Here is a 242,500-nt window from a genome sequence, read left to right on the forward strand (position 1 = left end):
TCTCTCTCTCTCTCTCTCTCTCTCTCTGTCCCATCTCTTTCTTTCTCTACCTTCTCTTATCCTTTCTCTCTTTCTCTCTCTCTCTGTCCCTTCTCTTATCTTCTCTCACTCTCACTCTCTCTGTGTGTGTGTGTGTGTGTGTGTGTGTGTGTGTGTGTGTGTGTGTGTGTGTGTGTGTGTGTGTGTGTGTGTGTGTGTGTGTGTGTGTGTGTGTGTGTGTGTGTGTGTTTGCTTCTGTGCGTGTCTGTAAGTTTGTATGCATCTGTGTGTGTGTTCTCTCTGCTGGTGGTGGAGGGGGGGGGCATGCTGAGGGTTGTGACAGGCTGTTCAGGGAAGGTCAGGAGCAATGTGTGTGTGTGTGTGTGTGTGTGTGTGTGTGTGTGTGTGTGTGTGTGTGTGTGTGTGTGTGTGTGTGTGTGTGTGTATGTATGCAATATCACGGATGGGAAAATAAATTGAGTAATACTGTAACCACAGAGCACAGCTCAGCAGAGAGAACACAGTGCCCCTCTCATAAACCAGAAGTGTCAGAGAGAGAGAGAGAGGGAGAGAGAGAGAGACTTTGACTTTTAAGGTTCCTTTACTGTACCAGTCAAAATTAAACCAAGTAACAATAAAATCAGCCCATATTAAAATCTCACCACCTCGACTCCTTCACAGGCCTGAATGTTCGTGACTTTCAAACACTTTCAAAAATGTCCTAGCTGCGGTGTCATAAAACTGAGTAGCACACCTTGCCCCTCCTGTCCAACTGCAGGTCTCACCTGTAGCTCTGGGAACCGGTCCAGTTCATCCAACTCCATCGGGGACAGGAGGCATTGTTTTGCTTCTTCTAAGATAACCTTTCTGATGTCCGTAATCATATTCTGAATAATCCGGACAGAAAAGTTCTTTGTAAGTACTGCTACATCTTTCACAGAGCGCCAAAAGCCTGCAACTAATAAATGCTGCAATTTTGTGATGCTGGACAGAGAGAGACGCACTATCTCTCTCTCACACACACACACACACACACACTCTCACCCCTACCTATCATTCTAGTATTATTTCTACTACTGTTTATTTTGTGCTCACATGTTTATACATATGCTGTATCTCTGTCTTCTTTTCCTTGTGATACTACTGTGTTATTTGTAACACTAGCTTTGGCAACACTGTACCAAACAGTCATGCTAATAAAGCCCCTTTGAATTTGAATTTGAATTTGAGAGAGAGAGGGAGAGAGAGAAAGAAAAAACGATACCACTATGGTATACAGAACTACCTTAAAGTCGTTTTTATCTGAAATTAATAAATACATATGCCTAAATAAATAATTCCCAGACTACATTTTTAAAGAATTTACTTCACCTAATGCCTGCACTGCAATTCTGTTAAATGACCCCACACTGAGCTTGAAGAACAACAGGTTAACATGCTGTTTTGAAGTATTGTAAATTGAGCCGCAGGATACACATGTGGCCACCAGGCGGCAGTAGGCCTAAATCTGAGGATTCAGACTGCAATTTGAATAAAGTTTGCCAAAATGCATCACGCACTTCCGTTCCAATTTTTTTAAAAATCAAGAGGTCTGGGTGATCTTTGAAATAGGCGTAGTATAGACTATAAAAAAATCTACCACTATCGTGACACATTATACAATGTCCATACAAACATGCTCTTGTAATTAATGGGGAATTAACATGTGTGTAGAAATAGGTGCTAGTCATTCATATCCATCTAACTGGAGCAATACAATAGTTCCATATGTAGAGATATGTCTCAATATTATTTATGTATACAATTTCCGAGCGCACGTCAAAATTCGTGACTTGTAAGTTTAATTTGCAAGCGCAAAGTCATGCATTGTGGTTCTTCAGTGTGTGTGAGACAGTGTGTAGGCTATATGGTGTGTGTGTGTGTGTGTGCGTGTGTGTGTGTGAGAGAGAGAGAGAGAGAGAGAGGGAGATTTATAAACGGTTGCGTTTACGTAAGCATCTTCACAAGTTTTTTGTTTTTTCCCCACACCATGCACACTCGCCTTTGGGAATGAGCAGAATGTATTATGGTTTGAAACAGACTGTGTCTTTGTTATTGTTGGTTGGGTAAAGTAACACCCATGTATCCCATGATCAGCCATGGGCGCATCTGATTGGTTCGTTTGAGCATCGGGCGGAACTAATGCTTCAGCGCCAATTCAAATTTCCATTTGAAAGCGTTTGTAACTGGATTTGAATTGCGGTTACTCGTCTGCTGCGTTGAGCAAGTCACTGTCGGAATCATTCGCTGCCGAAAAGTAAGTATATTTTCCAAACGAAATAGCACGTTAGTATGCATCATGAGATATTGGAAGCATGATACACTTCGGCACATCATTTTATCTAAGATATTTGCTGTCTAGAAGCTAGATTCTAGCATACTTTTCGCAGATAAACATTGTTCTTCGTGCAAGAGCCGATAGAAGCTACTCAAAGAGTAACGTCAATGCTTACAATTTTGGTGCTATGCTGACTATCATGGTAGTTTCAAATCGGTGAAATTAGTAATTCATCCAAAATATGGCATTCATTCATTGTGATGTGTTGTTTTTGTCTTCTGGTAAGTCTTGCTGGCAAGCTAAGTGATATGTTAACGTTGTAACCTAACAACGGACGGCAGTGTGCTAACGCTATTTCCATGCTAACAAGGTGGGGTTTTATGCTGTCCAAGTAGCTCAAGTTATGGCAAATCTAACGTTCAATGCTAACAAGAGCGATTGTTATATTATCGAACTAGGGTCGCAAATTGTCTATGTTGGCATATTTTGATTTAATAGATCGTTTTTATGCAAGGTATAACATGTGCTTGATCTCGGTATATTTCCATATGCGACCGTTGTTTTGCATTTAAGTAAGTTATAACGTGGACGTCTTTGTTTCTGCAGCAATCTATCGTCACTATCAAATATTGCACTAATAGACTTCATCTGAAAGACTGCACCATTGGATTTGGAAACTACAATCATGGATATTCACAAAAAGGTAGCTGTCCATAGTATCTTCTGACTTACTATTTTGTAGTAAGAAAGATTTCCCGGTTCTAACAATTCTCTCTCAACAGAGCAACAAGGAAAACGCTCGTCCCAAACTTGGACAACAGAAGGTCGTCACATCATTTATCAAAAGAACAGCTCCCGGGAAAACTGCGCCTTTGCAGTCCAAGAATGACGGGACGGTTGAGAAGAGGGCGGAACCCACAAAAAAGGCCGAACAGAGAGCCACAAGGGAAGCCGCTGCTAAACCAGCAGCAGAGGCCAAAAAGCCCCAAACACTGACCCAGACCTTCCTCTCTCAACAGTCAGCCAGTTATAAAAAGCTGCTAACGCAAGGTCCAACGCCTGCACCCTCCGCTCCTCCAAAGTCCCTACGTGGCACCTACAAGGGCAAGGTCGTCCAGTCCAAGGTGGACTGTTTCAGGAAACCCGGTGAAGCCACAACTGCAGCCACCACTGATAAAAAGGTGTTCGCAAAGCCAGCCGTACCCAAGACTGTCGGCCCGACGCCAGCGACGTTGTCAAGGGTCAAGTCGAAGTCTGTTACCACGTTGCCTGTGAAGGCCGCACCTGCTCTCTCCCAGATTCAACCACGCAGGCCCAAGTCAGTCACCGACATGCCTCTGAGTCGCCCGGCGAGTAAAACCAACCACGGCCAAACGCAAACGGTTGCCACCGTGCGACAGTTCCAGGTCACTAAGCGGCCGGCCACTGCCCGTTCGGTCCCACCAGCGTCGGCGTCGACCAGGCCGGTGACTGGACCGAAGGCGAGGCCTGTCCCTTCCACGGCCAAGAAGGCGAATGTGCAATCGAGTCAGAACGTCAGAAAGCCACCAGTCACCTCCACGAGTCAGCGCCCCTCCCGCAAGCCTGTTACAAGCACGCTCAGTCACACCAGGGTTGGCATGGAAACAGTGGAGGAGAGAAGGTGAACTACTTCTTCAACTACTACTAACAACTATTGTACCTGTGACGACAAATGCATTTTTGTTCTGTTGTATATGTGTTCAAGTTGCAGTTAATGCAAAGTGTGTTTTATTTACTAATTTAGTATACTGAACTGATATATATTTAGTATTGTTAGTAATCGGTCATTACACACACACAAGGGTAGGTCTCTACTGCCACTACATGTGCACTACTAGCGTCATTTTCCAAATATTAGCTGCAGTTTATACATTGATTTTGCAAAATTTCTTCAGCTATGAGGTTAATACACAGGGGCATTTAATATGGTTTCGTTTTTCTAACTCGCATAAAACACTGTCTTGTGGCCTATACACAAAATGCCGTTTATACAAAGGAAATTACTGTATGTCTTGGTAATAGCAATGTAATAATTACAGAAGTATTGCTTTTGTGAAACTGTTCTTACACTATCTACACATGTTTCTTTTAGCAGATCTAAAGTGGCCGTAATGATACTAATGCATTCCTTTTTTTTTTTCTAACGGCTGTGTCTCTTTCCAGAGCAAAGTTGGCCGAGTGGTTGGCTGCCAAGGGCAAGACCCTGAAGAGGCCTCCCATCCACAACAGCACACAGCCGACCCAAAGGTCCAGACCCTTCGTTGTGCCCAAAGCGGACCTTCAGCAGAACCAGGAGCCCATCGAGCCTCACGCCGCTGCTGCAGAGCCTAGTCCGGTTCCGGAGGCCGCCGAGGCAGAACCAAGGCCGGCACTGGAAGCAGAAGCTGTGGCCGAGCTGGAGACGGTGTCAGTGGAGGAGGAAGAGGAGGGGCCGGTCATGAACACGACGCTGGACATGGTGGACAATTGTGAGATGGACCTGCCAGAAGTGGACGTGTGCATGGAAAACGTAAGCAGAGAGAGATGTGGGACTGCCATTATGTTGGGCGAATGAATTTCAGGATCCAGAACGCGTAGAGATTTGTGTGTGTGTGAGTGAGAGATTTGAATGAACTCAAAACTTCAAGTTCAACTGTACACTGAGGTGGAGAGATGTGATGTGAATTAACTGCATCCCCTCCTGTATGAGGAGCATTTGCAATACCGCCAGGAAGCATTAACATTTAGGACTCTAGCGGATGTGTGTGTATGTGTCAGAAACAAAGAGACGTGTCGTGGATTCAGACAGAGTTGTAGAGAAATGTGACTCAGTGTCTGGTGGTAATGATATGGTGTAATACTACTTTTTTCCCTCTTATCTATCACAACTAAAAGTACACTTACATTATATCAGGAAATGCACTTACTTATTTACTTATGTATGTATGTATAATGTGAAGCTTGCTGCATTGTTGATGCCCTCTGTCCCTGCTCCTCTCTACAGCTGGTGGTGAACCTTTGCGAGGCCCTGGAAGCCATGGAGACACCCTCTACGTGTGAATGTGCTGGTACAGTCGTCATGGAGATGCCGTCTACATGTCGAAGTGCTGGTACAGTCATCACTTCCTTACCGGGAACGATTAAGCCCGCTGACCAGTCAGAAATGGACAATGAGCTGTCTGTTCTTATGACTACGATATGTTATATTAATCAAGGGAAAGCGCTTGTGTACACCAGTGTACCGTATTTTCCGGACTATAAGTCACACTTATTTTTTATAGTTTGGCTGGTTCTGCGACTCCGGTGCAACATCTATATATTTATATATATGGTTTTTTCCTCTTCGTGACACATTTTTTGTCTGATGCGACTTATACGCCGGTGCGACTTATAGTCCGGAAAATACGGTAATCTTTTGATGTTGTTTATTTGGGAAAGCGGTTGTGTACACTAGTGTAGTCTTTTGTTGTTGTTTATTTGGGAAAGCGGTTGTGTACACTAGTGAAGTCTTTTGTTGTTTATTTGGGAAAGCGGTTGTGTACACTAGTGTAGTCTTTTGTTGTTTATTTGGGAAAGCGGTTGTGTACACTAGTGTAGTCTTTTGTTGTTGTTTATTTGGGAAAGCGGTTGTGTACACTAGTGTAATCTTTTGATTTTTATTTCAGAACAACATGCTGGTGAGAAGGACACAGTAGCAGAGCAGGAAGCTGCGGGGATGAAGGTGCAAGTAGGGGAGGAAGATGAGGAAGAAAAGATTGAAGATGAGCAGGACGAGATTAAAGAAGCGTTTGCAAACAAGGAGACAGACGACGAGACGTCGACAGAAGAGAAAGAGAGTTCGGGCGAAGATTCCGAGTCGGAGATGGAGGCCGACTCGATCGAGGGGTCAGAATCAGGCAGCGACACGGAGCCTGCCGTTGCAGAGCGAAAAGTAAAGGCTGAGGTGAAGGCAGAAGATGAAGACGAGGAGGCGGAGAACTGTGCCACAAAAACCCCAGAGTGCAATGGGGCATCAGTGGTGAAGTTCAGCGTGAGGACGACCCCTTACCTACAGAGGTGAGTGTGTCTGCATAGTTAGCATTTTAAACCATGTGTATGTTTAATATGGTGGGTGTGTCTGCATAGTTAGCATTTAAACCCTGTGTATGTTTAATATGGTGAGTGTGTCTGCATAGTTAGCATTTTAAACCCTATATATATATATATATATATATATATATATATATATATATATATATATATATATATTATTCATAATAGTATATAAGTTATTACTATTTTCAACATGTCAACTGTATCTCCCTCTCTTCTCTTCCTCCATAAGAGTGAAGAAGAGGAGTTTTCATTACCTGTTTTTCTCCTTTCCCCTCTTTCCGCTCTTTCCCTGAATTGGAAACCAACAACCCCCTTCCAACGGAAAACGAAACCCACAGCGTTAAGAAGCGCATCGACGGCGAAACATCATCATCGGTTGCTGCCCCCTCCAGCTGCGGTTCGTCCCGGCGCCAACGGCAGAGCGGCGCGGCCACCATCGGCGACCTGAAGTTCCTGACGCCTGTGCGTCGCTCGTGCCGCATCGAGCGCCAGTCTGCGCGTCTGCCCGTCGCCCTGACGGACCACGACCCCTGTGTGACCTCGCTTGCTGAGCTGGCCAGGCTCGAGGGCGGTGACGGCGAGGCCCATGTCGGCATGGCGACGACAGCCAACGCCTACATCTACAGGCGGAACCCAGCGCTGCTCGACGAGTTGCCTGACGTCCACAGAGACCTGACCCGTCTGTAAGGACACGCCTGATTGACTGTAAGACTGGCTAAATACACCTGATTCAACCAATCACAAGCCGTTTTAAGGGTCTCAAAATTGTATCTTGCTTTCGATTGGCTGTAAAGCACAACCTGATGCAACCAATCAAAATTATATTTCCTTGCTGGCGGAACTCATGTATGGCGTGTACAAATAGGATCAGGTAAACAGGAAGTCGAGCAGGTATACAACTGACCAGTCGACATGTAATGCATTTTCCTATGGGCACTTTGTATCAGAAGGTAAAGGATAAGCTTTGCTCTTTTATATATACATATATATATATATATATATATATATATATATATACCAAACATGTTCAACTGTGTCTAACTCACCAATGCAAACTAACAGAATGTAATACATTGCAGTTCTAATGTAAGCTTCTGCGGGTAATCTAGTGTCAATGGTGTCTGTCCATTAGACAGTGGGTCCTATTGCAATTCTGCTGCTTGAGGTCAAAATGGACAGTATTTACGTAGATAAGCAGATATGTTTTGGGATGGTTCTTTATCTCTGTGCGTGTGTGTGTGCGGTTTGTCCTCTTGAGTCGTGGGGACGCACGGTTAATGGCAGTAAATTGTCGATGTGTTTTGAGGTGACGGTGAATGTCGGAGGTAACGTTGTCATGTCGACTGGTGTGTCGTCGTCTCAACGCATTCCTTCTCTGGTACTTAAATGACTGTCACTGAACCGTACTTGCAAGGTTTTATTTGTAGTGACAAGGATGCAAGGTGAGGATCTGCTGAAGCCATTTTAACTAAAGTCTTTGATGTGTTCAAGAACAAAAAGAGAATTTTCTTGGAAGAGATTAGGAAACTTGTTTTTACTGTCATTTTACTAATATGTTTTTTTTGAGTGAAGTCTGAAAGCAAGAAACGAGTATCAAATGTTAACAAAAGTATAACAGGCTACGTTGAATGTTTGCATGGGTCAGCTTCCCATTTTTTTATTGTTTAAAAAGAAACTTTTTTCACAGTTAACTGGGGAAACAAATGATGAAAAAAAAACTTTAAATTAACTTATGGCTAATTAAACTTGGGGCAACGCTTAATACACCAGCACTCATTGTATTTAACATATGGACACTAATAACCGATTTTGATCACACTTTTAAACTTTTCAAGTTCTTGTCACTGTTTGTGCTGTTGTTCATGTAATTTCCAGCTGTTTATGAGTGTACTCTTCATTTCCCATCTGCAAATGTCCTCTTTTCACCTCTATATTTGTGGTGTTTGTTTACTCCTTGGTCACAACACTATCGGAGGCTGTTTGTTTGAATACTTTGTTGCCTTCTGTTCAAATAAAATTTTAACCTCTGGAAAGGTTTCTTTAATTACAGTTCAAAACTATAATGCTTTTTAAGGCATCCTGGACAGTCCAGGACTAGAAAAAAAAACTACTGCTAATACCAGGTAGGTCCTCTCTTTGCTCTCAAAGCAGCCTCGATACCTGATGGCTAGGACTCTACAAGATGGAGGAAACATTCCTTTGCTATTCTGGTGCATGTTGACATGATTACATCAAACAAATTCTGCAGATTTGTAGGCTGTGCATCTGGGTCAAACACATCCCAAAGGTGTTCTATTCTATTGGACTTGGATCTGATTACTAAGCCATTGACAGCGTTGGGAAGGTTACTTTGCTTAAAATATATTCCACTACAGATTACTGAATGCATGACCTAACATATATTTAGTACCGTAATTCTGATAGATTACATTACTAGTGAGTAATGTATTTTGAATACTTTGGATTACATCAGCATTGTGTTATATTACATAGCAGTGGTTGTGTTAACTTGTAAGACCCATAGTGTCAAAAAACCTATGTGCTATGAAACACGATGACAAAAACAGAACAGAGATGCTTTGTATAGGCTAAAAGGCTACAAATCCCAAACAAAGTATACAGAGTCTTTGTAATGAATTCCAACAGCACATGGGGAGTTACATGCTGTCAACAAATGAGAACCTAACAAGGAACCCTTGTCAGTCATACCTGTCGAGTAGCCTACTTAGGTTACATCAAGAGTTGAGTACTTCACAAATGTAGGCTAATGCCAAACATCCACGTTTCAAACGAGTAGGCCTACAGGCACTTTGCTTGTCTTACCATAGCTCACCATATCCATTGGCTTGAACGCTAAATATATATATATGGGTCGGGACTTTATGAACATGGGAAATTGTGGGTCCCAAAGCCAGGATGCAGGGGAGTATTGTTGTGCTCAGATGATCTAGAAGTTTAGCCAGGTGCGTTTGAACCAAGAGTTGAAGAGAGAGAGGAGTAGTTCGCACACTGAAAGAAATGACTTAAACAAAGTGTTCAGAAAGGAGTTTTTCCATTTAATTTTGGGAGCAAGAGCAGACGTTTCAGCCGTCCGGCTATTCTCAATGCTCACAGTGAATCAACTGCAGACATGCAATTAACAAGTACCCAGTTGGGTTAAGGGCAATTAACAAGTACCCAGTTGGGTTAAAGGCAATCAAGAGACAGGTGTGGTGGGAGGGGGTTTAGGCCAGACCCAGACAACAAGTATAGATGCATTTGTTTTTGTTACAACACTTGTAGACATTCATTTAAAAGAGTTAATGAGATACAAGTTTTACAAAAAGCATGATAGATTTAAGTCCTCGTTCGTCCCTTTTGGACAAAGGCTACCAAGTTCAAAAATCCAGAAACATTCTCTCTGAAGCAGTGCTTTATCCAAGTCCCCGCCTCTCCTTTTAGGCAAGATCCTTTCCATACCCAGAAACATGTTTGATATTATCGCAAGTCTTTTGAGTCGTGGCTCATGCAAATAGTGACGTGAACAATATGAAAACCAATAGTGACCTCTCTCCAACACCAAACAGGAAGGGGCAAAGTAGGCGACAGCTGTAGCCTATATTTGTTATTCTTATAATATTTGTCATTTCTTATACCTATTTAGTCGGCTCTTCTATGTGACAGAACTCTATATCGGTTAGGGATGTCACGCATGAAACAATGCTGCAGAAACACAAAAATATGACTGAGTTTAGTATGCTATCATTTCAGTTCCTGTTTATCTATTTTATTGCACGATGGGTAATAATTTAAAAGGAATCTAGTTGCAGTCTTGTAAATAGTGACCCTGCAAGATCCCTAGTCATTGCAAAATCATAGTATGTGACTTAAAACTCTACTACTTGTCTTTAGATGTGAGAGGGTCTGAGACTGTAGTCTTTCAAAAATCTTTTCCAAATCTTTGCAAATCTTTCCAAAGTCTGTCAGTGTAAGGAGGGCTTTATGTGTGTGTGGATGTGTGAAAGACATGAAGTACAACATTTGCAGGGGAAATTACCCTTGGCATTAGAGAGTGATAGGAGGAGGCGGCGTGGCAGTGTCAGCATGGACCAGCCTATCTCTGAGATTAGGGTTTCTAGAAAAGACACAGAGAGGTAAATTCTGAAAGAGACCACTCAGTTGGTCATTGCTTTTATTTATATGCCAATGAGAATTAACAATGTTTCTGATGTCACTGCTCAAAGGACAATTTTAGAATAGAGCGGTTCTCCTTTTGTTTAGAGGTCAAATTGGGTGGTTGTGTATCAGATGCACGTACTTTGTCTAGTGCTCTATCAAGCCAGCTGTTGGGATATCCTCTAGAGCTAAAATTTCTGTATAGGATTCTGGCTTGGGCCTCAAAGTCATTTTTGTCGGAGCAAATCCGGTGCAGTCTGGTGAACTGACTGAAGGGCAGACCTCGTTTCAGAGATGTAGGGTGGGTACTTGTGGCATGAAGTAAACTATTTTTCTCTGTGTCTTTCCTGTACAAAGAGGAGACAATGTTTCCATCAGTAAGTGAAATACAAGTGTCTAAAAAGTTCACACAGGTGGTACTAGCTGAATAAGTAAACTTGATGGATGGTCTTAGGCAGTTCATATACAAGACAAACAATTCAAATTCAGGTAATGAGCCACAAAACAATCATCAATGTATCTTTTGAACAATATGATCTTCTCTAAAAAAAAAGGATTGCTATTGAACACATACTTCCAAGAAACCAAGATATAAATGGGCATAGTCAGGGGCCATAGTGGCACCCATAGCTGTGCCACTGATCTGGAGGGTCCCAAAGCCAGACCAGTTGAGAACCACTGACATAGCATACTACCCACCATCATTTCCGTAACCAATGAATGAAGGGGGATGCATTTAACAGGTCGGCCTCTTTTTAAACTGACATGCTGCTATAAATGCATGCCTATTGCCTACATAAATGACTGGCAACATCCTGTAAGGTGTCCTGATATACAGAATTAATTAACTTGGTGGAGAAAACTCTTTCTGCATCGGGAAGGTCTTTGCATCCGTCTCCTCCATTATTTCTGCATACCTCGGAGGATGTTATCCCTGACATAAATCCTCATGTCAAATCCATTAAGTGGTTTTAATGCTGTCCTGTTGTGAGAATGAACATCAGCTATTAGGTACTCAAGGTCATGGGGTAATGTTCTCCCTCAGTATCTTATCTGTGTCGTTTTCCCATTTTAGTCTTGACTTGACCAGAGCCCGTCTATGTCAGACATTCTCTGACTTGACACACCTGACAATTCAAGCTCCTGAAGTTATTTCTTTAAAAACAAAAAAAATCAACTTTCAATGTTCTAAGGGGATGATGAAACAGAAAAGACAGATATAATGCTTTTAATTTGTCTATAGGGTGACATTAAATTGGCAGCGATAAAAAAAAAAAAAAAATGGGTTTTATGGGTTTATTCCCATGTTGACAATTTTGGCTCCCTCAGTGTGTGTTTTGCAAACTGTTTTCAGAGCTGTATAGAGATATACAGATATAGAATGCAATACCGCCACCTAAAGGGTAAATATTACCACACATGAACGGGCACGCACGTGCCCGATCACTTTACTGGACATAATGCGTTATCATAAATAGTAAGTGTGGCCATTCGGGCTCATTTGTATCTTGATTTATCCATGACTTGTCTGAAGTCTTTGGCGGTAACATTGGCTGATACAGACAAGGGCTTAACACGCCCTTTTTTTTCTAAACGAAAAGTAACTACACGGAGGACGCGTCTCCGCTCGTTGTCAATTAACCTCGAAGTTAATAAACCAGTTTTACTCCATAATCTGTTTTTAAACTTGAATTTCCTCCCAGCATAAAGCGCGCCAGCGCGCCTCTATCTTTGACAGAGTATCCAGATCACATGACTACCCAAAACAGTTCCTCGAGCAATGCATTGTGGGACGAGGACGGACTCCACGCGTTGAATCCTCCAGGCCACACAAAGCAGTGTAGTGCACATTTGAATGTCTATTTAAAATACTTATTTAATACTTATTGGAATATTTTGCTCTCCGGATAGACTTTCCGAAAGTGTAATTATCGGCAACACACAGATAACAATGCCAAATTTCTGCGTGGCGCCGAACTGCACCAAGAAAAGTACGCAAACAGACTTAGCTTTCTTCCGATTTCCAAGGGATGTGAAGAGGTGAGTTTGCGTTAACAGTGTTTAACTGCATAGTTTAACAAAAGTGTTGCAAATTAATAGTCTAGGGTTTCGACACTACTTACATTGCATAAACACGCTAACGCATTAGCTATCCCGCTATCTTTGGACGTCTCGCATCTGTTAGCTTTTCCGTAAAACGCGCAAAGTTAGCAGACATTAGCAAGCTGTCATTAACAGCTAACGTTACAACAGTTAGCACCACTAGAAACATTGAACAAAATGTGCAGCCATAATTACTTCCCCAGCTATTTGTATGCTTTCTTTTGGCAACACAATGGTGTTTTTTTAGTGCTAACGATGTAGTGTGAATGTTTTGGCCTGTGAACACGTTACCCTTCTGGCGAGGTTGGACTTCGACGTTAACATTAACAAGCCTGTGCAATTTGTCCACCACGCGAACCTCAAACTCGCGAACAGGTTGCATCTTTTTCCGCGCTGCTGTCCTATAAGACCAAAGCGAAGTTATGTAGTTGGGGTATAGACCATAGATATAGACGTGTGTATCATTGAGTTTTAGCGGTCGACAAAATATTAAGCAAATGTTTTAGTAATGGCGCGAATAATTAAAAGTACGGTTAGCCTACTGAAGATGACGTGACCCATTACGTGTTTGATGCAGTGAGAATTATGGGAAGTGAAGTTCATCGTGCCCATTTTTGGATGTGTTTATTATTATTATATTATGTTAGGACTGTGAACAGACCCCAGTGTATTTTTTTATGCACACAGTGAAGGATGGTCTCTATGTCAAACAATTAAGAAATGGCTCTCTATGAGCTCAAATGTTCACAACCGTTCATTACGATTTGGTGTTAGAATAGAGGACCCCCCCCCCCCCACACACACACACACACACACACATTTATTGACATTTAAAAATTTAACAAAATGTGTCAACTTGTTTTTTTTTTTCTTCCCCTCTACACGGATAGATGTCACGAGTGGGTGGAAAACTGTCGGCGTGCCGACCTGCTGGCCAAAACGCCGGACCAGCTGAATAAGCACTACAGGCTGTGTGCAGCTCACTTTGACCCCAGCATGATCTGTAAGACGGTAAGTGGACACTGGTGCCAGCCAGTGGATAGCCTGGCAGATGCAAGGCATTCTGTGAAGATGAATTAGGGACGTGAACGCCCACTGAGATAACATGTACAATGCTGGTTATGCTAACTTTAGCAGTCGCTATATTAGGCCATCAATACCATATTATTTTAATTCTTAGATTTTAAGATAAGGAGCCGGTATTGCAAAGCATTGCAGTTTATTTCGCCAATGTATATACACTGTGTCTCAAAGGTTTTTTTTCTCCCCATATAAAGTCACTTGGATGTAGGAATACTCAGCAAAATCAGTCTGTTCAGAAACCAGCGTGCCAAAAGTCGCAAGTCTAATTAAAGCTATTTTAATAGCAATCGAAATTTAACACCATGGCAACACTTGAGCACAACCATTGATGCTCCCACATGTAAAATGATAGCTATAGTTCATGCATGAGAACTTTGCTTGTTGACAGACTGTGCACTTTGCTTTTTAAATCCGGGCCCCTATCCCTTTTGGGTCCTTGAGTTGAGCTGTGTCATGGTAGTGGGGTGAGAACCCTGGTGGGCAGCCATTTTGCACTGCATAGGAGGGCAGGAAGGCGGTCAGCACACAACTGAAGAGTCCTCTGAACAGTGTGAACAGGGGCACCATCTTCAACAAACACCAGTTCTGAATGCTTATGGGCTCTGACTTTTCTTTCTTAACCAAAGTGGAAGCAGTGCCTGCTGCACAGAATGTAATGGTAGTTCACACAGTGCAGCTGAGTATTCATTTTGGATTGCTGTGTGCAGTTCAGAGAGGCCTGAAGCCGACATTTTGGGGAGAAGATTTTGCACGGCGTGCAAGAACTAAGAAGAGAGTCATAGAGCTAGGTGACCTTGGAATGCGTAAGGGATAACGGCCACCGAGGTGTCCCGATCTACGGATTAATTAGTAGACGATGTGGAGGCAAAATACTCCCCAGCGTGCAGCCTCCGCCAAGATCATTAATTCCGTATAAGGACACCGCTAAGGCCATTATTATCCCGCTTATCCACCAGTTGCCATTATAGTCATGCCTTTATAACCTGACTCTCGCCAGATGAATTTCGTTCCGCCTAGCTCTACTCACATCCATCTGGGATCGGTTCCGTTGAGAGTGATTTCGGCACGAGATTGTATGGTAGAGCCAATCAGGACGCAGGGCCGGAGTTTCATAGATGTGACGTAGCGTAGAAGTGACTGTGAGACTGTTCTCAGCGTCACGGGTTGGCTTCGATGTAAGTGGTTGAAATAGCACGTCAATAGATGACGGACAAGTGACTTATCCAATCTTATGTAAGGATTTTTGATAAGGCCCAGCCTTCTGAAGCACCACTCCAATGGATCGATCCCATATGGATGAGTTGAACTAGGCGGAACGAAATTCATCTGGCGAGAGTCAGGCTAATGCCTTTATACCACACAAAAGAAACAAGCAGTACAATTTAAAAAGAAGCCAACTTGTTCAGTTTGTATTGTACTTTCTTTGGTCCTGACAATGATAACGGAGGGCAGTTAGCTTGTTTACAGTTGATTTCATTGTTGCGAAACCTGCTTCCAGGCTCAACCATCGTTCACTATGGTTGTGATAGTTACCATTCAATGAGCATTGGAACAGTCTACTTCATAGGTGTCCTGTTATTCAGAATTAATAGCACCCTTCCGTCCCAACTTTTTTTGAAAAGGGTTGCTGGTATCAAATTCAAAATGTCTGATGAATAGCGTAAGCTCGAAACGTTACACTGGTGAATAGTCATCAAAAAATCCTGATGGGAGCAAGTGTGCGGACATTCCACCCCCTTTTCCATCAAATTCAAAATGAACATATATTTTCCACAAAGTAGTCATATATGTCATTTTCAACGTTTGATATGTTGATATGTTGATATTTCGCAGTTAAATATGAGTTTACGAGATTTGCAGATTTCACATTCTGTTTTTATTTGCATTTTACACAATGTCCCAACCTTTTTTGATTTGGGGTTGTACAATGACTCGCTACGTGTATGTTAATTACTCTATTACTTGTGTCACTCTAGTTACTCAGTTCTTCCTCTATTTAGAGCAATAGGAGTTTAAAGAAATCAATTAACTGCTTTATTGGTCATTTCATAGAAAGTGGGTTTGCTTTGTTCCATTTAGATTTAAAATATGGAAAAGGTGCCAAAAGGCTGTTTGAGTGAGATGTGTGTTCTTTAATGCTTGTAGGGTCCATTTCGGACAGTTCTTAAGGACAATGCGGTTCCCACCATATTTGATTTCAGCGGCCAGAACAAGAAACTGCACAAAAACCGCAAACGTGTCAAAGTTCTGGTGAGTTTTTTTATTATTATTATTATTATTATTATTAGTTACACAGAGATGATTATGTTTTGCCGTTGGTTGACGGCTTCTCATAGTGACTCAATCTCAATCACAGTTTCTCATGCAGAGTCTCAGCTTGAGTGTTATTTCTCATTCTGTAATTCGCTTTGGATAAAAGTGAAGTACAAAATGAATAAATGTAAATGTAAATCTACCTTGTCTGAGTTTTTTTTATAAAACAATACGGTGCACTGCAGCCGTATGATATTTAACAACAACAACAAAACAGAAGCCTGCATGAGTATCCAGCATGTTTATTAAAGTAGCCCCACAGTATACCTCTATAGGGTTCAGCAGTGGCCCCCGATGTCCTAGTTTTAGTTTAAGGTGGTTTTGCAAGGATGGATGCTTATTTATTTGTTAACTTCTTATTTATTTCTTTACTTCCTCTCATCTATTTGTTTACTTTTCTTCCCCACAGACAGAAGAAGAAGTCAGAGACATTAAAGAACGTAGATGTAAGTGACCAAGTTTGCATTATGTGTCAGCTTATGAAGCAAATGCCTATCTTTTATCAGCTGATAGATCTGTGAGTGTGTGTGAAAGGGAGATACAGAGATTGTCACCATATGGAATTGTTATTTCTTCGAAAGTAATGCATGAAAACAACTTTATAAATAAGTCAAAGACTTACACTGTGTGTGTGTGTGTGTGTGTGTGTGTGTGTGTGTGTGTGTGTGTGTGTGTGTGTGTGTGTGTGTGTGTGTGTGTGTGTGTGTGTGTGTGTGTGTGTGAATTTTCAGTGGAAGAGGAGGCGGAGGCCAATAAAGAGGACGAGGATGTGGAAGACATGGAACAGGACGCCGTTCCTCAGCTATCCCAAGAGGAGCAGGAACTCCGGGAATACCTGCGTTCTCTGTTCGAGATCCTGCTTCTGCTCGGCAGGCAAGGAATTCCGCTGATCGGACACACAGTGACCGCCCCCTTCTCGTCCGCCGTGGAGAAACTCAAAGATGCAGGCAGTGATGCCACTGCCGTCGTCGAGGGCAACCAAGAGAAAACAGACGCGAACGGCAACGGCAACAGAACCGGGCAACCGTGGACCTTCACGCCTCTGAGCAACTTCCAGGCACTGGTGGAATTCCGGATCAGCGCCGGCGATGAGGCGCTCCGTCGGCGGTTCGAAGGCGCGGCGACAAACTCCGAGACGTGCCCGCCGGAGACGCTGCTCAACATGCTGAACGTGGCCGGCGCTTGCATCCGCGAGGACGTCCTCCGCGACGTGCAGCTCTTCTCGCTGATCGCCGGCGAGCCCGCGGAAATGTCGTCAGACTTCGCCGGCAGAGAGAGCAGCCGCGACGTCCTCCTCCCGATCTTCGCCCGGTTCGTGGACGTTTCGACGGCGGTGGCCGCAGAGCAGGCGAGTCCCAGGGAGGAGCTCCTGGGCTTCGTGTCGCTGGAGTGCGACGGCGACACGCTGGCCGAGAGGCTGCTGACGTACGTGACGGACGCGTGCGGGCTGGACATGGACAAGTGCCGCGGCTTCGCGTACGACTGTGGTGGGGGCGGCGCACGGCACGCGCTGCGCATGCGCACGGCGGCCGAGCGCATCTCGGAGCGGCACCCGGCGGTCGTGCGCACGCTCTGGTCGGGCTGCGGCCTCAACACGCTGCTGGCCGAGAGCGCCGGCACTCCGGGCACGCAGGTCGTCGTGGCGACGCTGAGCCGCGTGGACGCGCTCCTCCGCAGCTCGCCAGCGCTACGCCTGGAGCTGGAGCGCACCGTGGCGACGAGTTTCCGCGACGACGAGGACATGGCCCGCGAGCTCCTCACCGCTTGCCGTCGCGGCCGGTGGGGCCGGCGCCACAATGCCTTCCAGCTGACCTCTGACCTCCTGGAGCCGCTCAAGCTCTGCCTGGAGTCGGTTTGCGACAGCAGCCACGACCAGCGCTGGAGCGAGCGCGTGGTGCGCGACTGCCTGGCCCTCGCCGAGACGCTCAACGACTTCGAGTTCCTGGCCGCGCTGGTGGTGCTCAAGAACGTGCTGTCGTTCACGCGTGCCTTTGGCCGCAACCTGCAGGGCGGCGCCATGGACGTGCACCTGGCCACCAGCAGCGTGACGGCCGTGCTCCACTCGCTGGTGGAGGTGGCCGACAACATCGACGTCTACCACGAGTTCTGGTTCGAGGAGGCCGTGCTGGTGGCCCAGTCGCTGGGCATCCCCGTGCGCGTGCCGCTGCGTCACCTCCGCAAGTGTGCGGGCGGCGCCGAGCCGCAGCCCGAGGGCTACTACAAGGAGCACCTGACGGTGCCGGTGGTCAGCTACGTCATCTCGGAGCTCAACGACCTGTTCTCAGAGACGCACCTGAAGGTGCTGCGCTGCCTCTCGCTCATCCCCGCCGTCATGGGCCAGCTCAAGTTCGCCGCCGACGTCGCCGAGGAGACGGCCGTGGCCGAGGTGTACCGCCGCGACCTGCCCAGCCCGGACACGCTGGCCACCGAGCTGCAGTGCTGGCGCGTCAAGTGGAAGCACCGGAGCAAAGGCGTGCCGCTGCCCGCCAGCATCGGGGAGACTCTGCGCCTCGCCGACGTCAAGTTCTTCCCCAACCTCGACGCCCTCCTCGGCGCGCTCTGGAACCTTCCCATCCTCAACCCCGAGGAGGGACCGCAGAAGAAGCCGCAAACTCCGCCGCCGCAGAAGCCGCAGGAGGAGACGACGACGACGCCGGCGGCAGAGCCAGAGCCGGAGGTTGCTGTTGACGACGACGATAACGATGATGACGACGACGACGACGGCGGTGCTGGTGACCACGCCGGCAGTGGCGGCTGCGGCGGAACTGCTCGGAGCCGGCTTCAGGCGTACCTCCGCGACACTCCCGTGCGCCACCGGTGCTCTTGGCTGGCGCTCATCTACGCCAGCATGGACGCGCGGCACGACCCCGACCGCATGGTGGAGGCCTATTTGAAACTGCACCCAGACAGCAACTAAACGCTGACCGCATGGTGGAGGCCTATTTGAAACTGCACCCAGACAGCAAGTAAACGCTGGACTTCCCATTCCAAAATGACGAGTTGACCTGTACGTGTTCATATGTAAATACAGTGTTCTATTCTGTTCCTTTCTTCTTTTGCCTTTAAAAGAATTTGGCTAGACGTGGGAGAGTGGCTGAAATGAAATTATTTTCTTTCAGCAGTGAATAGATTGTCTTTATAATGTACCTATGAGGATTAATAAAATGTTTATCGATCCATTTAATTGTCCTTAGTCATTAGTGCTTTCTGAATTTGCATGCAAAATTGTTTTTGAAACTTTTTATGGACACAGACCTCTAAGTAAGTTTCCTCAATCCTCATCTTAAAGCCTTAAAGCGCTTAAAAATAAACAAACAATCCTCCCGTTCACTCATCATCTCTGTGTCAGCGGATAGGTTGTGGCGGCCTGCCTGTAAACATTGGACCAGATTTCCATACATAATCAAGGAGAAATTCAACGTGGTTTTCTATTCAAATACAGTACCCCCAGTATAATTTATGTTCTCCAGATTTTTGTTTTTCAATAAGAAGCTCATTGTTTAATTGCAATTGCACAGTGTGTGGGGGTATTGTGGATAATTGGATATCTGCATGTACGCACTGTCAACCCCAGTGTGAAAAGGATAGGGACATCTGGAGGGGGTAGAGGGGACTTGGAGCAGGACTGCGGACCGCTCACTCCACAGGCTCATATCCATTACTCTGCTTACTACCCAGAGTCCGTTTCCCAAAAGCATAGTAGCTATGTATGATACGGAGATGGAGATCTATGATCGCAACTACCTTGCCAAATGTGAGTCTGTATTGTTGAGTTGCGCATGCTCTTAAGCTTCATATTGTCACACATCACATTTTAAATTTTAGAAAATGGAAAAATAAAAAACGGATGTATTAGCTCTTGCTAAAATGTGACCAAAATGCCACTGAATATCATAAGTCGTATTTCTGTATCTTTTACACGTGAGTTAGCAACCACTAGCTTTTGGGAAACGCACCCTTGGTCAGGAACGCCCCGGTATTCAGCTGTTTGGTCTCCAGTACTCTCCACTGCTTACTGACCTATAGCAGAGACTTTCTAATGTGGAGACACAGCACTCAAAAAATACTCCATAGAAATGCATGGGGCTAGTTTGTCAGCCGATATGGCTGTTGTCTAAACATATCCCACCCCTTCCTCGGCAAAACGTCGACATGTGAATACATTGAGCCAATCATATGGTGTGTTGTGAAGACATCGTGCCAATCATGTGATCTCGCCGCTGGAGCAAGATTGGTGTCGTGAAGGCTTGCGCACGCGCATTTCTACCGAAATGGATGCCCGACGAGTGCCCAAAAAGCGTAGTCAAATGGCCGCCGAGTGGAGGGACTTGCCTAAAAGGACTTTGCCTATAGGCAGGGATGGATTACTGAACGGCCTCCGGGGCCCTGAAGCTCAAGCCTCTGTGTGAAGTCACTACTCTGTTCTCCACCCCTGATATCTGAATAGGGCCCCACAGGTTTAGATTAGATTCAACTTTATTGTCATTGTGCAGAGTACAAGTACAGAGACAACGAGATGCAGTTTGTGTCTAACCAGAAGTGCAAAAAAGCAGGAAAAAGTGGCCTAGAAATCTAGACACACCCTAGCGGCAGCAAATGTTGGCTTGCGAGCTGGAAAAATTAAACCTTGATAGGGCCAATCACATCGTGTATAGAGACGAAGAAGGCGGGCTTAACATAATGATTGATGGCAGAGTTCATTAAAATGTAGGGTCTGGGCACTCGCCGTTGGCAGTGCTCAGTCCGAGGGGCGGGATAATCGGTTGGTTGTCTTTCAATTTCCTCTGCACGCAATAGGACTAGTTGGCTCAAACTTTTGCCAACTTAAAAAAAGCTAAACTCGTGTCACGCTGTTCGCCAACAGCAACATCCATCTTCTTCATGGAATTCAAGCCAAACCGTTGCAACTCTGCCATCAATCATGTTAAGCCCGCCTAACGTCTCTATACACGATTTGATTGCCCTGATAGAAGTTTAATTTTTCCAGCTCACAAGCCAACGGAGAGTTGCTAGACTAGCCCTGGCAGCAAATGTTGCCGCTAGGGTGCGTCTAGATTTCTAGGCTAGAATAAATATGGATATTTAGTATGAACCACATAAACAGATACAGTATGTACAGCTATGTGTGGTGTGGTAACAGTACCATTGTAGTGCAGAGACAGTAACATTATAATAGTATTAAGAATAAGTGTGTGCAAGATGAAGAGCAGTAGAATATGGCTATGTATAAGTGTAATTACAGTATGTACATTTGTAAATAAATAGACACTATGGATGGGATAGGGTAGTGCAGTTGTGGGGGGGCTGGGGGATGTTCGCCTCCTTGTTGTCCCTGTCAAGGCTGCCATGGTCGTGGACACCTCAACAGGAACAGGCAAGGAGGCATCAGGCAGGGGCGGGGCGGGGGGTGATGGGGGCTAGTTCGTTGGATGTCACCGGGATGCAGAGAGTTTAGTAGGGTGACAGCCGCAGGAAAGAAGCTTCCTCTGAACCTGCTGATACAGGTGAGGAGAGACCTGTAATGCCTCCCGGAGGGGAGTGGGGTGAGGATGCTCTCGATGGTGCAGCGGTAGAAGTTCATCAGGATCTGGGGAGACAGGTGGACTTTATTTAGTCTCCTCAGAAGGAAAAGATGCTGGTGAGCCTTCTTGATCAAGGTAGAGATGTTGAGGGTCCAAGAGAGGTCCTCAGAGATGTGGACACCCAGGAACTTGAAGCTGGTGACATGCTCCACCTCAGTCCCGTTGATGAGTGTGGGGGTGTGTGTGCCAGCTTTAGACTTACTGAAGTCCACAATGAGCTCTTTCGTCTTTTTGGTGTTGAGAGTCAGGTTGTTGTCAGTGCACCACGATGTTAGGTGCTGGACCTCCTCCCTGTAGTCCATCTCATCATTGTTGCTGATGAGCCCAATCACCATAGTGTCGTCTGCAAACTTGACAATGGTGTTAGAGCCATGTACAGGTGTGCAGTCGTAGGTGAAGAGGGAGTAGAGGAGAGGGCTCACCACACATCCCTGTGGTATGCCGGCCGGTGTTCAGGGTGATGGTTGAGGAGGTGTGATTATCTAACCTAACAGACTGAGGTCTGTTGGTTAGGAAGTCCAGAATCCAGTTACAGAGGGAGGTATTGATGCCCAGTTCACTGAGGTTGCCATCTCTACGGCACTTCACTCTGCCCTGTCCCCCCATGCCCCCGGACTCCCCAAGCATTACTGAGTTGGTAGTGGTTAAGGTGATGGGCTAGTATGCAGTAGCCTGAAAAGTTGTGGGTTTAATTCCCAGTGTCCACTGTTGTGCCCTTGAGCAAGGCACTTAACCCCACATTTCTCTGGGGATCATGTAGTCCATTGTAATAGAATTGACGTATGTAAGCCACTTTGGATGAAAAGTGTCTGCTAAATTAATAAATGTTAATGTACTAATTTGCTGAGGTGGGCAGAGGGGCCTTTTTCATGTCTGCGCCCAGGGGCCCAGTGGCTCATAATACATCCATGCCTACAGTGCTCCCTCCCTCAATGCTCTTGCTCCTCCGATCTCATCCAGCATCACTCCCAGCCAAGGTCCCTGAGGTCCTCTGGCAAGGACCCGCTTGTCATCCCCCGTTCCAGGCTACGGACTTTTGGTGACGGAGCCTTCTGTGTTGCTGCCCCCACCCTTTGGAACAGTCTACCTCTCCATATCCGCCAAGCCCCCACACTGGCTACGTTCAAAAAGCACCTAAAATCACATTTATTCACTGAGGCCTATGGTCCTTAACCACCCTGCCCCTCAACCCCACTTCTACCCCCTCCTCTCTTCTCCTCTCTATTCCCCTGCCCTATCTCCTTTGTAAAGCGACCTTGGGTTACATGTATAAAATAAAACCAAGTTATTATATAACTTATATATATATAAAACCAAGTTATTATTATTATTATTATTACAGGACCTACCTATGACCTAGTGACCCGCAGATGATGTGGGGAGTTGTGGACAGGAATAGCCAATAATGTGGTTGTGCTGCCACCTACTGGTAGGTGTGCAGAACAGCAGGTCATTATTGTGTTCCAACTCGTGTTGTGTTTTAGACCTGACCTGTCTGTCCTTTTGCACTTAACCCAAAGTTGCTCTGGGGACCATGTAGTCCCTTGTCTGCTAAATAAATGTATGTAAATGTTCTAATTTGCTGATGTGGGCAGAGGGGCTCTTTTCATGTCTGCGCCCAGGGGCCCAGTGGCTCATAATCCGTCCGTGCCTACAGGACCTACCCATGTAGCAGCAGTAGTGAACCGCAGATGATGTGGGGAGTTGTGGACAGGAATTTCGTTTTGGTTTACAATAGTCACCACGTGAATAAGGCGAATTGATTCCAACTTTGACTCAAACTGGATAGTCTGTAACAGTAATTAACAACCAAGACATAATTTTGACAAGATATTTCTTTATTTCACAGCAGTTCCTGTTTCTTTTAACAGTAGTTCATGTTTAGGCTACGTAAACTAGTAAGTAAAGTAAATATTAAATGCAAACAATATCTTCTGGTGTATAAGCCACATTGTGTATGCATCGCATGGTGGTTTATGCTAATGCTTTTTTTGCTAACAATCAACTGACTAATATAACATATTTCCCAGGCACATTGAGAAGAGAAGGACCAGAGTATGAAAAAAAAAATTTACAGTTTGGGGGTGAGTGGGGGGTGTAGGGTACGTGGGACATGCATTCATTTGTCAACTCTTCATGCACAAATGAACACAACTTCAAGTTGAGTTCTCCTGTGGCCTAACCTGGATTTTGTTATCCAATATATGTATATACGCCATAATAACTCTTAAACTGGCACACAACAGAGATGTAAAACATGACAAAATAAAAGCTAAACATCCTTTCCTAAGATTACAATAGCCTACCATATGGGCAACTTTCTCAGAGATTCTGCATGCTTTTCACAATAATACACAATTCAGCAAAAGATCAAAACAAATGAAAGACCAGAAATGCTCATTTAGTTGTGCTAATGTAAGTGCATTGTCAACAGGCAAACAACTGGCAGACCATTTCCATCAGTTGGTAAGAATAGATCCAGCTTTTTGTGGTAACCAAACAGCTGACAGAACAGTTGAATTGTTTTTGAGTCAGTTACTATTTTAACTAAGCAGCTGGGTAACCAGGTAACTGACCCCCAGCTGAGTTCTACAACAAGAAAGCCCCGAAGAAGTTCTCCTTCTGGCCAGTTCTTATCGGCCCACTCTCCAGCTTCACGAACACCGAGTCGTTTTTAAAGAGGTGGAAGACCCCTCCCAGGTAGCTGCTGGTCACATCTAGGTTCAGTTTGTCCCCCAACATAGGCTTTGGATAGTAAAACCTGTTTAAAGGAGGTGGGGGGTGGGGGGGTGTAGAATGCATCCTATGAAGTAGTCCGCATTATATTGTCCTGCACACTGAATATATTGTGTAATCACACAGACAAAACAAAGTTACATACATAAACATACATTATATTTTAATCCAACTTAAGTTATTCAACGTTAAGTTTATTAAACTTTTATCCAAAAGAAATTTACAAAAGATGTTTTGTATCATGTACCTCACTGACTGCATCAGTTCCATGGGTGTCTTTCCATCCCCATATCTGTGTGAGTCCCTCATGATTGTGTGCTTGACTAGCGTACAGTGGATGTCAGAGACGGCGACCTTGGAGTACAGGAAGTAGAAGCCCTCTTGCCTCACGGTCAGGAGCCCGTCCTTGTAGTCCATCTGGTGGAGGAATCCGTCTCCCTCCTGGGTCCAAAGGAGAACAATGCCTTTCCTCTTTGGAGGCTGGGAGCCTGGAAAAGTCATGCAGCAAAATAATTTTCCTACAGACAGCCCAGCAGCTATATATTGTTGTTTTAATTCTGCAGCAGTCTACAGAGACACTCTGGCTTATGTTATCAACACCAGGAGCCTTGGACACAATCACACACACACACACACATATACAAAAGAAAAAGACAAGCAACTATAACAGACAAGGGTGAAAACATAACCTCCTAGACTGAGGAATTGTTACATATCAGAGGTCTCTGTCTGTTTCTCTGTCTTTCTGTCTGTCTCTGTGTGTGTGTGTCAATCTCACCTTTTAGTAGAGCAGCTGGCTTTCTCTCTGGATTGTTGATCTCTGAAGTCTCATTGGAGGTTTTATTTTCTGCTGAGCTGGTGTGTCCATGGCCTTGGACAGAGAGAGAGAGAGAGATAGAATGAGATACACCAATGTAGTCACATATCTGATGTGTATTAAACAATATGTTTAATGAACAGCATATAATACATTATATCCATGTTTCACATGCACATTTGTGTTCTCAGCAACCAGTCTTGGCTATACAAAAAAAAGAAAGACAGCCGGACAGACAGACAGACTTTCATGTTTGAAACCCACTAGAACATTGTCTTTCCTCTCTGAATGCTGGGAGCCTGGAAATGTCATGCAGCAAATTAAATTAAAAGTTGAGATTTACTTTTTTACTGCGATATATTATTGTTGTTTTAAATCAGCAACAATCTACAGTCTCACTTCTGTTATCAACAGCAGTTCAGGAGCTTGGACACAAACATGTGCGAGTGTGAATGTGTGTGAGCTTGTTTGTTTGAGAGAATGTGTGTGTGTATGCGTGTGCGTGTGTCGGGAATGGAAATTAGCACCCGCCACCCGACTAATGCAGGTGAATTTATGTAGCCTACTGGCGGGTGAATTTGGTCAACTTACCAGCCACTGCGGCGGGTAAATAAATAGGGCTTGCATACCGCTTGCATACCAATAGTCAGATCCGGTTTAATTTTCATAGGTATTGGCGGTTAAAAATAAGAAAGTGTCTGTATGGATCATGTAACGTTACCAGCCTATAAGGGTAAATCGCGCTGATTTGAAGTTCAACAACAACTACCAGTGAGCCGCAGCATAGCCTATGCTCCACTGCTTACTGACCTATAGGCAGGGATGGATTACTGAACGGGCCTACCGGGCCCCACAGGTCACGATATGTGTGATTTTGTAATCGCCATCTTTTTTCACAGCAAGATCAAGATGCCTTAAATCTGTTGATGGTTATATTATATTTGTATGTCTCAATCTGCAGCCAGATGATAGGCTACAATCAAGGATTACGTGCAGGCTTCCGCGAAAAACAGGATATTATTAGGTTGACGCAACAAGTGAGTAGAAGGATGACAATTTACTTAAAGGCTACTCTGAATAGCGGGAAAAATATTTATTTTACTGACATTGACTCGCTAAGAAGAATGGACAAGAAAACAGATGATCTTAGAATGTGTGTGTGTGTGTGTGTGCATGTGTGCGTGCGTGCATGCGTGTGTGCCCATATCCCTAAATGCAAATGACTAACATGATGGTGTGCCTGGTAAGACGCTGGATGGGCCTATTTATTTACGCATTCAACCAGACACATTGTGTTCCACAGACTGGAGAATGGGGGGTTGGGAGTCCCTTACATAGAGTGGGTATATGTTGCCAATGCCATAAGAGAATGCTTAGTTTTTTTTCAACTGCTTACATACTAAATGTTCTGCCTAACACTATCTGGAAATCTGGAAGAAACAGGAAGTAACCTGGTTTCATTTTTTTTTTTCAAAAACAACCTATCAAAGCAGCACACTTATTCACCACTTATTCACACTCAATCCTCAAACACTCATCATTACTTTACTGAACACCATCTGATCATTGCCTTAGTATACTGTAGGCCTATGAATATACTCTATATAGGTATAGACAATTTGTTCTTAGAGGATTTCCAGTTGAAATTTTCAGAACCAATTCAGTTACTTTGAAATGAAAATGAATTGAACTTTAGCGTAATGCTCTACAAGGAGTCGACTTCACGTAAAACTTGCTCTTGGGTCACAATTCAAATCTCACTGTGCTGTGCTGTGCTGTGCTGTGCTGTGCTGTGTTGTGTTGTGTTGTGTTGTGTGTGCATCTGTGATGTCTGGGTATGTGTGTTCACCACACGTTTTAGAAGAGCAGCTAGCGTCCTCTCTGACATGTTGAATTCCAGTTCAGTCATATTTGGTAAATCTGTGTACAAAAGGGCAGCATGGGTTATATCGTAGATAAAGACATATTATACACGTGAACTGACTGAAATGAGGATGTGGTTTACCACAAGAGCTCCTGAAGACAAACAGGAAACACACATAGCAGTAACAAGAATAACACACTCACTCAATAATGATGTGTAACCCGAAAAATATACAGTTACAAGCAGCAAAGAAGTAAATGCCAACTTAGTGTTCAAGTCCCATGTTAGGGCACTTTCCTTTTTACACAAATTATGCTACAAATTGTAGCCTACACTATTCTCAGTCATAAAAGCATTTTAAAGGCTGAATATATAATGATAGGACATTACAAATACGTAAGTTCAGATACTCACTGAGGCTGGAGCCTGTCAGGCTCGTGAGGCGACAGACCCAGCAGGCCTGCAGCAGTAGTCCACACAGGGCCCCAAGCAGCAGCCTCCACAGCAGCGTCTGCCTCTCCTCCAGCCTTCGCCACCGAGCGTCGTCGATGTTCAGAGAGCCACTGTGGTTATTAATGTCTGCCTCAGGCAATAGTATAGGTGTGGGGTCAGTATTCTCAGCCGCCATAATGTGCAGAGCTCTCTGTTCCTAACCTGGAAGGGTACCTTCTGGAGAATGTGTGGCGTTGTGAGGGTATTTTTGACAGATGAAATCAACCCCCTTTATCAGACTCCTCCTTATTCAGTCATGTTTGAAGTGCCATGTCAAATCAAGATGCAAAATACTATCAATTGCAAACCCATAAATTGGTTACAGTACTGAGACAGAGAGAATACTAAAAGTGGGGCTTTATTCAGGCTTTGGTTCTTGAGGATGACTGTCTCAAAACACCTCAAAACAGGCTGGTGTGCACTCACTCATATTCCTGCTATCATAGTTCCCTAAGCCAATCAAACAACTCTCAACTGTACTAACCAATCAGTTAATTTCAATGTTACAAGCCAATCAAAAGTGATGATCGTTCATCTGATCATCATTCTCCCAACCATTCTCCAATCAATGTTCAATGTCAGCTTGCTCTGCCCCAAGCCAGGCAGCCATCTCGACCATTCTGTGTGAGTAATTGAGAAAGGACAGTGAAAGGACAGACAGAGATGTGTCTTTCAGAATCACTAACATAAACTTTTAGAACAAGAGCATTCAAATTCATTCAAGATAATTCATTGTCTGTGTTCTCTTGTGCCATATCAGCCAAAAGGAGTATCACTAAAAAGTCAGCAAGTCTATCTGACAGCTTGTGAAAATACAGTACCTATGGGTGCAGATGGTTTACAGTTGCCCACTTTTTTTGTTTTTCATTTTCATTTTTTCCCTATAAAATGGCAATTTTTCAAATGTTCAAGAAACAACTGATCGTAGGCCTAGTCACTAAGCATTTGTCCAAATGAACAATAGCAGTACAAAAGAATAAACAACATCTATGCTAAAAGAGTAAAACGACTGCTTTAGAAGTTTGTAAAAAAGCTAATTCATAAGATCATAATAAATAAGTTAACATTAATGTTAGCCAGCTAAGCTCACTCATGAACTCAGGTACACGCTGTCCATCCACCAGAAGCAGATATATGATGCAGCTTCTCTTTCACCCACCAACATAGTGTAGGGCCTTTAAACACCAGGTATGGTTTGCCACTGCAAATTGTTTCTGTGCCATCATCTGCAAATCCCCCCTGCATACAAACAACAATCAGAATGAAGATGTTATTACAAATCAGATCTTTATGGTAGACCATGATTTATAATTTTGTAACAAGAGTGTGTGCTTGGAAATGAATGGTGATTACCATTACCATTATCTCCATTTTTTCTCCATTGCACCAGACTCTGTTTAAAAGAGAGTAAAAGTAACAACAACAACAAAAAAACAGGTGAAACAGGCGAAAAATACCATGAACCCACTGATACAAATATATACTGTAGCGATCTCACCCTCAGACAAGATTCACCTTTGGCCAGGACGGCCATTTATTAGAACAGGAAGACTCATACGGACACAGACAACTACATAGGGCAACACAGGGGTAGTCTCAGCCGCACATGCTACACACAATAAGGGTTTACCACACACATCAACACGAGGATAAGCACATGAGGTACAACTAAAGAGACAAATACACAACATGCTAAACGTAACTACAACTATTATAACCGACATTACACATTCTACCATTCACTCGCACTGCATTCTGGGAGACACTCATTCAACGTTAAACATGTACATCCACCGACGCTACAATACTATAGGCATCATTGCATTATAGGCCCACAGGTATCAGACATTAAATCTGATGGGTTGAGTTTCGTCTGAAGAAAAATAAATCCATGACCCGGAGGTGTCGCAAGAGAGATATTTCAATAGGCTACAAATAAAATATCTCTCTTGCGACACCTTCCGTTTTGTGTCATGTTCATGCGTCTAGTCTTTCCTGCACCATTAGTGATCTCCCAGTTATTTTAACGTAAAGAGTACCAATCAGTAGGTCCATAAGCCTATTGCCCAATAACCTACTGACTAAGGTTGAAATTCAAAGGTTAAAACCAAAAGTTAGGCTTTTGATCGTTTTCAGTGCCTGACAGTGCTTTTTTAACCACATTTGATATGCGGTGCGGTGCGGTGCCTCCTAGGAATCGGTCCTTCCATACACAACCACCACCATCATATGCAATCTGAATGGAAATGGCATAGCCTACTCTACATTGTTTTGAGCCTTATAAAGAACACTGAAGACTCTTTCTATTTCTCTCTTTCTCTTTTACTATCTATGCATGGTATTAGGCCTACTTCAGTGTTTATAAAGCAACAGAAGCCGCTTCATTGCGGCTTTCAACCATTGGAGGAAGAGCGGACACTCGGTATAATGTGATTGGTTTATTTCCCCGTTAGAGTCGAGAGCTCATCTAACCAATCGGGTGTTGATACAAAAAGTTACTGTAGCCCAGGCTAATGCATTGCGATGCTGTGGAGCTAATGTTAGGTATCTGGCTAGCACAATGTCACCTAACCTTTGACAACAGCCAACTAAAACGGAGCGGAAACTGTTCGTTATGAATTCCTATCGAGTAGATTACGTTAGGTTATCACCTAAATGGGTCGGTATCTCTGTACTTATTGCGTTTTTCACGCAGACGGTCGGCGGTTTCAGCCCGAACCTTGATAGTGAGTTTACATTTCTACTGCCAGCAGGAAGAACAGAATGCTTCTTCCAAACGGCGTCGAAAAATGGCTCTATGGAAGTTGAATACCAGGTAACATTAGCATTAAACTCCAATGTCTTATAACCTAGCTTGCAAGTTTGATTTAATGTTAGCCTCTCTGACACTGCAGTTGTGAGCGTTGTGAGCTAACAAATGTTATTTAGCTAACTGTTAGTTAGCTGGCAATTAGTCGATAATTGAAAATGACAGTCATGGCTAAGCTGCTAACTAGCCATTTATTGTGTAAGTTAGTTAACGTGGCACTTTTGTGCAAGTGTATGAGCTTTACACAAGTGAGTAATGTCAGCTTTGTTTGATGTAAGGTTAATAGACCTCGCACCCACGTTATTGCGAGCCCGGGCCCTTGCATCAACCTGGGCTTGAATGGATGTTAAATTACAAAAAAACAGTCTATTGGGGTAGCTCTAGTCTTTTATGCCAAGGAAAAGTTGACGTTTGAAAGCTGTTGAAGACATGCTAGTTCCGCGAAAGGGTGAACCGCAAGACCTGTCAATTCATGCGCATTGTCCGCGCGCCTACTCTGTATTGATGCGCATTTGACCTGTGGAACTTGGTGTTTCTAGCTAATGTAACGTGAGATGCTGAGCTTTGTCTTGTGTTTGATGTGTGGGTGTTCCTGTTTGCCCACTGCACGCACAGTGTGCTAGCCCATTGATTATGATCAGCTATGTCCTGCTGTACATCCGTTACCTTTTAGGCAGTGGTATCTCTGTCTCGTTCTGTCTGTCTGTCTCTCTCTCTCTCAAGCCCAAGTTTTGTGAGGTTGGGATGCGATCTGCTGTTCTGTTCTTGGCTTTACACTGTGATGGATGTGTCTAACCACAGATTTGCAGCATATCTGCTTGTTAGTGTTAAGGAACGTGTTAATGAACAAATGCCCCTCCTATATGAGTCAGTATGAGTTCTGTTTTTATTGTAGATCTGCTTGTATAGTGCTATTACACTGAGAGAGAGCGAGAGAGTCAGAGAGAGAGAGCGCATTTAGTAACATATTCTGTGTAATAGTCTTTGAACATAAAGTATAGGCTACTTATACTATGTAGGCCTACAGTCTAAGGATGTGTGGGTGATTTATGTCTTATAAGGATGTCATGTTTCCGTTTGACATTGTCCTGCATGTGTAATTGACATCACATTATCTGTATGGTGTCGTGTTTGTGTTTAATGCAAAGAGGAAAGTCCAAGTAAGTGTGTGTGTGTGTGTGTGTGTGTGTGTGTGTGTTAGATCATTGCAGGTGCAGGCATGGATGTGGACTTCACCATCCTCTCTCCTCATGGCTATCAGCTGATCTCAGAGTTCCGTCGCTCCGACGGCGTCCACACGTGAGTCCCTCTGACTGCCTCCATCCCGAGCACCCATTGACTAGATAGTCCCTAGGATGGGAGGTCTCTCACAACGAGTTTGGCCACACTTCTGTCTGCTTTTGTTTTGCATGGCGGTCAGGAAAGGAAAGTCAGATTTCTAGCACACAGTTGTTATAAAAAAGTAATTGTCTTTCTTTTTTGTGTTTCCTCCTCTTCTCCTTTCTTCTTCATCTTCTTTTTCTTCTTCCTCCTCTTTTTCATCCTTTGTTTCTCCTTCTCCTTTTCTTTTTTCCTGTTCTTCTCTCCTTCCTGTTCCTGCTTTTCTTCCTCTTTTTCTTATTCCTCTTCCTCTTTTTCATCCTTTGCTTCTTCTTCCCCTTCCATTTTTCTTTTCTTTTCCTCCTCCGCCTCGTCCTCCTCCTCCTCCTCGCTGTAGTGTTGAGCCCACTGAGGAAGGCGACTACCAGATCTGCTTTGACAACAGCTTCAGCCGCTTCTCGGAGAAGATGGTCTTCTTCGAGGTCATCCTGGAGGGGCCGGCGTCCGAGGAGGGCGGGGACGACGAGTGGGCGGGCCTGGGAGAGCCCGAGAGCCTATTAGAGTACAAGCTGGAGGATATCAGGGTCAGTGCTCCGCCCCCTTCCACAACACTCACCAATTAGAGGGCATCGTTGCCTAAAGCATGGTTAAGCGTCATTCACATTTACAGCGACTAGCGACGAGAGACCTTATAATGTTAATGTTATTACTGACAAAATAACCACTTACACACAAGACCGTAATGGTAATGTGATTACTACGGATGGGCAAAGTGAGGCTTTGTGAAACACTGAAACGTTCGAAGCAGTTGTGCCAGATTGTTTCGAAGCAGTGGTCACATGACATGGCTGTTTTGAAGCAGTGTTTTGAAACACTTGTGCTCCGAAGCCTTGACACTGATTCGAGATGTCAGTTTCGAACGTCATACCCCTAGTGATTACAGACAAAATAACCACTTACAATACAAGAGCGTGTAATGGTAATGTAATTACAGACAAAATAACCACTGATGACGGGAGACCATGTTACATGTTACATGTAAATGAAATTATAGACAATATAACCATTGGTGATGCAAAAATGTCACATATAAGCACATATCAATCATGTGGTGCCAAGGCATTAAACATGATTAGAAATTAATAAGCAATATGCTGTTTTGAGAAGTTATAGGTATGAACAGTGAAACATTTGAAAGTAAAGGAAATGGGAATTTGTATTGATTGTAATTATGAGGACAGATCTGAAGTGTACACTAGTGTCTTAAAAATATTTACTGATTTTTCTCTTTATTTTCTTCTTGTTCTCCCCTTCTCTCTACCTGCCTCTCCTCCTCTCTCCCTCTTTTTGACTGTCCTCTTCTCTACCCAACTCTCCTTTTTTTGATGGTTCTTCTCTCCACATCTCTCCCTCTCTTTCATTCTCTCTCTCTTTATCTCTCCTGCTAATGCCCCACTCCCACCACCCCACTGTTTTCTCCCTGTACCCACCTCTTCTTCTCTCCCCCTCTTTTTTTCTCTCTCTCTTTTTATCTCCCCCCCCCCCCTCCTCTCAGGAGTCCATGGACTCGGTGCACCGGCGCCTGGAGCGCAGTCGTCAGATGCAGACGGCGCTGCGTGCGCACGAGGCCCGTGACCGCTACCTGCTGGAGGACAACCTGTGGCGCGTGTCCTTCTGGTCCTGCGTCAGCCTGCTGGTCCTGCTCACCGTCGCCTTCACGCAGGTCTACACCGTCCGCCGCCTCTTCGACGACAAGAGGAGGGTGTGCACGTAGAGGCAGCGGAGCGTGGTGTGTGTGTGTGTTGTGGGGGGGGGGGGGGGGGGGGGTGCGCGGTCTGTGAGCAGGGTGATTTGAAGACTCTCCCAGTTTGATTACTTTGTTGTCAGTTAGATCATCCTAATTGGATGCAAGCGAAGCAGTTTGTTTCTATTTCTGTTTCTATTTTTTTTTTCAATGTCTTTGTCTCAGTGTATACAGAGAGCATTCAGTACTATGTAATAGTCTGACACTCACATGCAGTTAGGACAAGCCAGCAGTCTTTTTTTTCTCTCTCTCACTCGTTCCCCCGCCATAGATTATTTTCTCGCTTTCTCTCTCTCTCTCTCTCCTCTCTAACTCTCACTTTCTTTGTGTGCCCCCCAATATAATAAACCTAGCCAGTTTTGTTACCTGCTTATTTGAGCTCTGGTGAGAGAAGAACCAATCAGCTGCCCTCTCTCAACCACCTCAACCAATCACAGAGGATGGACAGAGAGACATAGAGAGAGAAAGAGTGGAGAGAATGAGGATCAGTGTGAGCGATGAAGACAAAAAGAGGTGAGGAGTTTCTAACAGACAGAAAGAAAGAGAGAGAGAGAGAGAGAGAGAGAGAGAGAGAGAGAGAGAGAGGAAAGGAAGAAGAAAGAGACAGTTACTGAAGTGTGAATAGATCTCTGAAGTTTGCCTACAAAAATCCGGATCTCTCTATATGGGCAAAGATGGTACCAGGATCTCCTTATATGGGCAAAGATGGCAGCTTTGGGTCTTTTTTTTTGTAGGTGAACTTCAGAGGTGTATATGGAGTGCTAAAATGATTCATTGCAGTGCCTTTTAGTGTCTACTTGATTTGCTTCATTAAGTAGCAAGGCCATGATTGCGTCATGATCATTGGCCTGAGTGACTCAGCTTAATAACAGTGGTCCTCCCATTGGCCTCAGTAACTCAGCTTAATGTCAGTGGTACTTTGCATTCGGCATTTTCCTCTTCACCACAGGTACTTTACAATTCAACAAGAAGTGTGTGTGTGTGTATTGGGGAAGGGTCAGAGGTTGAGTGGGGATTCTCTTGACTACATCATGTGCCACGTACTCAAACTTTGACTTGATTGATCACATGGAGAAGTAGTGCAGTGGTGGCGTTTACATAAATTCAAGTTTAAGGCAAAGTGTGTGTGAGTGTGTATGTGTGTGTGTTCGCGTGCGTGTTATGCATGCATGTGTGTTTTTATAATTTTGTTAATATTAACAAAAGGGAGATGCGTTGTGAGATGTGAAATATATGTATGCTGTGATGAATCAGATGGATTTTTTTAAGAGTTTACTTTTTACAAAAAAAAAATAAAATAAAATTCAAAGTACAATATACCCATGTCATTCTTTTTTGCCGTTCATCTAGTGCGAGGGTCGCTAGTAGTCAATTTAAACTCAATATGAATGCAGTGTTTCCCCTAGAATTTTTTCCAGCAGCGGTGCTGTTGATTGTAGGAAGCACCCCCCCCCCCCAAGAAAAGAGAACATTTTGAAAAAATGACTCCTTAAATGGTGACTTCTGGTGGATTTTGTGAAAGAAATAGACAGATTGAGTTACAAATTATGACATAACCATCAACACAAGCATTTACAAAGCATGATTATTGCAGTACTACAGGATTATTCATGTTTTTCTTTCACCTTTTTCATTTACATTATTAGTATTAGCCATTGTACAACTGTACAATGTAGGCCACTGTAGGCTACAAACTATTGCTATTTAGAATATGCAATGCTGTGCATAAGTTAAGACATTTATATATAATAACATTTATTTATTTACATAATACATTAAAACATAATTAATGTCCTATTTTCTTTTAATTAAGGCAAAATATGTTTTTTATTCCTCCCTTTAGTCAATTTCAGCATGGGTGTCTTAACTTTTACACAGCACTGTGTAAACTACATTAACTTCTCTTTCATGTCATTACACTGTATTGGTGCTGTGCAAGTCGAATTGAGTGCCTGTCACTTTAATGTCGTGATGGCCCATGACGCTTGCTTGATTCTCACGGTTTCTAAGTAGCGTTGTTGTGCTTGGTGCATAAGAATATGTGGATGAAATTAATTATGTTTCCCGTGTCATTTGGTAAAATAAATGGTCAAAAACTCGGAAGAAAATCTATCTTGGATTATAGCAGATAAGTGTCTTGTATCACATCTATCATTTTGGTGAGCTCTACAGGAATTAGGCTACAAACTTTCTCAGATGTAGGCTAAATGGTTGCGTATCCTGTTAGCCGCTACTCAAATTCAATTAAACCCACCAATAGGCTAGCTAGACCTTAGTTTCACAGCCTAGGTATGTTAGCAACACAGGGCTTGAAAGCATTGCCAGTATCACAAACAAAAACGAAACAATGCGTGGAATTTATCTAGGAATAGCAGTGGCGTAACAAACCAATGGTGGACCCAGGTGCGAGAGCACTATGCGGGCCCATATCGACATATTTTGGCCCAGGATGGATTAGCTCTGATACATGCAATACACATTAAGGGTGACTTCAATTGTTTATACAAAGGGCCTGAGGCACCGAAGTAGTTTAGTAGTTACATATTACAATTTCAAATAAAAACACACGACTACATAGGATGCATTACATGTGAAAACATTGAAAATAATTTTATTAACAGCCTGCAGGCCATGGTAATCTAATATTACTGCATTAACATCAACTCGCATGGAATTATGGGAACACTCAATGCGCTTCTTCAACCCTCTGCTGAAACTGCAAGCGTTGCTTGCTTAAAAACTCGCACTGCGCAGAAACAAAACTTAATGTAGCCTAACTTATTTAACCGTGCAGAAACCAAATAAAATCATTCATATGCATACAATCCCCAATATGCGTGAATTAGGCCATTAGAAGAAGGCCATCTTACGAGCCTTTCGTTGAATCGTTAACGATGTTCCCAATATTTAATGGAATATTTGGGAATGTCGGTGCAATGTCCCTGCTATAATGGTCTGACAAACGTCTTGCAAGCAGTTCATTATCACCTGCGAGTTGAAGGGTCATAGGACGTAAAGACTCAAACACATGACAAGTTTCCCGCATACTTGCAAATCTTTGGGAGAGCTGACTGATTATGATGTCCAGAGTTGCATTAAATACCTGCACTTTGAAGAATTTCTCTGCATCGGTTAAGCGCTCATCTTCCGATAGTTCGCTTCACTCTCCGTGCTCTAACATTTTCAAATGTACTCTGAACCCCCAATTAATTTGCGAGCGTCTGCGCTGTAGCCTTGGCCTGGTCAAAGGCACGCCGGTAGTCAGAAAGGACCTTTATAGAATTTTCCAGCAATTGCATTTCGGGGGTAGCGATGGGCCCCGGGAGGTCACGGGCCCTGATGCGACTGCACTTGCTGCACCTACTATAGTTACGCCACTGGGGAATAGGCTACTGAAGGTAGGGGCGAGCTATCTCGCTGGCGTGTTTAATTTGGTTCCTTGGTTAACACAGGCTACTGTAGCCTACGTTTTTTGCACAAAATTGTGTCTGCTAATAAACTTATATATAAACACAAACAAGCGTGATCTCCTGTGGAATCCCTGACTGCGTCTTCAACGTTAGCCTACTATTATTTGTTGACATGAAACCTGAACGAACGGCAGCTGTTCCTGAAGTTCACTTGCGTCTATTTTTTTTCTTTTTTTTTTTAATTAGTTTTTTAATTACATTTTTTTGCAGTGGCGCTTGAATTCCAGCAGCGGCGCTGCGCCGCTGATGAATACATAGTAGGGGAAACACTGGAATGTTCGAAAAATTCACTGATGCGGCTCCATATTGACCCTTTCAATCTGTTCCTGGGGGTTTCCGGTTGAAACGCTCAAAACCAACGCAGATACTTTGAAATTAAAATGAACCGGACTTTAGCATAATGCTCTACAAAATGACGACTTTAAAACTTTTTTTTGTTTTTGTTGGTCCCCAATTTACCATTAACTTAATCAGGGGCGTGCAGAGACCTTTGAAGGGGCAGGGGCTCAAATTTAAAAAAAGGGCACATGGAACAAAATTTTCAGAAAACGTGTTTACTTTATTTAAACACAATTTGAATGGTGTAAACTGGAACTTAAGTTTTACATTCCCTAGCCTATAAAGCTTTAATCATCTGAACCTGAGCTTGAACCTGAATTTTTTGCATTTAAATTCTAGCATTATGCTATTTCAATGATGATGGTGGGACAGGCTATTATATGGTTTAGCAATTTGCAAAGTAGTCTAATGTACTGATAAACATTTTATACATTTTCATATTTATTCATTATGTATCAAGAAGAATATGGGTAAATAGCAGACAGAGCTGTAACACATTTTTCTAATTTCTCTCCTTGGTTCTGAAAATTCAATAGGAGTGCATGTACTGTAGGCCTACTGTAGCCAGGGCACAGACAGATAGGTCTTTTCAGTTTTCATTAGGCTATTGTCTATACAGAGATCATAGGCTATGGCCTGCTACATCTTATTGATTACATTCAAATCTAATTTTAATAGCCTAGAAATCTAGATGCACCCTAGCGGCAGCAAATTATGTTATTGCCTAGTATGGCTGTTTATAAAAATGGATTGTTGTATGAAAATATTTTACTGCACAACTAGTTTTTTGGATGGTATTTGAATCCTCCCCAAAACCGGAAATTGTGAAAATTCCGGATTCTGCAAAAAGGTCATTATTTGCTTTGTCACATATATCTTTGGAATTAATGATCAGAAACTCACCAAATTTGGACGGTATGTTCCCAAAAGCAAGCAATGGAGGGAGACTGGACTATACAGCACATCATCTCAACGTACCACAACCATCTGATTGCCATGCCCAGTGTGCTGACTGCTTTCAAACATGCATTAACATTTGGCGCATCCACGGCAATGTGTGAGAATTCATTCTCCACTCTCAGAAATGTTTTTTCGGAACACAGACGCTCAATGCTACGCGAGAGAAAGGCCCGGTTGCTGCAGCTTGCATTCGAGAAAGACTTGACACGCAAATGCACAAGCGAATGGAAGGACAAAGTACTGCAGCAACACTCGTCGCCTGCAACTCTTCTGACCAGTGCCGCTGCTAGCCATTTTGGTGTCCTAGGGAATTGCTTTGTGGTGCCACCAAGCCTGCACGATGCAAAAAAAAAAGTTTGTAGTTGATTGTGATTAATTTACAGACCATTACTGTCTGTGTTGCTGTGTTTGTTTTGTTGTTTTGTTTTGTTCATTCATTTGAAATGTTGTTTTAATCAATTCATTTGAAATAAATGCTGTTTGGTGCATTGCCACTTTAAGAGAGTCTTTCTTATAATGCCCTTTCGCTAGCTCTTCCTTGTTTAATTGAGCCACATTCATAGCACAATATTAACAATTTGCATACTATTACGCTATTAGCAACATTCATTGCTTTGGAAATTTAATAGCATTTATTTGCTTCACATTTATGTTTGTAATTAAAAGTGAATTATGAGCCTGCTATCTGAATGGAATGCATTTCAATCAGCTCTGCATGTCATGTGTTTCAATGTAAACGTGTCTTATATAAAAAAAATAGATAGGCTACACAATGACAAGCCAGCTGAAATCTGCCACTCTATTTACAATGACAAACCTCTCTCCTGCGCGCGCAACGTGCGTTTAAGTGGAGTCAGATCTGTTACGTGGTGGAGAGCGGAATCAAAAGTAGCATCCTTGCATGTACCATGGTGTTGTTACACTTTGACATCGTAAAGTTCTTAAACTGTTTAGAGGTGGATAAACTATTTCTGACATGTCAGAGGTGAGTAAACTGCATTTATTTGTGTTTAGTGTGTCATCTGAGTGATCCTCCGTCCTCGCTGGAGTAGAGAGAAACTTTATGCTACCCCACCTCTTTCTACTTTTTTATTATCGACAGTATGTGTAATTAACATGATATGGAAATTAACAATAAAAAAATGAATTCGCTAAAGAAATAATAGGCCTAATTAAGAAAAACATAAAATATTTCTCAAACGGCAGTGCCCCCCACCGATGACCCAATGCCCCTCCAGTAGATCTGCTCTGGCGCCGACTCTGCATACATCCAAGTAACGTGAAGTAGTAGCCTAATCGAACTGTTCTGAATTTGCCGCCGCACACTGGGCTACGGCAAGCCGCACACTGAGCTGTTGTTGTTTTGGACTGTGTAAATAGTCTACTACCGGGGAAATAGCCTATCTACCGGTATATATATATATATATATATATATATATATATATATATATTAGGGCTGTCAAAATAACTGATTAATTTCGATTAATTAATTTGAGAAAAAATAACTGATTAAAAAAAATAACGCAGATTAATCGATTCCGTATGACCTTTGACCCCGAGCCATTCTAGTCAGTAACCATTAGACTGTAAAATGAAGGAGAGAGAATAAAATGTGCTGCCTAGATCAGGGGTCTCAAACTCAAATGAGCTGGGGGCCAATTCTGCCAACGTCATCTGATTGGAGGGCCGGCTATTTCTGAAAATGCGATGTTCTTTTTTTCAAATACCACAATGCAAACAGAAAGTGCAAGTGTTTTTATCTAGTTTTAGACACCTGTGCTAGCAACCTTAGCTTATAAATAAAATAATGATAAAATAAATATTAATACAAATTATAAAACAAATGAAAAGGATAAAAACAGGTATGTGTGTGTTTCACACCAAATAAAAATATTTGGTGTGAAGCAACACCATTGGATTTTTATATCAAAATTTCAAAAGGCCATGGCTTGAAAATGGTCAGAGATAAAGTCCTACTGTAAATGTAAAAATCTTTGAGTAAAACAAAAGTTTATGAAGGGGGTAAATTTACCCATCTAATTTGGCACTGGATGGCAAGCACCTCAAATTATGCACCTTTCAATAAATACTGGATGAACATATTTGAGCAGGTTTACTTTCCTTTTTTCATATTGCCCACATAACAAATTAACAGGAAAACACCCTAAGATGTATACCAACACCTAAGATGTATATGGTTTCTAAACCACAAGGCCTACAATAAAGTATTCTGGTCAAATCAGTTCCTATCGCGGGTAAGAAGTTCGCATCATATTGCGGGTGACTTTGTAGTTTTGAGCCCTATTTCTACTAGCCCTGCTGTCTGTACCACGTCCATTACGGACACTATCAGCAGCAACACTATGACCTGCATCGCTTCCGCGTCATTACAAATGCACGTCTTTGTTTCTCGCGTGTAATACAAGTATTTCCTGAAAACTTTGCGTAGCGATTTTGGGTTTGAATGAAGCTCTGGATGTCTAGCACATAGTGGAGCAGAGTACAAAGAGATTTGTCACCGTACTTGGAACTGTCGTCTATTTTAATCAGTATCGTTGTTTGCCGCAATTAAAAAGTCTCAAGGGCCGGATTACATTATTATTTTGACATACGTCGCGGGCCGGAATTAGGCCGGACGCGGGCCGGATTTGGCCCGCGGGCCGGGTGTTTGAGACCCCTGGCCTAGAGCATTGATTGGAACATTTACTTTTAAAAAACGGCCTGATGTTGATAAAAATAAAGTGTTGATTAAAATAAAGCCCTCTGCAATGTCTGCAGCAAGGAATTTGCATATCACCGGAGTTTGTCAACTCTAAAGTCGCACATCAATGCAAAGAAATAGTGTTGACATTCAAGGGAGTGTTAATTTATTTTCATTGTGCCCCCTGGGTTATATCTGTGGCCTGAAATGCCTGTAGGGAAAAAAAACTTCTTCCCAAAGCACTTTTGAATTGATTTCCTCAGCATATTACGTCATATCATAGATTATTATGGTCATTATTTGAACAGTGAAAATAATAATGAAAGAGTTTTTGAACTTTAATGTCACTAATGCTGATTATTCAATGATTCATTTAAATTTAAATATTTAAAATATATTCACAGCAAAAATTATATATGCGATTAATTTAGATTAATTAATCACAGAGTATGTAATTAATTTGATTATTTTTTTTAATCGATTGACAGCCCTAATATATATATATATACACATATAGATATTTTCATTCAACAAAAAATATATGCAGTTCTGCAGTTCTGCATATATTTTTGTTGAATGAAGATAGTGATAAAGACAATCATTTATATTTGCCTCTGAAATTCTCATTGTGTTGATGTGAAGGGAAAATCTGAATCTAAATTTGAGTCTATCGACTGTTTTAATTCAGGTTACATTATTGGAGCTTGCAGGGAACAGACATGTCATACTGGGAGTTGTGTGTTTAACACATCCACTAGGCCTTTTCACACAGAGATCAGGCTAAATTTGCGGGAAGAGGAGACGTCTTTTTGCCGCAACGTGTGTCTGAAAACGAGGTGAAAATTTGCCGGCCTGCTGATCTGTTCACATAATGCAGCATTTTGGGGAGCCAGGAGGCCGGATCAGCTAGCAAATTAAAATATGACGTGCAACAGGGGGTGTGTAGAGTGATAGTCGTAGGCCTTATTATGCGTGGGCCTTCAGATGCAGCAGGTGTGTGATTTCAAAAACCATGGTGGGAGAACCAACTGCACTTTGGTTAGCTTGTATTTGAGTGAAGTTTCTTTGCTGTTGCTTAGATTGTTAGATTCTTGCAATCGATGTCTTCAGACATTAAAAGTAATTTGGAAGGGAAATTGAAGAGAAGAGTTGTCCCCTGCGTTGGCCGTGATTTGAAAATCAGAGGTTCACAGGCTACTGTGGCCTTGGTCAGTGGCGGCGCCAGCTGTAATCCTGTACGCACTGTGCGTACAATTTTTCAACGCTTTAGTCATGAAATTATTCAATATTACAACAATAAAAATAGCTTTTGTACTGTCTTAATTGAAACATGATTCGCACACAAATGATAGCCTAGGGCAAAGAGAATGGACATCTCAACATAAGGATACATTAGAAGATGATGATTGGTGTAAACTTTGTCACACGACGTGATAAGCAGTTCTGGCACTTAAAAACGCAACGCTCCATTCAGTCATAAATTATTCAAGCGTAGGGCTCGTCATGAAAAGAAAACAGCAGCTTAATATTTTTCAGGTGTTTAACAGTAGGCCTAATAGGCGCACTGTTAAACACCTGAAAGAGAAGAGCAAGCTCCTTCGCACCTTGTTAACTGCATGACGTTAATTCAGACACGTTTGTGGATCGGCTGCTCTGATGATCTATTCTAAGCTATTCTTTTTTAATTTTCATATTTCATATTGCATTCATTTTTTTGGAGTTGTGCATTGATATATCCATGTTCTTGGTTCAGTCTTTATGCACATTAAAGTTAGAGTTAATCACCAATGGGGCTACAAACGTGCGTGTTATTTCCGTGCATGTGAAGTTATATCTGTGTGTTGCGGGCACGTGCATATGTTCGTCTGCCCGTCCAGATCTGAGAGAAAATGAACTACCCTATTATTAGGGGAGTCTTGTCAAAATTAAATTAAAGCTCTTTTTAATGACAGTTCTTGTAACATATAAGAACTTCAATTTACCACAACGGATCTATAACAATTTAGGTTCTATCCCTAAATACACTTGTATTTATCAGACAGATTTCCATATCCTCGCTTGGTGTGATGTGCATTTAGACCCCAACAGGTCCTAGACCTTAGTTTCACAAACAATACATTTGCTAACAAAGCCTATTCATTTTTTTAGTCTGCCCTGGAGCACTGCTGTGTATGTCGGTGCGTGCGCAGTATATTTTTTGCCCATATACAGTGTCTTAGAAAGTAGCCCTCAAACGGACCCCTACTCACCTGGAGCAAAGTCAATTCTTTAGGGCGTAGCCCCTGTTGCAAGGCGTCCGGGGTTCTTAGCAACACAGGAGAGGCAGAAAAATAGGAGAAAACGCTAGAAGGTCTTTTTACAAACCCCTAACCAAAAGTTAGGGGTTTGACTTTTATTGAGTATAGATAAACAATACAAAGAAAGAAAACTGTGTCTAAGTCTATGCGGCTCGATCCGAAAAAAAATTAAAAGGAAAAAGAAGAACCCTGATGAAGGGGCCATTCTCTTTTTATACCCCTCTTGATCAGGCTGAACATGTCCAAGTTTGGTTGTATTCTGTCTTGCAAAGTAATGAAGTAATGGTTCTGCTTTTTTGTTTTTCTAGTTGCCAGTCAACTTTTGTTTTGCTGACAAACAGTTTCTTTTTACAGCTGGTACATTATGTTCTTACATTCTGTCCTTACATTTCGTTCAAAGCACATTTCATTTAGCATAACACACTTTAAATCTAACACAACCTTTTTATATATTTTTATAAGCAAACACATATTATGTAAATATTCCTTAAGTCTGAGCAAAACACTTTAACCCTTAGAACCCTAAGCTGTTTTTAGGGCATTTTCACTACCTTTATTCATAAGGATTTATTCTGGTCATTGTAAGTGCCACACACATATATTATATATTGTTTTTTTCAGGAGAGTTTAGGCTATTCAGATCTATTCATTTCATGTATTAATACTAGCATTGATTTTATTTTGATTTTTAAAGAATTAAAATATAAAAAGTGTATTATAAAAATTCTTATATTTCGACATGTATCTCACCACAGCAAGCTCACAGCTCTACATGCATTTCATGTGTGTGTAGGGCAGACTGTCCTGAATCGGGCGATATAATTGCCATGTTGGAGGGATACTCTGGGGCTGAGCAATTTACAGAAATATTTGCTGTGTGATTTACGGAAATAAATGCTATTTTTTATTTAGTGATGAAAAATGACCTTTCTGCGCTCCATATCTGTGACACGAACTGATCTGACCTGACTTGACCCGAGGTTGCGTGTTAGCCTGCGTGCCTGTGTGTATGCAGTCATAATAATTCTCAACTCTTTACTGCATTGCCATGAACAAAGTAAAGGCAAAAAAGGTGTTTATTTGTTGAACAAATTGGGATGCAATGTGAGCCTTGAATTGGATGCCATGCAGGAATTTGCTAGGATCACAAAACCGGAATATGAACATGCTTTGCCATAGAGAAACACATGATAGCATTGGATTATAAACATGCTTTGCCACAAGAACAGACAAAAACGTGGGGTAAGTCCAGCTATATGAAGTTATTATTTTGCTGTCACTTCGTCTGTTTTATAACCCAGAAGGATGTACTTGGTATCAAATGATAGCTCTGAGTCTCCTCTTTCATCTGACATGCGTGGCATATCTATGCGATCACGGGTCCGCGAGTAATTCAAACGAGAGTAATGAGTATGCAGTGTTGGTTTGTGTACATGACGTTATTATTTTGCAGTCACTTCGTCTGGTTTTATAAGCCAGAAGAATCGATAAACATGGTACCAATGGATAGCCCTGTGCCCCCTCTTTCATCTGATATGCTTGCCATATCGATGCGATCACGGGTTCGCGAGTAATTCAAACTAGAGTAATGTGTGTGCAGGTGAACGCAGAGAAGTATAGACTGTAAATATGATGCAATTTGATTTAATTTCATGATTTTTTTTAATTTTCATACTTGATCGTACAGACAAGTGTGTAGTCTCGTTGGAAAGCCCCACTTCTGCTCTGTCGTGCAATAAAGGTTTCATCTTGCTGCGATGAACCATTCCGGAGCAATGTAACAGAGAAGAAAGGGTGTGTTTTTTGACGCACTTTGCGTCAATCGGGTTCTAAGGGTTAAAGGAACCGTATGTAAGAAATGTATTTCAATTAATCATAAAATGGCCCTGATATGTCACTAGATATTAAGAAATTATGTTCATTTCAAATACTTATTAGCCTGGCTAGCGCCACCACTTCTCAATGAGACGTGGTCTGGGAACCAAACGTTAATTTTCTCGTATTTGAAAAAAAATGCCCAAATCTGTTTATTGGGTGCCACGGATGTCTATCACATGCGTCTGTGCATAACTCATTCCCTATCTCAGGCGAAAATTTGCTCCATGGTCTCCAGGCTGCCTTAGCAGCGTGAATCAAATCGCACGCAAGGCAGCATGGGAACACCCAGGCTAAATACTTATATCACTGACAACAGTAGTCCGGCCAGGATATTGTAGGGTGACCAGACGTCCCGAAAAATTCGGGACAGTCCCGATATCCAAGCAGTTGTCCCGAATCCCGAATCCTGCCCTAATTGTCCCGAAAATTATACTCAATCAGAATACTGAGTAGTTATTTTCTGATAAACATTAAAAACTGTCCGTAGAGAGTCTGAGTCGACTGCATGCAGCCCCCGATGGCAGCTAAGTGTCTGAATGCAGCCCGGCTACTTTGTTTCTTTTTGAAGTTCTATAATTAGGCGCGAATATGCACTGATTTCACGAAGCCGAGGACATTGTGCAGGCAGCGCAGCAGGCAGAGCCAGCGTGTGTGCAAAAAAATACGTCGGAAGTTCGGCCTAATGTCCATGTCGTTTTAACATAATCTACTTAATCTAACAATTATTTTGTATTCTTACTCAATGACCCATCATTTTGGCAAGGCTTGTTATTAGCGTTAGGCTATTATCCTTATTCTGAAAGGTCTGATTTGCACTGTTACGCAGTCATTGTTTTATTTTTTCCCACAATGACATTTTGAGTTCATGATTTCTCTGTTGTATTTTGAGGCAGACTTGATGTTTGAAAAAAATGTGTTTTGGTACAGATTTGAAAATTCGCTGTAAGCCTACCCAACCCCCCCCCCCCCCCCCCCCCGCCCATAAAAAAAAGCGTCCCGAATTTCAGCCAATCTCATCTGGTCACCCTAGGATATTGTCATTTAAAAAGTGAAGTTGCAGCCCTCTACTGATGTTGATGTTGTGTTTTGTCATGTCATGTTGTGTTTTGGCCTGATGCGCCACCCTCAACCTATCTACTAATCACAAAGTCAGTAGTGTTTCGGCATCCAGGTTGGCAACCTCAAGTCAGGGAGGAGGGGGAGGGGATACACCGCTCTACAGTAATTCGAAAGTGGTTACAGTACCAGTTTTGGCCACAATCTTACATATGGTTCCTTAAAGTTTTATAAGCAAACTTTCTTTTATGTTTAAAAAAACACTCTAAATTTAAGCAAAATCATAGGTTATTCTAGCAAAAAACATTTATGCTTTTAATTAAGAAAACACACTTCACACAAAGCTTCTAAGTTTTTAAACATTATAAGTCTAACTTGTTTCACACTGGTTGTCTATCATTACCTTGCAGCATTTGCACATTTTTATTTGTTTTAGAGCAAGCTGGATTTAAGCAGTTATATGACTAAAAATCTTTTAATAGTAAATTATCATTCTGATTTTAAATTATGATCACATCTTCACATTGTAAACGCTACAGTGTCCTTTTTGCAACTAAATATGAGTTTAAGAGATTTGTATATTATTACATTCTGTTTATATTCACATTTTACACAACGTCGCAACTTTTGGGGTTGTATTTCCTTTTCATCTTTTTCTTACCGTTTCTATTTTTAAACAAGTTACTGTGTACAAATCAGCAGATTCTTAAAATAAAGTAAATTGTGAATTCAATCTAAATCCATCCTTTTCAATAAGCTATGCATATGTTTTATTTATTAGTTTAAAACAATCAAAAATGAACTAGAAATAGCATCAATATATGAAAAAATAACCGTTTTGACCATATTTCACCAAGTTAAAAATTGCCTATGTTCTGGGTTGCCAGATATTTTGGGGCGGCCCCGGTCTGAGTCCTCTCACTGCAGGGGGTCAACTGGCAACTGACACTGAGAGGGGGGTCTGAGGAGAGGGATCAAAAGTGAGTGTGTGTGTGTGTGTGTGTGTGTGTGGGTGGGTGTGAGTGAGTGAGTGAGTGTGTGTTTGCATGAGCATGGTGATGATATGGTACCGTTATACAATAATGTTATTGCCACATTTCTCTGTGAATTAACTTTTTGTTTTGTTTAGAAACAATGCATTCTTTTAGTCAAAAAACAAATGTAATGCTTTACTTGAGTATTATTATTTTTGTAAACTTGCTACTTTTACTCCACTACATTTGAAATATGAGCATGAAGTTTTCATTACTTTTGAGCACATTTGATGTGATTCTTTAAATGCAATTGGAGTTAATTGAAGTTAATTTTTGCAATAGTTAAATTTTAACTGGTGATGGTAATGGTGGTGATGGCAGATGCTTCATCAAAACATCCTCCATGATCATGGTCAGATTGGAATGGAAGTAGACATTCACAACATAGCTAGATATTTACATTATTTAACGGTAAAATAAACTACTGATGATAGTTCCTGATAATTCCTGATTTGTATTTGGCGGTGAAAATGTTTTAGATTTGTAAACCGAGAAGGAATACGGATTTTAAGGGGATTATCACTTCCATTTTAACAGTTGCAAAGACTTTAGCTAACATTCAAGCTACATTACTACATGAGATTTTGGAGTAACAGTATTAAAGGCAGTATTTCTTTGATACTTCAGTTCACTGTAGTTTGTTTGTCAGTCCTCATTTTGTAGGATATCTGTGGATGAAAGTGGGCTAAATGGAGAAATGTAATCTAAACCTATACGGAGATGGTGGTGGTGCTGATGTCGCCGATGATCTTGAGCGCCTCCTTGAGGGCGTGGTACATGCGCAGCATCTCGTCGCGACGCTGGGCCTGATCGGCCGACTCCTCCATCAGACTGCTCTGGTCGCCCAAGCTGCACAGGTAGGAGAGCAGCTCCTGTTGGATGTACTTCTTCATCTGAGAAGGCAGGGAACGGAAAAAATACTTCATCATTATTAAAATATGGATTATGCCGTGTGGTGTGGGATATGCACAGTGTTACCATTCAAAGTCAAAAATATATTTCCCTGAATTCGTCAAGGACTACAAAGCTGAATTTTCATAACAATTATAAGGTATTCACCCCTTGCAGACACGCGACTTTAGTCACGTGACGGCTCCATGCTGGATGGCAAAAAGATAGGAGACGGACGGCAAATTACATTATGTCATAACGATTATGATGAACTGAACACCATTACTATAACATCTTTGTAGTTCAATGTATTGCTGTTTGGGGTCTGATAGTCAAAGAAAGATGCCAGTGGTGTTGTTAGATGAAATGGGTCAGGATCACAAAACTGGTGGTAACAGCAAGGGGAGATAACGTTAGGTCGTAACCTTAGGCTACTGTAATTAACATAGTACATGAACACCCATAAGTATTTCTGGACTAAAATATTGCAAAGCAATTTGATTACTTTATTTGTCTTGCTTTTATCAATTGTAACATAGAAAATAACAAATGGTCGCACTCCAAAATTATTTTCTTGCTTTTAATCCATTTTAGCACAGGGGTTAATTGACAAACGTTTCGGCCTGATGGCAGGCCGAAACGTTTGTCAATTAACCCCTGTGCTAAAATGGATTAAAAGCAAGAAAAGACTTTTGGAGTGCGACCATTTGTTATTTTCTATGAGTTCCCTGGATTACGCACCCACAAAGAAACAAGAATAATTGGGAGAGCGCGGTGTTGGCTAAGAAAAGGACTATCAATTGTAACATAGTCAAAACGTTAAGAATGTCATATCAGAACATGAAATAATAACTTAGCTGCCACACTTAGAAGCTAGCTATTCTAGCTAACGTTTATCGTAGCTCATAGTGCTAGGGCTAATGTAACTCGTCAGTTTGTACGTTGCCCAGCGAATAAACTTACTTCTTAAGTTAAAGAATTGAAAGAAATAGGAAATAAAAAAAACCTTGAACGGTATTATCTGTTTACATTCAGATCTTGCCATAGACTTTGCCTAAGTGCTTGTAGTCTGCCGTCCTGTTCAGAGTCTATGGTTGCTATAGCAACCGCTGCTGTGCTTCATATACTGACGAGATAACCATGCAGTTGTGGTTGAAATACTCCCGAAACACAAAGAAAACAAACCAAAATATATCTATGCAAGAACATGGGATGTTGTTGTATTCCAAACAATAAGCCAACAGTCGTGGAAGGGCATTACTACGATTAAATCTCACTATAATCTCCTAGCTGTGCGATATGTCCCATTACAACCCATTGATTTGATTCGTGTTCTTGCCGTCCACTAGGCTATTTTGCTGTGTCGCGAACAAAACGTGACGTCACATGCAACGGGTGAATAGGATATAGCCGAATTTTCATAACCATTATAGGGTATAAGTTATAGGGCAGTGTTTCTCAAAGTGTGGTCTGGGGACCACTGGTGGTCCGCAAGCTATCCCAAGTGGTCCGCGAGCAGACGTGGTAAAATATAATATAGATGAGTTGTTTGCAATATTGAACCAACTTGTATGTAAATCCAAACAGTTCTGCAACACTGTCTATGTAAGATATGCCAGTTTAAGTCATATGAATCCTCAGACATTTTAGGTGGTCGGTGCGTTTCTTTTTTATTGGTTAAGTGGTCCTTCGTCTGAAAAAGTTTGAGAAACACTGTCATAGGTATAGCTGAAATTTCATAACCGTATAGGGTATAGCTGAATTTTCATAACCGTTATAGGGTATAGGTGAATTTTCATAACCGTTATAGGTATAGCTGAATTTTCATAACCGTTATAGGGTATAGGGTATAGCTGCACTGACGCTGTTGATCATGAGGTGCATGATGGTTTTGGGCATGAGGTCGCAGATGGAATTCTTGATGATTCCGGTGTAGGATTCCACCAGGTTCTTAATGGTCTCCACCTGCCGCTCCAGCTGCATGTCCATGGAGATGCTGTTGTCGCTGCCCTCTCTGGAATCCTTAGTGTCCGCCTGAAACAGCACGACAGCGGAGAAGACAGACTCAGACACGAACTCAGGAGAAAATATACACGGAAATATACAGTACAGTGTTTCCTCTATGTTTATTTCAGCATGGCGGCCCCCCACGGTTTAATTAATACCGCCACAGTATCAAAATCAGGGCAGACGCACATTTGCTTTTTAAATAAACATGCAACGTATCCTCCCCTGCTGGCTGCCGCTCACATTGCAATTTAACAATAAGTAGCCTAAACTAGTCAGTGGTTATTATGGCCCGTCTAGTTTCAGTTCACATATTATATATTGTATTGATGTAGCCTATTTAAAGCATTAAAGCGGTGCCACTGCTTCAGAATTAGGGGAGACGCAAAATAGGCTTGTCCGGAAGCATAGTAGCCTAGGCTAAATGCCCTCCGCTGGCTGCTGAAAATTGCAGTTTAAGAATAAACAGCAATGCTAATCCGAGGTACCTGTCTAGTTTTATTCCATAAATGTATTGTTTTTATAGACGTTAGTGGCATGCACTATCAAGAGCTTCCATGTGCTACGCATGTTTGTCAACATCGCAAAAACTACCATTTTCGCACAACTTGGTGGAAAGGCGTAGCACACAGGAAAATCCATTCATTTCTGAAGCTGATCGTATAAAGTATTTCCCATATCGTAGTCTATAGGCCTAAGCTTGCTTGCAACAACAGCAAAAATGAAATTGAAGAGAGGATGTCTGCCGCCACTGTTAAAAAAAAAAAACCGGAAAAGCGGAAACACTGCAGTATGTACATTGGAGAGATTTGCACAGCAGAATGTGTATGCAAAACATAAGATGTGCAGCTGTTATTGGTATGTAGTAATGTGTCCAAGCGGATGGTGAGACTCAAGCAATGAAATTCAAGTTGATGTAATTTCCTTTTTTTTTATTATTATTATTAATATTAAGCTACCGGCAGGTTTAGGCAACAGACAAAACAACACTGATACAAAAAGGGAAACAAACACCGGGACAATGCCCACTAGGTTCTATGCCTACCTCAGAAGCCTTTCAGCAGGACCTCTCACTACTGAGGAGGAATCGTAACCCCTGCCTGCGCTATGCAGACACCATTTAAAACACTGGACTAAACCATGCATAGCAACAAATCAATTAATTCAAATTCACCACATTTTGGTTAACACATGACATAGGCAATACACATTACTAACAATCGTTGTTATGTTATTTCCATACAATGCCATAATAAACCTCACTAAGCACCAAATAATATTACCACTCTAAACACACCTGCGCCAATAAGCGCTCCCACGTCTGGGCGCGAAAGATGCGCAGAAAAGTGTCCCTTGCCCAATACTCCAGTTTGCTCCCCTGCACCCGGAAAGCAACTGAAGCACCGAGAACAGGCAAGTACATACACACAATCATACATACACTCGGACAAAGCACTTCCATCTCCCAGCTAGTAAGCATTGATGTTATAATGCACGCTTTTAGAGAACGCTTACATTACTGATAAATAGATACGCTTCAACCTCTATACCGCATATCGCGGCTTTGACTCCCTGTATGTTTAACTTAAACCAATTTCTAGTGTTAACTTAACCCCCGTCTTGACACGCCTTAGGTCTGTACCATTCACAACATGTCATCAAACAAATCAACATCGCAACATGCTTTAATAGCGCAGTCTTTGTGCAAATGTTTGTAAAGCCATTGTTCACGTTGCGGCGGGAAAGACGCCTTTGCCAGTGACAGACGCACTGCGCTCTGTCACATGGTACTTTCGGAATAGAGTGAGTGCTTTCATACCTATTTTGTTCCGAATTAAGGCTGAATCGATACAGTTTTTCTCCATTGTCCCTGGGTTCGTTTGTGTTCACATGGCAGCATTTATATTGGACCAAATGATATAACAAACCCATGCACGATTAAATTGTTCTCTGCATGATTAAATTGGTCATGCCCCCATCCCCTCTCCGAGTGGGTAGGCTGAAAGCATTTTTTAGGATAACTAGTCAACTGTTCAATCTGCATTGCACTGTATATCACAAAAAGTATATCATAAACTAATAACTTGGAAGCGTTTCATTGTACCCTACATATTAGTGCCATCTAATGACTACCATCGGTGTAAAACGTCACACCAAACAGGAAGTGAGCAAGTGCTTCCAATGTAGAAAACATGCAAAAACAAATAGCGCACACATCAGATATGTACATTTGACAAATGCACCACATGTCAGTGCTTTGTTGGATTCCGAAATGTCATGGGTCGAGGACCGCAGGTGCTCAGGCCCACTATGGCTATGTTTATGTTTATTATTGGACAATTGAGAATCTCTGGAATAAACTCAATAGGGGGATAAAAAAGATAGAAAGGCACCCTTAGAGTTGACAGTAGATGGATGGATAGATGGATGGATGGATGTATAGCTATCAGGGTGGTACCTGGTCATTCTCTGGGAAAACCCCAGCCCTGAGAAAAGAGGCCTTCCAGCTGTCTATGTCGTCCTGAGAGTCACAGGACAGCTCGATCTGACGCAGGCCCTTATACACATTCCTGCACAAACACAAGGAGGAGCACAGTCACCATACTTACACAGGAATAGGAGCAGGCTTCATTTGGTCTCTTTTTGCACCAAACCTATAGCTAATTAAAGGAAACGAAGGAAGGCTGCACTCTGGATAACGTTCTCCTTTCCTGTACAGGAGCCCTACACTATTAGACACCCTTTCTAAGATTGTATCTCAGAACACATTGTTAGGGTGTTTGACACACACACTCACCTTTGTTCAGTGTTAAAGACTGCAAAGGTGTGTTGGGTGTGCATGAAGCCCTTCTCCACATCCTTAATCCTCAGGTTATTCAGAGGAAGCATGTCTGACTTGTCTTTCTCCTGATAAAAACAAACAAGCAAAAAATATAAACAATAAAACATAAAAACCAAAATATCAAAACACAACTATATATCAACCATATCAGTTTTACCCAGTTTACTCACAGAAGTCACTTGTACATACACACACTCAGCTTACCCTGGTAACAGATGTTACCCACACATTAGCCAGGTGTTCCAGAAGCATTGAAAGAATCTACTACTAACCTCATTATCCTTGTACCAAGACAGAGACTTTGGTGTCAACACAAACCAGTACTCCTTAGATCCGCCCTTCATAATACTGATGTTGATGGTCAACCAACCACGTCTGATCACCTGCAAGCACAGTGGCAGGATGACAGCAGTGAGATCTGGCAGTAACCAATAGGACACCTTCTCAACCTTCTCCTCTGGGGCATCTGATTGGTTGATGCTGAAGCTTATGTGTTTACACTGACAAGAGAGGGCGGGTGGTATACTTTGAAACAAGGTCACTGGCTTACCCTCAGTAACTTCGGGAGTAATCGAAGGTCACCAAAAGTACAATTTACTGCGTACTGCTGAAGTAACCTCCTGAGTAACCCCGTAACATCACATAGTAGTAGTATACCTCTCAGGTTCACGAGGTCTGTCATGCAGCCAAAGTCCAAGATGGCTGCCAGCTCTGGTCCCGATCTGGTGCAGAGATCTAGTGGCTCTCACAGGAGTCAGGACCAGAGCTGATTCAGAGTTGGAAAATATCTGGACATAGCAACTCTACACAAATATTTTTCACTTCGGATAAAAGCGTCAGCCAAATGACTAAGTATAAATACATATCTTTCATCTTAATTCATTTTAATACTTATCAGTTGGCACTAATTCTACTATGCAGCAATGATAATGTCAGCATGACATACCTTTATGAGAAGCTAGTCAAGTTAATGTATCTTTATAGCACATTTAAATAATAAATAATGCTTTACATAAACAATATGAACATAATTAATAGGCTATGTATCTTTATAGCACATTTAAATAATAAATAATGCTTTACATAAACAATAAGAAAATAATTAATAGGCTAAATAAAGAAAATAACATACGTAACATCTCAAAGATAACAACAGATGGACCTTGTATTAATATTAATGAACATAAAAATAAAAATGAAACACAATAACAAGGAGTTAATATAACAAAGAGAAAAAAATAACATTTAGGGGATAGGTGAATATTGAGGAGCTGAGCCATTTAAAGCTTTGTTCACGTTTTTTAGATCCAGTTAACAATCTGACTGCAGCATTTTGGACCAGTTGGAGTCTATTCAGGGCTTAGTTAACCCTACATATAGTGAGTTGCAGTAGTCAAGTCTTCAGGAAGTAAAGGCATGGATAAGAATTTCTAAATCACTGAAAGAGAAACAAGACTAAGGGCCCTATCATGACATTCTAAAGTGCATCGTCACTCGTCAAAAGTCTATTCAAATTTAGTAGGATGTCCTGTTCACATTGGGAGGGGTTTCATTATCAAAAGTGGAGCGTATGGCGCAACAAGGTGTTCCTAGGTTTTTTAATCAGTCATATGGGTGTGTTTGGGGCGTAACATCATTTTAAACCAATGAGAATGACATCTGTCATTCCCTTTAACGGCGCAAAGCGCGATATGTCAAATAAATGCTTCGGTATTTTGGCATTCAACGGCGCATTTGAAGGAGGCTGCTTGCGAGACCGTATGAAATAGTCATTCTTAAACCATGCTTTACTAAAACCTAGCATAGCCTTCACGCATTTGCACTCGTCTATTATTTGAACTCATTGGCAAAGTGAAACTAACTTCACCAAGGAGTCAGTCAACGACAAGACAGTTATATGCAGTTACTTTCACTATTGACTGACAATGGGTTACCACCGAAAACATAGGCTGGAAAAAGCAACACTTACCCTAATATTGCTCAAATGACTGAATAAAACAACATTTATCCTGCAGAGGAGTTGCTTAAATCTCGTGACAGTGCGTCTTCAGCTCAGCTGTGCTCCATACGTGTCTCTTGCCTCTCCCCTAATCACTTTTAACCGTCATTACCAATTTGCAAATGATGGTGAATAGCTACTTATTATGAGATGTACAGTATTTCGTAATATCTTTGTTCTAATTATGTTTCCCATTGTAATCGTGCAATTTGTAATGCTTTGCATGGACGTGCGCTGGTGTGCGTTCATGAATGATAGAAGGATGGTGCGTGCACCTGCCAATATGACTGTTGACATGCGCTCTTAAAATAGCATATGAACAACTCGCCATTGACTTCTGACCAGGTTTAGGTGGTGTATGATAGCGACTTTTAGACAACGCGCTAGGCCCCTCCCTAGGTTGTTAATTGCCACACCCCTGGGCGCAATGCTTAAAAAATAAACGTGCAAAATACCGAATTCAACTTCGCGCGGGTGAAAAACGATCTTTACGCCATGCGCTGGTGACCCAAAACACAGCCCCCTGCCTCTCTGGGATGCTCTTTTTCATACCCAATCGTGTTGGCAGTTACCCTAATTAGTTGTGAAACATTCTTCCTTTTGATTTCTTTATAATTACACAACTTTTCCAGCATTTTGTTACCCCCGTCCCAACTTTTTTTGAAACATGTTGCTGGTATCAAATTCAAAATTAACATATATTTTCCATGAAATAGTCAAATTTGTAATTTTCAACATTTGATATGTTGTCTGTGTCCTTTTGCAACTAAATATGAGTTTAAGAGATTTGCAGATTATTACATTCTGTTTTTATTCACATTTTACACAACATCCCAACTTTTTCTGTTTTGGGGTTGTAATTAAATGCAGTATTACCATCACATACCAACAATTCAGGATATAATCTAATGATATAATCTAATTACATTTTCAAACCCTCACCCCCATCGGGCTGTACCATTTCTCTGGTACGTTTAGACTGTGTTATTTGCTATGATATAATACTGACGAATTAAAACAAATGTACAGTGTAGGCTGCAAACGCCTGATATGGGTTAACAAGCGGTGGCCAACTGACCATACATTTGTCTAATATTTCACTGCCTTTGTAACATAGTGATAGCCAACCTTAGAAAAACATTGAGTAGCAAGATCGCTATGGTTTAACCGGAGGTCTCCCTTCCACTCAGCGGCCACGACCATCGCTGCTGCTTAGCTTAAAAATCAGGCCTACAATCACACGCCATAGGAGGAGTTCCATAGGTATACTGACACGGGGAGATGTTTAATGAGACGATTTATCATTTTGTGCAATTTCATTCTTAACGTCTTAACAACAGGGAATCTGCACTAATATTCAGGGATTTCGCATGTAGATGGTTCTCAACCTTTTTTAAGCAAATGGCATAATTGCAACTGCAGTTTGCAGTTTTTCAAACAACCTTTGGTTGAAACGCTACGTGAACATATAATAATCAGTCGGCCTGAAATGTCTTTCCTCGTTGTCATTAGCGTATTACTGCACAAACGTTTTGTGATATAACACCAGGCACACAATGCACTAGGCTACATTATATGAAATGCCTAGTGTAAATAAACATGTCTTGTTTATTTGTTTTTGTTTAAATATACCTGTATACCTGTTGTTTTTGTTTATTTTCAATTCATATGCATCATTTATATTTGACTTAATTCCATTGGTACAGTAGCCTACATAAGACATTCCACAAGGTGCATTCTAAGGCTTTGGCTGCACGCTTGTTATTGTCACTACGGAATGCATTTACTTTTAAAGGAACTAGGCTACAGTAAAGTCTTGGATACGGTGCTACTTTGTAGCTTAGGAATAGTAACTCTTACGGAGAACAAGGCTACTTGTATAGCTCTCACGGTGCTACATTGTAGCTTAAGGACACGACTCTTACGGAGAACAAGGTTTCTAAATACTTTTCTTTCTTTTTATCCTTGTTTTAATATATCGTGTTAAATTATATTGTTTGTTCTAAATTAATATCATTGTATTATAGGCTTAAACTATAATAGGCTTACTTTGTAGCTTAAATAAGTGGATTCTTAAGGATAAATCTTAGCACTCAGCTGGAACGGGAACAAGGTGGCTAGATACTATTGTTTCTTTTTATTCATTTTACTGTAACCTAACATATTGCTGTTATGTGTGTCATGTTAAGTTCTTATTGTATGTTATTGTATTATATTGTACATAGCTCTTACGGTGGTTTCAGGACTTTCACAAAGAAATAAAGAAACCATCAGTACGCTACAACTGTCCGACTGGAGTTTGCTACACCTAGGCTAAACAACGTGAAAATATTTTTTTCCAACCAAGTCATTTTTTATTTGCTTGATGTTTGGTAGGCTTAGGCTATCCAAGAAAAACAAATCAAATGAACCAAAGGCAGGCCTTGTATTAAGCTAGGTAAACTTGGCTATTAAAGGGACATCAGGCAACGTTTTCGTGTTAATTACTCATCTTCGTAAGTCGGTATATGGTTAAATGACTCATTACAGGGAGAATGAGGACTCTCGCCCGCCCCTACTGCATGTAGGAAGAATATCCCGCTTGCAAGTTCAGTGTATCGTACCAGCCGACCGAAGCAGGATCAGTTTACATCCTGTATCCACAGCATAGAGGCAGGCTAACGAATTGCTAGCGATTGTTGCAAACATGTGTATAATGGCAGAGCTGGCGAAGAAGCAGTGAAAACCCTTGACGGAAGATGCAAAGAAAAGGAAAATAGCTTCAGCGAGCGAGGGGGAGTTTCGTAGAGAAAAAGCATCAGGCTTGCCTGGTGTCCCTTTAAACGGGAGACTTTCTGTGGCCCATCTGTAAACAATTCTGGGTCTTAAATTTAAGTAGCGTGTTTGCCATGTCCGTGCTATTGGTCTATGCATTTCCAGGTTTGCATTGTACTGCTATACCAAAACATATTTTTTGACTGTGGCGCGCAATTTTACGCATGGGGCGCACCTTGAAACAGTGTTTACCCAAATTCAACCCTTCCCATAACGTGTATGGTATATTGTGCTTGCTAGTATGATTACAGTAGTTTCTTTTAACTTGTCGGCCAGCCAGCCACGGTCATATGGCCTATATTTCGAAGGAAAATTGACTGTGAACCACAAGTGTGAAATCATGTGTGTAAGCCTATATAAAATGGAGAGTGACGTCACCAGTCGAAATAGCTGTACCCCCCGAAGCTCACGGCAGCCAGACCAATGGATACCTTGTCTTAGCTGAATTACTGAAGCTAAGCAGGTGTGGGCCTGGTTAGTACTTGGATGGGAGACCTCCTTGGAAAACTAGGTTGCTGCTGGAAGTGGTGTTGGTGGGTGGCCAGTAGGTGGCACTCTTCCCTCTGGCCAAAAAAGATCGATCCCAATGCCCCAGTGCTGTGACGGGGACACTGCACTGTAGGAGATGCCGTCCTTCGGATGAGACGTTAAACCGAGGTCCTGACTCACTGTGGTCATTAAAGACCCCATGGCACTTATCGCAAAGAGTAGGGGGTTCCCCGGTGTCCTGGCTAAATTCCCAACCTGGCTCATTCATCCCCCACTGTAATTGGCTCATTCACTCCCTCACAATCCACCTAAAGCTGGTGTGTGGTGAGCGTTCTGGCGCATAATGGCTGCCGTGCATCACCCAGGTGGGTGCTACACATTGGTGGTGGTTACTAGTGAGGTCCCCCCATCCATGTGACACGCTTTGAGTCTCGAGGAAAAAAGCGCTATATAAATGTAATGTGTTTGTTTGTTTGTTTGTTTGTTTGTATAATTCGAACACTGAGATTATATTACACAGATGTGTAGGTGATTGTAGCATAATCATGAGCAGAGGAAACTTGTATTTGTGAACTTGTAAACTCTATGTTGTATGTACAGGGCAGAAAAGAATTCTGCAACTTCAGATTTCATGATACACATTTGTGACTTTCGTGTACAAGTGCACAAATTATAAGTACAAGTGCACAAGACTTTTGAGACAGATTTACCTCAATAATCCCTAAAATGAACACAACGGGATGGGGTTCATGCCCCCATCCCCCCCTAGAGTGGGTAGGCTGAAAGCATAAACTAATAACTTGGAAGCGTATCATTGTACCCTACATATTTGTGGTGTAGTGCCATCTAATGACTACCATCGATGTAAAATGTCACACCCAACAGGAAGTGAGCAAGTGCTTCCGATGTAGAAAACATGCAAAAACAAATAGCAGACACATCAGATATGTACATTTGACAAATGCACCACGTCAGTGCTTTGTTGGATTCTGAAATGTCATGGGTCGAGGACCGCAGGTGCTCAGGCCCGCTATAGTTGCTTGTGGCTATGTTTATGTTTATTATTGGACAATTGAGAATCTCTGGAATAAACTCAATAGGGGGAGAAAGAAGATAGAAAGGCACCCTTAGAGTTGACAGTAGATGGATGGATAGATGGATGGATAGATGAATGGATGGATGGATGGATGTCAGCTTGGTACCTGGTCATTCTCTGGGAAAACCCCAGCCTTGAGAAAAGAGGCCTTCCAGCTGTCTATGTCATCCAGAAAGTCACAGGACAGCTCGATCTGAGACTGGCCTTTATACACATTCCTGCACAAACACAAGGAGGAGCATAGTCACCATACTGTCCTGTATGGTGTTTTAAGCCCCCAACATTATCTTCCAGGCAGCACTGCATGGAAGGCACAAGGGTTAGGGTTAGGTGACTTGAAGTCGACGGTCGCAGCGCTGCCTTAAAGTCGACGGTGGGGCTTAAAACACCATCAAGCCCGTACTGTATAACACAGGAATAGGATCAATCTTCATTTGGTCTCTTTTGCACCAAACCTATACTAATTAAAGGAAAGGAAGGAAGGCTGTACTTTGCATAACTTTCTCCTTTCCTTTACAGGAGTAATATGCAGTCACAACATACATCATTTGACACCTGTACAATCAATCCTTTCTAAGATTTTATCTCACTATAACACAAATCTGACACACACACGCACTCACCTTTGTTCATTGTTAAAGATGGCAAAGGTGTGTTTGGTTGACACACACACTCACCTTTGTTCAGTGCTAAAGATGGCAAAGGTGTGTTGGGTGTCCATGAAGCCCTTCTCCACATCCTTAATCCTCAGGTTATTTAGAGGAAGCATGTATTTCATGTCTTTCTTCTGATAAAAACAAACACGCAAAAAATGCACACAAAAAAAACATAAAAAATAAAAACATGTTTACTGTATTTTTAAAAAACTAGATATAGCACTCATATCATGTTTACCCAGATTACTCACACAAGTCAACAACACTCAGGTTACCCACACACACACACAGTTTAGCCAGGTGACCCAATTGCACTGAAAGAATCTACTACTAACCTCATTATCCTTGTACCAAGACAGAAACTCTGCTGTCAACACAAACCAGTACTTCTTAGACCCGCCCTTCATAATACTGATGTTGATGGTCAACCAACCACATCTGATCACCTGCAAGCACAGTGGCAGGATGACAGCAGTGAGATCTGGCAGTAACCAATTACACACCTTCTCAACCTTCTCCGTCTCATTGGCTGATGCTGAAGCTGATGTGTTCACACTGACCAGAGAGGGTGGGGGTGGGTGTTACTAATGGATTTTACCCTTTGGAAATAGAAGCCTTTAGTGCATGTAGTGTAATGGCATGATGTTAGCTAGATATTTTCTGTATGAATCTGGTAGCCACCAAGCTATCTGAGCGGAATGTGTTTCAATTGGCGTATCATGTGCTTCACGTAAATTATTTTACCCTCAGTAACATCGAGAGTAACCGATGATCACCAAAAGAACGCTTTACTGCCTGTACTGCTTCTGAAGTGACCTATTGTTTTCAGAGCAGCGGTAACTCCTGAAGTAACCTCCTGAGTAACCCCGTAACATCACATAGTAGTAGTATACCCCTCAGGTTCACCGAGGTCTGTCATGCAGCTAAAGCCCAAGATGGCTGCTAGCATGAGAGACACTTTCAGCCCCCCCCCCCCCCAAAAAACGCTGTTTTATTTAGATGATAATATTGACAAAGTCATTTTGTTTTTAATTATACATTTCTTAAGAAATACTACCATAGATTTGATTCTGTTTATCATATTTATAAATGCTCCACTATCACTTTAAGAACATTGACATTCATAAGATTAAATTTTGCCAGCAAATAAACCAAATACCCTATGGCTAGGCCACAAACACTAACATTGTTTGTGCCACATTTATAGCACAATATTAACAATGATAAGCATAAGTTGGTATTAACTTCATTCCTTTGGAAATAGAAGCATGTAGTGTAATGACATGATGCTAGCTAGATATTTTCTGTATGAACCTGGTAGCCACCAAGCTATCTGAGCGGAATGCGTTTCAATTGGTGTATCATGTGCTTCACGTAAATGCTTAGTTTAAGGGAAACAAATTACTGAAGACTTCAAGATTCACCAATTCCATTACACAAATGCAAAGACCACTCTTCATATTCTATCACAGTCCAAAACACAGTATGTGCAGCCTGTGTAAGTGACCTCTCACATTTTATAAAAGGTCAGTAGTGGGAACTGGATAACTCTGCAATCTCCTCTAGCATTGTTTTTGTTGTCTTCATGATTTAAAAAAAAAAGTTTTTCATATTAAAAAGGATAAATCAACAATGACAAGCCAGCTAAAGCCTGCTTCGCGCTCAGACGAGTTCCCAATTAAAACGAGTAGGATGGAAGGATTGATGGATGGATGGATAGGTACTTTATTGATCCTGAAGGTGAAATTCAAGGATAACGTTCAAGTTAGATCTGCTGCATAATGGAGACTGAGAGAGGACCTCCTCCTCATCCTTATTCATAGGGAAGCACTCGTGTCAAGGCAGCTTAGTTAGTCCCGACCTGAATGAGATTTTGAACGAGGTTGTGAGAGTGGTGAATTTCATCAAGACCCGGCCCTTAAAAGCGTGTCTATTCTCGCACTTTGAGAGGAGATGGGAGCTGACCAAAAGGCTGTACTGTTTCGCAGCGAGGCAAGGTGGCTTTCCCGAGGTAAAGTGCTGTCGCGTGTTTGAGCTCCGAGTCGCCTCTTCTTGGAGGAAGAGCGCATGTTTGAATCTGCAAGCACGTTAACTAATGAACATTTCTTCATGAAGCTGGCCTATCTGGAAAGCTCAATGAGTTAAATCTCCAGTTACAAGGCAAAGACAAGCACCTAGCAGATAAGATCACTGCATTCAACAAGACGATTGTGTGTGAGATTAGGTGCAGATCTATTTAAAATCATTATATTCAGGCCTGTCATATGTTGACTATTGATGAGATTTGTATCATATGTTTATGATCCTATTCACTATTCTCGACAAAATTTATAAAAATAAATATTAATAAAACAATTTAAAAAAAACAATTGGTGGTGTTGGGGGTACTCCGGAAGATCATAATGTCTCAGGGGGTACATGCCTGTTAAAAGTTTGGGAACCACTGCTTTAAACTATCAAACTTTTTAACTGTTCAACTATTGTCAACTGTTCAACTGTTGTAACTGTCAGTCAACTATGCATCCCATCAACTGTATCCTCTGCCTTCAACTGTTTCAAAATAAAAGTCCTCACTAGCTAGTTAACATTGTTAACATAGTTACCATGGTTAACATTTAGCATAACTGCTAAAAATGATTAACTAAATTAGCTAAGTCACATGGTTAGCATAGTTAACATTGTTCACATAGTTAGCATTGCTAGCATAACTACTAAAAATGATTAGCTAAGTTAGCTTAGTCACATGGTTAGCATAGTTAGCATTTTAACATAACTACTAAAAATGATTAGCTAAGTCAGCTAAGTAGCTTTTATAAAGCGTATTTGAAGCATTTGCCACTGCAGCCAGTGGAAAATCTGGAAATATGGGGTTTGAGCTCTCACAAATACCCATATGACGGATACTTGTCGCTCAGGCTTGAGTTTACTGGATCTGTCACTGGAGTGCCTCAGGTGGTAGACACTTTGGCTCTTGTGTGTCCTGACCCTCAGGTGAAAGAGGAGATTGCCATTTTAGTGGGCATGAACACTCAGTTGGTCAAGAAGTTGTTTGAGTCTTGCAGAGAACAGGCTGGAGACTGTTTTCTTAACACTCTGACCAAACACCCTGTGGTAAGCAAGGTTCTTAAGTCTATTAACTGGTGTCTCACAGGATGGGCCTGTTATCTTGAAGCCTGTGGCTGGTGCAGAGCCGGTCAAGGTGATGCAGCGCCACTGTATCTTGCCTGTGGGACAGAATGTTCGCTTGGGTCCGGTGGTCAACACCACTCCGGCTCCGTGCCCTAGAGCTGTGCGACGGAGTAGGGCCAAGGAAAAGCGTAGAACTGTTAAGTTGCCTCCTGTTGTCCCCAGAGAATGTAGCTCTTCAGAACCTGATTCTGAGTTTGTCTGCTATGTTGAGGATGCAGTGCAGAACGGTCCTGTGTGTGAAACCGCACAGAATTCCCCGCCTGTACTGGAGCAAAACTCCACTGCCCCGTGTGTCTCCACTCCACCTACTGTCCCTAGGTTAGTGCACACACCTAGTGATGTAGTCGCATCTCCCCTCAACACTGCACTCCCCATCTCTCCATACAGGTCCCTTGACGTAATAGAAGACGTAGCAGCTGCAGGCCAGGATGGTAGCCGTCCTGATGTTTCTGTAACTACCCCTGCAGCTCCTTCAGATTCAGTGCCCCTTGTAGTGTGTAGGTCCCGTAGGGAAAGGAACTGTTTTACTAATGGCAAGCTAGAAGTGCAGAGCAGGAACTATGTAGTAGCATCACACATAGCATCAGTGCTGCCTTTCCTTGACACTTACAATAGTTCTCATGCCTGGTGGTGTAGCTCACAAGCACTATGCAACACATGTGCACACATGCCTTTACTTTTGCCATGCACACCTGCCATCGAACCCATAGCTAGTGTTTGAGTACTAGACTATGTTTGTTATTTTGATGGTTTGATTTTGTTGTATTTGGGTGTCTTACTAATCGTCTTACCTATGTGACTCAGCATGGGGGCATGCTGTTTAATTGGTGGGGGGAGAGTAGGGCTGTAACGATTTACGATTCGAAACGGAAATCGCGACATTCATATCCACGATACTGTGTCGCGGTGTGAAAAGGCAGAATCGCGACACACCCTTTCTAGTGTTTCACGCAGTGCTTTGCAGCTTATGCGGCCGCAAAAGCAACCCACAACTCCCGCTTTACTTATCGGTAGCCTACGTTGTCCAAAAACAAATTTCATACCTCTCCTTGCTTTCATTGTAGACTATGTGTGCAACTTTACCAAACAGTATAGAAGTAAACCCCCTCTCCTTGCCCCGCTCTCTCTCGCGCTCCCTCCCTCTCACTCTCCCTCCCTCTCCTGCTCAATGAACAAGCGCGACTTAAATAAAACATTCACAATCGTGAAAGCAAGGACGCATAGACGACTAGCTAAATTACTATTAAATCCGCTTAGCATCATTAGCATGCTGCACATATTTGTTTAAAACTCTTGCATTGAAGTTGTCTGATCATCTCAATACCAACGTTTCCCAAAAGGGCCTGTCCCAAGGAGAGGATTACCTTGAAACTTAAACACACATGGGGAAACTGAACAGTCCAATCAGTACACTATGATAGGCTAAGCTATATGCTACTTTGTTTACAATATTTCCAGGCTTCAACCAGACAGCTGAAAGAGGTAGAGTTGTAATAAAAAATAGTAGGCCTAGGCCAGGGGTGTCCAAAGTACGGCCCGCGGGCCAACTGCGGCCCGCCACGCACTTTAATCCGGCCCGCCGAGCATTTATTAGTTTATCATAGATCCGGCCCGCCACGCACTTTAATCAGGCCTGCCGTGCATTTAATTAATTAGGTTATCATAGGCCGCTCGCTATTCCAGCATAGACAACGTTGTTTTTAACTTTAGGCTACTGCAAACTGCTTTACGCTCTTCTTAGAGAGCGTTTACCATGTCAATGTCAAAACAGCTTGTTACATCGAGATACATAGTATCGTCATTGTAGCAGATCTAACTACGTTATGCTACTCCATTTAATTGGGAACGCATTTGAGCGTGCACAAGAGGGAGATACTGCGACAGGTTCCAGCTGGCTTGTTATTGTTGATAATTGATATCTCCTTTTTATAAGAAACTTTTAAAAGAAAATCGCGATGGCAACAGTAGTTTCCACTACTGACCATTTATAAACTGTGAGCCATAGGCACAGCACTAGCCACAGGCTAGTGGAGCTGGCTTAAAGTGACAGTGCACCATTTATAAATTAATTAAACAACATCAAATGAACAGTATTTCTTAAGAAATAAATTTTCTACAACAGAATTACTTTGTCATTTAAATTATACAAAACATATTATATATATATATATATATATATATATATATATATATATATATATATATATATTATTTTTTTGTTGTGTGGCCCGCCGGCCAATTTTCAAAACCCAATGTGGCCCTTGAGTCAAAAAGTTTGGACACCCCTGGCCTAGGCTATAGGCTAATCTGCATAAAGTGTGCTGTCATAAATATCAGTCATTCAGAAAAATATTTTTATACCAGGATATAAAATAATAGATATATTATATTGTAATCCTCTGGTGTTCTAAGGGAGGCTATTATGTTATTTAATAAAATGTCTAGCCCCCCCCCCCCCCCCAAAAAAAAAGTTGAGGTTGGTGTATCGTTACAGCCCTAGGGGAGAGTGTAAGCACCTGTAAAATTGACGTTTTTCAGTATGCTTAATATGCCTTTTGTTTCTGTATGAATTTACTCCATGTACCAGAATGCTTTGTAATTTACTTGCTTCTGTGATTTCCAACATTCTATACATGTGCACCAATCAAATGTCTTTGTTTGTTTTGCTTTTATTTGAATTGTTTAAGCAGCCAATGATTATTTGTTATTTGCTTATGCCCGCGAAATCGCAGGGAATGTGAACATAGCTCGACAGTTCCAGTCTGCCCGGAGTGAAGAGAGGTCACTGTTTCTCCTGCTGCGCCTGTCAGTGCTGTTCGGTGGAGACTTAGCGGTGCTTTTATGTACCCCGGCCCACGAACGGTGAACTGTGCGAGTGGGTCACGTTCAATGTGATCGGTTTGGAGTGAACTGACTTCGTGTCTCGTACACAAGCAACCAGCATAGCAACCAAAATCACTTAATTTGGCATAACAACCAACATATGTACCCTAGCAACACTATTGCAACTATATCTGCATTATTCGTTATTACTCTGTATGGTATTTTACATCATATTTTTTGCATTTCCATGCACTGTATTTCCTTCAGGAAATGCTTTTCTAGTCCGCAGTTCAAGCAGCTTCAACTGTTTAACGTATAAACTTCATTAAAACTATGTTACGTAGGTCTTATTTAGGACATGTGGGCTTTGTATTTTTCATCTTTGTAACTTTTATACTATTTAAACCAGTGGTCCCCAAACTTTTTCTTCTGAGGGCCAGCTCGCTATGCCTGGCTCTAAGAGAGGGCCAGAGACTCGGAGTATATCAGTAACCATAAATATCTTAGAACTGTGAACAACAGCAGTCTACCTAGTTGAATATTCCATTACATTTAATCATAGGCTACTGCAATTTAATACCATTGTTAGCTGTGTTTATATTGCCATCATGCCATATCAGTGTAAAATGTAGCTCAAATGAAACTACAAATGAAAATACTAATAAAAAGACGTAAGCATTCCCAAAAGTATTAGCAGGGAGTCCCAAAAGTATATTTTATTCAAAATGTGTGAACTCTGAACACTGTGTCTTTGCCTACACAGCTCAAGTTGTGAACGAGCAATATCCTACAAATAATTTAAAGTTCTCAAACTATGAGAGGTTTATGAAGTGCTGACAAAAACATCTGAAATGACCACTTTCACTCACCTTATGAGAACTTTGTGAATTGTGAATTTGAATGAACATTTGAACGAGTGGATAAAAATAGGATAAGAAAGACCCAGAAATTAGACTTGAATAGAAGTTAATTAGTTATTAACAATTAATTGATAAACTTTTAGAATACTTTGAGCACTGATGCAGTCAGCATAGGCCTCTTACATTGTTTGCAGGTAGCCCTACATTTCATTCCGTTTTCGATGGCAAACGCGAAACAGCGCAAAAAAAGTATATTACATGTGTACAGTTAAGACTCGCCATAGAGAATGAATGGGGGAAATTACGGAGGTTATAGTTTGACGATGTCGTACTCCCGTGCGGGCCAGATGCTATATACCACGGACATGTTTTGGGGGGCCACCCAAAATGAGGTGGCGGGCCGTAGTTTGGATACATCGGATAAATCATCAACAATGGTCTAGATTGCTGGCACTCTAGGACAAAGCTCCCGAAAACAGCTTGGCATTCAATGAGTTGAACCTCATCTACCTTGCAAATAATTTAACCATTTAAACTATCCACCTATTTAACTGTTCAGTCATTCCAACTATATTAAACCACCACCTACCTAGCAACCAACATAGCAACCACCTCAAGTACCCTAGCAACAGCCTAGCAACCATGACAAATACCCGAGCAACAGCCAAGCAACCACTTCCACAGTTACAACCTAGCAACCAATGTAGCAACCAACAAGTTTAACCTAGCAACCAACATAGCAACCACCAAAACTAACCTATCAACAGCCTAGCAACCACCTCAAGTATCCTAGCAATAGCCTAGCAACCATGTCAAATACCCTAGCAACAGCCTAGCAACCACTTCCACGGTTACAACCTAGCAACCAATACAGCAAACAATGAGTTTAACCTAGCAACCAGCATAGCAACCACCACAACTAACCTAGCAACAGCCTAGAAACCACCTCAAGTACCATAGCAACAGCCTAGTAACCATGTCAAAAACTGTTGCAACCATATCTGCATTATTTGTTTTTACTCTATGATATTTTATATAATATTTTTTAATTTTCATGCACTGTATTTCCTTCAGGAAATGCTTTTCTAGTTATTATTATAACCTTTTCTTTTAACCTTTTCAAGAATGAATGCGACTCTAACCGCTTAACGTACAGACACCGTTCTGAAGGTCTGGAGTGGGGCAAGAGAGTTATTATTTCAGACTTTTTAAAAAGTTTATACTTTTTGAGAAATAGGGGATTAAAAATGTTAAAAAGCTCATTTTCCCCCTAGACTTGAAAGGCTGTGATGGCATAATGGCCTAAAGCCAGCTGCGCTCGTTAAGCTCCCAGAGTAGTTCCAGGGCTAATCAAAACAGAACACTGTCACAGATGTCACCTGTGAATCCAACTGTCTCAGCTTGTAATGCATACAATCTGGCGCTCCCTAAAACTACACATCCTGTAATTAACTTGTGCGCAGTAGCTTTCTCCTAGTGTCATTGACAGTACATACCACTTTACGTCATCCTCTTGAAGAAAGTTTATGGTCTTGGTGTCTGCTGCTGGACGAAACGGACATTTTCCTACCACACCCGTTCAAGTTTGTCACCCAACAAAGCTAGATATGAGTTTTTATACATGTGTCTCCATGTCATACTGCAGTCTTTCAACGGATTGTAAATGATTGTAAATGAATTTAGGTCCGTGGCTCTCTAAAAGAGCCTCTTGTGCTGTAACTTTAACAGAGTCTTAACAGCTGCTGTACCATTGAATTTCTAGACAACTCCGCTCTGACTTTGACGGGCGTAGTAACAATAACTAGGGAGCGTGGCTTTTGCGAACGGTCAATTGACCGATCCCAAGCCCCGCCCCCTTTTACTATGTCACAATGAGGACTTCGGAGGACCTCGGTCAATTTTTAATTTTCTAGTGTCTATTCTGTATGACAATACGCCGGTTATGCGAATGCTATAATGCTTCTTTTGCGAGTAGCCTAAGTAACTAAATAACTAAAGAGCTCAAAAAGGTTCAAATATATGCCTGGGGTACTTGTAGAGTGACATCCAATATCCTGACCGTGTGAAACGTTAACACACATAGGCCTAACTTTGCATAACTTTGGATAGGCTGCTACTTTTCAGTAAAGAAATCTGAGTGTGTACGAAAATGTTCCCTTTATTTGTGTTCATAACTACACACAAAAACATAATTAAACCTGGTTTCCACTGTTGAAACGACAACATAAGCCTACGCAAAGAATTATACCTTGCAGGAACTGAACTTGCACAGAATACGATTGGAAGACGCGCAAATAGGCTACACCTTCAATCACGTATCGCCTTACACACAACAAGAATACTTTCAGCTTTTAGGCACAGGCTGCCTTGCCATGTTTAACTTGGGATAGAAGACTGTTCACAGAAATAATTAACGATCATTTTTTCAACAAACGCAATAATAGCCTAGGCCTACTGCATTATTGATGGCTGAACGAGAGATAGCCAATGTCTTCTAAAGATCAAATCATGTGCCGATTCAAAACTATGCCTTGCTGTATAGGCTATGCGGTCTCGAAATCGCCAATATTAGGCCTACTACATTGCCCATATTTTAAATTAAGTATAGCCTATTAAGCGGGCACTGATGAAGTCTAGTGCAAGACAAATCACGTCTGCAATTGCTCTTGATAGCGTCTGCCTGCCATGCAGATATGTCGTGCGTGGTATGGATTTAAACTCGGATAGATCTAGTGGTTTCTTTTCAATACACTTGTATCATGTTTATTTGAACTCTTCCTTCTAAAGCAGCCATTCAAAATAATAAGTAGGCCATCGGCCTACCGTAGCGAAGCTACCTCAACATGAGCTGCTTAACAGGCTAGCCACTCTCCCAAGTTGCGTGGGAACTTGGATCTGCAGCACTTGGTCCCGTCTTCAATTAATCCTCGAAAAATGGTTAGATTTTGTTATGGACACGTCAACACCATATATTTGCACAGACCTGTTTATTGAATCAGATCGCATCTGCAGCAAATAAGGTAAACTACCTGCTCGTGATAACGTGCTAATTGTTAACATGCATCCCATTAAGATCCGTAACACCGGATTGGTTTGTCCTCAATTTGTGGTGTTCCACCTCATTGATAACAGCGGATGTTGTGAATGTGTCCTTCCGCATACTGAAGGCCTTTCTGGCCTCTGTTTTTTGAATATATTAATACTTGACGCTCAGAAAGCCAGCAAACACTGTTGCACTCTGCTAAATGGGGTGCTGTGTCCCCATGTTGAACGCGCGTTCTCGCACACTTTCCTGCAAACTTGTCCGACTTAGCAACAGTAACTATGGGACTGACAATGGGAGGTGGGGCTTGGGATCGGTCAATTAATTTGTCGTTTATGTTCAAATGGAGTGTGTGAAGTCTGTTTAAAACGACTCAGCTAGTTATCTTCTAATCAAGCAAGTAAGCAAGCTGGCATTAACGTTAATATTATCTGTTAAGCAACAAACTCGTTGTCTAGCTGCATTTCGAGAGGACGTTAAGTTTAACTCTAGCTAGTTTGATAATATTCGTATTACGTCAAGTAAGTTCATAACTTGATTAAGCGATAACTGAGGATTCAGTAGGTAAGTTATATTACGTTGTTTCTAGGGTTGTGTGCAGTGGCGGCGGTAGTGCTAAGCCTTCACACTCAAATTGTCAGCCACCTTTCATAGCTGGACTGACGAGGGAAATGGCCTTCTATGGCAAACAGTCACTGGTTGAAACTTGGCCTTCGTTTTGAACTACGTTTGTATGAGTGGTAGGTTGTGGTGTAAAATTACTTGATTGTAGGCTTAGCTGTTAGTTTGTTGTTCAGTTGAACATATTTATCTAACAACTGCCCCCCCCCTTCTATTTCTGTTAGGTGCCGCTTCACTCTGCTACTGGAGGATCAGGGGCCGTATTCACAAAGAATTTTAAGGCTAAAAGTAGCTCCTAAGTGGCGAATTTAGGAGCAACTCCTAAAAATAATGGGCGTGTCACTCCTAACTTTAGGACTCCTAATTTTTTTTACTAAAAGTAATTCACAAAGCATTTTAGACCTAAAAGTAGCACCTAAGTCTGGGACAGCTTAAAAGAAGTCGAGAGGACTCCTAACTCACTAAGACCTATTCACAAACAGCTTTTTGTGGCATTTCATGTCACAATGTTTTAAAATGCGTATGCGGCAACAGGAGCTTCCAATCGCGAGGGAACAATTTTGCATTGTAGGCATAAAAGGGATGCAATAACGCCACCAACAACAACTAAAACTACTCATTGTCAACATGTAAATTAAATGTAACATTTCATTGTGAATCAAATTCAAATGTTCTCCTCTTTGCAAACGTAGGCATATGGTGACAGATTAATTTAATAATGTTGCAAAGATACTGCATCAATCCGTAGGCCTATGTTTCATTAAGCTACTAGGCTATTTGGTTTGCCTTTCTCTTTATTCATTTAGGCTAGGCCTTTTTAGTCAGTTATTCATCATCTTCCGTCCTTCGCACGACTTGTGTAGCGCACGCATTCTCAGACCTGTCACCTGTCACTCATCATCGTAAGGGAGGTGTTTGGAATCATTCTCGCGTTACAGTCATCAGCCAATCAAGGTGGTCACTTCAGTCAAGCTCGTGCATGAGTAATGATGTCATCCATAGCAACGAAGACTCACTCTTAGTTTAGGAGTTGTCATTTTTCCTTACTAAGAGTAGGTCTGAAAGGCTTTGTGAATAACTTTTAAGAGAAAACTTCTAGCTAAAATCTTTTGTGCGATTTAGGAGTACTCCCAGTGGTAAGATAAAAGGCTTTGTGAATACGGCCCCAGGCTAACTGCAACTGCTATGGATGGCAGGAAAGCACAGCACACATGAATTTCTAGATGAAGAGTGAATAAATAATCAGAACACTGGCACAGGTGTCACCTGTGAATCCAACTGTCTCAGCTGCTTAGCATACAATCTGGCTCTCCTTGAACTACATATCCTGTTTAAGTGTTTCCCGTGTGTCAAAATAAAAGTCACAGCCATATCTCATGCTTTGCACATTAAATCTCCAGAACGGCTTGACGCATATGCTTCAAATTTGGTACAAGTGTTTGTATGGACCCAAATATGAAGTGAGTTAATGTTGGAGGTCAAAGGTCAAGTCCATGAATACTCTGAGCGCGATATCTCAAGAATGCCTTGACATACATGCCTGAAATTTGGTATGAGTGTTTGTATGGACTCAAAGATGAAGTGAATTGATGTCGGAGGTCAAAGGTCAAATGTCAAGGTCAAAAACACCTTCAGTGTTATATCTCAAGAACGCCTTGACACACAAGGTTTTTTGGTACGAGGGTTTGTATGAACCCAAAGATTAAGTGATTCAATGTTTTTTTTTTCAGGAATCTCCCACCAACATTAAGCCAGCAGCTTTCCATCCACTACTGTAATTCCTCTGGCATTACATTTCTAGTTTTAGCTAACATAGCGGTTTCTCGAACACAATTGAGCAGTTAGTCAACACACATGAAATCTACTTCTGTCTAAACTTAGTAGTAAGTACATGCATAATTTAGTGGCTTTACGCATAGAGCGAGCGCACAGCACAACCATTAGGTTACAGCAGCTTTGAGAACCACTGATGGGCTGCTTAGAAAAACTTTGTTGTAGTTTCTAGATGATAGCCTACACAAACATAATTGATTTCTGTCAAATAAACGTCTTATAAGTGCAGATTTATTTATGGGTATCCTCATTTGTTGTGATGTCCAAGTTGTTAGTGTTTGTTTCATGCATGCAGTGTGTGTGGTTTGGATGAGCCAGAGGGCCAGCTTGCCTTCAGCTTAAAGTTTCTGTCCAAAATTGCATGAAAAACGTCCAATTAGCTGCCAGAATTCAAAAGATTTCCTTGGGGAGAAACCCCTGATTTTGTGTAGTCTACAATTCCATCCATTATGCTACCAAATGTCAGCTTGTAGGCTAGTTGATCAACGTTTTTAACCTATATTTCAAACTTTTTCAAAATGGTAGGCTTATCCATGAGAGAAAAAAACAACACCAAAACATACGTATCTGTAGCCTGTTAGATTAAGGGGTTTATGCGCTGTAAACACTGTGTGTCCTTCGCGAGAGTGAGCTTGTTGGTTACTATTTGCGTGCACGTGGAGTGGGGGGGGCATTCCGATTTTGTGCCCAAGGCCCGTGGTCATGATAATCCGGCCATGTGTGTATGTGTGTTTTTGTGTGTGTGTGATTGTGTGTTTGTGTGAGATAGTATGTGTATGTGTGTGTGTGACACAGACAGCGGTACAGTGAGTGGAAAGAAACAGGAAAGAAGAATGTCTGAGGTTGTCAGTTACCTGGTTGGGCATGGCTCTTTTCTTGCTCACATTGGCGGTCCTTTGCTGAGCACTATAAAACACAGACACAAAAACTATTTCTAACCCATTTTCATTGGAATATTGTATGACATTTTAATCCAAATCCTTTTTCTTTTGCAAAGGCATGGCTACATGCCTTCTTAAATCACTACAATCCCATAATTCAGCTAGTGGTCCTGAAGTTAGTGAGGGAGCAGGTGTAGCACCACAACAGCTTGTGTAAGAAAGAAGAATAAACTGCATTATGTAGATATGTTTGCTGTATATGACAAAAAAAATGTTTAGCCCAAAAAACCAGTGACATTGCTTAGAGCAACTTTAATATGAATGTTTTTAAAGAAGCCCTATGCAACAATTTTAGCAAAAATGACCTTAATTATGCAGGTTGAGAGTCGTTCTGATGGTTTTACAACACTTTTTGGGTCGTTTGGTGGGTGCTTCGTCTCCCCCTAGTGCTTCTTCGCAAAAAAAACGAATATGCAACTTCCTAGTCACGGTCCGAAAACATCCGGATGTAACTCAGCGGAAGTATTCAATTGTGCCTCGAAAATGTAGTCAGATTGTAGTTTCTTAGATGACTGCAAAACGGACTCCGACTTGGCTTTGTTGCTGTTGAAATTGTAAGTAGCCTACCCTTGGTTTTTGTAATGTGATTTAATAGTCTCTTGAACAATGTGTTTGCTCGACCGTTTTATTGTGAGCCCTGAATGTGTTTAGCTTGGTTTCTTGATGGCTAGCTCACTAGCTAGTAGGGTTTAGCGTAGCAGTCACTTGCTACCGAAGCTGCAGGGGGAGCTATATCGTGAAAAATGCGAGCCCAAATCAGGCGAAAACCCAGAAACAGCGAAAGAATAACCAGACCTGCATAGGGCTCAAGGGGGCAGGCGAATTCCCGGAAGTAGAAGCATCGATGTAGCGGTGGTTATCAAATCTTTGCTCACCCCATAGAATGCCCATTCATTTAGGAATTTTTTGAACTCCCATAACTTCATATAACATATATCCTGTGCCGATATATTAGCTTCAGTGTTATCTACATAAGCAATAAAAGGCAAAACAAGACTCGACTACCTCGTACGTAACTTTAGGTTCCCGTAAGAAGAATGTTTAGCATGTCCGGTTGAAGGGAAGCTAACGCACCGAAGGGAGATAACCGTATTGTTTGGATAAGAAGCGTAGTCCAGCCAGCACGGAAACTCGTGAAAAAGCTATGTAGCCTACAATAGCATTGTATGTTAAAGGTCTCATCTCATCGTTTTTTCATTAATTTTGCAGTGGTCTGTAGTAGTGTTGATGAATGCCCTGTGAGCCGGTTTTGGTGAAAAAAAATGCTGTCCTGCGTCTGTTTCATGCTGTTCTAGTTTGGTGGGGAAGGTGGGCGGCGAGGAACGACTGGATATCGCCTCTAGTCATGAATATTAATGATATGCTAATGAATTCACCTCTGATTGGCTAACAGTACTGTGACGCTCCCTCCAGTGCGTCCTCATCCGATTCCGCCTGTGCTATGCTCCATATTCAACTTTACAGTGCTAAAACCTGGCTAAAACTCGAGTCAAAACTGTTGCACAAAATGTCTTCGGAGATACAACTTCATGTGTTTGATCCTAGTATCCGAGTAAGAAGAAGAACCGCTTCCTGATCGTTTGTCGGTGAACGTTGGTTTAATAGAATGGTAACAATTGCCTGTCAGCTTAAAATTTCTCCCAAAAGAGATAAACATTTCTGACAATCGTCATCTTGCTTTCAAGTAATAAACAGTTGGAAACGTTTTAAAAGAAAGACCTTTTTCTTTACACAGTCAAAAGTCTTTGCAATCTTCTTAGTAGATATTTTACTTCACAACACAGGTAAGCACCCTAAATGCAGTTCAGCCACTGACCTAGCCTGCTAATGCTATCGGAATAGATAGTTATGGTTTGAATTCCATGATACGATCATTGAAATACCACTTGGTCATAGCCCAATATAGATCTAAATGCAAACACACCTACCTAGCTATATTTTGCTGGAATTGTACCAGAATGCTAGCCTGGTCCTTACCGCCTGTGACTACGTTTCTCTTCGTCATACAGTCTGGAACAAAGTAATAATAATCTGTCTCCGTAATGGGCGGATGCTTATTTCGTGGTTTAAAATCATTGGAGTTCCCTTAACCAATCAGCAACGTTTGGTAATGACGTATGCTGTGCGCCGGAGTTCAGGCTCTTACGCTTACCACTTCCGCTTCAGGCTCTGCTTCCCACTTCTGCTCTCAGTAGTAAACAGACCGCTGGCTAGTATGTAGGCTACCTGACCGCCAGGGCAGTCTCTTTGTAGTGGATATATCCCTAACTTGCGCCAGCCACAGACCGAGAGTTGTATACCAAAAGCGTCTTGTCACACGCCAGTTTTCCTCTTCTCTCTTCTCGCCGCTTATCAGACGATTGTTGTTCTACGCAGCCCGGTGACTTCGTCGGAGCTACGGAGCTTACTTCGTCCTACACGGGCTGTTCAGACTTCACTCTCGGATAAGTTGGATTGTACTGACGACCTACGTGTTATTTAACCTGGAGCTTGCTCAGTTAAACTAACAGTTGTTCGGCATAAAACAACGCAGCCTCACCTTGAGCCATGCTCGGTGACTGGCTAACGTTACTGTCCACAAGCACGGTAGCCTCGCCTGGAGCCCAGTTCAGCCACAGGCTAGCCTCTGTCAAACACAAACACGGAGCGGTTTACCTTGAGCCCATCTCGGTAACCGCTAGTCCCAGTCAAGCATAATCACAGCAGCCTCGCCTTGAGCCCCGCTCGGTAGGCTAGCTAGTAGCTAACATTCCATTCCTTAAGTAGGCCTATGCCGCATTGATTTTGTAAAGGTAATTTGAGCGTAGGGGGGAGAATAACGAGCAGCAAAAGTTTATTTGAAAACATGAAAAGTAGTGATGCATGTAGTACACTTGTGCGTTTAGGTTTATTTATCACCATCTGATAAATCAAACTTTTCCCAAAGCCAGTTGGAAGGAGAGCTACAACGTCCTTGCCATTTATAAAATTGACAAGACAAGCCTCTTGCTCCTGCGACAACTTCGCGGATAGCTTCTAGCGACTCTTCCTCCGTTGCCATTGTTGCTGTGCTGTTGAACTACAAGCTTCGCTGGACTACAAGCAACTCGGCAGGCAAGTTCCGCGTCATCACTCAACTGTTCCCTGATTGGCGCGGTCATACGCGAGCCGCATACTGTGGGTTGGGCCAGACTACGTGCGAGGCTGAAATCAAATTTTGGCCGGAAGTACGTAGGATGGTAACACCAAGCTACCAGAATGCCTACAGAAGCAGAGAATGTGCAAGACTTCTCCGGTAATGAGAACTATTGATAGCCTGACATTGGCAGAGGTTAGCCTACTCAAGTTGTTTTCTGTCACGTATGACAGAAAAAGTAGCCTACTATAGGAATCTTATAGTATTTTGGGACTAAATATTACAGTAATCTTATAGGAATACTATAGTATTCGGGACATACTATAGGTACTATAAGACTACTATAGAAAAACTATAGCGGTTACAGGATATTATAGAGTTATTAGTAGTACTTCTACAGTATGTCCCAATTATTCCTATAATAATTATTCCTATAAGATTACTATAATATTTTGTCCCAAATACTATAAGATTCCTATACTACTTTTTCGTAAGGGGATTGCTCATGTGGTTAGAAAAATGGGCAACACCAGTACCCCTGTTGTCTGTATGACCCTGTACCCAGGATTAGAACCAGTCTGCCTTAGCATAATGTACTTCCTTCAAAATGCACTAAACATTCGACTATGGCCCTCTGTGAGACAGAAGATATGAAAGGTAAGATAAACCTTTAGCTTAAAAGGGACAAAAACTGATGAAACTCCTAAAACAAATATACAAAACAGGTCAATTTTCAATAAATAACTTTATTATATTTACATACAGCAGTGGTACTCAAAGTGTGGTCCGCAAGCTATCTCAAGTGTTCCACAAGTAGATGTGGTACAATATAATAGATAAGTTGTTTGCAATATTGAACCAACTTGTATGTAAATCCAAACAGTTCTGCAACACTGATGTAACCTATGTCAGTTTAAATCATATGAATCCTCTGACACCATAAGCAAGGTGCAAAGACAATAAGCAAGGTGGTTCAGTGAGAAGGCCTATTGTGTAATATACTGTTGAAGTAGGCTTGTATTGTCCTGGGGATCCGAAGGGACAACACACAAAACACATTCGTTGGCTGTGATGATTTTATTACATTGGTCTTTGATTTGTTTTGTTTTACTGTGACTGTTTTTGAAGATGATCATGTGTGGTAGTTTCAACGTTAACACGACTTGATATCACTTGTGAGGATATTAATAATAATAAATAAATGTTTAACTTAGATGACTTTGAAGGCGAAGGAAGTGTGAGAAGAATTTCTGTGTATCTATCATATGAGTTACAAGATTCAGTTCGATGGCTAACGTCACAAAGTTAAGTGCGAGTCTGCGCAGTACTGGGGTGACCAACTGAAAAATCGTTCAATTTGACTCAGTGCCCTCCCATTGAGAACGACGGAGTCTGTTCGTCCATTTCTTTTACTGTCTATGATAGGGCTTCTTTAAGTCTTAGATCTAACTAAAACAAATTTTATAACTAGGCACAAATCTATTTCCTACTCGGCTTTACTGCAAACATAAACAAATCAGCTCAGTGCTCCAATACCATAGCCTAGAAATCTAGACGCGCCCCCTGGCAGCAAATGTAGTCTAGCAACTCTCCGTTGGCTTGTGAGCTCCAGAAATCGAAACTTAATCAGGCCATTGAAATCGTGTATAGAGTCGTTAGGTGGGCTTAACATAATGATTGATGGCAGAGTTGCAACGGTTTGGCTTGAATTCCCTGCTACTTGAAAACAAATAAGATGGATGTTGCTGCTGGCGAACAGTGTGACACAAGTTAAGCTTTTATTATGTTGGCAAATGTTTGAACTAGCCAACTAGCTCCGCTGGTGGGAAACGCATGGGACTCATAGCGCTGCCTATTGCGTGCAGAGGGAATTTGAAAGACAACATATTATCCCGCCCCTCGGACTGAGCACTGCGAACGGTGAGTGCCCAGACCCTACATTTTAATGTGGGTCTGGCTCGCCAGGCTACCAATACCACACAATAACCAATAACTGTAGTTCATGCCCAATAAACCTTTCTTCTTGATAGCCTTTGAACTTCACCCACCACCCACAATGTCAGCACAGTCTCACTCACTTGATGGATTCAATGAAGTCCTTGTAGTTGGTGTTGATGTAGGAGAGCTCCATGTCAATCAAGAGCAAGACCTGGTTAAGAGAGGACAACAGCTGGTGACACATCATGGCACGGAGGATTCGTAGAAATCTGCCACAGGTCTCATGGATTCATATACAGTCCTTCAAAACAATACAGAATGCTACATGCTAATGTATGGAAATACTGTCAATATGGTAATGTACACCTGATGGAGATGATACGTTAACAGTGTGTGTATTCATACACATACAACATATAGCTAAAAATGCTGTCTTCCTCTCTCTCTCACACACACACATATACACTCTCCCTTTCACACACACACACACACACACAGAGACACACACATACCTGCTCTTTGGTCTTGCCTTCTACCTTCCTCAAATGGGTAGTGACGACCCACTCAGTTTCCTCCTTTAGTCGGGGGTAGGAAGTCAACTGGATATACACACGCACACACACACAAACACTACTGCAGAAGTTGAAGAAACACACAAGCACCAAAAACTACAAGTGCATGCATATGCACATGCAAGCTTAACTTCACATAAATACCACTTATTTGAACTCTCTAAAATCATGCAGAGCAATGCACACACACACACACACACACACAAATACAAACACATCACAGACAAACCCAAACAGTTCACAGGAGAAATGGGGTAGGAAGATTGAGGCCCTTGTAGAGAGGTGCACTGTGGGTAACATGCTGTGAGCAGTCACACAATTATGCTAATAAAACAACCTTTCACCAATAACAATGCTTCATATTTATTTTAGACCCAATTTATCCACAAACTATTAACCAAATGACTCTACTTTTTTTACTTAATTGTAGTTCAAGAAACATTACATTCTTTATCATACTACATTTTTTTGCTGTAACACTCAATAGAAACACCTACATTACATGACATATAACATACACACACACACACATATAAAACACGGGAAGACAGAAAGACAACAATACAACACAAAAGGGGACAGCTCCACTGTGTATGTGTGTGTGTGTGTGTGCAGTGTCAGAAATCTGATGTTTTCCTGTAGCCCTCTGCTGGCTTGTTTCGGTGTTTTTCAATGTCTGCTTTTGTTTTGGTTTTCTATGTGCTTTTGGTCACACCCCTACTTCCTGCCTTTGTTCTCTTTCTCGCCATTTTTTGGTCCTCAACTGTTCCTTATTTGCTTGTTTTACCCACCCTATTTATACCCTGCTCTACTTGTGACTCATTGTCAGATTGTCTCTTGCTGTGCGTGGGTCATCTTTGCTCTCTTGACTGTTGCCAAACCGAGGAACGTCCTGTTTTGTGAGTTATCCTGATTTGTTTGCATATCTTAGACTTAGACTCTGTTTGGATTTTGCCTGTCTGGGTTTTTGGAGTTTTTGTTCTATTTTGACAATTTGGATTATAGACGTTGCCTAACTTCTGATTTTGGCCGAAGACCTATTTTTGTTTTTGGAGTAACGCCTGTTTTATTTTGGATTCTAATTTTGCCAGGAGAATTGTTTGCCTGTGACTTTGTGTTGCCCCTTTTGTTCACTCTGACTCTGATAATAAATTTGTGAACAGTATCTGCGCTTGGGTCCAATTTCTGACGTGCAAACTTGACACATATTAGAAAGTTAAATTTTTATTCTTCTAACTATATGCTCTGGATACATTTTATTCTATTTTTCTATTTGATTTCTAACTGGTAAAGTGAGTTTTTCCATTTCCAATGTTTGTTCAATTTTCTTGTACCACGATTGATGATCTGCTGATTTGGCTTGTTTCCAAAAGCCTGGTCACTTGCTTCAGTTCCATTAAGCTTTGCATTATGTATCTGTCCCTAGCATTGTTCTTGAGGTTTGTATTAATACCCAAAAAACATCCAGGTGTGAGTGGTGCTGTAATCTCCAGTATGTATTTAATATCGCTCATTACCTTTTGCCAGAACGTTCGGTTACGTTGTAACCTTTGTTCTCTGAGTGAAGAGACTCTCTCCTGTCCGTTACATATTCCATATGTACGGGGAATCAACCTACCAGATCGAATAACATGGATACTCTTTAAGACACAACGGTTGCACCGGCCACGCCCTTGATTAGTGTTGCACCTGTGTTGGCATGGGACTAGTGCTTTAAACTGATCGACACCCGTCTCCGAGCGGCGCTATGGTGGAGAGATCTCTTCAGATAGATAGATAGAAGAACCATATACAGTATGTACAGGCTAGGCTTGTCCCTAGGCTTGGCCGCACCGCCAGTCACAAGTGCTGCCACCTTTGTTCCGTTCACCAGACGCTAACCTGGGCTTACTGCAAGACGCAAAGGCATAAGAGGGATGGAAGTCAACTGGCCCGCAAGATGCAAGGCTAGTTGAATCGTAACAAATTAAATGAATATAAATTATGCCTAGTCGAAGGCCCCTCGGGCCTCGGGGAGAAGCAACTGAAACTGAAAAGGGGCATGGAGTCACGGCTTAGTCACACCTAGCACCTGTTCCCCAAAGGAAAGGCCGGCCGCTACATTCAGGGAATAGTACCTTGTAAAGGTCGATGGAGCTGACCAAGTGGCAGTGGCACAGATGTGACAGTGTCGTTTTCAGTCAGAACAAACATATTGGTCAAGAGAAAATCAACATTAAATCAATATTTGCCAGGGGTATGAATAATTTTGTTCTTAACTGTGTATATATATATATATATATATATAATCAATTATTATTTGTGGAGTAAAATGTAATGTGTCCCAAGAGTTCCTGCTTAGTGTGTGTGCGTTTATTGCAGTCATTAGTAAAACTAGCCTGTCAAACTCAAGATAAGCATTTTTTAGATTTTAGATAACTTCATGCGGATAAGGAAGTTGAGTGTAACAGGAAGCAAGTGAGGGGGAGAGATAGGAGGGAGGGGCAGCATCGGAAAACTGACTGCAGGTCGGAATAAAACTCTAGTCCCCGTGAATGCTTGGACACTTATGTGGTCAGGATGCGGTCACTTGTGCCACAGCTCTCTTTAGATTAGAATTAGTCGTTATGGGGAAACAACATTTAACTACTTTTTGGAATAAACTAGAGGAGTATGATTAGCAGTGCATCATAATAATAATGTAATAAGGCCCTTGAGGGTATTTTTCATTGTGACAAACAGACGATAGATCCAAGTACAGTGACAAATGTCATTTGTACTCTCCTCCACTAGTTGCTAAACATCTATAGCTTCAATTCAAGCCCAAATTCGCTGCACAAAGTTTTCTGGAAATACAGAAATACACGCGAGAAACACAAAGACGTGCATTAGTTTGCAATGGCGCGGAAGCGATGCAGGCCATAGTTTTGCACAAATTGAAGCAGAAATAGGCTTACACCAAATGTTGAAAAAAGAGTTCGCATGTGATTAAGTCTTGGGTAGGCTATGTTATTCACCTATTCAGATTCTGAAGGAAAATATATCTGCCTTTTGGAGAGTATGATCGATCGTCTATTGACAGTGATAGTCACAGTGCGTCTGTGAATGGAGGTGCGTCTTTGCGTGTATACAATGGTGTCCACTAGGCATACCATGCTTACTACCCTCTGCCCAACATAGCTGGAGGTGGCAGTGCTAATCATGATGATAGTGTCCGTAATGGACGTGGTACAGACAACAGGGGTAGTAAAAATAGGGCTCTGAAGAACAACAGTCACCTACGATAGGAACTGATTTGACCAGGCTACTTTATTGTAGGCCTTTAATAATGGTTTGTGGTTATAGTAATAGTTTACTATTGTTGGTTTACATCTTAGGCCTACTGTTTTACTGTTAATTTGTTATGTGGGTAATATGACAAAAAAGAAAGTAAACCTGCTCAAATATGTTCAACATCCAGTATTTACTGAAAGGTGCATAATTTGAGGTGCCTGCCATCCAGTGGCAAATTAGATGGGTAAATTTACCCCCTTCATAAACTTTTGTTTATACTCAAAGATTTTTACATTTACAGCAGGACTTTATCTCTGACCCCTTCAAGCCATAACCTTTTGAAATGTTGATCCAATGGTGTTGTTTTCCTAACTCTGGCGCCTAAGTTTGCCAGGTTCAAATAAGTTATGAGAGGAAAATATTTTTGTTTGGTGTGAAACACACACATTCCTGTTTTTATGCTTGTTTGTTTTTATAATTTGTATTAAAGCTGCAGTAGGCAAGATTTTTTTGATCATATTCACTGAAACAAACACTATGCTCCAACAGAACAACATAAATCAGCAGGTTTTAGAAAAAAAACCTGCACTTCTACCTCCACCTACAGCCTGTTATTTGTTTTGCAAAATTCCACAGCTCCCGGTTCTTCTGGTCCAATCAGAGCAGGGCTGTGTGAGATCTGACTGTCAATCACAGTCTGGTGCAGTCTGGTGCGCACTGATGAGCACAAACTCGATAAGGGGATGCTCGGTGGTTGTGGGGGAGGGGCCTGAGAGTTGTAAACATTCAAAATTTTACTGCAGCTTTAATATTTATTTTAGCATTATTTAATTTATAAGCTAAGGTTGCTAGCACAGTTGTCTAAAAAGAGATGAAGACTTGCACTTCCTGTTTGCAGTTGTATTATACAGTATTGGGGGGGAGGGGGGCATTGCATTTTCAGAAATAGTCATTCTTTTTTTGTATTATTCTTAACACTGACGTGTCCCTCCAATCAGATGACGTTGGCCAAAAGTGGCCCCCAGCTCATTTGAGTTTGAGACTCCTGATTTAAAGCCATTGTTTACAAGGTTGGTTATGCCCCTTGGAAAACTGGAAGTGAGCAAAGGGTCCCCAGACCAAATCTCAATCTCAATTGAGATGAGAATCAGTGTGGTATCAGCAGTGTTGGGGAGTAACGGAATACATATACCGGCGTTAATATTCAGGATACAAATTATGAGTAACTGTATTCCGTTATAGTTACAATTAAAATAGTTGGTATTTAGAATACAGTTACATTGTTGAAATCAATGGATTACATGACAATACTTCTCTGTTTCATAAGTTTATTCATCTGGTTTCACTTCTTATTGCATTGCATGTAAATGCAATGGACTATTATCACTGTTCTTATTATTATTCTTCCGACCAAATTTGACGTTTAAAGGCTCTAAAACCACTGAACCGTTTGACGTCATTCAAACACTCCTACAAAGGTCTTGTAACGGACAATTGTACAATGTAATTTTTACATTTGTAAACGTTATACTTTTTGAGATATTTACGATAAAAGAGCAATATATTCCCATAGAGTTAACATTGACCGATGTGGCGGCAACTTTTAGCATTATGACGTGACCTGCAGCTGAAAGCAATCAACCACTGCAATCTTTCTACCACTAGAGCTGTGAATCTTCTGAACGTTTTGGACGTCTTCGCCTGCCGTGATACTTTACTTGCTCATAAAACTCTCCTTTAGAGGCACATTTCTCTAATTACAGACAAGGTAAGTGGTCCGATTTTTGGTATTTGACTCATTTATGTCGTCAATCATTATGTTATGTAGCATTTTATACTATAGGCTATGTATGAAATGATAGGTCACAAATAGCCAAACTAGCTGCTAACGTTATAATGTTAGGGGGATAGTTAACGTTAGCACTTACCCTATCCTTTGATATTTATTATGTAAGGAAACCCACCTAATCAACGTTAATATGTCATCAACTTTAAAGTGACCGGTTAGCTGTAGGTTTCGATAACGTAAGCTCACGACAATCAAACGTTGCTCCCAGCTAAGCACTGACGTTAACTAACGTTAACATTAACCAGATAGAGTATGGATCATATTGTACGGATACTATCTGGCTCTTGATTAAATACACCTGTGGAAAGGGACCTGATGAAAGCCTATACTGTTTGGAAATGGACCATATGACCAAAGTATTGTTAAAACACACTACAGAAGTTGAGGTATAATGTTTGTGTTGTCAACATAGACTACAGAGTATGTTTACTTGGCCTAGGCTAACGTTACTCATTTCTGCATTATTCTGGCCTATAAATTAAAGCAAATCAAGCTTCCCAGTTGTAGTACATCCTAGAGTAGGCCTACATCGTAATCTGTAGAAAAAATGTGGATGACAGACCTAGCAAGCTGTATAAGCTATAGTGTAGTTAGTTCTCCAGATATTTAATATCAGAATGGTCCATCCTTAAGACTCAGTTTATGATTATCAACAGCAACAACATACCCTTTGCCTACAAAGTGTTATAAGCTGTTTACTTTAAACTGTTTGGCTATCAACTATCCTTAAACTGAAATGAATAAAACACAAAATGTTGCTTTGTTTGCAATGAAATACTATAGGCTAGTATATTTAACTACCATTACAGATTTATGGTGCAACAACCTCACTTAAATATCTAAGTTGTATTGAACAATTGACCTGTTGCTAAGCCCCGCCCCCCATTGTTATCGTGTGAAAACTCGGACAAACAAACCAGACTTGATTAGAAATACATTGTGGACAATGGCAGCTGACAGTATATGAAAGCAGGCTTTGAGGACGTTTTGGTCAATGAAGGATTTACTTTCCTCCAGAAGCTATCAAAAGGGACTTAATTATGCTATGTAGCCATGCAAATCACCGTGCAAAAACCACTGACGTTAATGCTAGCTAGCTAGCTAGTGGAAGATTGATACTAAGATATGTTAGGTTATGTTAATATTTGATGTAGTAAGGATATAACAGTTGGTTAATGAGCATTTTCATCTTGGGATTTAACAGGGAACCTGTGCCCACGTTGTTGGCTTAGTAGCCTACATTACGTCGAGCTGTTGCAAACGCGAGAGACGTCCTGTAGGCTACTGTTGCTGAAAATATACCCCGTTTTCTAGCCTCTCGGGGTACCGGCTATCAGTATTACACGTCCCCCATGCGTTTGACCATGGTTATATATATATACTGAGATATATACTGAGACGTAGATCTGAGATCTACACTGAGACATTCTGAGTATTATATTGTTACAGGAGGACTATGCCGACAACTATATGAAGCATGCATACATTTGAATCATACCTGTGCTGTGACATCTGTGAAACTTAGCTGTGCTGTTAGACCTCTGTCTCTGTTAGACCTTTTAGACCTGAGCTGTGCTGTGTGAAAATTAAGATTCTAACCTAAGTTCTGTCTAAAACTGATTATCTGAAGGGCTGAATCTTATTCTTCAGTCTATATCACCATCAAATGTGACCTATTACAATTAACTAAGACCTCTAGCTCTTGCTGCCAGTTCAGAATTACCACTGATAAATAGATCTGTCTTAGGATAATATGATTGGCATTATCAAGTTCTGTAAGAATGCAAATTCAGTAGACATCTGGTTTCTCCCTAATCGTTATTGGGTAACTTTAAAATTGGTTTCAACAACTGTGATTTTTTTTACTTCAAGCTTACATTGGTTGTTAAAGGGGAATTCCGGTGTGATATTGACCTAAAGTGTATTGAAACATGATACCGATTTATTTGCATGGCTAGCCCGATGCCGAAGCACCACAATTGAAAAAACTGTTGGTAGCATCGGCTAACTAGCGCCATATTTTGGAGTGCAGGGGACAAGCCGAGATGGGCTATGAGACATACGTTCACACTCAGTATCATGTTTCAATACACTTTAGGTCAATATCACACCGGAATTCTCCTTTAAGTGTTCATTAGTGTATTCTGAGTATCATTCTGCTGTATTAAAACAAATAATGTTGATCAATATTGAATTAACAATTTATTTTTACTGTCATATACTGTAAGTCTATGTAATCTGAATAATTATACTGTAAGTAATATAATGTTATAAACAGCAGCTTTTTTGCATTTACATTTTCTAGTTATTATTATTACTGGATGGAATCCACTATCTTGAAATCTCCTGGGGGGTATTCCATAAACCTCGCTAAAGGCTTATTTCAATAAGTCTCGCTAATTTTAGTAAGAATTTCATTCCATTTCATTCCCAGCTTGGTAACTATGGGAATTTATGCCACAGAACTAACTTGCTCCGTAGCAGGTTAACTTTCAAGCTAAATTAAGCTGTGTTGCAAAAAAAACAGTCAGTTGGAAAACGAGTCCAAAAAGATGGTTCCGTCAACCTGTGCTTTCGTCACCTGTAGCCTACAACTTCAAAAATAAAAGTAGGCCTAGGCCTTGGCATGTTTTTTCCGACAGTGTCACCAAGCATGGATTTACACATTCACTAGCTCCAAAGAATGAATGAAGATTATGCGATTAAAAATGTTTTAACTTCACATGCGTGTGGTTCTAGGAATCTTGCTACTCTGCATCACTTACATTCGGTGGTGGTGTAACGTGCAGCGAGACGGCATAGGAAAGGAATTACATTCTTGCATGTTCGCAGGTTCGCTTCCCATACGAAGTATTAAAGGAACACGCCACCCAATGTCAGTAGTAATATATGTTCTTACCTTAACTTTCACGAGTTGAGTCATACCTCTCCCGTGTCCGTACGTGCACTCAAATGCTCTGGTGCGCGGCTGGACTGTGTTAGCATGTTGCTATGCTAGCGGGCTTTGACGGCAACTAAGCGTAGAAGTAATCAAAAACATCCACGTTTTACCGACTTAAATACAGTTGCACGAGTAGTTGATAGAAATGCTACGGCCACGCAACGTGAAACGTGGCGATTTTCCAAGCGAATAAACCGGAGAACTACAATGTGTGGCGCAATAGCACTTGGGAGTACTTTGACCTAGCGTAGTAGTATTGTTAACACCTAATTGTAGATCCTATCCACCACAGAGTTTAGAATCCATGCTGGATCGACCCTCAGCCTCTCCCTCCCCTCTGAGCGAGAGAGAGGCACACACACTAGAGATGCGCTGATGGGCTATTATTTCAACCATAACTGCATAGCAAAACTTATCATCCATCAGCCATCCATCAACACCAAAGTTTTTTGACCAATTTTTGGCACCCGCCCACCATCCGCTGGTTGTTTTAATGTAGGGGAGAACTGGTACAATTGTAACAGCGGTACAAATGTAACAGTGTTTTATTCTCAAGATATGGTGTAGCTACGGAAACGTAAACAGACACATATCATGTAATTATGTATAATCTTACAGCCATCCAAATATGAATGGTCTACTATAAATACGACCAGAGATATTAAGCAAAAAGGTGCAAAATTCAAGCATCGCGATTTTTTATTTATTTTTAACCGCAACTGTTTGTTTAAGTTTGCTTTGTGAAATTTGAGCGTGTGGACTTCAATCACATGTCATTCATATCTTCAGTCCCTCTGTTTCAAGTTAACATGAGTCCTATTTGATTTATGTAGTCACAGCACATGCAATTAAATGAAAATAAAAACATGACCTGTGCGGGTCAGTTGTAACACCAGTCTATGGCAAAATGAACTGATTTTATCGCGAATGCACGAACATTCTCATTGCGAGTTATGGATTATGATTTTTGTGCCGCCATCACCCAATTAAAGTTAACACAGCAACTTGAAATATCACTGTTGGACCAAATGCTTCAGACATGTAAGAAATAAGCAGTTTATCAACTATATTTACTGGTTTTATCAAGTGGATATGGCCAAAATAAGCATATTTAAAGGTTATTGTGAGCTATAACACCGTAATATGGTCTGCAATGGCTAATCAATAATGCAATAAATTAGCTTTAACAGTCATACATTTGGACTTTTTTTCTTGATTTTATATGAAAACAGATGCTCTTTGTTTAACCCAGCACTGTTTTGTGTTAAAATATGTTATAGGATTCACGATTTTAGCACTGTTACATTCATGACGCTACTGTTACAACTGTACCGCACTTTTTTATGGCTGTTAAGTTAAATTATTGACAAACTATAACATCTTTTTTAAATTCTGTTTCAACTTTCATGGAGTAGACATGTACGACTCTGTTCTGGTCAAATTTCACAACTCTCAAGTCTATCGTCTTTGTGTAAATCGAGTTTGAATTGGAAAAATAAAAAAGTGTTACAATTGTGCCGGTTCTCCCCTATAGGCCTATATATATAGGCTATATGGGTGATGCAGCGCTGCTGACGTGAGGCTAGAAAGCCCTTGCCTGTTCTAGGAAGACTGATCCAATGCAGCAAATATATTAAAAGGCTAAAGTCGTACATTGGCTATGTTGTAGTCTATCCCCAGAATATCAGCAGCAAACTCAGTCTCTGTCTCGCAAAACAGTCTCCAAATAAAACGCACATCGGCCTGTTGCCTTTTCTGCCAGCTTGTGAAAATATATCGTCCAAAATGCTTGATTGCATTGCATTCTCCACATTTTTAGCTACATTTTCATGTACCACATCAGCATTTTTGTTCAGTGAATCTTTTGTAAATTGCTTTACAATTACCGTCGGGCCTATAGGCCTATTGCCTGGCTTGCCTCAGCTTCGTCACGTCCTTTTACAATTTTATCATTGTAATAAAAAACGCAATTTGCCACATAATTTCAACATGCTCCTGGCCTACTAATTAATGCCTATTGTAGTTTATTTTTTGCAAAAAGAAAGAAATCCTTGATAAAATAACAAGTCATTCACATTATAGGCTACTTTACACACTGTTATGTCAGGGTGACTGAAAGCCTGTTCTGAAGACTCCCATTCATTTTGACTGCACGAGCGCGTCTTTTTCAGACAGACAGCGCAATTCATTTTAAAGCAATTTACAAAAGATTTACTGAACAAAAATGCTGATGTGGTACATGAAAATGTAGCTAAAAATGTGGAGAATGCAATGCAATCAAGCATTTTGGACGATATATTGTCACAAGCTGGCATATAGGCAACAGGCCGATGTGCGTTTTATTTGGAGACTGTTTTGCGAGACAGAGACTGAGTTTGCTGCTGATATTCTGGGGATAGGCTACAACATAGCCAATGTACGACTTTAGCCTTTTAATATATTTGCTGCATTGGATCAGTCTTCCTAGAACAGGCAAGGGCTTTCTAGCCTCACGTCAGCAGCGCTGCATCACCCCCTACATTAAAATAACCAGCGGATGGTGGGCGGGTGCCGTTTCGAAAATTGGTCAAAAAACTTTGGTGTTGATGGATAGCTGATGGATGATAAGTTTTGCTATGCAGTTATGGTTGAAATAATAGCCCATCAGCGCATCTCTAGTGTGTGTGCCTCTCTCTCGCTCAGAGGGGAGGGAGAGGCTGAGGGTCGATCCAGCATGGATTCTAAACTCTGTGGTGGATAGGATCTACAATTAGGTGTTAACAATACTACTACGCTAGGTCGAAGTACTCCCAAGTGCTATTGCGCCACACATTGTAGTTCTCCGGTTTATTCGCTTGGAAAATCGCCACGTTTCATGTTGCGTGGCCGTAGCATTTCTATCAACTACTCGTGCAACTGTATTTAAGTCGGTAAAACGTGGATATTTTTGATTACTTCTACGCTTAGTTGCCGTCAAAGCCCGCTAGCATAGCAACATGCTAACACAGTCCAGCCGCGCACCAGAGCGTTTGAGTGCACGTACGGACACGGGAGAGGTATGACTCAACTCGTGAAAGTTAAGGTAAGAACATATATTACTACTGACATTGGGTGGCGTGTTCCTTTAAGGCTCCATAGTTTATCACCTTGGCATTTTTAGTTATATCTTTGATGAAAGACATATGCTGATAAAGGGTCATGCACATTTGGTAGGCTGTTCAGTGACAGCTTTGCCAGTGGGCTATAATATATCTGATGCAAGCCAAAGGATAATTTTGTAGCCTAGGCAGCTAATAATTAAAACTGCTTCATGTGTCGACGATTGTCTATGAATGTCAAATCAACTGTGTGCTACACAGATCAAATACTAGGAATACATTTAAATGAATTTAATTGAAAGCCATTGCATTTCAGATAATTTTATTTCAAACACTTTGGGACTTATGGGAGACAATAGGCTATTATGTTGATACTAATTTATTTTATGACCACCTACACCTAGACAATAATTTGGAGTGAACTCTTTTAATCTAAGAACGTAAGCTAGGCTATAGATAGTTTTGAATATTCATATGCATATCCATAAGTTGTTTTTGAGTTTATACTATTTATTCATTCACTCGTTTTGTTCAAGCATGGACTGTATAGTCTATGTGTTCAAGAGTGAAGCCAATCAAACTCGCAATTGATTTCAAACCATTAGCATTGTTGTTTTAAATGTATGCTTTCATTATTTTCCAATTTCTGTAGGCAATTTTTTCTCTCAATGTTACATTTGATGACTTTCAATGAAAATCCTGTAGATGGCGCTTGCCAAATCGAACAGAAATCGTCTAGTATTGTCTTAATTTTACGACATATATCCTCTTTTCGTCAATCTACTGTTTTGGTCTACTGTTCTATCTCGTGCACGAGCAGAGATGAAGCTGACTTAAACCTCGCTTGAATAAACGAGGCCAAGATGCCGCTAACTTGAGTTAATGGAACAGCTTCAGCCCCAAGTGAAAGTCTACGCTAGTTCAAGCCAGACTATTTCTGTTATCTGATTTTTTCTGCGGCTTCAACGGTTTAACGTAGAAACTTTGTTCAATCTGCGTTGTGTAGGTCTTAATTAGGTGACTTCAGCTATGTATTTTTCAACTTTGTAACTTTTATACTTTTTAAACTATTAATTAAAAACTACTAAAATTACAGAAGGAAGGTGGAACAGAAGTTGCAGGAAAACAACTTGAAGGAGACATGGGACTGCATGAAGGTTATCACTGGCCTGAAGAAGAGCAGCAGCTCTGTGGAGGGGGACCTGGACAGGGCGAACCAGTTGAACTGCCCTGCTCCAGCTCCAATGGCGGTGGTCTGTCCACCATCCCCCACCCCCACATACCCACCCCAAATACCAGTGCAACACTCACATCCATCATCACAGGCTATCGTACCCCCACCATCACGGGATATTGCACCCCTCCCCCACATGGCGATCACTAACAATGAGGTGACAATGAGGTGACAACGACCTCAGTCAACAGCCATCAGACACACAGATCCCAGATGCACCCCTCCCCCTCCCCTTACACCCCTCATCATCACATCAGATCAAGTGAGAGCTCAACTAAAGACACTGCACAGCAATAAAGCAGCGGGGCCTGACAGTTTGTGTCCAAGGCTACTCAAGTCCTGTGCTGCTGAACTGGGGGAGCCACTGAAAAACATCTTCAATTTGAGCCTACGCCTTGCACAAGTTCCAACATTGTGGAAGACATCATGTATCACCCCTGTCCCTAAGAAGCCACACCCTAGTGAGCTTAATGACTACAGACCTGTTGCTCTTACATCACATGTGATGAAAACTATGGAGCGACTGGTCTTAGGTATGCTCAGACCCCAGGTACGCCATGCACTAGACCCGTTACAGTTTGCATACCAGGAGAAAGTGGGCGTGGACGATGCCATCACTTATCTCACCTAGACAAGGGGAAAAGTGCTGTGAGAATCATGTTCTTTGATTTCTCAAGTGCTTTTAAGACCATCCAACCCCTCAGACTGGGAGACAAGCTCTTGCAGATGGGTGTGGACGCTCTCACCTGGTAACCTGGATTACAGATTACCCGACCGAGCGACCACAGTTCGTCAGACTGAAGAACTGTCTCTCTGACACTGTGATCAGCAGCACCGGAGCGCCACAGGGAACTGTGCTCTCTCCAGTCCTGTTCACCCTGTACACATCTGACTTCTGCTACAACACCGAGTCATGCCACATGCAGAAGTTTTCTGACGATACTGCAATTGTGGGGTGTATCAGGAACGGGCAGGAGGAGGAGTACAGGAGCCTGGTGGAGGACTTTGTGCAATGGTGCAAACTCAATCATCTTCAACTTAACACTTCAAAGACCAAGGAGATGGTGGTGGATTTCCGCAGGTCTAAGCCCACTCTGCTTCCAGTCCACATTGATGGGGTCAATGTGGAGGTGGTAAGCACCTACAAGTACCTGGGTCTCCACCTGGACAATAAACTGGACTGGTCAGCCAACACTGATGCACTCTACAAGAAAGGGCAGAGCAGGCTGTACTTCCTGAGGAGGCTGCGGTCCTTCAATGTGTGCAGCAAGCTCCTCAGGATGTTCTATCAGTCTGTTGTTGCCTCTTCTATGCAGTAGTATGCTGGGGAGGAAGCACAAGGAAAAAGGATGCGGGGCGAATTGACAGGCTGGTAAGGAAAGCTGGCTCTGTAGTGGAGCTGAACTGGAGTGCATCACTTCACTATCTGACAAAAGGACCCTGAACAAACTGATCAACATCTTGGACAATGAGTGTCACCCACTCCACAGCACTATTGTTAAGCAGAAGAGCCTGATCAGCTGGAGACTTCGCTCACTGCCTTGCACAACAGACAGACTGAGAAAGTAAATCGTCCCCAGGGCCATTGAACTGTTCAATGCTTCACTTAAGGGAAGAGATGAGATAGACTTCTCTGCATAGTCTGTCTGCCTCTTCGCCCTCCCCCCATGTTTGGATACTGTCTGTCCACTAGCCACTTTTTACCACTAGCCACTTTTACCACTGTCTTTCTGCCTCACTGTTTGCGTGCTATATTAGCACATTAGGACATATACATAACCCCTCCCTCCATGCCACAGCCGAACTGTGGCCACACTTATACCTTTTCTTAAAAATAGTTATATATAGAGACATATAGACTTTATTTCTGCATTGTTGCACTGTTGGACTTACTCATTTGCACTATCACCATGACCACTATCACCATTGCACTATCACCATGACACTCACTCAAACAGAGCACCTTACCTTACTATGCACAGAGAATCACAGGCTCAGTCCCTGCCTCAGTCATTGCAAGTGCCTCTTGATTGATTAATCACCACTATGTGGATACTGTTTTATAGAATTGATTTAGATTAAGTGTTAGTTAGTATAATTTGTATTTTAGTATATTTAGTATATTCTTTATCTTCTACAGTCCTTATTGCTTAGTTGTGTTTTTTATAGTATATCATTTTAATTACTTTTTCTGCTGTTAGTGAATGTGTGTGTGTTGTCTGTATGCTACTGAGACCTTGAATTTCCCCTGGGGATCAATAAAGTATCTATCTATCTATCTATCTATCTAAAATTTCCCCATTGACTTAACATTGGATTATGACATCACAATAGAGCAATTAGAATCCTATGACAAGTGTTCCGACAACCTCCAGCAACTGTCTGTCTTAAGGCCCGTACACACCGAGTCCGATTTTTCAGACGAAATATTCGCACGAAATTATGCAGCCTATTAAACACATGCATTCGTATTAGTCTGTACACACCGAGGACGAAATTCGTTGCGATTAAAAACATTTTCGCAACGGTCTCATTTCATGCGAAATTTCGCATGCGAAAAAGAGCTGTTGACCAATCAAATATTGATTTTGCAGGGTTCCATTGATGTCACAATAGAACGACGAGCAGAAAAAAAGATGATAGATTGGGTGATCCTACTGCTCACGATGACTAGTCTCCTCAATAGGCCTATATGCCAAAGTTACAAAGAGTTTACGTTACAGTAGACTCTCTCAGGTGTTCAAGAGTACTCCTGACGAACTTCTTACGTAGTGCGAACTCCTTACAGACAGCTTTCCCCACTTCTTACCACCGTCCCATTTTACACTCAACCAAAAAGAATGAAATCTCACTACAGCAGTGAACAGAGGACTTCGCACTGCACATATTTGCAATGAAAAAATACAACATGCATTCATGGAAATGGAAGTTTTAAGAATAGGTCATGATAGGCTATGCTGCTGACAACAGCATTATGTCCAGGGTTACCACTATCGTAATTTTGCCTCACATTTCCTGGTGCGTTAACTTTGCTTTATGCTTCATAACTGAAGTAGCCCAATGTGGAACTCTGAAAAACTTTCTGTGGATCTTATAAAGGTAAGCTAATAACTGGTAGGCTATCATTATTAGCTTTTGCTGTGTGTTGGATCATCGTCATACAAGCTGATCAATTTTTACCACTTGTTGCAGCAGTGTGATTTTATCCCATGCTCATTTCTACAGGCTGTCTCTGCCTCCGCTCCTTAGCAGATACATTTTGACGTAGCCTGCGTGTGAAATGGTTTTGTGAGATGTACATGATATAGGCTATGGCCGTTTTATAGCGTGTTGGCGTATAGCATTTTGGCATGTAACATTTTAAATGAGGCCATGCCTATCCTACAACTTGTTAGGCTACACCAGTCCGCCCAAATGGCATACCTCGAGTCCAATATGTGGGCACCCCTGGCTGCAGCTTGCAGATCGGGCTGGGCTCAATGTGGGGCAGAGCGCAACGTTGAGCTCAGCCCAAAATCAGCTCGTCATTCCCTGCTGACCTCTCTGTGTCCGTCTATTTACCCGGATTCGGAGTTCAAATTTTTCTCAAGGAAGAATGCTTAACTCTATAAAAGCGTATCCTCATTAAACTAGGCTACTGCCAACAATCATGTCCCTTCCCGCCTAGCGTTAGAATCTGGTTGCGTGTGTGTTGTGTAGTGGGGTGGGTGTACAGTATGGGTGCACTAATGAGCCCAACCAACTTATGTGTTCCATCAGTGGTTCGACTGCACAATTATCACAATAGCACAAGTAGAATAGACAAGGGATGGCCGTAAGCTTTAGGAATTTCCCCAGCACCTCTCAAGCCAATGCACGGTTCAATGAATGATCAAGGCTATAATCCGTTTCAAATCTTGATGATTTTATGAGTTCTCCCTGCTTACTGAAAGTCGCTGTGTGAACCTGCGTGACGTGAGTGCGAAATAGAATGCGAAATATTAAAATAATCGCATCGGACTTGGTGTGTACACTTTGAGTGCGAAAATTTCGCACACGAATTTTTCGCATTTTCGCACTGTTATTTCGTATCGTATCTGGTGTGTACGGGCCTTTAGGCTTTAAAGGACCAGTATGTAGGAAATAATGGAAAATAAACTGTAACCATTCCAAAAATGATCACCATATGTTGTCAGAGAGTAAGAAAACACGATGAATTGAAGTAATGGCTTATTTGACAACATTACTCTAACCCGTAAAACCCATGAAAAAAAATGAGTTACGGGGCGGAATCTCTTGGAATTTTCGTTTATGTTTTGAACGATTAATTCTAGAATAGCGTATTAATAATGGGCTAGCGCGTCCTCCTATTTGAATTGCCAAATTAGCAAAAGCCAACTGTCAACAGCTGTCAGTTGTAGTCATGAACGCCTACGAGAGGCAGGCAAATTTCCAAAATTAAAACAAGAAACAAATTAAGTGGACATCGGAGGAGCTTAGTGAGATGGTGACGTCTTCGTCAAACGAAGAATATCAAGTCTGACACAGAGCTGGCCATATTTCTCCACAACAGGTAGCCTAGGCTAAACTTCATCTGCATCGCTAACGTCAGCTAAATATGTTACGTTGGTTAGAGAGGTATTTTTAGTTTTCACTGTTTCCGTAATGTGTAGCTGGGTCATGGTTGGAGAAACGTTAAAGCAGCTGCAGGTCAACTAACGTTAGCTAAGTCTTCATTAGGCCTACATCTGGCAACTAGGGTGACCAGATGAGATTGGCTGAAATTAGGGATGCTTTTTTTTCGCGGGGGGGTGGGGGTGGGGGGGTTGTAGGCCTACATAGACTATTATAAAAGATAATGAATTTTCAAACCTGTACCAAAACACATTTTTATTCAAACATCAAGTCTGCCTCACAATACAGTCATTGTGAAAAAAAAAACAATCACTGCGTAACAGTGCAAATCAGACCTTTCAGAATAAGGATAATAGCCTAACGCTAATAACAAGCTTTGCCAAAACTATGGGTCATTAAGTAAGAATACAAAATAATTGTTAGATTAAGTAGCCTAGATTAGGCTATGTTAAAACGACATCGGACATTAGGCCAAACGTATTTTTTTTGCACACATGACGCCTCCCCTCCGTGAGAAACACCAAACTCTCTTCTACACACTTTGCAGAATGCTTTTATCTCATCGCTTAAGGCTTTGTCAATCCACGGGTACCTCCACCCACTTCTCCCGGTACCTGCATAGACGATTTTGCTTTTTAGCGGCGTTTTGGGGTTCCGGTACATCAGCCATGTCAAGGAATGAATGAAAATGAACTAAAATCAGTGCATATTCGCGCCTAATTATAGAACGTCAAAAAAGAAACAAAGTAGCCGGGGCTGCATCCAGACACTTAGCTGCCGTCGGGAGCTGCATGCAGTCGACTCAACCTCTCTACGGACAGTTTTTAATGTTTATCAGAAAATAACTACTCAGTATTCTGATTGAGTATCATTTTCGGGACAATTAGGGCAGGATTCGGGATTCGGGACAACTGCTTGGATATCGGGACTGTCCCGAATTTTTCGGGACGTCTGGTCACCCTACTGGCAACCCAGAAGAGGCTCGCGTCTGGTAGTCTTGAGGACATTCACCAGTGGTTTGATTTTGGCCTACAGAACGTTCGGTAACAATCCTACAAATCGCACCTTTAAGCATACAATATGGCTGTATTAAGACTACAGATCCTGTTCAACTGCTTCCTCTGCCCACAATTGTTTCAAAATAAAAGTCATCACTACAATAATTTCATATTAAATAATTAATATACAGTACATATTCTAGCAGCCTACCATCCAACCCGCGTAACCCTTGCAGCATCTTAGGTATGAGCTACACCAGGTGCGTAACTGAAGCGTTCCGTTCGTGACGCGTAAAATCCATTTTAGATGAATGGTCTATTTTTTTCGAACGTACGCCCCACTGTCACGTCTGGTGTAGCTACTTCCATTGATTATAATGGAAGCTAATTGTTGCAGCAGACACAACGCGAACGGAACGCTTCAGTTACGCGCCTGGTGTAGCTCAGCCCTTAGGGCACTTAGAATCTTATGCCAAGTGTCCCGGCCACCTCCAGCAACTGTCTGTCTCAGGCTTTAAGCATACAATGTATGCAATTTTTATTTTCAAATATTTAATTGTTCAACTATTCTAACTGTCAGTTCTCATCAACTATGACTCCTGCAAACTGTTTCCTCTGCCCACAACTGTTTCAGAATAAAAGTCCTCACTACAAATAGTCCCTAATGAATAATTTAACAATTTAAACTATCCAACTATTTATCTGTTCAACTATTCCAACTCTCAGTTGTCATCAAGTATGACTCCAGCCAACTGTTTCCTCTGCCCACAACTGTTTCAAAATAAATGTCCTCACTACAATAATTCCCTATTAAATAATTTAACCATTTTAACTATCTAACTATTTAACTGTTCAGCCTTTCAAACTGTCAGTTGTCACCAGCTATGACTCCCTGTAACTGTTTCCTCTGCCCACAACTGTTTCAAAATAAAAGTCCTCACTACAATAATTCTATATTAAACAGCAACCACTTCCACAGGTACAACCTAGCAACCAATATATCAACCAATGAGTTTAAACTAGCATAGCAACCACCACAACTAACCTAGCAACAGCCTAGAATCCACCTCGAGTACCCTAGCAACAGCCTAGCAACCATGTAAAATACCCTAGCAACCACTTCCACAGTTACAACCTAGCAACCACCATAGCAACCAACAGGATTACCCAAGCAATCAGCATAGCAACCACTTAATATTTGGCATAACAACCAACATATGTACCCTAGCAACACTATTGCAACTATATCTGCATTATTTGATTTTACTCTGTATGATATTTTACATAATATTTTTTGCATTTTCATGCACTGTATTTCCTTCAGGAAATGCTTTTCTAGTTCTTATTCTTATTCTAACGCGTTTAATGCAGCTTCAACTATTTAACGTAGAAATTTCATTCAAACTATGTTACGTAGGTCTTACTTATGACATGGGTGCTTTGTATGTTTCATCTCTGTAACTTATACTATTAATTAAAAACTATTCAAAATTTCCCCATAGACTTAACATTGGGCTGATGACACCACCTGGAACTGCCAGTCTCAGGCTTTAAGCATACAAACTGGCTCTATTAAGACTACACATCCTGTTCAACTGCTTCCTCTGCCAAAAACTGTTTCAAAATAAATGTCCTCACTACAATATCTCACTGTTAAACAATTTAACCCTTTAAACTACTGAACTTTTTAACTGTTCAGCCATTATAACTGTCACTTGTCATCAACTATGATTCCTACCCACTGTAGCTAGTTAGCATGGTCAGCATGTTAGCATTGCTAACATTGCTAGCATTTTTAGCAAAACTGTTAAAAATGATTAGCTAAGTTTGCTAAGTAACATAGTTAGCATTGTTAGCATGCTAGTTAGCATAACTACTAAATATGATTAGCTAGGTTAGCTAAGTCATATGGTTAACATAGTTAGCATGGTTAGCATGCTAGTTAGCATAGTTAACATTATTACTAAAACTGCTTAGCTAGGTTAGTTAAGTCACACGGTTAGCATAGTTAGCATTTTAACATTGTTAGCATGCTAATTAACATAGTTAGCATAACTACTAAAAATGAGCTAAGTCATATGGTTAACATAGTTAACATTGTTAGCATGCTATTTAGCATTGTTAGCATAGTTATCATTTTTGACAAAACTATTAGAAAACATTAGCTAAGTTAGCTAAGTAACATAGTTAGCATAGTTAGCATAACTGCTAAAAATAAATAGCTAAGTTAGCTAAGTCATATGGTTAGCCTGTTAGCATTCTTAGTATTTTAGCATAACTGCTATAAATCATTAGCTGAGTTAGCTAAGTCACATAGTTAGCATTGTTAACATAGTTAACAGCATTAACATTATTAACATTTAAAAAAAAACATTAAAAGAAAACATTAGCTAAATTAAGTTAAGTAACTTGGTTAGCATTATTATCTTTGTTAACATAGTTAGCATAACTGCTAGCAAACATTAGAGCCATTCCAACTGTCAGTTATCGTCAACTATCTACCTAAATAATTTAACCATTTAAACTATCCACCTATTTAACTGTTCAGTCATTCCAACTATATTAAACCTAATCTACCTAGCACCCTAGCCTGTAAACCTGGCCTAGATCCATAGGCATTCGTTTATTTCCGGGTGGGAGCACACAGTTTGAGGTTTAAAATCATTGGAGTTCCTTTAAACCGCTTTGAACCAATCACTAACAACCGGCGTTTCGTCATACAGAGAAGTTTCTCTGCAGCATGCCCATAACAAGCACGGGTGCATCTTATCAGCAAACAATCACACGTTTCATCTGCGTAACTCTCGCCAAAATGCATCTAGTGTTTTGTGAATGTACCCAAGTCAAACTTTCATATAAATGCATAAGTACGTCCAAAGCGCCACTTTTAAGCTTGTATGCGTTGTCGTTTTCGGGTGAAATTACCTTTTGAATGGGATTCCTATAGGGCTACAACTTTTTTGATACAATCGCATCAAAATCGCTATTTTTCAAATACTATGAAGGCTCGACACAACATGAAACTTTGATCGAAGTATTATCAGTGTCTCTACACTTGAACTCGAGCATTGAGAACATTGTTGGTGTACACAGAGTTTACTAAAAGAGAGGTTTTGAACAACTCACTTGTTTTTTTCTGCTCGCTGCCATCTTGCAAGGAGTGAGTTGTCCAAAATCTTTCTTTTTAGTAAACTATGTGTACACAAACAATGTTCTTAATGCTCGAGTTCATATGTAGAGACACTGATGATGCTTCGATCAAAGTTTCAAGTTATGTCGAGCCTTCTTAGTGTTTGAAAAATAACGATTTTGACCCGACCATGTAGCCTACTAAACTACAGTGTGACTCGGGTACGTTCGTAGCCTATTTCAAGTGACAAAATCTATGACTAAAGTTTAGCTGACGATATAACATCCTACTCCACTGTGACTTCGTTCATGACACTCCTGTTAATAGGCTAAACTATTATTTACATTTGCTCAAAGATTTCGTATACGTCATTTTCGCTCCCTACGTTGATGTATTCCAAGCGATCTGCTTCAGGGGCGGGGACGTAGTAATTGAAACACCATGCCTGGGTAGTACGTAATCGCTCTCAGGGACGCCCACTGTTCGCTGGTTGGTCGGCTGCCCAACTGCCGAAGTAAACGAGCGTGAATCAACCTATTCCAGATGGAGTACTGTAGGGAAAAGAAATCGACCGGAAGTACGTAGACAGGCCAAGGCCAGGCTACTAGCAACCAATATAGTTTGTTTTTACTCTGTATGATATTTTACATCATATTTTTGCATTTTCATGCACTGTATTTCCTTCAGGAAATGCTTTTCTAGTTATTATTATAACCTTTTCTTTTCACCTTTTCAAGAATGAATGCGACTAACCGCTTAACGTACAGACATGTTGAAATAACCGTTCTGAAGGTCTGGAGTGGGGCAAGATAGTTATATCTCCAGAACGGTTTGACGCATGTGCTTCAAATTTGGTACAAGTGTTTGTATGGACTCAAAGCTGAAGTGAGTTGATGTTGGAGATCAAAGGTCAAGTCCATGAATACTCTGAGCGCGATATCTCAAGAATGCCTTGCCTGAAATTTGGTATGAGTGTTTGTATGGACTCAAAGATGAAGTGAATTTATGTTGGAGGTCAAAGGTCAAATTTCAAGGCCAAAAACACCTTGAGTGTTATATCTCAAGAACGCCTTGACACACAAGGTCTTTTGGTACGAGGGTTTGTATGAACTCAAAGATTAAGTGATTCAATGTTTTTTTCCAGGAATTTCCCCACCAACATTAAGCCAGCAACTTTCCATCCACTATTGTAATTCCTCTGGCATTACATTTCTAGTTTGGTTACACAGTTGCTAATCAATAAACAAAGCTTAGTTCACGTGTTATATGTGAAATAGGGACTGCATTCTGAGTAAAATAGCTTAATGGCTTACTGTTTTTCTAATTAGATCTAGGCTAAATTTATTGCGAGTAGCCTACCATATTTTAATGTACGGTGCAGTTTTTGATTGTCATTACGCGATCACGTTAATTTTGAGAGCACTGCTATACAGTATGGTGTTTACATTTCCAGGTGATTTGCGTCCCACCTGTCACATGGGCCCCCTCACTTTTACTGGGTTAATCTCACAAGCACATCTTAATGATCATTTCTGGCTATACGCCTAGGTTTTTGTTTTATTTTTTAATTAGCCTGGGGTAGTTGCCTACTGTAGTTTTACTGGTCACCTTGCTATTTTATAGTTGTATCAGGTAGCTTAGTTGACTTTACATACTCCTATGTTTGCCTAAAACATTCAGCCATTTGAAACAGAAGAACACACCAGAATAGGCCTGTTTAGTAAGCAGGATTTGATGGCCGCATTCCCACACATTTAAAATACAATTCAATGTGGAAGTAATCCAAGTATTCAGAATACGTTACTCAGATTGAGTAACGTAACAGAATACGTTACAAATGACATTTTTTGAAATGTATTCTGTAGCGGAATACGCTTTGAAAGTATCCTTCCCAACACTGGGTATCAGCCAGGGTAGCTCTGACCAGCTTTTTTCATCAGATCCCTAACAGCCTTTTCTGAGGTAATTTAACCCTTTTCTCAGTTAATTGAAGCTTTTACTGAGGTAATGTAGCCTTTTCTGAGGTAATTTAGCCCTTTTCTCAGTTAATTGAAGTTTTCACTGAGGTAATGTAGCCTTTCCTGAGGTAATTTAGCCTTCCTGAACCATTTTTCTGAGTTAATTTAGCCAGGCTTGACACTTATCCTCATTCTTGGAATACGCCCCTTGGGAAGCAGTGGTGCACATACACACCACAATCAGCATCACAACACAACCTGGACACCCAAGACTGTCCAGGAGACACACACACACACACACACACTCTCTCTCTCTCTCTCCAACTATGTCTTCCTTGTCTCTGTTGACTTTATAGTTCCCTCCTCCTTCTTTTCTTGTCCTCTCACATCTCCTCCTCCTCCTCCTCTCTGTTTCTTGTTTTTCACTTTACCTTCTCTGCACACTTGCAGATCAGCATGGAGAGCTCAGATACCACCTTGTCCACACATGTCAGAAACGGCTCCTTCAGCTTTGAGACCTGATTCTTCGCGATGGCCTCAAATGCCATGCCTGGCGTGAACAGCCCCCTCCTGATGCACCATGGGATTTTTTTTAAAAGTGGGCAGGAGAGGGAGCAGGTGAGGGGGGGCAGGGAAAAGTTTTTAATTAAATTTAAATTTTAAATGTGGCAAGGTTGGGTTGGTTGGGAGAGAGTGTGTGTGTGGGGGGGGGGGATTAGGAGTAAGGAAGAACCATTTTTATTGGATGAGGACATTGAGACTTGACAGGGCCACAATGGAAGGATTTCCATTGGATGAAAAGGGGGAAGGGGGTGGAGAGCAGTGTTTTGATTGGAGGAGGATATGGATATTGGGGTGGGTGGGAAAGCAGAAAGGGAAGAAATAATTAAAGTTGAGGGGAGAGGGGGGCAAAGTAAGTAAGTATGTTGATGTGAAGTGACATGCAAAGATTAATATGAGATAGGGTGGTGACAGCAATGCAAGAAATAAAGAAAAATAAAGAAAACAAGACAAGAAAAGAGAAAAAAAAGATTGTTTAGTTCATTAGTCATCATTCAAGATGACACTCTGGTAGACCAGCTACAGGTTTTGGGTACCGGTGTTATACGGTAACTGGCTTATGTTAACTGGCTGGACTGTTTACTTTGCATCTGGAGTTAACATAACCGCCCCCTTCTTTTGCAGATTAGTCCAGGCAAACTAACTCATTTTGGAGCCAAAAATAGAAGTAATTGTAAAATTTTTTTTTTCAGAATAGATCATTATCATTTTTATGAGGTGTCCAGAACAACATACTAGAAGTCCTAAGAACAAGTTTCTTTGAAAATTAATTCGAATATGCAAATGAGCTAAACACTAATCCAATATAGGCTACCCAAAATATACCCACATAGGCTTAATTTTTTCCTTTACTCCTACCACAATAACACTTTACACAATGAAAGTCTACATGAAAAGTAAAAAAAGAAATTATTGAAAAAAAATTATTTGAATATGTAAATGAGCAATATACTAATCGAATATGCTTATTTTTTGCTTTACTCCAATCACAATCAAACCTCACCCCCTGAAAGTATACATGAAAAGTAACATTTTTGTTGTACAAGTTTCTTGGAAAAATCAACAAGTAGAAAAAAAGTTACAAAGATGAAAAATACATAGCAGCTTTGTCCTATAGAAGACTTACGTTACAAAGTTTGAATAAAGTTTTTATGTGAAACGGTTCAAGCTGAATAGCAAAAAACAAAAGTGATCACTGAAAGTAGAAGAAGCCTAGGAACAGTGCATTTTCATGCACTGTAAAAAAGGGGGCCAAATAACTAACACATTCATGTCCATTCAATAAATTAATCTATGCATAAAGTCTCTTGCCACACTTACCTGGGTCACTTGCCACATAAAGACTTTTAGTGACCTTAAGAATTGATTGCACAATCTTGCCTCCAGTTGCTTTCTATTTTTTTTTTTATTTGCCATCAGGTCTTACCTAATGACATTCCCCCACAGATAACATCAGAAGAAAGTCAGAATAGCCATCCCATCTTAGTCATTACTAACGTGGTGAGATTACATTTTGGGCTGGTAGATTTACAAATGATTGGCACCACTTCTGGACTGGATTCTCATACAATTCTATATATTATTTTTACGTGGAGAAGGTTGGCCTCAGACACTGGAAACAGACACAGTGTGAGTGTGTGTGTGAGTGTATGCATGTGTGTGTGTGTGAAACCAAAAATACCAGATGAAGTCCGCTGTAGTTGCAAGAAAGACTACAGCACAAAGAGATGCACATGCAAAAAACATGGACTCCCTTGCACTGCCATTTGCGGAGTACTAGCTGCACAAACTCACAGTTGCCTGATTTTTCAGATGAATATGACCCAGAGCGGAAGAACTAAGCAGAACAAATTAGGAACTGATATAGGGAGACACAGAGAAGGGATCAAGGATCCACACTGGATTTTAAAAAACAAGCGTTTTATTACCTTTATACCGGGCTAGATGTGATATTTTCACATCTACGGTGTCTTTTTCATAATAAACTAATAAGATTTTTTTAATTGGCATATCCCGTATAGAACAGAGGTTCCCAAACTGTGAGGCGCGCCTCCCCTGGGGGGCGCCAAATAATTTGAGGGGAGGCGCGGAAGGTTGATTCAAAAAAGAAGGAAAAACGCTTATTTCATGTTAGAACTATCTATGTTTTTTTCAATGATTATGTAATCGTCAACATTATAAAATCGAAATAAATCATAGAAGAGATGTATACTAAATCTTTGGGATAGTGGAAAGTATTATTGGTCCCTATCCTGAGTGAGAATGTAACATAATTTAGCAACAATGCCGCCAGCCGAGCTAGCTGCAAGTTACCAGTGAACGGTAACTTGCAGCTTGGAGCTTGAGCTCCAACCACCACAATCGCTGATATGGGCAACAAAGCCAAACGTCGAAAATATGATGAAAACTCATTGTATTGCATAGCATAGTATAGCACCGATTTAAGTGGCTTAACTGAAAGTGATTGTCGTTTGTGTGTGTGTGTGTGTGTGTGTGGGGTGGGGGGGGGGGGGGGGGTGGAGGTGTCACTGTTTTCAGAGGGGAGGCTTTTGGGGACCTATGCCGTAGAACAGTGGTTCTCAAATGGGGGTACGTGAAGGCACTCCAGGGGGGTATAAACCTTAGAACCCGATTGACACGAAGTCCGTCAAAAAAAACACACCCCTTCTCTGTTGCATTGCTCCAGAACTGTTCATCGCAGCGAGATGAAACCGTTATTGTGTGACAAAGCAGAAGTGCGGCTTTCCAACGAGACCAGGCACTTGTCTGTACGTTAAAGTATGAAAATAAAAAAAATCACGAAATTAAATCAAATTGCATCATATTTACTTCTCTGCTCTTGTTTGAATTACTCGCGAACCCATAAACGCATAGATATGGCAAGCATATCAGATGGAAGAGGAGACATGGGGCTATCCATTGAAGTATGTCGATCTTTCTGGCTTATGAAAACAGAGAAAGTGACTGCAAAATAATAACGTCATGTACAAAAACCAACGCTGCACAGCACACCCATTACTCTGGTTTGAATTACTCACGGACCTGTGATCGCATAGATATGCCACGCATGTCAGATGAAAGAGGAGACACAGAGCTATCATTTGATACCAAGTACATCCTTCTGGGTTATGAAACAGACGAAGTGACCGCAAAATAATAACGTCATCTAGCTCGACTTACCTCACGTTTTTGTCTGTTTTTGTGGAAAATCATGTTTATAATCCAACGTGTGTTTCTCTATGGCAAAGAATGTTCATAATCCGGTTTTGAGATCCTAGCAAATTCCTGCATGGCATCCAATTCAAGGCTCACATTGCATCTGTTATGTTCACATAAATAGTGGTTTTCAGGGGGCACTGTGGCGCAGCAGGCTACAGCGCCTGTACCATATACGGGTCCGAGTGCCCACGGGGACCCAGGTTCGAGTCTGACCTGCGGTCATTTCCCGATCCCACCCTATCTCTATCTCCCACTTACTTCCTGTCTCACTCTCCACTGTCCTGTCAAAATAAAGGGGAAAAGCCCCCCAAAAAATATACTTTAAAAAAAAATTGCTCAGCCCCAAAGAATCCCTCCACCATGGCAATGATATTGCCAGATTCAGGATAGTCTGCCCTACACACACATGCAATGCATGTAGAGCTAGAGCTTGCTGTGGTGAGATACATGTCAAAATATAAGAATTTTTATAATACGCTTTTTATATTTTAATTCTTTAAAAATCAAAATAAAATCAATGCTAGTACTAATACATGAAAAAACTAAAATATACATATATTTAAAAAGTAGAATCCATGTAGAATATATTAAACAATTATTTAATAAATATTTCAGGAAAATATAAGTTCATAAAATTAATTTTATATTTCAGTAGGCTATTCAATTTCATTATCCTAAAAACCTAGTCACCCCCATACCAGGATGGTTCGACCCAACCTGTCACATGCCACCCGCCATCACCTGTCAATCACTCAAATCACTCAAATCAAAACCTAAAATGTGGTAAATTAATTTCAATAAGCAAAACTCAACATGAAATAAAGTACATGAAATACAACCAGAATGCATTTAAGTTACAGTATATGCACTCTAAGGCGTTTTCTTGAACTTGTGATCAAACAGGGACAGCCTAAAAATATGTAAGCCTATCTACCTGGAACATTTCAGATAAAAACAAATGTATTGTTTTAGCTATGAACGCTTTGTATCCAGCGTTAAGCTGAAAGAAATAGATTCCTGATGTTTATTCCATATAATTTTTATTCATAGACAGTAAGGCTCTGGTAAGGCCATAGATCTTCTGCTCCTCGTCAGAATCTCATCGGATATGTGCACTCTTCTTTGCTGTTTCCACAAGGAGCTGCTGTGACATCGGGGACAGCAATGCTTGAAACTTTTAAACGTGAGCATGCGTCAAATAAATTACAATGACATTTAAACAAGTCATGAAGAAGCAGTATCCTTAATTCTTCTGCAATGGAGATAGATTTTCTTTACAAATTAAGCCAAGTCACTTCTGTTGCTAGGCAACCCTAAACAAATAGGGTTTCCTCGGTTTAGCCCCAATTCGGCCGTGTGTATGGTTCTGAAAATAAAACAGATAATAAGTACATGACTAGGTTAGATAAACCACTGCCTATTTAGAGCATGTTACTTGCATTACGTAATGACAGTTATCTGAAGAAATGCACATTGTAAGCTACACCAAGCATCACATCAGCTAACATAAATTTGATAAAATCTATTCCCTAGTTTGTATACATAAACGTTAAACTCAAAACATAAGTGCTACATATTTCACATATCTACAGTGAACCTACTTTGTTCATAGACGCACAACTAAACTGTATGTTGCCGTAGTAGACTAAGGTAGGCTAATGAGCTGCTAACCTGCTAGAGTTTAGTTTATTAGATAACCTGCTAAAGGTTAGAAGCTAGCTGGTAACCTGCTAAAGGTGAGCTAGCATAATTGTTACGTTAGATAGATAGACACTTTATTCACCATCGCCAGAGAAAAATTACAGAATGTTACATTATACGTTAACATTTGACAACTTTTCATTCAGTTTTATTTATTGAAAACTTCACCAGCTACATACACAGCCAAACATGTTACTTACTTTCATTGGTGGCCACCAAAGGTGTACTTTTTCCAAATGCTGTGTAGCTGAACCTGAGCTGACCTCAATGTTGGTACGTAGTGACGTGTAACGTGAAGTCGCACGTGGATGTCTCCGTCCTGCAGGCTGTAGCCAGAACTCTCTCAACTCCGCTGCCATGTGTGTACTTAATAAATAAACGTCCCCTTGATGTCCCCGGTATAACGTTATTGTCGGACCACACAAGGACGTCCTTGGGATGTTTTTGAAATGACCCAATACGGATGTCATTCGAGGGACCTGACGGCGACGTTCCCAGAAAGTCCGCCACCGGACATCGAACAATAACCAAAGGAGAACTTGCTCCGGACGTCAATAACATCAGAGACTTTCTAATGTGGAGACACAGCACTCAAAAAAAATCCTCCATAGAAATGCATGGGGTTAGTTTGTAACGCCAATATGGCCGTGTCTACACATATCCCACCTCTTCCTCGGCAAAACGTTGATATGTGAATACACTGAGCCAATCATGTGGTGTGATGTGAATACATTGAGCCAATCATATGGTGTGTTGTGAAGACATCGTGCCAATCATATGGTGTGAACTCGCAGCTGGAGCATAATTGGTGTCGTGAAGCCTTGTGCACGCGCATTTCTGCTGAATAGGATGCCCTATGAGTGCCCAAAAAGCGTTGCAATATGGCCGCCGAGTGGAGGGTTTTGCCTAAAAGGACTTTGATAACATCAACAACACGTTCGCTAGAGAACATGACGTTGGGGACCAATCGGGGACGTTGTGAATGTCCACTTAAAGTCACTCTGGTCATAGAGACCAACTCAAAAGTAAAGTAACAAGTAAGGAGCAACAAGTTACTTTCCAAAATGACGAGTAAAGTAATTTCAGTACAATTTAAAGAAATAACGGGTAACTTATTACTTTTTTTGAGTAATGACCCCAATACTGAACACAAATATAGCAGAGTGTACTTGCCTGACACCATGGATGTTCTTGATGGCATTAACAATCTTTCTCCTGAGCTCCTTCTCATCAAACTTCATCTGTGATCAGAACATTAGAACATGCACATGAAACATTATAGGTTAGGCTGCACTGTAATTAGAACATTAGAACGTACACATGAAACGTCATAGGTCAGGCTGCACTGTGATCAGATCATTAGCACATACACATGAAACATTATAGGTCAGGCTTCACTGCAGTTAACAGCAGTGTACAGGCTAGGGCATTGGGATAGCTGGTTTTGCCCTTGGACACGGGAGCGTACCTATGTTCCCCGGGTCCTATGTTCCCCGCTATTTGTATGGGACCGGGGAACATAGGACCCTTTTTGTAGAAAAGCGGCGGTAGCGGGGAACATAGGACCCGGGGAACATAGGACCCGGGGAACATAGGGATGACCCCCTTGGACACTTAACCCCAGAGTTGCTTCAGGAGGAGCGTCCCAGTAAATAGTGTCTGTATGTCACTTTGAATGAATGAATATGCTTTTCTTTTATTTCCCTCATTTTATTATGGTAGGTTAAGCTTATTTTCACTTGTTTGTATTTTTTTATAGTATGTCTAATGTGTAAAGTGTTGTTTTATTTTTTAGGTCTGCAATGATGTGTGTAGAGTTTCTTTTAGGCACATCTGGCCTGTTAACATCGGCCCATGGACAACAGATGCAAAACAGCCATTTTGGCTAATTCTGGCGCATTTACATTTTTATGTTTATTAATGTGCACTGTCCATGTCTAAATAAACCTTACATAAATCAAATAAATGAATACATAAATAAATGAATGAATGAATGAATGAATGAATGAATGTGCTCTACATTACTGCCTTTGAACAACAACTTAAGCCCTCCTTACACTGAAATACTTTGCAAAGATTTGGAAAAGATTTTTGAAAGACTACAGTCTCAGACCCTCTCACATCTAAAGACAAGTGATAGAGTTGTTGAGTCACAGACTAGTCACAGACTATGATTTTGCAACAACTAGGGATCATGCAGGGTCACTATTTACAAGACTGCTACTAGATTGCTTCAAATTATTTCCATCATGCACTACATATCAACAGGAACTCATATGATAGCCTACTCATATCAAAGTAATTTTTTCGTGTTTCTGCAGCATTGTTTCATGTGTGATATCCCTAACAGATATAGAGTTGTTCTGTCACGTGGAATAGCTGACTAATAATTTATAAGAAATTAAATAACAAATAATCATATAGGCTGCAGCTGTTGCCTACTTTGCCCCTTCCTGTTTAGTGTTGGAGAAAGGTCACTATTGGTTTTTATATTGTTCACGTAACTATTTGTATGAGCCACGACTAAAAAGACTTGCAATATTATCAAACATGTTTGATATTGTCGTAACGGCAAAACTAGAAAAAGACTGACTCCGACTGACTTAAAACCGCTAAGATTGGCACCTTACACTAAACGATCTAGTTGACGGTAGCGCGTCGCGATTCCAGTACAACTCCATGATTTCTGTCCGACTTTGGAAATTTAGTCGCTGACTGTGAAAACAGACCAAAATCATTCAATGTGAGGTTGCCATAAAACAACTGACACCCATACATATTGCACACAGAGCCTTCCGAGGGGCCTTGACATTGAACTTTGAAAAAGCACTGGTAGTCTCTGGTTATTTACAAGACGATTTATACAGACACTACCTTCAGGAAGTTTACCGTTCGCCACCATCTTGAATTTAGTCAAGATAATTCGAGCGACGAGTACGAATGAACAGGTAGGCTATGATAAGGGATTCCAGTAGCAGCAACTGGAATCCATGCATTTCCACAGAATTATTTTTTGGAATCTGATCCCTTATCATACCTGTCCCTTATCATACCTAAATCGTGACTAAATTGAAGATCGTCTTGTAAGTAAACTACCAGTGCTTTTTCAAAGTTCTCAATGTCTCGTTTTAAATGTCAGGGCCCTCGGAAGTCTATCAATGAAGTGTGGAGCTACTTTGAGCCTCGTAAATGCAGGGATTAAAGTTTTAAAAAATCCTGAGCCTGAACTGTTTTTTATGTGGGTAGTAGGGATGTAGCGATTACCGGTATAATGGTAAACCACGATAAAAATGTTGACGATAACAATTACCGTTTTCTTTTCAAATATCATAATTATCACAGTTGATTACTGCGGTATGGAAACCGTGTGTTTAATCCTTTCCAGCTTTATCTGAGACGTACTGACGCCGTTTGGCTCCACATACCTGTGCGAAAAGACTTTCTCTGCACTGACATATATTAAAAACAAATACAGATCGCGTCTAAATGTGAAGGATGATCTCTGTGTGGCCAAGAATGGACTTGCTGTGTTCCGCGCATAGCGCGCATCCATCTCATTAAATGAGATTAACGCTGAAACATAGTTGGCAAAATGCAAATTTGCGCAGCAACAATGTACATATGTTTGTGGATATTACCCTGACTGAGATATTCTTCTGTTAAAATGGAAATTAAAGTAATGTTTCAAAGTTAAGTTTGCACAACAGCAATAATGTGCACTCATGTTACATGGATATAATTTTTTGACTAAGATATTCTGCTTTTATCATATAGTAAATTTCTATATGTAAAATCATAACAGGCTGCTCTGTTCTTTTGTGTTGTCGTTAAGCCCATGTTTGGATAAGCCTAGTGCGTATGAGTCACATCCAGGGATAGTGGGGGTCGCCAGCCTCTGGCACGGTTATTTTGGGGGTCGCGGGTTGAAAAGTTTGGGAACCCCTGGTCTAATTGATGGTTTTAACTACGATTCGGATTAGGCTACACCTGATTTTAAAAGGCGGAACATTTTCACTGCAAAATGTGCACTGTATTATGTAGCCACTCTGCATGTTTTTATGTTCGCGTCCACAATCCATTTGTAAGGGGGCGAGTGGTACCCCGTGTGTGGCTGAGGCCAGACTGGACAGTTGAGGGTGAAAGAGGCAAGGGGCAACAGTGTCCAAAAATAGTTCTTTGTTTTTATTTTAAGAATAGTGCAGTTCCAAAATTGTCCAATAGTGCCAAATGCCAACAAACTAACCAAGATAAGAAAAAATGTAATAAATGTCCAAAAAAAGTGTCAAAAATAATAATAGACGCTATTAATGCTAGCTACTAGCCCCGGCATAGCATACGGCTGAGCATCGTCTTGCAACGCAAAATACAAAAATGGCATTGGCAAAGAATAGCAGGCACTTACAGCAGTACAGCATCACAGCACATAGCTCCTCTCCTGTCGCTCTCCCTACACAGACTGAGGTACCACCATATAACCCTACCTGTTACCCTAAGCTTGGACCAATCAGAAACGACTGGCCCATACCATTTAACAAAACAGTAATCATCCCCCCAAATAAAGTATTTACAATGGCCATAACAATAAAGAAATCAAAGTAAACATAATAATAATGTTCCCTCACCCACATAATATCACACAATCCCAAAAGGAAAAATAAACATTCATAATAAATCAAAATAGATCTGACCCCCGAGTAGAATGCTTGTGACCGTGCTTCCGACGGAAGGTAGAAAAATACTCCTCCCACAGCAAGCGTGCTTTTGCTATGGAGAGGCTGGAGCTGAGAAATGGGTGAGTGTTTTGAGGTTTGTGTTTGAAACTAGGTGAGGGAAATACTGGCAAAACATGTGTGTAAATAAAACACGGTAGTGGGTACCTACACTACATGTTGGCTGGTGTTTTGTTGCAAAGTATGATGGGGGGGGGAAATGATTAGTGAATGTGTTTAGCTATCGCTGGCTCTGTGTTTGAAAACGCCAAAAGCGCACCGCTTCCCTAATGGCGTTACGGCTCCCACACACAGCTGCGTGCTTCGCGTTGCTGGAGACGCATCCCATTCACTTTACATGGGCTCACGTGATCCGTTGCCGAACTGAGTTGTGGGTCCGTCGCGTCGCGTTTTTTTCCCGCCGCTCGCGTTGAGGAGTTCAGCTGTTGCTGCACCGACAGACGGCACCGGCCAATCAAGCCAATCTATGGACGGCACCAACCAATCACATTACGGTTTTACTTCAAGTAATTTGCATAGCTATGGTCGGGAACACCCACTGGCATGCGTTGACGGAACGCAGCTGTGTGTGGGAGCCGTTAGCGCAACAAAGATTTCCCGACTCCTCCCCCCAAAGATCAAACACTTCCACGTTGTCTTGCCCCAATCCCACAGTCATTCAATCACCGTCCATAATCACAACAATGTCCATAAACATTCCGGTGAGATTCGTGTGTGTGTGTGTGTGTGTGTGCTTGTGAACCGAGTCTCTGTCTCTCCTCCCCGCGCAGGCAGAAAATCAAATCTGCCGCGGAAAGTATCAAACAAACGCCACTCGATAAAGAGTTCCCAGCGTAGCGCGTAAGGAGGGGGAAGTCACCTCCTCACACCATTCCACTTACGTTATCAGGATAATACAGTAGCCTAAAGTTTTATTTCAAACGCTTACTTTGGTCTCACTCATTGGATCTAAATAACAGAAATAGCAAACTTATGGTAGGGTAAGTTAAGCTTTAAGCACATTCTACATTAGCATAAGTGCTGAGGCATTGGCTACATTCATTTTCCTGGCCAGGTGTTGCGTTTTTACTGTATTCTCATCTTCATCAAAAAAACGAACGAGGACATTGAGGACTTTGTCCATGTTCGTGTTGGTGGCTTCATCGACATTTAAGGAAAACATGCAGTTTTTTAGCTTTTTCGAAATACGTCTTTTAAACTCTGGTGTTATGCCGTGTGTGTTCAAATAGCTGGCATGCTGATCAGATATTGACAGTTTAGTCCAGGGGTGTCCAAACTTTTTGACTCAAGGGCCACATTGGGTTTTGAAAATTGGCCCGGTGGGACACACAACAAAAAATAATCTGTGTATAATGTGTGTGTGTGTATATATATATATATATATATATATATATATATATATATATATATATATATATATATATATATATATATATATATATATATATATATATATATATATATATATATATATATATATATATATATATATATATATATATATATTTTTTTTTTTTTTTTTTTTTTTATTATTATATCATTTAAATGACAAAGTAATTTTGTTGTAGAAAATACATTTCTTAAGAAATACTGTTCATTTGATGTTGTTTAATTCATTTATAAATGGTGCACTGCCACTTTAAGACTCTTTTGCCAGCTCCACTCAATAGCCTATGGCTAGTGCTGTCCCTTTGGCTCGTGCCCACTCACAGTTTATAAGTGGTCAGTAGTGGGAACTACTGTCGCCATCGCGATTTTCATTTTGAAAGTTTCTTATTTAAAAACTAGATATCAATTATCAACAATGACAAGCCAGCTTTGGTTTAGTCAAAGCAATTTTGTCTTCGGCTATTTTTTTGCATAAATTCACCAGGGGTTGGGCGAGCTTGAAAGACAGATCATGCTCTACGATGAACTCGCACACGCGTATTTTCAGGTCACACACACGGTCAGTTATGGATGCCCGGTACATCAGCTGTGGTTGTTGCTCCCGGTAAACGCGTTGTGTGTGGGAGAGCGCGAACAGCTGCTCTGTGAGCGGGGTCTGACTCATGTCGTGGAAGCACTTTTCTGCCGCTAGTTGCATATACTAGCTTTCTCAAGCAGAGTGCAAAAGCAAGCACCCGGTTCTCTCAACTTTTTACACCAGCTACTGAAAGGCTTACTGTCGCTATCTCTTCTATCCACGCCGACTCTGTAATTGTCAGTCTCTTGAATTCCCATGAGAATGAGCATGGCCCTGTTATTAATGAACTTGTGTCTTGGTGTGAGGATGCTTTTTTGCATCTGAACATCAGCAAAACCAAGGACATGTCCATAGATTTCAGACGCCTTCCCCTTGCTCTAAAGCAAAGTGTCATCAACGGTCAAGATGTTGACATTGTATCATCTTACAAGTACCTAGGCACCTTGATTGATGACCGGCTTAAATTCGACCTGAACACCACCTCGGTGTGCAAGAGAGGGCAACAAAGACTCTCTGCACTTAGGAAACTGGCTAAGTTTCAGGTGGACAAAACATTGATGGCATTGTTTTACAAAGCTTTTATTGAGTCAATACTCAGATTCTCCATTATCTGCTGGTATGGAAACGTCACCATCAGATACAAAATTGCACTTTCCAAGATCGTGGCCAGTAAGATAGTGGGAGTGAAGTTTGTTGGTCTCACCGAATATTTTAATAAGCAGGTGTTCAACAAAGCGATACAAATATAGGGTCATTCCGTGTCAAATCACCCAGTGGCTGGCAGGTCACCCTCTCCCAAAAAATCTGAAAAAAATCACAGGTGTTTGTAGACCAAACCTATGCATAAATCTTAAATAGTATATCTGTATCACTAATGGTTCCAAAACTACAGCCCTTTGAAGTTTCAAGTCATTTTAAGCATCGTGGTGAACAATCCTTTTTGTTCAACTTCCAACATTGGCTCTTTTTGAGAAGATGAAAACAGGCTTTTTGGAAATCAAGCCCAATTTAAAAAAAATGCTCTGAAAATACGAAAATGATAACAACCAAAGTTAATGCATGGACAGGACCTTATAATACATATATGTGTAGGAAAAAAATCTGATGAATTTGTGTCACATACTTTTTGAATGAGAAGCCCTCAAAGGTGATGATGTCTTTTCACATTATGAATTTATAGCCATTTTCAGAGCTTTGCAGAGGGGAAAGTATACAAGATACGTCTGATCCGATTGGATTTTTTAATTCAACAGGAAAATGTACTTCTATTTACATAGTTTCACTAATGTGTGTGAAATACCAAAAGAGCCAATAATGCTGGAAGTTGAACAAAAAGGATTGTTCACCACAATGCTTAAAATGACTTGAAGTTTCAAAGGGCTGTAGTTTTGCAACGATTAGGTATACAGATATACTATTTAAGATCTATGCATGGATTTGGTCTACAAACACCTGTGATTTTTTTCAGATTTTTTCGGAGAGGGTCACCTGCCAAATTGCGCTGAAATTGGGTGATTTCACACGGAATGACCCTATATCAAGACACAGGCCATCCCCTGTATTCTGAATACGTGCTGGTGCCATCTGGCTTGTGTTTTAAAACTCCTATTGCTTTTAAACAGAAGGATACAAAAAATCCTTCATCTCCTTTTCTATCCAAGTACTGAATTCACACAATTCATGAATCCCCCTCCCCCTTATTCACTTCCTCCTCTTATATCTAACTTATTTAATGAAGTTTTATCTTGGTTTTACTGACTTATCTTTTTCTTTAGGCGTCATCAGACCTATTTACCACAACTAAATGATTATTTTGTGCATATCTGTCTGTATTGTAGTGTGTTATGTCTATTGTTGTGTGGTATGTGAGCCTGTCTGCATTCAAATTGCCCATTTGGAAAGAAATAAATTGAACTTTTTTGAACATTTTTTAAAAATTCTTGACTTGGTATCGATATCGAAACATTCATTTTGGTATCGTGACAACCAGGCTTGGAATTTCACCATTTTAGGGGCAAGGCTACTTGGCCTTCAGTTGGGCATATTTGGTGGGGGGCAGAAAGGCCACATGTCAGGGCACCAAAGGCCAAAAGTTACCATACAGTAGTAGGCTATAAAAATGATCAAAGTTTAATTTAGCCTATTCACTGCAGTAGACCTGCATCACTGTATTAAACATTACAAAAACATGAAACATGACATATTACATATGTAACTGGATGGACTGGATGAGAGTAGGGGTGCAATAATGGGGCCAGGACAATGGGGGAGCTGTGGGATTTGCTGCTGTGAAAGACTGGGTTCAGGGGGAGAAGAAGAGTCCTTTATAAGCTGGGCCTGTTGAGGGCTCGCCCTCTCTTTTTGGTCTCCTTTGTGTCAGCAGTGGGTAAGGTGGATGGTGTGCAGTTTGATTCTTTTGTTCATTTTGAGTTATTTATGTGCTTTTGTGTTTGGTATTGCCTTATTTGATGTTGTTGTAGATATAGAGTGGTTTGCTTTACATTTGCTTTAAGAAGAGCTATTTGTAGTGGTTAATTGAGTGCCAGCATTGAGCCAGAAAGGCCTTAAGCCCCGGCCTCCTTCTATAGGTTATTTTGTGTGTGTTTTTATCTTGTTTGCTTTGTGTTAGTTCTGTTTGTTTGTCCGTGCTAGGGCGGCCGACCTGTGCTGGACTCTGCACACCTTCTGCCTTCCAAGTGGCTCAGCCCGAGGTCCAGTAGTGTAGTCCCTGCTGCATGGTGGTTTGTTGTGGCCTTTGCCTTTTTAATTAGTGTAAACTTAATAAAGTAATGATGTATTCTAAATGGTTTTAATGTTAATGTTAATATTAATTAACTTTACCAGGACTGGGGACTGCAGGCTGTAGCCACTGTGTGTACACCTACTACTGGGCCTTTGTGTGACATTTGATGCGTGGGTAGCTATCAGTTAGCCTGGTGTTACCATCCTACGTACTTCCGGACAAAATTTGATTTCAGCCTCGCACGTGGTCTGGCCCAACCTACAGTATACGGCTCGCGTGCGGCCGCGCCAATCAGCGAACAGTTGAGTGATGCGGAACTTGCCTGCCGAGTTTTCTTGTAGTCCAGCGAAGCTTGTAGTTCAACAGCACAGCAACAATGGCGACGGAGGAAGGGACGCTAGAAGCTATCCGCGAAGTAGTCTCAACTCTCGAGGGCATCACGCAATTAAAGCAGGAACAAGAGGCTTGTCTTGTCAATTTTATAAATGGCAAGGACGTCTTATAACTCTGGCTTTGGGAAAAGTTTGATTAATCAGATGGTGATAGCTAAACCTAAATGCACATGTGTACTACATGCATCACTACTTATCATGTTTTCAAATAAACGTTTGCTGCTCGTTATTCTCCCCCCTACTCTCAAATTACCTTAACAAAATCAATGCGCCATAGGCCTACGGAATGTTACTAGCTACCCTACCGAGCGGGGCTCAAGGCGAGGCGGTGTGTCTTGACGTGAGCTAGCCGGTTACCGAGAGGAGCTCAAGGCAAGGCTGCTGTGATTGTGCTTGACTGGGACTAGCGGTTACCCAGCTGGGCTCAAGGTAAACCGCTCCGTGTTTGACAGAGGCTAGTGTGGCCGAGCTGGGCTCCAGGCAAGGCTACCGTGCTTGTGGACAGTAACGTTAGCCAGTCACCGAGCGTGGCTCAAGGTAGGCTGCGTTGTTTTATGCCTAACAACTGTTAGTTTAACTGAGCAAGCTCCAGGTTAAATAACACGTAGGTCGTCAGTACAATCCAACTTAACCAAGAGTGTAGTCTGAACAGCCCGTGGAGAACGAAGTAAGCTCCGACGAAGCCACCGGGCTGCGTAGAACAACAATCGTCTGATAAGCGGCGAGAAGAGATAAGACGGAAAAATGGTGTGTGACAAGAGCTGATATAATCTCGGCAACGTGACGCTTTTGGTATACAACTCTTTGGTATACAACTCGTCTGTGGCTGGCGCAAGTTAGAGATATATCCACTACGAAGAGACTGCCCTGGCGGTCAGGTAGCCTGCATACTAGCCAGCGGTCTGTTCACTACTGAGAGCAGAAGTGGGAAGCGTAAGAGCCTGAAGCAGAAGTGGTAAGCGCAAAAGCCTGAACTCTGGCGCACAGCATACATCATTACCAAACGTTGCTGATTGGTTAAGGGAACTCCAATGATTTTAAACCTCAAAATAAGCATCTGCCCATTACGGAGACAGATTATTATTACTTTGTTCCAGACTGTATGACGAAGAGAAATGTAGTCACAGGCGGTAAGGACCAGGCTAGCTATCAGTAGGCATTGAGTGCTATGTATGAATTTAGTGTGTAGTGTTTGTAGTGGTGTAATGCGTGAACCTAAAATATTTATGCACTTTGAACTTAATTGCAGTTTTGCACTCTCCACGTGAGGTTTATTTATTCCTTGTGACTGATCTGGTGTTCTTATTTATTCAAGGTCCCAGTGGTGGGTGGCACCTCTGACTCCTCCTTCCTTCTCCCATGAGCTTGGTTTCAAATAAATTGTAAACATTTTTGACACTTGACTCTTTATTGTCTCACGTTGGTCGACCGAACCTGCTTACACATAGAACTGTAAATCATCTGATCATCTAATATTTACAGATATCAAGGCTATATTTAACATTTATTTTATATTTGGCCTGCTGTGAAATCATGTATTGAACAATTTAAGCACAGCTCAGCTTTCAGAAACTCAAATAGCCTATATGCATGCTTAGCATTTTGTGATCATTAAGGCTCCTTTCACAAACTCTTAGTCAGCTGTATATCCTCTGATTTTAATATTTATCTAGGCAATATTTTTAACATTTATTTTGTATTTGGCCTTTTATGAAATCATGTAGAGCAATTTAAACACATTTTGAAACCTAAAGACCAAAGTTGGAGACATGAATGTAGAAAAGAAATCTCCCATTTTTGGAAAGCTAAATGTTGACAAGTGTGATGGACGCAGCCGCATCCTCACACTCACGCTAGTAGCCTACCTGTCGGTAACCCCTCCCCGTTGCACTCACTCACGTTTCTTTTGTTTCCACATAAGTTTGTACATTTATGCATTTATATTATTGCATTACGCATACATACACTACATAACATCTCAACATCTACATCACAAAAACATCCAAACATGCCCACGTTGAAACAGTTAAAACCGACACATTTGATTTCGTTACACATTCAAACTTTATTAAAATTCTTAGCATTACATGGTCACTAAAATGAGTGAATGCATTTGGTTGATTAAGTTCTGTTAAGTATTATTTACGTTATCACTTTCATTAAGTATCATTGTATTAATTTATGTTTGTTTGCTTTACCATGAACGCACCATTCCTGGACCGAGTCTGGCCAACTTGCCGGGTGTGTCGCGATGTTGTCTCCGGGTGGAACATTGGGTTGTCAAGACGGAGCCAAACGTTCCGCTGTCTTAAGAGCGCTCCAGCCAAGTCCACCTTCTAGTCTAGTCATGGGGAAGTTTAGTTGGGATTTGGGATTTTCTGTGTCTTGTTTTGTATTACATAATTCTGTATTTCTTTATCTAGGGTATCTTGTGCTTTGTTTGCTTAAGTTTAGTTCTGTTTAAGTTCCCTTATTTTGGGCCCAGAACCTCTGTTATTTTGTCAGATTATTTTTGAGAAATAAATTCTCTTTTTGATCAACCTTTTGCCTCTGCGTCCCATGCCGACTGCTTGATCCCTCACATATGGTGGCAGTGGTGGAATCTTGCCAGTAGGGGCGCAGTTGGGCATATTTTTTTTCCTACCACTTTCTCATTTTATTTTTTTTCGTGAGTGCCGTCATCCTCCATCATGTCAAGCCGAGGAGGCCGAGGGAGAGGAATGCAGCGCTCAATGATAACAGAGCCAGTGACTCGAACATCAAATGGCAGTGCTGAGGAAGAAGAATGTCCAGGAAATGGCACTGATGAACGGGGGGAGCCAACCTTGAGTGATCTTGCCAGTCTCATGCGAAGCCATATCGCAGCCCAGGATGCCCGGGAAGTCAGACACCTTCAAGAAATGGCCGAACAGGACAGGACTTACACCTTAAGTCGCATGTCTCCTGAATCTCTTTCTCAGCCACCTCTAGGGTTCAAGCTGCCTCTGAATCTCGCTGAAATGCAGCAAGCTGATCCGAGTCTGGCAGGCCATCTCCTGAAGGCAAAGGAGCAGGAGGGAACATCTAGGCCTGACCAATGTTCTGGGGAGAGGTATCTCCTACAAGCAGGTGTGCTCTACCGCCATTGTGGGCCATCTGTGCAGTTGGTGGTCCCTCAGGGTGCCCGAGAGACTGTCCTCACCCTGAGTCATTCCATACCCTGGGCTGGGCATGTTGGTAAGCAGAAGACTGCAGCACGCATTAAGCGTAATTTCTTTTGGCCAGGGATAGGGGGCGATGTTGCAGAATTTTGCAGGAGTTGCCCTCAGTGCCAACGTGCTCCATTGAAGGGTCCACCAAGAGCCCCTCTTTAGCCTCTGCCGGTCGTCAGTGTCCCTTTTCAGCGGCTGGGGATGGACGTCGTGGGACCTGTGGAGAAAAGTAGAGCTGGTAATCGGTTTATGCTTGTCATTACGGACTACGCAACAAAGTATCCGGAGGTGTTCCCCCTGAAGTCTGTGAAGGCAAGGTATGTGGCCTCTTGTCTGGTCCAATTGTTCTCCAGGGTGGGTTTTCCAAGTGAGATCCTTACAGATCAAGGTACCAACTTCATATCCACCCTGTTGAAGCAAGTTTACCATCTGCTGGGCATCAAGAGTCTTCGCACAACCCCGTATCATCCACAGACTGATGGGCTAACTGAAAGATTCAATCAAACTCTCAAACAGATGCTCAGGAAGTTTGTCAATGAGACTGGGTCTGATTGGGACCTATGGTTGCCATATCTGCTCTTTGCTTATCGGGAGGTGCCTCAATCATCCACTGGCTTCTCTCCTTTTGAGTTGTTGTATGGCAGGGAGGTGAGGGGGCCTCTGACCCTGCTTAAAGAGCTCTGGGAGGGGAGTCGGGAAGATGAGAGGGGAGTGCCTGTTGATGTTGTTTCCTATGTCCTGCAGATGAGAGAGAGACTGGAAAAGATGAGCACCCTGGCCCAGACTCACCTGACTGAAGCACAACGGCAGCAAAAGACGTGGTATGATCAATCAGCTCGCCAGCGGAGTTTCGACCCGGGGCAGAAGGTCTTGATGTTACTGCCTAGCCAGGAAAGCAAATTACTGGTGAAGTGGCAGGGGCCCTTTGAGGTGGTAAAGAAGCTTGGGCCCACCACCTATGAGATCGCGACTCCAGGGCAAGGCCGGTCAACCAAGGTGCATGTAAATCTCCTTAAAGAGTGGGTCTCCAGACCTGAAGGAAGGGAAGTGCTGCTGATCAAACGAGTTGAGGAAGAAAAGGAAATGGATGACCATTACTTACCTGGGTCTGCTCCTGTGGCCTTAGATCTGGGGCATCTTTCTGAGGAACAGCAGTCCCAGGTAAGAGACTTGTGCACCCCTCTACTCTTCTCTGACAGTCCGGGTAGAACCACCCTTGTTGAACATGACATTGTTTTAAAGTCTGATGCAGTTGTAAGACGCATGAGTTACAGAACCCCAGAGCGACTCCTTGGGGCCCTCAAGAAGGAAGTGGACAACATGCTGTCGGCCGGGATCATCGAGCATTCCCAGAGTGAATGGTGCCACCCTGTGGTATTAGTTCCGAAGAAGGATGGTAGTGTGAGATTTTGCATTGATTTCCGCTACTTGAATTCGGTGTCTAAGTTTGATTCATATCCAACCCCTAGGATCGACGATCTTATAGAACGTCTAGGTAAAGCCAAGTATTTAACAACTATTGATCTCTGTAAGGGATATTGCCAAATACCACTCACCCAGAAGTCCTGTGAGCTGACTGCTTTTAGAACACCTTGGGGTCTCTTCCACTTTACTGTCCTCCCTTTTGGGGCCCCAGCCTCATTTCAAAGAATGATGGACGAAGTACTGTATGGGTTGTCTAACTTCTCTTCTGCCTATTTAGACGATATAGTCATCTATAGCGCCACCTAGAGGGAGCATCGGGAACATCTGAAAGAAGTCCTGGGTCGTCTTCAAGAGTATCTGGGGTTCACCATTGGCAACGGTACAGTTAAATCACAGCTTCAGAAGGTACACGCCATTGAAAACTGTTCTTTACCCCAGAGTAGGAAGCAGCTGAGGTCCTTCATCGGCATGGCTGGGTTCTATCAGAGGTTTATACCTCACTTCTCTGCAAGGGCCGCTCCTCTCACAGACCGGGTTGGTGCAAGGTGTCCCAATCGAGTCCAATGGTCGGAGGAGGCCATAACAGCTTTTAATGACATCCGCCAGGCCCTGAGTAAGAGCTCAGTTCTGCGCAGTCCACTTTGACACAGTCAGACTTTGAACAGACTTTTGTCTTGCAGACTGATGCATCTGAGAGGGGTCTGGGAGCTGTTCTCCTGCAGGGGCCGCCAGAGGACCGACATCATGTAGCCTACATCAGCCGCAAGTTGATGCCGTGGGAGGTCCGGTACTTGACTGTGGAGAAGGAGGCATTGGCGATAAAGTGGGCCCTGGATTCCTTCAAGTATTATCTCCTGGGGAGACAATTCATCTTGGAGACTGACCATCAAGCACTCCAGTGGCTGATGCGAATGAAGGACACCAATGGACGGATCACCAGATGGTATCTTGCACTGCAGCCCTACTGCTTCACTGTTGTCCACATTGCGGGGAAGACCAACGTCACAGCTAGGGCTGGGATAAACGATTATTTTTTAAACGATTAATCTAGCGATTATTTTTTCGATGCATCGATTAATCTAACGATTCATTTTTTCAGTCCGATTCGATTTCGATTCGATTATCGATTATCTCCTCATTAATTGACTAATAGCAACTTATACATGTTTATTTACATATCTGAATTAATTAAACATGAATTCTTTAACATTGCAATATATGTTTATTGCTCTTAAGATTCCAAAATAAAAGACTATACAAGTGCAAAGTAATGCATTCTTAGTCAGAGGTAGCATTCAATAAAGTTCAGTAGGCTAGTGTATGTCTAATTGAGTGCCTGTCATTTTAAGACGTTCGTGAGGGAATCCTTGCAATTAACATAACACAGTTAAAAGGCTGCTGATGTGTGGATGCAATTCATTACGTAGTTAGTTCAAATAACGGTTCGTACTTCTCCTTGGGACAAGCACTTTTGAGTCTTGGAAAAAACTTTTCCATTTACATCGGGATTTTGCAAACATTCAGAGTCAATTATAAAATGAGCCCTGCATGAGTAACGAAATACAAGCAGCTGTAAGTAAGCATGCAAACTTGACATCCAAACAGTATTCTAACGTTAGCTTTGAAATACTGATTGATTGCATACTGTAACTTAACTTAGTTTAGTCTCCTCAATGTACTATGTTGTGATAAGACCTTAGCAGAGTTTACTTTAACTTTAATGCAGCAGTTTAGAACAAATTTGCGCAGCATGGTCACGATGCTAAGCGGATTTAATAGCAATTTAGCCCACTGTGTTCTATGCAGTGCTTCTATGTGGCAACAACAATCCTTCAACAATCGTGAATATTTTGTTAAATGCACATGCAGAGGAGGAGCAGCGGGCTCGTTACGAGAGAGAGCGGGCGGGGCGAGGAAAGGCTGCGTGAGTAAAAAGTGGCTCAATGAAATTATTTTATCTTATCTTTAATTTAAATATTACAACATAGAACATCAATGTGTGCTGGCCGGTTTTGATTTTCGTGGCGCCCAGCCACAGATTAGTCAACGTATGTAAAACACTGAAGGTGTAAAATTTGAAATATTAAGCAGCACACTTGACGAATCGACGCGCATATTTTGCGTCGACGTATTTTTTGCGTCGACGTCATCGATTACGTCGACGCGTTGTCCCAGCCCTAGTCACAGCTGACTTCCTGTCTCGCTCCTATAGCGAGGTTTCCGAAGGGGGGGAGTATGTGATGGACGCAGCCGCATCCTCACACTCACGCTAGTAGCCTACCTGTCGGTAACCCCTCCCCGTTGCACTCACTCACGTTTCTTTTGTTTCCACATAAGTTTGTACATTTATGCATTTATATTATTGCATTACGCATACATACACTACATAACATCTCAACATCTACATCACAAAAACATCCAAACATGCCCACGTTGAAACAGTTAAAACCGACACATTTGATTTCGTTACACATTCAAACTTTATTAAAATTCTTAGCATTACATGGTCACTAAAATGAGTGCACGCATTTGGTTGATTAAGTTCTGTTAAGTATTATTTACGTTATCACTTTCATTAAGTATAATTGTATTAATTTATGTTTGTTTGCTTTACCATGAACGCACCATTCCTGGAGTCTGGCCAACTTGCCGGGTGTGTCGCGATGTAGTCTCCGGGTGGAACATTGGGTTGTCAAGACTGAGCCAAACGTTCCGCTGTCTTTAGAGCGCTCCAGCCAAGTCCACCTTCTAGTCTAATCATGGGGAAGATTAATTGGGATTTGGGATTTTCTGTGTCTTGTTTTGTATTACATAATTCTGTATTTCTTTATTTCTTTAATTTAATATAGTTTATTTCGTCACATAGAATTATTTGGGTTTCTTTGAAATGGTTTTATTATTTTACAGTCTTAATTGATTTAGTCATTTCCCCTTTGTGTTAATTATGGTCTTGGTCACTAGTATTTAAGTTTGCCCTTTGTCACAGTGTGAGAGACAGTGGTTAGGGTATCTTGTGCTTTGTTTGCTTAAGTTTAGTTCTGTTTAAGTTCCCTTATTTTGGGCCCAGAACCTCGTGTTATTTTGTCAGATTAATTTTGAGAAATAAATTCTCTTTTTGATCAACCTTTCGCCTCTGCGTCCCATGACGACTGCTTGATCCCTCACAACAGGTATGCTTTAGCCAAGTGTTGTATGTAAATTAATAAAACGAAAGCTACCCAGCTAACTAGTGATCACTCTCTGAGCCATGCTTATTAATCATGGTGTTAGATGTAACGTTATTATGTTTTTTTGTAAACAGTTTCATTTGTTACTTGAATCAACTTGTTTAATTGAGGTCTGAAGAAGTTTTCTCTAAGGGAGGCCCTGAAGAAATAAGATGCCTTTTATAGGGTTTTGTTTTCCCTAGAAATGTCCAATGGATGTAAACCCATAGCCATGTCTAGATGTGTAGAACACTACACAGTACCTTTAATTTGGTACTAATAACAGTAGATTGTTTCATAGAGTACTGGGTAGGCCTACTGTACTAGGCCAATAACCTTTTTGTTTTATTTCTAGCAGTAATTACTTCAGTTTTTATTTTATTATGCTGCTCATGAAGCAATGTCTACACTGTGTTAGGTCATTGGCTGATCTTTAATAAATGTTTTAACCAGTGTATCAGACTCATTTTGAATTTATCTGACATTAGGTTGGTACAACGTTAAGTAGCTTCTGATGTAAGCTACTTTTAACACATTTGTGTAACTTAGCTTGCTATATTTCTATAGGTGGTAGCTTTTGTGTAGTGAAGCTTAATTTATTGTTGAGTAACTGATAGCTTAGCTCACTACACTGGACAAGTAGCTTGCCCAACACTGGGCTAACATCGTTTAAAAGCTGAGAAAAAGCTCTTTCATGTGATGTGATACATGTGTCTGTGTGATGAGTAGGCTACTTCGCGGTCGCGAGTATTTCAACTGAGAAGAATAGGTGAATTTGGACGCACTTTCTTTCTTGCCATGCGCCGTCATTTTCTCCACTGAGTAAGACTGAATTAATTTGCGTTGTGATGCTAAGATTATTTTGACAGGCCATAGGCTAAATGAAAATAAATATTAGGCGGACGCAAAGCAGAATATTGAAAGAAGGGGGCACCAAGGCCACAGTGGCCTGTAAACCTTTGATTTTCATCACGGCCAACGCAAGGGCCATGGCCGTCGTGGCCGCGGTGAAATTCCTACCCTGGTGACAACACTACTGCTTTACCAGATTTGTCAAATTAAGTGCATCATGGAATGAAAAACATGACTGAGAATACCCCATACTGTTGAGCAACTGAAATCCTATATCGGGGAGTAATGGGACACATTTAATTCTCAAAACTCTAGCAACTGCTCTCCTCAGTTCCTAAGCATTCATAGAATTTGTTAAATTAAGAGGTGAAGCAGCACAGTAGTAAACATTCTCTGTCCCAACTTGTTTTGAAACATTTTGCTGGCATTAAATTCAAAATGAACAAATATATTCCATTAAATAATCCAAATTCATTTGATATGTTGTCTATGTCCTTTTTGCTGCTTAAAAGATGGCTATGGGCAAGCACAAACATGTCACATGTTTCAAAACTGTGCAACAAACCAAGTGGTTAGTGATGTTCGTTGATGTTCCAAAACAAGTAGCGTAGCGAAATACAGTTTCTGTTGTGTTTTATTTGGCATTTTGTAAAATCCCATTGATTTCTGTTGGAAGACTCATTGCTCACTGATATTACTGTGCTACCGGAAACAAAAAGGGGGTCTGTTTATATTTGGTTGTAGTCTTTCCGCGAGACCTTCTTTTAGTGTATGCTTCAGGCTCAAATATTGAGCGGAAGTTTATACGCGGTTGTGAGGTATCTGAAAAAATAATAGCAAATAACACGGCTTCAAATCATACATTGTGCCGATATATTAGTTTTTAATAATCAACGAACACCACTAACCACTCGGTGAGTTGCAAAGTTTTGAAAACGAACATTAAAGAATTATCCTTTAATATGGGTTTACGAGACTTGTATTTTATACACATTCTGTTTTCATTTGCACATTTACACAACGTCCCAACTTTTTCTGATCTGGGGTACCTTGGAGAGCTCGTAGGGGAGGATCTCATGGAAGATGCGGTTGATGCGAGCACCTTCAGAAATTTTCTCAATGTCCACCTGGTCACCTGAGCCCTCAATGCGCTTCTCAATGTCCACACCAAACTGTTGAACCATCCTTAAGGGAGGACAGAGTAAGGTTGAGTGGGACTGTGTACAAGTTGGTGTCTGTGTCTAAATTAATATCGCTAGTCACTAGTCAGCTCATACATTAACATAGTCTGAAACGACTTGGAAGGGAAAAAATTAAATGCTGTTTCACATTTCATAACAATTCTTTATTGCTATCTGGAATTGCATCAAAAAACAAAAGAAATCTGTGTGAAAATTCTGCAAGGGTTCTGTGTGTGCATGTAAATATATGCATGCGGATATATTGATGTATAGGTGTGTCTGTGTGTGTGCGTGCATGAACTCACACTGCAGGTCATTCATTTGGAAGTTACTGTGCAAAAGTCAGAGACTGTGTGTGTGTGTGTGTGTGTGTGTGTGTGTGTGTGTGTGGTGACATATGGCGGAGGCGTTGCTACTTATACCCTTAAGTATTGTGCTTGTATACTGTGAAGACCTAGTGCATGCCACTGGTCCATGGGTTTGCGTATGTATTATACTGCATCCTTAATATTTGTGTCCCTGTACCATTTTCTTCATGTGGACATGAATAAATGGTTAAAATGTGTGTATGTGTGTGTGTGTTTACACTCACTGGTGTAAAGCCTTGGTCTTTCGCTGCGGGTCGTCGGGCTTAAAGTACTCCTTGTACTCCTCCACTTCCTTCTCCAGCGAGAGCAGCTCAGAATGCAGTTGGCCTCGCAGACTCGGCAAAGTGTCACGGATGTGTTTGGTCAGTTGCTGCAGGGGGAGAATCACAAAGCATTTTAGAGTAGCACCTAAGTCTGGGACAGTTTAAAAGAAGTCGAGAGGACTCCTAACTCACTACGACCTATTCACAAACAATCCTAAGCCGCTTTTAGTGGCATTTCATGTCGCAATGTTTTGAAATGAACATGCGGTTACAGGAACACTCAATTGAGAGGGAATAATTGTACCTTGTAGCCTAATTAAGGGATGCAATAACGCCACCAACAACCAAAACTATAATTGCACATTGCAAAGATGTCTCATTGTAGCCTAAATCAAATTAAATTGTTTCTCTTCTTTGTGAATGTATCCTGCGGTACTTGTGTAGCGCACACATTCTCACCAGCAAAGACCTGTCATCTGTCACACATCGTCGTAGGGGAGGTTTTTGCATCATTCCGGCATTATAATCATCAGCCAATCAAGGTGGTCACTTCAATCAAGCTTGTGCATGAGTAATGACGTCAACCATAGCAACGAAGACTCACTCTTAGTTTAGGAGTTGGCATTTTTCCTTACTAAGAGTAGGTCTGAAAGGCTTTGTGAATAACTTTTAAGAGAAACCCTTAAATTTAGATTTAGGAGAACTCCTAAGATAAAATGCTTTGTGAATACAGCCCCAGATGTTATTTTAATTCATGGCAGTCTGTTTATGACTCCAATGTTTGTTTGTGGTTGTGATGTCAGGCTATCTATGTTGCTACATAGTCATTACTATGGACATAACCATGGAAATTCGTGACCATCATTTTTTGGGTGGAAAAAAATATGTTTTGGAATACTAGTGTGGACATCACCGGAACTAAACAGAGGCATGTGCACTGGCTGAATTAGCACAACTTTTATGATTTTTTTTTTTCACATCTACTGCAGTTATATTCACTGTGTTCACTTGGAGGGAATCAGTTCATATGACTAGGCACTTTTAATGTAATCTCAAACATGTTAAGAGGCTAAAAGCACGTTTAAAACCTGCCCCGTTTCACGTGAACTTTAGCAGGCAGGAGCATAACTAAGTGTAGGCAACACAGATTTTTTTTTTCTTTGTTCTTGCTACTGACAGCACTGCGTGACCACAAACAACAGAGCTATGTGTTGTTAGGAGAAACAGGTCAAGTGTCAATAAAAGCCAATCTATGCCAATTTATTTTGATGTTAATTTATTCCTTTTGAGACAAAAAAAAACATGTGACAGCGGGGTGACCAAACCCAGGTAAGACATGGGTAAGACGACGGCGAGAATTACCTGGTTAAGGGCCTTCTGCAGGTATGAGGTGCCCATCCGCTCGGCTATGTGGCGGTAGGCCGGGTGGAACCGGAAGAACCTCTTTTCAGCGCTGAGAGCCGCACTGATGTCCTTCTCGCCGTCAATGTCCTTCTGACTACGGTTCACCACACCAATGTAACCTGGAGGATGCAAACAAGAAATGATGCCTTTATGTCATGTCTACATTATGTCTGTGTAAGCCTTGCTATGATTGCAATTGCATGCATGATGTATCCATGTGTGCGCTTCTCTGTGTGTGTGTGTGTGTGAGAGTGTGTGTGTGTATGCATGTGTACTGTATGTGTGCGCTTCTCTCTTTGTGTGTGTGTGTAACCTCTGCGCAGCGGCAGCAGCTTGTTCTCAAAGATGTCTCTCGCGTCCGTCCCCTCGTCCATCAGGTCCAGCTTGGTGATCACGCCGATGGTCCTCAGGCCTGGGGGTCAGCACAAGGTCAAAGGTCATCAGGGTCACTTTCAGGTCACCTCGTTAATTTATTAAAAGGAATAATGCATTCATGTGCAGCCACCCACCCATCCACACACACACAAAAGTTACTTGACTTGCATCTTCATAAAAACATGACCCATTACACACACAGGGCATCAATAAATATTCATAGTCTAGTCTGTACTGAAACCAGATAAATACATGCTGGCAAACACCAAAACTTACCCTCTGGGTCGACCTCTTTGGCGATCTTGAGGGCGTCCGAGTTAGCAAGGTCAGTGTTAGCAGGCGTCACAGCCAGGATGAGACAATTCTCCATGGTGATGAACTCAAGGATCATATCCCTAATCTGATTCTCAATGTCTTTTGGCTGGTCACCCACAGCAACCTTCGTCATGCCCGGGAGATCGATCAAGGTCAGGTTCAAGACTAGAGGTGGAAGGAGACAAAGAGAGGTGGACGCAATTTATTTATTCTTTTTGGCTTTTGCATTTATTTAGATAGGAAAGTGAAAGGAAGTGAGTGGGAGAAAGAGATGGGTGGGATTGGGAAATGACTGTGGTTAGGTTTAGAACCTACACTTAGACCCAAATGTAGTATGGACGCATCAGCCGCATGCACTACAGTGAATAAAGTTTAAGGATAATTTCATGTAATTTCATGCTAATTTCACAAAGGATATGCCCGAAAATCAGACTTTAAGCAGTAATATTGCTAGTAAATATTGTTTATACTGCAAAAAAATTCTATCCAGGCAGCAAAGTTTGTCAGTTCCATGTTAATTTTGTTTGTTGTTAAACACCTAGTGTGTTATTCGTTTATATATTTAAGACTGTTTAAGACATAACATTGATATGATCAGATTTTTAGCAATAGGCCAACTGGTCTAACCCACTTCCAGTGGATTGTGCTAAGCTGGGCTAACAGTCTCAGACTGGGTTATTGCACACACTTATGCTAAGCTAGGCTAATGGTGTCAGACTGGATTATTGCACACAGTTAAGATAAGATAGGCTAATGGTCTCAGACTGGGTTATTGCACACACTTATGCTAAGCTAGGCTAATGGTCTCAGACTGGGTTATTGCACACACTTATGCTAAGCTAGGCTAATGGTCTCAGACTGGGTTATTGCACACACAGAAAAGAGAATGCTATGCATCCCCTCCACCTAACTTCTGGTGTGTTCCTGGCATTACAGTTTAATTTGTAGACTTTGGATCTGTTTGTCTCTGTGTGTGTGTGTGTGTATTACCATTGGGTGAGTAGACTCGAAGTTTGATGGGTATGGGGGAGATTCCCTTATTGTAACCAATGATCCGGTCCGTCTCCGCCTGGATCTCCCGACGGACTTTATCAAAGTCCACAAACTTCTTGTCCTTACAGTGTTCGAATTCGGCATATTCTGGACAGACACAGACGGATGTATATATATAAACTCTGGACAGGCACAGAACAGAGCACAGGTTTCATTAAATAGATAGATAGTGGTGGATGGATAGAGGAAAGACTAACACACATAAAGTAGACATACTTTGTAGGGTTGCTGGGATTTTGGTGTTTCCTTTTGATGTGACGAAATAATTATACATGTACACTGCTCATACATTTCTCTCTTTCAAATGAATTCAATACCTCCTTTAGATCAGCAAAACATAGTTCCTTATAGTGTCATTCTGTGTCAAATCAGATAAGGTTGTTGCTGCAAACACGCTTAAAAAACACGTGCCATATTTGGGCATTAAAATATCTTGACAAATATTTTCCCTAGCCTACTCAAATTTTCTAGGGTGGAACACCAACTCATAAAAAGCATGTGTAAACAATCAAGCAACTGAAATGATATGTGGGGTTGCTAGTAGGACCATGCAAATCTATGAGGAAATAGCTAAGTATAGGAATATTTCATTTTAAATGAACTTTTACAATAAACAATAGATTTTAGTGTGACGTTGACTTGGAGAAGAAGTTGAAGAGTAACTGGACAAAACGGAAAAATGTATCTGTTTCGTCGCAACAGTTTGTGCTGTTAATCCCATTTGTATGTACCCGCCATATTGCTAAGCAAAGTTAAGAAACCCTCGTTCATCAGACTAGTGACAGGTTTGCAACCAACCAGACATGTGCCTTCAAGAAAGCAAGTGCAGGGACTACTGAATAGAGAATTTAAGGAGGTTATCAATAAATTAAAAAGTGAACTTGCCAAGCTTGATTTTGTTTGCACAACAGCTGATTGCTGGTCAGCTGTCAACAAGGGATTCATGGGCATTACAGTTCATTGGCTTGACAAACATGATCCATCACTCAGGAAATCAGCTGCACTTGCATGCCGTCGTGTCAGGGGGTCACACACATATGATGTACTGGCAAAAGTACTGGCAGAGGTGTACAAGAAATTTAAAATTCAGAACAAAATTGTGTGCACAGTGACAGACAATGCCTCAAATTTTGTTAAAGCATTTAACTGTTTTGGCACTGAATGGAAAAGGTCACCAAATACTGTATGAAAGTTGAAGTTACCTACCTAAAGTTGCATAAAGTTCCATCTTACACAAAGTTACATCTTAAAAATCACTGTATCAACCATAAAGATACGCAGTTTCCTTAAAAATAAAGTTTTTTGTGCCTTTGAGTTTTGCCTTCATTTTGCCTTCATTACCTTCATTCAAGAGTTTTGCTCATTACATACACACACATATGTATATATAATATCATATATATCAAATAATATATACATATTTCATATTATATATTCTTTTTTTAATTAAATGCTGGTAGATTTCATTGCACTAAGTATAGAACTGGTCTACCTTGTCTGTACTGCTGCAAGTTTCATCACCTGGTAAGAAACCCACAATTGCAGTGTCATGAGCAAATGTCTACAATGAGCAGCTTCAAAGAACGTATAGTGATTTCTAGCTCGTAGTGTGAAAAAAAGTATTTATTTGAATATCTCACGAAAAAAGTTAAATGAACTGAACTTTGAACTAGTTCAGAATTAAAATTGTGAACTTTGAACGTGAACTGTTCACTTTGAGCATGTATGAACTGAACTTTAACTAGTTCAGAAAAGCTGTGAACTGGCACAACACTGAATATTTGTATATGCGCAGAGGGGGATCCACAAATATTTCTTGATTTGCATGTGTGTTTTGATATCTACAAATAAAAAAATCATATTTGTAACTCGTATATTGAATTTTACAAATATAGATGTGCATTTGTAAATAAAATGCCATTTGTAAAACCGAAAATTTCATTTGTGAAATGTAATTCTGCATTTGTGGATCACCAGCACATGCATTCTTCGCTTTCCAAAGTTACGTGTTTTTGAGACGTTCTTCACATGAAAGTCACACAAATCCACACGTAAATAGGCCTACTTTAATTCACCGGCACACAGAAATCGCAATCCTGTAGATGGCGACATCCTCAAATATTTCTTGACTTGCATTCGTGTTTTGACATCCAGAAATAAAAAAATTACTTGTAAATTGGTTTTCACAATTGTAGATGTGTATTTGTAAATGAAATGGCATTTGTAAAACTGAAAATTGCCTTTGTGAAATCTAATTTTGCATTTGTGGATCACCAGCACACACAGTTATCGTTTTCGCATTTGTGGATCACGTATTTTTGATACAAACTTTGCGCAGAGAAGCCACCCAGATCCACAAGTAGCCTGCTGACACTTTCTAATCCAGTAGATGGCAGTGTTGTTCTATGGGACTCATAACCAAAGATTATTTGCTCATAACACACAGAGCTAGCGAACCTAGTTCTTAAATCTAACAAGTTATGCCTTTTACAACAAGCATTTTGATGGAAAAGTGGTGTTTAATTTCCTTAATCTTTGTTTAGTAAACGCATAAAACCGTCAGTTTGCAAGCGAAATCAAGAATTACGATCTTTGATATACGAGTGCATGGTAGCCTTGGCTGTATAAGTGCCCTCTGCTGGCTGTTGTTCACATCATCGCAGTTTAACCGTAAACAGCAATCAGAGGTCTAGTTTTAGCCTATTCCATAAATATATTGTTTTTATAAATCCAGATAGCAAGCATAGTCGGCCCGATTCTGGCTGAGTGCTGGCAGTGTCGGCTGAGGTCCGAGTCAGCTGAAGCACAGTAAACACAGTCGGCCCGATCCTGGCTGAGTGCTGCCACTGTCGGCGGAGTTTCAGGTCGGCTGAGGCACTGTCCCCTTGAATGGGCCGACACTGACACGCAGTAGTTGGGCTGATTACTGAGTGTCTTATTTGGCCCGATTGGGGTTTGATGGGCTACTGCCAGTTTTCGAATCAATCTCGGCAGACGGATTTCATACCGTGTGTGGCCCGATACTTCAGGAACGAACAATGATCAGTATCGCGGCTGTTGGCGGCAAAAATGAAACATTTAGCGACAGCCGGACGCTAAACGTGCATGGCCCAATTCTGTAAAGTTACTGTCGGCCCATTACATGTGGAAGAGCCACGAGCAGAGCAACTGTTCAGTTTGAAACCAGCAGGACGGCGTGAAATTGTCTCGTTTTGGACACTGCCTGCGGTAAGTAACATGCAACTTTACCTTTACCTGTTATTGCATGTAAATCATTATGAATGTACGTAGGCTTATTATTGCAGACAAAGTTTAACAAGTAGCATAACAAGAATGGGTGTTTCAATCTAACCCCCTTGACGATGACGAAGCTAGGTAACATACGTTATGATTTCTTAGCCTACTTTGTTGGCCTAATTACCGTTAACGTCAGTGTTGGTGGTTAGTCAAAAACGTTCAGTGCTGTAACGTTAGCTATACTTGCATACTTATTAGGGGTGTAACGATACACAGAAGTCACGGTTCGGTTCATACCTCGGTTCGGACATCACGGTTCGGTACGAGTTCGGTACAATGGAGGGAAAAGCAAAACAAAAATGCAGAAAGCATTTTTTTTGTACATGTCTCAGGCTGTACCACCTAGTGTCATACAGTCTCTTCCCTGAGTTATCTGCAACAGCCTGAAGTGTGTAAGATGTAGGCTAAACAGTACAATAAGTGCCCAGACTCCATCTGTAACTTGTAAACAAAATAAGACAATCAGCTATAAAACTGAAAATAGGCCTACAGCATCTCTTATTTCTGAAAGTGCAAATTACATAGAAAATTATTTTTAAAAATCCACTTAAGCAAGACCTTCAACATCTGTGTTTAGTTGTATATGGAAGGGTCTACAATTTGCCTCAATATTTTTCATTGTGTGTAAAGTAATAATCTAGCCTACTAACTGTGAAAATATCACACTATTTTGCCTTTTTTTAAAAAACGAAATTGCTCCTTTCATTTCATAAACAGACTACAACTAGAAGTCACGTGACTTTGCCCTTTGACGTTAACTCACCGTAGCATGGTTTGTTTATTAGCCTGGTTAGCATTGTCACTTTATTTTACTGTCTATGCACTTAACACTACCAGCTCCTCATGTGAGAAGTTACAAGTTACCCCAACATAAAGGTAATTACCACGCGATTTACATAGCTTTCTGTCCTTACGAAATCATTTAATTTAAGCCATAGGTTTTGGCCCTATTTGTATGTGTATCCAAAGGCTGCTGAAGCGCAGGGGAAGTTTTTTCCCCCTCGTTTCAGTGATTGGTAGCCTACATCATCTGGGTGATGGCTTCGAATATGTGTAGCATTTTTTCCACTCACATACCCAATGCTGAACAACGCCAATCAGAGCTTCCGAGCTAAGGCGAGGCTACAGATTAGCGTTAGGTGTCGCTAAAGAACTCCCGTAACTCTCGCTACTTAACAGTAATTGCGCATGACATGAATTAATCCGCACACAAGTTTTATGTATTTTTATACCGTGTATTCTCCGTGTAAATTCATGCACCGAACCGTGACGCCCGTACCGTTTCGGTTCAATACGAATACATGAACCGTTACACCCCTAATACTTATGTGGTTTTCAAAGAAAAGTGTGATCTAATCATTTTAGAAATAGCTTAACAGTTAACCAGTAATGCATGACTTAGAATATAGCAATTGGTAATTGGGCATTTCATCGTTATCTATCCAACTTCAGGCACTAGGTAGGCAGGACTGAGACTGTATGCCTTAAGAGAGTGTGTGTGTGAGTGTGTGAGAGAGAGAGAGAGAGAGAGATGGTAGCAGGGTGGGTCCTGTCCTGGTCATGTAAAGCTCATCAAAATCTGTATTTTAAGGTCGTTCTGTATTTTGTACTGAGGGGTTGTTTATGATCATGTAATCATTTTGAACACATATACTTCCATTAACCTAACGTTACTGTGACTTATTTTAAATGTACACCTCAGAATCCAGGCCACACTGACCAGAGACCTGCCTGCATTCCTTTGGATGAAGAAGGCTACCCGTGTATACATGTGTGAACCATTTCTTGTGTTGGAAAAACAGGAGACCTGAAGAGCTCTTGGTAAGTTGTACATTGATTTAATAGAATAAGTAATACGTTTTTGTTTAGATGAGCCAAATCATAGGAATCAGCTTTCATCTAGGCCTGTGTTTTGTGATGTGTCATTTTTAGATGCTTTTGGTTTGCCTCATCCATTATGTCAGCAAAGAACAGGAGTGGGCAGGAAACATGCACTGTTGAAAACATGGCCAACCAACTGGAGCACCCACAAGGCTCTTGTGAAGGAAGTCCACAAGCCTTTGTGCTTCAGGTCTGTATGTGTTGACAAATATGTCTTGCTCTTGGTGATTGTCATTGGTAATATATCAGCATTTAACAATCACACAATGTCAATGTTGCCCAAAATAACTACCAGGGAGGTGTTACCAAGACAGCTGCAGAGTGGCAAGACTGGGCTTTAGTAATATTTTGTCAGACAGTAAAGGATAAATAGTTTAATGATTTTTTTCTTTTCTTTTGAAATGACATGCTGTCCATGCATCTCAAATTGAAGGATGGATGGAAAGAACTCTTTGATCAACCCCCACAGAGAGCTGAGGTGGCTATCTGTAAGTATATTTGAGTGGACAAACAGAACTTCTCTGACAGATGACATGTTGAAAACTTGCTTTAGACCTCATAATGATCTTATAATATTATTTTATACCTAAATGCAGTTTGGAGACACCCCCGGCTGGTAGTACTGCTGAAACTGGTGGAGGCAACAATAAAGCGAGAACAGAAAGAGAAGGCAGGTGGCAAAGGTTGCTGCTATTGAAAAATACTTGGAGAGTGAGTATGTGTGCATGTATGTAGCTGGGTAGGTCATGGTACATGGTACAAAAATACAGAATTTAAAGCACTAGCACAACACTTAACTACTGACAATGGAATTACTCTTTTAGAGTGAGTGAGTGAGGGAGAGAGATAGAATATTTCTGTAAATGTTTAATGTTAATTTAGAATAATTTATTTCTTTGAATCATTATACAGTTTTAAAATGTTTAATTGTTTGTGTTTTTGTATATGAAAGATGTCGATTCTTGTAGATAAAAGTAGATTGTATATTTTAACTTGTTTAATTTCTAAAGTGTGTATATATGTAAAAGCTTGTATACTTTTTAAATGTTTGTTTTATTTGCAAGGCTGTGTTTGTCAAACTTGTTAATAAAAGTAGCTTGTGCTTTTAATTACTAGTTCTGGATTTGTGTTTATTTTCAAGTACTTTTGGTAGTTAATGGGCCACATGTGGCCCGGGGACCCAGCCGACATTCAGCCAACACTCAGTCAGATCAGTTTTATAGTGCGTGGGCCAGTACAGGCCCAGAGGCCCAGCCGACACTCAGCCAACACTCAGTCAGATCAGTTTTATAGTGCGTGGGCCAGTACAGGCCCAGAGGCCCAGCCGACACTCAGCCAACACTCAGTCAGATCAGTTTTATAGTGTGTGGGCCAGTACAGGCCCAGAGGCCCAGCCAACACTCAGTTATATAGTGTGTGGGCCAGACCTGGGCCAACAGAATGCATGACAGTCATTTCACAGTGTGTGGGCCACACCTGGGCCAACAGAAACAATAAGAGTCATTTCACAGTGTGTGGGCCACACCTGGGCCAACAGTTCCAATAAGAGTCATTTTACAGTGTGTGGGCCAGACCTGGGCCAACAGAAACAATGAGAGTCATTTTGCAGTATGTGGGCCACATCTGGGCCAGAGGAAATTCTTTGAGTCAGTTATCAGTGCCTGGGCCATTGTTGGGCCGGAGGCCCAGCCAGAACTGGGCCAACACTCACAAAACCCTGAGGCAAGGTAGTGGGCCAGAGGTGGGCCGGTCAAATTTTGCTATCTGGGAGACGTTAGTTGCACGCGCTACCAAGAGCTCCCATTTACTGCACCATGTATGCTACTGTAGTGCGGTTCTGTCAACATAAAGAAACTACGGATAGCCTACAATTTTCGCACAACTTGGTGGAAAAGTGTTAGCCTGGCCTTGGCCTGTCTACGTACTTCCAGGCTAATAAATGATAGCCTTTACTTAGCAAAGATAATGGCAAACAATTCTGGCAACGTCTCGTTTCATAACTGGATTGAATTTTGTCCGCTTTTCATTCATCATTATTATGACCATTAAATGTAGGCTATACTATTTTGCACGCTAAAATCTGATTCATCAGGTAAACACAATAAAGAATGGGAACGTAAGTTGGATTATGTATTCTAAATTGTAATTCCTCTGTATGTCCTGTTGGTGACCTCAGTGAGAAGTACTGTTAAGACGCTCTTAGCCGGTAACGAGAACTCTGGAGCACTCGTATAGTGTTTTCACGACGTTCTTAAGCTACGATGGTTTCGGGAAACAGTCGGCAAATCTTAAGACGTTCGTAAGAGGGACTTTACGACGCTCTTAGGCTTAAGATGCTTTCGGGAAACTGGGCCCAGGGCAATTCCGCGCAAAACTGTCACATCCATATTTAGTTGGCGTTACGGACGTGACAGTTTTGCGTGGTATTGCCCCCGTGTCATTATATAAAGCTCTGTTCTCGCTGTCTAGTTTTCTCCTCTTTGAGCAATCGACGATTTGAAAATAACTTACTTATCGTTAACTTAGATATCCATCTGATTGTTTCTTGTCTCCTCTCCTCGCTCGTTTCAGGCTATCAGTGAGTCTCTTCCCCATAGTAGTACGGTGTCTTGTGTAATTCCGCTGGATTTTCTTGTAAAAATTGATTTTTTTGCATATTTTGCTAGTATTGAGTCTAAGAAACAAGATTTTTTTTGTCTTCAAATTTTCACGATCCATTTTCACACTTAGGTGACATCATCATTTATATAATGCATAATTAAGACTGGGACTACTGTCACTTGGGGGTTAAATGTGAGAAAACACTGGTAAAGAGGGTATTCTGCCTAATTTTTGGGTGCTGATTCTGAATATCATATTTACTTAGCTGATTTTTTAGTTTTAAACCTGCTAATTAGCATTTGCGGCCTAAAACTGGCCTCCATAGGCAACATAGAATGGGTGAATAGGGTAAAAAATGTAACTCTTTGGTATTCTTATGAAACTTTACTAGTTGATTATTTATGTAGAGACAATATTTTTTTGCATTACAAGTTTTCTGAAAATATATGTTTATGCATGTAATTTAACAATATCTCATTAATTATGCGCTAATTTGCATACATTTCAATTACAGACATCTGAATATTGGATAGTTAACATTAAATGTAGTGACGTTCAGGTTTGCCTTCAGAACTTTTTCTGGATTCAGAGCCTCAAAAGAATGGCTTGTTCAAGCACCAGTCCTAGGTTATGCCGATTTCAGTCATCCCTTTATCTTAGAGACGGATGCATGCCATGCAGGATTGGGGGCAGTTCTGTCACAGGAGAAGGATGGGTTACAGCGACCAATAGCCTTTGCTAGCCGGGGCTTGCGGCCAAGTGAGAGGAACATGTCAAATTATAGTGCCATGAAACTCAAACTCCTTGCAGTCAAGTGGGCAATCACAATCAAAATGGCAAGTATCTCCTGGGCAACACGTTCACCGTGTACACTGACAACAACCCCTCCAATACCTGCAGTCAGCGAAACTGGGCGCTCTGGAACAGTGCAGGGTTTCTCAGCTTGCCCTCTTTATTATAACATCAAATATCGTCCTGGGACAGCTAATTGCAATGCCGATACCCTTTCTAGGCTTCCCACAACTCTTTGCGATCTGTGTCACACAGCCTGGACGTCCCCCTGCCGCTTGCCATAGCCAACATGCAAGCCTCGAGTGCACCTATCCAAGACTCTTGGATGACAGAATCTTGTATGGTGGACACCATCCCTGGTCAAACCAAAAGAGACCTGAAAGTCCTGCTAGGTACTGATCCCTGTATTTCCAGATACCTGTGGTTTTGGTGACAGGGACGACCACATACCCGTTAAGACAAGTGGAGTCCGCAGCTGATAAAGCAGTGGTCCCAGATGCAGGAAGTGGATGGGACCTTGTACCGAGCGATCTAGGCTCCTCCTTCCAGGGATCCAGTGCTGCAGCTTTTGCTGCCAAAGGTGTTGCGAGTTGAAGTGCTCACTAGCCTACACAACAACCACGGCCATCTGGGGGTGGACAGGACCACAGATTTGATATGACAGAGGTGCTTCTGGCCCCAGATGTGGCATGAGATGCAAAAGTGGCGTTCTGAGTGTGAGCACTGTGTGGTTGCTAAAGCAAGACAACCCAAGCCAGAACCTTCTTGGGAAATATGTTAGCCTTTGTTAAGCCTTTGTAGATAATCTCCATTGACTTTACTCTCTTGGATTGGGCTAGCATAGGAGAACGTCCTGGTAGTCACAAATGTTTTCTCAAAGTTTACCCAGGCCTTTCCCACCCCTTATCAGAGAGCTTCCACCGTAGCTAAGATTCTAACTGAGAGATGGTTCTATGTGTATGGTGTGCCAAGGAGAATCCACTCTGATCAGGGGCGCAGCTTTGAGGGGGAGCTGTTGAAGCACCTGTGTGACACCTACATCATAACAAAGACTAGAACCACCACTTTCAACAGGACACTTCATGACTTGCTCAGGACCTTACCCCCTGAAAAGAAGCGTAAATGGCCCCAGTTGCTCCCTCAGCTCCTGTTCGCCTATAATACCACCATGTACCAGTCCACACAGCACTCCCCATACGAGCTTATGTTCGGTCAGAAGCCACAGTTACCAGTCGACTACCTACTTGGAAATACTGGAGGTGACCACAGGGACAGTCCACCGACTGATTAGGTGGTGCAACATCAAGAGTACCTGACTTCTGTCTATGCTAGTGCTAGGAGACACTTAGAAGAGGCTGCGGCATATCGTAGGCATGGTGGTCCTAACACTGTAGTCCTCTTCAAAGTGGTTGTATGCACATCCAACCTCACTGAGGCCAGGTGCAGGACAAAAAAGCTTATCAAGGAAAGAAGAGTAGTTGTCCGCACACTGCAATCATAACACATAACGCAACGTTTCGACCCACCAGGGTCATCAGTTATGTTTTTAACTCAGTAAATGTAGTTCTTCTGGGAGATTGCAGTGTGCGGTCCTGACACTGTACCCATATTACCACCTGGCACTCTAGTCTTTCAAGTGGGCAGTGGTAGTGTAGTGGTTAAGGAGCTGGGCTAGCGTGCAGTAGCCTGAAAGTTGTCGGTTCAATTCCCGGCTTTCACTGTTATGCCCTTGAGCAAGGCACTTAACCCCAAGTTGCTCCGGGGACAATGTGATCCCTTGTAATATAGCTGACATACAGTATGTAAGTGACTTTGGTCAAGAAGTGTCTGCTAAGTATAATGTACAGTGACTCTTTTGCAAGAACCATTTTAACGGTCGCCACAAAATCCAGGATACATGGGTGTCTACCAAGTATGAAATTGTGGAGTGTCTTGATAGAATTGGCACACACTATAAGATCAGGCCGTATGGGGAAGAGACCTTCCACTCATAATACTGCCGGACAGCATTCAAACCCCTTCCACCTCCCACATTCTGTTTCACATGAGTTCTCTGCCAGTGTAGCAGAAGTAAATATTCTCCCCGTCCCCTTCAGGCCTTGGCAGTAGATAGGTATGCTACCAGGAGGGTGAACTTTAAAGCCAGATGTGTATGTGGAAAGGCTGACCTGCAGCGCTGGCTTACACGCCCACCCGTGGGTGGTGATCATATACGTAGCTTTCTCTCTGGGAGAACACAACCGGTCATTTGATATTTTTGCCGCATGGGTGTTTGTGGTTGTTGTTGTTGGAAGAACATGGCTTCATTCTTAATTCTAAAACTTCATTGCTTCTCTCGCACGCCCGGCCTGTTGGCTGTGGATAACCCGTTGCTTTTAAAGAGAGCAAATGCACATGGTTTAGTGTCTAAGCAATGTTTTCCCTTGAGTTTTTTTTTTTTGTATTAGTTCAGGCTGTGAGAGGGCCATCCGTGGTTTGTCTGTTTGTTTGTACCTTATATTCTTTTGTTTCTTAATTTTGCCTACTGTTACTCAACTACCCATGCCTATGACACCTAGTGGTGTACTGTGTTGCCTGTACTATTTTAGATTATTTCCAAGACAAATTTATCTTAAGATAGACAATAGAATGACATGGCAGGTCAAGGAAAGCATCAAGAAAAGCAAAGATTAAGAAATCGTTTTTGACATAGGCAACAAGGGTGGAGGTGTTTTTACACTTTTCAGACACTCAAAGTTTGAAAACTATGGATATTGTTTTAGAACCAACAACCTTTCTACATTATCTGGGGGTTTTGTGTGCAAAAAGTGGAATTAATTGTCAAAAAAATAGAAGAAAATGTGAAAATCACTTTTCGTACTAGATATAATCACTTATTTTAAAACATACAGAAAAAAACACTAAAGATGGATCGTGAAAATTTGAAGACAAAAAAAATCTTGTTCCTTAGACTCTATATTAGCAAAATATGCAAAAAAATCTATTTTTACATGAAAATCCAGCGGGACCCTATTTTCCAAACACAGCGTACTGTACTATAGTAGGCTACTTTACTCACTGGCTCGACTTTATCAGAATTCACAGATTTCACTGGCTGAGTAGCAGCAAGCAAAACTAGACTGCATTTCCGGCGGGAACTGCGAAAGTGTGCTTGCCCTGGTCCGGTCACCAACGTGAGCAGACAGTGACATACGCTATGCTGAACCTGGCTTGATCCATAGACAGTAAAAGAAATGGACGAACAGACTCCGTCGTTCTCAATGGGAGGGTACTGAGTAATTTTTCAGTTGGTCCCCCCAGTACTGCGCAGACTCGCACTTAACTTCGTGACGTTAGCCATCGAACTGAATCTTGTAACTCATATGATAGATAGGCTACACAGAAATTCTTCTCACACTTCCTTCGCCTTCAAAGTCATCAAAGTTAAACATTTATTTATGTATTATTATTATCATCCTCACAAGTGATATCAAGTTGTGTTAATGTTGAAACTACCACACATGATCATCTTCAAAAACAGTCATGGTAAAACAAAACAAAAAAGTTATAGCCTTGAGGCTAATCTTCTTTCCACTTTTCTGACCTACGTCAATCCATCGAAAACGAAAAGATTATCGTTAGACTACCTAACGGTAAAACTACTGTTTTTCCATTAGGTTTACTTGCCTCTATGCTTTACCTTAACATAGGCTACAATGCTATTGTAGGCTACATAGCTTTGTTCACGAGTTTCCGTGCTGGCTGGACTACGCTTCTTATCCAAACAATACGGTTATCTCCCTTCAGTGCGTTAGCTTCCCTTCAACCGGACATGCTAAACATTCTTCTTACGGGAACCTAACGTTACGTACGAGGTAGTCGAGTCTTGTTTTGCCTTTTATTGTTTATGTAGATAACTAGGGATGTGCCGAGCGAGGCTTTTGAAACAGTGGTGCTTCTACAGCCAAACTGGTTTGATGCCTCGAAGCTTTTGACACACTACTCCACAACGCCATCTGGTGGTCAATAAAAATCCCTACACCAACATTACAGACATGCATGAATTTGCAGAAATGCACGAATACTCAAATACAAATGTTTTTATTTCAGAATATGATTTATTCTGCTGTGCTGGCGCTTAATCGGCTCTTTTTACTGAAGACATCACCAGCTTTGGAAAATGTAAGTTTAAAAATATGAACTTTAGTATCTGCCCGCACCCGTCGGACTTGAACCCGCAAACAGTAGGCTACTATCCCGGATCGGGAGTCGAGCGTGCAGTCAACCGAGCTAAAAGCTCCTTCATAGGCACTATTCTTGACGTTGTTTAGGCTACTAATGTAGGCTACATATAGCCTAGCATACTGGCTAAAGTTACATTCATGTGAAACAGATGTGCCCGTAAGAGCCTGATATTGGCCAGAGCATGAAGATGGGGGATACACAGACTTATGTTAGACATGATGTATTGTTTAATGCATTAACAGTTTACCTATTTGGGTGAGTCTGTGCTGTGTTTTGAGACCTGCATGACGTGTCAGTGAGGTAACGAAGCTTCGTTTCAATAGGTCACGTGACAACCTCATTTCAAGATAGGCTCCGAAGCGGTGTTTCGAAGCACTAGTGTTTCGCAAGCTCGAGACGTGTGTCGGGACTGTGTGTCGAGCGACCCATCCCTATAGATAACACAGAAGCTAAAATATCGGCACATGATATATGTTATGAAGTTATGGGAGTTCAAAAAAATCCTAAATGGATGGGCGTTCTATGGGGTTAGCAGAGAGTTGATAACCACCGCTACATCGATGCTTCTACTTCCGGGAATTCGCCTGCCCCCTTGGCTTGATCCAAGCATTCTAACAGTGCCTTTCAGTGTTGGAGCCTCAAAAGCTCTATTCAACTATTGCCTTGCGGGGTGAATGCAGTTCGTTGGATTTTACCTGTGGCCTGCCTTCAAATTTAGCTTCTACGACTAAAATCAAATCAATAAAATAAAACAACAGCAGTGATTGGCTGCAAAAATAAATAATGTCACGCGTCTTGCACCTCTCAAACTGGGCTATCAGGTAACCTAGAGAAAAATGTGAAATTATGAAATATGACTAAGGCATTAAAATGCTGCTTGTTTGTCAGGATACTTTTTCACTGATTTATTTAAAAAATATGAGCTATGAGTGTGAATGTTATACATTACATCCCCTAATTCTGTTTTACTGGTTTATTTGACAAATAATCTATATATATTTGCTCTATAAAGACCTTATGTCTGTTTGGGATTGTTTTGAGAGCCTATTGATGTATCTCAGAATAAAGGAATGTCCACAACATTAGTGATGTTTTTTTTGTGTGTGTGAATGTATTTTACTTAACTCATTGAATGTAGCTGGATACTCATGAACGCATGTCTCTAATAGCCACAATAGGAGTAATTTTAGCAACACCGTATTTTGTGTGGCCCATAACGACCCAGTGGATCATGAAAATGTGCCAAAATTCACATTCCTTGCTTGTTGTTGGTACATTAATCCCATTCAGATTGCCACTTATCTGAGATGTAAGAGTTCAGTATAGGTTTAAGGTCTGGGGCAGGGATTTGACATTCTGTGACTTCATCATTGAGGGCTTGCTTAGCAGCACTGTCCGCTTTCTCATTTCCCCTCAGACCAACATGGCCTGGGACCCAGCAAAAAACTACACTCAAGTTCTGGTTCTTTAGACGTTCTAGTTGATCAAGCTCAGCTTTGGTTGTACTTTTTGCGTGACATTAAAGCCTACTGTAATTACATTTATACATAGTTATTCTACTGATCTTTATACTATTCATCCTGCACATAGACTTATTCTTACTACTCTTATAATGTTGTTTCTGCACTACAATGACACTGTTTCCACACTGCACATAGCTGTATGTTATGTACATATCTGTTTTATTATACTCTGTAAATACACTGCATATATCTATATTATTATTTTTACTATTATAATGTTACTGCTACATCTACATACATTATTCTACTTATTGTATGAGAATGACTGCTAATACACTGCACATATTTATATTTAATTCATATTACTCTAAACCACCTTCTGTAAATCAACTGTATACTACTGTCTACATTGCACTATATTTCTTGACCTGTCTCTGTAGCCTATATTTAATCACCTTTCTATACTTTGCATCACATTGCATGCATACTACATGAATCACAGCTAAGATCCTTGGTTGTTATGAAGGCCAGTTGTTCTAAATGGATGGTTGTTATGGCCAAAGGCCAGTTATCTCTTCCGTTGTCAAGCGGGCATATCCTAACTTTATCTTATTTTAAACATCTCTATTTTACTAAGCCTACTTCCATACAGTGAGTCCCATTAAGAAGTGGCCACTTCATTCGCGCTTACCGTGATTCACGCAGCAACATTATTAAATTAATCTGTCACCATATGCCAACGTTTGCAAGGAGAACATTTTAATTTGATTCACAATGAAACGTTACATTTAATGTACATGTTGACAATGAGTAGGCTAGTTTTGGTTGTTGTTGGTGGGGTTACTGCATCCCTTAGTTATGCCTACAATGCAAAATTGTTCCCTCGCGATTGTTAGCTCCTGCAGACGCATTTCAAAACATCGTGACGTGAAATGCCACCACAAAAAATTGTTCGGTCTTAGTGAGTTAGGAGTCTTCGTGACTTCTTTTAAGCTGTCACAGACTCAGGCGCTACTTTTAGGGCTAAAATGCTTCCTGAATTACTCTTAGTAAAAAAAAAATAGGAGTCCTAAAGTTACGAGTACAAGCATCTCATATCAAATGACCATGCTTCACGCTAAGCAACATAAATCCCATACAGCAACATATCTCCTCCCTAGCTTCTAGCCACACAAGAAATGAATAATGTTGAATCTCTGCTTAGCATGCTTCTCCGCTTAGCATTCTAATAACAGAAGGGGCACATTTATGTTGACCACTACCATATGACTCAATATATCTGTAACTGTATAAAACACTTACTTTCATAAAGGATGCACACCATCCAGCACATACTGTACACATGGAAACCGATATTTTAGGCACTTGGCCACAAACTCAAAACGTGTCTCTCTGAAGCTCTGTTCTAGAATCTTTGCTCTGTTGTTCCCAGAGTTGCTAGGCAACAACAAATAAATGAAATGACAGTCTTTGATACCAATGGTATCAAAAGTGTACGAGTGATTACGAATGGATGTGTGTGGTTTGCAATTAGAATAAACAAGAAATAACATTTCCAATAATTTCCCATGATAAATTACATATTTGCACCTTCCTTACTTATGAAGCTCACTAATGCCACCGTATTTAGTCAAATGTAATACAACGTTGCCACCTAGCGTTCAGCATTAACGTGACATTGCTTGCTTATTCTTTCGTCAACTCCATGCTTTTAGGAAAACAATCTTTTTATCATAGTTCCCTCTTCAATGAGCGATTACCAGCTCGTTTTTGAACAGAGATAGCTGTTTATTGTCCCTAGGTTTACAGAAACACCTATTCATATTAATACGTATAGCCTATGGAGTGCTGCCGACCACTGTTCATTACGGCCCAGAATGCCTTGCATGTCTTTACAACAAAACAACACAGTAAAATCTAAATGCCAATAAACATATGCATTTGCATACTTGTAACGTTTTTAATAATACTCTCCCATCATGACATTTAACAATAAGGAAAAATTTTATTTGAATACCGTCAATGTGAAAACAACTCTATTATGTAAGCTATATATAGCTACTGTTCTCCTTAATATTTCAGTTCGTAAGTCCATACTATCCCATGGCAGAGCAAGGATTTCATGATTGGGCAAGGTTGCCCGGAGACATTGTGGCTACCCAGAGGCATTGAGCATACTTGGAAGGCATTGTGATAGAAGTTGAATAGTGCAAAGGTGAATGGTGAGAGTTACTAAATACATGTGGGTTGTTTGCCAAATGATGGAAACTTTTGGAATATTTCTTCTTTTTTTTTTTAGCTTATGCACCCTCACATTGGAGTCCCCAGTTCATATACAAAATTTGGTATCGATATGTGACAGTTTTCCTGAGATATGGACGACTTCCTGTTTCGGAGCTTCGCCACCGATTTCGTTTGGCTGTGACGGGCAAACGCTTTCGAAAATCAAAAATCCTTCCGGTAACTTTTGTGAGGCTTGGTCCAAGGATAATGTACGTCAAGTTTCGTGGCGTTCGGACCAAATTTGTGACCTGTGAAAATTTAGTTTCGCTTTCTGTTCAATCCAATATGGCGGACGAACGACACGCCCACCTGACGTCATCTTCGCGACCAACTTACACCGGTACTGACCGGACGTTTTAAAGTTGGAACGGTGTCTCTGTCTCAAAGGGCCTAGGCGCTAGAGCTGACAAAAAATTAGGGAGACGGGAAAAATAATAATAAAACTTAAGAAGAACAATAAGTGTGCTTGCAAGCACACTTAAAAAATAATAATAAAACTTAAGAAGAACAATAAGTGTGCTTGCAAGCACACTTAATTATGGTTCCTGAAGCTCCTGAAGTAAATGCTGTTATCCTAACCAACAAAACATTTAGCACAGCTTTGAAATCTTACGTGAAAATCTAAATTATGCTATTATGGTCCGGGTCCGGATAGGATCACGTCAGGGTCCGGAGTCGGACCGCGGTCCACCATTTGGTGACCCCTGCTTTAGACCATTATTTGCCAAGGTATGCTCATGCATTTTGTAAAATGCCCTATGAAAACTCCCCAAAGGACTTTGGGTTATCCAAAATGCATACTGGCAATCAAATGCTTACTGCATATGAACTTATAAGCATAATCTTGGCCTCAAATGAAAAATACCGGTAATACTCTGAAGTTTTATGCTTGCATTTGGATTGTACTTCAGGTTCTGATATGACTACACTAAATATGGAATAATTACAAAATAATACAAATCTGTACAATATCTATTTCAATTCAATTGCTGTGTATAAGATGTACTTTATATCTGCATCACTAATATTGGATCAACTGGTGTATGCTAGCGGGTGTATGGGGATGGTAGTTGCGCGTGTAAATCCTCACACCCCTAACCTTAACCCTCTAGGCGCCACAGTCGACTTTAGTCGACAAGATGCGGTACTGAATAAAACGGCCGATTTAGTCAAATAGGGTGTCATATTTCGTTCGACCTCCACTCCACTAGATGGCAGACATGTCATACGCCATCCCCGAGTCTAAAAAAGGGCACGCTTTAAACAAAACTTTCTAGCTACAGCGCATTGAATCAGTGCGTGAAATACCGGAGCTAGTGTGCGTGTGAGCCACTTTGTCAGAGCGATATTGTCAACGTCAGCGAGTATTTGCATTAGATTATCGTCTAATGACATCAAAAAAGTTTACCCGAAATGAAGTGTTTGGTCTTCTATTCGCGGACCCTGATTCTGAAGGGGAATATCTGCCTTCAGAAAATGACGGTGATTCGTTTAATGAGGCTTCAGATGCGTCCCTGCCTTGCAATGATGCAGCTGGACAAAGTGAGAGTTTACTCCATAGTTTAGCTTACACCAAGCACAAACGTTGAATCGTTTGCCCAATGTCACTGGTGCGAATAATGTTTCACGGGTTTGGAGTATTCATCGGGAAGTTAGCAGGGTGTTAGTGGTGTGGCGAACGAGGCTGGAGGTAGCCTAATGTCCATAGCGCTAGCTTCTGTCTTCTGAACGTGTGCTTCTCCGCAATCGCGGCGACAGTAACGTGGTGGAGTCTTTGTCTAATGCCACTGGGTATGTTAGACGAGGTCGAAGTGCTCATAGGACAGTTAGGGGGGAACGTAGAGGCAGTGTGGGGAGTCGCAATGAGAATGACAGTAGGCCTAGTCCGAGCTGCGCAAATTCTCTCCACTCGACACGAGCGCGAGGCAGATCTGGCCATGCTGCACGCAACAGGAGCAGAGGTGGTGACACGGGGCAGGAGAGCCATTAGGCCATGCATAGTCTATCACAAGATGATGGGAATGCCGGCCCTGTATGGATAGGATATGGATATGGATAGTCATTATCTCTACTGCAAAAGGCCTGCTACATAAAAAAAAAAATTGTCAGCCATTTCAACAAACATCAACAAAAACAACAAAAAGAAAACAAATACTAACATTGTCTCTTGTCTTGTCTCGTGGCAAGTGAGCTTTTGAACTAAACAGGTCTTGTCTACTTGTGTTTGTGTGTCATCTGAATAATATATATGTGCCCCATACATGGAATCAGAGTGCCTACTGTATGTAGTAAATGGAAAATCTCTACAGCAAAAGGCGCCTACCGCTACATGCATTTGGTTTGTTTCTGCCATTTATTAGTAATGATTTACATAGTTTGTTTACTACTAAGTATTTACCTGAGCATTCAGTATTGTGCAATATAGCATACAGAAGGTGACGGACATTTTGGGGGGAAAGAAGTGGTGCATTTTATCATTCAAACATGCGACTTTTCATGAAAATTCTATAATCCACGATGGCCGCCACCATATGACGTCATAATATGCAAATTAGATATAAACATTTAATCCCTACATAAACTTTGGGTCATCCTTAATATTTCTCTAATTTACAGAAAGTCTCTATCTCTTATCACTTTTAAGATATAGCCTTTTGAAATGAAGATGTCAAAATCGAAAGTTTAAAAAAAAAAACTCTGGCGCCTAAAGGGTTAAGAACGGTTCTAACCGCTGAGTTAAAGATTTGTATTATTTTGTAATTATTCCATATTTAGTGTAGTAGAAGTATGTTATGTTCTGTAATACCTCTATATTATCCTAGAGCCGCTATAATATTTCTATAGTAGTCTTATAGTACTTCTATAGTATGTCCCAAATTACTATAGTATTCCTATAAGATTCCTATAATATTTTGTCCCAAAATACTATAAGATTCCTATACTTTTTCCTAAGGGTTATCTTAGTTTAGCCTAGGCCTACTCTGATGATGTTTTGAACAATAATGCTACGGGATATGCCCATTAAAAAATCGTAATAGTTTATTATAAAAGACACCGTAGATGTGAAAGTATCATATCTAGCCCGGTATAAAGGTGTACTTAACATCCCTATAATGCATAAGGAGGACGTGATCATCATGTATGACTGGTCGAAGCAAGAACATGAGTCAAACGGTAAGTTGATTGTGTAATTGTCGGGCAAATCATAAGTGCGATCTCATGTTACGACAATCCCTCTCCTAGCAGCTTATGTCCATTCAAAGTATTCATGAAGCCTACAGGATGCAATAACGGGTAGTCACGTTTCATGTTTTTTTTTTTTTTTACCATCACCGAAATATAAACGTTGCACGCATAACGTTGTGGTGACCATTAGATGTTCCCTCAAAGTCTTGGGGACGTGCTTTAGACGTCCCGAAAAACGTCCGTGGGACGTCAAGGTAACCCTACACAATGTCGAGGAGGGGAAGTTCAGCGGGGACCTGTAGAGACCGGGACTTTATTTTGTTTGCTGGGAAAACATCAGTCCTAGTGCTACTGGACCTTAGTGCATCATTTGACACTGTTGATCACAATATTTTATTACACAGACTAGAACACTGGGTTGGATATACAGGCATAGTTATCAACCAGCTGAAATCATATCTACCAGAAAGGAGTTTCTTTGTTGCCATTGGAAACTGTACCTCAACACCAACGTCCTTGACCTGTGGTGGTAAAAAGACTATCAAACAGCTTCAGGTGAGACAAAATGCAGCAGCTAGGGTTGGACCTTATGGACCAAAAACTGAAAGAACTGACCACATTACTCCAATTCTTAAGTCCCTGCACTAGCTTCCAGTAAGTCACAGAATTGACTTCAAAGCACTACTGCTTGTTTATAAATCACTAAATGGAGCAGGACCTAAATAACTCTCAGACATGCTTCAGCAGTACACACCATCCAGAACATGGTGAAGCAGCTTTTAGCTGCTATGTGGCTCAGCTCTGGAACCAACTTTCGGGTGACATTAAAAAGGCCCCAACTGTAGCCAGTTTTAAATCTAGACTTAAGACCAAACTGTTCTCAGATACTTTCTGCTAACTGCACTGAGTTACAAATTCTGAATCTGCCTTGAAAATGATTGTACCTTGTGTCTTTTATTTTATCTTTTTAATCATTCTCTATTTTTAAATGATTTTACCTTGTGTGTTTTATTATTATTATTATTATTATTACTATGATCTTTACCTTTTAAACTATTATTTTACTATTGCCCTTTTATGCTTTTATTTGTTATTACGGCTTGCTTTTGTAAAGCACATTGAATGACCTCTGTGTATGAAATGCACTATATAAATAAACTTGACTTTTATAAAGCATTAACTCCTTTGGGATGAAGAAGAACTTAAAATTCTTTACACTACGCACACACTAGTTGAAGAGATGAATAGCTGAGAGGATCTGGCCATCATCTGGACTCTGTAGGCAAGCCCTGGCAGCTAGACGCTTAACAGTGCCACCAATGCCAACACGTGTACTCTTACCTTGGCTTGTAGCAAAACAAAAATGCTGAAGAATGCAAAAAAAATGGCCTCTGCAGCTTTTAGCACTTATTTGATGCAGCTCAGGTGTGGTTGATAAGAACACTGGTAAGTGGTGCAGGCAGCCTGTATACCAAATATTGTTCTGAGTCTGAGTTATTGTAGGAAAAGGGTGCCAGTCCCAGCAACTATCACGACAGGACATCAATATTCCCTGTATAAGAAGGCATATTATGATATTCAGATGGCCTTTGAGAACTTCATCACCAAAGAATGAATAATGGAACAAAAGGCTATCCCTATTAAGGCCTATTCTATGTCAATGGTTGAAATATAACTTCTAGTATATAATTCGATACATTTGGCATCCTTTTCATTTTCAAGATATTAGGAATGTCTCATTCTTTTTTAATTAAATTAGTGACCCTGCAAGGCGAAACCAGTCGTCTTGCGCACAGTGCTATTTTGAGAAATTCCACGATAAACAAACGTACGGGTTAAAATGTCGAATTTCACGTTTTTTTGCATAATTCGACAGTATACAGTCTACACTTTCATATTGTGAACAAATTTTCACGGATAAACACACATTGTACATACCGTAAGGCTAATAATAGCTGTGTCCTCACACTATCGCACGTTACAATTTATTAAAAAGGTGATTTTCTCCTCTTCAGGAGAACCATGCCAACTTTGGATGCGGTTATCTTAGCGATACTTTTTGCAATACCCTCGATATACATATCGTTGGAAAGCTTAGTCAATGGCCGTTCATGTGAGCACATTAACTTAATTTTGTAAATTTTACCAAAACGACTGGTTTCGCCTTAGTAAGTAAAATATAGACATTCAGTTCCATTCAAGTATCAGAGTTAATGCCTTTTAAAAGGAGCAAAATACTATGTTGTGTTTCACCTGAAGGGGCGCTAAAAACTATTTTTTATTGTAAATGTTTATTTTGGTGTTCCCAAAACACCTGTAACTACATGCATTTATTCTGTGAATGCATGGCACTTGGTACAATGTTGGTACTGTACACACTAAATGTCCATATGCTTAGCTATTTCTACATAGATTTGAATGGTTCTACTAGCTACCCCACATACCATTTCAGTTGCATGAAAATGACACAAAAATACAAACATGCCTTGTTTTATCCTTATTATTGTCATGGCCTTCTGTTTTGGAGTCTTCACATTTTGGGACAATGTTAACAAAGGAATATATTTCTAGAGAAAATACTGATTGATGGCAGGTGTGTCACAATAAAGGAGTTGAGACCCTCAATATCACCTTTTTGTATGTTTTTCTGAAATTAAGGATTTCTATAAAACCAATGAGACTGGGGTACAAACTTTTAATGACTGAATTGTACTGAGAACATGTTTGTCCTCCATTCTACAAAGTTTGGTCAGGCTAGAAATAATACTTTTTAAGATGAAGATATGAATGTCCAAACATGGTATCCAGGATGAGGCCTTTTAGAGAGTGTAAACAATCAAGGGTAAAAAGACAATGAAAACAATAGAATTGCACAAAAATATTTTACAGGTTTTAGTTTTGGAACCTTAACATTGTGTTGACAAACTTTATGGAAAATCGGAGTCGGTGCTGCAACTATTTTCCTGGATTTTTTCTGATATGACATGGAATGACTAAAAAAAAATGTGTCTATGGGCCTGGCCCATTCCCAAAGTCCGGACTCACAGACTCATAGACTTTGCTGCACATCCTCGCAAAATTCGTAAGGGCTTAGGGCCATCCCAAAGTAATATTTCAAAGGGCGTGAGGGTTTGAGTACACACTACTGGAGCCGTTTCTGTGAGTCTGAATTAGTGCAGACTTTACCAAAGAGAATTATAGTTCAAAGCACTGTGACGTTTACCGCAGAGACCATATAGTACAGTACGCTGTGTTTGGAAAATAGGGTCCCGCTGGATTTTCATGTAAAAATTTATTTTTTTGCATATTTTGCTAATATAGAGTCTAAGGATCAAGATTTTTTTTGTCTTCAAATTTTCACGATCCATCTTTAGTGTTTTTTTTCTGTATGTTTTAAAATAAGCGATTATATCTAGTCCGAAAAGTGATTTTCACATTTTCTTCTAATTTTTTGACAATTAATTCCACTTTTTGCACACAAAACCCCCAGATAATGTAGAAAGGTTGTTGGTTCTAAAACAATATCCATAGTTTTCAAACTTTGAGTGTCTGAAAAGTGTAAAAACACCTCCACCCTTGTTGCCTATGTCAAAAACGATTTCTTAATCTTTGCTTTTCTTGATGCTTTCCTTGACCTGCCATGTCATTCTATTGTCTACCTTAAGAGAAATTTGTCTTGGAAATAATCTATAATAATAATAATAGTACAGGCAACACAGGTGACATAGGCATGGGTAGTTGAGTAACAGTAGGCAAAATTAACAAACAAAAGAATATAAGGTACAAACAAACAGACAAACCACGGATGGCCCTCTCACAGCCTGAACTAATACAAAAAACAAAAAACTCAAGGGAAAACATTGCTCAGACACTAAACCATGTGCATTTGCTCTCTTTAAAAGCTACGGGTTATCCACAGCCAACAGGCCGGGCGTGCGAGAGAAGCAATGAAGTCTTAGAATTAAGAATAAAGCCATGTTCTTCCAACAACAACAACCACAAACACCCATGCGGCAAAAATATCAAATGACCGGCTGTGTTCTCCCAGAGAGGAAGCTACGTATATGATCACCACCCACAGGTGGACGTGTGCGCCAGCGCTGCAGGTCAGCCTTTCTGCATACACACCTGTCTTTAAAGTTCACCATCCTGGTAGCATACCTATCTACTGCCAAGGCTTGAAGGGGACGGGGAGAATATTTACTTCTGCTACACTGGCAGAGAACTCATGTGAAACAGACTGTGGGAGGTGGAAGGGGTTTGAATGCTGTCCGGCAGTATTATGAGTGGAACGTCTTAAGGGGGCCCTTTTCCCCATACAGCCTGATCTTATAGTGTGTGCCAATTCCATCAAGACACTCCACAATTTCATACTTGGTAGACACCCATGTATCCTGGATTTTGTGGCGACCATGAAAATGGTTCTTGCAAAAGAGTTTACATATATTTAGCAGACACCAAAGTCACTTACATACTGTATGTCAGCTATATTACAAGAGATCACATTGTCCCCGGAGCAACTTGGGGTTAAGTGCCTTGCTCAAGGGCATAACAGTGAAAGCCGGGAATTGAACCGACCGACAACTTTCAGGCTACTGCACGCTAGCCCAGCTCCTTAACCACTACACTACCACTGCCCACTAGAAAAAGACTAGAGTGCCAGGTGGTAATATGGGTACAGTCAGTGTCAGGACCGCACACTGCAATCTCCCAGAAGAACTACATTTATTGAGTTAAAAACATAACGCAACGTTTCGACCCACCAGGGTCTTCATGATGACCCTGGTGGGTCGAAACGTTGCGTTATGTGTTATGATGGCAGTGTGCGGACAACTACTCTTCTTTCCTTGATAAGCTTTTTTGTCCTGCACCTGGCCTCAGTGAGGTGGGATGTGCATACAACCACTTTGAAGAGGACTACAGTGTTAGGACCACCATGCCTACGATATGCCGCAGCCTCTTCTAAGTGTCTCCTAGCACTAGCATAGACAGAAGTCAGGTACTCTTGATGTTGCACCACCCAATCAGTCGGTGGACTGACCCTGTGGTCACCTCCAGTATATCCAAGTAGGTGGTCGACTGGTAACTGTGGCTTCTGACCGAACATCAGCTCGTATGGGGAGTGCTGTGTGGACTGGTACACGGTGGTATTATAGGCGAACAGGAGCTGAGGGAGCAACTGGGGCCATTTACGCTTCTTTTCAGGGGGTAAGGTCCTGAGCAAGTCATGAAGTGTCCTGTTGAAACGTTCACATTGACCATTCCCCTCTGGATGATAAGTGGTGGTTCTAGTCTTTGTTATAGGTGTCACACAGGTGTTTCAACAGCTCCTCCTCAAAGCTGCTCCCCTGATCAGAGTGGATTCTCCTTTGCACGCCATACACATAAAACCATCTCTCAGTTAGAATCTTAGCTACGGTGGAAGCTCTCTGATCAGGGGTGGGAAAGGCCTGGGTAAACTTTGAGAAAACATTTGTGACTACCAGAACATTCTCTTGTCCTGTGCTAGCCCAATCCAAGAGAGTAAAGTCAATGGAGATTATCTACAAAGGCTTAGGGGCTAGCATATTTCCCAAGAAGGTTCTGGCTTGGGTTGTCTTGCTTTAGCAAGCACAGTGCTCACACTCAGAACACCACTTTTGCACCTCATGCCACATCTGGGGCCAGTAGCACCTCTGTCATATCAGATCTGTGGTCCTGTCCACCCCCAGATGGCCGTGGTTGTTGTGTAGACTAGTGAGCACTTTGACTCGCAACACCTTTGGCAGTAAAAGCTGCAGCACTGGATCCCTGGAAGGAGGAGACTGGATCGCTCGGTACAAGGTCCCATCCACTTCCTGTATCTGGGACCACTGCTTTATCAATTGCGGACTTCCCTTGGTTCACTCCACTTGTCTTAACGGGTATGTGGTCGTCCCTGTCACCAAAACCACAGGTATCTGGAAATACAGGGATCAGTCCCTTGCAGGACTTTCCGGTCTCTTTTGGTTCGACCAGGGATGGTGTCCACCATACAAGATTCTGTCATCCAAGAGTCTTGGATAGGTGCACTTGAGGCTTGCATGTTGGCTATGGCAAGCGGCAGGGGGACGTCCAGGCCGTGTGACACAAATCGCAAAGTGTTAGTGGGGCTTGTGGGAAGCCTAGAAAGGGTATCGGCATTGCAATTAGCTGGCCCAGGACAATATTTGATGTTGTAATAAAGAGGGCAAGCTGAGAAACCCAGCAATGTTCCAGAGCGCCCAGTTTCGCTGACTGCAAGTATGGGAGGGGATTGTTGTCAGTGTACACGGTGAACGTGTTGCCCAGGAGATACTTGACATTTTTTTCTGTGATTGCCCACTTGACTGCAAGGAGTTTGAGTTTCATGGCACTATAATTTGACATGTTCCTCTCACTTGGCCGCAAGTCCCGGCTAGCAAAGGCTATTGGTCGCTGTAACCCATCCTTCTCCTGTGACAAAACTGCCCCCAATCCTGCATGGCATGCATCCGTCTCTAAGATAAAGGGACGACTGAAATCGGCATAACCTAGGACTGGTGCTTGAACAAGCCATTCTTTTAAGGCTCTGAATCCAGAAAAAGTTCTGAAGGCAAACCTGAACGTATACATTCAATGTTAACTATCCAATATTCAGATGTCTGTAATTGAAATGTATGCAAATTAGTGCATAATTAATGAGATATTGTTAAATTACATGCTTAAACATATATTTTCAGAAAACTTGTAATGCAAAAAAATATTGTCTCTACATAACTAATCAACTAGTAAAGTTTCATAAGAATATCAAGGAGTTAAATTTTTTACCCTATTCACCCGTTCTATGTTGCCTATGGAGGCCAGTTTTAGGCCGCAAATGCTAATTAGCAGGTTTAAAACTAAAAAATCAGCTAAGTAAATATGATATTCAGAATCAGCACCCAAAAATTAGGCAGAATACCCTCTTTACCAGTGTTTTCTCACATTTGACCCCCAAGTGATAGTAGTCCCAGTCTTAATTATGCATTATATAAATGATGATGTCATCTAAGTGTGAAAATGGATCGTGAAAATTTGAAGACAAAAAAAATCTTGTTCCTTAGACTCTATACTAGCAAAATATGCAAAAAAAACAATTTTTACAAGAAAATCCAGCGGAATTACACAAGACACCGTACTAATAGGGAAATCCAACAATTACAAAGGTAAACAACTGCACAACACACAACCAGCTTGTAAAACAAGAGTTTGAAAAAATGTGGAATCAGGCAGGCATCTCCTGTGCCTGGGCTATGTGAAAAGCAACAAACTTAAAATTGAAATTCCCAAACTGGTAAGTTTCAGCAACATCTTTGTTATGAAACATCACCGAGGTAACATGTGATCTTGTGAAGCGCTGTCCCAAACCCATTCATACCTATCTGAGCCTATGTGGCCTTACACACTCACTCACTTAGCACCTGAGATTAATTAAGCCTGTGAGTCTTTAGTCCTTAGCCCTCAGAGAGGTATTTCACAAAGGCAGAATTAAAGGAGAATTCCGGTGTGATATTGACCTAAAGTGTGTTGAAACATGATACCGAGTGTGAACGTATGTCTCATAGCCCATTTCGGCTTGTCCCCTGCACTCCAAAATCTGGCGCTAGTTAGCCGATGCTAACAATGGTGGTGCTCCGGCATCGGCCTAGCCATGCAAATAAATCACTGTTTTACACCATTTACGAGGCTCAATGTATCTCCACACTTCATTGGTAGACTTCCGAGGGCCCTGACATTTAAAACGAGACATTGAGAACTTTGAAAAAGCACTGGTAGTTTACTTACAAGACGATTTATACAGACAGGTCCTTCACGAAGTTTAGCGTTTGCAGCCATCTTGAATTTAGTCACGATAAGTCGAGCGACGAGAAATTCCAAAAATAATTCTGTGGAAATGCATGGATTCCAGTTTCTTCCAGTAGCAGCAACTGGAATCCATGCATTTCCACGGAATTATTTTTGGAATCTGATCCCTTATCATACCTGTTCATTCTTACTCGTCGCTCGACTTATCGTGACTAAATTCAAGATGGCTGCAAACGCTAAACTTCGTGAAGGACCTGTCTGTCATACGTTCACACTCGGTATCATGTTTCAACACACGTTAGGTCAATATCACACCGGAATTCTCCTTTAAGACATCCAAGATAAGTGATAAAGCGAGGTTTGACATAGCGTTGTCTGGTCATCCTAGCTCAACTCGTTTCACTAATGCCAATCCAGGATGAGTAGGAGCGACTGTGTCAAGCCAGGTGTAAGTCATTCAGGATGTGTGCGTGTTCTCGTTTCTGCTCCAAAGTGCCCACGGTTGGAATAAAAAAGACGCAGAAAATAGCGTCATTCACACAAAGTGAACAACCGCTTTTGATATAGACTAACAATGAAGTAAAGTTGTCCTTTTTGGAATGGGGAATCATGGCTATTTCTGTAAAACAGCAGGAGTAGGCGTGGTAGACCAACCGAATGCAATTATACGTATGCACCCACTAGTGAGTGCTTCCTTATGTCGACACGCAACGTCATTAAGAAAGCGCTTGCCACTGCAAAGATGCACATAGTATGATATACCTTAATATTATAGTTGAAAATACCTTTGAAAACTTGCCCCTCCACTTCCAATGAACTACAGTAGGCTATTCATCAAACGTCTATATATAAAATAAGACAACAATGAGTACCTAGGACTATGTTAATAATTATAAGGCTATCACAATTAAAATAATAACCATATGGTAGTAGGCAGACAATCTGTTTTGTTTTGCGAGCAAATACATTTAGCAAATAGTTTATAAATGGTATAAAGCTCCTTATAAATTAGCACGGAGGTCTGATGTGAATGACAGCTAGCTGAACCAATAAGACGACATAATTACCATTAGAATTAACTTAGCTTGGCTGTTAGCCTGGTCGGGACCAGGCTAGGTGCAGAGAATAAATCCCCATGGTAACTTATGTGCCATCTCTTTTGTGAAACCAAGTCAAGGCTAAATTCATCCAGGATAACCTAAAAATCCCAGCTTAATCCCTTATCTAGGTTTTGTGAAATACTGTACCCCTCAAGACTCACTTTGGGATTGGCCCTATGTGTTGTGTGTGTGTGTGTGTGTGTGTGTATGTGTTTCACCTTCTATGTTGTTGATCTGCTGAAGGATCAACGGTCTGCGGGTGACGATCCCTGAGCCTCGTGGAAGAAATTCCCTGATGGAGATGAAGACGGATCAGAGTGGAGAACACGAGGATTCCTTAGAACGTAGCAACCGTGTTAAACACACGTGTATCACTCACAGAAGAAGGAGACTTTGTGCACATCCCAGGTGCTGAACAAAAAAAAGGTAAAGTTTTTTAGGAAAAAAGTTTGCACACTCCTTGGTACTCTTTTGTTGAGTTTATTTTCTCATTTGGCACATGACGTTTCGACCTTGCGGTCTTCCTCAGATTCACTTGCAAACACAGGCTTGGTACATGATCTAAATCACCTGTCTAGAGGGGTGGAGTCAGCTCAGTGATTCATTAACCCTTGCAGGTACAGCATTATTATTATTATTACATTGCATTTAGCAGACACTTCTTCACCAAAGTGACTTACATATGTCAGCTATATTACAAGGGATCACATTGTCCCCGGAGCAACTTGGGGTTAAGTGCCTTGCTCATGCAAGCTTGTGGCGTGACTAAGGCCAAATAAAAACATTAGATAAAACCTTAAACTTTGTACAATAACACAAACAGATGTCTGAAGATACATTCATCTACAATAAATAGAGCATGTAAAATTCAGTCATCAATGCAAATACTGTTCACAGTCCATTTTAGAGGAAAGGTCTAATGTCCAAATCTTCATTGAGCCCCCTTGGGGCCAAAGTTCCCAGGTGGTGGATCCAGAAGGCCTCTCTTTTTCACACACACACACACACACACACACACACACACTCACACACAGTGCTTGAAGTGGGGGAAAAAAAGGTGCCGGTACTCATCATTCCTATTGTACAGTGTATCGATATCAGCAAATTTTTCCAACATCATTTTAAGATGTGCTAACATTACCTCCTGTCAGAGCAGTTTAATTAGCGATAACATGCAGTGATTATGTAGCCCCTTTGTTGCCTTGTGACGATAGAAATCTGCACAAGTAGAGGCTACAGTTTGGGGGAACAGGCCAGGAAAGGGGGCACGTGGAACCTGATTTGGAGATGACAGAAAAGAGTACCGGTGTTGTGTGCCTTCTGGTTTTTCCCACCTCGCGTTGCTCACCACAGCTGCAGGAGTTGTCAAACATTCAAAAACAAGTTGATTTAGATGGATTTGAGGTCACATTTAATATCTACGCCATGACAAAGTCCTTTTAGGCAAGTCCCTCCACTCAGCGGCCATATTGCAACGCTTTTTGGGTACTCATTAGGCATCCTATTCGGCAGAAATGCGCGTGCGCAAGGCTTCACAACACCAACCGTGTTTTAGCGGCGAGTTCACAACACATGATTGGCACGATGACTGCACAACACAGCACATAATTGGCTTAATACACATGTTGACGTTTTGGCAAGGAAGGGGTGGGATATGTGTAGACAACGGCCATATTGCCGTTACAAACTAACCCCATGCATTTCTATGGATGATTTTTTGAGTGCTGTGTCTCCTCATTAGAAAGTCTCTGGCCATGATCACTACACTACAACCACTTGGACAAAAGACCATGCAATGCATGAATTGGTGACCGGATTGAAGCAGCAATGTAATCTAGTGTGTAAGAGCATTACATCAACATTAACATGACCAACACAGTACATATGCAAAAAAAAAAAAAATACATGTCATCTCATCTCAACTATGGGTGCAGCCATGTTTGTTTTAAGGTCGTACGTCCACCTCGGGGTACCCTCAAGTACTCCGAGGTAAAGTGGGCGTGCCTGCCCAAAATCCCGCAAGAAAGCTGGGTAATTTACACTTTCCAACTCGGGCGGGTGATTTATGAGACAACCGGAAAGCACCATTACTTCAGTGCCTAATGCTTTCTAATGAGGGGAGTATAATATGGCGACGTCCAGATCTGATGACACGCCGTGCAAACCCCTAATACAACAGGACTGAATCAAGCTGATGTGGGATAATTTTTATTTCTCATTGAACGTTTAGTATACCTTATATACATGTAGTGAAATCTAATTGTCATCTCCTTACTCTGACCCTTGTGTTTTCTGAAACTCCTATGTTGGAATGTTTAGTTAAATTAACCCCTGTGTCACCGAACTGTGGGTAACCCTCAGGATGGGGGGTCGTAAACATTTCTTATCTCTGTTAAAATACCAGATGGTTAAGTGATCACTGGAGGGTGACAACTTGTGATTTTCCAAGGGTGTGGGGTAAGGGTATAAGAGTTGGCTTCACCCACAGATGTGGGGGCTTGTTACTTTGACATTTCATGTGAGTAACATGCTCCCGGCGTCGTGAATAAAGCTGCAGTCTCACACCAGTTGTCTTGGATTAATTTTGACCACACTGGCGCCATGCAGTCTTTTAGAAAGTGATGGAGATGAAGCTGGATCACGAGATGCATCAGATTACATGTGTAGCCTAACCTATAGTGTATTTTCCGCTATTTCAATGGGTTGTCTCTCAGTTCGTTTTAGCACTAATGATTGCGGAGATATTCAAGCAAACACCATGGGATTTCGTGTTTTGACGTTTGTGCTCACCTTTCTTTGGAAAGACGTTTATTACAGTGCATGAAAATGCACTGTACTGTTCTTCCTAGGCTTCTTGTTCTTCTTCTTCTAACGCAATTAATGCAGCTTCAACCGCTTAACGTAGAAACTTCATTCAAACTTTGTCACGTAGATCTTACTTAGGACACCCGGGCAATGTATTTTTCATCTTTGTAACTTTTATACTTTTTAAACTATTAATTAAAAACTACTCAAAATTTCCCCATAGACTTAACATTGGCTGATGACATCACAATAGAGCCGTTAAGCAATTAGAATCCTATGGCAGGTGTTCCGGCCACCTGGATCAACTGCCAGTCTCAGGCTTTAAGCATACAAACTGGCCCTATTAAGACTACACATCCTGTTCAACTGCTTCCTCTACCAAAAAACTGTTTCAAAATAAAAGTCCTCACTACAATATTTCACTGTTAAACAATTTAACCATTTAAACTACTGAACTTTTTAACTGTTCAGCCATTGTGACTGTTACCCACTGTAGCTAGTTAGCATGGTTAGCATTGCTAACATTTTTAGCATTTTTAGCAAAACTGTTAAAAATGATTAGCTAAGTTAGCATGTTAGCATTGTTAACATTTTTAACAAAACTTTTAAAAATGATTAGCTAAGTTAGCTAAGTCACATGGTTAGCATATTAGCATTGATAGCATGCTAGTTAGCATAGTTAGCATAACTACTAAACATGATTAGCTAGGTTAGCTAAGTCACATGGTTAGCATGGTTAGCATATTAACATTGTTAGCATGATAGTTAGCATAGTTAGCATAACTGCTAAAAATGATTAGCTAGGTTAGCTAAGTCACATGGTTAACATAGTTAGCATTTTAGCATTGTTAGCATGCTAGTTAGCATAACTATGAAAAATTATAAGCTAAGTTAGCTAAGTCACGTGGTTAGCATAGTTATCATTTTTGACAAAACTATTAGTAAATAGAAAACATTAGCTAAATTAACTAAGTTAAGTAACTTGGTTAGCCTTATTATCTTTGTTAACATAGTTAGCATAACTGCTAGCAAACATTAGAGCCATTCCAACTGTCAGTTATTGTCAACTATCTACCTAAATAATTTAACCATTAAAACTATCCACCTATTTAACTGTTCAGTCATTCCAACTATATGTAAACCTTATCTACCTAGCAACCAATATAGTTTGTTTTTACTCTGTATGATATTTTACATCATATTTGTGCATTTTCATGCACTATATTTCCTTCAGGAAATGCTTTTCTAGTTAGCAGTTGTTTCCCCTCATTTTGATGTCTCTCTTTTTCTTGTTTTGGCCTTTGTTTTTGGTAACCTGGGGGATATTCCATCAACCTCGCTAATGAAGGCGGCGCTTAACAGAAATAGCCTGGCTTGAACTAGCGTAGACTTTCACTTGGGGCTGAAGCCGTTCCATTAACTCAAGTTAGCGGCATCTTGGTCTCGTTTATTCAAGCGAGGTTTAAGTCAGCTTCATCTCTGCTCGTGCACGAGGTAGAACAGTAGACCAAAACAGTAGATTGACGAAAAGAGGATATATGTCGTAAAATTAAGACAATACTAGACGATTTTTGTTCGATTTGGCAAGCGCCATCTACAGGATTTTCATTGAAAGTCATCAAATTTAACATTGAGAGAAAACATAGATTACCTAGGCTACTGTAGAAATGGGAGAATAATGAAAGCATACATTTAAAACAACAATGTTAATGGTTTTGAAATCAATTGCGAGTTTGATTGGCTTCACTCTTGAACACATAGGTCTATACAGTCTATGCTTAAACAAAAACGAGTGAATGAATAAATAGTTCAAAAACAACTTTGGCATATATTCAAAACTATCTATAGCCTACGTTCTTATATTACAAGAGTTCACTCCAAATTATTGTCTAGGTGTAGGTGGTCATAAAATAAATTAGTATCAACATAATAGCCTATTGTCTCCCATAAGTAGCCTATAAAAGTGTTTGAAATAAAATTATCTGAAATGGCTGCAATGGCTTTCAATTCAATTTATGCCTAGTATTTAATCTGTGTAGCACACAGTTGATTTGACATTCATGAACAATCGTCGACACATGAAGCAGTTTTAATTATTAGCTGCCTATGCTACAGAATAATTATCCTTTGGCTTGCATCAGATATAATATAGCCCACTGGCAAAGCTGTCACTGAACAGCCTACCAAATGTGCATGACCCTTTATCAGCAGTAGACATATGTCTTTCATCAAAGATTATAACTAAAAATGCCATTATCAAGGTGATAAACAATGTAGCCTTAATACTTTGTTTGGGAAGCGAACCTGCGAACACGCAGGAATGTAATTCCTTTCCTATGCAGTCTCGCTGCACGTTACACCACCACCGAACGTAAGTGACGCAGAGTAGCACGATTCCTAAAACCACACGCATGTGAAGTTAAAACATTTTTAATTGTATAATCTTCATACATTCTTTGGAGCTAGTGAATGTGTAAATCCATGCTTGGTGCACTGTCGGAAAAAACATTTCTATAGGCCTACTTCTATTTTTGAAGTTGTAGGCTACAGGTGACGAGAGCACAGGTTGACGGAACCATCTTTTTGGACTCGTTTTCCGACTGATTGGTTTTTTTGCAACACAGCTTAATTTAGCTTGAAAGTTAACCTGCTACGGAGCAGGTTAGTTCTGTGGCATAAATTCCCATGGTTACCAAGCTGGGATTCACGTTAACCTCCTTAATGGAACGGAATTCTCACTAAAATTAGCGAGACTTATCGAAATAAGCCAGGTTTGGCCTTTAGCGAGGTTGATGGAATATCCCCCTGACTTGGCTTTCTTGGAGAAAGACTCAACTAAATAAACAAAAGATAGACTAGGCTACGGACTAAACCATTTAGCTCTTTAGCAAGGGAGAGTGAGAGTGACCTTAGACAGTTTTCACTATGTTTTGTATACAAAATCCAGTCAGTCAAACTTTAAATTTCGCCTGACATTCATTATGACATTTCATTTGGAAGTTAAAATATTCAGGTAAAATAAATATATGGTGGAAATAAGTATTGAACACTTACATTTTTTTCAGTAATTTGCCTAAACTTCCAGTGAGTCTATTCGAAATTTTCACCACACATTATATTAACACACATATAAAAAATCCAAACATAAGAGTTATGTGTAATAAAGTGGAAGGACACAGGAAAAAAGTATTTAACGTGCCTACTGAAATTTCTGCAATACTTTGTGGAAAAGCCTTTGTTTGTAATGACAGCTTCAAGACATTTCCTGTATGACAAAAAGTATTAGTCGCAGTATCGGGTGTGATTTTGGCTCATTGTTCTAAACAGATTCCAGGGGTCCCTCTTGTGAATCCTGATCTTTAGTTACTTCCAGAACGGCTGCCTTCAAGTCTTTGTGGAGCTTTCTCCAAGTGGTCCTTGGCAGTGATTAATTTGTAAAGTGGGAGGTACCGGAGCGCAAAGGCGGGGTGGATCCGGCGACTCAAAACGGGGATTTGAGGTTATGGACCAACAACAAAAAACCTAGCTCTGACTAAAAGAAAATAAACAACGCTGTGTGTACACCAGGGCAATGTTTATTAACTTCAGAACTTGCAACACACTGCACTGCATGGGTGTAAAATGTAAAAAAAAAAACCCCAGCAATTATCCATTATAAAATTATCGACAAAAACTCCACAAACACGCATAGGCCGAAATAAAAACATATAGGCTATAGTATGCTATATATTGCAATGATGACCACCCAGTAATCAATAATCAACTAGATACAGCGTGGAAGGATTAGTAATTTCTGATTGACACATCTGAATACCTATCTGAACCCCTATTCCCCCCCGGACACCTTCCCCCAATCAAAACACATCTGAACTGACACATAATATGACACAGAGAGGGAGCGGGAGACACAAACACTCACGCGCACACACACACACACACACACAAGCGCGCACACAGACCGGGAAAACAGGAGGGGGGAACCAACAAAACAGTCCAACAAGGGGCTAATAGCCTCGGCGCTAAAGTATGCTATATATTGCAATGATGACCACCCACACCCAGTAATCAATGATCAACTAGATACAGCGTGGAAGCGCAATTTCTTCCTACCGTAGCCTAGGCCTACTTGTCCAAAATGGCCCATACAGCATCCAGACCCCCGACCTCCATTACCCTGCTTCTTTCTCTACATCTATGTCCTTTAGAAACAGGCATGCAAACTGGTCAGGGGTGAAAAAGGTGAGAAGGGCACGCGAAGTGACAATAGTGCATAGCTTCCACGGAGTATGAAATGGCCCAAAACCAGAGATTTACAAAGAAAACAAACTATAAAATCACTAAAAAATGTGTTGTGGCCAAAAATATCACATGTATGATAAAAATAAGTGAATATAAAAAAAGTGTCTTCTTCTCCTATTTCTTCTTAAGTGTGAGGGGCCCGTTGAACTGTTTGGCAGCATGCTTCAGCATGGCCCTCCTCTCCTCCTAAGCAATCTACATGAGTTTTCTTTCTTTCTTTTTTCTCTGTGCCTGAAGTTCAGACATTTCTGAAGATTTCAGGCCTATTGGACATGAAGACATAGTAGGCATAGTATTAGAATAAAGATGATAAGTTTGAATATTTGTTGAACCAAACCAGGTGAAACTTGCTTGAGACACACACTATTTCAGACTAACATTATATAAAATAGGGTAGACTAGACTAATTTGTAAAATCGAAAATGAGTGAAAAATGAAAAATGAGTCATTTAGACCATTATTTGCTAAGATATGCTCATGTGTTTTGTAAAATGCCCAATGGAAACTCCCCATAGGACTTTTGGTTACCCAAATTGCATACTGACAATAAAAGCCTTACTGTGTGGTTTGTGGACTATTTGGATTTTTTGTCAGAGGTTCTGATGGAATGATGACACTATGGAATAATTACAGAAATGTCTTTGCATTTTCTTTGTTGGTTCAATGGGTGTGGATAAGATGGATTATACGTCTGCACAACAAATATTGGATAAAACAATGGATAAAAATATGGATTCCTGTGACTATTTCAATACCCAATTTGCTGCATCTATCTTATTGATAAGGATACACACTGCAGCTAGAAGGTAGGGAAGCACCGGAGGGGGAGGAGGGCAATTTGATAGGCTACAATTTAATTGAGACATAGTAAGATTAATCTGACAATGTAAAGCACTATACAGATTGTACATGAAAAAGGTTGTCATATATGGATTCCCAAGTGTCCAAGCTTTCAAATGGTGTATAACATTACTATGCTACATAGCAATATGGTGCAATTGATTTATAATGTTGGGGGAGAGGGGGGTGGGTGTGTTGTGGAGGGCGTGGTGGGTGTGTTGTGTTGTGAAAGTGTTATCCTGCAGCCTAGGTTACTTACAGATTGTGGCATTGTGCTAGTTAGTTTGTTTAACCAACCAATAAAGTTGTGTTGTGTGAATAGTGTTCACACTACATGTTAAACTGTAGCCTACCCAATAGGCACAGGCTACTTCTGATCAGGTCACTGAACGTTTCTTAAAGACATGTCAATCAACACTGATTTTGTCTCTGAGCAGTGGCGTAACTATAGTAGGTGCAGCAAGTGCAGTCGCACCAGGGCCCGTGACCTCCCGGGGCCCGTCGCTACCCCCGCCCTGCCTCCTTTTTTTTTTGAACTTTAGAATGTTAGAGCACGGAGAGTGAAGCGTCACTTTGACGATCTATCGGAAGATGAGCGCTTAACCGATGCAGAGAGATACTTCAAAGTGCAGGTATTTAATGCAACTCTGGACATCATAATCAGTCAGCTCTCCCAAAGATTTGCAAGTATGCGGGAAACTTGTCATGTGTTTGAGTCTTTACGTCCTATGACCCTTCAACTCGCAGGTGATTGCACCGACATTCCCAACACAACTCCTCTCATTCAGGTCTTGCTTTAAAGCAGAGATTTCACAGAAGTCATCTATTTTTCAACTTTGCCAAAATGCTGGTGGTAGATTATGACAGTGTAACATCCACATTCGGGGAAGTGTGTACTCATGTTGTTTCTGACAATACCTGTGACTGTGGCAACAGCTAAGCGATCTTTTTCCAAACTCAAATTTATTAAGACCTATAGGCCTACCTAAGGAGCAGCATGGGGCAGGAGAGGCTCCGTGGGTTAGCTATCCTGTCCATTGAAAATACGAGAGCCAGAGCATTAAATATTGGGAACATCGTTGACGATTTTGCACAACGAAAGGCTCGTAAGATGGCTTTCTTCTAATGGCCTAATTCACACATATTGGGGATTGTATGCATATGAATGATTTTATTTGGTTTCTGGACGGTTAAATACGTTAGGTTACATTAAGTTTTGTTTCTGCAGTGCGAGTTTATAAGCAAGCAATTTACGCTTGCAGTTTCAGCAGAGGGTTGAAGAGGCGCATTGAGTGTTCCCATAATTCCATGCGAGTTGATGTTAATGCAGTAATATTAGATTACCCTGGCCTGCAGGCTGTTAATAAAATTATTTTTTAATGTTTTCACATGTAATGGATATGTAGTCGTGTGTTTCTTATTTGAAATTGTAATCTGTAACTACTAAACTACTTCGGTGCCTCAGGCCCTTTGCATAAACAATTGAAGTCACCCTTAATGTGTATTGCATGTATCAGAGCTAATTCATCCTGGGCCAAAGTACGTCGATATGGGGCCCGCGTAGCGCTCTCGCACCTGGGCCCACCATTGGCTTGTTAGGCCACTGTCTCTGAGCAAGATCAGTATAGCAAAGATCAGTATAGCAAAGGCTAATGTGAATAATTAAAGAGTTAAATGTGAATAATTAAAGAGTTAAATGTTTTGCACAGCCCAGTTTAGGAGACATTTAACTCTTTAGGTTATTCACATTAGCCTTTGCTATACTGATAAGGTCTGTGTATTTGCTTCACATTTTCCCGATCTAGACAAATACAGCACGGAACCTATTCATCAAATTAACTCGTTGTGTCTATATTTCTGTCTCATATCGCTAATTTTAACAACATTAAAACAATGCTACGTTGCTACACTAATCTCAACGTCTTTTGCTAACAGAAGTTGAACGTTTCAACTAGCCCACCTGTGACATCTCTAGGCACCTCTCCTCGCCGTGCTCACATTCCAGCTGACATTTCAGACGCATCTAGGCCTATCTGCGCTCACAAAAGGAGGCTATACCTACGCGGGCGTTCTGTTCACGTTGCCTCTGCAGCAAAAAGCTTCCACTGATGTTTAGTAAACGCACATAGCCTCACATGCGTTGCTGACATTTTTAATGGCGCTCTGGCAACACCAAGATGTGTTTGCGTCTGCACAATAGTAAACTCAGCTCACGTTGACCCCCCCCCCCCCCCCTAAATATTTTCTCATCGGTTCCGCACAAACCACGTAAGTCCGTCATTTTGGATTCAAAACGGCAAATTTCGCCGAAAGGTGAGGAGTTTGCATGCCTGCAGAAATCCATGACCCCACGTAAGGAAAGGGGTTGAACCGGGCAAGCGGCGGGCCGACAAGGCAAATGGGGAGTAGATGGTAGAGGTGGTATTCCCTTGAAAGCCCTGATGACATTCCGCGGGCTATCGATGCAAAACTGCTGGCAGAGCGTCTCAACTTCTCTCTCCCCGAACAGCGCGTCACCCTCCTGTGGCCAATATTGTGGATAAAGCACTTTCAAATCCTCGATTAGCTTGTTGTATCCTGTTTGTTCTTTCCCCTATTTCTAAAGACTAATAAGAAAGATATCAACATTGAACACTACACAAACAGTAATTTATTTATTTTTCGTTTAGGCGATTTATTTTTTATATTGACGTAAGAGTTGACGGATCCAATAAAAAAGGTTCCGGATCCAACATCGGAGGTGCCGGAACATGTTCTGGTGTTTTCCGGCTCAAATTAAGCCCTGGTCCTTGGCTCTTGGAATTGACCATCCTTCTGACTCCCTGGTCAGAAATATTGCGAGGAGATCCTGTATGGCCGGTTGATGATGCAGTGATATTCCGTCCACTTGCAGATAATGGCTACCATGCTGCTTACTGGAATATTCTGAAGTTTTGAAATGCATCTGTAACCAGTTTCATTGATATGTTTTGCAAAAATAAGTTTGCCAAGGTCTTGGGAGAGCTTTTTGCTTTTATCCACCATGAAATGTTTCATGTGTGACACCTTGGTAATGAAAAACCTTTTTATAGCCCATCAATATGTAGGCTACTAACCAAGCTTATATTAATTTGCACAGATAGAAAGGATAACTACTCTCTAACTTACAGATTCCATCTCGTTCCTTGCCTTTCCTTGCCTTTGTGCTTTTTCTTAGCGTGTTCAATACTTTTTCCCTGTGTTATTCCACTTCATTACACATGACTCTACTTATAGACTTGTTTGGATTTTTTGTGTGTGGATTACCTGAGTTATTACTAATGCCTGGTGAAAAATGTTGTGCCCCCCATATTACACTTTTCAAGGGCCCTCTCCTCCATTGGGGCCCTATACTTCCCACTTTCCCCCCCAGTTCAACACCCTTTAATCTGCTGAACCTTCTGCTCGTTTCCAAACATAAAAAAAACTCTCTGCAACTCAACATTGGCCTGCCTGCCTAAGCTGCCTGTGAGGGGCTTTTCAGTTGTGCTGGATTACTGTTCAGTGCAAAGCGACCAAGGATGAGTGCAGCAAGCTTTGAAAATCAACTACTGCTCAAACTTAAAGAAGAACTCCGGTGATTTTTTCACATAGATCTCCATTTCTCAACGTCACCGAGTACTGTCGGTATGAACAAAACTGAAACAATCGGTTTTACCTAGCTCGAGTTGCTGCAGCTACAGCGCTACACACTGGGAGCATGAACATGGCCGCCTTAGCTGCTGGCTGCAGCAACTCAAGCTAGGACCAAAGTCATTTTACCTCCACTCGGCGGCCATATTGCAACGCTTTTTGGGCACTTATAATGGCCTGTTATGAAATTATGCATTGACCAATATAAGCACACTTTAAGACACTTAAATACATGCATGCATGCTGTTGTGAAAACAAATCATTATGGCTACATCGACAAACTCTTAGCCATGAGCTGTATAACCTCTGATTTTAATATTTACACATATGTAGGTATTTAAGCACAGCTCAGTTTTAAGACACTTAAAGGCCAAAATTGGAAACCATAGAAATTTGCTACCATTTCAAAACCGGATTAGCCTACTCTGGAACGGCTTATTGTACAGGGGATTGCATTACACCTTTGTGTTCGGTAAGGTCTGCTGTTTATTCTGGTTTACGGTTTGTCATGTGTGGAACGAAAAGTTTGTGAGATATTCCACCTATATGAATTGAAATGAGCGCAGAGCTATAGTCAGGCACGCCTGCAGGTGTAGGTCCGTACGCACTGTGCGTACCATCAGGCTCTACAACGAGAGAAAATTTCCCTGTGTGTGTGTGTATTCACCAAATTGACCCACCATACCTTCCCAACTATGCACAGTATCCCATTAGCTGCCATCAGGCTATTTACAATTTTCTATTACTTAGTGAACACTTTACTTCACTTTCAAAATTAACGCGCACACATTTTGTTTGAGCAGGAGACACAATACGCATGCAGGCACGTAGGCTAAGCTACTTGTTTTCTTTTACTCGGCTATCTATCTATATGTGGTTATCAGCACACAATGTTGAGCTAATTCACTAATTCAATACTCATGATGGATCACAAGTTTAAACAACAGAGTATGGAGGCAGCAAAGCTAGAGGAGTTATTCCAGATGGGCAAGAACAAGGTAGGCAATTGGTGTGCTTGTCAGAATGTTAGACTGCATTACAGCCAGACATCAAGAACAAAACAAGGTAACTTTAGCCTGTATAGGGCTGTATCAAGTTGTCCAAATGAATAGGTCATAGTAGACGTTGTTGTTGTATTATTGCATGTGGATGTTATGCTATGTAGGCTAATTTTTTGCTGACCAATGCACGGCTAAACCGGGAAACGGACAAATATTGTACACGCGTATTTTGTTTTTGGTTTTTTTTTGCGGGGGGGGGGGCGATGGGTCGGGTGTGCGTACCATAGCATTAATTCCTGCAGGCGCCCCTGGCTATAGTAGCCTAATATGATTATTTCTTGAAAGTTAATTTTCTCGCGAACCGTTTATCACAGCAAATAGCGGCTATAGCACCTTATAAAAGATGAGAAATAGTTATTTCATGTGATGTCTGTGAGGCTACTTCGCGAGTAGTTCCTAGAGAAGAATGGCCGGCCACACTTTGTGTCGGTCTGCCTCATGTCTAAATAGCAGCGTGTTCCGTGAAGGTGTCGCGGACCGGATTAAAATAGCCTAGTCAGCGAATCAACAATCAGAGAAAACTGCGCTGAGAACGTTGTAGGAGGATATTAGACCTACCTGCTGTTGGTCTAGACATATGTAAGCCTTAAACCAAAGTCCTTTTAGGCAAGTCCCTCCACTCGGCGGCCATTTGACAACACTTTTTGGGCACTCGTCGGGCATCCATTTCGGCAGAAATGCGCGTGCGCAAGGCTTCACGACACCAATCTTGCTCCAGCGGCGAGATCACAACACATGATTGGCACGATGTCTTCACAACACACCATATGATTGGCTCAATGTATTCACATCACACCACATGATTGGCTCAACGTATTCACATGTCGACGTTTTGCCGAGGAAGGGGTGGGATATGTGTAGACAACGGCCATATTGGCGTGACAAACTAGCCCCATGCATTTCTATGGAGTATCTTTTGAGTATTTTTTAAGTCTCTGCTTAAACTCGTATCCTGTCATTTAGAAACAATGCTGTGGTCTAGTCTAGTCATCAACAAAAAATGAACGGATTGCAAAAAAAAAGAATGTATTTGGCGTGACATTTCTTGCGTGTGCGTGGGAGCGTGAGATTGGTGCTGAAAGCATGAGTGTCACGCAAGATGCGTGAGAGTTGGCAACCCTGCTTCGGTGAATTTACGTTAAAAGTTTATGCTAAGCTAGGTTTGCTACTAGAGCTACTGCTGGTGCAGCACCATAAAAGCCTAACGCTAGCTTGAACTCCGGTAATGTTTAATAAACCTTTTAACATAGACCAGTTTCATATAATTTATTTATTGATTTAATTTATTTGATGTGACTATTTATTGGATGTTTTGTACTCCGAGACCTGGATACATGATTGTTTCTGGCCTGTATATTTACAGGTCAGGTTTTTTTATAGTGGATAAAAGATCTGAATTGATGGCGAGCCTCCCAGAATCCCGAATCTGAACTTCCCTTCACCTTTCATTTCCCTTCACACCACTGTGGTAGGACTGTAAGACTGACCCAGACTGACCTTTTGACTATTCCCTGACTTGACCCTTCCTGATAACTTCTGAATGAACTGAATTAATTGATTGTGACACATTGATTGTTTAACCCATTGATATTGATAAAACACTGGTGGTGGGCCGGTCCAGGAGAAAATTGCCAGGGCCGAATTTTGTTCCCAGTCCGACCCTGGGTTGTAGAGACATCGACAGATCTGCAGTCACCCAAGCCAATCATAAATTTGGCATGGTTGACCCTAACGTTAAATACATAAATTCCACTTTCTGTCTCAGAGTTTAGGTTAAAGACTAAAACAACAGCATTAAATTCTTTAGAGATGATACTGAATTACCTTCCGCCGAAGTTCTCCAACACAGAGCTTTTGCCTGCGCTCTGTCCACCGACCACATCAATCTGCGGCAGGTCCAAGTTGCAACCCTGTCCGACTGAGCTTAAGGCATGTTGAAGTTTATTGATGAGGAGAATGAGATCCTCCATATCCTTCATTAGTTCGATTAGACTCACTAGAGCTTCTCACTAGTTTCTCACTAGAGCTAGAAATGGTGAAATGTCCCTGTAGCTCTGAAGGCTATTGTAAGAGTTTGGTCGCAGAATAAAATAGACGTCAATCACACCTACAACCACTTCCTTACTTCCCACCCAGGGGCGCTGCTAGAAAATGTGGGAAAATTGAAGAAAATTGTTTATAGCATATTGCAATACATACATAAAAACTTTCACTGGCATGCAACATTTTTTTCCCCAACACAATTTTAAGCAAGCCTATTTGGAATTTGATCTTTTCACATAGACAACATCAAGTAGCTCCTGAGCAACTATAGACTATAGTAGCTTTGAATATTGTAAAGGTGACACCTGTTAAACTCGCATCAGCATACCATTTACTGAGAAATTACACCCAAAGCTGAAAACCCTTGGGAGGAGGGGACATGAAACTAGCGGTCAGAGCTGCGTGACTACATGCACAGACTATGTGACAGCATACACAGAATGAAAGAAGTCATAGAACCACAGCCTTCCTGTCCGTGTGTACATATGGGTTACATACATTTAATATGGTTAAAATTTGAAAATAATTTGACAAATTATTTTCAAATATCATTTTCATCAAACCCTAATCCCTAACCCTAATGTGTGTGTGTGTGTGTGTCTGTGTGTGCGTGAAAGACAGTGGCATTGCAACCGCCACCACTTTTGCTGAAACACAATTCTAGGTAAGAAGAGCAGGTAAACTTATAGTTTATAGGCCTGAGTGTCATATTCACGAAATTCCTGTTAACTAATAAACTGACTGTTGTATGTGTTCACTGAACGAAGATTATGAAAATAAACAGAACTTTTCCATCTAAAACTTAATTTCAACAGATATTAGTGCCGAAACCTTTCAGAATTCTTAACTCTTTCTGCTGACAAAACTCTGCCATGTTTTTTGTGCACACGAGCAATGTCTTTTTGTTATGTCACAGGGTGTGAATAGCTCAGCTGTGTGGCCAAGGTTATTCGTACGAGGGGTATAAATAGACACTCCAAAAATTTAAATACACCCAAAGCTGAAAACCCTTGACAGGAGGGGACATGAAACTAAATGTCAGACCTACGTGACTACATGCACAGACTATGTGACCGTATGCACAAAATGAAAGCAAGCATAAAACCACAGCCTTCCTTTATGCGTGTGTGTGTGTTTGTGTGTGGGTGAAAGACCGGGGTGTTGCAAGCGGATGTTGCAAGCGGAGGGATTATGCGTCCCCTTGACAGGAGGGGACATGAAACTAAATGTCAGACCTACGTGACTACATGCACAGACTATGTGACAGAATGCACAAAATGAAAGCAAGCATAAAACCACAGCCTTCCTATATGCGTGTGTGTGTGTGTGTGTGTGCATGCGTGAAAGACCGGGGTGTTGCAAGCGGAGGGATTATGCGTTTTATAACACAGCCACTTTTGCTGAAAATACAATTGCCCCCCCCCCATTGTCATGAAAATGTCGAAATGCAGGGAGTCGTTGAGACGTTGAGAGCGGGCACCAAGCCACTTGTTGTTTCTGTGTCAGACCCTTGGCTACACTGGACATGCAACTGTGTTCTGTTCTCAGAGCGTATGATTTCTCCGTCTATGATCTGCAGCTTTTCTCAAACTATGTGCCTCCAAGAGGATTACTGGTCCACGGGGACGCAAAGTTAAATTATGCTGGTGCTTCTGTCCCACATCTGATAATTTGCAGCAAGATTTAATGGTATTATGGAACCACAGAATGAAATAAAAATAAACTAAAAGTTTCCCCAATCAGGAACTATATCTTTATGTGGTGTCATCAAGTATAGAGGCATAGCCTACTATTGGTATGAGCACCCATGCAATGTGTGTGCATCCCATTTCAAGTTGTTTTAAAATATAGTCCCTTTTAAAAGAACCAATAAGAGCATTTTCACATATAGGTCTTTTCCAACGACAGAAAACGGTCTCCGTTCCCGTTCGCGAACAAACATTTGAACTGGGCGGAGCATTTGGACCATACAAAAAACGGTTCGGAACGTGGCACTTTGGTTCGGAGCTTGAACCAGAAAATAGTTGGTTTTTCCTGCGAACTGGACTGGGCGTGTCACTTTACTGTTCAGAGGGGAGAAGGCTTAATTGCTTTGCAGTCATATTTCAGTAATTCTGACCAAAAGGCACTGCACGTATTAGAGAGGCCACCATGCCCACATCGTTTGGTCTACAAGCACATGGCTGGTATCATTGGAAAGCTGAGACCATGTAGATTTTTTTGAAACAGTCAGGATAACCCTGTGAAGTTCTCAGAAAGAGCCACAGAGGCTGGAATAAAGTTTTTTTCGCACCAACAAGCGCTTCTTTTGTGCATTGAGATACACGCGCATGGTCAAAGTCAATGACGACATCCCATACGTCGTTTAAAAGCTCTGGTCATTGGCTACAAGAATATGTCCATAATTTCGTTCTTACTTGTAAGAGGCCCACATGGCTGCCATTCCAAGCTTGCATGTCCAATTGACCTCTCCAGAATAAGTCCCGCCTCCGTAACTTCCGTATCCATCCAACTTCCGGGCGTGGATTGTCTATGGGAAATAACATGGCGTTTCGAAATATCATACCGGTAAAACATCTGTAGGTAGCGAAGTTGAAAAAGCTGGTGGGCAGATTGGCCTACACACTTATGCCATATAGTTTCCACTGGATTTTTTGATTGTCGGTGCCGTTTAAGTAGTATACTATAGACTATACTACTTAAACGGCACCGAAAATAAAAAAATCCAGTGGAAACTAGATGGCAGAAGTGTGTAGGCCAATCTGCCCAGCAGCTTTTTCTACTTTGTCACCTACAGAGTTTGACAGGTACGATCTTTCAAAACGCCATGTTATTTCCCATAGACAATCCACGCCCGGAAGTTGGATGGATACGGAAGTTAGGAGGCGGGATATATTCTGGAGAGGTCTATAGAAAGGTGTAGCTGACCAAGCTTGTCTCTGCCTCGTCTTTGCTTCGTTTCTCGTGATTGGTAGATCCTACAGACACGTTACATGGCTCTTTGTGTTCGTGAGACTCAGGGGAGCGTGGGGAATACATAAGTAGGGAGTTCGAAGCCGAATGGTATTCAAAATCACCGATATTCACCGGAAAATCTTTGAAAGTTTTTTATTTCTATTCTATAAACGTTTTGAATATGGAAGCTTACACACTCACAGTTCAACATTGGACTATAACAACACATATAATCTTGTTCTATGGATTCTTACAGACATTTCAAGACCAGGTTAGCCATATGAATATATTGTTATGGGTGTACACAAGGATTAGAAGGCAATGATGCAGGGGGGGGGGGGTGTTTTTTTGAGGGGGGCATATCAGCATAAATTACTTACTGTAGCTCACACCACACAGTTTGACATGGAATGGTGGATACCTTTGGAATCCTGAGACCCGTAGCTTTTTATTGATGTATGGGATGTCAATATTACATGAAGTAATGAGCCTACCCATTGATTTAATACACCCCACCACCCCCCTCCTCCCCCCAAATGGCGCGACGGCGTTCCACTGCGAGTTAACTCTCAAACTCAAATGAGCTGAGGGCCACTTCTGCCAATGTCATCTGATTGGAGGGCCACGTCAGTGTTAAAGAATAATACAAAAAAGAACGGCTATTTTCTAAAATGCAATGTTTTTTCAAATACTGTATTTTCAAACACAAAACTACAAACAGAAAGCGTGTAATACAAGTATTTCCTGAAAACTTTGTGCAGCGATTTTAGGTTTGAATCAAGCTCTGGATGTCTAGCAAATAGTGGAGGAGAGTACAAATGAGATTTGTCACCATTTGGATCTATCGTCTATTTTAATCAGTATTGTTCTTTGTCGCAATTAAAAATACCCTCAAGGGCCGGATTACATTATTATTTTGACATAGGGCCTACGTCACGGGCCGGGAGTTTGAGACCCCTGGCTTAAAGCATGAGTTTTCCGTCCATATCAACTATTTCCATGAGTAAACAAAACTAGTCAACTAGCATTACATTGAAGACATTAACTAGAATTTTAAACAGCTAATTTCTGCCGTTTTTACAGGGCAACTGTTCATATCATTCTCCCGTTAATGCATCTCATTAACCTTTGTTATGCGTGCAACACCGATTGTTGATGACGCATCCTTGGTTCGGTTCTAAACTGGTGGAAATGTGAGCTGGTTCACTAGATAGCACCAAGGTTCAAAGAATTCCGAACGGAACCGGTTCAAGAACGGGTTCGCTGTCGGTGGAAAAACGCCCATATAGTCCCTTTTAAAAGAACCAAACTCAGTCCACTAAAAGGGGACCAGAAAGAGGACCAAAACAAAAGGGACTCAGTTAATTTTGTATTCACATTTTGAGTTCATCTGAAAGAGGACTCAGATCTCTTTCTGGTGCACTTCAGGTCTGATGGGGCCTCATATTTCTTCATGTTCACACCTTCTCTGGGGGTCTTGGACCTACTTTGGAGTATGGGCTATGCAGTTGCTCTGGGTTAGTTATGTATTTTCATCATCATTCATTATAGTTGAAATAATTATCACAACCTATTGGTATGGTGATTTTGTTTCATTTTTTTTTTCAGTTAGCCTATTAGCTGGTTTGATTTGCATTGAGCTCAATGACCATCCAACCAGGTAATAGGCTAACTAAAATAAAACCACGCCAATCTCTAGGTATGGTGAAGGGAATGTGATGATGTGGAGCTATTTTAATTCCAAAGGCCAAGGGCACTTTATCAGGATGCATAGTATCCTGGATCCATGAAACAGATGGCCTTTAAAAATAAAACTCTGCCTGTCTCTATTGGAATTTAACATAGGGGTGCCAATACGTATGACCCCTGTATTTTAAGGAAGAACGTTTATTTATTCATGATACATTATTCATTCACAAAAAAAAAATGTGTGTCCTTAAAGGTTGAATATTTCCTCCTGTTTTTACTTAAGGCATTAAGATCAATTTCCAAAAGATGATTTTATATTCCTCTTTTTAGTCAACTTTAGCAGAGGTGCCAACAATTCTGGAGGGTACTGTACTTCTCAAAGGGTTGTAAAGACATCGACTTCACACATGCTCATATAGGCTGAATGTGCTAAATGAGACAATCAGGAAATCTGCTGTCACCCAAGCCAGTCGTAAACTTGGCATGGTTGACCCTAACTTTAAATACAGAAATTTCACTTTGTCTGAGAGTTCAGGGAAAAAGACTAAAAGAACAGTATTAAAGTCTTTAGAGATGATGCTGAATTACCTTCTGACGAAGTTCTCCAACACAGAGCTTTTGCCTGCACTCTGTCCACCGACCACAGCAATCTGCGGCAGGTCCAAGTTGCAACCCTGTCCGGCTGAGCTTAAGGCATGTTGAAGTTTATTGATGAGGAGAATGAGATCGTCCATATCCTCCATTAGTTCGATTAGGTTCACTAGTTTCTCACTAGAGCTAGAAATGGTGAAATGTCCCTGTAGCTCTGAAGGCTATTGTAAGAGTTTGGTTGCAGAATAAAATAGACGTCATTCACACCTAACCACTTCCTTACTTCCCACCCAGGGGCGCTGCTAGAAAATGTGGGCCTATGACACAACATCATTTTGGGCCCCCCAAAATGCTAGGGGGTTCAGGGGCAATTTATAAATTGAGACTTAAAATATATTACATTAATTGTTTATAGCATATTACAATACATATATAAAAACTTTCACTGGTATGCAACATTATTTCCCCCAACACAATTTTAAGCAAGCCTATTTGGAATTTGATCTTTTCACATAGACAACATCAAGTACAGTAGCTCCTGAGCAACTATAGGCTAGTAGCTTTGAATATTGTAAAGGTGACACCTGTTAAACTCACATCAGCATACCATTTACTGAGAGTAGAAAAATTACACCCAAAGCTGAAAACCCTTGAGAGGAGGAGACATGAAACTAGCTGTCAGAGCTGCGTGACTACATGCACAGACTATGTGACAGTATACACACAATGAAAGCAGTCATAGAACCACAGCCTTCCTATGTGTGTGTGAGTGTGTGTGAAAGACAGTGGCATTGCAAGCGGGGGGGGGGGGGGACACAATTCTAGGTAAAAAGAGTAGGTAAACTTAGGCTACGTTTAGACAAAAACGATCTATAGAGAAAACGCAAAGGTGGCGTTGCGTCCTCACTTTTTATTCCGCGTTTAGACGAGCGTTTTGAGAGAAATCTGCGTGCATACGGTGACGCAAAAGTGTGTGAAATTCGATGTAGTATGCATGCTAGGCGGCTAGGTGGTAGCGTGAAGCACTGCCACACAACACCACCAAGTTTGCGCACCTCTCTCCGTAGTAGGGTCAATGACGTGACGCTCATTTTTTTGTGTACATATGGGTTATATACATTTAAAATTGTAAAAATTTGAAAATAATTTGACAAATTATTTTCAAATATAATTTTCATCAAACCCTGATCTTAAAGTTTTGGATTTATTTAATTTTGAAAGAGACAGACGAGGAGGCAGAGTTGTTGGGGGGAATATTTAGGGGTTCAGATTGATTAGGGAATATAATAGGGGGTTAGTCAGAGTAGAAGTGCGAGTGAGTAGGATAGTGTTGCGTTGCGTTGTTGGGTCGATGAGTGTGAATGACGAGTGATTGAAACCGTGATTTATCAGAGTGATCAGTTTGTTGTTTTAAGTGGATACCTCCTGTTGCCCATGTCCTAGTCTGTACATCCTTAGAAAATAAATTACCGGGAGTTTTGGCCTCCCCGTCACTTCTCGTCGGCGCTACATTATTTTCCAGGACTGTGACGTAAACGCGAGAGCCAACGTGAGTAGACTTTTGCGTCTTTACCCTTTAGACGGGAACGCGACGGTGCAGCGTTTTTAAGAATTCCACTCTGGAGGGTGGTTTCACCTTTTTGCGTTTTTAAGCCCCCAAAACGCCGTCGCCGTCTAAACGAAAGGCACATCTGATAAAATATTTTGCAGTTTTCAACCGTGAGTGTTGTCGTGTAAACAGGGCCTTATAGTTTATAGGCCTGAGTGTCATACTCACGAAAATTCCTGTTAACTAATAAACTGACGGTTGTATGTGTTCACTGAACGAAGATTATGAAAATAAAACACAACTTTTCCATCTAAAACTTAATTTCAACAGATATTAGTGCCGAAACCTTTCAGAATTCTTCACTTTCTGCTGACGGAAAAACTAATGTCCGCCATGTTTTTTTTGTGCACACGCAATGTCTTTTTGTTATGTCACAGGGTGTGAATAGCTCAGCTGTGTGGCCAAGGCTATTCGTACTAGGAATCTGGATTCCTGGCCCGTACAGCCTTGCAACCCACCACCTGCATATGACAACTCTGCCCGGATTCCTGGCCCATACTGCCAACCCACCACTTGCCCTATGTCAACTCCTAATCCCCTGGACAATTCCATTTCCTACACTGGACTATTTGAACTTTCTGACACTAAATTAGGATTAATGCATTATTATACCGGATATGTAGTCAAAGCATACTATGAAGTGCGCACATCCAAAAGTGTTTCAGCAGGTGCCAAATCAAAAAGGGCATACAAGTGAAAAAGTGAAAAAGACTTGCACACTGCCTTTGAACGACTTTTAATAGAAAAAAGACACAACGTTTCGATCTTACGATCTTCTTCAGGCATCTTAATGAATAGAAAAGCACTGCCAGTATAAAAGCACAAAATGGCCTGTACAGATAATTAGGTGATTAATAAGATTAATAAGTGATGTCAATCAGGTATATTAGGCTATTAAGCAATTGGCCCGCCTCTGAACACCAATAGACTAGCCATTACAATCAAAAACAAAGACAACAAATGTATACAAATGCAAAGTAAATACAAAGAAGACAAAAATAATTACAAAAAAAGGTTTTAGGTCAAAATCTAGATTAAGGCCCTTGGGTGATAAGGTGTTGAGAGAAAATATATAAAATGCTCCTCTTCTCAAAAGGATATTATTAATGTCCCCTCCCCTTCTAGGGGCTTTTTACATGTTCAATTCCAATATATCGCAGTGTGGATAGATTATGTTTCACAGAATTAAAATGTACAGCTACAGGATTTTTTATATCATTTGTGCGTATACTACTTCTGTGTTCAGAAATTCGAGTTTTCAGACAACGTGTTGTTTTACCTATGTATGCTAATCCACAAGGACATTTAATCATGTAGATTACATTTTTAGTGTTACAAGAAATGATGCCCTTAATATATTTTTTTTTTCTCAGAGTGTGGATGGGTATAGTAGTGACATTTAAATGTAAAACCACATTGTGTACAATTTCCACACTTGTAGTTACCAGATGGAATAGTAGATAAGAAGTGGGAGGGTTGTTCGGGTGGCAAATCCGCTCCAACAATTTGATCTTGTATGTTAGGAGCACGTACACAATGCGTGGAGGATCGTTAAATGCTACTTTAAGGTTGGGGTCAGATTTTAAGATATGCCAATGTTGTTGAACAATGTCTTTAAACGAGTTTCCCAACGAGGAGTAGTACTGTATAACACATAGAGGCCCTCCACTATCAGACTTATTTCTCCTCTTATTGAGGCAATCACTTTGGTTAACATTTTTAAATTGTTCAACTGCATTTTGAACCCAATCTTCTTGATACTTAGCCTGGCTAGCGCCACCACTTCTCAATGAGACGTCGTCTGGGAACCAAACGTTCATTTTCTCGTATTTGAAAAAAATGCCCAGATCCGTTTATTGGGTGCCACGGATGTCTATCAAATGCGTCTGTGCATAGCTCATCATCGTCTTGCTTTCCCCCTTGTTCTGTGATTGGTCCCCTATCTCAGGCGAAAATTTGCTCCATGGTCTCCAGGCTGCCTTAGCAGCGTGAATCAAATCACACCCAGGCTACTTGATACTGCCTTTCCCTGAATCTTTCCACCATATCATTACTGTGTTTGGCATAAGAGTCCTCTGAGCTACAGATACGACGTATCCTGTTGAATTGACTGATTGGAAGGCTTCTTTTGAGAGCAGTTGGGTGGAAAATTTTGCCATGCTGGGGTGCGTTTCCCGTACAACTACGGAGATTAGCTTTTTACTAACGTGGTACGATGCATCGTTCAACTAACCAACATGTAAGTTACGACTGTTTCCCAAAGCCGTCGTACTTACATAGTACTTTGTTAGTTTGAACCATGTTGGTTTCAACCAACATAGTTCAGACTACAATGGTTGCAGATGTTTTCGGAGAATGTCGTGCTATGTCGGTTAGAGCCGAACGCATGAAGTCACGTAAAATAATGAAATTTGACATTGCATGACGTTTCCTGGGCCCAGCAGTTATAATATCATTAATAATAATAATAATAATAATAATAATAATAATAATAATAATAATGATGATAGGCTAATACTTATTACAACAATAGGCAGTAATTTCAATAGGCCCTGTATGCTTTTTAAAAACTATATTAGGCTATTTAAAATAATAATAGGCATAATGATAATTTTAATAATAACGTCACAGTCTATTGAACGTAGCCTACTAAGGCCTAGTCCACACGTACCAAACCGATCTTTTTTTCCTCTGTCTTCCCTGGAACCGTATCAAGAATATTTGCGTCCAAACGGATCCATCTCAACACGACTCAACACGTTACTTCATACCCCAGGCCTATAGGTGGCACTGTTTCTTTACAGAAATTGACCAAAACTTGCAAAACTTGCGCATTACAAACAGACAGAATAGGCTACGACGAAATGGCTAGTGCAAGGAAACCAGAATTGTTTGTGTGGAACTACGCACAAATTAATGTAGCCTAAACTTACACCGCACTTTCCTAATAACTTAGGTTCTCTCGCGTCACTGACAGTAGCTAGAATGCATAAAAAAACACCGGGAAAAACAGTGTTCAGTCCACCAAGTCATAAGCTATCGGCGCTGCGCAGCACCAGTTGTGATATTTATCTTACGGAGTGTAATCGTAGGTAATGTCATGTATGAAAACTAGTATTGTTAGGCAATGCTATAAGTGCAAGTCCAGGGCAGCTGAGGTGTGGTGATGACATCATCGATACGCAAGCAGGATGTGCGGTTTCGCTGTCTAAACGAATTCAAACGGGCTACGGTTTCAGATTTCTCCACTCTGGGACCAGGTTTCAGAAAAGTGCGGTTTCGGGCAGTGCGTTTACAGGATTCGTTTGGACGCTCGCCAAGACAAAGCAAAACCTCTGCGTTTAACCTAAAAAGCGTCTCCGTGTGGACAGTTTCATATATTAACCCCTAAAGCCCTATGTGCCGAAATCATGAAAAAAATAGGAAATACCTCTCATTTCAAGGTGAGTACACATATCAAAAGCAAATTAACTCAAATAGAATGTACTAAAAACAGTTTGCCATGTGATAGTTTTCAGACAATACTTCATGCATTCAAATTGGGAAAATGTAACCCTTTTCTATGTCAAATAATGAATTCATAATTCAGATATCTTCTGTAATAATTCGGAATATGTACACATTTACTCTAGTATTTCACTAGTTCGCCCGTCGGCATGATTGCTATTCTGAGTGTATAAGCTAAGCGCGTGTTTGGCATGGTAGCTGGCCGTGGTCATGGAATGCCTGAAGCGGAGATCGCGATAGAGCGATGGCCGCTTGCACCCCCAGTGTTAGGAGGATGCATTACTGGGCTATCAGTGAAATGGAGGAGTAGGGGGAGGAGGAGGGATAATTTTGCGAGCGCTGCTGCGTGTGACGTATGGATAAGGAGGCCGGCTTAAATACCCTGGCGGCGGAAGACAGGTGAGTTAATTGCTGTCAATCATCCCTAAGGGCTCCTCCCGAACTTTGTTTAGAAAACATAATTTCACTAGTTCGCCCGTCGGCATGATTGCTATACTGAGTGTATAAGCTAAGCGCGTGTTTGGCATGGTAGCTGGCCGTGGTCATGGTATGCCTGAAGCGGAGATCGCGATAGAGCGATGGCCGCTTGCACCCCAAAAGAGCAGAAAGGAAGACCACTACCGAAATTACATTAGTGCTTGCTTAGCAAGTCATAGATCCACTAGATGGAGTGGATGTACAGTAGGACTGATAGGCATCTGTGGACCAACGGCTCAGTATTTGATTGCTGCTCTGTAGCTGTGGCCAATGCGTGCAGCTGTAGTAGCAGCTCCCATCCTAAATGCACAGAGTAGCGGTCTGCGGGAACCAGATTTGTCAAGGATATAGAGTCTGGAACCTGTGACGAGTGATGGGTACCCTCATCTGAGATGAAGAGCGGGCTAGTAGGCGATGCTTGAGCTGACCGATTTGAGATGTAGTGTGATGGGTAGAAAGCTGAGGATCTGAGGCAGAGTTGGATATGAATAGGAGTGTCCTTTCCCGGAACTGATCGGTTTAGTCTGATTGGTAGTAAACGTATTGTGTCCTGGTCTAACTCTCAAGATCTGCCATCGGGAATGAAATGAGACAAGGGGCATGTAGACTCACTACATCTCAGCAGCCCAAAGGAGGCCGGTAAACATGATGGAGGGTGAATCAGAGTGCTGTGACGTGAACCCCTTGCGAAGAATAGCGAGGCAAGCGGCAAGTACGCAAGAGTGGATCTTCGTTGCGCTTGCTCAGCGGCGGACATTCGTGTATGCATAACCGTGGGAACAATGGGTGTCAGGGTTCAGCAGAGCTGCTGCCACGAGGGTCTCGGGATGTTGACGTTGCTGCATGGTCTTGGGGCTCAGCGGAGCAGACATTAGATGGGTCCTGAACCTTGGCGGAGCTGTTCCTAAATGGTTCTATGAGCTCGGCGGAGCCGTCGTTGCCTGGGTCCTGGGGCTCGGTGGAGCCGTCGTTGCCTGGGTCCTGGGGCTCGGTGGAGCTGTTGCTGCATGGGGTTTTGGGTCGTGGAGCTCGGTGTATTTGCTGCATTGTTCTGGGGCTCAGCAAAGCCATCGTTGCATGGGTCCTGGAGCTCGGCGTAGCTGTTGCTGCATGGTTCTCGGGGCTTCAGCGAAGCATTCGTTGCATGGGTCTTGGGGCTCGGCGTAGTTGTTGCTGCATGGTTCTTGGGGCTGAGCGAAGCCGTCGTTGCATGGGTCTTGGGGCTCAGTGAAGCTATCGTTGCATGGGTCCTGGAGCTTGACGTAGTTGTTGCTGCGTGGTTCTGGGGGCTTCAGCGAAGCAGTCGTTGCATGGGTCTTGGGGCTCGGCGTAGTTGTTGCTGCATGGTTCTTGGGGCTGAGCGAAGCCGTCGTTGCATGGGTCTTGGGGCTCAGTGAAGCCGTCGTTGCATGGGTCTTGGGGCTCAGTGAAGCCATCGTTGCATGGGTCCTGGAGCTTGACGTAGTTGTTGCTGCGTGGTTCTTGGGGCTTCAGCGAAGCAGTCGTTGTGTGGGTCCTGGAGCTCGGTGTAGCTTTGTTGCATGGGTCTAGGGGCTCAGCGGAGCCGTTGTAGCAGGGTTGCAGGAGCTCAGCGGAGCAGTTGCTGCGTGGTTCTTGGAGATCAGCGAAGTTGTCGTTGCATGAGTCTTGGGGCTCAGAGTAGTTGTTGCTGCATGGGTCTAGGGGCTCAGCGGAGCCGTTGTAGCAGGGTTGCAGGAGCTCAGCGGAGCAGTTGCTGCATGGGTCTCCCTGAAGCTGTTGTTGCATTGGGTCCAAGCTCATTCCGTACTATCTGTGGCAGCTTTAAAAACTTCAACCTGGGCTGAAAGAATACTTGTAGAATACCATTACCTGATAAAACATGACATATTCAGCATGATACAACATACAACACGTAGTACGTGATCGGCAGATAAGGCATGAATAGCATGAATGATGAGTATCCAGATGGAATGAAATGGCTGTGGCTAATGAATAGCTGGGTAGACGGAACGGGATGTTAACCCTCTAGGCGCCACGGTCGACTTTAGTCGACAAGATGCGGTACTGAATAAAACGGCCGATTTAGTCAAATAGGGTGTCATATTTCGTTCGACCTCCACTCCACTAGATGGCAGACATGTCATACGTCATCCCCGAGTCAAAAAAAGGGCATGCTTTAAACAAAACCTTCTAGCTACAGCGCATTGAATCAGTGCGTGAAATACCGGAGCTAGTGTGCGTGTGAGCCACTTTGTCAGAGCGATATTGTCAACGTCAGCGAGTATTTGCATTAGATTATCGTCTAATGGCATCAAAAAAGTTTACCCGAAATGATAGTATGGGGAATCGTGTCATTTTAGGAACGGTTCATATGGTTCATATAGAGTTTTTGCAACTGGTGATTTTTTACTTGACCCCATGACTCCATTGAATACAAAACAACCTGTTTCCAATTTTTTTCTTCATTTTCAGTGCCAAAATTCAAGATGGCGGACAATATATGCAGAAAAATAATATAAAGGCTTAAAGTGGTCAAATTTTTTGATAAATATAGACATAATAAGGTAGACAAGTGAGATACAGACTATTTACAAAAGATGTATTGCATCATTTGCCAAGAAATTTTGAGAAAAAATGGAAAAAATAGAATTTTCTTTAAAAATCTGCATCTTGTTTCATTATTGAAGAGTTCAACAAAACATTGTCATTGTCACTCAAGTATTTATCCTCACCACTGTCACTGTCTTTTTAATATTGGTGCACATCTCAGAGCCTTCACACCTGCAAAGTTGTGTGAATGGTCAGTTGTTACTCTTGCAAGAACACCTTGTTCTACTGCATTGGCTGGCAAGACAACAGCACTTCACAAGCTCCACAACAGCCTCTGGTGCTGGTGGAAGTTTTGACAAAACAGGAGCCCAATGCCCATCAACAACTTGCCTCCATCCCAGTGATAGTGAGTCAAGAATCTTTGGAGCAGGCACTGTATCTTGTGCCCAAACATTTGCTTGCCTGTGTGCTCTCAGAATTTCAATTTCAACTTAATTTCACTTATAGAGCGTCAAAACATTACCCATGTCTCATGGCGCTTTACAGAGTGTTAAACATTCAGACAGAGCCCATGAGTAACAGGGGCGAGGAAAAACTCCCAAGAATTGGAGAAACATATAGGATGAAACCTCAAGCAGATCCACGACTCAAGGGCTTGACCCATCTGCCTGTGGTCAGTTACAGGACAGTAAGGTCTATATACAGAGAATAACATGTTATTTAGAGCCACCTGAGGTATATGTTACAAAGTGGTTAGATGGTTACATAACCAGTATGATAATGCATGAATCCTATTTAGTGTTAAGTTCAAATAGTCCAGTGTAGGGGATGCATTGTCCATAGGGATTAGGAGTTGTCATCGGGCAAGTAGTGGGTCTCTAGGCTGCGCGGGCAGGAATCCGAGCATGGAGACAGCAATAGGCGATGGTAGGGCAATCATAGGGATGGGATTTCCCTAGTTCCCAAGTTCCACCGAAGGGCTTTAGCTGTTTGAAAACCATGTTTTGAGGAGCTGACACACAAATTTCTCACATCCAGCTAACACGTCTGGAGATGGATGAGGACCTACTACAAGCCTACAAGTGTGTCAATGACATCATCATGACTTGATTGACTTGAAACAGAAACCTTTCCTTTCCCACGGGATAAACGGTAAATGGCGGGACAAACGGTTGTCTATCAATTTCCTGATAGGATAGGATACAATAGGATACCCGATAGGTCCACCGACTCTATGCACGATGTGATTGGCCGGACCAAAGTTTGTTTTTTCCACCTCACAAGCCAACGGAGAGTTGCTAGACTACCCTGGCTGGAAATTACATTTGCTGCCGCTAGGGTACGTCAAGATTTCTAGGCTGAGATGAATCTTTTGTCGACGTTCTCCAGTGCCCATGATAATGAGACTGTCTTTGTTGATGTCACATCTGTGTGACATGTGTAGATATGTGGGGTTTTGCCAAAATTACTTACTGCTACTGCCACCTTTGTGTGTGTGAACTGTGACTGGCAGTTTACATAGTTCAACAGCTTTATGAGCAAGGTAGAGGACGAGGTTGGCTTTGGTTTCCTTCGATCCCAGGAAAGCTTTAAAGTCTTTGATTGGTGTAGTCTTGTATTTTGTATCATGTGCTTTTCCCATTATATGGACCTGTCTCGTCCTGTCTTTCATGGAGTTTGTGATGGTATAGTTGTTAAATGATAAGTAGCCTATACGCCATTATAGCCTCGTGCCTTACTTTCAACATTTTCAAAGAAGCATTCTGCCAGATCTTAGCAACAGTTTATGTCACTTTTCCTGACAACCATCTCCTGCCCAACAGCCATGCCATCTATTAAGATGCCATCCAATGTGTGTGTTAATTGCACTGAGCTACTCTCTGTAGATTGTTCAGATGATGCTGTTTCTGAAACCAGTCACAATTCATGGATGAAGGCAGACTTTGCTGTAGTGGGCAGCATTAGGCTTGCATATAATCAACAAACTAATATGTTCCCACAATTTCCTGCAAGTCCTGTTAACAGAATTATTGAAGACAAAAGAGCTCATTGTGGACTTCAGGAAGTCTAAAGCTAGCACACACCCCCATTCTCATCAATGGGACTGAAGTGGAGTGTATCACCAGCTTCAGATTTCTGAGTGTCCACATCTCTTGGACCCTCAACACCTCTACCCTGATCAAGAAGGCTTACCAGCGTCTCTTCTATCTGAGGAGGCTAAAGAAGGTCCCCCTCCTCCTCAGATACTGGTGAATTTCTACCCCTGCACCATCAAGCGTATCCTTACCAACTGTGTCAGTTTGGTATGGCAACTGCTCTGCCCACGACCGAAAAGCATTGCAAAGGGTGGTGAAAACTGCCCAACGCATCACCAGTTCCTCACTCCCCTCCATTGAGGCCCTCCAGGGCAAGGGATGCTTGCATAAGGCGCACAGCAGGTTCAGAGGAAGCTTTCCTGCTGAACTCTAGCTCTGCGTCCCGGTGACAACCAAGCTACAAAGCCCCACCCCCGCCCAATGCCTCCTTGTCCTTGCCTGTGCCTGTTGAGGTGTCCACGACCATAGCAACCTTGACAGGGACAACAAGGAGGCAGACACCCCCCCCCCACCCCCCAATGTATGTTGTTTATACATTGTTCACATTACATAGCCATATTTATTCTGCTCTTATAAGGTAACTGCTAATATACACTGCACATATTTATATTACTCTAAACCTCTCTACCTTATATAAATCAACTGTATACTACTGTCTACACTGCACTAAATTTCTTGATCTGTCTATGCACCACCTGTTACTGTATATACTTTCTATATCACATTGCACTTTTCTCCTTTTTTGCACTTCTGGTTAGACGCAAACCACATTTCATTGTCTTCATACTTGTACTCTGCAATGACAATGAAGTTGAATCTAATCTAATCTAATGTAATCTATTGTGGTGAGTGCAGAACATTACTTTAATTCAAATGATTATTAGGTTATGTGAAGGAAACTTTTAATCAGTCAATGTGTTTTTCCGGGTATGCCAATAAATAGCATAATGGTGGTTACACCCATCACTGGTTGATAATCATGACATCTCATATATGGTCATATTTATTACCTAAGCCATTCAATTTTATTAGAAAATGTATGTATATAATGATAATACCTCACATATATCCATTTAAAATGTTTAAAAAGGCGATTATTTGCAATTTTTGGTGATATATCCGCCATCTTGGATTTTGGACCTGTGCAGTCCGGGAAAAAATTGGAAACAGGTAGTTTTGCAAACTATAGGGTCTGAAGAACTGAAAAATCATAATTTGCAAAAATCTATATGAAATGTTCCAAACACTTTTTTTGCTACATATGGCCCTGCACTATGAAGTGTTGGGTCTTCTATTCACGGACCCTGATTCTGAAGGGGAATATCTGCCTTCAGAAAATTACGGTGATTCGTTTAGTGAGGCTTCAGATGCGTCCCTGCCTTGCAATGATGCAGCTGGACAAAGTGAGAGTTTACTCCATAGTTTAGCTTAGAGTCGGATCCAGAAGTACGGCGGAGATGGTGCGGGAAGGAAGTCGGTGGTTAAGAACCTGGGCCGCTGGCGTGGCTGTGGCTGAAGCAGCGGAGTGATACGCTCTGGAGCGTGTGGTGCGGGAAAGCGCTGTCAAGAGCAGCCTGCTTCCTGGTCAGGAGAAGAGAATGAATAGAGGGAGCGGGAAGGAGAAAAGATTGGTTTATAGGACTGAGTTAAAAGATGAAGGAAGATGGAATTTCCTATCCGACCTACGGAACAAGATGCCGCGGAAATGGAGAGTGCTGCGGATCTGTGCCGCTGTCCAATGATTGGAGCAATGCAATAGCGATATATGTGTTTTGTTTTTTTTTTTATGTCAAGATTTAGCTAATATCCAAAGTTGTGCCGCTTCTGATTGGTGAGCACGTCAGTGCAGTGTTGTGTTTCACTAACTGTCACACAAGACAAATAATTGCAGCTTGCAATTAGATAATGCATTGCGATGCGATAAACGATTGTATGCGATGCGATAATAGCAAACATTTTAATAAGCTGTCGATAGGGAGGGGGGGGTGGCGATCACTCCCTCCTGTCAGTGTTGGCAAATGTGAAAAGCGAAGGTCTCGCTTTCACGGGTCTCACCGTTAGTGAGCCTTAATTCCCTACACGCAGCTCCCACATAGCATTTACACTGATAAAGGCATACAGTTCCCGACGTGCATCACATACACCGACCCGCGGCGTTTCAAAGCCTACCGTGCTAGCGACCGCTACAAACATTACATTTAAAACAACCACAATGCATGTCAGTTCAGTCTACTACATTTATTTATCAACATACATAGCGAACAGTGAGGTACCCACTGATTCAGCTCCATTGTTCATTCTGTAGTAGCAATAAACTCACTTTTGAAACATACCCAACACTCACGCATCTTGTTTGCCAACGTTCTGCTGGGTGCGTCCGAATACTGGTCCCCTGAGGAAACACGAACCGCATTGGAGCTAGTTCCTTATTCACTGTCCCGGGACAGTGAAAAGTGGGTTGTTTGGCGCGGGGTGGTGAGTTGGTGTGTGTTGAATTAGTTCGTTATTATTTGTTTTGATTGTTACATGTAAAGTCCCTGTCTGTATGTAAAGTATATGTGTGGCCATTTATGTACTTTGTAAGGTAAAATTATGTGTTGTGTCATATGTTATGTATGTGTATGGAAAAGGTCCATAGTTATTCCTCATCTATTACACCCTGTTGGACAGTGAGCTCTACCAATTCACTTTTGATTAGTAGGCCTATTTAAGGGAGAAAGAGAGAGTGGAAGGGGAGTTGTTTTGGAATGGCAGAGTACTGCGTCAGCTTGCTGCGAGGCTGTATGTTCAGTGAGTTTGTAATGCCTATGATTTTCTTGTTTTCTTTTTCAAAGTATTTTTGTTTGTTTGTTATTTCATATATTGCACCTGCGCATTGTAAATAAACATGCACCTTTATCACTTAAAACTCGAGAGCTATTTGTTGTCTGCCAACCCTTCAACCACTGGAGTTTTCTGGACACGCCCATCCCTTAAATGTGAGTTGGGGGTTGCAAAGCCTCTCTCTCACAATTGGTGGCAGCGGTGGGATAGTGGCACCCTCCGGGAAGCTGAAGAAGAAGGGACTCCAGAGACGATTCCTGACGAGGCAGGCAATGTCGTTCAGACGGCTGGCCCAGGAGGGCTTGCAAGAGAAGCCATCCGGTGATGATGGTGAGGACGGAACCGAAGGAGGAGAGCCGGGAGCTGGGAAGGGAGCAGAAGGAGGTCCAGAGGCGTTTGACCTAGGTTCTTTGTATAAGCTCATCACAAAGTCCCTACAGACCCAGGAGCGCGAGGCCTTCAAGCAGGAGCAGAGGTGGCGGAGTGTCCAAGTCCAGCTGAACAGCTTTAGAGACGAGCTGGAGGCTGAACGGAGGGGCGACGATGATGGACATAGGCAGCCGGTGCCAGACAATGCTTGGTTCCCACCAGCAGATCCACAGATTCCAGTGGCACCTCCAGCAGCCCCACAGTATCCAGCACCCGACCCAGCCGCACCGACTCCAGCAGCTTGGACCAGCTAGGCTAGAGGAAGGAGATGACATTGAACAATATCTCACCACCTTTGAGAGACTGGCCATGGCCTACAGGTGGCCGAGAGCTGACTGGTCCGTGTACCTGGTGCCTTATCTCACAGGGCGGGCTCGGGCTGCTTATGTGGCTATGGACATGGTAGAGGCCATGGACTATGGTAATGTTAAGGAGGCCATACTAGCAAAGTATGAGATCAACGAGGAGATCTACAGGCAACGGTTCCGAGACCCTGAAGTCCGACCAGGAGAGACCCCTAGGGAGTTATACAACCGCCTGAAGGACCTCTACCGAAAGTGGATTAAACCAGTAGGGAAGACAGTGGAGGAGATAGGAGAAATCTTCATCCTGGAGCAGTACCTGCGCTCCCTGGTTCCGGAGGTGCGTGTTTGGGTGAAGGAGCACAACCCGACTACAGGCCAGAAAGCTGCAGAGCTCGTGGAGGCATTCCAGGGTGCTCGTCGAGGACCAAAGACCTTCTGGTTCCAGAGCTTCAGCCGGCCTGCAGCCGGAGGTAAGTCTGAGGGATTCAGTGGTGGAGTTGGTCCTAAGGGTTTTGGGCAGGGTAGGACACCTGACACACAGACCTACATTTCCCCCTCTACCACACATCCTAGGCAAACCTATCCCGCTCCCTCCACTTCACAGCCTAGACAGGCCCCAGCACATACAACCCCCCTGAATAGAGCCAGTGTCATATGTCACTTCTGTAATCAGGCAGGGCACATGATTAGGGACTGCCCCATCCGAAAAGCCAAGGGAGCAAGCATGTGCAGTGTACCTAGACCTGGAAGCTGGACAGTATGGGGGAAGAGTCCAAACTACCCCCGTTAGGTTGAATGGCCGAGCTACAGTGGAACTCCTAGACACAGGCAGCACACAGACCTTAGTTCAGCCTCATCTGATAGAGAGGTCAGATGAGCAGGGGAATGGGCAACTAAGGGTTTGCTGTGTCAATGGAGACGAGCATGTGTATCCGGTGGCCGAGATTTATCTTGAGGTCAGAGGACAGGCCTATTGTCTAACGGCTGGTGTGGTGAAGGGGTTAAGCCATCCTGTAGTGTTGGGGCAGGATGTGCTGATACTACCGGAGCTGGTGCATTCCTCCAAGCCAGTTAGCACGGTCCCAAGCACAGGCTGAGGCAGAGAAGACTGATATGACAACACTACTAGACATGCCATATAGCCATGCTGACATTAGCCCCCCTGAGTGTGCCAAGATGCATAAGAGTCGCAGACAGAAGCGACGAGAAAAACTGCAGGGAACAGTGCAGAAGATGGGAGAGCAGGGGCCAGTTCCAGAGGTTACAGGAAAAGACTGGTCAGAGCTTCCCAGTAACTTTGCTGACCTGCAGAAAGACGATGAGTCTTTAACTGAGCCTTTCAGTAAAGTGACGGAGGTAGAGGGCAAGAAGACAGGTCTAGCCACAGCTTTATCTGGGGAACACTATTTTATCCGGGAGGGCCTATTGTACCACCAACCTGAAGGGGGCGGGGTTGAGCAGCTGGTAGTCCCAAAAGGTCTCAGAGAAAAAGTGCTGGCCTTAGGCCATGATATCCCATGGGCAGGACACCTGGGTAATGTTAAAACCCTGGAGAGAATAGCTGGGCGGTTCTATTGGCCAGGGCTATACAGTGAGGTACAAAAGTACTGTAAATCTTGTCCCACCTGTCAGCTAACCAGCAGCCATAAGGTTAAGCCTTCCCCTCTGCAATCACTTCCCATTATTGGAATTCCATTCAGCCGAATAGCGATGGACATAGTAGGGCCCTTGGAGAGAACGCAGTCAGGTCACAGATTCATCCTGGTCGTGTGTGATTATGCTACCCGATACCCCGAAGCTTTCCCCTTGCGCAAGATCACAGCTGGGGTGATTGCCCGTGTCTTGCTTCAGTTGATCTCTAGGGTAGGCATTCCAGAGGAGATCATCACAGACCAGGACACTGCATTCCTATCCAAAACACTCAGACAAGTGTACAGTTTACTGGGGATAAGGGGAATACAGACCACTCCCTACCACCCTCAGACTGATGGGCTAGTGGAGAGGTATAACCGGACGTTAAAGAATATGCTGAGGAAATTTGTTGCAGCCAATGGCAAAGACTGGGACCAATGGCTGCCATACCTCCTCTTCGCCTACAGGGAGGTGCCCCAAGCCTCTACTGGGTTCTCGCCCTTTGAACTATTGTACGGGCGCCAGGTGAGGGGCCCTCTGGATTTACTGCGGGAGGCCTGGGTGAGGCCAAGGCCTGCTGAGACCCACAGCTTGCTCACCTATGTCCTCAGAATGCGGGACAAAATGGAGGAGATGGCAAGTCTGGTGGAGGAGAACATGCAGCAGGCCCAGCAGACCCAAGCTCGCTGGTACGACAAGTCAGCAAGACAGAGGACCTTCAAGTCCGGACAGCAGGTTCTTTTGCTGTTGCCAACATCGGAGAACAAGCTTCTGGCCCGATGGCAGGGGCCCTATCGGATTACACGTCAGCTGGGGCCAGTGACCTACGAGTTGGAGATGCCAGAGAGGCGGAAGACAAAGCAAGTCTTCCACATCAATCTCCTCAAGGAGTGGCATGAACGGGAGTTGCCGCTCAGCCACCAGCTGATGGTGCAAGCAGTGGTGGAGGAGGAGGAAACTCCGGAGCAGTTTTTTCCTTCAGGTGTCCCCGCCACTGAGTTGGACCTTTCACACCTGACTGCTGAGCAGGTGTTGGAATTGCAGGCCATCATGCCTGAGGGACTGTTTTCAGAGCAGCCGGGGTGTACCTCAGTGGTGGAGCATGACATCCTCTTGAAAGACTCCCGGCCGGTGAGACAGAGGATGTACAGAATCCCTGAACGCTTGTTGCCTGCACTCCAGGAGGAGTTGGAGGTGATGAAGCAGCTTGGGGTCATTGAGCGCTCCTACAGTGGGTGGAGCAGCCCAGTAGTTCTAGTGCCCAAGAAAGATGGGAGCATTCGGTTTTGCATTGACTTCAGGCAGGTCAATGCTCAGTCAAATTTCGATGCGTACCCAATGCCGAGGCTTGAGGACCTCATAGAGCGCCTTGGAAGGGCTCACTTCATCTCTACCTTGGACCTTTGTAAGGGTTATTGGCAGGTCCCGTTGGCTGAGGGAGCTAAGCCATACACTGCCTTCCGTACCCCACAAGGCCTGTACCAGTTTAAGGTTATGCCTTTTGGCCTGCAGGGGGCGCCAGCCACCTTCCAAAGACTAATGGACCGGGTCTTGGAGGGCACTGGTACCTTTGCAGCGGCATATCTGGACGACATAGTCGTGTATAGCGCCACCTGGCAGGAGCACCTGGAACATTTGGCAGAGGTGCGGCGCATTCACAATGCAGGGCTGACAATCCAGCCAAAAAAATGTGCCCTGGCTCAACAAGAGGTCAGGTATCTTGGACACATTCTTGGAGGTGGGGTGATAAGGCCTCAAAAGGATAAGGTCAAAGCTGTCCGGGACTGTCCGCGACCCCAGACCAAAAAGGACATAAGGTCGTACTTGGGGCTTGCCGGGTGGTACCGGAGGTTCATCCCAAACTTTGCTACCCGAGCAGCACCACTCACCGATCTGACCCGGAAGGCGGGTGCTGTACAGGTCCAGTGGGAGGAGGTGCATGAACGGGCTTTCCAGGACTTAAAAAGGACATTGCTCAGTGAGCCCGTGCTGCAGAGTCCAGACTTTGAGAGACAGTTTACTGTGCAGACGGATGCCTCTGGAGTTGGACTGGCGGGAGGCGGAGCAGCAAAAGCCTGTGGCTTACATAAGCCGTAAGCTCTTTTCCCGTGAGACCAGGTACTCTGTGGTAGAGCTGGAGTGCCTGGCAGTGAAATGGGCCTTGGACACTTTTAAGTATTACCTGTTGGGTAGAGACTTTATACTTGAAACTGACCATAGGGCATTGCAGTGGTTGGAAAAAAATGAAAGACTCAAATGCACGCATAACCGGATTTTTTTTTGTCCATGCAGCCATTCAGATTTCAGGTTCAGTACAGGGCAGGGAAACAGAACCCTGTTGCAGACTTCCTGTCTCGTCACCCTAGTGACGAGCCTTCCGAGGGGGGAGGAAATGTGAAAAGCGAAGGTCTCGCTTTCACGGGTCTCACCGTTAGTGAGCCTTAATTCCCTACACGCAGCTCCCACATACCATTTACACTGATAAACGCATACAGTTCCCGACGTGCATCACATACACCGACCCGCGGCGTTTCAAAGCCTACCGTGCTAGCGACCGCTACAAACATTACATTTAAAACAACCACAATGCATGTCAGTTCAGTCTACTACATTTATTTATCAACATACATAGCGAACAGTGAGGTACCCACTGATTCAGCTCCATTGTTCATTCTGTAGTAGCAATAAACTCACTTTTGAAACATACCCAACACTCACGCATCTTGTTTGCCAACGTTCTGCTGGGTGCGTCCGAATACTGGTCCCCTGGGGAAACACGAACCGCATTGGAGCCAGTTCCTTATTCACTGTCCCGGGACAGTGGAAAGTGGGTTGTTTGGCGCAGGGGTGGTGAGTTGGTGTGTGTTTAATTAGTTCGTTATTATTTGTTTTGATTGTTACATGTAAAGTCCCTGTCTGTATGTAAAGTATATGTGTGGCCATTTATGTACTTTGTAAGGTAAAATTATGTGTTGTGTCATATGTTATGTATGTGTATGGAAAAGGTCCATAGTTATTCCTCATCTATTACACCCTGTTGGACAGTGAGCTATACCAATTCACTTTTGATTAGTAGGCCTATTTAAGGGAGAAAGAGAGAGTGGAAGGGGAGTTGTTTTGGAATGGCAGAGTACTGCGTCAGCTTGCTGCGAGGCTGTATGTTCAGTGAGTTTGTAATGCCTATGATGGCCGGTTTTGTTTTCTTTTTCAAAGTATTGTAAAACACTGTAAATAAACCTGCACCTTTATCACTTAAAGGGACACCAGGCAAGCCTGATGCTTTTTCTCTACGAAACTCCCCCTCGCTCGGTCTGAAGCTCTTTTCCTTTTCTTTGTGTCTTCCGTCAAGGGTTTTTGCTGCTTCTTCGCCGGCTCTGCCATTATACACACGTTTGCAACAATCTCTAGCGTTTTGTTAGCCTGCCTCTGTGCTGTAAACTGATCCTGCTTTGGTTGGCGGGTAGGATACACCGAACTTGCAAGTGGGATATTCTTCCTACAGCCAGTAGGGGCGGGTGAGAGAGCCTTCATTCGCCCCGTAATGAGTCATTTAACCATATACCGACTTACGAAGATGATTAATTAACACGAAAACGTTGCCTGGTGTCCCTTTAAAACTCGAGAGCTATTTGTTGTCTGCCAACCCTTCAACCACTGGAGTTTTCTGGACACGCCCATCCCTTAAATGTGAGTTGGGGGTTGCAAAGCCTCTCTCTCACAGTTGGCATGGAATGAAACAATAAACCGGTGTTCAAGGAGTGTCATTAATATATTTTGGCTGTAGACTGGGGTTTGAGGGCCTGCTGAGAGCAAACTTAGCGCAACTGCCCACAAACAGCTTGCTGGCGAAGTGCCAATTTTAAAACATACGGATAACCAGTCATTGTAACCAAATATGACTTGAGTTTATCTGCAAAGCTTATACCAGTGAACTAGCTTGTTGCTATACCCCGCAGTAGCTACTTGAATCGCCGGCCAGACACAGGACGAGTTGACCAATCACAGTCCTTGCTGTCTGCGTCGCCTGACGCGAATTACAAATGTGTTTTTTTTTTTTTTACTTATTTCATTGTAGTCAAATACAACACAAAATAGACAGAACAAAAGACATACAATATTACATGAAATACACAACATACAGGGGTACAGCCACAGTCACAGTAGGCCAAGGTGGACAGGCAGGTAGGCAGAGAGAGAAAAAAAAAAAAAGGACATTAATAACCCTTTGAGGTCACATACGACTCATACAGAATCAGAGTTCTCATGGCCTTAGTATTTTTTGAGTACCTAATTGAATCAATGTAATGTCTAAACTCAATCATAAAAACAGAAAAAAATGGTTTAGAACCACTGAATTTGCTCCTATGGATGTGGTATTTAGCATATAGAAATAAAAGATTTATAATGAAGTGTTTACCTTCATATTCAGCTTCAAAGTCAAACATACCAAAAAAAATATCCTTAAAACAAAATGAAAAATCTGGGATAAATACTGTGTGAATGAACTTTAGGAATTCTGACCAGAATTTCACTGTGTGGGTACAACTCCAAAAAAGATGTGACACGTTTTCATCAGTGCTATTACAAAATGAGCAGCTGGACTCAATATCCTGCTTTTATCTTTTAAGGAAGGATTTTGCTGGATAAAACCTGTGTATTAGTTTAAATGAAATCTCTCTCACTTTATTAGTGACAATGTATTTGAAAGGCAAGGACCACACTTTCTTCCAAGGGATATTCTCTACTATACCATTCCAGTATGGAATAACATAGGGAATAGTAACAATGTCAGTCTGGAATAACGCTCTGATCTTCCTATTGATACTGTGATTTTCTACTGAGAAGCATAGACGACCCACAGTAGTATCAAGTAAATTGTTTAGATGAGTAAGTGGTTGTGGGGGAGTATTACCCTTTAACAACATTATAATCCCAGTGGGAATTGCATCAAAAACAATAGCATATTCCTTTACAGTTACTGGAATTTGATATGTTCTTAGGAATTCTGAGTATTTGTATAGTTTACCATTCAAATCAAAAAGTTGACTAACAAGTGTAATGTTATTGTTAAACCAGTTTTTTAAAAAAAGAGATTTGTTTTTGTAGAGAATATTCTCGTTATTCCAAATGTAACATTTGTGAGGTGAGAAGTTATGCTTATATATGAGAGACCATGCCAAAAGCATTTGCTTGTGAAAGTTAGACAATTTGATAGGGATTTTACTAATCTTATAATTGCACATCAATAAAAACTCCAGGCCACCAACTTTAGAAAAAATATAGTTAGGGATAAAGTTCCATAAGGATACAGGGTTATTAATAAATTGTCTAAGCCAATTTATTTTGAAAGTGTTATTTAAGGTTGTGAAGTCCAAAAAGTTCAAACCCCCCCCATTGATTAGAGTTCATTATAACAGACTTTTTAATATAATGTATTCTGTTTTTCCATATAAAGTTAAACAACATAGAATAAAAAATTTTGGACAAGCTACTATCTACCGCTAAAGAGAGAGCACCATAAGTAAGTCTGGATATACCATCAGCTTTTGAGAGTAAGATTCTACCTCTGAAAGATAAGTCTCTTTGCAACCATGAATTCAGTTTCCTTTGTGTTTTCTGAAAGGTAGGACTAAAGTTTAAAGAGCACCTTGTAGATTGGTCTTTGGTTATGATAATTCCTAGATAAGTGACCTGATCTCTCACAGGGATGGTATAGAGGGCACCAAGCAATCTTTTACGGCCATAAGTTCACATTTTTTTAAGTTCAAGTGAAGACCAGAAGCTTTTGAGAAACCATTAATTAAGTCTAATGATAGAGGAATTTGGGAGGCGTCCTTCAAGAAGAGTGTGGTGTCATGAGCAAGTTGACTGATTTTAATCTGCCTATCAGAAATTAAGATTCCTTGCAAGGCACTGTTTGAAATATAAAGAGCCAAGATTTGAGAAGCTATTAGGAACAAGTAGGGTGAGATAGGACAACCTTGCTTGATCCCACGAGGCACATTAAACCTTGGCGATGTACCAAGATTTAATTTTACTGCACTATTGCCATTCTTATACAGGCTTCTAATAGTTTTACAAAAAAAAATACCAAAACCAAACTTATCAAGAGCTTTCAAAATGAAGCCATGTTCAAGAGAGTCAAAAGCTTTATAAAAATCAAGAAACATAAGAAAACTATTATCATTGATAAGATTGTTATAGTCTAGCACATCCAAAATCAGTCTAACATTGTTAGCAATATGACGTTTCCTCATGAACCCAGATTGTGACTCATCAATGATAGAGTCCAGAACGTATTTCAATCTATTAGCAAATATGATAGCCAACACTTTATAATCATTATTTAGCAGTGTGATTGGACGCCAGTTCTCTAAATTTTCCTTATCTTTATTTGGTTTGGGAATCAGGATGATGTTACCTTGAGTCATACTTGTTGGAAGAGCTTCACTATGAATACTTTCTGAGAAAACATTTAGCAAAAAGGGAGATAGTTCTTTGTCAAACATTTTATAGAACTCAGAGGTAATACCATCACACCCTGGGCTTTTATTATTTTTAAGACTATCAATCGCTTTCAATACCTCATCATTAGAGATATTATAATCACATGCATCCCTATCCTCTGCGGAAATGACTCTACAATGGTTAATTGAATCTATAAATGAGTTAGCGGTCACTTCACAGTATTTAGAGGTATATAGATTGCTGTAAAAACGGTGGCAAAAGGTAGAAATATCTTTGGGATTATCAACTATCTGGTCATCTATATTTAGTTTGTCGATCGTAGCAAGAAGAGATCTATTTTTTTCCAATCTAAAAAAGTAGGCTGAGTTTTGAAAAAGAGACGCCAGCTGCATGGTAATCTCGTCTTCACTTGCTCTTTTTTGTTTAGCCAGATCAGCACCAAACTTCCTAAAAAACTTCCCTAGCTCATATTTTAACAGTTCCCAATTCCTCCCGTAAGATTTCTGGGTTTCTGCAAGGTTCCAGTATGTTATTATTAGATCTTTAACTTGTGAGTAGTTCAAAAGAGAACTATTCAATTTCCAGAAAGTTGCTATTGGGCCTGTATGACTTCCAGGCAAGGATATTGATAGATAGATTGCTTTATGATCAGTCAATGGAGTATTACAAATATGAACTGAAGTTTTAACGTTTATCAGGCATTTGGAAACTAGCCAATAATCAATTCTAGACTGTCTTGAACTGTCCTTATTAGACCAAGTATATTGTCGCTCAAATGGAAACAATTTCCTCCAGACATCAACTAGTTCAAACTTCTCCATAAAACATTTTAGAGTTGAGTTGAGAGATGCTGAATTCCTTGGGGGGTATCTGTCTATGTTGTTATTTAAAGGAACACGCCACCCAAAATCAGTAGTGATATATGTTCTTACCGTAACTTTCACGAGTTGAGTCGTACCTCTCCCGCGTCGGTAGGTGCACTCAAACGCTCTGTCGCGCGGCGCGAATGTGTTAGCATGTTGCTATGCTAGCGGGCTCTGCCGTGGCCGTAGAGAGAGGCACATAGCAGTATTCAAACACCTCCACGTTTTACCTACTTAAATACAGTTGCACGAGTAGTTGATGAAAAATGTTAGGGCACACAACATGAAACGTGACGATTTTCCAAGCGAATAAACATGAGAACTACAATGTGTGGCGCAATAGCACTTGGGAGTACTTCGACCTAGCGTGGTAATATTATTAACACCTAATTGTAGATCCTATCCACCACAGAGTTTAGAATCCATGCTGGATCGACCCTCAGCCTCTCCCTCCCCTCTGAGCGAGAGAGGCACACACACTAGAGATGCGCTGATGGGCTATTATTTCAACCATAACTGCATAGCAAAACTTATCATCCATCAGCCATCCATCAGCACCAAAGTTTGTTGACCAATTTTCAAAACTGCACCTGCCCACCATCCGCTGGTTGTTTTAATGTAGGCTATATGGGTGATGCAGCGCTGCTGACGTGAGGCTAGAAAGCCCTTGCCTGTTCTAGAAAGACTGATCTAATGCAGCAAATATATTAAAAGGCAAAAGTCGTACATTGGCTAGGCCTATCCCCAGAATATCAGCAGCAAACTCAGTCTCTGTCGCACAAAACAGTCTCCAAATAAAACGCACATCGGCCTGTTGCCTATTCTGCCAGCTTGTGACAATATATCGTCCAAAATGCTTGATTGCATTGCATTCTCCACATTTTTAGCTACATTTTCATGTACCACATCAGCATTTTTGTTCAGTGAATCTTTTGTAAATTGCTTTACAATTACCGTCGGGCCTATAGGCCTATTGCCTGGCTTGCCTCAGCTTCGGTCACGTCCTTTTACAATTTTATCATTGTAATAAAAAACGCAATTTGCCACATAATTTCAGCATGTTCCTGGCCTACTAATTAATGCCTATTGTACTTTATTTTTTGCAAAAAGAAAGAAATCCTTGATAAAATAACAAGTCATTCACATTATAGGCTACTTTACACACTGTTATGTCAGGTTGACTGACAAGCCTGTTCTGAAGACTCCCATTCATTTTGACTGCACGAGCGCGTCTTTTTCAGGCAGACATCGCAATTCATTTTATAGCAGGCCATCGGACAAATATGACGCCTCGATATTAAAGAAACTCCGACTCCATTCATTCTGAAAGTCCACCGCACAACAATGCAACGTGCATGTTCACATTTTTAGTAACAACCGCCAAACTTGCTTGCTTGCCTTACACATCTAAGTTTTCCGACTATTTTTCTTACCTTCTTTTTCCGCTGTGGATGTTAGTGAGTTTGTAGAAGTTTTAGCTCTTACGTTCTGAACATCTCACACTGCCATCGCCCGATGTCATTTCTTAGTCATATCACTCTCTGACTCTCTTTTAAATCCCTATTCCCTGAATGGTAGGCTACAATTATGTGTTTTATATATAGGCTAATATCTAAAGAAAATAACCCAGGCAGTCTCATCTAGGATATAACACAGGTTGAAGTTGGTTCTATTTAGGGAGGTGAACATCTGTAGATGACTCAGAAATGACATCGGAAGACAAGGAGTGAATATGGCAAGAGGCAAGCCGAAGTCTGCTGACAAGGGCCCGACGGTAATTGTAAAGCAATTTAGAAAAGATTCACTGAACAAAAATGCTGATGTGGTACATGAAAATGTAGCTAAAATGTGGAGAATGCAATGCAATCAAGCATTTTGGACGATATATTGTCACAAGCTGGCAGAATAGGCAACAGGCCGATGTGCGTTTTATTTGGAGACTGTTTTGCGCGACAGAGACTGAGTTTGCTGCTGATATTCTGGGGATAGGCCTAGCCAATGTACGACTTTTGCCTTTTAATATATTTGCTGCATTAGATCAGTCTTTCTAGAACAGGCAAGGGCTTTCTAGCCTCACGTCAGCAGCGCTGCATCACCCATATAGCCTACATTAAAACAACCAGCGGATGGTGGGCAGGTGCAGTTTTGAAAATTGGTCAACAAACTTTGGTGCTGATGGATGGCTGATGGATGATAAGTTTTGCTATGCAGTTATGGTTGAAATAATAGCCCATCAGCGCATCTCTAGTATGTGTGCCTCTCTCGCTCAGAGGGGAGGGAGAGGCTGAGGGTCGATCCAGCATGGATTCTAAACTCTGTGGTGGATAGGATCTACAATTAGGTGTTAATAATATTACCACGCTAGGTCGAAGTACTCCCAAGTGCTATTGCGCCACACATTGTAGTTCTCATGTTTATTCGCTTGGAAAATCGTCACGTTTCATGTTGTGTGCCCTAACATTTTTCATCAACTACTCGTGCAACTGTATTTAAGTAGGTAAAACGTGGAGGTGTTTGAATACTGCTATGTGCCTCTCTCTACGGCCACTGCAGAGCCCGCTAGCATAGCAACATGCTAACACATTCGCGCCGCGCGACAGAGCGTTTGAGTGCACCTACCGACGCGGGAGAGGTACGACTCAACTCGTGAAAGTTACGGTAAGAACATATATCACTACTGATTTTGGGTGGCGTGTTCCTTTAAGGCTATATTAAAGTCTCCACCTAAGATTAAAGAAGCATTAGGATATTTAGTTAACCAGTAAGAGACCTTATCTTCCAAAGTATCAAAGAGTGTACTATTCTCCAGAGATGATTGGTATCCATAAATGTTAATTACAATAATAGTAAGACTGTTTATGGCTATAATCATACTGACAAAGTGACCTGAAACATCTGTATCGGTCTCCATAACATTTCCCTTAAAGTTGTGTTTGAAAATCCCTACCCCAGCTGAATGTTCAGATCTGTGTGCTAACCATATGTTGTTCCCCCATTGTGACTTCCAAAAGTTAGTGTCATTTGGAGTTGAGTGACATTCTTGAAAAAAATAAAAATCTGCCTTGTATTTCTTTGCAAACAAAAATAAAGCCTTGCATTTCACATTATCTTTCAGACCCCTAACATTAATTGAGAATAAAGACAAAGACATAGAACAATACTGTGAATTAAACACAGATAACTAGAGAAAATTACAATACTTCCCTCTATGAACACTTAATCGCAGACTAACTCTGCAGCAGAGGAACAAAACCTGTAGTTAAGATAACAAGGGCATATTTTCCAACCTGTTCAATATACATGCTGAATGAGCACCAAAAAAGAACCTATTGAATTCAACACAAGGGTACTTTAACAACGTAAACCCCTTCTTTACCTAAAATAAAGATAATAATAAAATAATAATAATAAAAAAAATTAAAAATTAAAAATAAAAAAGAATTGTTGGTGATATCGAATCACCATATACGGCTCTGCGAATCACAAAACAGAAGCGCCATCTTCTGGCGAATAACGGTAGTGGCCTACGAGATTCGCGCATGAAAGAACACAATTAATCTATGTCTATCTATGAGAATCTATTAATAACTTCATCATTACCCATTTAAGAGTGGACCAAATTAAATTTCGGACAGCACCAGCAAAAATTACAGCCTAGTGGCAGTAAAACAAACTTCATTCACAAATGATTAGCTGTGACTTTTTTACCATCAATGTACGCAAAGGACCCTTTAAAGCCTGCTTTCTTCCCCTCCTTCCTCGCTGGTTCAACCAACGGCCACAGTTTGTTCCTGATGTCCTTGGACTCCTAAGTCAGATCTTCATATAGTTTTATTTTATTTTCCCTCTAAAGATTCCCCCAAAATTATACCCGACCCGCGATCCGACCCGCTTATTTACAAAATGTGTGCTTTTGGTTATAGCCTGCATGCAGTAGTCCATTTCTGTAAAACAAACTAATTTATTTGCGAAACTTCATGCAGTAGAACTACACGCAGGCATGCAGGACATAATGTCTGCGCAGGAGAGAGAATGAGAATAAGAGCGCAAGCACGCACGCAACCACCAAGGATTAGAACATAAGATTTGGCCATGGACATACTTCTTTCGAAAATAGAAATGGGGAGGCAAGGTAGGCAAGAGAGATACATTGCTGGTCAAAACGTTAGCGTAAGAACTGGTTTAAAATGCTGAATGAAGCACAAAGCTTTACTAAAGCACATCCACTGTTTAAAGTCACAAACACAACGAACTAAGGTAACTTTTATGCATGCGCGAACCTATAGGCCTACATACCGGTAGATATGGCTGTGTAGTCTGTGCCATAAGATTTATTCCTGCAGGCTGCCCGTTTTGGCTGTCATACTTTTAAATGTAAGTAGACCTACATAGACCATAACTTGTAGCCTATACTACTGTCATCTTCTTTAAGAACTTTTCCCAATATTTCCCATAGCCTATATCGCTTTTCCTGAAGGGGTGTCTTTATTATTTTAACTCGCGTCTTCAGCTTCTTTACTGTTGACTTAATGTATTGATGCTTTACTGTATTGATGCTAGCCTTCTCGTGATATTTTAAGTAGGCCTATTTGTAGAAAATATATATTTAATTAATTTTAACTGACCCGCCCGCAAATGACCCGAATATCATTAAAATATTTGGTTTATGACTCATAACCGCGGGTGACCTGCAAGCTTACGAGGGCAGTTGTGGGAGATTCAGCCCACTCTGTCAAAGAGACGTGAATCATGTTTTGGCCTACAAACCTTTTAAAATATCGAAAACGGATCATTGATCAGGGGAAAAAAATATCATGGATCAGGAAAAAATAATTTTCCTCGGCCCTCCCCCCAGGCCAAAAAAATTCTCCTGGGCCTTCCCCTAAGGCTTAAAAAATTCTCTTAGGCCCTCCCCCCCCTGACTACCGGCCCTCCCCCCCCGGTAAATATCGTACAGTCCCTAAGGTGCTCTGTGTGAGTGAGTGTCACGGTGATAGTGCAATGGTGATAGTGGTCATGGTGATAGTGCAAATGAGTAAGTCCAACAGTGCAACAGTGCAAGAATAGGAGGTATCAAGTCAGAACTGCAAAAGACACAGCGGCCGAGCCAGAGGTGGCCTACCCAGAGGTGGCCTACCCAGCCGGACACACAACCAGAGGCGATTCTAGGGTCTGTGGGGGCCCCAAGCAAAAATTCCAAGGGGGCCCTACCGACAAGTGTTATCACCATTATGTTATATCACCATTAGGTTATTATGTTAAATGATAAAAATACAAAAAGCGTATTATAACATTTCTTATATTTTGACATGTATCTCACAAAATATCATTTTGAGTGCATGGTGTATGCACTCATAATGATTCTCTACATCTTTTTACTGCATTGCCATGAACAAAGTAGAGGCAAAAAAGGGGTTTCTTTGTTGAACAAATTGGGATGCAATGTGAGCCTTGAATTGGATGCCATGCAGGAATTTAATAGGATCTCAAAACCGAATTATGAACATGCTTTGCCATAGAGAAACACACGATATCGTTGGATTATAAACATGCTTTGCCACAAAAACAGACAAAAATTCGTAAACGTGGGGTAAGTCCAGCTATATGAAGTTATTATTTTGCTGTCACTTCGTCTGTTTTATAACCCAGAAGGATGTACTTGATATCAAATGATAGCTCTGTGTCTCCTCTTTCATCTGACGTGCGTGGCATATCTATCCGATCACAGGTCCGCAAGCAATTCAAACAAGAGTAATGGGTATGCAGCGTTGGTTTGTGTACATGACGTTATTATTTTGCAGTCACTTCGTCTGTTTTTACAAGCCAGAAGGATCGATATACATGGTACCAATTGATAGCCCTGTGTCTCCTCTTTCATCTGATATGCTTGCAATATCTATGCGATCACGGGTTTGCGAGTAATTCAAACGACAGTAATGGGTGAGCAGGGGAATATTTACAGTCTAGAAGTATAGACTGTAAATATGATGCAATTTGATTTCATTTCATGATTTTCTTTTATTTTAATACTTGATCGTACAGACACGTGCGTAGTCTCGTTGGAAAGCCCCACTTCTGCTCTGTCACGCAATAAAATAAAAAGCTTTATCTCGCTGCAATGAACAGTTCCGGAGCAATGTAACAAAGAAGAAAGGGTGTGTTTTTTGACGCACTTTGCGTCAATCGGGCAATCTAACAAATTAACGTATGAAAGTATGCTTGGTCCTTACTGCATCGCGATTAACATGTTATGGCTGACAGCCCTAATACAAACATAACGTTAACCATCTCTTTGCTTAACTAGTTGTAACTGCCGCTAGCTAGCTGAAGTTTACTGTCGTATAGATCTAGCAAGCCATGTCCAATCTTTCTGCCAATTAACAGAGTAGGCTAAATGCCAAAATCCGATGTTGATCCGTCATCACTGCACCCTCGATTGACGTTTACCACAGTTGCCTAAATATGTGCGGATTCTTTGAACTTTTTTGAACACAGATCCGCTGTTCATAAGGCCATAGCATAGGGCCTACATATGCACGTAGGCCTACTGTTTGTACAACAGGGCAGGAGCACGCAAAATACATAATTCAATCTCTATGGACGAAATTCTCGCTTGACCCACCGGCAAACGCGCTGAGACCAGGTCGGGGGCCCCCTAGCGGCTCGGGGCTCCAAGCAGTTGCTTGGTTTGCCTGTTGACAAGGTGCGCCTCTGCACACAACAGAGCAGTTCCAGGATTTCGGCATCCACGCAAAAGCTATATTCCGGATGGCAGATTTGGTCTGCACCCGGCAATGTGAGTAGCTCCCTTTTTGCCTCGAACAACATAACGTGTATTAGCAGTGGTAGTTTGCTCCGTATTGCCAAAAGTCTCCTTTGTTTCAGCTGAGCGATTACATCGCTGCTGGTCAGGGGCGGACCTGGACACTTTGGGGCAAAGGATTCCGAGGCCCCTCCGACCCCCCCCCCCCCCACACACACACACACACACACACACCACAACCCTAAAACTAAAACACACTTTATTCTGTAATGGGACGCTGATGCATACTCAAATACAACAAATATTTTTTTGCCATAGATGACAATCAAGAAACAGTAGTAAAAACCTTTGAAAGTGTATGAATGGTGTGTGTGTCTGTCTGTGTGTGTGTGTGACAGGGTATATGCAGGAATCATAGAGTTGAATTTACTACTTTTTACTACCTTTTTTTACTACCTCCACAATATTTTTTACTACCAACACGACATCAAGCAGCAGCCCTTTTTTTTTTTGGGGGGGGGGGGTATGCAAAGCACCACTTAATACTTGCTATAAGGTATAAATCATATATACTTATGCTATTATTAGGTACACTAATAATTTCTAATTGTGATCATTAAGTATGGTGATTGTCAATGACAATGTTTTTTTGTAGTGTCGAGTTCAGTTTCAGTTGTCCTTACCTTAACCCTAGCCCTTGAGTTATCCTAACCAGCCCTTAGCCTTAATAAGGTGAATGATAACCTTGGCACAAATTACGCTAAAACACCAAACATGTGTGGTGAAAAATGAAGAACAAACACCACCGACTACCCCCCCCCCCCCCCCCCCAAAAAAAAAAAAAACCCAACAACTCCAGTCTAAGGATAGGCCCAGAAATCTATTTCTATGGATATATAAAGCCATTATTATTGGTATGGTATTGTTGTTGCACATTTGACACTAAAGCAGTCCGTGAAAACATGCACATCAGTGGACTGCTTTACTAATGCAAAATTGAAAACTATGATTTCATTGCATTACTCAGCATGGATGCACGATGCTTGCATGATAAATACTTCCCAAAACAACAGTTAGGTAGGTAGGTAAGGATGCCATTTAGGAGTGTAAATCAAGTTTAATCACAATTTGATACAATATAGATTATTTAAGCCAATGATTTGATTCCTCTCAATACTTCAAAATGTGTAGCAATGCGATTTGATGCGTTACTGGGGTCTGTTGTCGATAGGAAATTATAGATTTTGGCTAGTTTTCATGGATTCAAATGCCAATATTATAGGCTAAATTATAGGCCAAATACTGAACATTGACTGTGGAATCAAGTAGGTTACAGAGTTTCTTTTCCCCCCTAAACCCTCCTGTCACTAGCTAGATGCTTTCAAATTTAACATGGTTTTAAAACTCATATGTTGCAGTTTTCTGTCACTGCAATAAAACTAGCCTATTTGAAATATTTTGTAGGCCTGCTGTTCCTTTTATGAGAACAATTTAACTGATCAAGTTTTCATAGGCTATTGCATGATTTAAATGTGAATGCCATAAACTTAATTCGCCATTAACTAGATTAGCGTGGTTCTTCACGCAGTTGTCATCTAAATGCAGTGTTTTATAGGCTATTCAAAGAATGTCACGTTCATCGCTCAGTTGTGTAGGTCTGTCTTGAGTGATCGCTGTCTCTTTAAATAACGGGACTTTTAAACTGCATGCTGTTTTTGTTGATGGACAGTGCCGTCTTTGATTCAGTTTTCTACCGTTTTAATAAATGACACGCGCACTTGCGTGGTTAAAAGTAAGGAATTGTTTTCACTCGTTTTCTTGCAATTCCGTAACATTAGATACTAGGTCTAGGTTACGTTAAAAAAATGTTGTCGGTTACTATGTCAGTGACTAGTTCGAACTTTGTTACTGATGGGCTAGGTGGAATTTTATTGCACGGTTCTGGATGATCACAGTCAGATGGCAGCGCTACCGTCAGCTGAACGAAAGCTTACACTAGTCAAGTCCACAGTTGTTAAAACAGCTGAAGTAGCCTAGTGTAAACTGAGAGTTGCCTCCTAACGGAGTGAGTGTAGCCTATATTTTCTTAGCTGCTATCAGAGTGATAGGCTAGCCTAGGCCTACATCTACCGCTCCTTTGCTACATGAACAAATATTATCAGATGAGTGACAGAAGCACCGGACAACAAGCAGGCCCATATGATAAACGCTGCTCTGGTAGCCTGCGGTAGGGCCTAGATGACGTGAAAACGTGAGAGTCCCCGAAAAGCATCCCTGCATCCCCGGCCCCTAAAAAACTCTTCGGATCTGCACGATTCATATAAGTCGCCCAAAGCAACTTGAAGGAGACACCGAAAAGCGCGTTGTTTGTATCCCTGTCAAACAACTGAAAAAGGCGAAAATGTTGTTTGTTGGCGTCGCTGATAGGCTGTCAACCACGGAACTCTACACAGTTTACTTCTACGTCATTGCTATCGACTCCGACTCACTCAGGTCCTGTTAGCACGTATATATTTTTTAATTAGGCAAGATGAAGTTAAAACATGTAGACACAAATATTAAGCAAAAAATGTAAACTCATTATATATTGAGGTGGTGATGAAAAATTTACTACCAAGTCAAATTGCATTTATTACCTTTTACTACCTTTCAAGGGCCTTAATTTTGGTAGATTCTATTTACTACCTTTTACTACCGCGCGGACACCCTGTGTGAGAGAAAGAGAGAGAGAGAGAAAGTGTAGGCTAGGGGTTTGGCGTCTCTGTGTGTAAAATATACTCTATGTAGCTATGTACTGTATGAGAGTCTGTCCGTGTAGGCTATGTGTAGAAGAGAGCGTAACAGCGTATGCACTGACCGAATAAACTAGCCATTTTCTGTTTATTTTTTCTCCATTTTTCATGGTCATGTAACAGGGCCGTGGGAAGTGAGTTTTGGTTGGGGGTGCTGTAGTCGGGGGAGTGTTAAAAAAAGTTATTGTATTTTATTTAAACGCCTTTCTCTGTTAATGGACAACAGCATACTGGCATTGCATGACACACAGCACAGGCATACATCACTGTCAAGAACATTATGGCTACACTACAGAAAAAATGCGACAAAATGTTGCAAACCACAGATTGATACTAACGCAAACAAAGTAAGTCAAAGTCAAAGTCAGCTTTATTGTCAATTTCTTCACATGTTCCAGACATACAAAGAGATCGAAATTACGTTTCTCACTATCCCACGGTGGAGACAAGACATATTTTACCAATTTTTAAGTCCACAGACAAACATAACATTCAAGTAAACAAAAAGTAAGTAAATAAGTAAATAAGAGGGCACATATAATGAAAAAATAAGAGCAGCAAAAAATGGTTGAAATTGTGCATAGACAGTCAATAAAATAAAATACTAGTGCAAAGTCAGGCCAATAAGAGGCTGAGGTAGTTCTGTTTGACCTAAGTAAGAAATAAAGTGGCATAGTGGTGCAAGTTATGTAAGAGCAGCAGAAGTGTTGTGTTTTCAGGACAACAACAACAAGTTGCAAAGTGTACAAGTGTGCAAGTGGAGTGGTGCAGGCGGCCATTGTGGGTCCAATGTCCAGGATGTTATGTAGCTGAGGGTGGAGGGGGGAGAGGAGGGAGAGAGTTCAGCATCCTAACAGCTTGGTGTATGAAGCTGTTGGTGAGTCTGGTAGTGCGGGAGCGCAGGCTTCTGTACCTCTTCCCAGAGGGCAGTAGATCAAACAGATTGTGAGCGGGGTGACTTGCATCACTCACAATTTTGGTCGCCTTGCGGGTGAGGTGGGTGGTGTAAATGTCCTTCAGGGAGGGGAGTGAAGCACCAATAATCCTTCCAGCTGTGTTCACTATGCGCTGCAGGGCTTTCCTGTTGTATTCAGTGCAGCTTCCGCCCCACACAGCGATACAGCTGGAGAGGATGCTCTCAATGGTGCCTCGGTAGAATGTGGTCATGATGGCTGGTGGAGCACTTGCTCGCCTGAGTTTCCGCAGGAAGTACAGGCGGCGCTGAGCTCTCTTCGCCAGTGATGCTGTGTTGGTGGTCCAGGAGAGGTCTTCACTGATGTGCACCCCCAGGAATTTGGTGCTGCTCGCTCTCTCCACCACAGCACCGTCGATGGTCAGTGGCAGGTGTTGGGTGTGACCTCTCCGGAAGTCAACAACAATCTCTTTGGTCTTGCTGACGTTCAGCAGGAGGTTGTTGTCCCTGCACCACGTGGTCAGATGGTCGACCTCCAACCTGTATTGAGTCTCGTCGCCCTTGGTGATGAAACCCACCAGAGTTGTGTCGTCAGCAAATTTCACTACGTGATTGTTGCTGTAGGTTGCAGTGCAGTCATGCGTCAGCAGGGTGAAGAGCAGCGGACTGAGCACGCAGCCTTGGGGGGCCCCTGTGCTCAGTGTGATGCTGCTTGAGGTATTGTTGCCAACACGTACTACTTGAGGCCTCTGACAGAGGAAGTCCAGTAGCCAGTTGCAGAGGTAGGTACTGAGTCCCAGTTTGTCAAGTTTGCAGATGAGTTGTTGTGGTATTATGGTGTTGAATGCAGAATGAAGTCTATAAACAGCAATCTCACATATGAGTCTCTTTTTTCCGTCTGCTATCTGACGCTACACTAGTAAGGTAACAAAGTTGCTGTAGCCTTGCACCGAAATCGACGGTGAACACGAGAAATATAAAAATGTTGAACACCAACATTAATAAAACGTAATAATTATTGACGCTTCTGGGTGTCAAAACAGGCTAAAGACTCTATCGCACAGCATATTAGACAGAACACATTGACTCAAAACATATGCATAACATAGGCCTACACAACGCAATATTGATAGGCTAGCCTACATTAAATTGATCCACATATCACAAATATAGCCTACAACAAATGCTGACATCATAAACGCACAGTGTAGCCTTTAACCTACACTTTCAAAAAGAAGAGAAAGAACGCTCTGAGGAGGCCACTGAAACAGGCACGCAAAGACACAGATGAATAAGTTCATCTACCTCGCTGAAGAGAGCTCTTGTTTGTGGATGGAGCTTACTTAATATCCATGCCACCTTTCACCGTGGTGCACCGAGACAACACTATGCAACATTTTAAACTGAAGATTGAGGCGGCCCGTGTTCAGCTCCTTGGGAAACTCACGGTAATATTCAGCTAGCCTACCTAATATGGCATATTGTCCTACCATAGCTAGCGTCATAGGATATCTCCCTCAGGTTTGTTTTGTTAATTTGTTTAGTTTTTGTTTAGATCTCCCAGGTCTAATGTAGGCCTAACATTTTTTAGTGCATAATAGAACTAGATGTACCGCAGAGCGGTACAAAATATGACTGCCGCCCAGTCCAGCACATTTTTTCCACAAAAATAAATCACGCTGAAAGGCCTATATGATTCTAACTGTCTCACTAAATTGCATTATCCACACTCAATTCTCACTGATATCTGCTAGACAACAAGTACCAAAACATGATTAGTTCATAGATTTCACATGTAAAATTCATTTTATACAACCCCACCTCCATCTTGCCTGTTCATAATTCTGAGAAATTCTTGAATTGTGTGCATGTGTGCATGTACATGTTTATGTTATGTGTGTGGGTGTGTGTGTGGGTGTGTGTGTGTGTGTGTGTGTGTGTGTGCTTGTGTGTGTGCCTGTGCATGCAAGCGTACATATGTCTACTGTGTGAGTATGTGTCATACGTATGATTACTGTGTGTGTGTGTGTGTATCTGTTTGTGCACATGTGTGCACATGAAATGGGTTAACATGACCCCTGGAGGCAAACATACGGAAAAAAATGGTCATCCTAGTCCCTACAGTTCTCAAGATATTCACAGAGAACTGTGTCTGCCCTACCCTCCTTTCGGGGGGTCCAGTCCAGCGGGGGGGCTACAGATCAAAACGAAAAACGACGGTTCCATGCTATCCATGTGGGGTTACATGCCCACCAAGTTTTGTGTACCCCGGTCTTTCAGTGTCCTGGGAATCCTTGTTGGTGTACGTCACTAAATGTACACATACATTATTTTATTGTAAGGCCCCCAATGAACAAAAGTACACAAAACTTGGCATGCATTCGGAGGGTGTCATAATGATCCTACACTTTTAATTTTGTGCAGTTTTGACCTTGTCAGCCAGAGATATTGTGGTGAAAACACCTAATTTTTTGCTTTTTAATTTTTAACTAGGTGGCGCTATACATGAAATAAGTGGTAATGGGATGGGTTGACGTGCCCCTTTAAGACCAACATACAAAAAAAAGGTGGACCTCCTAGGCCCTACGGTTCTCGAGATATTCACAGAAAACTGTCTCCGGCCACCTACAGGCCAGTTGGTGTATAGTAACATAAATTAATTTATTGTGTGGCCCCCCATGAACGGAATTCCACGAAACTTGGCGTGCATTCAGAGGGTGTCATAATGATCCTACACTTCCAATTTCGTGCAGTTTTGACTATGTAAGGTCACAGATACCTGCGATTACAACACCTCATTTTTACTTTTTTGTGTTTAACTAGGTGGCGCTATACATGAAATGAGTGGTTATGGAATGGGTTGACATGGCCCCTTGAGATCAACATACAAAAAAAAAATGGTCCTCCTAAACCCTACGGTTCTCGAGATATTCACAGAAAACTGTGTCTGCCCTACCCTCCTTTCGGGGGGTGCAGTCCAGCGGGCTACAGATCAAAACGAAAAACGATGGTTCCATGCTATCCATATGGGGTTACATGCCCACCAAGTTTCGTCTACCCCGGTCTTTCAGTGTCCCGGGACTCATTGACGGAAATTTGGACATGCTTCGCTGCGCGGCGGTCATAATAAGAAGACGTGTAGATAAACAACGTTAACGGTATTGTTTCCATAGCGGGCTGTTACAAAGCTGTTCACCAAAACGAAGCTACAGGCATATCTGTTATAGAGCTATGTAGAAACACGGCTATATTTGTATACAAGTTAGACATGTTTGAAGACAGGAAAATGTTCTTACCGTCTGTGCTGGAGAAAGTGAAGTACTAGGCGTCTCTTCTAGAGAAAATTCCCGGTCTTTTGATCAGTCTTCTGGCAAACCACAAAGACGCCAAAATACACCTGCATACGTCAGTGAACCGTCCCGCTCTTTGCCCATTCATCTGGTTAACCAGACATTTGCCATAACTAGTTATCTACCGCTGGCGCCTTTTTATCTATTATGGTAAACCACAATTTTGCCACAGTTCAGCCAAAAGCATTTACTTTGCTGTTTCTATGCCAAAACGCAGGCAGGCAAGCTACTAGTTATTTTCTTTTACTCGGCTATCTATACATGGTTATCAGCACACAATGTTGAGCTAATTCACTAACTCAATACTCATCATGCATATCACAAGTTTAAACAACGAAAACAGAAAGTATGGAGTCAGCAAAGCTAAACGAGTTATTCCAGATGGGCAAGAACAAGGTAGGCAATTGGTGTGCTTGTCAGAACGTTAGACTGCATTACAGCAGTTTAAAGCCAGACATCACGGTACGCTAGAACAAAACAAGGTAACTTTAGCCTGTATAGGGCTGTATCAAGTTGTCCAAATGAATAGGTAATTGTAGACGTTGTTGTTGTATTATTGCATGTTGATGCACGGGGCTAAAACCGGGGAAACGGACAAATATTAGCCACGCGTGATTATTTATTATTTTTTTTGCGCGCGGGGGGGGGGGGGGGGTGATGGGTGTGCGTACCATAGCATTCATTCCTGCAGGCGCCCCTGGTAACAACAGTGACAACTTGCCATTGAAAAAGGAGTGCGGTCACACCAGTGACTCAGACATCACATGTAAACTTTTAAATAAATGTACAAAAAAAAAAAAAAAAAAATTCAGCTGTCCCTTGGGTGTATTCTTATAGCAAATGAGTGAAGTAATCATGTGGTCTAAGTTTAAATGTTAAAAAAGAAATACATTTTTAGACATTTTGCCATGCCAAAAATTGATGTTTCTGTGCCCATAAACCCTATACTGTGCTTTGGTCATATTTCCCCATCTGTGTTTTCCAATTTTTCTGTGCACTTCTCAACAAACCTAGTCACCACTGTAAGCATTTGAGTGCAGGTAGATGATTAGCTCCTTAGCTAGCCACAACGCTACCACCGCCCCATTCAGTATGTAATTGGGCCATGGGCAATATAACTGGGCCAAACCCACTATGCTGCTCTTTAAAACCCAAACAATATCTTGTTTGATCTTTTTCAGACAAATATTAATGTCAGTGCAGTTAAATTAAGCAATTAAACATTTTGCTAAAATGTCTCAAAGTTTATATAGAATACATTTTCTAGACTGGTCCCCTTCATAAGATAGCATGCACATTGATTACTCAACGGTTGTGAACACATAATAAATTGACACAGCTGACACCATATGTCCAAGACAGTCCCTTTTATTTTCATCTCATCAATAATTTCATTCAATTAATTTCCATTTTTCAGTTCATAATTTTAATTAGTTCGGCAACTCAATGAGTCACAAGTGTATTTCTAAAAGATAGCTTCAGAGGCACTTGAACAAAAAACAACAGAAGCTGCTTTTTCAAAAGAATACATGTAGGATAGTACAAAAGTAAAAACAGGAGTAGAGAGGTTGTGCGGGAGGAGGGGATGTCACACGTGGATGAAACACAGATGCATGCTTGATACTAAATCATCATCATAAAACAGATCCCAAAATTAAGCCAAGAGGGAAATGTCTTCTTCACATAGTTGTTTAAAATTGATATAATGTGATTACTTGCAATCCCCAATCTTCACACTATCTCCCCCGACCAGATTCAAACACAATTTAGGATTTACTTCAAGAAGGTTTCTATGTCAATGATGATCTTTACAGAGCAAATACTGAGCTAGGATCAGCAGACAACCCTCCTCCCAACTTTTTTTTGCAATGGACCTCTTAAGCCATGGATCATCAGCACAACATATGTATCCAACTATGCAATTCTGGTGGAGAAGTCACGGTTTCCCCTATGGGAAAATGGCCAGGGATTCAGAAAGATCCCCTATGGGAAAATGGCCAGGGATTCAGAAAGGTCCCACCCGACACAACACAGTAGACACGGTCATTTTGAAATGGTTTGACATGCATTTTGGTGAAGTGGTTTTGAGAAGGGAAAAGGAATACCTCCACCCTGCCACCATGCATAGCTGGGATCGCACAATTCAACATAAAAAGGTGCATAGAAAAATACATATATACACATCTGAAGTAGCCTACAGGGGAAAACAGATAAAAACAAAAAGGGTTAGATGAGAGGGGAAAAAAATAAAAGGACAAAAGGAAATATATTGGAGTGATTATTACAAAGGCAAGAAATGTATGTTCGATTATGCCAGCCATATAAATGACAGACTGCAGCAGATGCTGGAGCAGAATTAGACTCATGAGAGCCCACCGCTCCCAAACTCTAGGCTATAATACTACAATATACAATATATATGGAGAAGTACATTTTATTCCATCAATTTAGGGATCTTTTTTTTTCTTTTTCTCTCCACCAACTGAAGTTGTAGACCCAGTTATGTAGTACACTGGGTACAATTCAGTTTCAATGTCTTAAAGCTTGTTGAACACTTTGAACACAAATTTCTATACATAAAAAAAACATGAGTTAATAAGTCATTGTAAGATGACAAATTGTAAGTGTACTGTCACCTCTTTGAATTACATTAGAATATTATGAGGAATAATCAAACACCAGTGGACCAATAAGAGATGAGGTCAAAGGTGACAGAACTGAATTCATATCATGGCTAATGTCACCAGTTTTTAGGTCCCTAAAGAGATAAGACTGTGTGTGACTGTGTGTGTGTGTGTGTGTGTGTGTGTGTGTGTGTGTGTGTGTGTGTGTGAGTGCTATTTTACAAGGGCTGTTCACACCAAGAACAATAACTATAAGGATAATGACAAAAAAGCAACATTCTAGCTAATATGAATGACAAAGTCCACACATAAACGATAACATGAAGAATGATGAATGAGCTGACAGCCAATCAGAATTCATCCAATTTTAACCATCAATACATCGTTCATCAGTGTGGATGCTTTTATTGTTATAGTTACAGTTATCTTATTAGTTATCGTTCCAGGTGTAAAGGGCCCTTTAATCTAAGGCTAGAGCTTACACATAGAAATGGTACAGATGTGTGCCTGTGCTTGTGCCTGTGCTTGTGTGTACAGGTTGTGTGGGTTGACGTATGTATGTAATTTGTTATGCCTATGTGTGATGAAACATGTGAATGGATGTGTGTGCATGGGTGCAGTTGTTTTATTCTGAACTATTGTGTAGTGATTTTAGCTTGTGCTCTGCAACCTCTGAGTTATTGGGGTGGTGTTGAATGTAGGTTGAGTTTGGGTTCATATATACGTGTGTGTGTGTGTGTGTGTGTGTGTGTGTGTGTGTGTGTGTGTGTGTCTAGTCTAGCAGCGATGGTTCGGCTGGTCGGATGATGGTGGGCCGATTTGGAGCTGAGGGAGGTCTTCTGCTGCAAAAAGAGACAAAGGGAGAAAGGGAGTGAGATAGATAGACAGACAGACATACAGAATGAGATAGAGAGAGAGAGAGAGAGAGAGAGAGAGAGAGATGAGGAGTATGGCCATGTAGGGTCAAAGGAAGACCAAGATCAAGGGAGGGACACAGGAAAAAGAAATATGGAGAGAATGAAAGTATGAAGGGAGACAGGAAACAGAGACAGACACAGGAAATGACAAACGTAGCGGGCACAGGGTAGAGAGAGCAGGAGAGGAACTGAGGGAGGTACATTGCCATGAAGGAAAGGAGAAAACAATACAAACAAACAAACAAACAAACAAACAAACAGGAAACAGAGACAGGCACAGGAAATGACATACGCAGTGGGCACAGGGTACAGAGAGCAGGAGAGGAACTGAGGGAGGTACATTGCCATGAAGGAAAGGAGAAAACAATACAAACAAACAAACATACAAACAAACAAAGGGTTGGGCTTACCTAGGTACACCAGGGGGCAGTGCTGGGGGCACTCTGGCAGGGCGTGAGGGCACCTGGGGGGGTGCAGGGGTGGGGTCCATGGTGCTGTTCCCAAACGCAGGGGGAGGACCGGGGCGGGACGGGATTGGGGGCGCCCCAAAAGCAGGCGAGGGGTTCTGGGGCGGCCCCGGCGTGGGTCCCCTCACTGCTGGGGGGCGACCGGGGGGAGCAGCACTGGCTGGTGGAGGACGACGTTGGGAGGGGGGGCTGAGGAGAGAGATCAAAAACGAGAGAGTGAGAGAGAGGTAAGGAGAGGTCAAAAACAAGAGAGTGAGTGTATGAGTGTGTATGTATGAGAGTGAGTGTGGAAGGAAGGGAGAGAGAGAGGGAAGGAGAGAAAGAATAGGTTGTGTGTGTAACATTATAAGTAGCTGCTAGCTGTCCTTCAGCAACCTTATTTGATTACTTCATTTGTAAGTCGCTGTGGATGAAAGCATCAGCTAAATGGAAGAATATAATGTAAACCTATGTGAAAGTGTGCCTTCTTAGCTAAATGGAGAAATGTTATGTAAATGTAATGTATGTAATGTGAATGTAATGTGAATGTAATGTGATAATGTGAATATAATGTTAATGTAATGTATGTAATGTGAATGTAATGTATGTTATGTATGTAATGTGAGAGTGTACCTGCTGTCCTTCTGCAGCCAGTTGTCGTCGACGGGTGGAGGTACGGGCACGGAGATGGTGGTGGTGCTGATGTCGCCGATGATCTTGAGCGCCTCCTTGAGGGCGTGGTACATGCGCAGCATCTCGTCGCGACGCTGGGCCTGATCGGCCGACTCCTCCATCAGACTGCTCTGGTCGCCCGAGCTGTACAGGTAGGAGAGCAGCTCACAGTGGATGAACTCCTTCGCCTGAAAAGGCAGGGAGATATAAACGGAATACTATTAAAATATGGATTATGCCGTGTGGAGTGGGTTATGCAGAGTGTTACCATACAAAATCGAAAATATTTTTCCCTGAATTTTTCAAGGACTACACAAAGCTGAATTTTCATAACCATTATAAGGGATAATTTTCATAACCCTATAGGTCAGGGGTTTTCAACCGGTGGTCCGCGGCGTCATTGCAGGTGGTCCGTGACGCATTCCAGCCTGCGTAATTTCACAATTACTTGGATTACTTGTTTGTCAGGATGATGGTCCCTGGCACAGAAACAGTTGAAAACCCCTGCTATAGGTTATAGGGTAAAGATTAATTTTCATAACCATTATAGGGTATAGGTTATAGGCTAAAGCTGAATTTTCATAACCGTTATTGGTATAGTTGAATTTTCCATTATAGGGTATAGGGTATAGCTGCACTGACGCTGTTGATCATGAGGTGCATGATGGTCTTGGGCATGAGGTCGCGGATGGATTTGTTGATGATGCCGATGTAGGAGTCCACCAGGTTCCTAATGGTCTCCACCTGCCGCTCCAGCTGCGGGTCCATGGAGATGCTGTTGTCGCTGCCCTCTCTGGAATCCTCAGTGTCCGCCTGAAACAGCACGGCAGCGGAGAAGACAGACTCAGACACGAACACAGGGAAAAATATACACAGGAAATACACAGTATGTATATTTGGAGAGACTCGCACAGCAGAATGTGCATGGAAAATATGATGTGCAGCTGTTATTGGTACTTTCGGGAGAGAGAGAGAGAGAGAGAGAGAGAGAGAGAAAGAGAGAGAGAGAGAGAGTCAGTAACTAACAGGGATAAGGGAGGGAAGTGAAATCTTTGGGGTCAGTGTATGCTTCATATGGTGCATTAATTCAATTCAGTAGACCAGGGCTGCCCAACCTTTTTTGAACCAAGATCTACTTTTAAAGTTGACAGTGTCCCAAGATCTATTAAGCCAAACAGAAAAGCCGTAGTCATTACCGGTAACTACATATACCGGTAAGTATTCTGCTATTTCAATTCTGCTCTTCCTCAGAGTTTGCACAATTCTGTAATCTCAATACCCAAACACTCAGTATCCCCATGCTCTAAAACTGATTGGACCCTGTTCATTGTTGCTAGAAACTATGTTTATTATTATTATTAGTTGTAGTAGTAGTAATAGTAGTAGTAGTAGGCCATTGTCATTATTATTATTGCCATCATTCTGTAGGCTACTTGGCTAATGGTAAGACTCAATGTGGTGTGAAACAAAATGTTAAGTATTTTTTCAAAGCTGTGAAATTCTCAGCTCGATTCGTCCCACAACCCAAGGTTGTCCTCACCTGCTCTGCACACGGTTGTGTTGCACTGCTTTGTGCACCGTAAGTTTGGAAAAACCTGTGCTGCACAAGAGACTGATCCAACCTACTGAAAGTGTACGTATTCTCGAATGCTGCCCAAGGGGTTGTGTTGTGTTTCAACCTGTTATCACTCTATGTTTTGTTGTAGTTACAGACAAATGGATCCATAGCGCTGTGGACGTCAATTTCCGATCTAGCCTAAAGACTGCAAATAACTCGAATAGTCGATTCAGCACTTACCTGTAGAGTTAAACTTGTGCTTGTGTGTCAAAACTATGTAACCTATTGGTGTGATAGGCTACTGTAAGAAAGTGAAATGAATAAATGTATGGATTAGAGATAGAGATTGAGATTGGATAAGAGGCTATGAGTGATTGCATCTTAAAAGCATTGCCGAAACCTATATTTTATTTAAGGAATGTTATTATATTTTACAAGTCTATACAATATTTTCTCATGACTGGGACTCCCCTATGCTATCGACAGATTAACTGCGATTGACTGGTTGGGCAGTAGATACTATTGTAGATGGACAGATTAACTGTGATTGACTAGTTGGGCAGTAGATACTATTGTAGATGAACAGATTAACTGTGATTGACTGGTTGGGCATCCTTGCAGTAGATACTACTGTAGATGGATGGATAGATGGAGATGAATAGATGGGGATGGATATATGGAGATGGATAGATGGGTGGAAGGATGGATGGATAGATGGATGGATGGATGTATAGCTGTCAGCTTGGTACCTGGTCATTCTCTGGGAAAACCCCAGCCCTGAGAAAAGAGGCCTTCCAGCTGTCTATGTCATCCTGAGAGTCACAGGACAGCTCGATCTGACGCAGGTCCTTATACACATTCCTGCACAAACACAAGGAGGAGCTCAGTCACCATACTGTATAGCACAGGAATAGGAGCAGGCTTCATTTGGTCTCTTTTTGCACCAAACCTATAGCTAATTACAGGAAAGGAAGGAAGGCTGCACTCTGCATTAACGTTCTCCTCTCCTTTACCGGAGTACTACACAGTCACAACATACACCATTAGACACCTGTACAATCAATCCTTTCAAGGAAAACACACACACACACACACACACACACACACACACACACACACACACACACTCACCTTTGTTCAGTGTTAAAGATGGCAAAGGTGTGTTTGGTTGACATGAAGCCCTTCTCCACATCTTTGATCCTCAGGTTATCCAGAGGGAGCATGTATTTCTTTTCTTTCTCCTGATGAAAACAAACACACACACACAAAAAAAATCAATAAACATATAAAAACATGCCCTGGGGATCAATAAAGTATCTATCTATCTATCTATCTGCACATACATGTACACAGGTTACCCACACTCAGGTTACCCTGGTAACAGAGGCTAGGCTACCCACACATACACAGTTAAGCCAGGTGTCCCAGAAGCACTGAAAGAATACTACTACTAACCTCATCATCCTTGTACCAAGACAGAGACTCTGCTGTCAACACAAACCAGTACTCCTTAGACCCGCCCTTCATAATACTGATGTTGATGGTCAACCAACCACGTCTGATCACCTGCAAGAACAGGGGCAAGATGACAACAGTGAGATCTGGCAGTAACCAATTACACATCTTCTCAACCTTCTCCTCTGGGGCGTCTCATTGACTGATGCTGAAGCTTATGTGTTTACACTGACAAGAGAGGGCAGGGGTGGGGGGGGAGGGTATACTTCGAAACAAGGTCACTGGCTTACCCTCAGTAACTTTGGGAGTAACTGCTGATCTCCAAAAGAACGCTTTACTGCACATGCTGCTTCTGAAGTGACATATTGTTTTAAGATCAGCGGTAACTTCTGAAGTAACCTCCTGAGTAACCCCGTAACCTCACTTAGTAGAACACCCCTCAGATTCACCGAGGTCTGTCATGCAACCAAAGTCCAAGATGGCCACCAGCTGTGGTCCCCGATCTGGTGCAGAGATCTAGTGGCTCTCACAGGAGTCAGGACCAGAGCTGATTCAGAGTTGGAAAATATCTGGCAACTCTACACAAATATTATTCACTTTGGATAAAAGTGTCAGCCAAATGACATGCAGTATTTTTCGTTTTAATTCACTTTATAAATACATCAATTGGTACTAATACTACTATGTAGCAATGACCATGTTAGCATGACATACCCTTATGAGAAGCATAAGACAGACATAAACAGAAATATAAGGAAAGTACCCTCACAGGAAGATGTAGTTACTATGTAAGGTATTATATGGTTATACATTGTATGTCTGTGAGTGAGTTCTCCAATTTGTTTGGTTGTGAGGTTTCATACTGGGTTACTCATTAAATGCTACATTCATAAAAGCACATCTGGTTAAGAGACAGAATAATGGAACCAGTGAAACATTAATTATTATTATTATTATTATCTTCATCATAATCATTAATATCAGTATACACAACCCTATGCTTTAAGCACAGATTTCCTCCCTCTTGCAGATATTTTGATTGAAACTGTAACAGGTCTTTTCACCTTAAACCTTCACCTATAGTTACCCTAGGTAGGTCTTTTCACCTTTGGTTAAACGTTGTGGAGGTTAAAAGGTTACATATGTTGGGATGCAGATGAGGGTTAGCAGCTTAGCGGCGTTTCATGAAAACTGTGATGCTTAGCGCCATTCAAAGCTGCTTAGCGTTGTTTCTCGTCATCAGCTCAAGCGTGAAGCTTGACGCATAAAAGCAAGTTACACATACTAGATGTGGTTAGTAGTTTAACGAGGGAGCAAAGGAGTGAGTGAAAGAGAGAGAGAGAGAGATAGAGAGAGAAGTAAGAGCGAGAGAGAGAGAGAAAGAAAGAGAGAGAGCTGGCAAATACAAATGAATAGCTTACAAAAGCTAGACAGTAGGAACTTATCTCGTACAGTATTTCTGTGGAAGAAAGCCCCACGTCCCTAGGAGCAAAACCAACATGCCAAAAGGTAGTAGTCATGCTTACAAGGTTAGGGTCACTATGTTGACAGGGTGGGTTATTATGTGTTACACATGCTGCTGTTGGTGACGATAGGGTTATTGTTTGTTATCTTTCTAAAAGGTTAATTAAAGCACTTGAGTGAGAACGGATCTGACCAAACAAAATGCAAAACAGAGTGAAAGTGCTACCCAACATACTGTACACGTCATGTACATTTGCAAAAGACAAGATCCTTTCAAAAATAGGAAAGATGCTCCATCAATAATCAAGGTCAAAAGTTTAAATCTCACGTTATGAACAAAAGTCAGTACATTGACATTACCATACAAACACATTTGAGAGTGTAACTTCAAAACAAATGTTCGCTTAAGCACAATAACATAAGATATTGAACCCCCAGGTGATTAAAGGAGTTAGCTGCATCCTTCAGTCTTCAGTGGTAAGGAAGGCAGTGCCCCCTTCTCACCACAGGGTGGCAGTGTTCGCTGAGAGATGGGACTCCTCCAGTATTAGGACACAGCACAAACACACATATAACCAGAAGAAGAAAACACTCCACAGCAGTTCTCATCTCACACAGATGCATTCAGTAAATTTAAGAAGATCAAAATAAGAACACATTTGAAATTGTAAAACAAATGATTGTAAAACAAATTCTTAATAGACACATTCTGGCACAGGAATTACTTGTACTTTTATAGTTCTTAATCTGGAATACATGAGACCTATTAGGTCACAATGCATTAATCTGAGTATTACACTAATATAACATCTAATTTACACCTATACTAACATAAAAGTAATCTTGTATTTACATGAACCTCTGTGAGCAAAAACCCTTAAATTCCATTTTCATTTCTAATGTCCCAGTTTGAACACAACATTAGATGAGGACAAATTTAATATGTTCTCACCATCATATAAGTCCCTGCAACCTATAGATTTCCAGAATATGTGCATCACAGCCAGATAGTTCAAATAGCTCACACATCTCAGAATACCAGAATGTGTGTATTTACAGTGGAGAAGATATGGAAAACTATGGAAAACTTTTCCAAGACAGGTTGTTGAGGTACAGTTGCAGAGACAATGCCTTCCCACTGTATTCTTAATCTAGGTCCAGGTTGAGGTTGTGAATGTTGTTATATTATTATTAAATCAAGCTGGTGTGTCTTGAGCATTATGATGCATAATAATGGCTGTCATGCGTCACCCAGTTGGGTGCTGCTCATTGGTGGCGGTTAATGAGGTTCCCCCTTCACTCTAGTCTATAGCACTTTGGGTGCATTGAAAAGCGCTATATAAATGCAGTATGATGTGAGGTCAGTTTGGGTAAAGAAATTGATAAACCTATAAATACGTTTCCTCTTGATATTTACAGTACTTTTCTGACTCAGCTAGTTTTCTGTCTAGTGAAATCACTCAGCTACTACCAGCAGAGAACCCAGGACTACAACACAGATCTGGGTGAAGGCCATTGTCTCTTTCAACCTGGTGGTTTTTAACAGGATAGATCTGTAAGTTAAATCAAACTCCTTTGAGTCTGACCTTGTCCTCGTCTTTGCCTCCGTGTCTGCCAAACTAGCATGCGCGCGCACAGGATCACAAGATATACAGCGAAGTCACAGATGATACAAGTGCAAAGTGCAAAGTCTCAAATGTATAAATTCTTCAGATAAGCAAACCAGGTGACGACCTGCAGTGTTTCTTAGCATCAAACATCAACTGACAGTTCAAAAAGACAAAAAGTGACAGTCTATGTAGATTTGACTTTATGAAGTGTTTTTTTTTTTACATTTAACAGTATGTGTTTACATGCACATATTGTTGATGAAGTGTGTGTGTATGTGTGTGTACAGTATGTGGTGTGTCTGTGTGTGATTAAAGAATAAGCACCATTTGGGCTTACTCAACTAACACTCATTATCAGCCACTAACTAAGGCCTTTTCTGAGAGCATCAGTTAGACGACATGTCAGTTAGAGCGTGATGGAAAAGAGATGTTAAAAACTAGAGTGTCAGTTAGAGCGCAGATATGACTTACCAAAATCTCCCCCTTTCACAGGGAAGGAGTTATAGGGCAGCAGAGAGAGAGAGAGAGAGAGAGAAAGAGAGAGAGTGTGTGTGTGAGAGAGAGAGAAAGATAGATAGATAGAGAGAGAGAGAGAGTGTGTGTGTGTGTGAGAGAGAGAGAGAGAGAGTGTGTGAGAGAGAGAATGTGAAAGATATTATGTGAGAGAGAGACAGAGTGTGTGAGAGAGAGACAGAGAGATTGTGTGAGAGTGTGTGTGTGTGAGAGAGAGAGAGAGATACACAGAGAAAGAGAAAGTAATGGTTTGAAAGAAAAGATAAAACATAAAGAACAGATAAAAAAAGAGGGAAGTGGGAAAGGAACAGTCAGAAAAGAAAGAGCATTACCAACACAGGAAGAAAAGAAGAGAGAGAGCGAGAGGGAGAAATAAAAGAGGGGGAACGAAAGAGAGGGAGAAATAAAAGAGGGGGAACGGAAGAGAGGGAGAAATAAAAGAGGGGGAACGGAAGAGAGGGAGAAATAAAAGAGGGGGGAACGAAAGAGAGGGAGAAATAAAAGAGGGGGAACGAAAGAGAGGGAGAAATAAAAGAGGGGGAACGGAAGAGAGGGAGAAATAAAAGAGGGGGAACGGAAGAGAGGGAGAAATAAAAGAGGGGGAACGAAAGAGAGGGAGAAATAAAAGAGGGGGAACGAAAGAGAGGGAGAAATAAAAGAGGGGGAACGAAAGAGAGGGAGAAATAAAAGAGGGGGAACGGAAGAGAGGGAGAAATAAAAGAGGGGGAACGGAAGAGAGGGAGAAATAAAAGAGGGGGAACGGAAGAGAGGGAGAAATAAAAGAGGGGGGAACGAAAGAGAGGGAGAAGAGGACACAAGTCACACGCTCTTGAACACTGATGACCACAGGGGGCCCACACAGAATTAGAGGCAGTAGAGCTTCTTACTATCGATGCCAATACTGTGACAATAACACGCAGTCCGAGGGGCGGGATAATCAGTTGTCTTTCAAATTCCCTCTGCACGCAATAGGACAGCGGCAGCTCTATGAGTCCCATGCGTTTCCCACCAGCGGAGCTAGTTGGCTAGTTCAAACGTTTGCCAACTTAATAAAAGCTTAACTCGTGTCACACTGTTCGCCAGCAGCAACATCCATCTTATTTGTTTTCAAGTAGCAGGGAATTCAAGCCAAACCGTTGCAACTCTGCCATCAATCATTATGTTAAGCCCACCTAACGACTCTATACACGATTTCATTGGCCTGATTGAGTTTCGATTTCTGGAGCTCACAAGCCAACGGAGAGTTGCTAGACTAGCCCTGGCAGCCAATGTAATTTGCTGCCGCTAGAGGCGCGTCTAGATTTCTAGGCTAGTACTTAATTGCTTTGAAACATTTTATCACTGGCGCACCAACCAGCCTCCCTATAAGATGTTTACTTCCTGTTCAGGGCACACGTCACAGTTCTACTCCTCCAATTCCCTGGGGCTGCACATGCAGCACTGACATCACTGAATGCAATCATCAAAGGGAGCTCTTCTCGTGCACTGCAGCATTCAGTCAGGGGGTTCTAGTCTGAGCAGTACAGTAGACAGTCAACAAGTCTACTTGGGCTGACCACAAAAAAAAAAAACTCATCACATCACAGACACAGGAAGGAAGAGCATGCTGGGAACTTCCTGTTGTTGGTGAGGGAGATGATGGGGGCGGGAGCTGACGGTATCAACTCTGTGTGACCCACGCCAGCGCACAGGAAGGGAAGGGTCACATGATTTGGGTTCCGCTAGAGATCCTGTGTGTGTGTGTGGTGTGTGTGTGCGCGTGTGTGTGTGTGTGTGTGTGTGTGTGTGTGTGTGTGTTATTTCACTGACTGTGCTCTCTGACAGTATGTGTAATGACACAGACAGCGAGACAGTGAGTGGACAGACACTGACTGTTCAAGAAACAGGAAAGGAGAATGTCTGAGGTTGTCAGTTACCTGGTTGGGCATGGCTCTTTTCTTGCTCACATTGGCGGTCCTTTGCTGAGCACTAGAAAAATCACACACACACACAAACAGATACAAAAACTATATTTCTAACTCATTTCAATATGTTTTATCTGCAGGTATATTTGAGTAATACAATAATCACACTGCTTGGACAATTGTATGACCTTTTTAATCCAAATTCTTTTTTTGTTTGTTTTTTGCAAAGGCATGGCTACATGCTTTCTTAAATGACTACAATCCCATAATTCAGCTAGTGGTCCTGAAGTTAGTGAGGGAGCAGGTATAGCACCACAACAGCTTGTGCAACAAAGAACAATAAACTGCATAAGTAAATGTATGTAGATATGGGCCTTAAAGGCGCTATAAAGAACTATAAACTGCATAATTAAATGTATTGTATGTATATATGGGCCTTAAAGGCGCTATAAGCAATGTTGAGCAACTTCACTTCAGTTGATGTTAAAACAAAACAGAGAGGTAGCTCGCTCCTCCCTCACCTTCCGACCAATTAAATTGAAATTGCAATTGAAACTCTCCTAAACGTGCAGAAAACAATTTGCCAATTGGCTTTTACTGCAAACATAGACAAATCAGCTCGATGCTTGCACATACCACACAATAACCACTAACTTCATGCCTAATAAACCTTCACCCACCAAGTAAGTTAGGGCCCTATGTGTCCTCTAACCCAGGCATAATCAACACAGTCTCACCCACTATGTCAGTTAGGGCCCTATGTGTCCTCTAACCAAGGCATAATCAACACAGTCTCACCCACTATGTCAGTTAGAGGCCTATGTGTCAGTTAAGGCCCTATGTGTCCTCTAACCAAGGCATAATCAACACAGTCTCACCCACCATGTCAGTTAGGGCCCTATGTGTCCTCTAACCAAGGCATAATCAACACAGTCTCGCCCACTATGTCAGTTAGAGCCCTATGTGTCAATAAGGGGCCATATGTGTCAGTTAGGGCCCTATGTGTCCTCTAACCAAGGCATAATCAACACAGTCTAACCCACTGTCAGTTAGAGCCCTATGTGTCAATTAGAGCCCTATGTGTCAGTTAAGGCCCTATGTGTCCTCTAACCAAGGCATAATCAACACAGTCTCACCCACTATGTCAGTTAGAGCCCTATGTGTCAGTTAAGGCCCTATGTGTCCTCTAACCAACGCATAACCAACACAGTCTCACCCACCATGTCAGTTAAGGCCCTATGTGTCCTCTAACCAAGGCATAATCAACACAGTCTCACCCACTATGTCAGTTAGAACCCTATGTGTCACTCACTTGGCAAATCCAATGAAGTCCTCGTGGTTGGTGTTGATGTAGGAGAGCTCCATGTCGATCAAGAGCAAGACCTGGTTAAGAGAGGACAACAGCTGGTGATACATCATGGCACGGAGGATTCGTAGAAATCTGCCACAGGTCTCATGGATTCATTTACAGTCCTTCAAAACAATACAGAACGCTAAAACATATAGCTACAAATGGTATCTCCCTCTCTCTCTCTCACACACACACACACACATAAACTCTCCCTTTCACACACACACACACACACACACACACACACACACCTGCTCTTTGGTCTTGCCTTCTCGCTCCCTCACATGGGTGGTGACGATCCGCTCAGTTTCCTCCCTTAGCCGGGGGTAAGAAGTCAGCTGGATAAACACACACACACACAGAAAAACACTACTGCAGAAGTTGAAGAAACACACAAGCACCAAAAACTACAAGTGCACAGGCATGCACATGCACTCTCCTTCTTTCTCTCTCTCTCTCTCTCATGCACACACTTGTACATACTGTTGCTTGCATTCAAGCTTAGCCTCACATAAATATCACTTATTTTAACTCTCTAAAATCATGCAGAGCAATGCATGCACGCACACACACACACACACACACACACACACACACACACACACACACACACACACACACAGTTCACAGGAGAAATGGGGTAGTAAGATTGAGGCCCTTGTAGAGAGGTGCACTGTGGGTAGCATGCAGTGAGCGGTCACAACGCAGTCTAGAATGAAGCAGGAGGAGTAATAAGCTCCATCACAGTGTGTGAACAGGAGGGATGTGCTAAAGCAAGGTTGTTACTGCATATTTGCACATGTTCTTGTATTATTGTATTATTTTTCTGCAAATAAAACATTTTTATTTTCTAGCATTATTTTGCCAAATTTTGCTAATGACATTTGTTTGATATTGTGTATAAATAGTGTACATCCTTAATTAGAACTTCTTGTTCATAAAGCATTTTTTTTTTATTTACAGTGTTTGCAACTGAGTGTGACCTGTGAGTGTGTTAGTGAGGGGCCCAGTTGAGAGGGATTAAAGATGGGAAAGAGACCGGATTTGGGGACCGAAGTGACGTGTTATCAGTGGTGTGTTACAGAGGACAACCCCCACCCACACACACACTCCAAAAAAAGTGGGTATTGGTTCAACTCGCACTGCTAGGGCAGTGTCAGGGAACTACAATGAAGAGAATATGTCTACCAGTACGACAAGATTACAGGACGGATTCGATTATTGGATTGGTGTGTCAACCAGAGCTATAGAGAGAGAGAGAGAGAGAGAGGGAGATTGTCATTGGCAGAAAAACAAGGGGAAAAATGAGTGCTTTGACTTAAAAGAAATAAAATCACCAGGGTGAGGTTAATCCATTGGAGGAAAGGGGAAAAGACAGCACTAGAATTAGCTCTAGCTCTTTTGACTGGACAAGGGGGTCAAAAAATTACAAACAACGGGAGAGGACGGGTGAGGACATCTGGGGCGCATTCCAATAATGTAAGCTAAATTAACTTATGATAATAATAATAACAATAATAATAATGTAAGCTAAATTAACTCAGAATAAAAAAAATAATAATGATACATTTTAATTTAATTAAAAGCATGACACCATTCATGACACCAAAGTTTGATTCACAAATACAAACATACCAATACAATTTATAAAACATTACCATATATTTAGAATAAGTTAGAACTCTCCCTAAGTCCTGTGACTTCGTTTTCCAGGGGAAATAATGCCATGAGGTTATAATGTTTTTTTTTAATAATTAAAAAAAAATCAATAATTATTTGTGGAGTAAAATGCAATATGTCCCAAGAGTTCCTGCTTAGTGTGTGTGTGTGTGTTTATTGCAGTCATTAGTAAAACTAGCCTGTTACCCGACACAAACTCAAGATAAGCATTTTTTAGATTTTGGGGGTTTAACTTAATGCGGCTAGGGAAGTTGAGTGTAACGGGAAGCAAGTGAGGGGGAGAGATAGGAGGGAGGGGTAGCATCGGAAAACTGACTGCAGGTCGGAATCAAACTGTAGTCCCCGTGGACGCTTGGACACGTACAGTATGTGGTCAGGATGCGGTCGCTTGTGCCACAGCTCTCTTTAGATTTAGCATTAATCGTTATGGGAAAACAACGTTTAGCTACTTTTTGGAATAAACTAAAGGAGTATGGTTAGCAGTGCGTTGAACTCTACCAATGGCTGCGCTGATTACGTCATTGCTATGCTAAATGTGTATTTTCTATAGAACTGAGTAAACAACTACTTTTAAAGCCTTTGTTTACAAGATTGGTTATCAGCCCCTTGGAAAACTGGAAGTGAGCAAAGGGTCCCCAAACCAAATCTCAATTGAGATGACAATCAGTGTGGTATCAGCCAGGGGTGCGTTTTCCAAAACCATAGCAACTTTGTTGGTTGCAATGCAATTTCCCATTGCCAACCAGCTAAGTTGCTATGCTTTTGGGAAACGCACCCCAGGGTAGCTCTGACCAGCTTTTTTCATCAGATGGCTAACAGCTTCTGAGCTAATTTGGCCCTTTTCTCGGTTAATTGAAGCTTTTACTGAGGCAATGTAGCCATTTCTGAGGTAGATTAGCCTTTTTGAACTTTTTTCTGAGTTAATTTAGCCAGGCTTGCCACTTATCCTCATTCTTGGAATACGCCCCTGTGGTACACATACACATACAATCAGCATCACAACACAACCTGGACACCCAAGACTGTCCGTGTCCAGGAGACACACACACACACACTCTCTCTTTCAACACAAACACACACTCTCTCTCTCTTTCAACACAAACACACACTCTCTCTCTCTTTCAACACACAAACACACACTCTCTCTCTCTCTCTCTCTCTCTCTCTCCAACTATGTCTTCCTTGTCTCTGTTGACTTTATAGTTCCCTCCTCCTTCTTTTCTTGTCCTCTCACATCTCCTCCTCTTCCTCCTCCTCCTCTCTGTTTCTTGTCTTTCGCTTTACCTTCTCTGTACACTTGCGGATCAGCGTGGAGAGCTCAGACACCACCACGTCCACGCATTTCAGACACGGCTCCTTCAGCTTAACGATCTGTTTCTTCACGATGGCCTCAAATGCCATGTCTGGCGTGAACAGCCCCGTCCTGATGCACCATGGGATTTTTTTTTTTAAAAGTGGGCGGGGAGAGGGAGCAGGTGAGGGGCAGGGGAGAGTTTTTAATTCAATTTAATGTGGCAAGGTTGGGTTGGTTGGCGGGTGGGGTGGGTTGGGTTGGCGGGTGGGGTGGGTTGGGTTGGGAGAGTGGGGGGGGGGTTGGGGGGGGTAAGGAAGAAGCATTGAAGCATTTTTATTGGATGAGGAAATTTAGACTTGACAGGGACACAATGGTAGTATTTCCATTGGATGAACAGGGGGAAGGGGGGTGGGGTGGAGAGAAGTGTTTTGATTGGAAGAGGATATGGATATTGGGGTGGGAAAACAGAAAGGGATGAAATAATAAAAGTTGAGGGGAGAGGGGCCAAAGTAAGTAAGTATGGTTGTTGATGTGAAGTGACATGCAAAGATAAATATGAGATAGGGTGGTGACAGCAATGCAAGAAATAAAGAAAGACAAAGAAAACAAGACAAGAACAGAGAAAAAAAAAAGATTGTTTAGTTCATTAGTCATCATTCAAGACAACACTCTGGTAGACCAGCTACAGGTTTTGGGTACCGGCAACGATGACTGCAATGAGGGGAGTGAGGCAAGCAAGGCCACTTAGTCCTACATAATACCAAAACAAACAAACAAACAAACAAACAAACAAACAAAACAACAAACTACTCCACAGCACCAGCTGTCACCAAGCTTCCTCGCCAACTGCAGCATTGGTGAGATCATGATGGCTCTTGATCATGATCATGATGGCTCTCTTCACACACACACACACACACACCGTCTAATGACTGGGCAAACATGGTTCTTAACACACACACACACACACACCGTCTAGTGACTGGGCAAACAAGGCTCTTACACACACACACACACACACACCGTCTAATGACTGGGAAAACAAGGATCTTAACACACACACACACTGTCTAGTGACTGGGCAAACATGGCTCTGGGGTTAAGGTTTTCTGCGATGACCTAAACCACCAATAATGGGTAAGATGTTGCTTGCTGATCACCACATTGACTCATCTAACAACACCAACAGCCAATCGATTCGCTCCTCACAGAGCCCCGATTGCCCATCTGCCATGATGAGACCATCATTATGATGGCCAAGCTAAGCCACCGACTGAAGAGAACATTCACCATCCACCAACACCAGTGGAGAAGATGTAGGACGCACATCTGGCATGAGTTGCTGCCTTTTGATGGAGTATTGTCCAAGCAATGTCAGTTAGAAATCTTATTTAAGTGCCATGTTGTACAATTGATTACAATTGCTAGGTTAACTTTCAAATTAAAATGTAAAATGTCCAATTTATGGACTAGCTTATTGGAGACAATTCAGTTGGAGAATACTGGCAATGAAACATGACAACCTGTAGCTGGTCTACGAGAGTGCAAGTTGATGAAAGCTAGACCATGCCTTTCTCCTTCATCAACCCTTAAATATGTCTGTCCATCACAGCAAAATAAAACCACACCAAAAGCCCCGCGCTGGGGCATTTAAGACAGGGAGCCAGTAGGGCTGTTGGAGGTCAGAGGAGGGGGGCACTTCAGTACATTCAGACCCCACACAACAGGCAGGAAGTAGAAAACCAAGGTCTGGAAACTGTGTTCTGATTTGTCAATCTGCTCTGAATCCTTGTTTTCGACACTAGCTGGTACGTCAAGTTATATTTTCGATTGAAGGCTGATGATTTAGCTGTGAATATGATCACTTCTTGAATACTGCAAGAGTACATCTGCATCTTCTCAAATCATATCCAGGATCGGACTCCATCCTAGCTCAAGCTCCAAGCAAATGGTTTGGCTAGTTCTTGATCTCAGGACAGATTTACGGTTAAACTGGGCTATCAGTACCATCAGTTCGACTGAAGGGTACCACAACGAAATGTTTGGCAAATATTGGCCAACCAATTTTTTTTCCCTCTCCGTCAAACCCTGCAGACCATGTTGGGACCTTAAAGCCGCCCCCCTTTTCCGAATTGCACCATGCCTCCTCCAACCCCACTGTTTCCTGCTGGACAGCAGTGACAGCGCCCCCTGGTAGGCCAGGAGGCGGTACTGCAGCCTACTCCAGCGGTACCTTGCAGCTGCATTGCCTGACAGTGTTGATCAGTTCCTGAATGACCTGATCGATACACTTCAGACACGGCTCCTTCAGCTTAACAATCTGCTTTTTCACGATGGCCTCGAACGCCAAGTCGGGCGTGAACAGCCCCGTTCTGAGGGCATAGACATACAAAGACACATCCGCACACACAGGGACAACGACGCACAACAGGAGCAGAAGGGAGAGCAGGATGTAAAGGGCAACAGGACAGGTGATGGTGAAGAAGGAAAGAAAGAAAGAAAGAAAGAAAGAAAGAAAGAAAGAAAAGAAATAGAGGATTTGTTGAAAACACAGAATAGACATCTCAATAGTAAATTTGAGGTGTGAATAAAAAAGAGAGAGAGAGAAAGGAACACACACAAATACACAACATACACACACACACACACACACACACACACACACACACACACACACACACACACGCACACACACACACACACACACACACACACACACACAAACAAACATAGAACAGGGGTTGACAGGTGAGTTGTGTTGCCAGGTGTGCAAGACCAAAAGAAAGTGGGAAAAAAGAGAAACAGAATCAGCTTTAGCCATCAAATACATTACTATTGACAAATGAGGCTAGAATACCTCAGACAAAACCTCTAGCACAACACATTGACATTTAGATAGATAGATAGATGGATAGATAGATAGATAGATAGATAGATAGATAGATAGATAGATAGATAGATAGATAGACCGGAAGATATACAGATAGACAGATATATAACAGACAAAGTGAGAAAGGGAGTGAGAGAAAATCAGTCAAGAATGGCGTGAACTTGAGAAATGACAACAGCAGGGAACCACAGATAGATGGAACCAACTCATCAGGTGACAAACACATGGAGACTCTTTTGTGGCTCCTGTCCTAATGCACACTGCAGATTAACCCTTGATGCGCTACAGCTGTGTCATGGCACTATGGTGGTGATCCAATCAGCTAATTAAGCCAAAACACCAGCAATGGTTTCCTGAGCATTTCATCTCTCTGTCTGAGCAGCATCACTTGTACAGGAGCACACCATTAACGTTTAGAGATACTTTAGTGGTGATGGCACAGAACTGCTGTTTATTTTATGAGCATGCTTACAGTAGGTTGATGCTCATAAAATTAATTCAACAACAACAACCAAAAAAAAAACATTTTAAAACTCTTTGGTGATTAGAGATATATTTAGTCTCATGAGTATGCTGTTATGTTGAATATGCTGCTACAAGCACAGTTTAGTGCAGTAGTGTAACGCATGTATAGCAGCGGGGTGAGTGTACTTGCCTGACACCATGGATGTTCTTGATGGCATAACTGATCTCTCTCCTGAGCTCCTTCTCATCAAACTTCATCTGTGATCAGAACATTAGAACATACACATGATATGTTATAGGTCAGGCTGCACTGTGATCAGAACATTAGCACATACACATGATACGTTATAGGTCAGGCTGCACTGTGATCAGAACAATAGAACATACACATATGAAACATTATAGGTCAGGCTGCACTGCAGTTAACAGTAGTGTAGAGGCTAGGGCATTGGGCTAGCTGGTTTTGCCCTTGGACACTTAACCCCAGAGTTGCTTCAGGGGGATTTTTGCCAGCAAAGGGTGTCTGTATGTCACTTTGAATGAATGTGTTCTACATTACTGCCTTTGAAGAACAACGAAAACAACTCACACCTTAATTGATTTTGTAAACATTAATATTGCAAACAGTAACCCCCGCCTCCCACAAAAACGTACAGTGCAGACATACTGTATATTTCTATCAGTGACCTTGGTGTTACCCCACTGCTCTATCAGTGGCCTTGTTGTTACCCCTGCACACTGCTCTATCAGTGGCCTTGGCGTCACATTGCTCTAACAGTTGCTCTCGCACAACTTTGTTATTATACTGCTGGAACTACATAGGGGTACCTTGAAGAGCTCGTAGGGGAAGATCTCGTGGAAGACGCGGTTGATGCGAGCACCTCCAGAAAGTTCCACAGTGTCCACTTGGTCACCTGAGCCCTCGATGCGCTTCTCGAAGTCCACACCGAACTGTTGAACCATCCTTAAGGGAGGACAGAGTAAGGTTGAGTGGGACTGTGTACAAGATTGTGTCTGTGTCTGTGTCAATATTGCTAGTCGCTAGTCAGCTCATACATTAAAGGAGAATTCCGGTGTGATATTGACCTAAAGTGTGTTGAAACATGATACCGAGTGTGAACGTATATCTCATAGCCCATCTCGGCTTGTCCCCTGCACTCCAAAATCTGGCGCTAGTTAGCCGATGCTACCAACAGCTTTTTCAATTGTGGTGCTTCGGCATCGGGCTAGCCATGCAAATAAATCACTGTTTTACACCATTTACGAGGCTCAATGTATCTCCACACTTCATTGGTAGACTACCGAAGGCCCTGACATTTAAAACGAGACATTGAGAACTTTTAAAAAGCACTGGTAGTTTACTTACAAGACGATTTATACAGACAGTATCTTCCCGAAGTTTAGCGTTTGCAGCCATCTTGAATTTAGTCACGATAAGTAGAGCGACGAGTAAGAATGAACAGGTATGATAAGGGATCAGATTTCAAAAATAATTCTGTGGAAGTGCATGGATTCCAGTTTCTTCCAGTAGCAGCAACTGAAATCCATGCATTTCCACGGAATTATTTTTGGAATCTGATCTACCAATGAAGTGTGGAGATACATTGAGCCTCGTAAATGGTGTAAAACAGTGATTTATTTGCATGGCTAGCCCGATGCCGAAGCACCACAATTGAAAAAGCTGTTGGTAGCATCGGCTAACTAGCGCCAGATTTTGGAGTGCAGGGGACAAGCCGAGATGGGCTATGAGACATACGTTCACACTCGGTATCATGTTTCAACACACTTTAGGTCAATATCACACCGGAATTCTCCTTTAACATACTCTGGAAGGACTTGGAAGGGGAAAAATGAAATGCCGTTTCACATCTCAAAACAATTTTTTATTGCTATCTGGAATTGCATCAAAAAAAAAGAAATCTGTGTGGAAATTCTGCAAGGGTACTGTGTGTGCATGTAAATATATGCATGCGGATATATTGATGTATAGGTGTGTCTGTGTGTGTGTGCGTGCGTGCATGAACTCTCACCCTGCAGATCATTCATTTGGAAGTTACTGTGCAAAAGTCAGAGACTGTGTGTGTGTGTGTGTGTGTGTGTGTGTGTGTGTGTGTGTATGTATATGTGTGTGTGTGTGCGTGTGTGTGTGTGCATACGTGCATGGGTACACTCACTGGAGTAAAGCCTTGGTCTTGCGCTGCGGGTCATCGGGCTTGAAGTTTTTGTACTCCTCCACTTCCTTCTCTAGCGAGAGCAGCTGAGACTGCAGTTTGCTGCGCAGAGTCGGCAGAGTGTCGCGGATGTGGTTGGTCAGTTGCTGCAGAGGGAAACCATTGTTATTTTTAAAAAGTGGATGGTGAGATGAACATACAATTAGACGAGAAACATTATGAGGAATAAGATACCTACAGAATGACAAATATATATAGTTTCAGCTTCAGAACAGTAAAGTATAACAAAGAGTGAAAGAGAGGAGAGAGTCAAGATCAGAACTTGGAAGAGACATAAGAAAACAGCGAATGCTGTCATTCATCATTTCAGTTCATCAAGAAAAATACTTAAATAGGACATGAAACACCTTTGTGGGACCTCTTCTTTGACTAGCCTATTTGGGCTAGTGGTTCTCAGACTTTTTCCATCTCTCCCCACTTTGGAGGTAGGGAATTTTCAAGCCCTACCTGACCCCCACCACCCCCAGCAAAATGGAAACGTTAAAATATTATTTGGGCATTTTGGTTTCATGTTACATTTCCCGTTTCAGTCTGCTGGATCAGATGTTATTTTATTTCATGTCTGTCTGTTTATGACTCCTATGTTTGTGTGTGGCTATTTTGTTTTGAGTCTATGACCTCCCATGTAAAAAAAGAAAGGTGTCATCATTCCTGTTCATCGCACCCCATCTGTCATGTCTCTATTTCCCACTCACTTTGAGAACCACTGCGCTAAGATCTCAAAATTCTCTTTTGGTTTAGATTTATTTTGTTAATGTAATTTTGCTCCTTATTTCTCCTAAAGGCAGTTTAGGAGAAACAGATCAAATCTCAATGAGAGCTGATTTATTTCTTGGGAGAGAAAGAAAAGACATTTTTAAGACAAGATATTTTCCTTTGGGATGCCACTCAGTTGAGCTCAATTATGTATGGAGAAATAGGCTAAACAAAGGAGATGACCAGACCAGGTGAGACATGGGTAAGACGACAACGAGACTTACCTGGTTGAGGGCCTTCTGCAGGTGAGGGGTGCCCATCCGCTCGGCTATGTGGCGGTATGCCGGGTGCGACAGGAAGAACTTCCTCTCAGCGGTGAGAGCAGCACTGATGTCCTTCCTGCCGTCAATGTCCTTCTGACTACGGTTCACCACACCAATGTAACCTGGAGGATGCAAACAAGAAATGATACCTTTATGTCATGTCTACATTATGTCTGTGTAAGCCTTGCTATGATTGCAATTGCATGCATGATGTATGCGTGTGTATGTGTGCGAGTGTGTGTGTGAGAGTGTGTGTGTAGTCGCTTTGGTAATTATGTGCCAAATGTAATGTAATGTGTGTTTGTGTGTGTGTAATGTGTGTGTGTGTGTGTGTGTGTGTGTTACCTCTGCGCAGCGGCAGCAGCTTGTTCTCAAAGATGTCTCTCGCATCCGTCCCCTCGTCCATCAGGTCCAGCTTGGTGATCACGCCGATGGTCCTCATGCCTGGGGGTCAGCACAAGGTCAAAGGTCATCAGGGTCACTTTCAGGTCACCTCGTTAATTTATTAAAAGGAGAAATGCATTCATGTGCAGCCACCCACCCACACACACACACACACACACAAAAGTGACTTGACTTGCATCTTCATAAAAACATGACCTATGACACACACACACACACACACACACACACACACACACACACACACACACACACACACACAGGGCATCAATGAATATTCATAGTCTAGTATGTACTGGAAAAGTTGTTGAAACAGAGAAATACATGCCGTCAAACACCAAAACTTACCCTGTGGGTCGACCTCTTTGGCGATCTTGAGGGCGTCCGAGTTAGCGAGGTCAGTGTTAGCTGGCGTCACAGCCAGGATGAGACAATTCTCTCTGGTGATGAACTGAAGGAGCATTTCCCTGATCTGAAACTCAATGTCTACTGGCTGGTCACCCACAGCAACCTTCGTCATACCCGGGAGGTCGATCAAGGTCAAGTTCAAGACTAGAGGTGGGAGAGGACAGGCAAGAGAGATGGAGGCAAAAGGTTTCAAGAGTTCAAGGTTTCTGCAGGTTTCAACAAGTTCAATTCCTGTAAAAGACCCCGTAAGGGAGGAGATATAGGCAGGAAGTTTCTTCAAAGGGAGACGTTCTGGATGCATCATCTACATTCTATGTCCCCAGATGGAATGAATGAAGATTTTGACTTGTCGTCATTTCTATGAAAACGCATTATTTTGAGTGTAGCCTACAATTTTGTTTCTGCTGTGCCTTTATTTTTGTCTGGATATGTACGGTATGTTGGGTTGTGTACTGTGGAAACACTAAGCGCTCCGACTGATGAACGGTCAGTGAGGCCTGATGTGTCAGAGTGCTTGTTGACTCCATGTCGAGCTAGACAGGACACAGGTGCCATTAATTGAGGCAACTTGCCTATTTAAGACTAGGAAGTGGCTAGGGATGAAACACAGTGACGAAGGCCACAAGGCCGAAACATTTGTTACTTGTTACCCCTGTTGCTACATGACAATAAGTCAGGGAAAAAGGAATAAAAAAAATGGAGTGCGATCAACAAATTATATGAAGGACAATCAGACTTTAAGCAGTAATATTGCTAGTACATATTGTTTTTACTGCAAAAAAATTCTATCCAGGCCGCAAAGTTTGTATCAGTTATCAGTTCCGTGTTGATCTTGTTTTGTAGTTACACACCTAGTGTGTTATTCGTTTACATATTTAAGACTGTTTAAGACATAACATTTATATGATCAGATTTTTAGCAATAGGCTAATTGGTCTAACCCACTTTCATTGGATTATGCTAAGCTAGGCTAATGGTCTCAGACTGGGTTATTGCACACACTTATGCTAAACTAGACTAATGGTCTCAGACTGGGTTATTGCACACACTTATGCTAAGTTAGGCTAATGGTCTCAGACTGGGTTATTGCACACACTTATGCTAAATTAGGCTAATGGTCTCAGACTGGGTTATTGCACACACTTATGCTAAACTAGGCTAATGGTCTCAGACTGGGTTATTGCACACACTTATGCTAAGCTAGGCTAATGGTCTCAGACTGGGTTATTGCACACACTTATGCTAAGTTAGGCTAATGGTCTCAGACTGGGTTATTGCACACACTTATGCTAAATTAGGCTAATGGTCTCAGACTGGGTTATTGCACACACTTATGCTAAACTAGGCTAATGGTCTCAGACTGGGTTATTGCACACACTTATGCTAAGCTAGGCTAATGGTCTCAGACTGGGTTATTGCACACACTTATGCTAAGCTAGGCTAATAGTCTCAGACTGGGTTATTGCACACACAGACAAGAGAAGGTTATGAATCCCCCCAACTAGCTTTTGGTGTGTCCCTG

The 242,500-nt window shown here is 41.8% G+C and overlaps 6 protein-coding genes and 1 long non-coding RNA gene across 16 annotated transcripts in view; 4 read left to right on the plus strand and 3 right to left on the minus strand.

The window, feature by feature from the left end:
* Positions 1 to 2,187: 2,187 nt before the first annotated feature.
* Positions 2,188 to 8,424, plus strand: LOC143125537 (uncharacterized). Its single transcript, XM_076287108.1, has 7 exons — positions 2,188 to 2,275; positions 2,903 to 2,999; positions 3,079 to 3,938; positions 4,481 to 4,826; positions 5,301 to 5,406; positions 5,962 to 6,352; positions 6,730 to 8,424. The coding sequence occupies exons 2-7, from the start codon at positions 2,982 to 2,984 to the stop codon at positions 7,076 to 7,078; spliced, it is 2,070 nt and encodes a 689-aa protein (XP_076143223.1). The 5' UTR covers positions 2,188 to 2,275; positions 2,903 to 2,981; the 3' UTR covers positions 7,079 to 8,424.
* A 3,979-nt stretch (positions 8,425 to 12,403) lies between these two features.
* Positions 12,404 to 19,216, plus strand: LOC143125520 (52 kDa repressor of the inhibitor of the protein kinase-like). Its single transcript, XM_076287074.1, has 5 exons — positions 12,404 to 12,586; positions 13,540 to 13,660; positions 15,878 to 15,982; positions 16,455 to 16,491; positions 16,777 to 19,216. The coding sequence occupies exons 1-5, from the start codon at positions 12,498 to 12,500 to the stop codon at positions 18,960 to 18,962; spliced, it is 2,538 nt and encodes an 845-aa protein (XP_076143189.1). The 5' UTR covers positions 12,404 to 12,497; the 3' UTR covers positions 18,963 to 19,216.
* A 4,231-nt stretch (positions 19,217 to 23,447) lies between these two features.
* LOC143125645 (tumor necrosis factor ligand superfamily member 14-like) lies at positions 23,448 to 27,928 on the minus strand. Its single transcript, XM_076287315.1, has 5 exons — positions 27,459 to 27,928; positions 27,035 to 27,100; positions 25,142 to 25,234; positions 24,611 to 24,851; positions 23,448 to 24,388 (listed from the first exon to the last, which is right to left on the minus strand). The coding sequence occupies exons 1-5, from the start codon at positions 27,670 to 27,672 to the stop codon at positions 24,217 to 24,219; spliced, it is 786 nt and encodes a 261-aa protein (XP_076143430.1). The 5' UTR covers positions 27,673 to 27,928; the 3' UTR covers positions 23,448 to 24,216.
* A 2,097-nt stretch (positions 27,929 to 30,025) lies between these two features.
* Positions 30,026 to 34,786, plus strand: tmed1b (transmembrane p24 trafficking protein 1b). The gene is made up of 4 exons (XM_076287350.1): positions 30,026 to 30,351; positions 31,547 to 31,644; positions 32,063 to 32,249; positions 33,221 to 34,786. Exons 1-4 carry the CDS (start codon positions 30,151 to 30,153, stop codon positions 33,437 to 33,439), a joined length of 705 nt encoding a protein of 234 aa, XP_076143465.1. The 5' UTR covers positions 30,026 to 30,150; the 3' UTR covers positions 33,440 to 34,786.
* A 13,129-nt stretch (positions 34,787 to 47,915) lies between these two features.
* LOC143125732 (dynamin-2-like) lies at positions 47,916 to 179,708 on the minus strand. The gene is made up of 21 exons (XM_076287459.1): positions 179,515 to 179,708; positions 159,802 to 159,875; positions 130,870 to 131,019; positions 129,841 to 130,044; positions 129,503 to 129,601; positions 129,148 to 129,308; positions 127,747 to 127,892; positions 127,023 to 127,158; positions 108,642 to 108,709; positions 102,419 to 102,557; positions 78,875 to 78,961; positions 78,503 to 78,573; positions 73,223 to 73,274; positions 60,335 to 60,445; positions 60,021 to 60,130; positions 59,450 to 59,561; positions 53,218 to 53,328; positions 52,901 to 53,010; positions 52,562 to 52,673; positions 49,960 to 50,130; positions 47,916 to 48,098 (listed from the first exon to the last, which is right to left on the minus strand). The coding sequence occupies exons 1-21, from the start codon at positions 179,667 to 179,669 to the stop codon at positions 47,916 to 47,918; spliced, it is 2,562 nt and encodes an 853-aa protein (XP_076143574.1). The 5' UTR covers positions 179,670 to 179,708.
* Positions 135,969 to 136,756, plus strand: LOC143125752 (uncharacterized). Its single transcript, XR_012987311.1, has 4 exons — positions 135,969 to 136,050; positions 136,162 to 136,300; positions 136,544 to 136,598; positions 136,707 to 136,756. It is a non-coding gene; the product is annotated as an uncharacterized LOC143125752 (long non-coding RNA).
* A 37,720-nt stretch (positions 179,709 to 217,428) lies between the features above and the next one.
* The window catches only part of LOC143125482 (dynamin-2-like), a 37,237-nt gene continuing 12,165 nt past the window's right edge, over positions 217,429 to 242,500 (minus strand). The window contains exons 4-21 of one of the 10 annotated variants that reach the window (XM_076287050.1): positions 240,920 to 241,123; positions 240,515 to 240,613; positions 240,131 to 240,291; positions 239,094 to 239,236; positions 237,748 to 237,883; positions 237,110 to 237,177; positions 233,555 to 233,693; positions 230,842 to 230,928; positions 230,552 to 230,622; positions 229,252 to 229,303; positions 225,201 to 225,230; positions 223,749 to 223,859; positions 223,425 to 223,534; positions 223,043 to 223,154; positions 221,378 to 221,548; positions 220,697 to 220,923; positions 220,028 to 220,273; positions 217,429 to 219,539 (exon numbers count right to left, since the gene is read on the minus strand). In XM_076287050.1, the coding sequence (XP_076143165.1) occupies positions 219,473 to 219,539; positions 220,028 to 220,273; positions 220,697 to 220,923; positions 221,378 to 221,548; positions 223,043 to 223,154; positions 223,425 to 223,534; positions 223,749 to 223,859; positions 225,201 to 225,230; positions 229,252 to 229,303; positions 230,552 to 230,622; positions 230,842 to 230,928; positions 233,555 to 233,693; positions 237,110 to 237,177; positions 237,748 to 237,883; positions 239,094 to 239,236; positions 240,131 to 240,291; positions 240,515 to 240,613; positions 240,920 to 241,123 (2,234 nt within the window). In that variant the 3' untranslated portion in view covers positions 217,429 to 219,472. Of the gene's footprint in view, positions 219,543 to 220,027; positions 220,274 to 220,696; positions 220,924 to 221,377; positions 221,549 to 223,042; positions 223,155 to 223,424; positions 223,535 to 223,747; positions 223,860 to 225,169; positions 225,231 to 229,251; positions 229,304 to 230,551; positions 230,623 to 230,841; positions 230,929 to 233,554; positions 233,694 to 235,797; positions 235,937 to 237,109; positions 237,178 to 237,747; positions 237,884 to 239,093; positions 239,237 to 240,130; positions 240,292 to 240,514; positions 240,614 to 240,919; positions 241,124 to 242,500 lie in introns of those variants that run through there. The other 9 variants (XM_076286994.1, XM_076287001.1, XM_076286987.1 and 6 more) reach the window with 9 other exon arrangements.

Source organism: Alosa pseudoharengus, unplaced genomic scaffold (assembly GCF_046254945.1).
Source record: "Alosa pseudoharengus isolate Yale_2024_CS ecotype anadromous, Long Island Sound unplaced genomic scaffold, YU_APseudo_1.1 YU_APseudo_1.1_scf_1, whole genome shotgun sequence".
NCBI classification, from domain to species: Eukaryota; Metazoa; Chordata; class Actinopteri; order Clupeiformes; family Clupeidae; genus Alosa; species Alosa pseudoharengus.

Excerpts from the sequence above, each read along its gene's own strand:
- LOC143125537 (XM_076287108.1), top strand. Across the intron at positions 3,939-4,480 it reads GAAACAGTGGAGGAGAGAAG|AGCAAAGTTGGCCGAGTGGT; the intron begins GTGAACTACTTC and ends GTCTCTTTCCAG. Across the intron at positions 4,827-5,300 it reads TGGACGTGTGCATGGAAAAC|CTGGTGGTGAACCTTTGCGA; the intron begins GTAAGCAGAGAG and ends TCCTCTCTACAG.
- LOC143125520 (XM_076287074.1), top strand. The coding sequence starts at position 12,498 with ATGCCAAATTTCTGCGTGGCGCCGAACTGCACCAAGAAAAGTACGCAA. Across the intron at positions 13,661-15,877 it reads CCAGCATGATCTGTAAGACG|GGTCCATTTCGGACAGTTCT; the intron begins GTAAGTGGACAC and ends TAATGCTTGTAG. Across the intron at positions 15,983-16,454 it reads GCAAACGTGTCAAAGTTCTG|ACAGAAGAAGAAGTCAGAGA; the intron begins GTGAGTTTTTTT and ends TCTTCCCCACAG.
- LOC143125645 (XM_076287315.1), bottom strand. The coding sequence starts at position 27,672 with ATGGCGGCTGAGAATACTGACCCCACACCTATACTATTGCCTGAGGCA. Across the intron at positions 25,235-27,034 it reads GCTAGCTGCTCTTCTAAAAC|GCCATGGACACACCAGCTCA; the intron begins GTGTGGTGAACA and ends TCTCTGTCCAAG. Across the intron at positions 24,389-24,610 it reads GAACTGATGCAGTCAGTGAG|GTTTTACTATCCAAAGCCTA; the intron begins GTACATGATACA and ends TCCTTTAAACAG.
- tmed1b (XM_076287350.1), top strand. The coding sequence starts at position 30,151 with ATGAATTCCTATCGAGTAGATTACGTTAGGTTATCACCTAAATGGGTC. Across the intron at positions 30,352-31,546 it reads CTATGGAAGTTGAATACCAG|ATCATTGCAGGTGCAGGCAT; the intron begins GTAACATTAGCA and ends TGTGTGTGTTAG. Across the intron at positions 32,250-33,220 it reads ACAAGCTGGAGGATATCAGG|GAGTCCATGGACTCGGTGCA; the intron begins GTCAGTGCTCCG and ends CCCTCCTCTCAG.
- LOC143125732 (XM_076287459.1), bottom strand. The coding sequence starts at position 179,669 with ATGGAGGATATGGACGATCTCATTCTCCTCATCAATAAACTTCAACAT. Across the intron at positions 130,045-130,869 it reads TCGAGTCTACTCACCCAATG|TCTTGAACCTGACCTTGATC; the intron begins GTAATACACACA and ends TTCCACCTCTAG. Across the intron at positions 127,893-129,147 it reads TGCAGAAGGCCCTTAACCAG|CAACTGACCAAACACATCCG; the intron begins GTAATTCTCGCC and ends CTCCCCCTGCAG.